Here is a 288,358-nt window from a genome sequence, read left to right as displayed (position 1 = left end):
ATAGCTTTAATGGAAATTTTAGAGTTGAAAAGTATAGCAAATGAAATTAAAAATCTACTAGGATAGTCTGAAAACATTACATAAAGAATCTGTGAAGTTAAAGACAAAATAAATCATCCAACCTGTAGAGAGGGAAAAAAAAAAGGATTGAAGAAAAACAAACACAGCACTGGAGACTTGTAGACAACATCAAACATACTAGGATACACACAATGGGAGTCCCAAAAAAAGGTACAGTAAAACTATTAGAAGAAATAATGGCTGAAAACTTTCCAAATTTCATGAAAAACATTAATCTACAGTTCCAAGAGACTCAACAACCCAAAGTAGGATAAGCACAAAGAGATCCCCATCTAGATACACTATAATAAAACCGATGAAAACCAAAGACAAGGAGAAAATTTTAAAAGCAGCAAAAGGAAAATGACTCATTACTTACAGGATAGTGTTTTCAACAAATGGTACTGGAATAACTGAATATCCATACGAAAAAAAAAGTGAACTTACACCTTTACCTTATACCACACATAAGAATTAACACAAACTGGGTAACAGACATAACTATAAGAGCTAAAATAATAACACTTCCGGAAAGGGGTCAGCAACAATCTTTTTAAGGGGTCCATAAAGTAAATAATAAAGTAAATATTTTAGGTTTGGGGGGCCAGACAATCTCCATTACTACTCAACTGTCACTGTAAAAGAAAGCAGCCACAGACAATATGTAAGTGAGTAGGTATGATGGCTATGTTCCAATAAAACATTTACAATAACAAGTTGTGGGCCAGATGTGGTCTGCAGACTATAGTTTGCTGATTCCTGTTCAAGAAGAGAAAATCTCTGTGACCCTGAATTAGACAAAGATTTCTTAAATATAATATCAAAAGCTAAATCCACAAAGAAAAAAAACAATAAAATGAATTCATCAAAAACTTTTGCTCTTCAACAAAGCAAAAGAACCTGTATCTAGAATATGTAAAATCTCTTACAACTCAGTCAAAAGACAAATTACCAAATTTAAACTAGGGCGAAATATATGAACAGACATTTCACAAGAGAAGACATACAAATAACTAATAACCACACTAAAAAGTTGTTCAACATCATGAGTCACTGGAAAGATGCAAATTAACACCAAATGAGGTTACACTATGCATCTATCAGAATAGCTATAATCAGAAATACTGACAATAACAGGTACTGGCCAGAATGGGGAGACACTGAACCTTCATGCATTGCTGCTGGAATATAAAATGGTGTTGTCACTTTAGAAAATAGTTTGGCAGTTTTTGAAAGAGTTAATACATAGATTTATACGACCCAGCCACATCATTCCTAAGTATCTATTCAAGAGAAATGAAAACATATGTTCATATAAAGATTTGTACAAGAATCTTTTTAACATTATTCCTAATAGCCAAAAATGGAAGTGACCTAAATGTCCATCAACTGGTGAATGTATAAACAAAACATGGCATATTCACATAATATAATAACTATTTGGCAATAAAAAGGAATGAACTATTGATACATACTACAACATGGATGAACCTCAAAAACAGTATGCTAAGTGAAAAACGATAGATACAAAAGACATTTCATATGATTCTATCTATATGAAATTTCCAGAAAATATAAATCTATAGAGACAGAGAGCAGATAAATGGTTGCTTAAGATTCAGAGTCGGAGGGGCACCTGGATGGCTCAGTCAATTAAGCTTCTGCCTTAGGCTCAGGTCATGATCCCAGGGTCCTGTGATGGAGCCCCACATCAGGCTCCCTGCTCAGCCGGGAGTCTGCATTCCCCTCTCCATCTGCCTCTCCCCCAGCTTATGCTCTCTCTCTCTCTCAAATAAATATATAATCTTTAAACAAAAAAACAAAAGAAAACAAAAGAGTCGGAGCCAGAATTGCCCTCAAATGCACACAAGGTTTCTTTTTTGTGTAATAAAAATATTCTCAAACTAGATTATGAGAATGATTGCACAACTCTATAAATTTACTAAGAATCACTGAGTTGTACTCCTACATGAGTGAATTTTATAAGATGTAAATCATACTTCAATAGAGCTGTTAAAAGAAAAAAAAAAAAAGAAAATCCAGCTTTGCCCCTTGCAAGCTGTGATCCCTGCAGCAGGTTACCTAAAACTACCCTAAGCCTCCATCTAGTCATCAGCAAAAATAGAGCTAATAATACTTACCTTACTTACAAGGCTCTAATGAGCACTTCCGTAATGCAGAGGAAAGTTTTATCTCTTATTTTTCTGTCCTATACCTTAAACCATACTGCAGAAAATTAATATATCCAAGATGTGTAACAGACTAAAAAGAACTGAAATCCCAGAATCAAGAGAGGAGCACTCGCTTTAAAAACAAATACTACTATATCCCCAATACTCTTGAAGGCACAGAGCACTAAAAATCTACATTCTAGTATCCAAGGACCTTGACTGAGGCCACAATCAGAAAGAAAAGAAGAATTTTAAGATCTAATACAAACCCTAGATATAAGAAGCGTTAGAACGGCATTTAAGTGAGTCAGAAACTTATGGCAGGCTGGAATTGGGAAAAGAGGAATGGGAATCTTGCAGGAGAGCTACCCTAGCAGGTCTGTTGCAGCAATTTTTAGAAGAGGCTGCTTGTAAAGGCTAGCCCTTGGCTTTTTCGGTGTTCCTTCCTTATGCTGATTAAGGCTGTTTTACCCACTTGGGACTCCGTACCAGCTGGCCTGGACTGTAAACAAAATGAAAACAAAATGGCAAATACTCACTTTCCTTCTGAGAGTCTAGAATTTCAGTAGCTGGAGCTATTTAGGCAGGCAGAGAGTCCCTACATGATCAGCCTCCAGTCAAAATCCTGGATTTTGAAACTTAAAGCAGGAACTTGCACGTGTCTTACACTGATGGAGGAAGCACGTTCTATTCAGCCCATCCTATGAGAGGGAGAACACTGAAAGCCTCCACCTGGATTCCCCCAGATTCTGCCTGATGTGTCCTTTTCCCTTGCTGGTCCTGTTGTATATTCTATCTTTTCCAATAAACCATAACCATGAATACGCTGTGCGTCCTTCTAACGAATCTTCAAATGTAAGGTTGGTGGTGGAACCCCTGGAACAGGTGTTAAAGGCAAAGTGCCATAAAAAAATCATAACTGCAGAGTTTTAGGGGAGCCTTATAAAAAATAATTTCTCTTCCTTCTGATCAAATTCACCTTCAGACCACAGAGACATGTATATAGACTTTGTACAGAATACTTTGACTCACTAAAAGAAAGAATAAAAAGATCCAGAAAAGGGGTGCCTGGGTGGCTCAGTTGTTAAGTGTCTACCTTCAGCCCAGGGCGTGATCCCAGGGTTCTGGGATCGAGCCCTACATCGGGTTCCCTACTCTCCTGGTAGCCTGCTTCTCCCCCCCGCCCGCCCCGCCGGTTGTGTTCCCTCTCTCGCTGGCTCTCTCTCTCTCTCTGTCAAATAAATAAATAAAATCTTTAAAAAAAAAAAAAAATCCAGAAAAAAACATCAGGCAGAACCAAAGAACTGGGGAAGGAGGAAGCAAGAGGGGAAAGGGGGAGGCAAGCTAGCTGTCAATGACGACTAAGATTAAGATTTAAGTCATTATAAAGTCTTTGCTGTTTCATCAATTAAGTGAATTTAATCAGATTATTAAAATGACTTTCAAAGGTAATTAGTTATCTTTCTTAATTTCCATTTGAGTAAGAATAATGAGAAAAAAGGTTTACATAAGGGCAGTCATATTTCAGGTACTACTCAACCCTCTGAAGCAAGATAATCTTATCATAAACTGGTTTAAGCTTACTGGCAAAATTATAAACTCCCATATTTTATTAGGAACAAGTCAACATTTCCATGCACTATATTCTCTTAAACTTATACCTATTTCTGGCTTTACCATCTCTGATAATGGCATACTATTAGGCCTTTCACTTTTGCATGCTCTTAAAATCATGTTACTCCCCCACACAGAAACATTTACCAAGTTCTATAGATTCTAACCTTCAAATGTCTCCCACAATCTGCTCAGTTTGCTACCCATCCGCCACTACTTTAGTTCAAAGCCCTATGATTTCTTTACTAAACTATTTCTAATAATCTTTTCCACCTCTAATCCATCCTTCACTGTACCATCACACCATCAAGGAGTAATATTTGGGACACCTGGCTGGCTTAGTCGGTAGAGCATGCAACTATTGATCTCAGGGTTGTGAGTTCAAGCCCCACACTGGATGTGGAACCTACTTAAAAAAAAGAAAAAAGGAGTAATATGCTTATGATTTCAAGTTCTAACCATGCCCGTCCTTTGCTGAGGAACTTTTACTAGCTCTATACCAATCACAGAATAAAATATAAATATATTACAATGACATTCAATGACCTCTATAAAATGGTCCCAACCTTCTGTTCCAACTTCCTAATCCAGCCCCTCTTACTCTGTTTCTATAGATAGTCACCTACCCAAATGCCTCCAGCTCCAGGTTGGTATTAAATATGCATTAAAAGCTGGATAAGGTATAAGATAACAGGAAGTGGTAGGACTAATAGCCAACTAAAAATATTCATATATATAAGAAAACGTTTTCTAACTACACAGCCTAAACAAAAACATCTACATCTACAGATACACCTCCGTTACTAGGCATGCCTTTTCGCAACTTCCTTAAGCTAAGGTAAATAGCTTTCCATTCTTAAGTCCCTCATTTTCCTACTCCTATACTTTGTATTTACAGAACTCCCTTTCCCACAGAAACCTGCCCCACTCTGTGAAAATTACAGCCATCTTCCAAGTCTACTCAAATGCTATCTATACCATGAAGCCACATGTGTGCTCCCCTATGTATATCTCTCTTCTCCCACATCCCCTTTTTGGGATCTCATAAACTCTTCAACTGCACTTAATACATTTTGAATTATATTACATCTAATTATATACATTTCTTATCTTTCTTACCACGCTATATGCTAAGGAAATACACAATGTTTGCTTATTTTGCTATTCCCCGTCATTCTTTGCACACAGGTTAGTACAGTTAAGTAGCTCTGTAACATGTGAAAGATGCATATTAACCAAAATTTTTAAAACTTGAGAGGAAATGTCTTAAACCATCTTAAAACCAAATTTTTTACATAAATTAACTAATAAAACTAAAGGGAGGAGAATTGCCATTGGGGGAGTTTTGTTTACTAGCCTACTTAATTACTCCCCATATATAAAATACATTATTTGTGACTTAAAGAAATATCATAAAAGGAGTCTCTCATGTATTCCTGAGGTGGTGGTAAAGAATTCCTTTTTCAACACAAAATAGCAAGTACTAGAGAATAAAATCAGAGCTATAAACTAGTAAAAAGTTTTTTAGGGAGAGGGAAAATGATATAGGTCAGAAACTCATATCTACTTTAAGGGGAAAAAAGCACATTAGAGAAGAAATAAAGATAAAGTAACATCTTTAGTTTATTTCATTTGATGTTTCTTATTCTTAATTGATCCAAGATACAACAATTTCTTCAAAAACTAATAGCAACAATATGTTGTAATTATAGCTTATGAATGACAGGAACAGAAAGGACAAACTGGAAATACTGATATAAGGTACTTGCATTATCTGTGAAGCAGTACAGTCTTATTTTAAAGTGCACTTGGATTAGTTGAAAATGCATGTTGCAAACTTTAGAGCAACCTCTAAAAAAAGTTTTTTTTTAAAAAAGTACTATAATTGATATGTTGAGAAGGAAAAAAATGGAATCATATAAAATGCTCAATTAAAACCACAGAAGGCAGAATAACAGAAAACAAAAAAGAAATAAAGAACAAGGGCAATAAATAGAAAGCAGTAACAAATATGAGAGATACTAAGCCAACTATATCAATAATCCTTTAATAGGTGAATGAATAAACTGTGATACATCTGTAAAATAGAATATACTTCAGAATAAAGAGAAATAAGCTATCAAGCCAAGAAAAGACATGGAGGAATCTTGAAAGTATATTATTAAGTTAAAGAAGCCAACTTGAAAAGGCTGCATACTGTACGATTCCAATTAGATGACATACAATCATATTGTATGATTCCAACTATATGACTATATACTATGGAGATAGTAGAGGTAAGTGGCTTCCAGGGGATGGTTGGGAGGAATGTAGTGGGAGAGGATGAACAAGAAGAGTACATGGGATTTTTAGGACGGTGAAATGATTCTGTATGGTACTAATAATGGTAGATAACAAGGACTTCAGGCATTTGGTAAAACCCATAAACTATGTAACACCAAAAGGGAACCCTAATTAAACTATGGACCTAGTTAGTAGTAATGTATCAGTATTTCTTCATCAACTATAACAAATGTACCATACTAATGCAAGATGTTCAGAACAGCAAAAACTGTCCAGTTAATATTATTTAATATCATACAAAGCCATCTTATAGTAGAGTTCTCACTCAAGAGAACTCAAACATATAATCAATATAGATAAAAGTAATAATTACAAGACTGCAGCTTTACGATCTGAGTAAACTGTGCAAAATCAAGTTGCTGTTTTTTAATAATAGTCTAAGTACTCCAAGAGTTATCAAATCCTAACCACACTGAATTTGTAAGACTGGTAGAACCTAAAGCAGAAGATAGAACACATTTAAATACACTGTACTGTACTTTCAAGTTGTCTATGTCCCAAACTATTAGCAGTAACAAAAAGTATTAAATGGCTAAGAAGATAATGATGATACTTTCACAGTGAACATGAATGGCTTTATAGTGCCATATTTCTCAATGAAACACTTTCAAAGCTACTAAAGCATACTAAGTACTCTGCACATTTTTCTGAACAAAAAATAGTGAAGTTGAGGCAAAGGAATTATTTCATATCTGGACTGTGATGAATATATAAAACTCTAAATTTGACAATACTCATAGAATTCTATGCCTTAAAGAGTACATTTTACTGCATATAAATTACCCAAAACAAATTACCCAAAACATACCCCAAAGGAATATGTGGGGGGATGTTCAAGGGAACTAAGCAAGAAAAAAGAAGAGCTGGGATCCAGTGCTATTAATCTTCAGAGTTAACTAGTTTTTTTTTTCAAGATAGATGGTTTCTACATATCCTAACTCTCTTCAATACAATTATAAGCAATGTAGAAATTATTATGCATTTCAGTAGTAAAGATAATATATGGGAAAAAAGGATCAAAATAAAGCTTGTAAGACATGATCTCTTGTATACATGTTTTAATTTACACAAATAAGTATGTCTATATATAAATCTTATATAGATAATACAAACATATGCACATATATGTTAGTATATACACAACAATTTTTACTACCATATGAACACAGGTTGAGCAGAAGCACGGAGGCTTTAACTCTTCATTTTATACTTCTTGATGCTGTTTACATTTTCAAGCCATGTACAGTACTGTACAAGTATTTTTTTAATGTCAATAGGGTTAACTAAGCAAGGAGATTATGGGTCATTTCATGTTTTCTCCGTTATACTACTCATTATTTCTTTTAAAAGTTCTAATGAATATTATTTTTTAAATCTGTTTAAGATAACACATAGAATTATAAATAATACCTTAGGTATTTAATTTAAAAAATCTGTAATGACTATAGTGAAAAAATGAAAGAAAAGTTAGAAAATTAAATGGTCAACTGGTTAAAGTATTACATAGCCATATTCTAGAAAGTTCTATGTATACTCAATAAAAAGGAATAAAAATTACATGGAAATATATTCATAATATGAAACAGTTAATAGGAACATTTGACCTCATTTTGGGGAAAATATTTAATATTTAATTATGGGAAGATCATTATTAATTCATTCAACAATTAATTACAGGAATCTTTTTGTGTACCAGGTCCTGAGCTAGGCACAGAAAGTACAGTGAAGACTAGCTGTCCTCATGCAGGAAGCAGATTAGGGAACTACCAAGGAAGGCAGACATATGCAGGCAATCATCAAAATGGTTATTTAACTACAGTGGTACTACAGTAAGCTGTCTTCAAGTATAATCCCTGAAAATTCCTCCTACTTCTGAATGCCCATGTCACCCCTCTCACCAAAAGGAGAGTCTCTTTCTCCCTCTCCTTGAACTTAGCCTTGCGACTTGCCTGGATGAGGAGAATGTGGCCTAAGTAACACTGTGCCAGCTCCAAACCCAGATATTAAGATGCCTGAAAGTTTCTAGTTTTATTTTCTGGCTGCCCTGAACTGCCATGTACTTCATGATAGTCCACAACTATCTGAGGAGAGGGATACCTTGTTCAGAGAGAGGCCCTGAAGGATAAGTGACAACAGGTGGAGATGAAGAGCACCGAGACAAGAACGAAGGAGCTTCAACAGACAACCAGCATCGCAGCCTCAGACAAGAAGTGAGGGTGCCCTAGAGCCTTCAGCCTAAGTCAGCCTGCTTCAACTGGAAGCAGATGAAACAGAGACAAGTTGCCACCACTAACCCCTGACCAAATTTCTAGTTCACAGAGTCACAGCAAAAAAATAGGCATTTTGAGGTGGTTGGTTATGCTACAATAAGTATGTGAGATAAAAAGCAGTGCTTGAAAAGGTTACTACTGGAACAGAAACCTAAAACACTGGCTTTGAAGACACTGAGGCAGGCAGAAGCTGGAAGGGCAAAAAGGAGACAGAGCACTGTTACAGCAATAAGGAAACTGCTATATAAGGCCAGAAGAAGAGGGCCCCATATGATATACTGGCAGAACAATTAGCATAATGATCACATGTATAATAACTTAGAACATTAAAAATATACCTCGCAAACCTCTAGATCTAGCTAAGAAGATTTCCAGGCAAAATATTCAAAGTGTCACTGGCTTCTTAATAGCCAAGTATGAGAAGGTAAAAGAAGAAAACACGAGCTAAAGAATTACAAGCAGAATTTTAAAGGAAATATTTCTAACCAAGAGTTGTTTGGTTGGAAAAGAACTGTTTCTCATCACTAGCCTCTACAGATAGCAAAAGATTGTCAAAGAAACAACATGAAGACAAAGATCAAATCCAAAGCACTCCCAATAAATTATAGGCTCACAATCATCAAATCAAAAACTCATCTGTAAAATCCTTTATTAAGACGACAGAAAGACTTAATAAGATAGGGCTTACATTCTCTCTCAGGTAGGCAAAAGGGCTTCTAAGAACCTTAGAGGACCCTAAACTGGGATGCAAAGTAGAGAGAGTCCTGTCACTGATAGAACCATGGATGTGACTACTGTCAGAGCTTATTATCTGATATACAGAAAACCCACAACATTAATGGAGTTCTACAGTTTAGACTAAAATAAACACTGTTCCAAATGAAAAGAGGCCTTTAAGTTTTCAAACTGCCACATACATAAAGCAGACAGAAATGACTGCTCAGGTGTAAACAAGGCCCATTTCTCATGGAGAAGCAAAAATGAGTCAGCAAGTAGAGCCAAGAACCCAAAAAACCAAGCCAAGAGCTGAGAAAAGTAAGGAATTATGAAGCCATTACCAGAAGTCAGAACCAAGCCCTAATCAAAGAACATTCTCTGTTCCCTTAGATTTCAGAATTGCTTTGGACCAGAGGCTGCTATATGCTTCCCATTCTTTCACTCTCCACTGGGAATATCTACTGTGTGGCTAAGAATTCCTGTCTCAGGGCACCTGGGTGGCTCAGTTTGTTAAGCGTCTGCCTTTAGCTCAGGTCATAATGCCAGGGTCCTGGGATCAAGCCCCTTATCAGGCTCCCTGCTCAGTGGGGAGCCTGCTTCCCCCACCCAACCCTGCCATACCCCCTGCTTGTGCTCTCTCACTCTCTGTCAAATAAATAAATAAAATCTTCAAAAATTTTTTTTAATTCCTGCCTCAAGATTGTATATGGAGTGAATGGCAGGTGGGGGTGGGGTAAAACTTGTCTTCTTAGTTCACAGGTATCCAAATCAAGAAGAGCTGTACCCAGAGAGCCTCATCCACATCCCAACTTAATGCAGATCATAAGGTAATGGACTTTGAACCTGAGGTCCTAACTGAATGAGATTTCTGGGCATCTTAGGAGGACTGAGCACTATGTGTTAGAGAGACACTGAATTTTCCATCAAAAGTACTGTGATACAGTCCATCTGCAAAGATGGCTACCAACAATTCCTGAATATACACATGCTACTCCTCCCATCAAGAAGTGGAATTTATTTCTCCTTTCCTTAAATCTTGGCTAACATTGTCTTGTGCTTTGAAAAAGAGAATATGATAAAAATGATGCTGTGTCATTTCAGGCCAAGGCCTTAAGAGGCTAAGAACTTTTGTTTTTGTTCTCTGGTTACCCTAAATCACGATGTAAAGAAATCCAGGCTATCCTTCTAGAGAGAAGCCAAGAAGAGAGAAAGCCCTGGATGATGAACAAATAGATCACCTAGAGGAGAAATGAGGTATCTCAACTAAAAGCTAGCACCAAGGCCATCTTGGATCCACTAGGCCCATTCAAGTTACCTCAGTCAACATCTCATGGACCAGAGCAAGGTGTCCCCTCCCAAACTCCTGACCCAAAATTTGTGAGCAATAATTTACAGAATAATAGTTGTGATTTTAAATCACAAGTTTTGGAGCGATCTCTCACACAGTAATGGATAACTAATACAGGTGGTGAGTGCAGCAAAGACTACAAAAGAAAAGTACTGGGTACTTTCTAAGAGTCAGTATTAGAGATACAAATGCAATCTGGGAGAGAAGGAAGATCTCTTGAGAAGTGATATATTTAATAGTGGCTATTTAACACTATTTAATAGAGGGGGAATTATGAACAGGAATTTTGGTTGATTTTAAGTTTCTATTTTCCTAAATTTTCAAAATTACATGTTTTACTTTTGAAATAACAAAAATATTATTTTGTTAAAACTTCCTTAAGGATACTGTTGGCTTTATTAAGTCTAAAATATATTTTCTCATTACAAAATATGCAAACATTTCAAGAAATAACAAAAGTTTTCTATTATTCTATGTAATTGAAGAATGGAATGTTCTGATTATACTAGCATTCCAAGAAATGAACAGCTTATACTGGTTTAACAATTTCTGAAGGATTAGAATGTGGTAAAACACAATTAACCTAAAATTATACTGCTTATAATTTAATATCACACTGATTTTTTAGAAACTTCTTCAGGTTTATACAATGCATCATAGTTATCATCATGAATAGATGTTGACTGAGAGAAGTTAAATAACTCTTTCATAACAGAATTAGGGGTGGAAATGATCCAAAAAGACTGCCATAATAGACTAAAACCAACAAGAAAAAATTAAACCTAGTAACTGACGGTTAAAAAGAAACCAAAGTACGAAAGAGAAAATAATCCAACTGAACTGTATGAAAAAGCCTTGGGCTTTAGCTGGCCACAAGTATATTAGCCAATAGCAAGTAAGCCATATTAACACGAAAAATGTTAATGTGATCTTGGACTTCATTAATACATTTAATTAACAAATATTTACTGTAAACCTATATAATACACCATGTATTTTACTAAGAGAATATAATGACAAGATCCAGGAAAGGAATAATCTCACCATATTTAGAACTAGTCAAACTCTATATGGAATATTAAATCCATGTAAAGGCAATGGTTGAAAAAATTAGACATATGTGACCTACAAAAGGAAGACTTTCTCATTTGAATACTGCCCTAAAAGAAGAAAGGCCTTTAAAAAATTCTTTCATTTTTACAAAATAAACTAATGACTACTAGGTAATGGGCATTTTGCTAGGCCGTGGGATACAACTGGAGAATAAAATAGGTATTGTCCCTGTCCTATCCTACTTAATAGTCTTATGGGCATCCCACCATTGGAAGACCTTTAGCAAGTAGCAAATAATAATCTATCAAGCATATCATAAAAAATATTCATGTACTTTACATAAGGCTGAAATAAATGAGCTCCAATGTTACTTCCAAATCTAAAATTTTATGATTATTTACTTATAGCATAAAAGAATTTGTTATTCCGAGATAAATGTCAAATGAATAAAATAATAGACACACACACACACACACACACATCCCACTCGAATACACATACACACACAGATGTTTTTTAAAACATTATCACCTAATAAAAAACCATGTTGATTCACATATTCAGCCTTTATAGGCAAACTACTCAAAACCAACTTCAATCCACATTAGAAATATCCAATCTCAAATTTTTATATCATTTCAAATAGTAAAATTCTTTTAAGATTTTTATTTTTAAGTAACCTCTACACCCAATGTAGGGCTCAAACTCACAACTCTGGGATTGAGAGTTGCAGGCTCTACCGACTGAGCCGCCGCACCTCAAGTAACAAAAAAATTTTTAAATCTCCTTATCCTAATAATTATTTTACCCAGTGAAAATAATTCCAAAGAAATTAATACTCATGATTTCTCTGGGATTTCTTGTATTAATCAATATACCTTTCCATGGCTTTAGCTGTGTAAGGCAAATGCATTTCAATACTGTGTTCATCTTCATCTGTCTGCAGAGACATGCGTTCAAACATTCCTGTCTTCCATAGTTCTCCGTAAACTAAAGAGATTTCAAAATATAGTAAAACAAATACATTAATGTATATCCTTTTTCTGTGAGACTCTATTCAGTAACAAAAAACTACATGCTTTCGCAAGAGACAGAAGTACCACACAATATTCTCCTTCATTTTCATCTTTAAAAAAGAAGGAAAAACTAGCTTTTTACATACCAAAGCAATAATACATGTGATGACTACTCAGCATTTTCATATGTTACACAGTTATATAAAAATAATCATTTAAAACGTTCATCAGTTCTTTTTATTACATCTAAAATCACCTCTGGGTCTAAGCTTTTCCCTGACTTTAATCAGCACATGCCAACAAGAACACAGTTGAATTCCTAGTAAAACATGCTCTGTAAAACAAAGTAAAACAAAGTAAAGCAAAGCCACTGCTCTACCTACTCATGAGGTTAATAATATAGTTTTTAAGTTTTGTTTTGTTTTATGATAAAATCTATGAGATTATTATTTCCCATCTCAGATGACTGCCATACAAAGAACAGAAAATTCCTATTAAGCATGCTATTTTCCTCAAAATTAAAAATTAAGCTTCTGGGACAGACCAGAACATAAATTCACCATAGCACCATGCCATAAATAACTCTAAAATGATCTAGTAATTCAGACCCTTCTGATGAATTATACTTAAAAATAGATATGATATAATAAGAAAAAGATGAAATTTAATACGTAAAAAAGGTGATATAAGAATATTTTTGTTTTATCATAGAACAGAATCAGTATTTTTATAACTACATCCTTAAATGGGCTTACCAATATCAAAGAAACAAACAAATGATGGCATGACTTTTTTTCTGCAAAATTATACCTGATTAAAAATCACCCATTCCTTCATTAGGATGCTATCTAAAACCAAAATGTTCTGAATGCCCCAACAAGGTTTTAAAAATAAAGTGTGTTCCCTAAAAGCATCACAGGGAGTAATAAGGCTAGTCATACTCCAGTTTACTTAGTAAAAATTATCCCAACAACAAATTACTAATACTTGGTAACAATTAAAACCCCAAATTATGAAAAATTAGGCCTAAAAAATAAGGAAAAAAGAGGTGATTGTCTATTTTGCAAATGGCTTCTTTCATCCTACAGAAGAATTTGTTCCAAGGTTCCTTGAAACAATAAGCACCCAACATACTTAAAATATACTGTGATGCACTGAAAGAATACAAAGCAAGCTCATGAAGACGGCTTTTGGGAAAGCAGAGGGTTCAGATAAGGGGAAAATTCTGAGTCAATTGTGGATGGTAAGTACAAGAATATTTGTTATGCTATTCTCTGTACTGTTGTGTATATATATACACTCCCCACTCCTCCAAAAATACTATTATAAAGTCAAAAGATTTTAATTTACACATTCAATGCATAAAATGAGACACAACTAAATAAAAGATGTGATTTCTGGAATCCTATGGAAAATATATATCAAAATAAGAGGACATGTTAAAAAAATAAAATACGCTTATGATTTATGAAGCACCTTTGTTTCAGAGTTTCACTTTTCTCCCCCCCATAAAAGTCATTTGAGAAGAAATAAAGGCATTATCACCATGACCTATTTACAATGAGGAAAGTGATATACATAGAGTCAGACTAACATGCCCAGAATCTTTCTTCAAGTTGTTGTGGGTACTAATTTCTTGTCTCATTGTACAGTGAGTATAAGACATTTCCCTGAATACACATGTAATATAAACAGTCTGGAGACTAGTAGACCTGACAGATTTTTGTGGCTGGCAAAAAAAACTCTAGTTGTCTTTTAGGCATATAGAAGATCTTCTTTCTTTGTTTTTGCTTTTTGCAAATAAGTTGAAATCAATTTTATCTTTAAAACTGAGATTTTACTTATAATATTCGTATTTTTAATTTTTTTAATTAACTTACTCTTATTTTAAAAAAATCTTTAGCTGTTTAAAAGCTATAAGATTTCTATATACTTACTCTTTTGGTCAATACGAAGGTCATACAGAGGTGTCCTATATATATCCACACTGGAAAGTGCACATCGAGAGAGGGGCACATGATGAGAAGGCCCAAGGATGAAAATTCTCCGGCTAGGAGATATACAACAAAAAGCACAGAACAATTGTACTTCTACACAAATCTTGTTAAATAAAAGGGAAAAAAAACAAGTAATTTTTAAAAATCACACATGGCACCATTTTCTTTCTTGACTGATTTCATTACCTACTATTAGCTAAATTATGTACCCCTAAAATTTATGTTGAAGTTCCACCCCAGTACCTCAGAATGTAACCATATTAGGAGATAAGGTATTAAAACAGATCATTAAGTAAAAAGGAGGCTATTCAGATGAGGACTGAATCCAATGACTGATGTCCTTATAAGAAAGAGGAAGAGATATTAGGGGCACACATGCACAGAGAGGCATCAAGAAGACAGCCATCTGCAAGCCAAGAAGAAAGGCTTCAGGAGAAACCAACCCTACCAGCACCCTCATCTTGGACTTCTAGCCTCCAGACTGAAAGAAAATAAATTTCTGATTTCAGCCACCTACTTCGTGGTGGTTTATTATGGCAGTGCTAGCAAACTAATATACCCACAACTGATTTGCTCCTCAGTTAATTAATTTCAGTTCCTTATCTTTGTCTCTTTGTTGGAAGGCCTTTAAAAGAACCATTTAAAAAGAAGAAGAAGAAGAAGAAGAAGAAGAAGAAGAAGCAGCATTTTCAACACCTGGGCATACTAGTTACTGATTTATTGATCTAGAGTAAATCAACTGCTATGATTAAAGTCATCTCTGCATTCAGAATGCCTAGGATACAGAAGGTTTTCAATAGCTTTATTCATTGAATTTAAACATTTCAGCTATAAATAAAATCTCAAAGTTATAACACATTCTAAACTTGCCTCATAAGATCTACCACAACTTTAAGAAAAACATGTGACAGTATAATGTCTAAAACTCCCTACAAAGTATCATTACAAAGAACCATTCTGATAAAGTTATTTCCACATTTCTACCATAGCAGAGAAAAGAGGATTCTTGTTGAGAAAAATTCTGTATAATAAGCTTTCTCTGTTCCCATTCAAGTAGATAGAAGTCATTCTCAAAGACAAAGAAACTTGATTATGTGTTATTTGCACTGTAGCTAAAGAAAAGAACTGGGCTAAACTATAGCTTAAATCTTTACAATCCCTTTATCTTGACATCAAGAGTAAAATTAACTTCCCCTCATTTTATCTCAAACATCACTACAATCTAAATTCCAAAACTATCCATTTTCTCTGCTCTCCCAGATTCAAATGAATGAAATCTCCCCCAACACACACATAAAAACTTACTAGATTTGAAAAACCAAAACTATGAGAAAGAAGAGAATAGACGATAAGCTATGTACCTAGAAAAAATTAATTACTACTCATTGCTTGATTAACGGACAAAGACTGAGACATGAGCTAGTTCTTTCATATCAAAAACTTGCAAGCCAAGGAATGTGCTTAGGCATATATTTATTTTCATAAAATTCAATTACAGCTAAGAAAATTAACGTATTGTCTGCTATATGTTACTTGCTGTGGTGTGGGGAGGGACAGTAAGGAAGATGTGGATAAGGAAAAGAGAATTCTCTGTTTAGAATCCCAAAACTTCCTCAAGATATCAGGGATAGCAAACATAAGACTTCATCTACAGGCCATTTCTAGTCAAAACCATTTTCTCTTTTCATCCCCCCCTCCCCCACTGCCAATACTCACTTCTTATCATCACCACTATGAGCAAGTCAACAGCCATTAAAAAAAAAAAAAAAATCAAATCAAATTTAGATTCCTAAATGAACAAAAGAGATGCCATTATGTTCTATCTTTACAGTACATAATCATCATCACAATTTTTTGAATCAAAGTCTAATGAGGGACATACATAATGGTTGAGTGTTTAGGTGACTTGCCTAAGGACAAGTATTATATGAACCAAGAACAAAGTATGAAAAAGAAGGCATTTTTATGATTGAGGAATGCATTTCTATGACAAGACAGAGGCACAGAATATTTAAAATCAGAACACTCCTAGGAAATCCAGCATATATAATTAAAATATGAAATGACTTTTAAAATATCAATTTAAACTCAAGACACAGATACATTTCTAGGTAAGTGTAACAAGATTCTAATAGTGACTAAAATACGAGCACTACTCCAGAAATAAACACCAAAGGTCAGCTTGGAAAGCCTAATTGTCCCCTGAAATACCAGACTTACTTTGTTGGCCTCCCCCTCCACCCAACGTAGATGAAAAGATAAGACTGGTGGAGAAAAGAGTTTCCACCATCTGAATTAGCCAATTGTGTACTCGATTCCTTCCAGTCTAATAGAAACTCACTCATATGCAAAAAGAGGTTTAAGTCACATCAATAAGAAATCCTTATAAGTGATAAACCCAAAAATAAACCAAAAATAGGCTAAACATCATTGAAAAGGAGGCCAAAAAAAGTGCATATTAGTAGTAATCTCACAATGAGTCTCTTTGTTAGCTATACACTAACAAAAAGAAAATTAATAATGTAAATAAAATACAATGCATTTTCTTTTAGGGGGACTAGATTGCTAGATCCATAAACACCAAAGCCACAGGAATATTTTGGAGAAAAATGAGTAATATAGGCATTGGAAGCAATGACGCTTTCTCTCCCTTCAATTAATTGCAAAGTGCTTTGCCTTTAAATGAATAACTGATAAATATTAGCACATCACCACTGTTGTCACACATGTCAAAAAAAAAAAAAAGCTTAATATGAAAAAACAGAAAACAGTCAAGAGGTATTCTCTTAGAAATAAATGTAGTTTACATATAATACCTCCAGAGAATTCACATTTGTGGAGTTACTTACTATGAAAAGTAGTATGTACAACCAATAAATAAGTTACCTGAGAATCTGCCCTCATAAATATTCAACTACTTATTCTAAATAATGGAATACAAGTAATTTTTTAAAGATGTTTCCTGGCAAGTAGAGATATTTTAACTAAATTAAATGTCATGTGGCCCCAAAGAAGATTACTTTTGCTCTTTTTTCTACCCTGAAAGGCTTTCTGAAAGTTAGGAATCAAAATCAAGTTACTATCTAAGTACATCCTGAGTTCCAGGTTTTCAATTAAAGTTTTAGTAAAAAGAAAAGACTTTGCAATGATAAATATGAGAAAGAACTTACTTAAAAAATATCAATTTTTATATTCCTTAAACAACCAAGGTACTCCTTTCGAAACATAAATCAGATCTCATTACTCCCCTGTTTAAAAGGTTTTCAATGACTTTTCATAATCAGAGGATAAAATCTAAACTCCTTAAAATGGGCTCTAAAGTCTCAAATGCACTGGCCCCATCTTGCATTACTCTGCCCCCCAACACCCCTTGATCACAATAGTTTACGTATACTGGTCTTGAAGTTCCTTGATGACTGGAACACAACTCAGCCTCCTTCAAAGCCTTCACAAATGCTCTTGTTCCTTTGGCTTGGCTTAAAAATCACTTCCTCAGAAATGCCCTCCCCAACACCCATAATCTAAATCCAATCACCCTGTATCCCAGCACTTCTTGAATTGTGAACTGTAGATTCCACAAGACCCTTTCAAGAATCCCACAAAATCAAAAGTATTTTCATAATAATCAGGAATTTATTTGCCTTTTCCACTGTGTTGACATTTGTACTTATGGTACAAAAATGAGGCTGGGTAAACCACTGGCACATTAGAACTGTGATCAAGGTAATGGAATCAAAATGTACTGCTAGTCATGTATTTTTTACCTTCACCCACACCAAGGTTTTTTGTTGTTTTTTTTAGGCCAGTTTCACTTACTTTCATTAAATCTTGAACTCTGAATACAGTTTTATAAAAATATTCTGTACGACAAAATGTATTAAATTGGTGGTGATAAATGCATAAAGCACTTTTACTATATGCAGAATTATGTCTTGGGGAAAACATTTGTGTGATTATGAGAATGATCTCAACTAGACTTTTTTTTCATGGAACACAATTTTTACTTCGAAAAATGACTGTGGACAAATTATGGCTATTCCAATTTAGGTATTTGGCAGAAATTTTCTAGAAAATGAACAAAATGGGCCTGCCACTTCAAAGAAAACATTGCCCAAGACATAACTGAAGCTTTTAAGTGAAAATGGGACTTTTGCAAAACTTCTATCACTGTGAGATGGACAGCTTCCCAATAATTAGAGATATTTCTGATGAAATTCGTGGTGATATTAACAAATGTGATTTTTTGGCACTGTATGATGAAATGTCAACATTCAAAGATATGCATAATTCAATTAAGAAATATCTTCTAAATGTTTCATGCAAGATATTACAAAATAACACAAAGGTAAAAGGTCCATTCAAAGTACAAGACAGTACAAGAGATGATCCATGTAGGGAATGGATTAGTGTGGAAGGTAAGAATGGAAGCTAGTGGCAGAGAATTTAATCTTCTCTCTTGGACTGTTATTTTTTCTCTAAACTTCTCATAGTTCCCAGAAAGATGTTCTTTCTCTATTTTCTCAAAGGACTCTGAAACATTGCCAGTCTCAAGGAGGGCCACTTTTAAGAGAATATAGCTATGACTGTCAATTATTTTTAACGCTTAAACCTTCAGATTTATTTATTCAAAATTCAATTACTATATATTAATTACAAAAATAAGCTGATCACATCTACACACATCATTCGCCTCTCTTTTCACTCACCTCTTTTATCATCACCTTAGTCTTTGGCTCTCTTTCTTTTTCTCTTTTTCATTCCATTCGCACTTTCTATCAACTTATTTAATACATGCTTTCTGCATCTACCAATATAGGTTCTATATCTGTCTACATATTACTAAGCCACACTTAATTCAGGAGCACCTTCTAGAAAATAGCATCATCAAATAGGTTAGGAAAAGGCTGTCATATTAACTAACCTTGATTATAGCTATTTATAGGCCGAAATGAAGTAAACTTTTGAAAATCTTTCCAATCTAATTTATTTTTGTTCTTATTCATGAAATAAATTACCTGAAATTGGATATTAAATATGTATTAAGAAAAAGACACTCCTCAAAACATCATAAATGAGGCAGGGCTAACCAAAACCTCATCAATTTGGCAACACTATCATTTTATTTATCATTAAAAACTTACTAAAAATAATTTCCAACAAAGAGCACATGACATAAAAACAAAAAAGAACAGCTCTTTTGTTTTGAAAATTTGAACAAATTGCTCAAAGGCAAAGGATTAGACTGTGGGGAGAGACTTTCTTTTTAAACTCAGGGCTGCTGTGAGTTACTTCTTTTGAATGTTTATGCTTCACCTCTACTAACACAAGTCAAACCTAACAACATTTGACAGAATTAAGGTGGTTGGTTTTACCTATTCGTACAGTGTGTATAACTGGCATATAGACTAGAGCCTGATACTGGTTCACATTTGTGAATTAATGATTTAAATAAAATGCTGGTCAGCAAATTAAGTAATTTGGGTGGCTATTTCTAGCAGAAGCTTTTGAAAGTTCACAAACTTATTTTAGAGAGCAGTATATTACTTAATATGTCTCAATCTGCCAGAAAAAATTTTTAAAGCTAATTTCAGAGCTCTCATTGAATTAAGAGCTAACATGCTTCAAATGCCATATGAAATTCACTGTCAGATTCTAAAATAATTCAGCTACCTCATTGTGCCAATGAGAAATTACTTTCTTTCATTAACCACAATTTAACAAGTAGAATAAAGAATTTTAAATTACAAAATGATTAACATAGAACAAAGCGCTTTGCATTCTTAAAGATGCTCACCTCCCAAAGGCAAAAAAAAAAATTAAAAACCAAAACATTTAACCTTCTAACATTTGCAGAATTAAATGTATTACCAACAAAATCAAAAATAAAAATTAAATGTTCAATGAAAAACAGTATGAAAGCTTTTTATAACCTATATAAGGTATAATAAATATATAAAAAGTTAAATCCCTAGTGAAATCAAGTATATAATAATAAGCATGCCGAAACAAATTACTATTGTGACAAAGTGCACATAATTCCCAACCTTGTCCCGCTTCAACAAGACTGTGTTACTTACGTAATAGATGGATCCACTTGTTTGTAAGCATGAGCAGCGCAAGACCCACAGTACGTATATCCTGCATGGCTACAAAACAAAATATTTTTTAAAGTTAGTCATCAGATTCAAAATCAAGATATTCTCAAAAGAAAAAACCTTTTGAAAGAAATGTAATACCTACGGTAAACATGACAGAATTGAGTGTATAGATAAAAAAGCAATGTAACTAATGACACAAACTCTAGCAGGCAACAGAGAACACATAATTGTTCTATGTTCCAATTTTAAATTTTAAAAAGTATTTTGTAATTTTTTTGGTCTTAAGAACAATTAAATTTAGTTATTCAAGGCTTACTTGAAGTTGCTAATGTAATACTAGTAATATACGAGTTTTTAACATTCCTCTTCAATATTAGCAGACGCTTACAGCAATAAGAGCAAGTCAAATCAGACCAAAACAAATATCCTACAACAACTCACCTTCTTTATCTAATTTCTTTTTATTTTTTATACTTTTTAAAAATTGAAGTATAATTAACATACAGTGTTACATTAGTTTCAGGTAAACAATATATGATTCAAGAATTCTATACGTTTCTCTGTGCTCATCAGGAAGTACACTCTTAATCTCTTTTATCTATTTCACCCATCATCCCACTGACCTCTCCCTCTCTGGCAACTACCAGTTTGTTCTCTGTATTTAATAGTCTGGTTTTTTGTCTCTTTCTTTTCTTTGTTGATTTTTTTTTTACATCTTACATATGAGTAAAATCATACTGTATCTGTCTTTCTCTGACTTATTTCACTTGGTATTTATACCCTCTAAGTGTACCCATGTTGTCACAAATGGCAAATCTCATTCTTTTTATGGCTAATATTCCATTGTGTGTGTGTGTGTGTGTGTGTGTGTGTGTGTGTGTGTGTCACATCTTCTTTATCCATTCATCTATACTGATGGACACTTGGGTTGCTTCTGTATCTGGGCTATTGTGAATAATGCTGCAATAAACATAGGGGTCCATGTATCTTCCCAAATCAGTGTTTTCATTTTCATTGGGTAAATATCAAGTAGTAGAATTGCTGGATCATGTGGCAATTCTACTTTTAATTTTTTTTTAAGATTTTATTTATTTATTTATTTATTAGAGAGAGAGAAAGCGTGCACAAGCTGGGGGAGGGGCAGAAGGAGAAGCAGACTCCACACGGGCAGGGAGCCCAATGAGGAGCTCGATCCAGGACCCTGAGATCATGACCTGAGCCAAAGGCAGACGCTTACCAACTGAGCCACCAAGGTGCCCCTCTACTTTTAATTTTCTGAGGAGCCTCCATACTGTTTTCCACAATGGCTGCACCAATTTGCATTCCCACCAATAGTGCAAGAGGGTTCCTTTTTCTCCACATCCTCACCAACACTTGTTATTTCTTGGCTTTTTGATTCTAGCCACTGTAACAGGTGTAAGGTGATTTCTCAATGTGGTTTTGATTTGCATTCCCCTGATGATTAGTGATGCTAAGCATCTTTCCAGTGTGTCTATTGGCCATCTGCGTGTCTTCATTGGAAAAATGTCTACTCAGGCCCTCTGCCCGTTTTTATCAGATTATTTGGTTTTTTTGTTACTGAGTTGTAGAAGTTCTTTTATATTTTAGATATTAACTCCTTATCAGATATACCATTTGCAAATATCTTCTCTCATTCAATAGGCTAACTTTTTGTTTTGTTGATGGTTTCTTTGGCTGTACAAAAGCTTTTTATTTTGGTGTAGTCCCAATAGTTTATTTTTGCTTTTATTTCCCTTGCCTAAAAAGATATCTAGAAAAATGTTTCTATAGCCAAAGCAATCTCTATCAAAATATGAACAGTATTTTTCATAGAACTAGAAAAAACAGTACTAAAATTTGTATGGAACCACAAAAGACCCCAAATAGCCAAAGCAATCTTGAGAAAGAGGAGCAAAGCTGAAGGTATCACAATCCCAGATTTCAAGATAAACCACAAAGCTGTAGTAATTAAAAGAGTATGGTATTGGCACAAAAATAGGACAGATCAATGGAACAGAATAGGGGCCTAGAAATAAATCCATGCTTATATGGTCAATTAATCTATGACAAAGGAGGCAAGGATTTACAATAGGGAATAAACAGTCTCTTCAACAAATGGTATTAGGAAAACTGGACAGCTACATGCAAAAGAATGAAAATGGACCACTTTCTTATACCATATACAAAAATAAACTCCAAATGGACTGAAGAACTAACTGTGAGACCTGAAACCATAAAACTCCTAGAAGAAAATGACTCACTTCTTCTGTGTCTTTAGTAATAAGAGAATTGACTTGGCCTTCTGTGTATTGTGCCTTCCATCTTCTCTCCCTACTACGCATCCCTTTCATATTTTGTTCTCAGAATTAGATTTCATTCTCTTATCACCTATGGAATGACTTTGTTTCCCAACCTCATTTTTCTTTCTTGACTCATTCAAGCTACATGAGTTTAGACACATTTTCCTGACGCTTACTTATTAGTGTGTGGCCACTGGTATGCTGGTAAACATTGAACAACTGTCTCTGCAGAAAAAAAAATGTTACATGTATACATAAGCTTAATATAAACTTAACCAAGATAAAAAGATATGTACCACACAATTTACAAATAATGAAAAGTATGTAATTCTATCGTAAATTCCACATAGTCAATTGATTGTCACAGAATGCTTTCACTGATTTTTGCTGAATTCTTATATTCATAGCCAAGTGATGGTTGCAACTGACAAGGGTGGAACAATGAAGACATACGTCTGACCTGAATGAGTTCTCTGCTGATTAGATAACAGTTTTCAAGTATTAGAGGGAATATTTCCTTCCATACTTTCTTACACTTTTTATAATGTAAGAGCTACAGACACAACATAATTTTCAGTTTAATCTGCATTATTAACATTTTCCCCATTTCTTAAGTATAGACAACAAATAGTAAATCAAGCCCTGATTTGTAGCAATTTGTCAATTAATGTGGAGTAATTCATTCCTGCCATAACTGATTTCAAGATACACAATAAACTGAAAAGACAAAACACAGACTGGGAGAAAATAATTATAAAGCATATATCTGACACAGGATTTATATCTGAATATGTAAAGAAATTTCAAAACAAACCCAATACTTAGGAAACCATTTTGTAAGACAAAGAGTTCTGAAAATTGGCTGCAAAATAACATGAATGTACTTAATGCTACTAAACTGTACCATGGGGGGGGGGGTGCCTGGGTGGCTCGCACTCAGCAGGGAGTCTGCTTGAGGATTCTTTCTCTCTACCTCTCCCTCTGCCCCTCCCCCCCATATGCATGCACGCTCTTTTTCTCTCTTCTCTCCAATAAATAAATAAATCTTTTTAAAAAAATAAAAATAAAAATGTTGGGGTGCCTGGGTGGCTCGCTCAGTTAAACATCTGCCATCAGCTCAGGTCATGACCCCAGAGTCCTGGGATCAAGCCCCATATCAGGCTCCCTGCTCAACAGGGAGTCTGCTTCTCCCTCTGACCCTCCCTCCTCTCATGCTCTTTCTCTCTCTCTCACTGTCCCTCTCAAATAAATAAGTAAAAATCTTTTTAAAAAAATAAAAATGCCTAAGATGGTAAGTTTTATGTTATGTATATTTTACTATAATTTTTTTAAATAGGAAAAAGATATGAACAAATACTTCAACACAGAATATACTGGGATGGCAAATAAGCACATGAAAGAATGCTCAATATCGTTTAGGGAAAGGTAAATTAAAACTACAAAAAGCTACCAATAAACACCCAGCAGAATAGCTAAAATTAAAAAGAGTGACCATACCAAGTATGCTAAGGATGTGGAACTGAAACTCAAGCTATGCTGTGGGAATGTAAAATGTTAACAACCAATTTTGAAAACAGTTTGGCAATTTCTTAAGAAGTTAAATATACTCCTGGGGCGCCTGGGTGGCTCAGTCGTTAAGCGTCTGCCTTTGGCTCAGGGTGTGATCCCGGAGTTCTGAGATTGAGCCCCATGTCAGGCTCTTCCGCTGGGAGCCTGCTTCTTCCTCTCCCACTCCCCCTGCTTGTATTCCCTCTCTCGCTGGCTGTCTCTCTCTCTCAAATACATAAATAAAATCTTAAAAAAAAAAAGAAGTTAAATATACTCCTACCATATTATCCAGCTTTCCAACTCATAGCAATACAACCACAAAGATTTGTACACAAATGTTCATCCCAGCTTTATTTGAAACAGTCAAAAACTAGAAACAACCAAATGTTCCCCCAAAGGTGAATGGATAAACAAAGTGAGGTGTAGTCACAATGGAATACTCTTCAGCAAGAGAAAGGAATGAACTACTGATAAACTCAAAAATAATTATGCAAAAAAGGTGATAAAAAAACAAGAAATATGCTGAGAAAAGCCAGACAAAAAGAGTTCATACTGTATAAATCCACTAAAAAATAAAAACTAGTTTGTAGCAACACAGAATAAGTCAATGGATGTGGATGGAAAGAAGAGGCAGAGAGGTACAGAAGGGAAGAATTACAAAAGGGCACAAGGAAACTTGAGTTTGATGAATATGTTTATTACCTTAATTGTGATGGCTTCACTGGTGTACACATATTTCAAATGTATCCAACCGTACACTTTAAATACATGCAGCTATATGTTAATCCTACCACCTATAGAGCCCTGTTTTTAAAAGGGTCATCATTTGATCTAGCTTAAACTATAAATGGAGAAAAAGAGATTCACATAAGTCAATCACAGCAATAGCAGTATGCTTAATCAAGAGTTAAGTAATATGGGACCTACACTGAGCACACTGAAATCACTGAAGGCCTTATTGGTTGGATTAATGGTAGTCACTCTATCTGTAGACCCCTGGCAAGAGAGCCTATCAAGGTGCTTCAGTATAGCAATATCCTCACAACCCAGTTCTAATCATAGCCAGAAGAAATGTAAGTTGTTGTATGGCTTAGTACATTCAGTTTTTCTGACCGTGATATTCTAGCCAAACCAGGGGCTCAATCTTTTCCAACTCCCCAATACTGACTACTTCAGATTCCTAACAGCTGTTCCTGATCTTAACATAACTCGCTCTCCCTTATCAATTCAGAAATATGCTACCTTGCCCAGTCATGCGGACCTTAAAAATCATTTGATCCATTAGGACCTGTCCTCGTCTGTCTCAAACCTGAATGACATCTCATGTTTTCAATACTGCTTTGCTCTCAGTCATCACTCATATCCCATCCTTCCACGTCCAAATCCTTATAGTTTAAACTGGTCCTTCCACCTTAGATCTGCTTCTCAGACTTCAGTTCTTGTTTGCCATTCTTGAATTTAAAGACCCTGAGTCCATACTCTGATCTTTCAATCAGTCTTTCCAGCATGAATATCTCCCAGTTTTACCAATCCTGCTCCTACCCCAAGCGTAGTTCTTAAAAGCCAGAAAGCCGTCTTAGAAACACTGGGTTCTGGGGAGTGTGGGTGGCTCAGTCGTTGAGCATCGGCCTTCAGCTCAGGTCATGATCCCAGGGTCCTGGGATAGAGCCCCACATCGGGCTCCCTACTCAGCAGGAAGCCCGCTTCTCCCACTCCCACTCCCACTCCCCCTGCTTGTGTTCCCTCTCTCGCTGTCTCTCTCTGTCAAATAAATAAAATCTTAAAAAAAAAAAGAAGAAGAAAAGAAAAGAAACACTGGGTTCTTGGGGTGCCTGGGTGGCTTTTTCAGTTAGGCATCTGCCTTCGGCTCAGGTCGTGATCCCAACGTCCTGGGATTGAGCCTTGCGTCGGGCTCCCTGCTCAGCAGGGGGTCTGCTTTTCCCTCTTCCCTCCTCGTGCTCCTTCTCTCCCTCTCTGGCTCACTCTCCATCTCTCTCTCAAATAAATAAAATCTTTAAAAAAAAAAAAAAAAAGAAAGAAACACTAGGTTCTTAAAGTATTGGTAGAATAGAAATACTAAGAGTAGAGAGGTAAAGGCACAAAGGAAGGGCATAAAAGTTGAAGGAAGAACATGAGCAAATGTCCAAGTGTCTGATGTAAGTGAGAAAATATGAGACTGGCCTGAGTGGAACAAGAAGTAGCATGAAGCCACACAGTCAGACAGAGAAGTCTGGGCTTGGTAAAACAAGTTACTGAAAACCGCTGTACCCTCCAGAGCAGGGTAGTGACAATATAAAACTGTTATTAGTCTAGTACTGAAAAAAGTACTGATGCTGTCTTGGAAACTGTGGCCTGAGGTAGCAACTGTCATGGTCTAGAAAGGTCCCAGTGCCAGTGGGAAATGAGACATGAATGTTCTACAGTCTAAAAAGAAAAACTGACGTACCTTAGTGACCAAGTAGGTAGAGTGTGGATGAGGAAGAGGATAATTATGATAATGGTAATAACTAACATTTACTGAAAGTTTACTCTGTGTCACGCATCCACATAATTCAAAGCAGTAACTCATTTAATCCTTGCACCAACCCTTTGAGTTAGGAATTATTATTTTTCTTTTATAGATGAAGAAACTAAAGCAGAAAGGTTAAGAAATTTGATCAAGGTCACACAAATAGTAAGTGGCCACACCAGGACTTAAAGGTAGGCAGTAGAGTTCCAGAACCCATTCTTAACCATCATAAGAGACCTCTATGTATTTTAAGGAAGAAGGGAAGGTTTCCATGCAGTAGGAAAATCAACAACCTTAAAAACTGAAGAATACCATATTTCCTGTAAGACTGTAGGGAAAGGTGGGTGGTTTTGAAAGCATGATTAACTGAGGTAAATATGTTTTATAATAGAACTCAGATTCCATGATTTCAGCAAAAAGAGAGAGTCTTAACTTGAAAACAGAATATAGTACAGAGTATTTTTTTAAAAAAATCATTAAGTGTACCATCCTTCTTAACCCACATCATGAGAAACTCTGCTTCATGAAAGGACCACAATCATAGCCAAAGAAAAGAATTTCTAGTACTTTCCTTTATCCTGGCCCAGATACATGGTAATGAAGAGAGCCATGGTAATAATCATCAAATCTCTCCACTGATCCTCTGCTCCTAGACCTTTCTCTTGCTAATAGAATCTATGATTCTAAATATATGTGGAAACAAGGTTTCATTAAGGGATCACTCATAATAAAAGAGGCTTTACTAAGGAAACATCTAAGGTTGTTTTCTTTTGTGCATTATAGTGAGAAGAGCAATGAAAATGTGAGCTCTGCAGATAATCGAATATACATTGTAAAAGTGTATCCCAATCAGTATTTCACAGGCTCTTGAAACCTTAATGCAAAGTCATCCCTGCTATTCCAGGTCACTCTTGTTCCCAATGTAACCCCAATGAAGGCAAACTCAAAATTATACTTTAATATCTATCATTTCTCATTAGACTAAAACCATGCCTCTAAAAACTGATCCTTCTTGTAACACAGGGAGATTTTGCTTCTCCCTTTACTCCTTCACAGCAGACCATTTATATCACCAAGTCTAGCTCCTTACTTTCCAGAATTTCTGTGCCCCACACAGAACTGCAATCAAACGAGGGTGGCAAGGCCATTGTCCACGGTCATTCACTGGTTAAATGACAGTTTCCCACAAAGCAACCTTGCAGTGTGGGTATAATTTAAATTCCTATGTCAGGAAAATTACCAATTACTAAATGACATGGACTTTCACTTGCTCATTCTGAGACCTTCAAGGTTACAGGTGAATAGCATAAAGTGTGAATACCAAAAGTCTACCACACATTCTATGAGAGGCTTTTCATCAAGGAGGATATGGAGAACAATTAAAACAACAACAGGGGCGCCTGGGTGGCACAGCAGTTAAGCGGCTGCCTTTGACTCAGGGCGTGATCCCGGCGTTGTGAGATCGAGCCCCACATCAGGCTCCTCTGCTCTGAGCCTGCTTCTCCCTCTCCCACTCCCCCTGCTTGTGTTCCCTCTCTCGCTGGCTGTCTCTATCTCTGTCAAATAAATAAAATCTTTAAAAAAAAAAAAAAAAACCAACAACAACAAAAACCCTTGGATTCAACAAAATCAGGTTCTCATAGTCTTAGTTCTACTTAATAGCAACAAAAATGCAAAATAAAAAGAGTGAACTAGATGAAATGAGAAGACTGGACCAGATGAAATTATCTCCTGCAGCAATAAGAAAAGTCTACAAGATATACTTAAGGTAAACTATGATCTAGAAAGCTAGAAACTAAATTTAAAAACACTTGTGAGGGGCGCCTGGGTGGCACAGCGGTTAAGCGTCTGCCTTCGGCTCAGGGCGTGATCCCGGCATTCTGGGATCGAGCCCCACATCAGGCTCTTCCGCTATGAGCCTGCTTCTTCCTCTCCCACTCCCCCTGCTTGTGTTCCCTCTCTCGCTGGCTGTCTCTATCTCTGTCGAATGAATAAATAAAATCTTTAAAAAAAAAAAAAAAAAACACTTGTGAGCACATGGGATCCACCTGAACAACAACTCGCTCTAAGCAGTTTCCAGAAGCAGCAGCCTCACATTGCAACTCTCCATTCTGTTTCGCTGCACCTCGTCTTTTGTCCTTTTATTTTCATAGGCATTCCTCAGGGGCCCTCAAGATTCCTGCTTCATAGAAAAATATTAGATGATTATATCCCAAAAAATGTTCAGGTTAGAAAGTCATTATTCAGAATATTTTATTTTTACAAAATAGAATCTCACAAATATTAAGTAAACAATATTATGAACTAAGGGAAGTTATTAAAGTTATTCAAGTCAAATAAGAATAAACTAACTACAATGTTGCATATCCAGATCGTTTTACTGCTAGAATATACAGGACCTGAGATACTGCCATGAATAACCTACTGCTTAAAATAAACAAGGACTAGAAATAAACAAGTTACACATCTCCAATAATTTAAATTAACTACATGATTTATGAAGATTCATTGTCTCACCATATACATCAGTAGAGCTGAACAGGTATACTTTACTATACGTAAACTGGTCTTCTATATAAATGTTTCCTACCTCTTAAATTTTTTAAACTAGTTTTTAATGTTAAAAATAATACATGCAGGGGCGCTGGATGGTTCAGTTGGTTAAGCGTCTGCCTTGGGCTCAGGTCATGATCCCAGAGTCCTGGGATCGAACCCCACATTGGGCTCCTTGCTCAGCAGGGAGCCTGCTTCTCCCTCTGCCTCTTGCCTGCTGCTCTCCCTGCTTGTGCTCTCTCTCTCTCCCTCTCTTTCACTAGCTCTCTCTCTGTGTCAAATAAAAAAATAAAATCTTAAAAAAAAAAAGTAACACATGCACAGAGTATAAAAAAGTCAAACAATAAAGAAAGGTACACAATGAAAAGTAAAAGTATCCTTTACTCCATACTACTCCTACTAGGTTCACTACTAAAAACAAATCAAACTCCACTTTAAATGTATGAGGCCAGCTTCAACATCCATAGGATCTGCTTTATTGTATAAGTAAGCCCCCTCCCAATTATTTGCTTATATTTTTATATTCAATAAGAGGTTTCTTAAGTGATACATACTTAATGCACAGCTCCATTCTAAGGGTTGCTGAGTTACTCCTGCATACTGCAAGATAAACAACAATTCTGGCATCAAGGTGTCTGGCAGTCATGGTAGGAAGGTTTTTGGAACTTCTAGCTCATGAGATCATTTCAATATATATCCCTGGGCAACATACTGCTTCCTATACCTCAAGACAAGTAAAGTTGTTCTAAATTCAACCAAAGGACGTTTTTAAATCAAATTAAATTCTTTTGAATTCCCCAACTACACCTGCCGCCTGCCTATATGCCCCATGGATTAGAATCATTAAGATTGATCAATAGTTGGTTTATGGGTCAATATTTATTCTTTAACAACATTATTCTACTTAATCTACATCAATATACAAATAAGCAATCGAAGAACTTTTAAAAGTATGCTATCTAGGTTCTGAGATATTTGTTTTTTAAGGCTCCCCTTACATGATTTATGCCTATGAAGGCAAAATCTAAGAAAAGCTGATCCTAGAGAACTGAATTCTTTAAAAGTTAAAATGTATTTTAGGGGCACCTGGCTGGCTCAGACACTAGAGCATGCAACTCTTGACCTCAGGGTTGTAAGTTCGAGTCCGAGGTTGGGTGTAGAGATTACTTAACAATGCAATCTTAAAAAAATATGTTTATTTTACTAGACTTGATTTGAAATAAAAGTAGGAATCTTAAAATTTTAAGTTTTCTATTACTAAATAGACATGTTCTTAACAAAGACCCTTTTGCGCCTATAGAACAATAAAATATTTCTTGTTACTTTTCTAACAACAACAACAAAAAAAATCCACACCTCTGGAAAGGAAAATAATTACTTCTGGAAACCATAATAATAAGATACACTTGACTATATTTAAAGTTTACATATGTTAACAAAATTGAAATTGCATTATATATGTATGCATAAAAAGAACTACAAAGTCACTATATAACAGAAACATGCACAACAAAGCCAAAACTATCTTCAAGTACCCATTTTAAAACCTAAAGTAACTTGGAAATCTTTTACAAATCAATATATTCGTAACTTAGACTCAAACATTTCATTTCGCAGGCCACTGCCAATTTCAACTTAGAGCTAACTATAAAAAGGAAACTAGCCTAACTGCATTTTCATGAATAACTAACCTTGACTTAATTATATGTTGATTTAGCACAGTTCCCACACTTGAAACAAGTTTTAACTAGGAAGGTAGCATACAATAGTCAAATACCAGCAAAATGATGAGAATGACATAGACCCTATGTCATGAGTTACTATAAAGAGATGATTATTAATCCATTGTTTCTCACCCAATCAAGGATTAAGCAAACTTCCCCCCTTCATTCCTGCATCAATTTTTCTTTCTCTACTGGATCATTTCACCTATATTATAAACACTTTAATATCTCCCACCTTACATAAAATTTCTCACTGGACAACATATTCCCATTGCCCCATTTCCTTGATTTATAGAAAAGTCCATTTAAAAAAAAAAAAAAGAATTTTCCTGGGGCACCTGGATGGCTCAGTTAGTTAAGCATCTGCCCTCAGCTCAGGTCATGATCCCAGGGTCCTGGGATCGAGTCCTGTTTTAGGCTCCCTGCTCAGTGGAGAGTCTGCTTCTCCCTCTGCCTCTCTGTCGCTTGCATTCATGCCCTCACTTTCTCTCTCTCAAATAAATAAATAAAATCTTAAAAAAAAAAAAATTACCCTCAGGACACCTGGGTGACTCAGTCAGTTAAGTGTCGGATTCTTGATTTTGGCTCACGCCATGATCTCAGGGTCGTGAGATTGAGCCCTGTGTCTGGCTCCACGCTCAGCTCAGAGTCTCCTTGAGATTCTCTCTCCCTCTCCCTCCTCCCTTCACCCCACTCATGCTCTCTCTCTCTCTCAAATAAATAAATAAAATCTTTTAAAAAAAAACAAAACTATCCTCACTTTATTTCCCTCTCTGCTTCTTGACCCCACTGCGATCATGCTTTCACCTCCACAGAAATTGTCTATATCAAGGCCACCAGTGATCTCCATATTGTCAAACCCAATCTTCAATTCTCAGTCCTCATCTTATTTGACCTATTGGCATAATTTGAGATAGCTGATTGTCTCCTCCCTGACACATTTTTCATCCTTTCGCCTCCTATAGACACCACTCACTCTTGGTTTTCCTCCTGCCCCACCGATCCTCCTTCAGCACCTCCTTTGCAAATGCTCATCTTCATCCTAATCTCTAAATACAGTTAGCCCGCCTAAGGGCTTAAGCCTTTGAACCTCTTCTCTTCTCTATATTTTCCCCACTAGGCAACCACAGCCTGTTTAGACCTTAAGTGTGATACATACATATCAACACAGCCTGGCCTTTCTCTGTACTCCGGATTCATACATCTAGCTGCCCATTTGAACTCTCCACTTACAAGATACCTAATAGGCATCTCAAACATTTAACATGGTCAAAATATAATCCTAGGCTCTACATAAACACCTTAAAGTCTACTTCCCACCTCTACCCCTGTCTGTCCCTTAGCAGTATAAAACCTATTCCATCTTTCCAGTTTCATAGGCCAAAACTCAAGAGTCATTCCTGACTCTTCTTCTACTTTACTGGGCCTACCTTTCAAATATATACAGAGTACACTGCTTCTCATCACCTCCACCACTAGCCCCCAAACAAAGCCACTATGTCATCTCTTTCTTGTACTAATAAGCCTCCTAAACTCGACTTCCTGTTTCCACAAAACAGACCATCCATATAATAGCAAGAACAATTGTTTTCAAAACTAAGTCAAGTCATGTCACTTTTCTGCTCAAAATTTCTCATGACTTGCCATATCACCTAGAATAAAAACCAAAGTTTTTTAAGAGCCTACAAAGCCTCCTCATGATCTAGCTCTTGCTGCCTATCTCATCCACTACTGTTCCCCTTGTACACATCACTTCAGCTACACTGTCCTCCTTGCTTTTCCTCAAATACACTAAGCATATCCTGCTGCAGAGCCTTTGTACTTGCTGTTCCTCAACCTGAAAGCCCTTTGCCTGCATATCTGCATAACCTCTCTCTTGTATTATTTAGGCTCAAATGTTACCTTATCAGGGAGACTTTTTCTTACTATCCTGTATAAACTAGCACCTCCCTACCCATACTGTCACTCTAAATTCTCTTATCAGCTTTATTATTCTTAGCATCCATTAGCACCTGATACAGAATACACAGGTATGCCTCGTTTTATTGTGCTTTGCTGTACTGTGCTACAGATACTGCACTGTTGTTTGGTTTTTTTGTTTTGTTTTATGAATTGTGAAGGTTTGTGGCAACCTTGAATCAAACAAGTTCATCAGTGCCATTTTTCCAACAACATTTGCTCACTTCATGTCTCTGTGTCACATTTTGGTAATTTCTGAAATATTCCAAACTTTATTATTATTAATAATAACAATTATTATTATTATTATATTTGTTATAGCTATGTGTGATCAGTGATTATAACTCACTGAATGGTTAACATTTTTTAGCAATAAGTATTTTCTAATTAAGGTATGCGCACTGTTTTTCTTAGATGTAATGCTATTATACACTTAATAGAATACATTATAGTATAAACACAAATTTTACATACTGGGAAACAAATTCATTTGACTTATTTTATTGCCATATTCATTAATTGCAGTGGTCTAGAACCAAACACACAATATCTTTGATGTATGCCTTTATGAAATTATTTGTTTACTGTCTGTTTTCCCAAGTACTAAAATATAAGCATCATGAAAGTAGCAATTTTAGTTTATTCAAAACGCAGCACTAGGGGGTAGTCCAAGATGGCAGCAGAGCAAGATCCTAAACTCACATCCATGGACACACCAAATCTAGTGCTACATATCGAACAATTCCCTCTGGAAAAGACCTGAAAACTATAGCTCCTTTGCAACAAATGGTCAAAGAGTCACATCAAGATGGGAAGGAGAGGCAAGACGCAGTCTCCTCAAAACCCCACCCTTGGCACGGGGACTCACAATCAGGAGGAATCTCACAAATCCAGAGTTTCTCCCTGAGGAGTGAAGCGTTAATGCCCCACATCACATACCCCAATCCTTGGGAACTGTAACAGAGAGATGAACCCCCAAAACATCTGGCTTTGAACACCAAGAGGGCTCACATCCTGGAGACCCAAAATGCTGCAGGAAACTGAGATACTTCTCTTAAAGGGCTCACATGCAGACTCAGTCACCCTGGAAACCAGCGCAAAAGCAGCAATTTGAAAAGTGCCCAGACTATATGTGAAGGAGTTTCACCGGCTAATCTTAAAACATCTATCAAAGGGGCAGGGGCCTGTTGGAACTCTCTCCAGGGATGGAGGCACTGGCAGGGACTTTAAGGTGCTCTCCCTCTGCCTTGATAGCACCAACAGAGCAACCCAGCCCTGTGCTCTCCTACAGCCCTGTGAAAGCTCTCCTGTGGCCTTGCTAAAGCTGGCAGGTGCATGCAGTCTATACAGGGGACACTCCTTGATCACCTGCTCTGGTGGCCAGGGGGGCTTGTGTTCCTGGGTCCAACAGGGCTGTAACAATTGAAGAGAGACAGTTCTTGGCAGACTACCACCTCCAGGGCACCACAAAGCAGTCTGAAACACATCCGTAGTCTTTCTGTGGAACAGACCTATTTACTTGTTCCAGAGCTTCAGCCTGAGGGCCACATGTCACATCTGCCACACATCTGGAGGCTGTGGAGGTGCTTTCAGGGAAAGTAGGCCAGGGGACACCATCTTTACACTCTCCCTAAGCCTCACTACATTTGCCAGTACCTCCAAGAAAGGAGTTTATACACTCACCTGAAGCCCTAATTTTTGCCATTGTGGCCCAGAGGACACCTTTAGACCACCTGGTCTGGAGGCCAACAGAGTTTACAACTACAGTCCCACAGGACTATATATATCTGCATATTTCAAAATCTGCTGCCGGAAGGTCTGGCTTCCAATCAGCCTATACCTAGGGGTTGCCTGAGATCCGACCCCTTCAGAACACTGACAAATCTTGGCACACTTTCAAAAACTGGGACTTATCAAGAATAAATCAGGCTGCTTAGACAATCACAAAGGTTTCAGAGACAACCAAGAGCTAGGGCAAGGTTGAAAGATAAGGTTCATCTCCTACAGGAGGGCACTCTTTGAAGACTCATACATAAAAACAAACACAGAGAGTCAACTAAACTGAGAAACAGGAATATGTCCCAAACAAAAGAACAAGATAAAACCTCCCCAAAACACCTTAATGAAATAAAAAGCAGGACTAAGAAGAACACCTGGCATTTAGCTGGGTACGTATTTGCTGAATGACTAAATAAATAATAGCCTAAGTTATTATGCTAAAAGTTTATAAAGATTAACTCAATCCCCAAAAAACTATATGGAGGTACTATTAATATTCCAATGAGACAAAGGCATAAGAAATTAAGTAACTTGTATGTCACATACCTTATAAGTGGTACAGTCAGCCTCCTATATCTATTAAATGAAATCAAGTTAGATCATATAAATGGACCACTTAACAAAATGTTTGACACATTAAATACCTAGTGCCAAACATTAATGTAGGCTCTTCGTGTGTATTTACATATTTAATGCTCATACTCTTCAATAAGTGGATGCTATTATTATTTTCACTATTTTTTATTCATCAGGGCACCAAACCTAACTCAACAGAAGTTACATAAAAGACACTGCTGTGAAAGAATTGGGACAAACTCCAAACTTCACTCTTCTTGGAAAAGAGTTAACATGTGCTTTAAAAAATGTGTTTTGAAAGTCAGCACTGGAAACCAAATCAAAATGAAGTGAATTCCTATCACATACAGACACACTGTTAACTGTATTTGTGAGCTTGTAGTTCTAGAAAGCCTTCTAAGATTCAAAGCCAAAACAATCACAGATTTTTCATTATTTAAAAAAGAAAAAAAAGAGCTACACCTTCCCCAAATATCTGGTTGCTACTCTATATTGCATGGTATTATGTTTAACACAACTTTTTCATTATAAGGAAAGAGTCAGCTAAATTAAAGTATATCTTTTTATTATTTAAAACAGAGCTTACTCATTTACATCAATCTGAAATCACCAAGTTTATGCACTGCAAATCACCCTCTGCTTTAAAAGTCAGTTTTATTACCAAAAAATAAATTTTAAAATTACTGCACCCGAGAAAATAGCCAATTCCTTATCCTTCAGTTAAAGTGAAAGCCAAAGGAATTATGAAAATAACTAAATATACTTTCTTCAGCTCAACACAGCATTTATTTTTCAATGTTTTAGTTCCATCTGTAGATACTACTCTATATTAATAATTAATATATGAAACATTCTGAGTAAAGACTCCTAAAACTTACGGTGCAATAATGGCTCTAGCAGGTCTTTTTGTAGACTGTACTTGTGAGAGCCAACCTTCTAGCTGCGCATTCAGCTGCGGTCCTATAAAAAGAGAAAGAGGGAAATCAGAGTTAGCAGAGAAATGTACTATATATAAAACCATACATGACACAAAGTCCTTATTGAACCTATTTGGGACTAAAATAGCTTAATGGGCAGTGGGATCATTAGCTTGGATGTTAATGTTTGAAACTTAACCAACTACTAAGCAAGACATAGATAAGGCCATGTACTGATTAAACAAAATTTGCTTTTATCCATTTACTTATTTACAACCATCTTCATTCCAGAACAACAATACAATCTACAATTTGAGGCACTGTTTAAACAGAATAAAACAAGAAACAGAAGACTCTTGGCATATGAAAAGGAAACACCTGCGTGATTGTTTACAGAGCACCAAAACTTGCCTTAATCACTAAAATCACACCCATGGACTGATCACTCCCATACCCAAAACCTTTCCTTCTCCCCACTCCAGCCCCTACTCGTAATCACATTGATAACCAGTGACTATGCCATGTCAAAAATCTCAGTTTCAAGCATCCCACTCTCCTCACTGCCTATCTTTCCAGTTCACTTCTAGAAATCTGTGGATTGCCAACAGATTCAGAGTTACTTCTCCCGCTATCCTTCCTCTCCTTTCTTCTTTCCCTCTTCCCCAGCCTGAGACTTGATTCATCACTATAATCATTTCCTTACCTACGCCCTCACTCTTGCTCCTCTCTTCTCTATCACAGTCAAATCACAGTTAAAACCAACTTTCCACTTAACACAGTACCTTCACTTGTACAGCTGAATGAGATGACAAAGAAACACAACTATATGAACTTTAAAATTATACCCATAAATTTCAGCAGACCCTTAGCAAAGCTCGGTGAATTTGCTCTCCTGGCCTTAAGATAATTACTTCTCATTTTACCTTAAAGCCTCATCCCCCTCTCACTCCCAACAGATGATCATGCTTTTTCATTTTGTCAAGGAATACCAGAAGATGGCCAACCACCCTGGTATGCCCAGGACTCTCCCAGTTTTAGCACTGAAAGTCCTGCAGCTTGGGAAATCTCTTAGTCGCAGGCAAACCTGGACCTAAACTCAGAAGTCACCCTAAACTCAGAAGAGAACTACTTCCTCTTCCTACTATTTATTCTGTCTTCTCTCCTGTGTCAACACATTGACCTTACTCCTATCAAAAGTCAAACAAATTCCTTCTGCACTGGATTCCCTTGTTTTTCTTCTCAAGGGCTTTTTTTTTCTCAAGGACTCTGCTCCTGTAACTGTAACTATCCCAGTCTCCTGCATGAACTTTTACTAGATCGTTACCTTTAGCATGCAAATATGAAATATAAGCAGACTGATTACCCCCCAACTACCACCCATTTCTCTAGCCCCTTTTTTCCTCTGGCTCTCTTTTTTTAAGCATTTAATCATATTAATACATATCAATATTTAAACGTTACAAAGAATCTAGATAATAATAAAACAAACATCCAAGTACCCACTACCCAAATAAACTAAATTTTAACATTCTTTACTTAAGATCTCCCTTTATTAAGAAATAAAATATTACAGGCACACTTGAAAACCTTGCTGAACCCATTATACATTTTCCTCCTCAGAGGGAAATCAAAATCACTTTCTGATTTTGGTGTTTATCATTGCATTATACTTTTACTAACGTATATATCCATAAAGATATGCATTGTTCTACACAAGTATTGTTCTGCATGTTTTTAAATATTATATAAATATACTGTGCATGTTCTTCTATAACTTGATTTAGTATTTAACAGTATTGATAACAGGTACTCATGCTGATTTCATAGCTCTAGTTCACTCACTTTCAATGCTGTATTATACTGTGTAAATATACCAAAATTTGTCTATTCATTCTCTTCACAGACACTTGGTTGTTTCTGTTGTTGCACTGTTAATATGCAATATTACAAGTCTCTTATAAACATGTATTAAGAGTTTTTCTGGGGGCCGCCTGGCTGGCTCAGTCAGTTCAGCAACTAACTCTTGATTTCCACTCAGGTCATGATCTCAGGGTGTGGGATGGAGCCTGCATCAGGCTCCATGCTCAGCAGGGAGTCTGCTCAGGATTCTCTCCCTCTCCCTCCACCCCTCCCCACCACACTCACTAGCTTTCCCTCTCTCTCTCTCTCAAATGAATAAATAAATCTTCTTTTATAAAAAAAAAAAAAAGAGTTTTTCTGGGATTCAACTACAAATAAAAGTGCTGGATCATAGAGTATGCACATCTTCAACTCTACCAGAACACTGCAAATCTCCCACTACAGTGCTTAGATCAATTTACCCATCAGTGTAAGGGCATAAAAAATGAGAAGTTTCATTCTTCTTGTTAAAAACAGGGGAAGAATGGAGCACCTGGCTGGCTCAGTCAGTAGAACATGAGACTGTGGATCTCAAGGTTGTAAGTTTGAGCCCCACATTGGGCATAAAGCCTACTTAAAATAAAATAAAATTAAATTAAATTAAATTAATAAATAAGGGAAGAGATAACCCCCACATTTTTCTTAGAACACTTTCTCTAGAAAACTTGTAAATTCTTTCTCTATCCCTTTGAAATATATGTAAAACACTTTAAAAGCTAAATAAGCTTCTAGGCACCCCAGCTGGCTCAGTCACTAGATCATGCACTCTTGATCTCGGGATCCTGAGTTCAAGAGCCATGTTGGGTGTGCAGCTTATTTTAAATAATAAATAAGTAAGTAAGTAAGCAAGCTTCTAAGCAGCAACCCAGGACTCTTTGAAATGTAATTTGCACCAAAGGAGATAGCACCTTCTTTCTGCCAGTTTCTGTGGGAAGACAGGAACCTAACTAGCTGGCCACATAGCTCCAAGTTGCAAAATTACCTCCTATCATAGAATACAAGCTTATTTTTAGCCATTTAACAAATACATATGGTCACCCCAATTACCAACTGATTTAGAATGAACTATGTGTGAGAAATGTTGCTATCAAGTCCTCTGACTTGAGCACTACTTACAATTTATCTTGAGAACATGTATGTAATGGGCTGTATCTGGCCATATAAAAGGGTGAGCTCTCTTTAGATCACTGAGATCTCTTAGCAGACTGCCTGTGATGTGCTTCACATTCTGGCTCAATGCTTATTTTCTTTCTCTTCTGCCTCTGAAGAGAGGTTTCTCTGAAATGGAGGTTTTCAGTTTAAATTATATTTCTCTGACATCGGCAATGGTTAAAAATTCCCATTTCCCCTCATCCTTACCAATATTAATACTGTCAGAACTCTTAACTTTTTGGCAATATGACAGGTATGAAATAATATCCCTTTACTTCCTCTCATTTGTTTTTCCCTGATATCCACTGAGATTAAACGTCGACTGACTTGGATATCCCTCTGTATATATTTAGGACTATACACAGAAACAAGTCAATGAACAGCCCATCTATAAAATGCCAAAGTACAAAAAAGTTTCTGATTTCAGCAAACAATGTAGTTTATTTTAAAAACTTAAATTTAAGAACAATTCCAAAAAAAATTATATTACATAACCTCATTAGTAACTCAAGGAAAAATAGTTCATATTTTCGATGTAAATTTTTAGTTGCCAAATAAACTTCATATTGACTTAAAATAAGTATTGCTCTAAATATTTCCACATACAGGAAGTTTACAAAACAGAAACTGAATAATGGGTAAGAGCAAAGAACATATTATCTCCCAATTTAGCCACTCTATTGCCACCAAATCACTGATTTTTAAGCACTAAATCAAGGTCTTTTAGCAGTCCTTCTATTACAAGGACCAATTTCCTCAGAAGGATCCTAAGGTAAAAGCTAAACTGCAACTTTGAGTAAGACGACTGATCATATCTACTTATTATGGTTGCTTAACTGCTGATCTATACAGTAGCAAGTAAAAAAATGAATTTGAGTTCTTCCAGAGAGGCTGATACTTGGCAATATGGTATCTTTAACACATAAAGATGATGAACAAAATATGCTTTGTGTTTCAAATACAAAGGATTTGAAGGCACACTGATGAGCGGAAAAATCAGAAGTATTGTTAAATCCTAGCAAAACTAATGGCTGTGTGATCTGGTCCTGAGAGGGATAAATGGGAATTTACTTCTTTGGAAAAGATACTAAAAGTAGGTTCCCAAAGGATCAATGCTCAGGTATTTCCTTAGGAAACAGACAATAAATAATGGGCTGTATTTACTGTAATGCAACTTGAGAACACTTCTGTTTCTAACCTACTTGAGCTAAACAATTTCACAAGGAAGTTTATTCTCATGGTGACAAAACCATAGAGATAGTAAACACACACACATACACACCCCTCCTCAGCCCTTCTTTTCCTATGCAACTTGTTAACAGAACCATTCTAAGATATGTAATGAAGTAAGCCAAAATGGTTTTCTACACTTTTCTGTTGGGCCTGCTGTTCCTATTCTTCTTTGCAAACAAAAAATTTTAGTGGCCTGCTCATGCTGAACAAAAGTCATGTGTTCTATAAGCTCTTCTCTTCTTCTATTAAATAAATTAGCACATCATGGGCTTAACTATGACCAATAATGTTTTAACATCACAAATAACATTCGCCTTCATTTATTAATTGAATAAATATTCATGGAACACCTACTTTGTGCTAAGAAGTGGAATGGATGCTATAGGTACAGCACTAAACAAGACAGACACAATACCTGCCTTCATGGAGCTTCTAACTGTCAGTGTCTCAAATATAAAGAATGGCTGAAAGATAAAAATCTCAGACAAGCTAAAAAAGAGACATTTTTGGTGAGAAGAGCCTTCCAGTGTTGCTCAAAGTATCCCTCATACATAAAGAATGACCAACAGCCATAATTTTTTTTACCATTCTTTTTAAGTGGTACCTATTAACACAGTAAACTTAATTCCATGGGATATGTTAAGGCAAAGTAACAAGAGACAAAGCAGAAGCAAAAAATACAAATTAAAACAAAAGCACGCTGTCAGCACCTAGTATTTTGTTGGCAACCATTCTGTGAAACCTGTTCAAATTAAAAAAATTAACCTGTAGTCGAAAATATTAAGATAGGGGCACCTGGCTGGCTCAGTCACAGTTAAGTATCTGCCTTCAGCTCACGTCATGATCCGAGGGTCCTGGGATCGAGCCCCCTGTTGGGCTCTCTGCTCAGCAAGCAGTCTGCTTTGCCCTCTCCCTCTGCCTGCCGCTCCTCCTGCTTGTGCTCTAATTAATAAATAAAATCTTTAATTTTATTCATTTATATAAATAAATTAAAATAAAATCTTTAATAAATATGTATTTTATATAATAAGATTTATTTATTATATAAATAAATAAATAAATAAATAAATAAATAAATAAATAAATAATTTATGCTATACTTTTTATAACAGTGGCTGCTGGATCTCTGAATTTCACAGGCCAATAAAATTTCCCAAAAAATGGGGGGAACCAACATGGGGTGCCACTTTTTTATTTTACTAAGAAAGGACACTTAAAACATACCAACCATTTATCTATGATCACCATGACTTCATAAAATAAATAACACCAAAAAATGAGTACAATTTTAAGATAATCTCAGTCCTTTAAACTGAATGAATTAACTACATTTCATTGACTCCAAGATACCAGCAGTATCAATGTGCACCATTATTTTATGTACTAAGAAAGACAAAAACCTCCGAATTAAGCTAGGACATATGCCTACTTATCACTTTGAATTTTTTATTTTTTATTTGTTGGAAAAGCTCTTTTAAACTTATTTAGACATTAATTATGATACTCATGTTTATATTTTAAAAAGCAAAATAAATTCAAATTATTCTTGGTACTAAGGAGGGCACGTGTGGTAATGAGCACTGGGTGTTATATGCAACTAATGAATTGCTGAACACTACATCAAAAACTAATGATGTACTATACGCCGGCTAATTGAACATAATAATAAAAAAAGAGATTCTGAAAAATGTCTTCAAATTCACAATCTGATATCTAAATTGCTTTTTAACTCACAGTCATTGGTACTCTTTCTTTTTCCATAAAATCATCCTCTGTACCATTTAGAGAATTAGTGATGCAATATTTCTTTTAAAAGTGTTCCTCTAGGGGCACCTGGGTGGCTCAGTCGGTTGAGCATCTGCCTTTGGCTCAGGTCATGATCTCAGGGTCCTGAGATCAAGCACCACATCAGGCTCCCTGCTCAGTGGGTCCCTCTGACCCTCCCCACTGCTTGTGCATGCTCTCTCTCTCAAATAAATAAAATCTTTATAAGTAAGTAAATAAATAAATAAAAGTGTTCTATTGCCTCTGGGACTCTCATCCAAGCAACTGACTATACAAGTTCCCATGCCATATATTTCTTGATCTTACAAAAAGGGTCACCAGAAGATGTAACTAACCACGGGTTCCAGAAGGCAACTCAGGAATGGTAATCTCTTCCATAAACGGTCCTTAAACAGTACATTAAGTAACATCAATGGGTTGCAGTTGTCTAGTCATACAAGCAGGGTTAATTCTTGAGTTCACATATATGTAGACAGTGGCAACTATTTCACAACCAACAATGATGTTTAGGAGCCAATGATTACAAAATATCTCAATTTCAGAAATGTTAAAATGTGGGAAAATATACACCTTAAAATTGATGAAATACAGTAGGCACTATAAACTACACTTACTACAATGTTCTGATATTCATTTCAATGAAGAACAGCAAAAAATTCGTCAAAAACCAGCATTTGAGACCACTGCTTCTCACTACATTGAAAAGTGTTTGAGAAGCCTTATCAACTATAATAACCTCACTTAATTTTAAAAGTAATCTTTCGGCAGTTCTCCCCAAATTCTTTTTCTCTTTATCGATGCTGTACTGTGATCACATACCTAAAATTTGTTGCTGTGCTATTTATAAAACTTAATATCTTATTTTCAGATACATCTCAAGGGATACTATTTGTTTTTATGTATCTGTGATAGGACTCCTCATACAGAAAATAACATGCTCTTAGAACCACAAAAATTGTCACACTGAATCTAACCCAAAACTATCCAGAGCATTACTGAATCAACCCTCCCCAAAAAACCTTTGCTGTGAAGAACACTGATTGTTCTCCTTGACAAAAACCTCAAAGGCAGGCCAAATCCAAATATCTTGGATTCCTTATTACCCACCAATTTATTTAAACATTTTAAGAATTTATTTACATTTTTTGGTTAAACTCTGTAGTTCAGAATACCATTGCGTAGGGGCAATTAATTGTCCTATGAATAACTTTTAGTTTATACCAACCAATTCTCACAATTGTGCCACTGGAAATCACTTACCACTCTTCTGCCCACTCATATACAGTTTCTCAAAATTTTCAAAAGTTAATACCAATTTCACTGGCATTTCATATCTAAAAGGGTTGCAAATTTGGAGGATCACACTGTATTTCTCCCTTCAGGTCACTTACAAAACTGTAGTCTGGTCTAAACAGGTTTAGCAGTGATCCCATTGATAGTCCATTAATTTGGATTCTCTATTCCTACTCCTATTCTCTGTTTATAAGCAAATTCCCTATCCCTATTAAATGATATGACTAAATCCCTTGATAGTGCCTGGCTGTAGTAGCTTATGTAAACTCATTTTTCAGGATCAAAATATTGATTTTTGTTTGCTATTTTTGTTATAAAAATATGTTCAATATAGAAAATTGGGGAAATGCATATTATGAGGGGAAAACCAATAATCCCACAATTATAAAAATCTGAAAATTTATATTTTCCAAATTTCCTTATAAGTCTTAAAATGATCTACAATTCTGTAACCTGCTTTTATTTACATGTTAACATTATAGCATAAGCATCTCCCTATATTATGAGCCCTTTAAAGGCATTTTATGGCTAAACAGTATTTCCTTGTGTGAATGGATCACTTCTTCCTTAAGTATCTCTCCAACATAAGATGCTTAGATCATTTCCAATTATTTGTACTATTATAAAAAATTCTATAGTACGTGTCTCTATTTCATATTTAAATTTTTTTACTTTTGAGATTCTCAGAAATGGAATTACTATGTAAATCAGTATGAGCTGTTTTAAGATTTCAAAACATAGATTCAAAATGCTATCCAAAATTGCATCCATTCATAATTATGCACCATGTATGACAATGCCTGTTTCACCATAACCTCACCACTCTCATCAAAATAATATTTTGAAAGAGAAAGTAATTTAGCCCATTATCCCACTTGATAAAAATTAAAATCTAATGACCCCTTATATCTGGCATTTGAAAAATCAAATATTTTATTTCTTCAACCAAAGCAATTTAACTTCTAACAAAAATGTATTTTTGGCTTCTGAGATATGTATTTTCTACTTGGACCATGGAATAGCAACATGATTCTTGCCAGCCACAAGTTTCCCATTACCAATATTTAGCAAACAACTACTATCTATAGGTCTTTACAGAAGACAAGTCAAATTCAAAATCAAGCCTATTCTGCTGCATCATGCTGCTGTTTTAAATTACAATCCTGAAGATTTTGATATGCTCCTACCATTAAATTTTTTAACTAATGGGGCTCCTCCAACAACAGTCAAGAGGTCAGAATCATCTGATGTGTTTATTTAAGGAACAGATCTCTAGTTCTTACCACAGAGCTACTGTCATCACAATCTCTGGAGATGGTGACCGTTTTTTAAACAAGCTTTTTTAACAAGCTGTCCAGGTGACTCTGATACTAGTATTAAAATGTGAACATGGATGGAACTAGAGGGTATTATGCTAAGCGAAATAAGTCCATCAGAGAAAGACAATTATCATATGATCTCCCTGATACTTGGAATTTAAGAAACAGGCAGAGGATCATAGAGGAAGAGAGGAAAAAATGAAACCAGATGAAACCAGAGAGGGAGACAAACCATAAGAGACTCAGGAAACAAACTGAGGGTTGCTGGAGGGGAGGCGGGTGGGGGGATAGGGTAACTGGGTGATGGACATTGGGGAGCGTATATGTTGTAATGAGCACTGGGTATTATTATATAAGACTGATGAATCAGAGACCTGTACCCCTGAAACAAATAATGCATTATATGCTAATTTTTAAAAATAGGAAAAAAAAAAAACTTGAGGTCCACAGCCATAAAGGAGTTTATTTGTCCATGCTACATGTAGCTAACAGGCTCTTGGAAGGTTTATAATAGAGATTTTTCATTACCATAAAAAAAATTATATGAACTACAAATTAGCAATATATAAATGCATGAACTTTTATCTCCAAACTACTTTGAAGCCATAAGTGACCCCCATTGCTTAAAATTTACACAAGTTTATTTTTAATGGTGTTTGTAGCCTCCCATTAGGATCAATGCCTCTCCAGCTTTTCCCCTCAAACAACCTTGACAACAAAGAAAACTCAGATTCTTAGAAAGCAGGTGATACACAAATTCAAATTCTCTTTTAAATCTCTGTTTTAGTCCAAAAATTCATGAGGATGTAGCAGACTGACAATACAATAACCACTATAATCTCAAAACTCCCAGGCTCCTATCTGCAACTTAAATGGAGGCTTCAGGAAGATAGACACCATATTTATCCTCTAACAGAGTCAAGTACTCTAGTAAGGAAATATGAACCTCAATCATAGGAAGGCAACTCCCTAAATTATATAAATGCTTAACACTGGGTCCACAATACTTCCTTAATGCATATGTAACCAGGAATCATTTTCTTCCAATTGCAGCTAGTATGTTTCTTTTCCTTTTTTTAATGTTTCTTTGGGTTACAATCAGTCAGTTGATACTAGTAAATCTGGGTATTTTGATACCATATTTAAAAATATAATCTGTGGGAAAATCTATCCAAGTCTGCCTTATTGGACAGAATCAGGACTAAGATAAATTATACTTCCCACACAAGCCAACACTTCTTTCACCAAAAAAATTAAAGTTTCTTAAGACAAAAGTAAAAGTTAGAATTTTCACTTTTCATATATTTCCACTACAAAACAGATTTACAGACATTACCCCATTCTCACCTTATTCTGTATAATACAGATCTTCTCTAAGAGCTTTTACTTAGAGTTTAACCAGAAAAAGTGATCAGGCCCAGTGGTCTACACCAAATGAAATGTATATTATGACTGTATATTTGTGAACTGATAGAACAATAGACCTGAAACAATCTAAGTGTCCACCCCCCTCCCAAAAAAAAGCCTGGTTAAATATTATAGTAGATCTATAAAGTAGAAGATTAAGCAAATGTTAAACACTGATGGACATTTTTGTGACTCCCTATGGAAGATCTCTTAAATTAAGAAGAAAAAGAAAGCATTGTATAGAATAAGACGTACAATATGCTGTCATTTTGTATGTGCATATTCATGATTATGTACTGGTTTGTATTTATGTAAAATATCTCTGGACCAACATAAAAGAAATGGATAATAGTGACTGCATCCTGACAAGGGAACTAAGAGTAGAGGGAAGCTTTAGTTTTCATTGTGTACTTTTCTGTATCTTTCATACTTTCTACTATGTACATATCCAAATATTAAGTATATCCAAATATTAAGTATAAAAAACAATGGTGCAGTTGTATAATAGAATACCATGAAGTCATAAACAATGATGCTGCACCAAGATACAGAAGCAAGTTAAGCTCCATTAACCATTGAATGGATAAAGAAAACATGGTATGTATACACAGTGGAATAATACTCAGCCATTAAATGAAAAATGAAATGGGATGCCTGGGTGGCACAGTCAGTTAGGCATCTGACTCTTGGTTTCAGCTCAGGTTGTGATCTCAGGGACATGAGATCGAGCCCCACGTTGGTCTCCGCACTTAGCGTGGAGTCTGCTTAAAACTCTCCCTGCCCCTCATCCTCTCTCCCCCTCTCTTTCTTTCTCTCAATCAAAAAAATAAATAAATAAATCTTTTTTTTTTTTTTTAAGATTTTATTTATTTATTTGACAGAGAGAGAGACAGCCAGTGAGAGAGGGAACACAAGCAGGGGGGAGTGGGAGAGGAAGAAGCAGGCTCCCAGCGGAGCAGTGAGCCCCATGTGGGGCTTGATCCCAAGACCCTGGGATCACGCCCTGAGCCAAAGGCAGACTCTTAACGACTGAGCCACCCAGGCACACCACAAAAAAATAAATAAATCTTAAACAAAAAAACAAAAAAGAATGAAATCCTGACATTCACGGCAACATGATAGACCTAGACGGTATTATGCTAAGTGAAATACTCCAGACAGAAAAACACATAACTTATCAATTCCCTTATATGTAGAATCTAAAAAACAAAACAAATGAAGAGACAGCAACAACAAAAGAGAAACAGACTTCTAAATACAGAGAACAAACTGGTGTTGCTAAAGGGGAGAGAAGTGATGGGATGGGCAAGATGGGTGGAGAGGATTAGACGTACAAACTTCCAATTATAAATAAAGAAGTCATGAAAAGTACATCACAGGGAATATAGTCAATATTATTGTCATACACTTAATGTATGTGGCACACCTAAAACTAATATTATATGTCAACTACACTTCAATTAAAAATAATTTTTAAAAAAATGATGCTGTATGGGGAACCTGGCTGGCTCAGTCAGTGGAGTGTGCAACTCTTGGTCTTGGGATCATGGGTCTGAGACCCAGGTTGGGTGTGGAGACTGTTTAAAAAAAAAAAAAAATTGATGCTACAGACATCTCTTTAATTGACATGGAAAAAAAAGCCTCTAAATGCTAAACCCAACTAACAAATCATTGTTAGACCTAAGACAATACCTATATTAATAATCTAAGTTACACAAAACCCAACTGTTGAAAATTGCTATTTGACCAATAAAATATACATTAAAGTATTAAGATACATACAGACCAATCTTTTTTTTTTTTAAAGATTTTATTTATTTATTTGACAGAGAGAGACAGCCAGCGAGAGAGGGAACACAAGCAGGGGGAGTGGGAGAGAAAGAAGCAGACTCATAGCGGAGGAGCCTGATGTGGGGCTCGATCCCAGAACGCTGAGATCACACCCTGAGCCGAAGGCAGACGCTTAACCGCTGTGCCACCTAGGCGCCCCACATACAGACCAATCTGACAAGATTTCCCTACTATCAAAAGGGGGTTCCCCCTTCTTACATCACTTCCCTAAGTGTGATGTCCATCACCAAATTTCTGGTAGATATAATCAGACAACAAGAAAACATTCTAGACAAGAATGATCTAGAAAAGAGGACATTAAAACACCTTATTAGTATCTTTCTTTATGTAATATGTAAAATGTAATAGTTTCAACAGTTTTGTTTTGTTTTGTTTTGTTTTACTTGTCCACCAAGGGACAAGTAATGTTCCACTCTGACTTTTTCAGCAATCATTTATCAGATAATATAGAGAAGCCAATTTGCTTTTTGAAGTAATTAACTATAATCTAATGCAATTTTTGTTTTTGTGCTTTTGTTATGGCATGTTTGAGGCCTGTTTTCTTTTCACTAACCATTGGTAATGCATGTGCCAGCTCATCCGTCTAAAGAATTATGTTTCTGATTTTGCAATCATAAGATGTAAACAAAAAGAATCTCGGCAAGTTCTTCCTTGATAACTAGCCAAGAAAATATGCCTAATGTGGACTGAGATGGGTATGCCAGGTATCAGATATACAGAAAAGAAAAAGGTAGTCAGGCATAACAGCTACTAAGATAAAAGGCTTTCCAAGGAGTTCACAGATGGATAATTTAGGAGCAAAACCAAGTTTGAAAACTAAAGGATGTGGTTAAACATGGAAGTTGAGTTATATGCGTGCATCTACTCTGCCAAACCCTTTTCATATCCGTTTGGACTGTCTTCACTTAACTATCACTAAAGCAAACGTTTCAATGTAAAAGCTTCCCAGAAGGAAGAATAAATACTTGGGTTTTAACCCAGGTGGGACCTCTCCCATTCCCAGAAGATCATATCAGAAAAATCCTGAAAGGGGCGCCTAGGTGGCACAGTGGTTGGGTGTCTGCCTTTGGCTCAGGGCGTGATCCCGGCGTTGTGGGATCGAGCCCTACATCAGGCTCCTCCGCTGTGAGCCTGCTTCTTCCTCTCCCACTCCCCCCTGCTTGTGTTCCCTCTCTCGCTGGCTGTCTCTCTGTCGAATAAATAAATAAAATCTTTAAAAAAAAAAAAAAAAGAAAAATCCTGAAAGCCTCAGCCATATTCAAGTACTAGTATCTTTAAGAGACCTTATACAATGTCACTGGCACCTTCTTTTAAACCACAGCCACCAGAAAAATTCTACTAAAGAAACAAAAACTCCTGGGGCGCCTGGGTGGCTCGGTTGTTAAGCGTCTGCCTTCAGCTCAGGATGTGATCCCGACGTTCTGGGATCGAGACCCACATCAGGCTCCTCCGCTGGGAGCCTGCTTCTTCCTCTCCCACTCCCCCTGTTTGTGTTCCCTCTCTCGCTGGCTGTCTCTCTGTCAAATAAATAAATAAAATCAAGAAACATAGAAAAGAAAGAAAAGAAAAGAAAAGAAAAGAAAAGAAAAGAAAAGAAAAGAAAAGAAAAGAAAAGAAAAGAAAAGACTCCTTCCCAAATCCCTCTACACTTAGGCCAATTTGATTGACAGACAGAAAGATAACCACTCAATCAATCTTAACTCTACAAGCTAGTATTTCCCAAAGTATATTAAGCAAAATTTGAATTTGTAGAACTTTGTACCAACATCAACTGGACAGGTGAGTGAAAGAGTCAGTGATGACTAAACCTGGGGGCAAGATAAATGATAGTACCAATACCAATGACAATTAAGGACAAGCATGAAATCTGTTCTAAGATGAAGACTTTGACCTGGACACACTGCAAGTTTTAGGAGACAGTAAGGCAACTAGGTAAGATGTCGAGCTGTTAAAGAATAAGAGCCTTAAGTGCAGAAAAAGGGATGAATGACAGAAACAAAGATTTCAGTCATTTAACTAGTGGTGAAAGTTGAGAATGGCTGAGCCATCTGAGTGCGCACAGACTGATGATGACAGCATAACTGTTTAAAGTGTGTCTTCAGATACAGGCACTTCAGCATGCGAGTAAGAAGTTGAGTCCGTGAGAGAGGGAAATGAGGTGCAGCTCAAGAAGCAGATGGAAAATACAGGAGAAGGAAAGCAAAGAGATAAGATATTCAAGATTGGGGCGCCTGGGTGGCACAGCGGTTGAGCATCTGCCTTCGGCTCAGGGCGTGATCCCGGCGTTATGGGATCGAGCCCCACATCAGGCTCCTCCGCTATGAGCCTGCTTCTTCCTCTCCCGCTCCCCCTGCTTGTGTTCCCTCTCTCGCTGGCTGTCTCTATCTCTGTCAAATAAATAAAAATAAAATCTTAAAAAAAAAAAAAAAGAATTTGATGTACTGCAATGAATGAACACAATGAGAACAGAGAAAATGCTAATCAATGTATTTGGTGATTATGAGAAATCAGAAACCTGAGAGCAATTAGTTTTCAGTACTGGGGGTAAAAATTAAATTTACAAGTACTGAGAGACCAGAGAAACTACAAGATAATGAAACCCACTCCAAGAAGAGCTGAAAGCTGCTATCATTGCCTCTTTTTGATTAAAAAAAGGTCTCTAGGTCTCCCAATCTGAAGTCTCCAACACCTCAAATACATCAATTCGCTCACTTTATGAAATAGAACCATAGGCATTAGCAATCATACTTTTATACCTCCCAAAGAAGAAAGTCATCTATTACTGTCATGGGAAAGTCAACATTCAAGTATGCTTTTGGAATTGTATCCAAATAGATAGCAACCAACATGAATATGAGAGTGTGTTTTTTGAAAGATAGTTTCTAAGATTTTCTCTACACATTCACATTAAACATGATTTACACATTAACAATCCTGTAGCTAGTTCTATAGAACTCAAGCCAATAGTTCATGTTAACAAGGGAGTGATAATTTAAAATACTAGCCTTGTGTATTAGTAGCCAAGCTTTCATCTAAGAACATCAAAGCAACTTTAAACATCTATTAATTATAGCCTTTCTAAACTATCCTGTTTGCTGCAGCAGAATTCAAGCATGAACATGATTATATTCTACCTTGATGACACAAAGTATTATTTAAAACATTTGTGTTTAATATTCAATAATTATGATAAATAGGGATATAACAACAAAAAGTTATTTTGGATAAGTACTTCAGAATGAAAAGTAAAATCTCAATTTGAAGTTCATTAACTGTCATCCAGAAAAATTCAGAGAGGGACCAGACTAACTTCTTCTATTCTATTAAAGAAAAAAATCTGCTAAACGAATAATATGAACATGGTAAAAAAAAAAAAATACAACAAAAATACAGTTTTCAGCTACTTTAGATATAGTTGATGTTCAATTTTAAAAGGAGGTAATAATATGGCAGAAAGAACTGCAAACTGGAGGACAGGACCAGCCAGAATTTAAAGATTTTTTTTTATTTTTTTTATTTTTTTTTTGGACAGAGAGCAAGCACAAGCAGGGAAGCAGCGAGCAGAGGGAGAGGGAGAAGCAGGCTCCCTGCTGAGCAAGGAGCCCAATGTGGGACTCAATCCCAGGACCCTGAGATCATGACCTGAGCCGAAGGCAGATGCTTAACTGACTGAGCCACCCAGGTGTCCTAAGAACAGCCAGAATTTACAGTGTACCTATAATTACGACAGGAACAGTACTGGGTTCCTTAAAATGTTATTCTTGGTTAACTGTCATAGCAATCCCATGATATAGTTATTATTATTTCCAGCTTACAAATAAACAAGAAAAACAGTTTCCTCACATTTATATAGCCAGTAAATGGCAATGCCAAGATTCTGAGCCACACCAATCTGTCTCTGAGCTGTGACGTTGTCCTACTCAGTACATTGCCTACTCTAAAAAGTAAGTGATCCAGGTTATAGCACTAATATTCCCACAGATCAAGGCTTCAGTTTCCCTTTCTATAAAATGAAGAGGGTAAACTCAATTATGTCTGTAATTCTAGGTTACTATAACATAATAACAGGTAGAACTAATTTTTTTAAGTTTTTATTTATTTTTAAGTAATCGTCACACCCCATATGGGACTCAAACTCACAATCCCGAGATCAAGAGTCACATGTTCTACCAACTGAGCCACCCAGGCACCTAGAATTATTTAGATTGATGCTTAAAGATACTTATCAATCACTTATATGCACTTTACTAGGTATAGCTCTGGGGTACATCAGCTTTCATTCTATGCTTCCTTGAGTGTTGTATCAGAAACTTAAGAAAGATCAACATAGAGGGCACCCAGCTGGTTCAGTCAGCAGAGCAAGCGATTCTTGATCTCAGGTCATGAGTTCAAGCACCCTATTGGGCATAGAGGGAGGGAGGGAGGGAGGGAGGAAAGAGGGAGGGAGGGAAGGAAGGAAGGAAGGAAGGAAGGAAGGAAGGAAGGAAGGAAGGAAGAAAAAGTAGAAAGATCAACATAGGAGTGACAGAGCAGGGGCGCCTGGGTGGCTTGGTCATTAAGCGTCTGCCTTTGGCTCAGGGCGTGATCCCAGAGTCCTGGGATGGAGCCCCACATCGGGCTCCTCCACTGGGAGCCTGCTTCTTCCTCTCCCACTCCCCCTGCTTGTGTTCCCTCTCTTGCTGCCTGTCTCTCTGTCAAATAAATAAGTAAAATCTTAAAAAAAAAAAAAAAAAAGGAGTGACAGAGCAGACACCAAGAACCTCTTTCCCAAAAGTGAGAGAAGAAATAAGAAAATCAGGTACTATGTAAGATAATTTAATGACTTTTCAGAAATTATACCTTTATTGATTAAAAAAATCCCAAAACAAAGCCTTTTAAAGTAAAGCTTTGAAAAATATGAATCTCAATGTATTTTCACCATCAAAAGAATCATCAGAGTTCATTTATTAATTGCCAACATTATTTATAAGACTTTGATACTTTGATTTTGTTTAAGACAGTAAAGATTGGGGCTCCTTGGAAAAATGGCAGATTGTACATCTGGGGCAGAAATGTAAAATGAGTCTGGAACATCTTATACCAGATGTGATGGTTAATTTCGTATGTCATCTTGACGGAGTCACAGAGCGCCCAGATATTTGGTCAAAAACTATTCTGGGTGTGTCTGTCAGGGTGTTTCTGGATGAGATTAACATTTGAGTTTGTAGACTGAGTAAAACAAATTGCCCTCCCAGCCCTCCCTGATGTGGGTATGAGCCCCATCCAATCAACTAAAGGCCAGAACTGAACAAAAAAGCTGGGCTCTCTCACAAGTAAGAGGGAATTCCTCCTGCCTGACAGACTTCAAGCTGGTACACTGGTTTTTTTGTTTTTGTTTTTGTTTTCATTCCTTCAGACTCAAACCTAAACACTGGCTCTTCCTGAGTCCTGAGCTGGACTGGAACTACATTAGTTCCTGGGCCTCCAACTTGACCACCGCAGATAACTTATGAGTCTCTAAAATTCATAAGCAAATTCACTATATTAAATCTGTTTATATATATGTACATATCCCATTGGTTGTGTTTTTCTAGACACCAGAATGCAAGAAAGCTATCAAAGACTATTAGGGTCATGTCTAGACTCAAAAACCAGCTTAAAGAGGTTCCCACTGGCTAAGGATGGGACAATTTGAGCATCTTTTAAGTCTAGGAGTTCACAGTGACACTTGAAAAAAAATTTTTTTTTGCTGGTTACCTTCATCCAAAGATGCCTTTTATCCTAATGCTAGAGAACCAACACATTATTTTGATAACTGGAAAATAAAGGAAAAGGATCAAGCATTACTTATCCTACTTGTTCTAAGTGAACTGTTCCTTCAAGTAATCAAGTAACTGAGAATAGGAAGTGTCCTCTTAGAGAAATATTACAAATAATAAATAAAGGCAGAATGATTAAAAAATGTAACCACTTTGCAAGTCCTAATGAATTATTCAATCTAAACAATGACCACAAATGGCTACCTGTATCACCAAAAAGAGACAACCAGGCATTCTCTACTTCTTGACAAAAACAAAAACAAAAAACCTAAATCTGATCAAGTCTCTAAATCTGGGGGCACCTGGGTGGCTCAGTCGTTAAGCGTCTGCCTTCGGCTCAGGGCGTGATCCCCACGTTCTGGGATCGAGCCCCACATCAGGCTCCACTGCTGGGAGCCTGCTTCTTCCTCTCCCACTCCCCCTGCTTGTGTTCCCTCTCTCGCTGGCTGTCTCTATCTCTGTTAAATAAATAAATAAATAAAATCTTTAAAAAAAAAAAAGTCTCTAAATCTGTGTTGTTTAAAACAGGGTCAATGGCCCCATGTGGCTACTGGGATGTGCAATTGCAGCTTATCCTAATTGAGATATGATATAAGTGAAAATTATACACCTGATTTCTAAGATTTAATACAAAAAATTAAAATACCTCAAAAATTACATTGGTTACATGTTGAAATAACATTTTGAATATAATGGATGGAATAAAATATATTAAAACCAATTTCAGGGCACCTGGGTAGATCAGCCACTAAGCGTCTGCCTTCGGCTCAGGTCATGATCCCAGGGTCCTGGGGTGGAGGTCCCTGCTCCGTGGGAAGCCTGCTTCTCCCTCTCACACTCCCCTTGCTTGTGTTCCCTCTCTCGCTGTCTCCCTCTGTCAAACAAATAAATAAAATCTTTAAAAAAAATTTTTTTTTCACCTGTTTTTTTTTTAAGATTTTTTTTTTTAAAGTAATCTCTATACCCAAGATGGGGCTCAAACTCACAACACCAAGATCAAGAGTTGCATGCTAGCAATGTCCACAATAGCTAAATCATGGAAGGAGCCGAGATGCCCTTCAACAGATGACTGGATTAAGAAGTTGTGGTCCATATATACAATGGAATATTACTCAGCAATCAGAAAGAACGAGTTCTCAACATTTGCTACAACATGGACGGCACTGGAGGAGATAATGCTAAGTGAAATAAGTCAAGCAGAGAAAGACAACTATCATATGATTTCTCTCATCTATGGAACATAAGATCTAGAATGATCAGTAGGGGAAGAAAGGGATAAAGAAAGGGGGGGTAATCAGAAGGGGGAATGAAACATGAAAGACTATGGACTATGAGAAACAAACTGAGGGCTACAGAGGGGAGGGGGGTGGGGGAATGGGATAGGCCGGTGATGGGTAGTAAGGAGGGCACGTATTGCATGGTGCACTGGGTGTTATACACAACTAATGAATCATCGAGCCTTACATCGAAAACCGGGGATGTACTGTATGGTGACTAACATAATATAATAAAAAATCATTATAAAAAATAATAATAAAAATAAATAAATAAATAAATAAATAAATAAAAAGAGTTGCATGCTCTACCAAATGAGACAGCCAGGTACCCCTCACCTGTTTCTTCTCATTTTTTTAAAAGTGGATACATGAAAAATTTCAAATTACCAATACGTGGCTCAAATTTATGGCTTTCATTATATTTATAGTGAACAATGCTGCTCTAGATCTAATTAACAATTTTTATATGGTAAATGTGACAGAAAAACATGTTGAACACCACAACAGAGATGCAATTACAAAGATCCAGGCTTCAGGAATCTCTAAAAATCAAAAGACCCAATTTCTTCAACAACAAAAACAAAACTTCAAGAAAGAAAAAAAAAGAAAAAGAGTGAGATAGAAAGGGAATGTGTAGATTTGAACAAAAGATAGAACATCAGGAACAAGGCAAAAAGTTCTCCTTTAAAAAAAAAAAAGATTTTATTTATTCATTTGAGAGAGGGAGGTAGCACAAGCAGGGGTAGCAGCAGAGGGAGAGGGAGAAGCAGGCTCCCCACTGAGCAGGGGGCCCATCATGGGGCTCAATCCCAGGACCCCAGGATCACGAGCTGAGCCAAAGGCAGCTGCTTAACCAACTGAACCACTCAGGTACCCCCAACAAGTTCTCCTTATCACAGCTTTTTGACATCATACTGGAAATCCTAGCTAATACAGTAATATAAGAAAAGGAAATAAAAGGTATACAGATTGGGAAAGAAGAATAAAAACAGTTCATCTAAGCAAATGACATGATCATCTATGTCAAAAGAATTAACAACAACAACAATTCCTGGAATAAACAAGCAAGTATGGCAAGGTTGCAGGATACAGGTTAAAATACAAAAGCTTTTCTATATACTAGCAATGAACAAGTGGAATTTAAAATGAAAACACAGTAACATTTATATTAGTACCAAAAAAAGATGAAATACTTGAGCATAAAGCTAACAAAATTGTATAAAATCTGTATGAGGAAAACTACAAATCTGATGAATGAAACCAAAGAACTAAATAAATAAATGGATAGATATTCCACGTTCCTGGATGGGAAGACTCAACATCATCAAGATGTCAGTTCTTCCCAACTTCATCTACAGATTCAGTGCATCCCAATCAAAAGCCCAGGAAGTTACCTTATGGGTATCAACAAACTGATTCTGAGTATTATATGAAGAGGCAAAACACCCAAAAAGCCAACCTAATACTGAAGAACAAAGCTGGAGGACAACCGATACTACCCAACATTAAGACTTACTATAAAGCTACAATAGTTAAGACAGAGTGGTACTGGCAAAAGAACAGATAAATAGAGCAATGGAACAGAACAGAGAGCCCAAAAATAGACCCACAGAAATACAGTCACCTGATCTTTGACAAAAGAATGGAGGCAATAAAATGAAGTCTTTTCAACAAACGGTGGCTGAACAAATAGGCATCAAGGGGTTATATGGTAAATCTCTGTATCTTCTACTCAATTCTGCTGTGATCTTAAAACTGCTCTAAAGAAATAAAAAATATTTTAAAAATAATAACATTTTTTAAATACTTATGAGACACATCAACTAACTGCAACCTATGAGCCTCATCTGAATCCCAACTTAAAAAGAGTTTAAAAAGAAATTATGATAATCAGGAAAATGTGAGCGTTAACTGAATATGAAGTAATTAATAACTTTTTTACAGTGATAATATTAGTATAGTTATGTTTAAAAATTTTTAAACTTAGCTTCTTTTAAAGCTATATATTGAAATGTTTACAGATGAAATGATATTCTATCTGTGTTGAAATAATATGAGAGTAAAAATAACATGGGAGGGCAAACGCAAGGGGATACAGGTGAAATAAATTGGCAATGGGCCAATAATTTTGTAGTTCTGTGATAGGTAAACGGGAATTCATTACACTATTCTCTCCACTTCTGTAAAATCACAGAATTTTAGCAGTTGGAACGAACTTTAGAAATCAGACAATGGTAAACATGAGTAAATTTTTTTTTAAGATTTTATTTATTTATTTGACAGAGATAGAGACAGCCAGCAAGAGAGGGAACACAGTAGGGGGAGCGGAGAGGAAGAAACAGGCTCCTAGCGGAGGAGCCTGATGTGGGGCTTGATCCCAGAGCACCGGGATCACGCCCTGAGCCGAAGGCAGATGCTTAACGACTGTGCCACCCAGGCGCCCCTAAACATGAGTAAATTAAGAAATGGAAACAAAGCCAAAAATACCTGAGTTTGTCACCTGAATAAAAAAACTTTGAGTTTCAATTTTCTCATCTATAAAAGTAAGTATAAAACACTAAGTACCTATATGGGGTGGCTTAGCATTAAGTAGAATAACACAAACACATGTATTTCCCAAATCAAAACTACGATGAGATACCACCTCACACCTGTCAGAAGGGCTAAAATTAACAAGTCAGGAAACGAGATGTTAGTGAGGATGTGGAGAAAGGGGAACCCTCTTGCACTGTTGGTGGGAATGTAAACTAGTGCAGCCACTCCAGAAAACAGTATGAAGGTTCCTCAAAAAGTTAAAAATAGAACTACCCTGTGATCCAGCAATTATACTACTAGGTATTCACCGAAAGGTAAAAAATACAGATTCGAAGGGGTACCTGTACCCTAATATTTATAGCAGCATTATCAGTAACAGCCCATCTATGAAAAGAGCACAAATGTCCATTGACTGATGAATGGGTAAAGATGTGGTATATATACACAATGGAATATTACTCAGCCATCAAAAAGAATAAAATCTTGCCATTCAAAACAATGTGAATGGAGTTGAAGTATATTATGCTAAACAAAGTAGGTCAGTCAGAGAAAGACAAATACCATATGATTTCACTCCTACGTGGAATTTAAGAAACAAAACAGATGAACATAGGGGAGGGGGGAAAGAGGGAGACAAACCATAAGAGACACTTAAAAGATAGAGAACAAACTGAGGATTGATGGAGGGAGGTGGGCGGGGGACAGGCTACATGGGTGACAGGTATTAAGGAGGGCACTTGTTGTGATGAGCACTGGGTGTTGTATGTAAATGATGAATCACTAAATTCTACTCCTGAAACCATTATTGTACTGTATGTTAACTACCTAGAATTTAAATAAAAATTTGAAGGAAAAAAAAACAAAAAACATGTATTTCCTAAAAGTCAACTTTCACCCTTTCCTAAAGTTCTAAACAAACACTAACTCATATGGCCTCATATCATTTGAAAAGTGAGAAAAATAAAATAAATCCTCAAAAGTCTACATGCAGTTGGCTCCTCTTCCTTAAAACCATCTCTTTATTCCCAGTTTATACACTATATTCCCAGTTTTATTCAGAAGACACTTTGCATATTCCCCATGCTTAAAAGGTGACTTATTTTAAGATGAAAAGAATTTTACAAACTTACCATTCACCTGCTAGTGTTAGTTACTACTACTTGTTACTTGGTGATTTATAATTAGAGTTTCAAATAGACACTCTTCTTTTGAATAATAGGTAGTACTTACAATACTTTTGCCATTAAATAATAGTTTAATGAGTGTTTGCCATTAAAACTAGGCCTGATATTCATGTCCCAGAGAAAGCTAAATCACTTGATGCCAGTTCTATATGGATTTCAAGGATCTCACATACATTTTAGCTAAAATTTATTAAAAATTTATTTTCTCAACTTTTTTAAGTTAAATATCTTTGAAAAGAATAATGTCTTTAGGCAAAAACAACCTAACTTAGTAGATGTTGCCAACATTTGCAAATGGTATAAAACCCATATTTTGTCAATGGTTATTCTGACGTGTCAAATTTTGGATACTTACTTTTGTGATCTCTATACATTCTGAATTTTTCTATAGTAACCAAGTATTTCTATAATGAAAAAAAAAAGTTTGTATAAATATAGGATAATACAGGACTTCATTCTATAAAGGAACATGGAAACAATAATGAATACTAAATTGTTTTGTAGTTATTGACATAACTTCATTAAGTGAAAACTGCTATGTAAGAGATGGTAATAGGTCCCAATCACTTGGCAGTCAATTAATTGTAACTATTTTTAACAGAAGTATAATGTTTTAATAGAACTTGACAGGTTTTTAATGTTAGTGTTTAGTGGATACTTTTAAAATTTTGAGTTGACATTTATGTAGTTAAAAGTTCCAAAAATAGTTACTATACAATTACTGTTCTGACCTCTATTCTCATATACTATCCTGGAGCGCTATCAGAAGCCTCAGAGGAATGAGGGACTGACCAGGATGCTTAGACAATAGGAATCAAAACTTACAAGTCCCAACCAAAAGTAAGGAGTCCTGCCTGTGTGTCTCAATGTGGCTCAAGAACCACATTCAAGAAAATCCACTGGTGTGCTTAATAAGCACCCTGCTCCCCAAAGCCTAATCCAAAAAGACTGAATCAGAGTATAAATGAAAGTATCAAGTCACATAACAACACTTCACCAAAGATTATTTTATTTTCTCCCTAAAAACCTTAAACAGCTTCCCCCAGACCACGAAGCCATCTCACATCATTTAAACAATTACAAGTATCTCATCTTGCGAAGTGATCCTAGTATCTGATAATGCCTCTCTTGGCAACAGGAGGCATCTGCAGACCCGAAATCCTTCCAGCTTCCAGCTTCAGTTAACGCGGAGAGACCCAGAGAGGCCTACGCCTAAGCAGGACTGACTGCAAACAGCTTCTACCCTGGGATTAACAATTCTGCTCAGGAGCTTTCAGGATGATCCTTTTTTTTTTTTTTTTTTCCATATTTTATTTATTTATTTGAGAGCGAGGACGTCCACAGGAGGAGGAGCAGAGGGGGAGGGGGAAAGAATCTCAATCGGCCTCTGTGCTAAGCGCCAGCCGAATGCAGACTCAATCTCACAACCCTGAGATCTTGACCTGGGCAGAAACCAAGAGTAGGACACAACCGAATGAGCCACCCAGGCACCCCTCATGCTAATCTTCTAACCTAAAAGTCTCTGAATCTTGCACTACCTGCAACTCCTAATAGTGTTACCAGGTTTCCTTCTCCTAGCAGCAAACCTAGTTATTCCTTCTATTAATGACTAAATTGTAGAGTGTTCTGTTAGTGACCATACTTTATACTTTGTCTGATATTAATATAGCCCCTTCAACTTTCTGATGCTTACTGTTTATATGGTCCTCTTTTTTCCATCCATTTAATTACAGTGATAAATCTTCCAAGAAGTGCCTCAGCTTAATTACAAAGGAGGCCTCCTTCTCTCACTTTTTATCTCCTTGATAACAAAACTACACATTTCATATCCCTCCATTTCAAGTCCTTGCCTTCCCTAATTCTTGGCATATAAACTAAGAATGTTTTGTTTCACAATTCAAGTCTATTTGTGTTTTTTGTTTTCATCTTAATTTTACAGTCAATGTTGTCCATTATAGATAGAATTTGAGAGAGTAATAAATACATTTTTTAATGAGGACATTCCCATTCCAAGTTTTAACCTTTTCTCATAATCTACAAAATATTAGAGTCCTGTTTCAGGTTACAGCATATTTATAAAAACAAAACTTTAAAATGTAAACTAAAAAAGGTGGAGAAATGTTGGTTGATGAACTACTAAAAAGTTTAAAATACCAGACATCTTAATTTGGTCTTATGTATGTAATACATTTTTATTATTATTTACTAATAATGTTTATTTTAGGTAAGTGTTATAAACAGTTCAATACCAGCTATTACATAGAAAAGGCTAGTTACTACATCTAGTTAGCCATTTAAGACAACATTAATTACACAGGAAACTTTCTGGCAGGATTCCTAATTTCCAATACTTTAACAGAAAGCTGTATATGTTGAACTTCCAGTTAAGTAAATTTATCAAGCTACAAAGCTCCCTCTCTCTCTATCTCTCTCTCTCTATATATATACATATATATACATATATACAAATATATACACATATATATACATATATATGTGAAATGATCCCATTTTTATACATAGGCATAGAAAACACAAAAAATTATTTTAGCATAAGAGATGATTTATTTCAGTTTTACATTTACCTATATTTTATTTACCTATATTTTCTAAAGTTTCTCTAATGTATCTGAATTACTTTTATAATTACAGAAGTTTTTCTTTTTCATAATTTTCAATAGCCATCTCTCCAAATAGAGGAACAATTCGGTTCCTGGGCCCTCACAACACTTTTACATCCAGTAGAGTAATTCTATTACTGCATTTCAAAATGTGGCTTGTTTTAAAGAGCTAGTGTTAGTTTAATTGATCTCAGCCTCTGTAACATTTCAGACAACAACTCAAGCAGTTTTATAGTTACATTTATTTTGTGGATTCCTCCACATAATCAAACATTTTATTAAATACCCATTCAATGCTGGGCACTGTCCTAGCCTGGCTTCCTAATGAGTCTTGGGATAACTATTTATTAACACCTTTCTTGACCAGGCAGCATACATAGTTCTCATTCATGCTCAGAATGCACTATTATCCTTATGGGGATCAATTTAAAAAACACTGTAGATATACAAGCAATATACCTTTTACTGCCACCACTAACACTTTGTCCAATCTGAAGCAACATTTCAGGTTGAAAGTTCCTTCAGATAGTAATGCATCAACTAGACCAGAAGACTTTAACTCTCTCCATACCCCATCTAAAAATTTTGCTTGCTTTTTTTATATTTTCAGATTCTTAACTTACACATTGATATGTTCATATGGATGCTAATAACATCCTGCAAAAGATTAGAGTATTCTGTTAAATTATAAAGGTGGCAGACCCTTCTTTCTTGGGTATAAACATAAGATAGACATACTTATGCAGAAAAATGTTTGGAAGAATAAACTTTCTGTTTTGAAATACAACTAAAACCAAGCATGAAGAAGACTCAATAATATAAAATTGCATCAAAAAAGTTTTACTACCAGATTCAGAAAAAAAAAACAAACTAGTAATAGTACTATATAAAATTACATATGTGATACATTTTTTTTGTTAATACTCTTTCACTCAAATGTTTCTCTAACTGGTATGGATGGGATGTGGTCTAGGACTCTAATGAACTTAACTCTACTTGAAATGATGTATAGTAATACCAGTACACAGGCACTTTTGGATGCTGTACTTGTCATGTTTCCCATTCCTCCATCTTTAAAGTGTGTGAAACAAACTGGGCTGAGTTAGAAACATACCAAATCAAGAAATAATTTAACAAGACAAAAATTAAAAGCCTTATTTAAAAAACAATTTAAAGGAGATAATACTAATGACCTCACAGAAATGAAAAGGATTATAAGAGAATACTACAAACAACTGCACACCAACAAATTAGATAACCTAGATGAAATGGATAAATTCCTAGAAACACACAAACTGTCCAAACAGACTCAAGAACAGAAAATTCAAACATATGTATAACAAGTAAAGAGTCTGAGTCAGTAATTAAAACCTCCCAACAAAGAAAAGTCCAGGACCAGACGGTTTTACTGGTGAATCCTACCAAACATACAAAGTAGAATTAATGCCAATCCTTCTCAAACTCTCCCAAAAAACACAAAAGTACAGAACACTTCCTACCTCATTCTATGAGGCTACCCCGATAATAAAGCCAAAGACATCACAAGAAAACTACAAACCAATATCCTTTACGAATATAGAGAAAGAAGTCCTCAATGATATACTAGGAAACAAAATCCAGCAACATAGTAAAAGGATTATACACCTCAATTAAGTGGAATTTATCCCAGTAATGCAAGGGCAGTTCAAACCAAACGATGCAATAGACTGCATTAATAAAATTAAAGAAAAAGAAACACGTGATCATCTCGATGGGTACAGAAAAAAGCATTTCACAAAACCCAACACCCTTTTGTGATAAAAACAGAGTTGGAGGGTCACCTGGGTGGCTCGGTCAGTTAAGCGTCTGCCTTCCACTCAGGACATGATCCCAGAGTCCCAGAATCAGGCCTTGCATCAGGCTCCCTGCTCAGCGGGGAGTTTGCTTCTCCCTCTGCCCCTCACCTTGCTTGTGCTCTCTCTCTCACTCTCTCTCAAATAAATAAATAAAATATTAAAAAAAAAAAAAAAAACCCAGAGTTGGAATAAAAGGAAACTTCCTTGACCTAAGAAAGGGACACTTATGAGGAAACCCACAGCTAATATCACACTCAACAGCAAAAATTGAAAGCATTCCCCCTAAAACTAGGAATGAGACAAGAATGCCCACTTTTGCCACTTCTATTCCATATTGTACTAGAAGTTCTAGCTAAAGTAATTAGGCAAGAAAAAGAAATAAAAGGCATCCAAATTGGAAAGGAAAATGTAAAATTATCTCTCGCAGATGACATGATCTTTTATATTAAAAAATTCTAAAAAATAAAAAAAAATCTAAAGAATCGACATTAAAATTATTAGAGCTAATAAAGGAATTCAGCAATGTTGTAGGATACAAGATCAACAACAACAAAAAAAAATTGTATTTCTATTTATTAGTGATGACGAACCCAAAAACGAAATTAAGAAAACAAGTCCATGTGTGATAGACTAAAAAAAAATGCTTAGCAATAAATGTAACCAAGGGTGTGAAAGACATATGCACTGAAACTATACACATTACTGAAATAAAGACCTAAATAAATAAATGTATGTAAGTTGACTTAATACCGTTAAAATGACAATACTCCCCAAAGTGATCTACTGATCCAATGCCATCTCTATCAAAATCTCAACTGCCTTTTTTGCAGAAATGGAAAAGCTGATCCTCAAATTCATTTGGAATTTTAAAGGGCCCAGAATAGCCAAAATAATCTTGAAGAAGAACAGAGGTAGAAGACCCACATTTCCCAATTTCAAAACTTACTACAAAACTACAGTGATCAAATAGTGTGGTACTGGCATAAGGACAGACCAATGGGATAGAATTAAAAATCCGGAAATAAATCTAAATATCTATGGACTAGAACTGAAAAGTCCAGCAATATACCCAAACACCTATGGACAATTCAATGGGGAAAGACAAACTTCTTAAATAAATGGTGTTGGGACAACTGGACATTCACACGCAAAAGAATAAAGCTGGACCCCTACCATATACAAAATTTAACTCAAAATGGACCAATAACCTAAATATAACAGAACTATAAACCTCTCAGAAGAAAACAAAGGGGCAAATCATCATGATCTTGGACAGTTTATTATTAAATATAACACCAAAAGTATGAGCAAACAAAAGAAAAAAATAGATAAAACTGGACTTCATCAAAATGAAAAACTTCCACACATGAATAGATATTGTCAGGAAAACGTAAGAACAACCCTAAAGGAGAAAATACTTCCAAATCATGTATCTGATAAAGAATTAATACCTAGAAGGGCGCCTGGGTGGCACAGCAGTTAAGCATCTGCCTTCAGCTCAGGGCGTGATCCCGGCGTGATGGGATCGAGCCCCACATCAGGCTCCTCCGCTATGAGCCTGCTTCTTCCTCTCCCACTCCCCCTGCTTGTGTTCCCTCTCTCGCTGGCTGTCTCTATCTCTGTCGAATAAATAAATAAAATCTTTAAAAAAAAAAAAAAGAATACCTAGAATATATGCATAACTCTTATAAGTCAACAACAAAAGGACAAACAACCCAATTTAAAAATGTGCAAAAGACCTGAATAAACATTTTTCCAAATAAAATATACAAATGGCCAATAAACACATGAAAAGACGTTCAATATTATTAGTGATTAGGAAATGCTAATCAATCTACATTGAGATACCATTTCACACTCAGGATAGCTATTAAAAAAAAAAAAAGAAAGAAAAAGAAAGTGGGGCACCTGGCTGGCCATAAGGGTCTTAAGTTCAAGACCCAACAATGGGCGTAGAGCTTACTTAGAAAGAAAGAAAAGGGGGGGAGGAAGAGAGATAGAAAGGGGAGAGGGAGGGAGGGAGGGAGGGAGGGAGGGAGGAAGGGAGAAAATAACAAGTGATGGAAAATACATGGAGAAACAAAGCCTTCATATGTTGCTTGTGGGAATATAAAATGGTACAGCCACTGTGGAAAACAGTTTGGCAGTTCCTAAAGATATTAGATAGAATTACCATATGATCCAGCAATTTCAGCAATACCCAAAAGAACTGAAAACTGATATTCAAACCAATACTTGTACACAAATCTCCCTATCAGCACTACTGACAAATGCCAAAAGATGGAAACAATTCAAATGGCCAACAACCAATAACTGCATAAACAAAATGTGGTATATGCATACAACAGAGTATTACTCAACTATAAAAAGGACTGAAATACCAATACATGCTACAATTTGACTAAACCTCAAAAACATTATACTAAGTAAAAGAAGCCAGACACAAAGGTCACATATTGGGGCACCTGGGTGGTTAAGTCGGTTAAGAGTCTGCCTTCAGCTCAGGTCATGATCCCAGAGGTCCTGGGATCAAGCCCTGCATCAGGCTCCCTGTTCAGCAGGGTGTCTGCTTCTCCCTCTCCCTGTGCCCCTGTCCTTGCTTGTGTACTCCCCCAATCACTCTCTCTCTCAAATAAATAAATAAAATCTTTAAAAAAAAAAGTCACATATTGTACAGTTCCATTTATATGAAATATCCCAAATAGGTAAATCGATAAAGACAAAAAGCAGATTTGGTAGCTGACAGCAGCCATGGGTAGGTGGGAATGCAGAGCAACTTAATAGGCTTAAGAGGTTAACTAATTAACAGATTTCTTTAGGGGTTATAAGAATGTTTTGAAATTTGATATAGGTGGTAGTTTTACAACATTGTGAATATACTAAATGTCAATGAAACACACACTTTAAAATGGTTAATTTTATATTATCTGAATTTCACTTCGATAAAACAAACCAAAAAAGACAATTTAGGGATGCCTGGGTGGGTCAGTCAGCTAAGTGTCTGCCTTTGGCTCTGGTCATGATCCTAGGGTCCTGGAATAGAGTCCCACATCAAGCTCAGTGGGGAGCCTGCTTCTCCCTTTACCTGCCACCCCCCCTGCTGTGTGCTCTCTCTCTCTCTGACAAATAAATAAAATCTTAAAAATTAAAATAATTTAAAAAGAATTTAAACAAATCTTCAGTTTGCAGAGGTTCATAAGCATGATAAAAATGAAAAATCATTATATCAGAAACAGCTACCTTCCTCTCTCTCCCTCTACCTCCAATCTTCTGTACCTAGTTTAATACCGTGGACATCCATAAAACATACTAACTTACTCTGTAATACTTAAATAGGCACACTTTATTTACTTACTATATTTCTGCCTGATAATCAACAAAGGAGGTAGGTTAGAAAAAAAAGAAGAGGAAGAAGGTAGATCAGTTTATCACATCATTTGCGGTTAACAATTTAAATATATGAAAATTAATTTCAATTAACATAATAATGGTTGGAATCATACTTTGTTACATGATCATTAAAAAAAAAAAACATGTTATATATACCTAAAAAGGTGATTTATGTAATGGATACTTAAGGTATTACACACATTTCTAATGACTCTACGTAAAAATTAAAACATATGCACGTGCATACAGTTCATTTTTTTCAGGGCTTTAACATCTTTGGAATGCAGCACTTCGAAGTGCAAAACACCAATAAACTTATAAAACATCTATGGACAGCTATAGAGTACCAAAATCTAAACCAACTCAATCTTGTGTTTGTAATTGCATGCCACAATGAACAATAAAACAATGGTCATGAGTAATAGAAATAGGTAGTGAAATCATAAAAGTTCTAACGCATATAATTTTTAAGGGTTAAATAAATTAATACTTGTTTGGCAAGCATAATGACACCTAAATTTTGCTTTCTCCTGAAACAAAGTTCCTCTAACTAGACGGAACTGTGATTTAAGGAAAATTCTCATCTCTAGATCTGTGTTATAGAGAGAGGAGTCAGCAGGCAACGTATGTGCAATACGGTCTTACTGGCCCCAGTTAAGTGAAAGCCTAAATCCATGCCCTGCTATCCAGACACACAGAAGATGACACCTCGATCTCAAGAGTACTTAGTTTACACATCCTTTAGTGGTATCTAGAAAATGGCAGTAATATCCCAGTTTCATTTCTTCCCCACTACCCCCCTTACGTGGGCTGAGTACTAAAAAACAAAGTATCTTTGCCTAGAAACAGTCTCTAGACAGACTGAAAGGAAGAGAGAAAAGAACCAAGTATATAGCGATGGTGAGCTGAGAAATGAGTCTAGACTAAACACATTTAAATATGGCAAAAATTAAAACTGCTGAAATTACTTAAATCCTCCTCAAACATTTCTCAAAAGATACAAGAGGAGAGGGGCGCCTGGCTGGCTTAGTCAGTCGAGCATCTGCCTTCGGCTCAGGTCATGATCTCAGGATCCCGGGACTGAGCCCCACATTTGGCTCCCTGCTCAGCAGAGAGCCTGCTTCTTCTTCCTCCCCTCCAACCCCAACTTGTGTGCTCACTCTCTATTTCAAATAAATAAATAAAATCTTCTAAAAAAAATACAGGAGAGAAAAAAAATCTCTAATGCATCAATCCTTGGTTTAATGTATAAAAAATGTGGGTAGTGTCTAACACTGAATTTTTTTTGCCATAAGAGAAACATTCGTTCAGGGTCCACAAACGATACCATTTTATCCATGTGAATTTCCAAAGGTTGCGGAGAATGTTAATCCAATAGCATAAAAAGCTACCTGTCTCAGAGAAAAAAAAAATCTTGTGAACAGAGCCCTAAAATGAAAACACTGGTCAGGACTATGCTAGTAACTAGTTGCATGACCGTGTAATCTTAAAAAAATGATAAAAAAAATTTTAATGTTGAAAATAATGTGAAATATATACATTATAAGGCATAGCATTAGGGGTCACTAACAAGCCAAATTTCTAAAATGCACTACAAAATATGTGCCCCTACATTAAAAATATATGGAGGTAACTAAAAAAAAAAAAAAAAAAAAAAAAAACTCACCACCCACCATGTCCAAATAATTGGATTGCACCTAAAAACCTCTTTCTCTTCAAGTGGCCCATAAAATGTGAACAAGGTAAGTTTAAGTTAAGGTAAGTCATTCTAGACTCTTAATATAGCTAATTTCAATTACTTTCAATAAATATGTCTCCTGAAATTAGTGATCCTCAACAAAACACTGAGTAGGGGAAAGATAAAGTGGCAAATGAGGAAGCAAATTCTCACAGGAAGTTTAAAATGTTTAAATAGAGCTGAAAGTAGAAAAACACCAATGAAGAACATAAGCTGAATAGCTTTCCCCATGTACGCTCCAAATTTAGAAAGAAATATAAGTCAGGGGCGCCTGGGTGGCTCAGCTGGTTAAGTATCTGCATTCAGCTCAAGTCATGATTCCAGAGTCCTGGGATCGAGCCCGGCATTGGACTGCCCGCTCAGGGGAGAGCCTACTTCTCCCACTCCTGCTCTCCCTGCTTGTGCTCTCCCTTTCTCTCTGTCAAATAAATGAATAAAATCTTAATATATATATATATATATATATATATATATATATATATATATATATATATATATATATATATATATGTCAGATTTATAAAGAATGCTTTCAAATCAATATAGAGTATGCAAGAAAACTGTTTTGGAGTATGGATAATTAAATATATCAAGTATCAAGGAAATATCCATTTCCAAAGACTCAAAATATTGGGGCACCTGGTGGCTGAACTGGTGGACCATGTGACTCTTGATTTCAGGGTCATAAGTTTGAGCCCCACGGTAGGTGTGGAGCCTGCTTCAAAAAAAGAGAAAAGAAGAAAGAAAAAAGCCTCAAAATATTAATTATTATGATCATATTCTTGCTATTTATACAGACTCACATATAACATACCTTTTTTTTCCCGTTTAGAGCCCCAACCTTTCATTTCTTCACGAAATTAAACACTAAAATCTTTTACAAGAATATAAATTTTCAGATTTTAAAACTTAAGATTTATAATGAGACAAGATGAACAAAATGAAACGTTTATTTAAAAACATTACTGATGTTGCATATATGGCTTTTTATTATCTTTTTGACTAGCAAGCAGTTAGTGAGCTCCTTGTGTGTATAAGTCACAAACTACAAAAAGTTTGTGAGTACCAGTGACAGCCATTTCCATCAAGAGGTTTATCCAGTTGGGGAAATAGCTAAATAAAACAAAGTAGGATAAAAATACAGTGTCTAATGAGAGATTTAAGAGTTCAGATGAAAGAATAGTGCCGGGAAGAAAAATAAATTAACTTAGGTCTTAAAGTAGAACCAGAAAAGCAGAAGATGGCAGGGTATTTCCAAACAGAAGGAAGCTATGAACAAAAGCGCAAATGTGGAAATGACCATCTCAGTTGCACAAAACAAAAGCCTGCATAGTTGAGAAGGGGGGAGCTAGAATAAGTAACCCCTTCAGCTGACATTTAGGAGTTTGCTTAGAGACGCTGAGCCAGAAGAGCCAGCTAAGCCACACATGGATTCCTGACCCACAGAAACTGTGAGATAATAAATATTATCCTGAAAAAAAAAATTTCAATTTGCTTGTTTTCCATATACACAATGGATAACCATTTAAAATTCTTCAGCTTGAAAATGCGTTTTAATTACAGGACAGCATATTAAAACATGTGCACTGTATAGTTTATACAACATGCAGACCTAAATACGTATTTTGGCATTTTTTATGATTACACTGCTTTTATCAATCTTATACCATGGAACTCCGCAAAACAACATGTTTTACAAGTTAAATGATTCCCTAACATTTAATTCTCAAGCAAATATGTATGTTTAATAATCTAAGATATTAATTTATTAAAAGCTTTGTATGGGCTGCAATATGGAATGGTACTTAAGAGTTCCAACTGTGGATCAAGCTGGTCGGAACACTAGCATCAACACTGTGACCCTGAATAACTGAAGCCTCAGCTTTTTCATGCTGTTGTATTAAAAGAGAAATTCAAGTGCAAATGCTTGACATACAGTAAAGACTTAATAAATGTTGGCTATAATCATTCAATAGAATCCAGAAGCCCCAGCATATGGCTCATCTGAACCTGGGTGAGGGTTCATTTGTACTTATATTCTACTTCCCAAAATTCTTAGTGAGACACTACCATGTATTTAGTAAATACTTCCTGATTAACTGATATGTACAAAACAACCATTTATTACTATGTCTGATGGACAAACTGGTAAATAGACTGTATAAAAGTCTAAAATAAAAACTGTCTTAACTCAGTTATTTAAAAACAACTTTCAAATTTAAGAATTGAAAAATGATTAGATTATATTAATGTTAAAATTCACATTAGCAATGCAATTTTAAAATATTTTAAGAATTTCTTTTATTTTCAAACCCGTACTCTTCATTCAATGTTTATCATAAACATTTCAATGCCTGATCAGATTTTTTTTAGTTCTTTCTGCCATTTCACACAGCTTTCCACTATAATTAGAATAAAACCCAAACCATTTTACCAGCCCTACAAAAATCTATATGATGTAGTCTTAGTCTCCAACATTCTTCACTATAATTCAGCTACATATTCTCTCTTACTGGAAATCTCTCTCCCTAAGAGCTTCACAGCATTTGGGATTTCAATTTAATTTTTACTTCTACAGAAAAGCTTCCTCTAATCCCTATCTATAGTAATTTCTCCCCTGGTCACTTCTGTATTACCTCTTCATTTCAGTCAAATATAGAAACAAGCACCAAGTACAGTAATATAACGCATGATATCTTATGAGCCTTCCAATCTGGTCACAGCTGACTAAATCAGGAATGGGGGTCTGAACCCAAGAAAAGCCAATTTATAGGCTGGTCAACAGCCAATAAGATAGATAGCCTCAGATGTTGAAGAATTGTACACAAAGCAGAAATGGAGACTAGATAAACTAATCTGTGTCCAACTAAACAGCTCCCTCCCTTCTACTTTTCACAGTTTGTTAGTCAACATCACCAATGGAGAAGAAGCTGACCCTGAATCACCTAATGGCAAAGCACTACAGCAAAAGTATACATCAGAATCACCTGTAAAGGTTAAAAAAAAAAGAAAAAAAAAAACAGAATCCACATTCCTAGAAGAGTCTAAGTGACTCAACAGATCAATTTGTCATGCACCCATGAAATAAAGTCCCTTAGTGGGAGCTGTGATATCCAGCACCACATGACAAAAGACCCATGAGGAGTCTTACCCACCCATGCATTGAGAAGCAGGCTCAGTTCTGGCTGTGGACCCTTCAGTTGTCCACGAACTTGCTCCAGCCTCTCTTGGCCACAGTAGGAGAGCTCCTGGAGAAGACTGTCTTATACAATCGCTCACGGATAAAAGAACCTTTGTGGAAGTCTAGAAGCCCAGTGGAGAAGTTCCAGCATATCACTGGAGCAAACTAAAGTAAGTCTGGACACACTACAGAGTGTAAGAGGAACAGTATGACTTTTCCCATGTCACTTGTAGCCCACAGCAGCTGTGTAGGATGCTGCCAGAGGCCCATTTCTCCAGTGAGCATTATTCATAATAGCCAAGACATGGAAAAAAACTTAAGTGTCCATCATGAGATGAACAGATGAAGAAAATGCGGTATACACACACACACACACACACACATACGCACACACACAATGGAATGTTATTAAGCCATAAGAAAGGATGAAATCCTGCCATTTGTGTCAATATGGATGAACCTTAAGGTCATTATGCTAAGTGAAACAAGTGAGACAGAGAAACTAATAGTGTATGATCTCACTCATATGTGTAATTCAAAAATATCAAACTCATAGAAACAGAGAGTGAAATAATGACTGCCAGGAGAGGGAGGGTCGGGGAAATGGGGAGAGGTCAGTCAAAAGGTACAAACTTCCAGTTATAAGATGTCTCAGTTCTGGGGATCTAATGTACAGCATGGTGACTATAGTTAGCAATACTGTATTGTATATTTGAAAGTTGCTGAGAATAAATCCTAATGTTACCACAAAACGGAAATGGCAATTATGTGAGTTGATAGAGTTATTAACTTACTCTTCTGTGGAATCACTTCACAATATATTAAGGTATCAAATCATCACGCTGTATACCTTCAACTTACAAAACATTATATGCCAATTACACCTCAATAAACTGAAAAAAGAAGGTACGGCATGTGTTTTTGAAAACAGAAGATATTTGGGGCACCTGGGTGGCTCAGTCAGTTAAGCATCCGCCTTCGGCTCAGGTCATGATTTCAGGGTCCTGGGATCAAGCCCTGCTTCAGGATCCCTGCTCGGTGGGAAGTCTGCTTCTCCCTCTCCCTCTCCCTCTGCCCCTCTCCCCTGCTCATGCTCACTTGCTCCCTCTGTCTCTGTTTCATATAAATAAAATCTTAAAAAAAAAAAAAAAAGGAAATAGAAGATTTTTCATATATTTCCAAATCCCTAAAATAAAAGCTATAACGTTGAAAGTGGTAATTCATCTAAAATACCTAATTCAAAAGACTTCTTGGATGGTTATAAACAGCAAAGGTTTTACCTTATTTATTTACATATTTCCCACCAGAAATTACTGTTATTCTCTCTTATAATGGTTTTAACAACTGTTTAGAATCATACCTATTTACAAATAGAAAAAATTCTACTCCATCTACTCCACAGGCAATTTTATAAACCAGAAACCCCAAATATGTATGTGATATGTCACTTAATCTAGTCGAGCAAAGTTATTCACATGAAGACCTTAATTACTAATATATAGGGTGCCTGGGTGGCTCAATTGGTTAAGCATGCAGCTCTTGATTTCACCTCAAGTCAGGATCTCAGGGTCATGAGATCAAGCCCCACATCGGGTCATGTTGAGCATGGAGCCTGCTTAAGATTCTGTCTCTCTCTTTCTCTTTCAAAAATAAATAAATAAATGAGCCATTACCTTTTCTATTCAGTTTAAGATATATATTGAATAACCAAAATAATTTTTTCTATATAATCTCTTCACTCATTCATTCATTCATTTATTTAATGAAGTTTACAAAAATAGTCCTATTTCACACCAAGACTATTTTTAACACTGGGGAGGCAACAATAGAAAAGGCAAGCAGGTCTATGTTCTCTGGGAGCATGTATTATAGAGAAGGGAGGCAGAGAGTAAATAGGTAAACAAAATAACTTCAAATTGTGATCAATGCAACAAAACAAACAGAACTATTATTTTGTAACCACTCTGTCTAGTAGAGAAGACAGAGTTTAAAGATTTTATTTATTGAGAGAGAGTATGAGTGGGGGGGAGCAGAGGGAGAGGGAGAAGCAGACTCCCCGCTGAGCAGGGAGCCCGACGTGGGGCTCAAACCCAAGACCGTGGGACCATGATCTGAGCCGAAGGCAGACACTTAACCAACTGAGCCACCCAGGCCCTGAGAAGACAGAGTTTAAAAAAAAAAAAAAAAAATGGCAGGGAAGGAACCTCAAGTATCTAACAACTGTATTGAGACCTGCAGAATAAGAAGAGCCAAGAAAAGACTTGGGGGTAGAAATTTCTAGGAAGAGGGAATAGCAAGTAAAATAGCCCTGAGTAAAGAGCTTACCATGTTAAAGGAATCAGGAAGGAAAAATGACCAGTTCCACGAATCCTAGTAAACAAGGGGGAGAATGACAAAAGATAATGTATGATAGGCAGGCACAAGCCAAAGCATGTAGACTACCTATAAGCAGAAGCTTAAATACAAATACAAAAGAAAATCATTGAAGCAGTAATCATTAAAGCAGTACAGTCACATCCGATTTCCTTCATTTTTAAGTTCTAAAACATACTCTTGTAAAGTAAGCACACTAAGAAATATAATTAAACACATAATTTAAAGCAAACTTTGTCATCATATATTTGGCAAGTTAGCGTCAGACAAATAACATAACAAGGTAGTCAGATTAATCATCCAATCATTCGTAAAGCATTTAGTGAGCTCCTGCTGTGTGCCAGATGCTGCTTTGGGTGCTAGAAATACAAAGATGATAGTGATGATGTCACATTTTACTCTGAGCAATAAATACAAAACTGGGGGCGCCTGGGTGGCACAGCGGTTAAGCGTCTGCCTTCGGCTCAGGGCGTGATCCCAGCGTTATGGGATCGAGCCCCACATCAGGCTCCTCTGCTGGGAGCCTGCTTCTTCCTCTCCCACTCCCCCTGCTTGTGTTCCCTCTCTCGCTGGCTGTCTCTATCTCTGTCGGATAAATAAATACAATCTTTAAAAAAATAAAAATTAAAATAAATAAATAAATAAATACAAAACTGATAACGGTGGTATCTTCTTCTACTCTGAGCAGCCCAGTTTTCTTCTTAAAGGCTCAAAGCAGTAGTTCTCTATGTTGTGTATTAGAACATCTTTGGTGTATGGTAAAAATGCAGATATCTGGATCCCACTTATCAGCAATTCTAATTCAACATGTTTTCAATAATCCCTCACCACAGAGGTGAGAGAAGAAGTATATCAGAATCATTTATATCGGGGCGCCTGGGTGGCGCAGTCGTTAAGCATCTGCCTTCAGCTCATGGCGTGATCCCGGCGTTCTGGGATCGAGTCCCACATCAGGCTCCTCCGCTGGGAGCCTGCTTCTTCCTCTCCCACTCCCCCTGCTTGTGTTCCCTCTCTCGCTGGCTGTCTCTCTCTGTCAAATAAATAAATAAAATCTTTAAAAAAAAAAAAAAAGAATCATTTGTATCACTGTCCTCTTGAAAATCAGGCCAAAATGAGCCACTGTAATTAGTGGAAGGAGTATATAATACAGTATAGGGTATACTGGGGGGAGGGGAGGCAATGTGTATGAAGAAAAACAGTAAGATTGACAGTCACTACAAGAGAGAATTCGGGGGGGGGGGATGATTAATACAATTGCCAAGGAAAAGTAAGGATTTTTTTATAAACCAGTAGTTCCCAAAGTAACATCTGCAGATTCCTGGGGATCCCCAAGACCCTTTCAGAAGGTCCACCTAGTTAAAATCATTTCCACAATAATACTAAAAACATTATTTGCTTCTTTCACTGTATTGGCATTTACTTTGACAGTTTGAAAGTAACTAGGTAAAACTGCTAAGCATCTTTTTTTTAAGATTTTATTTATTTAAGAGAGCAAGAATGGGGGGGGGGGGCGCAGAGGGAGAGGGAGGAGCAGGCTCCCAGCCAAACAGCAAGCCCCATGTAGGATCAGGACCTGATCTGAAGGCAGATGTTTAAACAACTGTGCCACCCAGGTACCCCAACTGCTAAGCATCTTATTGGCAATGGCACTAAACAATATTAGCAGTCATTACAGTCTTCACTACCACACACTCAACAAACTTAAAAAAAAAAAAGTTTCATTTAGGAATGTCTTTGATGAGCTATAGCTATAAATATTACACATTTTATTATATCTCAACTCTTGAGTACACACTTTTCAATATTCTGTGTGCTGAAATGGAAAGCATGATGGTTGTCTCAAAGGAAAGACTTACATGACTGAGTTGCAAGCTGACCTAGCCACTTTTCTTGAAGGAATGACTGACAAATAATAGTTACTTAATCTTGGGTATTTAGAAGAATTTCCTTGAAAATCAACAGTGAGCCTATCCCATCAAGGAAAACAACTGTCAGTATATATTGCTGACTATGAAATTCAAGCTTTGAGAAAACTGAAATTTTGCAAAATTTGTTTCTACCACTATGGGCTTAAAAGTTTCTCAAGTCAAATAGACTTTTCTGATAAGAATGGTAATATTAACAAATGTGATTGTTTAACAATGAATGATAAAATGTGTAAACATTTGCAAGATCTGCATAACCCAAGGAACAAATATTTTCCAAATGATTAATGCACGGTGTTATAAAAATTCTGCATGGATGGAAGAACTGTCTATCCTATGTGGAGGATAGACAGATCTTAATGGAAAAAGTATAAAAACTTCATTGCTGGGGTGTCTGGATGGCACAGCTGATTAAGTGTCCGACTCTTGGTTTTGGCTCAGCTTGTGATCTCCGGATCGTGAGATTGAGCCCGCATTCGGCTCTACACTCAGCGCAGAGTTGGCTTGAGATTCTCTCTCCTCCCTCTGCCCTTCCCACTTTACAGTCTCTCTCTCTCTCTCTCTCTCTCTCTCTCTCTCGCCACTCACCCTCTCAAATAAATAAATATATCTTAAAAAAAAAAAAACCTTCATTGCTATGATTTCAAATTCCAGATTGGAATTAATCTTTCTAAAACTGCCCATAGAAGCACACCACCTTAATGCTGACAGTCTCACAGGTATATTAAATATGTATAATCCATCCTATGTCAACTATATTTCAATAAAACAATTTTTAAAAACTACAACTTTAATTTTAGTGTAACATCAGAAAAAAGGATACCACAATTATCTGAAAAGTCCACTAAACTACTCTGCCTTTTTCCAATTTCACATCTGTATGAGGCCAGATTTTCTTGATACGGTTCAGGTTAAACAATGTATCACAACAAAATGAGCGCAGTAACAGATATGAGACTCCAGTTGTTTTCTATTAAGCAGACATTAAAGATATTTGCAAAAATGTAACAAATGCCAATCTCTCATATTTTCCTTATTTTGGAAAATAAAGTTACTTTCATTAAAAATGCTATTAATATTAACATGTAATGGGTTCTTATTATTTTTTAAATAAATTAAAAGTAAATATTTTTAAAGTTTCTCAGTTTTAGTTTCTAATTTGGCAGATACTGATAGATATAATTCACTTTTTTTTTTTTAAAAAAAAGCTGTTTGAGGTAATCAATCATTTTGAGGAGTATAAAGGGACTCTGAGACTGAAAAGTTTGAAAATAACTGTTGGAGATCTAATGATACTTTATTTAGCTATTCAACTCTGGGTCACCTTACTGAATGAACCATAACTATCTTCCTTTGAAGAACCAGAATAAGCAACAGCCAAAAAAGAGGGTGTGATAGGTATAATAATGACTCTCCATGTTACCACACAGAAATACCTTCAATTATTAAATTTGTGAAGTACAAAAAGTATAAAACAATTATACAATATACTATACTACTATTTGCTGGAAAGGAAATGATAATATATTCATATGTGCTTGTATATGCTTAACAAAATCATGGACACTCAAGAAATTAACAAAAGCACATACCTATAAGAGAAGGGGAATATAAAACATACAGTGGTGGCATAGGAATGAGTTCTTAATCCTTTAATTTTTAAAACATATGAATGTATTCACAGTATTTTTAAATTTATCATCTAATTTAATTTAAAAGAAAATAATCCTAAATCAATATTAAGCTACAATTCACATGTATTTTCAATTTCTAGGTTGCCCAGATCTCGGGGGGACTGGGGGGGAATCCTTACTCTTTTTATTAGCTCTGAGGCAAACCAGTATTGCTAGCAATCAAAACTTATGCCAGAAGAATGGGCATTGGTCAAGCTGATTTCTAGGACACAATACAGAAACGTTTTTTTAAAACCTATAAATAAATTCTGGAACTCCTGGGTGGCTCAGTTGGCTAAGCGTCTGCCTTTGGCTCAGGTCATGATCCCAGGGTCCTGGGATTGAGCCCCACATCAGGCTCCCTGCTCAGTGGAGAGAGCCTCCTTCTCCCTCACCCTCTCCTTCTGCCTCTGCCTACCGCTCCCCCTCCTTGTGCTTTCTCTCTTTTTGACAAATAAATAAACAAAACCTTAAAAAAAAACCTATAAATAAATTCATCATCTGAAAAACCCAAAAGAGTAATAAAAATTAGTAAGAAAATATTCAGATGAAACTAGCAGTTATTTTATTAACTTTTTTATATTTAAAAGATGTCACTGATGGAATTAAAAGCAAATTCAGATATTGCACAAGACAAAAAAAAATCAGTGAACTTGAAAACGAAGTAAAAAAAATTATCCAAAAGGAAGCACAGAGAGAAAAAAAGGAAAAAAATAATTCCCAATTAACTACAGGACAGCATCAAGTTACTGAACATACTTTTTTTTTTTAAAGATTTTATTTATTTATTCGACAGAGATAGAGACAGCCAGCGAGAGAGGGAACACAAGCAGGGGGAGTGGGAGAGGAAGAAGCAGGCTCACAGCGGAGGAGCCTGATGTGGGGCTCGATCCCATAACGCCGGGATCACGCCCTGAGCTGAAGGCAGACGCTTAACCGCTGTGCCACCCAGGCGCCCCTACTGAACATACTTTTAACTGGAGTCTAGAAAACAAAGGTGGTAAAAAGAAAAAATATTTGAGGTAATAATGATTATGACGAATATTTTTCTAAATTTGCTGCAAACTATAACCCATGGATCCAAGAAACTTGGCAAATCCCAAAAGGATAAACTCAGATTACTCAAAGGCACATACATGATGATAAAACATCAAGAAAATGGTAGTAAGTTTTAAAAAAATTTTAACCACAGGAAAAGAAAAAACCACTGTGTTGACAGAAAAAAATATTAAAAAAAAAATCACAGAATTCTCAGAAGCTGTGCAAGCCAAAATTCAATAGAATATTTATAAAGTGCTAAAAGAAGTCAGGTCAGGTGCCTGGGTGGCTCAGTTGATAAAGCATCCGACTCTTTTTTTTTTTTTAAGATTTTATTTATTTGACAGAGATAGAGACAGCCAGCGAGAGAGGGAACACAAGCAGGGGGAGTGGGAGAGGAAGAAGCAGGCTCCCAGCGGAGGAGCCTGATGTGGGGCTCGATCCCACAACGCCGGGATCACGCCCTGAGCTGAAGGCAGACGCTTAACGACTGAGCCACCCAGGCGCCCCTAAAGCATCCAACTCTTGATTTTGACTCAGGTCATGATCTCAGGGCCTTAAGATCAAGCCCCTCAACAGGCTCCTCACTCAGCAGGGAACCTGCTTGAGACTCTCTTTCTTCCCTCTCCCTCCTGTGCACGTGTGCTCTCTCTCTCATAAGTAAGAAAATCTTTTTTAAAAAATCATTAGTCATTACAGAAATGCAAATTAAAACCATAATGATACAACTTCACACTCATTAGGATGGTTATTATCAAAAAAAAAAAAGGAAAAAACAAGTGTTCACAAGGATGTGAAGGAAGTAGAATCCTTGAGCATTGCTGGTGGAATGTAGAATAGTGCGGCTGCTGTGGATATCAGTTTGCTAATTCCTCAAAGAGTTAAACATGGAATTACCATATGACCCAGCAATTCCACTCCTGGATAGCTACCCAAACAATTGAAAGCAGGGACTCAAGCAAATACTTGTACACCAACATACGTAGCAGTACTATTCACAAAGCCAAAAGGTACAAACAACCCAAGTGTTCATCAATAGATGAATGAATGATCAAAATATGGTATATACATACAATGGATATTATTCAGACTTAAAAAGAAATAAAATTCTGATACATGCTACGATACGAATTAACCTTGAAAACATGCTAAGTGAAGTAAGCCAGACAAAAAGGACAAATATTCTATGAGTCCACTTAACTGAGGTACCTAGGATAGGCAAATTCATAAAGAAAGTAGGATGGTGGTTGCCAGGAGGTGAGGAGAGGAGTCAATGGGGAGTTAGGATTTAATCGGTACAGGCTTCCAGTTGCGGAAACATACCAGAGATAGATGTTGGTGATAGTTGCAAATTATATGAATGTACTTAATGCCACAGAAGTGTACACTTAGAAATTGGTATGATAGAAAATTTTATGCTACGTATATTTTACCACAATAAAAAAGTGTGTTTGTATACATAGGGCCTTGCTAGATAGTTCATGCTAACAGTATGATTTACGGTAAATACCTGTTTTTGTTTTCCTGGTACCCTGGGCCACACTGTATATCTATGAGCTCTGCAAGAGACAGGAGGGCTGGAGACTGATTAGTTGAGGTAAGTCACAACGGTGCTCCATGCCTCTAAGACTGCCCCCCCCCAATAAAAACCCTGAATATCAAGGCCCAGGTGAGCTTCCCTGGCTGGCAGGACTTCATTCTTATTGTCATGCATCACTGATGAGAGAATTAAACACTGTCAGGGCAACTCCACTGAGAGGACAACGAGACTCTTACACTTGTCTTCTACTGTACTCCATTGTATGCACCTTCTCCTTGCCCCAATTTTAATCTGCATCCTTTCTCTGGAATACACCATACCTGTAAATATTACAGCTTTTCTGAGTTCTAGGAGTCATCTAAGGAATCATAAAACCTGAAGGTATTCTCGGTGACCCCTGACCCAGATGGAAAAGCAGGTACCATGCAAACATCAACCATGAGAAAGCTGGCCTGGCTTTATTAATACAAAACAAGGAACACTTCAGAACAAGACATATTACCAGATATAAAGAGGTACATCCATAATAACAGTCAATTCAAGAAACAATCCCAAACATGTACATCAAATAAGATTCAAAATACATGAACAACAAATCAACAAAACTAAAAGAAACAATACACAAATCCAGAATTATCATTGGAAATTTCAACACTGCTCTCAGGAATTAACATAAATAATAAAATAAGGAAAATCAATAGGAACATAAAAGATTTAAATACAATAGCCCAACTTAACCTAATTAACATTTAGAAAGCATTCCACCCCACAACTACAGAAAACATACATTATTTTCAAATGAACACAGAACATTCACCAAGACAGACCATGTAATGAGCCATAAAACAAGTCTATTGTTAGTTGTCTGGGCCCAAGGGAGAAAAACAGATGCAACATTTCCGAAACTTATTTGACCATAAAGCCTTCCTGCAAAGGCATCTCCAGGGATTAGTTTCTCAGAACACTTTGGGAAGAGCTATCCCACCCATTTTCACCTCTTCTTACTCCTCCTCCTAGTTGTAACTAGCAAAATAAGGGAATCAATAAAATGATCCTTTCCTTGGCTACTCAGCCAGAACTGGCCAATTTTATGAAGTACCTGCAAAAGTCCTAAGGCAGGAATAACCTTGACATATCTGGGAAACAGTAAGGGGGTCAGAACAGCTGGAAAAGTATAAAGGATAAGTGGTAGGAGATGAAATCAGAAAGTTAAGCCGCAGAGGTCAGAGCATGTAAGAACTTCTAAGCCTCAGTAAGAATTTTGAATATGATTTTAAGTATGAGGGGAGGGTTTTGAGAAAAGAATATTATCTCATTTACATATTTAAAAGATTTCCCTCTTAAAAAAATGAAACAAGACGAAACCAGAGAGGAAGACAAACCATAAGACACTCTTAATCTTAGGAAACAAACTGAGAGTTGCTGGAGGGGAGGGGAGTGGGGGCATGGGGTTAACTAGGTGATGGACATTGGGGAGGGTATGTGTTATGGTGAGCACTGGGTGTTATAAAAGACTGATGAATCACTGACCTGTACCCCTGAAACAAATAATACATATGTTAATTTTAAAGAATAAATAATTAAAAATTAAAAAAAATAAAACATCTTTCTCTCTCTGCTGTGTAAAGAACAGAATGGAAGCTAGGCAACCAGTTAGGAAGCTCTGGTAACCATAAACAATGTCGAAAACCAGAGCAGCTTAGACCAGACTTAAAAGTGCATGTCAAAGAAAAAACGCCTAGGCAAATCTATATAAACTGTGCTGAGAGGTCCTTAAGCATTTTCTTTACCTGGCTCCCAGGATATCTCATTCTCCACCTAATGAGATGCTTAATCTGTCTTCCTTAGGTGATCTCCCTCATCTCCCCAACCTCTTCAGGTTGGAAATGTTTTAAGGCTCAGTTCATGAACCTTTTTTCTAGCTATTCTCATTCTTGTGGTGATTTCACCCAGACACTTGGCTTTAAAACCATCCATCTATATAATGATAATTCCCAATTTTACATCTCCGGGCTAGGCCTCGCCTCTAAATTCCAGGCTCAAGTACCCAGGTGATCGTACAGTAAACACCTTAAAATTTAACAAACCAAAATTGATTTCTTAACCTACCTCCCCCAATTTTTTTCTAAGTCCTCCCTACCTCAGATGGTAGCAACTCCATTATTACAATTGCTAAGGGATAAACCTTAAGAAATATCCACAACTCCTGTCTTTCTCTCACACCCCACTTTCAAGTATGGTAGCAAATCCTTTCAGCTCTACCTTCAAAATCTATCCAGTAACCAAACACTTCTTACCCACCTCCACTGCTATTACTCAACCCAAGCCTTCATCATCTCTCACTTGGTCTAGTGCTTTCCTCTCAAATGGTCTCTCTAGTTCTGCCCTTGCTACTGCCTTCACCACTCCCCAAGGCTCAAAATAGCAGTCAAGTGATTCTAGTAAATCTAAATTAGATCATGTCATCAACTGCTCAAAACCTTCCAAAAGCTGCTCAAGAAAAGTCCTTACAAAGCTCTTCAAGACTTATCTGACCACAACACCTCTGTACCTCTGCTCCAGCCAGTTACTTTTAACCTCCTATCACACTACTCTGTTCCAGGTCACTTCATACCAGTTGCAAAGGACTCCTCACCGTTCCTCAAACACTCCAAGCCTGCTTTAGCCTCAGGATCTTTGAACTTGCAGTACCCTCAGCCTAAAATCACCCTGGCCCCTAAAACCATCTAGAATGCAAGGTTAACTCACTCATCTACTTCAAGTCTTCACTCAAATGTCATTCAAGTGAAGTCTTCCCCTTCGATGTTATTTAAAAATTGCAAACTTCTCTCCCATCCTTAAAAATTCTTTACACACCAGCAAGTTCTGCTTTATTTGCTTTATAATTCTCCCCAGCACTTTCCTGTATCTAACATACTATATATTTTACTTATTTACCTTATTTATTGTCTGTCTCCTCCAAATAGAACATACACTCTAGGGATTTTTGTCTGTTTCATCTCCTGCTACAAAACTAGTCCCTAGAGCAGTACCTTTCACACAGAACTCAGTTTATTCAATACTGAATCACTGAATGTTAAATAAAGCCTCTCCAGAAGTGTTAAGTTTTGCTAGGCCTGGGGCGCCTCGGTGGCTCAGTCGATTAAGCATCTGCCTTCAACTCAGGTCATGATCTCAGGGTCCTGGGATTGAGCCCCCATCTGGCTCCCCACTCAGCTGGGGTCTGCTTCTCCTTCTGCCCCGCCCCCCCCCACTCATGCTCTGCTCTCTCTAATAAATAAAATTAAAAAAATAAAAATAAATAAAAAAGTTTTGCTAGGCCCAAATCAAATTCTGGGACTAGCCTAATTTAAAAAAAATCCCTTTGTCAGTATTTATATTCTATGAATAATATTCAATATTCATAAGAGCACACTTTTATTATTTTATAATCTAAGCTATTTACTTAACAATTATAGAGATGCTTACTGATTCCAAATAATTCAACTTCTCTCTTACTCCAGCATCACTACAAATAGAAAAAACAGTACACTTCAGCAAGAAGTCCTATGCTCAAATCCTAGCTCACCATTTACCAGTAGTATGACTCAGGCAATTTTAGCCTCCTCCAAATCTTAGTTTCTCATCAATAACGTAGCAAGGAGGGAGTGGATTAAAGCCCTGCCTGCTTTACCTATTCTATATCTAATCACAGGATTATTGTGAAAATCAAATATATATAAGAAAATGCCTTATAAACCATAAATTATATACAAGTGTGAGTTAAATGTCAAAAGTTTGAGAAAAATCTGAAATGGAACAGAAAAATTCAGTGTTTGGGAGAGAATATCTCACCATACCTCTCTGGAGTCAGACTGGCTCCCTGGAGTCAGACTCTTCCACTTACTTACTTAAACCTTAAACAAGTTACTCAACCTCTCTGAGTCATTGTTTCCACATCCATAAATGGAGATAATACCAACCTTGTAGCATCCTTTTGAGGATTACAGCTTATATACAAATATATGTAATGTACCTACAGAATAAGCTTAATGAAGGACATTTTTGTTATTCATCTTGGTCTTTCAAATGGACAAAAACAGATAAATACAAACTACACCATGGAGTTAGGAAAGAAGATGATTTTGATTTGGAAATTATATGAGAAAAAAAGAAGGAAAATGAGCAAGAGCCAGAGGTAATCAAGCAATAATCTCAACAGTTTGCCTATTAAATTTGTTCTTTCTTTGTCTTGCCTTTCTCCAAGTAAAACAGTGGGATGAAAGGCAAAGAAAAATCAGCATACAAAACACTGTATTTAGTAACCTAAAAGTTATTTTAAAACAAAATATTATATAATCTCTTTTCTTCAAAGAAGAACTTTTTTATTAGCCAATTTTCCAATTTCTCACACACAAAGATGTATTTTGACACTCGAAACTCAAGGCACGTATCAAAAAACTAAAACAACTGTGGTTTTCCAACTACAGAACCGCAATATATTTTATTAAATGCTTAGAAATATGGCAAAATGAATGAAAACAACTCAAAAAGTAAAACTGCAATTAAGACAGAGATCATACAAACACTTCAAGAATGTTCTTTGAAATCATTTGACTTTGATATATTTCCTCAATTCTAGGACACCACTAATTATAAGATGTACCACCAATATAACAACCATTTTCGGGGGAGGAGGACACCCCACATTAAATACACACTTGTATACAAATAGCTAACTTAGATATACCAATTTCAAAAACATTAAAATGTAATGGATCCTTCTGGGATGCTGGAAATATTCTATTTCTGAATCTAAATAGCAGGTCAGAGTATGTTAAACTTGTGAATATTTATCAAACTGTACACTTGACTTGTATACTTTTTCTGTATCTACATTTAGTTCAACAGAAAAATTTATGTAATGTACCTACTCCGTACACATACAGCTATCAACTAAATGAATTCTTGATATAAATATGAAAGGTAAAAAGATAAAGCCTCTAAAAGAAAACATAGAAAAGTAACTTCATGACATTGATACAGACAAAGATTTCAAAAATGGAAACAAAAAAGCACTAACCAATTGATAAACAGGACTTCTTTAAAACTAAGCACTTTGATTCACCAAAACACCAAGATCCTGGAGGAGCTAGCTACAGACCAAATGTCCACCAACAGTAGAATGGATAAGCTAAGGTATATTCACATAACAGAACACAGCAATGAGAAGAAACAAACTACAACACAACAAGGGTTAATCTCATAAATGTAATGTTGTGCAGAAGTTCAAATAAGATATATTTTATGATTCTATTTTATGTAGAGTTCAAAAACAGACAAAATTTTTCTATAAGGAAGACAGTAGCGTTGGGGATTCCAGTACTGCTATGTTTCTAGAGCTGGGTGCTAATTACATAAATGTGATTATTTTGTGAAAATTCAACTAGTTATACACTTTTCTATATGTATGTCACACTTCTTTAAAAATATTAGATAAAATGGGGTCCCAACTGGTGAATCAGGATTTCTAATCCTTTCCCACCAGCAATATTCTTCATCCATACTATACTCAGAGATTTAATTAGCAATGGTCCTTTATCACCCACACTGCTCTTCAGGATTTAAACAATCACTATCTTTGTCCATATTTACTTTATGCCAAGCACTTTAACATTCATTCATTCAAATACTTATTGAATACCTACTATGTACAAAATCTGTGCTGAGTACTTAAGGTACAAAAAAATGAGCAAGACATTGTTCCTAGCTTCAAGGAGTTCCTAACCTTATAGAAGACCACATATACAGGGCACTTGAGTAGTTCAGTCAGTTAAGCAGCCAACTCTTGGTTTCAGTTCAGGTCATGATCTCATGGGTCATGATCAGGGAGTCTGCTTGAAATTCTCTCCCTCTGCACCTCCCCTCACTCATAGGCACACTCTCTCCCTCTTTCTCTCTCTAAAATAAATAAATCTGAAGAAGAAGAAGAAGAAGAAGAAGAAGAAGAAGAAGACGACGACCACCACCACCACCACAACCACACATACAGATAACCAAATAAATGTACAGAGATATGCACAGGACATTATGGAAGTACAAAGGAACAGCAAAAACAGCCTGGGAGAAGTCAGGCATCAGGACAGCCTTCGTGGAGGTATGAACACCTGAGTCTTTAAAAGAAGAGTAGGAATTATCCAGGCAAAGTGCATTCCAACAGAGCAAACAGCTTGAGTAAAAGCACAGTGTATTTAAAGAAACAATTGCAGCTGCTACATGTTGCTTAAGGGTGGTAAAAACAAGGACCGGGATGGGGTAAGAAGGAGTGGCCAAAGAGATAGGAGGATGCCAAGTCATGAAGAAACTTAGACCTTGTCCAACAGGCAAGATGGGTCAGTGAGATTTATGCAAAGGAATTATGTGGTCACATAGATTATTCAGGAAGCAATGTAGAGGATGAACTGAAGGAGGATAAGGCTGGCAGAAAGAAGGCTGGTTAGGAGGCAGTTATAACTGTCTTGACAGAAGATAATAAGAGCCTGAAATGAAATAAAAGCTATAATAAATATAGAGAAAATACAGAGTACAGATATATTATGCTCCTGGTCTAGAGATCACACTTTGAGAACCACTAACCTACACTAGAGTTCAGCATATTTTTCTGTAAAAGGCCAAATAATAAATATTTTAGGCTTTATGCGCCCCAGGCGGTTTCTACTGCACTTTTGGTTTGTGTTTGTTTTTTAAACCCTTTGAAAATTAAAAACCGTTCTTAGCTAGTTGACTTGACCAAGATAAAGGCCGCAGGCTGGATCTGGGCTATGGGCATAGTTAGCTGATCCCTGCTATACACAGGTAAAGAAGTGAGGATTAACCTTCCTAGGAGATTAATTTTCCTAAAATGCTATATTAGCTCCCTACTCAGAAACTCCTCCCTTGGTCCCCAGTATGAACCTTCCATTCTTATTAAATTGACCTACTTATATTATTTGCCTCTGTATTTTGTGGTGTTCCCCAACGTTCTCTTCTCCTCTCTAACCTACCTAAATACCATTCCTTCAAAGCACAATTCAAAACCTACCTTGAAGTGATTCCATAATCCTCAGAACTCCTGAAAGTACTACCTCAATTTACCCAAAATTTATTTGCTGTCTTATGACTTACTTCAAATATACTGTAAATTCTTTGAGAACAGGGAATAATTTATACTTCTATCAAAGGATCTAGCATATAACAAGAGATAAATAAAAATGAAGACATATGTGTATATATACATAACATATATACTTACACACACACAGTTTTTTTCCCCTGAGCTAGCTATGTAACTGAAGCAAATGTGATTTCACCCTTACTTATAACAGTAACCGAATACTTTAATTCTATGGACATGATCCGAATGCTGTAGGAAGAATAGAATGACAATTCACAATCACATCTGTCTTCTCCTATTACTCAAGTTTTTAGGGCTAGTTCACTAGGGAAACAATAATAACACAAGTAAAATTTTTCCAATGGTCAATGTTGCCAATGTAGGTACATAGGGATAACGTTAAATAAGTTACTAGACCAATTCAAAGTTTACTTAACTATTTTTACTTCACTTATTTTTAAAATGCAAAATAAGCTTTTACAACTACGTTGCTTTAAATTCACCCTTTATTATTACTTAAGTTTAAAGTCACACACACACACACACACACACACACACGCAACACATGCTTTGAATTTTTTTAACAATAAGGTTCTGTATGACAATTCACATTATCAAAATGGCCTTATTGATGTCATTGAGAATTTGGGGAAATAAGATTGCATTTCAAATTTTTAAGAAAACAGTCCATTTTAGGAATTGTTGAATCACTATATTGTACACCTGAAACTAATATAACAAGGTAAAAAAAAAAAATTGTGCTTATACCAAAAAAAAAAAGAAAAGAAAGAAAATAGTTCATTTTCATTCACTACTAATAAATAGCTATAATCAGAGAATGTTGTGAGCTGGATTAAAGGATTCTTCCTATAATTGAGAAGATTACTGAAGAAGTCTTTTCAAGTCCAAAGTGTGAACCATGCCTTATTTTACTACCCAAAGAATATTCAACAATCTATAAAAATTCCTCCAGAATCATCTGCCCAATTTTCAAGGCAAACTACATAAAAAAGTATAAAACATTTATAGAAAGATATAGAAAACAAAACCAAAAGAAATAAATTAAAAGATGGCCATGAAAGCGAAAACGAGACTTTCTAACCCTTCAAAACACATTGAAGAAAGCAGGTTAGTGACATGTAACCCAGAAAAGACAATTATGCATTGATAAATTGAATATTAATAATGCACTTAAATGGAGGACAAGCCCAGGAGCCAGGGACTCCCATTTCTCAATTCCTGTTCTGCCACTGGCTAGTACAGAGTCTCAGGCACATCCCCATATGTTGAACAAGAAAAGCTTAACTGACATTCTCAGGCTGTGGGAATTGATTAAATGTTTATGAAGTACTTTAGGACCATGAAGGGAAGCCAAATGTCATTTGCTTAGTACAAAACTACAGCTATCTGTTAGGCTGGCAAATCCAACCATGATTCTTTTGTGTCTTCTTAACACAGCAAATCTTCAGTGAGTCAGTAAAGTGCATGTATTTATGAGACCGTTTAGCAACTTCAGAGAAATGAATTTTCTTCCAAATCTTTGTCTCACAAACCATGTCACTACCCAACCCAACTATTTGCAAAAGGAAACATGAAGCGATCCACATTAAAGTTAGGTCTAGTTATTGATAAGCCAATACTAAATGACTGAAAACTAGTAGGAATCGCAGTGGAACTTTGTTAACTTACCAGAAATGTGACTCCTGAAAGTAATCCCAGAAAGCAGTCGTCCTAACAAAACGTTTATGAAAGAGAAAGTCCCTAGGCCTTCTTACATAAAGAGCTCTAAAATGTTTGTAGACAGTGTTGACAGAAGACTAAATTCGCTCAGACCCTAATCTAATTCGTTAGGTAGTTCCAGCACCTGCTTAGTGTTGAGCGACTAGAGACTGGTGAGGCTGCTGAGCAAAAGTGCTGATGCCATCTCCAGCTGCCCCTTTCCGTGAATGACAGTAACAATGAAAACACTGACAAAAGAGCTGGGAGGCCACCCCAAGCCACTGCTTGGCAATACTTCTACCCTACCCTCAACATACAGGAGCTGCAAATGCCAGGAGAGGCCCTCCTCTAACAGATCTCACAGGCGGAGACCTTGCCTCTAGTCTGGCAACGTGAAAAAGTACTACCCTGCACTCCTCTCCAGACAGCTGAGCACCTTAAAGGTGAGGGGAACGCTGCCTCTTTCCAAACTGCCAGCGGAAGAGGGAGAAGACTTCCTCGCCGGAGACGGGTGAGCAGAATCGGCTGTGCACACTGGAAGACCGAGAGAACTGCCCGGGTCGCGGGCGCTTCTCGGACCGCCGGCGGGGAGCAACCGCGAGCACAGGAACGCGCGTCCCTCCCTCGGCCCCGGGTGGGGGAAGCGGGGCTCGGGCGCCGGGCAAACTGTCCTCCCGGGGGTGGCAGCGCTCGGCCGCCCGCTTCCCGGGAGCTGGAGAAGGCGACAAGTAGGCTCGGGTCCGGGAGCACCGGGAGCACATTCTTGCCTCGAGCCTGGTCCCGAGGGAGGGCGCAGGCTGCCAAGGCGGCGACTCTCCCTCTCGCCCAACTCCGCGGTGAGCGAGAGGGCGGCCGGCCCGGGCTGCCCGGCGGGATGCCACCCGGGTGGGGGAGGCGGCGAGGCCGGCCTCCGGGCCGCTCCCTCCCCACGCGGTCCCGCGGCCGGCGGCCGTCCGCGCCCTCGTCCCTCCCGCCGCCGCGCGGGGCCGGGCCGCCGACCTCGGCCGGCCGGGCGCGGGGCCAGGCGGCGGCGGCGGGCTGACGGGCCGGCCGGCCTGGGGCCCTACCTGAGGCTGTGTACCAGCTCCCGGCGTGACTGGCTTCCCGGCAGACCACTCGGTTGGACATCTTGGTGCCTGTGCCGCCTATGGTGCACGAGGATGAATGAGGAGGCGGCGGCGGCGGCGGCAGGAGCGGCTCCGCGAGGGGACGAGACACCGCGGGCCCAGCCCAGGAGGAGGCGGCAGTGGGGAGGGGATCAGCCCGGCCCAGGAGGAGGAGGAAGAGGAGGAGGCGGCGGCCCAGGAGGAGGAGATGGCAGCCGGGGCGGTGGCGGCGGCAGCAACAATCACCACAAACTCCGGCGACCGCCGGAAGATGGGGCCCGCGGCGGCTTCACAGAAGCCCGGAAAGCCCTGGCCCCGGCCCCCGGACTCGCCGCTGCTCCCCAGCCGCGGCTGGTTCCGCCGAGCCGCCCCCACGGCCCCCTCCCCTCCCAGCTGGCCTCCCCGAGCCACCGCCGGTGACCCCACCCCCGTGACTCCGCGCCCGCCCCCTCCCCCCACCCCCCGCGGGACTCCCCGCACCCACCCCCACCCCCGGCAGGGCCCTCCTGCCCGCCCGGCCGCGGGTCTGCGGGCCCCGCCCCGCCCCGCTCCTCCTCCAGCCGCGCGGCGAGGTTAACGGCGGAAACCGGACAGGCCAGACGGCATCTGGGGTCGGGCGGCCCCGCGAGGAGGCAGCGGCGGCTACGGCTCCGCGCACACAAAAGCCCAGGGCCGGGGCCTGAACCGGGGAAGGCAGACCCAGAGAAGAGCCAACGCTTCCTTACTCGCCACTCTAACGGGTCCTGCCCACTGAGCATGCCCAGCAGCCGCTGCCAGGCCCGCCGAGGAATCTCAACGTGCACGCTCCGCTCTCCGGGGTTTAGCGGCAGCAGAGGCTGTGGGGGGAGGCGGCGGCGGCGGGGGGGGGGGGGGAGCAGGACGCAGCCGCAGGGCAAGCCCCCTCCCCCAGCCAACTTCCTTAAATGAAGAGCACCGAGGGCTCGCCGATGCGGCTTTCCACGAGGACAGCCCGGCTTGTCCACCCCTACCTCATCATACACACGAGTCTTTAGTGGATTCACACCCCCAAGGTTTCACTCCTAGGGATGCAAGCCTGTGACCACGTTGGGAAGTTCATTTGTAGAAACAGGCACATGGTAGTGCGCCTGTGGTCCCCGCAAATGCTAGTTTTTGCTTCACTGGGCCACCCTCACCACCTCATCTTGGCTTTGACACTGTAAACATTTATCTTGTTTCATTTTATACGGATGTAGGTGCATGTCTTAACTCCCCAATTAGAGTCAAGTGTGATATAGCTAGCCTGTTATTCTCATCTATGAAGAGGGGATAATATATTCAAGGAGTGTCCCTAGGATTACAAGAGTTAATAAATGTAGTCTGACAGAGTATGCAAACAACAAACATTATTTCCAACCTTTCCTTCTCTTATAAATCCCAGTATTTCACATAAGTGTCAGGAACAAAGAATTCATTTCAAATTAGAGAAGAATCACAGGAAAGTAGGGTATCATGGACCCCAGAGAAGTGTTGGTATGAAGTAGAACATTCCAAAACTGGGAAGAGAGTAAGAGAAACTTGCATGTCTTCAATGAAAGCTTTGAGGTTAAAACCATAAAATTGTTATATCTGGATTTAGAGTTCAAAGCAGATATCTGGATGCCTAATATTCAAGTGTCCCTAGTGTCATATAATATGTATTTTTAAAATTTACCGTCCTGTTCCAACCTCTCCTCCCACTTTTTCAACTTTAAGGCCCAAGCATCTCCTGTGAGATCCCAGGCCTAAAAGCCTGGTCAATTACCGAACATTTCTGACTTTCACACCTTTTTCTACACAGTTATTAGATTAAATCTCCACTGATACATATTTCTTTACTCAATTTTTAACCCTCTCATTTCACCACTAACCTGCCAAAATATTAACATATTATGCAAAAAAAAAAAAAAAAAAAGATGTGCCACAGAGTCGATTTAAAGATAACAAAAAGGCAGGCTGCAGCTCTAATTCCACAGTACTCTTCCTGGAGTACCAAAAATCAGTGGTAAATGATGGCATGGTAAACTGGTAAACTTTTCATCATTAATTTCAAGAAAAGGAAAACTGTTGATATGGTTGACGTGGCATTGATAAGCAGTGACAGCTCTTGAAGTTAATGATTCCTGATTCTGTTTCCATGGCCCAAAAAAAGGAGGGGAAAGGATACTGGATACAATGAACTAAGAAAGCTTCATATTTCAGTCTGGTCAAATTGGAAAATCAGATTTGAGTCATGGCTCTGTCTCTCAGCAGCTGTGATCATGGGCATCTAGTAATGTAACCTTTTCAAGCCTCAGTCTTCTCATCTGTCAAATGCAAACAGGAATAATATCTAACTCACAGGCTTGCTGTGAGAATCATTTAGTGAAAATAGTCTGAAAACAATTTATAAGCTGTTCTTTGTTTCTTCTTATCATTATCCTCTGCTCCTAGCAACAATCCTAGGACTCATTCCAACCTAATTTAAATTTAAGCTTCCTCCCTATGAAAATGCTCTATTGGAGGCTTCTTTCCCCAAAGGATTTTTCTTACTGGTCAAACTTAGCAAAGACCACAATGCCAAGAGAGGTGAACGGTTAAAAGATCTATTATCTCTAGAATGCTCTCAATATATCCCATCGTTATTCCTTCTGTCCCATCTTTTGTTAGCTACATTATTCAAGGATAGACTCTTGACAGAAGTATGGTGAAACTATTCACTTACCTCCCCTAAATTAATGGAGACCCATATAATGCAAATATTCATGTCATATCCCAGGAGAAGGCTGTTTGGCAATACTGCACAATTCCCATATTATTAACAATTTCTATTATATCCACCAGTGACTTGGGTTTGACACTCCATAAACATCAGTCATAGCAAAAGGTAAGGAGAAATTCCTAACTAATAAGAGAGTCTTCATAAAGCGGACTTTAATAAATAAGGCACCACTAGTCCCAGAACCCAACATATGTTCTGAAAAAGCATGTCCTATATTCACTGCATCAGTCCGTATTAGCAAACAACTAGCACAAACACAATATCCATCAATATAAGACTTGTTACACATGCACACATTAAAAAGAATACGGTGGTGCTGTATACTGGTATAGAGAGCTAAAAAACAAGGAAAAGGCAAATTGCAGAAAAATGTGTAAAATATGCTACCATTCGTGTAAAAATGAATACTTTAAAAATGCATTCTCATACACTTGCATATACACAATACTTTTAGAAGGAAACACAGTAAATTGTTAACAGTACTTGTTTAGATGGCTGAGGTTCAAGGATGGACAAAGGATTTAAAATTTTGTGTATCTTTGGAATTTTGTGCCATGTACCTATAGTTCCTACACACACACACACACACACACACACACACACACACACACACACACAATACATCTTTAGGCTTGATTTTTGGAATCTACATGGCAATATTAAATTGACCATTTTTACAATTTCCTTATCCACAGTGGACAGGTTGAGGAGTCCACTTATTGCTAAAAGCCCCATATCCAAAAAAATACTCTAGAATAAAACCACAGTTTTGAAAAAATCAAGGTTGAGAGAAGAGTTTAGCATAAAGATGCTCTTTTGATTTCAATTAAAACTGGTACTCTAAGACAGACAAATACCATTATGATTTCACTTACATGTAGAATCTAAAAAACAAAATGAATGAACAAAAAAGCAGAAACAGACCCATAAACACAGAGAACAAATTGGTAATTGCGAGAGGGGAGTGGAGCAGGGGGTGGAAATGACTAAAAATTGGTGGAGAGTGCGAGGTGCAACTTCCAGTTATGGAATGAATAAGTCACAGGGATGAGAGGTACAGCATAGGGAATACAGTCAATGGTATTGTAATAGCACTGTATGGTGACAAATAGTAGCTACACTTGTGAGCACAGCATAACTTACAGAGTCATAGAATCACTACGTTGTAAACCTGAAACTAATGTAACATTGTGTGTCAACTATATTTCAATTTAAAAAAAAAATTTTTAAACTAGTACTCCAATCTAGTGTCAAGTTTACCCTTCCATTAGAAGCCAAACTTAATAAGCGTATTTATTAAACACTTAACTATGTGCCTGACACTGAGCTAAGTACATATTTAGTGATTCTTATTAAGAAAAAATTTTGTTCACTTCCAATTTTTTGAATAAATTTTGTAAAACTTTTTTATTGTTAATATTATTTAGAATTCCCAAAAATGAAATAACAGTTAAAAGATTTTAAGGTTTTTTTAAAGGCTGATAAAAGGTTTGTTTTTTGTTTGTTTGTTTTTTTAAGTAAATTCTTATTACTGCCTGGCCCTTTTATATCTGGTGACCTATTTTCCACTATTATATTACTTTCCTACTTTCCTAATTTAAATGTAGAGATTTTTAAATAAATAGATTCTCAGTGGTAACCATTTACAGCTTTCAACTTTGCCCCTCATTTCCACAGTTTGATGATATGTATCAGGCCTCCAATTTGTTAATGCCTTTTTGGAATCCAGTCCAGAAAAATATCTGGCTATAATATTTTATGCTATCCCTACAACCATTCTATCATGTTTCTAACAGGAAGTTATCAATCTTAAAATCCCACTATACCTTCTCCTAAATGAAATTTAAGCAAAGGTTTGATATTCTTCCCATAGGATCACCAGAATTAAAAGTAGACAATGTTGTCATTCTATCCAAACCATTTTTGTTTTTTTCAATTCAAGGTCACTATTTCCTCTATGAATCTATGCCTGATTTGCTCTACTGGTCCTCCCACTAACCTATCTACCAATGTAATTCAAGATTTCACTCTATAACACATAGGACTTTCTACTCTAATTCTGTATTTGTTTACTAAACAGTAACTTATCCTTTAAGCATTCAAAGGGTAGGAATGGTTTCTACAACACAATTGCCAGCTACATGTAAAATAACTCATCAAAGTATAGAGAAATTTGCTTAACTGGTTTCTCTTTAGCCAGCTTTTTGGAGTGAGTGATGCTCTCCATTCCCATGTTAAAATAAAGTGGAACTCTTGAAGCTTGTAGACTACACTTTTTAGGAAACGCTCACATGATTGCAAGCTCCTCCCCAGGTTTGTGTGCATAACTAACAAAGGTCAATAGTGTTCTCCAGCTTACTTATGCCAGTTGCACTAGGTACTACCATTACATAATTAAATATTACATAAACCAATGAAATACAAACACATAATGCAAAAGGCATACAAAAATTTGGTGGAATGCTTTGGAAAGATTAAGTAAAAACTATCAAATTAGAGGCAGGTAAGATGACTGAAGGCTGGAGAAAAAAAATCATGAAAAAAGCATAGGATTCTACAAATTACTGCTTAAATGTCTAAAAGCATACTCTACTCTCAAAAAACCTGAGACTGAAATGTGCAGACCATACAATACAGGAGTGGTCTGAGGAAGAAAAATGATACAGAATTCCAATCAGAGAACCCAATCCCAGAGAAAAGACTGGAAAAGAAATATTAACAAGTTAATACAGAGTAACATGCTTAAGTTTAAAAAAAAAAAAACTGTTCAGTATCATTTATGATTCTCTACCATGACTCACTTTTTCATCTACCAACTAGATAAAAGGGCTTCTACTATACACACACGAGGGCAGACTGATCTTCCCCCAAAGAAAAATTTTAGAGCATTAGAGCAGAGGGTAATATAGCATTAAGGGAAAGTAATAGAGCATTAAGCTGGGTTTGAATCCCTGCCCCAAACTTATTTCCCCTATAACCTTGACCAAGTTAACAAAATCTCACTTTTCTCATCTAAAAATGAGGTATTAAAATTAAACCTAACTCACAAGTTTTTGAGGATTATATAACAATTCATGTATTTAGCATGGTGCCTGGCACATGATAAGTGCTCAGTTAAGTAGCATGTGCACTGCCAGCAAAAGATATGCCTATTCTCAGCTGTTACTTTAAAAAGTATCAATTTCAAGATTCAGTAATTTAAGCCCCAACCCAAAGATAATTCAATAGAACACCAGAAGTAATGTAGCACTAGGCAGAGTAATGCATTACTTCTAAGTGGTCTTAACCAGAGGTGTCTATCAGAATGCCTTAAAAGAGTTTGGGTGTTTTTTTTTTTTTTAAGATTTTATTTATTTATTTGACAGAGAGAGAGACAACCAGCGAGAGAGGGAACACAAGCAGGGGGAGTGGGAGAGGAAGAAGCAGGCTCATAGCAGAGGAGCCTGATGTGGGGCTCGATCCCATAACACCGGCATCACGCCCTGAGCCGAAGGCAGACGCTTAACGACTGAGCCACCCAGGCACCCCCTTAAAAGAGTTTTTGTCAAATTCAGAAGCCAGGCTCTATCACAACTTAAGCAGGCTCTCCAGGGCTATTTGTATATGAAATATATATGAAAAGTTCCCCAAGTGGCTCTGATGTGAATCATGGATGAAGAACTGCTGTAAGATGATAAAACTATTGATGCTTTAATAAAAAAAAAAAAAATCACCCAATTAGTGCTTAATCAAATGTTAAAATACCACGAAAAAGACTTGGGCAGATTAATGTAGGAGTTAGCCAAATACCCAAAATGCATCTGATGGAATTAATATCTGTGGAAACTACTATATAAGCAAGAGATTCCAATCTTTGCAGGTTTTTCCTATGCAAATTATATAGATCTGCAATTTTAAATCGAAAGCATGTCACCTCCCCACAGTGTCACTCCTACTGAAATAAGCTTTTCCTGTATTAATGTGAACTATAACACATACCTCATCAGCATCAGGTCATACTCCAACTTTGCCTTCACATTTTAGCTTGGACACACATCTTTAATGTGCTTCCAAAGCAGGGTTTCTTTTCTCAAGTAAACTCTATGCCCAATGTGGGGCTCGAACTCATGATCCTGAGATCAAGAGTTGCCTGCTACCAACTGAGCCAGCCAGGTGCCCTGAAAGCAGGGTTTCTCAACCTTAGCACTAATTGATACTTTGAACTAGATAATTCTTGGGGATGCGTGGGGCATGCAGGTTGTCCCGTGTATTGTAAAGTATTTAGCAGCATTCCTGGCCATTACCCACTAGATGCCAGTAGAACTCCACCTTACTTCAGTTGTGACACCCAAAATGTTTCTAGACACTGCCAAATGTCCTCTGGGGTGAGAGGGCAAAGTCATTCCTCACTGAGAACCACTTCTCTTAATATTCTTCCTGCCTGGCTTTCCTCAGTTTTCTTTTTTCTGAGCTAATGAGTTATCTTAATTTTTTCATACAGGACAAAGTAAGCAGACCCCCAAAAAAGGATTCCCTGGTGTTTTTTATAGCCAAAAGAAGCAATGATGTGAACTCGCACAAATACTTCTCACGTAGCTATCAGCAACATATTGGCAGAACTTGGTGTGAATGCCATTCAAGCACTTACCAGCAGTGTGGTCTTGAGCAAGTCACTTAACCTCTCCAAATGTTTCCTCATCTGCAAATGGGAATAACAATATCTACTTTGTAGAGTTGCTATATTAAAGATAATTTAAGTAAAATAGTACTTACGCCTGATACATAGAATTGCAATAAAAGACAGCTGTTATTATATTACTACCATAAAGCTTTATAGCACACCCTCCACAATGCTTAAATCAATACTCCAACTTCATTGTGCATTACAGTCACCTGTGATGTTAAAAACAAGATGCCCAGATCCCACCCTCCAAGAGATCCAAAGACAATGCTGAGAAAAACTAGGTGAGATTTTTTTTAAGTTGAACTTGACTCTGGCGTATTGTAGCATTCTAAGACCCAAGAAAGAAGCAATTCATGAAAATAACTGAACCATATAAAATATTTGTCATATAGAACAAAAACTACTTTCAAATAATGACGTTTTAAGAGTTTATTTTGAAGATCATTTTAAAAACAAAGTTAAAGACAATCTGAGAAAAAAATTGCACAGAATACACTCATTAAATAAGTATGGTGATTAAATCAAAATAAGGGATATATGTTTTCTTCTGCAATTCCGGAAATAAGTTCTGTTGTCCTGAAGGTTCTTATACTTCCAAAAAGGGGGGAAAAAATCATGGCAATTAAAGCTGCCCCTTAATCATGTAAATCTACAGTAGAAACCAAATTTTTCTGTTCTTCCCAATAAATCAGTTTCGATCTTCAAACTGTGCCTTGTTTTTTAAAAGATATGATGCTAGAAATTCAATGGGATTTGGTGGTCTGTAAGGGAAAAGAAATCCAAAATTTAGAAATTTATATTCTGAGTGTATTAATTTAAATGTATTATTCCACAACAAAAACACATCATTTTCACTTTAATTTTCATTTTAAACTCAAAGGCCATTTGTGGTAAATAACGGTAAATGAAACACGCAAGTCACATAGTTAAAAGAGACTGAAAGTTTTGTATGGCTTCAATCCAGTTATAAACACCATTCTAAAACACAAGTTTCAAAAATATAATTTTTGACAATGGGATGACAATTACCCAGATGGTATAATGACTTAAAGGGGTCACCAGGGAGAATTCTGGGGTCCTGACAGTATTCAGTTTCTTGATCTGAGTGCAAGTTACATGGATAATGTTTGGATTCTGAAAATTCATCAAACCATACATCTACGATATGCACAATTTTTTCCACAGGTATTACCCTTCAATAAGAGTACAAAAACAATATAGGAAAATGGCTGTAGCATCACTGAGACAAGTGGATGAACGCCCAAAAAACTAATCAAAGGATTCAATATTCATTTGGACAAATAAGTTCCGGTATTTTTCTTTTTAAAAAGGCACCTCTAGGGACACCTGGGTGGCTTGGTCAGTTAAACGTCTGCCTTTGGCTCAGGTCATGATCCCGGGGTACTGGGATGGGGTCCCACATCATGCTCCTTGCTCAGCAGGGAGCCTGCTTCTCCCTCTGCCTGCCACTCCCCCTGCTTGTGCCCTGTCTCTCTCTCTCTCTCTGACAAATAAGTAAATAAAATCTTAAAAAAAAAAAAAGCACCTCTATTTTACTTCAAATACTTACATCAATAATAGTTCTAATACTGCTACCACTCAGTTCAACTGAGAAGTTAAACATACTTTAAAATTAAGAGGTGGTAAGGGCATCTGCGTGGCTCAGTCGGTTAAGCATCTGCCTTTGGCTCAGGTCATGATCCCAGGGTCCTGGGTCTCTGGTCAACAGAAGACTGCATCTCCCTCTCCTCCTGCCTACTGCTCTGCCTACTCATGCTCTCTCTAAATAAATAAATAAACAAACAAACAAACAAATAAATAAATAAAATCTTTAAAAAAAAATTTAAGTGGTGGGAGAATGGGGAATTGGAGGAAAGTGGTCAAAAGGCACACACTTCCAGTTACAAAACGAATAAGCCCCAGGGTTATGATGTATGACACAATGACCACAGCTAACACTGCTGTGTGATAGACAGCAAAGCTGTTGAGGGGAGGACCTAAGAGTTCTCATCACAAGGAGAATGTCTTTTTTTTTTTTTTCCTTTTTATTGCATCTATGTGAGATGATGGATGTTAACTAAACCCATTGCAGTATCATTTCACAATATATGTAAATCAAACCACTATGCTGTATGCCTTAGGCTTATACAGTGATATATGTCAATTATTTCTCAATAAAACTAGGAAAAAATGTTAACAAAAGATATATTTCATATTTATCACTTTTCCATAAATTATTCTTGGTGAGAAAACAAGTCAAAAGTCGAAAGACGAAAAGTTGGGGGAATCAGCTATTTAAAATCCACTATGAAAAGGCATTATTTACAATTAATTTACAATGATCTCAAAACATTCCCTTAGCATTTTAAACAGTCTTTTGAACTGCCTAGACATAAACAATTTTTCACATATTTATGATTAATTTCATGAATAATTTTGCCATAATTCCTTACTTAAAAAGTGTATTTACTAACAGCATGTTACTTAAAAACTTCAAATTTTTCCTTCTAGCATTTAAAGCAATATTCATAATTCCCCTATATCAACCTTCTGTAGATAAAGAACAAAAAAATATACAAAAGATGCCCATATTTTAATTGACACTATTAAAGCAAAGACATATCCTGCAGTCATAAACAAATCCTATTCTATACATATAACCAACTTACAAAAACGTTTTTCTTATTGGATTTGCTTATACAAAAGAACTTAGGTAGAATTATGAGGAAAAAACGTACAGAAAAAAACTGTAATGTTGCCAACAAAGAAGTATAAATCAAAACAAGTTGGCAAGAAAAGTTCATAATAACACTCATGCTGATGAGGTTATGATAGTGGAAGAAATTGAAGGATAAACTTTTGGAGAGAAAAGTGATTTTATGTGTCAAACACTATAATAGTCATGTTCCTCAAACTAGCAAATCAACTCTTGGAAATTTATCATAAGAAAGTAATTAAGCAGGGGCACCTGAGTGGCTCATAGTCAGTTCTGCATCTGCCTTCAGTCCAGGCATGATCCCAGGGACCTACTCAGTGGGGTGCCTATTTCTCCCTCTACTTCTCCCCCTCCCCCCACCTTGTGCTCACTGGCTCCCACTCTCTCTCAAATAAATTAATAAAATCTTTTTTAAAAAGTAATTAAACAAAGGCAAAAGAGGCATAAAAACATATAAATTGCCAGCTAACCTACATCAACAAAGGAAATTGGACATAAGTGTTCAACAATGAGAAAATGGCTAAGTTAAATGCGGTACTGTTATAATTAAATTATAATCACAAAGACTATGCAGAGATATGGAAAGAGTTTTATGTTATAATATTAAGTAAAAGGGACATCTAAAATTACATGTATATTACATGTACAATTTACAAATATGTATATGATCTAAAACTAGTAGATAAATGAAAGTGTCTGAATTGTTGAGATTATGGCTTTTTTTTAAAACTCTAATATTCATAAATTCCTTATATTTTAAAAATAACACAACTAATGATATTCCTTTTTTTTTTTTTTTAACTAATGATATTTCAATTAGGAAAGTCTTTATTTAGCTTTCTCTGGTAACTCCATTCGCTAGACACTATTATCTTACCTTTCTTTTGCAAGCACAGCAAGTCCCTGTAATAAAATAGGCACAACTGTCTGATCCAAGTAGGCACGAGTTGGCAAAGACTGGAGATCCACTTTCTGTTTTGATGACTTTTCTGCATTTATCTTCTCATTGTCTACTATCCTCTAGTGGATTCAAAAAACATGCATGTATATTACAAATGACTAGATTATCTTGAGTGCTAAACAAAAATTAATGGAAATACAACACTAATAGGAAAGACAAATCGATGACTAGAACGCTGATATTGAACAGCAAATCTCTGCCAAAATAAAATCAGACCCATCTCTAAAATCCATTTAAACCTTTTCTCTCTGAAGGCAACATAGTATCTCATTCTTTTATTTACTTGCTTTAATTAAGTAGGCTCCACACCCAATGTGGGGCTTGAACTCATGAGCCTGAAATCAAGCATGGCACACTCTACAGACTTGAGTCAGCCACACACTCCAGTATCTCCATCCTACTCTACTCCTTCTCCCTTTCCTTCTGCCTGTTTAGGGGTAAATACAAGTGCTTTCTCTTTTTTTCATAAGAATACCTTCTTACACTATGCTTCAAAAAATCTGGACATGACACTAAGTAGCACTGAATCACACTGAGAAAGTTAGACCTGTTTCAATTCTTTCATCACAGACAGTATCAAGGACAAAGACTCACTTTGGTACTAATAGGTCTGTAACACTTCTGTAACACTTGCTACACTCTTTTCTTAACAGAGAGAGCAGGCTGCAGGCTCAGAGCTTTCTAATGGCAAAAGAATGTAGCTAAAATTTATTACCACCATTTTGTATTCACTGTTTTCATTCTTATGGTTATCCTCTATCAAAAATGAGAATGCTTTTCCATTTGTTTTTTAAAGAAATGCATTTGTGACTTTTAAAAGTGAACAGAATCAAGAAAAAATACTAAGTAAATGACAGCCAAAAAATGGGGGAAATTACTAATATGGAAAAGATCATTAATGTGATATTTAAATGATGTTTAAGAAACAACTTATACTTTCTACCCATAAGAAACCCCAAATTTTAGGTCTTTGACATAGATTTATCTGACATCCAGAGCACCAAAAACTGCTTTATTGAAAAACTTTGCATTCTTTTACAAATAAACCATTTTAGAAATTTAGAAATAAGTGGCTATCTATAAGGCAAAACACTACTAAGAACATTTTCATTTAAATGAATTTTGGGGGGAGCCTGGGTGGTTCAGTCAGCTAATTGGCTAAGCAGCTGCCTTCACCTTAGGCCATGGGTCCTGAGACGGAGCCCTGCATCAGGCTCCCCGCTCATCAGGGAGTCAGCTTCTCCCTCTCTCTCTGACCCTCCCCCCTGCTTGTGCTCATGTTCACTCTCTTTCTCTAATGAATAAATTTTTAAAAATAAAATAAAATAAAAACAAATGAACTTTAGGGCACCTGGCTGGCTCAGCTAGTGGAGCATGCAACTCTTTTTTTCTTTTTTTTTTAAGATTTTATTTATTTATTTGACAGAGAGAGACGGTAAGAGAGGGAACACAAGCAAGGGGAGTATGAAGGTGAGAGACAGGAACACAAGCAAGGGGAGTGTGAAAGGGAGAAGCCGGCTTCCCGCTGAGCAGGGAGCCCGGATGTGGGGCTCGATCCCAGGACCCTGGGATCATGACCTGAGCCGAAGGCAGATGCTTAATGGCTGAGCCATCCCTGGAGCATGCAACTCTTGACCCCGGGGTTGTGGGTTCAAGCCCCACATTGGACATAGAGATTACTTAAAAATGAAATCATTTTTTAAAAAATGAGCTTTAACTTCAATCAAACTCAAACTGGATATGAGGCAACAACAAAAAAACATTTTCTAGACTTAATTTTTTAGACAATTTTATTTTGTAAAAAGTGGTAAAAAAAAAAAAAAAACTTCAATCATATACCTACAATTTATATATACCATGGTTTCCAAAGATAGTTTCCACAACTATGTCTGCCAACTATTCTAACTTTGCTCATTTTTCCATCTTATTTTGAGACTTACAAGACAATAATGTTCTGTATTTAACTAATGGTAAAATAGTTATTTGTTCATGGATTAAGAAATGTATTGTTCCCTGGTAAATTCCAACAGATAACACCCATATATGACAAAAACTAGTCAGTTACATGACATTCTAATGCCTTCAATAAGGAACAGCAACACTTGAACAACTCCTCTAGATCTTATAATAAACCCCTTGGCCAAATCCTCTAATTTTTTTTTCTTTCAAATATTTAATGAATATCCACTATGTGCCAACTGCCAGGCTTAATTTTAGTTAAGCCCAAATCCTGAATTAATCTAAAAAAATATATCTCCAAATTACTCCCCCTAAAAGGTAGAAGGTGTTAATGGTGTACAATAATCACAAACATGGGGAAAAAAATAAGGTGAGCCCTAGGATTGTCCCAGCTTACTGCTTCCTGCCTAGAAAACTTATAGGATTTAATGTAGAACCAAAGCAGAGCCCAGCAGTCTCCCTGAGCTGAGAAGACAGACTTGAAACTTCAGGGAGGTCAAGACAACTAGAATTTGCAGGACAGAGTACTGCAGAGTGCATGGAGAGGAGAGAGATACATAGAAAGAGACTAAAGAGACTGCCTAGCAATCTTCAGATGAATACAGTGCATGCATAACAGTAAACTACCAAAAGCCAAGGAAAAAAACACCTGGAATGAGCAGGAGACATAATCCCTGCAGCTCATACAAGGTCAGGAATAGTTTATGTTCCTGTGACCCAAAATTGGAAAACTGTAATACGTGGAGCACTGGGGGAGATGAAAGGGGCAGATACTAGGCCTAAATTAAAGGCTGGTCTTGTCCTACCTAACAAAGCTTAAAGCAAACCTCAAAAGAATCAAATTGTTTCTCAGTAACTTTAGTGTGGCCTAGAACAAGGCTCAAGAATGTCTGAAAGAATACAAAAATAACCAGTACCCAACAAGGTAAAATGCACAATGCCCTCCAATAAGAAATCACCACATAGGCAAAGAAGCAGGATATACTACCCATATTGAGGAAAAAATTCAATCCACAGATATAGACTCAGAAATGATACAGATGATAGAATAGGCAATGCCATTAACCAGTTATTACAACATCTTCCACATCTTCAAGAAGGGAGAGGAAAACATAAGTAAATCAAGTTTACAGAGTACTTAAAAATATTTAAAGAAATAATGGCTGAAATTTTCCCAAATTTCATAAAAACTCTAAACCCACAGACCCAAGAAACTCGATGAATCCTAAGCACAACACACATATTTTTTTAAAAAACTACACAAAGACATATCATAATCGAATCATTTAAAAACTGTAATAAAATTGTAAAAGCACCAAAAGAAGACACATTAAGTATGAAGAAGCAAAGAAAGAAGTGACTGCAGATTTCCTGTCAGAAACAATGTCAGCCAACAAGACAGTGAAGCAAATCTATACCCAGCAAAAATATCTCAGGAATAAAGACAAAAAAAAAAAAAAAAAAAAGAATAGGACAAAATAATGACTTTTTAAACATTCAGAACCTTGAAGAATTCCTTACCAGCAGACCTACACTACAAGAAATGTTAAAAGAAGCCCTTAAGGCAGAAGGAAATCTGGATCTACACAAAAGAATGAAGAGTTAAGGGGTGCTTGGGTGCCTCAGTAAATTAAACATCTGCCTTTGGCTCAGGTCATGATCACGGGGTCCCAGGATCGAGTCCCACATTGAGCTCCTTGCTCAGCGGACAGCCTGCTTCTCCCTCTCCCTCTGCTGCTCCCCCTGTTTGTGCATGCATGTGCTCACTCTCACTCTCTCTCTCTGTCAAATAAATGAATAAAATCTTAATTTAAAAAAAAGAATGAAAAGTCAAGATGGCAAATATGGTAAATGGTACATATGTGGGTAAATGTGAAATATTCCTTTCCACTATTGTTTAAATCTCTTTAAAGATTATTAACCCTTTAAAGAAAAAATAAAAATAATGAATTACAGGATTTATAACATAAGTAGAAGTAAAATATGTTAATAACAGTACAAAGGCCAGTTGAGAGAAAATGGGAGAATACTGTTATAAGGTTGTTTGTTTTTAAGATTTATTTATTTATTTTGTGAGAGAGAACAAGCAGGGGGAAGGGCAGAGGAAGAGAATCTTTCAAGCAGAGTCCCTGCTGAGCAAGAAGCCTGACTGAAGGCTGGATCCCACAACCCAAGAGATCATGACTTAAGCTGAAACCAAGAGTCTGACGCTCAACTGACTGAGCCACCCAGGCGTCCTTGTTGTAAGGTTCTTATACTATACACAAAAAGAAATAATACCACTTTAAGGTAAATTGTGAAGTTAGACTCACATGCTAAAAACTATAAAGCAAGCACCTAAAAAGAAATTAGAACTTTTAAGCCAATAAAAGGAAATAAAACGGAATAAGAGAAAAAGCAGCAGCAGCTATAGAGTAGTGGTTTCCAGACTTTCAAATACCACAACAAATTAAAAATTACACAATGAACAAAGGGACTAACACAGGAATGTTAACTCTATTTTGCTAAGTAAAAACTTACAAATAAATAAACTATTATTTTACTACCACCATTAATTCATAAAGAATGGGCATTTTAAAATTATAGAAGCAGGAGGACCAATCACCAAACAATGTATCATTATCAAACACTCCCTCCGCTCTCATTTTTTTTCTCACTTTACCATGGAAATTGGTCTGAGGACTTGAGAGAAAGCCTTTGGGAATCACTGCTCTACTTATCATGACTGTGCCTTCATATACAAGCACCATCAGGAAAAGACTGCTAATGGGGTGCCTGGGTGGCTCAGTCATTAAGCGTTGCCTTCCACTCAGGGCATGATCTCAAGGTCCTGGGATCAAGCCCCGTGTCAGGCTCCCTGCTCAGCGGGAAGCCTGCCTCTGCCTCTCACACTCCCCCTGCTTGTGTTCCCTCTCTCGCTGTCTCTCTCTCTGTGTCAAATAAAAAAAATCTTTAAAAAATATAAATACATTCATATATATATGTATATATATACATATATATACATGTATATACATATATATACATGTATATATATACATATATGTATACATATATATATATATATACATGTATATATATGACTGCTGATGTCTATAAAGAAGTTTCTTGAATGAATAGAACACAAAGTGGTGTAGAGGGTCTTCACCAGTTTCAATTAAAGACTACATTATGAAAAGAAGTTCTCTTAATACTGATATCAAACCCAGAAGCATTTCTAGCAATTTCATAAGGCACAGAGTGGTCATTCCACATGCCAGGGAACTCAAGATCATCAACACAATTTAACTGTACCTCAAAAATGTCAACCTGCCTGGGTTTAACACAGCCTTCCACTTACTTCCTGGTGACTTTACACAAGTTCCTCAACTTCTCTGAGCTTTATAGGACTGAAGATACATGCAAATTACTTAGCAGTGTGCCGGGCACACAGTAAAAGTAAAGAGATACTAGCAGCTGTTCCTATTATTACTCTTCTTGGAAATACTCCCGTTCTGCATTTACCCAAACTTAATCACTGGCAATGTCTTCCACCTCCTCCCCCAATAAAACACACACATCTCCCTGAAACCTCTATTTTCCTAACCAATCCCACCCAGCTTTGGCTAATGCATTTGTCCTAGCATTCACTCATTCACTTACAAAACAACTTCTACTTTTAAACAACCACCTCCTCGCACTTATATGAAAAATCGCTAAATCTTTTGTATGTTTTTTACATGTATTCTTTGAATTCAGACTTAACTGTGTAAGGCAAAAACAATGTCTATTACGTGTTAAAGCTTCCAATGGCATCTACTACTAAACGCAAAGAAATCAACATTTATTAAATGTTGACTGCACCAGCACACTATTCTGCTACGAAGACAACGGGTGTCAATTTTAATGTGCAGTTTTTCCAAAACATATCCCAACAGATTCATTAATACCCACCAAGCAAAACGATTCCGTCTCCATTAGTAACGCATGTTTGTTTTCTTTATATCACTTTCAGAAGTTCAACCTCTTGACTCAAAACTAATTTGAACGTCTGTATACCACAAAGTATTAGTACTGCTAATAAAACAGGCTACCCATAATTTGATACTATTTAGTTCATGCTGATAAAGTTTTCCCTTGTGCAAAGTAACCTAGTAAAAATGGATCCCAAGTTTTCTCCAGCTTATGAAAGACGTTCAGATACGGCATAAGAACTGAGCGAATTACCTCGACATTGTCTGTGAGACCGTACTCAGAGTGAGGGTTTTCTGCAACCTACAAAACAAAACACAGGTCACTGAGACGTGAGCCACCCCTTCTTGTTGCACACCGCCACCCTGAAGCCAGGGCCTCCTGGTACCTGCGTCTGGCCCTCCAGCATCTGCTCTGGCTCCATGGCGGACCCTGCAAGTCACAATCCCCGGAAACCAGTCTTGGAAAACAAGAAGAACCGTGAGTTACCCGGGAGATTTCAACACGAAGATGCCAGGATGGAGTCCAGCCCAGCCCCCGACCCCGCCCCTCACCCCCACCTGGGCGCGGGAGCACCCGGAGCAGTAGAGGAGCAAGGTGGGACAGTCCAAGACAGGGCGCCCGCATCAGGTCCGGAAGCTCCGCACTTGTCCCAAGAACCTAGAAGAAGTGGGAAAGGGGGAAAGGGAGCTGATTACCCGCGCCCAAGCCGCTGGTTCTTAAGAGCCCTGCACCGCGCCACCAACTCCCAGCACAAACCGCTTCAGCCGTAAGTGACGGATGTCGCACAACCGCCGCGCCTGCGCAGAACTCCTCAGCGGGTCTGGGGCGGGAGGGATTGGGACCTGATTTGAGTCTCCATTACCCTCTACGGTTAACAGAGTGTCCTGGCCAAAACCTGGCCCCGGAGGTTGCGGGAGACTAGTTCTTCAACCTGCCTACCCAAGGCAAGCGCCCCCCCAGCTGCAGACCCAGTGACCACCGCAGTTGGCAAGGGTTCGGCCCGCGCAGCTGTCAGTGCTGCCTGAAAGCTTCTGCGGAAGCGAAATCACCCATTCGCTGGGTGGTTCTTACAAAAAAAAAAAAAAAAAAATCGACCTACGCTGAGCAGTCTACGAAAGAATGTCAATGTTTTTACTCTAAAAAGGTGGGGGAAGAAGCAGTGTTTGGGGATTTCATGGTAAGCTTAAATCTATGAATATGAGATGTTAATGATACCATACATTTGTATCAAAGATTGCAAAAAGCAACTGGTTTTCCAAAGTGTGATACTGTTGATCCTATTGTATTTGTAAAAAACACAAAGGATAATTTGCCTCCTACATACTATTCGTAAATAGCAAACAGGATTGTTTTAATTACAATAAATTCTATTTATTTTAATGTAAATACAAGCGATACACTTATTAAAGTTCCTACCTTTAATTCAACAAGCCCATTTTTAGTCGCACTTTGTAATATGAAAATTTGAAAACTTCGTATTAAATATTTGGAGACTAAATATGTCATATCACTATAAGGGAATGAAAGCTATTAAAAGTCATGACTCTAGAAATACAGAAACGTGATTGTAAGTTTTGAGAATGGTAGAGTACAACTTCATTTTGCTACTCTGCAAAAACTGAGCAGATAAAAATCTAAAATAAAATTGTTTAGGAACTGGACTTGTGGGTACGTTTTTATAAAGTTTAATTTTGTAGTGGATACTTGATTAGTATTGTAATTGGTGACAGTTACCATATGGCACTTTGAGTATTTTTCATGTAGGACTGATGCAAAGATGTGAATGCATATGCACAAGATATAGAAATTGACCAGTACATATATTAGCTCAAATTCAGATTAAATGCTTTTCAGGAGTGGGAAATAACAGCAAATAAGTTTAGAGAATAATTGGGGAAGCTTAAGAGAATAGTTATGTGCATTGCTATATTATCATATATTCATACATTTCCCAATACATAGTAGACACTCAAATATTTCCAAATTCCAGAAAATAACTGAGAGCTGCTAATTTATATTTTCTAAGTACTGACAGTTTTAGTAAAATGGGAAGCTAGACTGAGCTTCTTCAAGTCAGGGACCTTGTCTTGTATAACTTAGTACTTTACACAGTGCCTAGTACATCATAAGGTTCACAACATATTTGGATTTGATTCATAGTCAAAACTGAATATAGATAGATACGCTGACACTACTAAAGACTATATATATGTATGTATGTGTGTATAAGATACATACATATATGATTACCAAAGGGAGCAGCACAGAACAATTAACTATCAACCAGCTTTCTCTCATCTAGAAAAGACTTAAGTGTAGTTTACAAAAAAGCTTCACCAAATTTTTTACGTTTACAACTTATTGAAAAATTCAGGGAACAAGCCATCACAGAAGACAGATGGGAGGGGAAAAAATGACAACTAGAAATGATGTAAATGAATTAGCAAGAAAATGATAGGAAGTATAAAGTTAATTGAAGACATGGCAGAATGCTGAGTTCTTATATGAAATTAAAGGTTCTAAAGATGATGGGCCCAGGGAACGATGATTATGACAGAAATTTGCAATAAAGTGTACTCTGTAGAGAGGGATAAATTAAAAGCATGAGAAGAACTCTCATTTGGACTTCGTTCAGGACCCCTCTCATCTGCTTCTATTATGACCCCTCTCATCTGCTTCTATTATGTCTTTTTATTACAACTCTTACCTCATTCTGCCTTATATATTGTTTGTAGTTAAATGCAATTAGATTTTTTAGTTCTTCAAAGATAAAAATCTTATTATATTCATCTTCATATTTGTTTCTTATATTCAATAAATATTTTTTCAAAAAGAAGCGAATTTATAGGGAAGGCAAGCACTTGCACCAAAGCACTACTCTAGACTTCTGTCTTTCTTCGGGTTTTAGGGAGATAGTAGTTTATATTCTAGAACTAGAATTCTAGAATCTAGAATAATTTAAATTACTGTGCTTGACCCCTTTTTATAGACTTGGTGCAAATTCCATTTATAAAACATTAATCTATTAGACAATACCTATTTAGGAATAATACAATGTGTATAGTAAAGAAACACTTGATTTGGGATTAGATGAGTAATAGAACCTGGTTCCTTCACTGTTTGCCATGTGGAAGTAAGCAAATAATTTAACTCTTCCTGGCTTCATGTTTTTTCACATATAGATTAGGATAACATTTCATGAAGAGGATCAAATGAGATAAAATAGATGAAACTGCTTTGTGTGAAGCTATGTAGTGAGACATTCTATTTTATCAATACCTAACTACTGCTTCGTTATCATAACAATGTATTCTATCTTTTTTGTTCCTATTCTTTTTTAATTAATTTGTGAGAAAGTGCTCAAATAAAGAACATGATTCAGCACACACTCGTACACAAACACAAACATCTTCACAAAGACATAGAATTTATTGAGTGTAAATGGGCCCTCTGAGAACAGTCTATGGGGAGGGACACCAACCACCTCTGAAGAAGACCTAGAAATATATATTCCAGATTTGGTTAATCATTTTCCAAGGTAGTATCTTTTGGTGGCTGATAAAAGAAAACAACTACTTTACCCATAGCTCCCTTGTCTCTTCTACCAAACCCCATGCCCAAGCACCCTTACCACCATCATCAGCTCAGAAATGTTAGTATACCAAAGAGCATGCCAAATGGGCTTTTTAAGACATGACTAGAGTGTGTTTGGATTTTTATGATACAGACATGATCTTAGCAATGAGAGTAATGAAAAAGCTACACTTAACTACAATTCCAATCCCTAAATTGTCCATTATTTCTTACATTTCTAATAAGATGTTGGTTATATTCAGATTTTTTTTCAAATTTTCCTAAATGATTTTCAATTTTTAAAAGTGTTGATTTTAGGGACACCTGGCTGGCTCAGTTGGAAGAGCGTGTGACTCTTGATCTCGGGGTCATGAATTCGAGCCTCACATTGGATGTAGAGATTACTTAAAATCTTTAAAGAAAAAAGTGTTGATTTTATGCTTTATGTTTTCTTTTTAGAATCCAAATAACTTAAATGTATGTTTATAAATAGGTCACGGGTGATAAGTAATAAGTACAAAATATAACTTGGATATCTTTTTTTAAGATTTATTTATTTATTCCAGAGAGACAGTGCATGCATGAGCCAGAGGAGGGGCAGAGGAAGAAGGAGCTGAGCAGACTCCCAGCTGAGTGGGGAGCCAGATGTGAGGCTCAATCCCATGATCCCTGGATCATTGGACACTTAACTGACTGAGCCACCCAGGCACCCCTGATATCTTTTAATTTTAAGATACCCAGAGCCATTCCATGTTAATCTATGTTGAAACCATTTCTCTCTCTCTCTCTCTCTCTCTCTCTTTCTTTTGGTAATCTCTACCCCCAACAAGGGGCTAGAACTCATGACCCTAAGATCAAGAGTCATATACTCTACTGAATGAGCCAGCCAGACACCCTGAAACCTTTTCTCTTCTTAAAGACAAACATGGGCACCAAAATAAAAATTGGTACTTATGCCACCCATTTTTAATACCAGATTATTGTGTAAAGTGTTTTTCTTTATAGTATCACTCTCAGAATGCATTGCTGAGGTATTCATATATAAGACAGTACAGAAAAAAAATTGAATTAGAAGTCCAACTAGGTCCAAGTACCCTGTGAAGTGATTTACATATTCTACCATATAATACTGTAATCCCCTTGTAAGGTAGATACAATTATCCCCATAAAATAAGATGATAAAAATTGATTCAGAAAATTGTCAGGGAGCCTGACAGTCAGTTAAGCATCCGACTCTTGATTTCAGCTCAGGTCTTGATCTCAGGGTCATGAGTTCAAGCCCCAGGCTGGGCTCCACACCGGGCATGGAGCCTACTTAAAGAAAAAAGAAAAGAAAATTGTAACATAGTGTCACATATTTATATGGCTAGCTGAAATTTCTTTTTCTTTCTTTCTATATTTCTTTCTTTCTTAATTTATTTGAGAGAGCACAGAAGGAGAGTGAAAGGGAGAAACATACTCCCCACTGAGCAGAGAGCCTGACATGGGGCTCGATCCCAGGACCCTGAGCCAAAGGCAGATGCTCACCCAACCAAGCCACCCAGGCACCCCTTTTTTTAAAGATTTTATTTTATTTTTTTAAAGATTTTATTTATTTATTTGACAGAGATAGAGACAGCCAGCGAGAGAGGGAACACAAGCAGGGGGAGTGGGAGAGGAAGAAGCAGGCTCATAGCGGAGGAGCCTGATGTGGGGCTCGATCCCATAATGCCAGGATCACACCTGAGCCGAAGGCAGACGCTTAACCGCTGTACCACCCAGGTGCCCCTAAAGATTTTATTTATTTGAGGGGCGCCTGGTTGGCTCAGTCGTTAAGCGTCTGCCTTTGGTTCAGGTCATGATCCCAGGGTCCTGGGAATTAAGCCCAACATCAGGCTCCCTGCTCAGCGGGGAAGCCTGCTTCTCCCTCTCCCACTCTGCTTGCTTGTGTTCCCTCTCTTGCTGTGTCTCTCCCTGTCCAATAAATAAATAAAATCTTTAAAAAAAAATCTTATTTATTTGAAAGAGAGAATGAGAGAGCACAAGCCAGGAGGAGACGCAGAGGGAGAAGCAGGCTCCCCCGCAGGGAGCCTGACGTGGAGCTTAATCCCAGGACCCTGGGATCATGACCTGAACCAAAGGCAGACGCTTAACCAACTGAACCACCCAGGTGCCCCATGGCTAGTTGAAATATCAACCAAGATCCACCTAATCCCAAAGATTATGCTTCTGGCTATGCATAAATGGAGAACAAATGTATCAGTTGGTGTGCTTTGGGATTCCAGTAACAAATCCCAACTTCAGTTTATTAAACACGCAGGACTCTGAATAACAACTGAAAATCCCAGTAGTAAAGTGGGTAAACCTTATCTAACAAGGTTTAGTTGTGGCTTTTATACTGTTTCTCTACAATGTTCTTACCTTCATCTCTTCTATATATCAGCTTCCTTCTCAGGTGGCTTTCTCATGGTGAAGAGATCATTGCTAGAAGTACTCAGGACAACATGCTTTCTTTTTCATATTCAAAGATAGAAAGCGTCACTTCTCTTAGGTCTGCCCATGTGCCAAAAGTCTGAACTGTGCTTTGATATGTCCATCTTGAATCAGTTATTTTTATAAGGTGGATGTCATGTGCTGACTAGCACAGACCTGAATTACTACTGCCCATTCAACAATGACAAGGATGTGACCTGGTAGTAGTTGACCCCACCCAAATTGTGTGAACACTATGTAATGAGAGAGGATTGGTTTTACAAGAGAAAACCTTAGAATGGGTCGGAAAGGGAAAGAAAGGGAATGGATGCTGAATAGTCAGCCAAAAAATATCACTGTTGGGGTGCCTGGGTGGCTCAGTCGGTTAAGTGCCCAACTCTTGATTTTGGCTCAGGTCATGATCTCATGGTTTGAGATTGAGCCCCATGACAGGCTCCATGTGTGGAGCTTGCTTAGGATTCTCTCTCCCTCTGCCCCTCCCCACTCTCTCTCTCTCAAAAAAAAAAAAAAAATCACTACTGAATGTTACATAAAGAGTTTAATATAGCTTACCATAAAAGGGATAAACTAAAACAGCATTTTCACTTTAACACAGCATTTCTACTTCTAGGACTTTATCCTATGTCCTATAGAAATACAAAAATGTATGAATAGAAGGATACTTATCATAGTTTTTAGCAGGAAAAGATTGGGAATAGGTTAAATTATGATATCTCAATACAATGGGCTAGTGTGTAACCACTGGAAAAATTGTAATAGGTCTATAGATACTGGTATGAAAAAGATCTGTTACATAATTTTACGTGAAAAAATGCATGTTGCAGGAAAATCTCTTTAGTAAGAATCTGGTTTTGCATGTATATATTTGTATGTGCATAGCAAAAAACCTGGAGAGATATAAAGCAAAATATTAAGAGGGAAAATGCTGAGGTAAAGTTTTTGCTTTTTCCAAACTTGCACATTGCTCAAACTTTTTTTCCCCCCAAAAGCATGAATTTGCTTTAAAATAAAAAGGGTAGGGGCACCTGGGTGGCTCAGTCAGTTAAGCATCCAACTCTTGATTTCAGCTCAGGTCATGATCTCAGGGTAGTGGGATCAAGTCCCCTGTTGGGCTCACACTAGGCTTGGAGCCTGCTTGGGATTCTCTCTCTCTCCCTTTCCCTCTCCCCTCCCCCAATCCCATTTACGTGCTCTCAACCCCTCTAAATAAATAAATAAATAATAAAATAAAATAAAAAGGGTAAAAACATTCAGATAAGTTTTCTGTAATTGGAAAATATGTAGTTTATTACACATAACACATGAAGTATTAGGGAAGAATATTTATGTGAATAATGAGTCTAATCGGTTCTTTGATAGTATTAAAAGAAAAATCTTCCAGTTCATCCTTCCCTTCACCCAAGTATTCATGGGCAGTGTTCAGAAGACAGTTAACAGAGCAGGCTGAGACTGCTGTCCTGAGGAAGGCCTGCTTGCAAGGTTGGTTGGTATCTGGGAATTTGAATGATAAACAGTTCCCTACACAAATATAAAACTTTCCTTAAATGATGAGAGTGGCTTAAACTGTGCAAACACTATGGTTTCTTTTAAACACCTGCTTTCCTTCTAGGAGTCTGGAATTTTGGTATATCTTAATCAGAGGGTGCCTACATGGTCAATCCCAGTAAAAACCAAGCACTGAGTTTCTGATGAGAGTCGTGGTAGACAGTATTACACACATGTTGTTAGAATTCGTTACTGGAGGAATTAAGTGTGTCCTGTGTGACTCTATTGAGAGAAGACTCTTGGAAGTTGGCACTTAGTTTTCTCCAGAGTTTGCCCCATGTGCCTTTTCCCTTTGCTAATTTTGCTTTGTATCCTTTTGCTGTAATAAATCATAGCTCTAAGTATGACTATATTCTGAGTCCTGTGAGTCCTGGCAAATCACCAAGAAGGTGTTCTTAGGGAACTCTCGGGGAATTTAAGATAAATATAAACTTTTATCTTTGTTCATTTATATTAGATATACATACATATATGTGATACATTTAAATGACAATGTAAGATAATAGCTGATTAAAGATTAAGTTGAATGATATAGAACACAAATTCTGAAGAAGTTCAGATGAGGTTGAGAAATATTGTTAAGTAGGGGTCTTTGGAGCAGTATTAACAAAGAATAAGTATTTAAGCAATGTTGGGAGGAGCAGGAGGCCATAATACAGACTGAAACACTAACAAGGAGAGTAAATGGAGAAACTTAGGCATCCCTACCAGAATTTAGGATTTGAGCTTACCTGACGAGGTGGAGAGGAAGATCTCAAGGATAAAGAAGGCTTTCTGAAACCACTGCAGTTGGTAGAAACCACTCTTGAAAACAGATAGCTCCGTTTATGTGCCCCAACATTCACCTGGTGCTACCAGTTCTCATTACCCTGCTTTTCATGTATGCTGGAGTAAGCATGCCCTGCCCACCATAAATACAGAAATGTAATACTATATTTCTATAACCAAGTACTTAGAGTGATGATTGAATATACCCTCTGAGAATCTAGACTGCTATTCTAGGTTATTCATTTCAAATTCTGTATTAACTGCCTCTTCCTATGCCTCCTCAGCATCATAGCTTTAAAAATCAAGTTGAGCAGGTTAGGTAACAATTTATACTCTTACACCTACTACTATTTCAAAACCATGAGCTCATTCACACTTCCACTAGGAACAAATCCTCTGGAAACGAGAGAATCTCAAACTGGTGTCTCAGTTTTGTTTTGGTTTGTTTGTTTTTAAATTTTGAGCCAATATCCCCTCAGCCATGAATTTCACATAAAAATTCAGAATTCTGGTTTCTCTTGATACCAGTACACCACACATTCTTGAAAAGCAAAAATCAGCTACAGCTAAGTAACAGCTGTCCCATTTAATAAAGGGATGCTACTCTCCAATTTTTCATAATCTTTATCACTCATATCATACGTATATTTTTGAATTCCCCAGCCACACCTGGAACTCCTGTATATGCCGCACCACTGTTGCTAGTTGCTACTTGAGTTTTTAAGCTACTATATCAGACAATAAATCTGATTTTATTCCTTACTATAATCTTGGCACCTTACTCATTGCCTGGCATGCTGTCTGTGCTTTATACCTATTTGTTGAACAAATAAATGAATAATATGTACCACAGTGTGAACTCAAAGAAGAGAAATAATTGCCCACAATTATGTTTTTGCTTAGTAACACAACTATAGGATAATAATCCCCCAATTGTTACTCTACTCCTCCCTTACCTCCAACCATGTCTTCCATTTCTCTCTTGTTTTCTGCCTTTTTCAAAATCAGTAATCTCTTGGTTCTAAGTGTGCCATTTTAATTTGCTTTTAATTGAAAAGAGGTCCTTAATATCTGTCATTGGTCTCTACTTCAAATAATCCAGCATCTCTCAAGCTGAAGGTTTGAGGAGTTCCTTAGAAGAAAAGTAGGGCTAAAATAGCCCTGGTGATAGTCACTTGGTAAATAAATTAATGGGTTAAAGTGATAAGGTGACCAAATGTCCTGGATTAGTTAGCACAGTACTCAGCTCCTCCTTTTTGTCCTGGTAAAACTGGCCCAGATTCCCTTTGAGATTAAGTGTCCTGCAAGTTCTTACCATCTGAAAACTGGGAGGCCGTCACACTGTAGGTTAAGTGACAGGCTAGGATCTTCAGTCCAGGTGGACTATAAGGCCAGGATCACAGCCAGGCACTATTTCTCTTGAAGCAGATTTAGGAAGAGGTCACTTCAGAAAATGGGTTTGTCTGGGACATAATTCCAAGAGGCAGGAGATGTGAATTCAGATGACTCAAAATTGAATTCCCAGCAAAGTCTGATTTCTGAAACAACACTGTATGTATAAAAGACAGAAAGAAAATTTACTGAGGCCTCTTTTTTTTAAATTTTATTTATTCATATGAGAGAAAGAGAGAGGCAGAGGGAGAGGGAGAAGCAGACTCCCTGCTGAGCTGGGAGCCTGCCATGGGGCTCCATCCAGGACCTGGACATCATGACCTGAGCCAAAAGCAGAGGCTTAACCATCTGAGCCACCCAGGTGCCCCTATTGAGGCCTTGTCTATCTCAGGTATTATGCTGGAGGTTTTAAGTGAATTCTTTCATTTTGAAATTTAATTCTTATTCCACCTGTTTTACAGAGGAATTAACTGGTTAGAAAACTTGTTCCATATTACACGGCTAATAACTGGCAGAACCAGAATACCAAACCTGTCTTTCTGACTCTCAATCCCATATTTTCACCATACCAAAAAAATTGGTAAAGGTATATTGGCACAATCAATATTAAGAACAAGGGAATAGCAGAGACTTAGCAAGTGGGACGCCAGAGGCCAGAGACTCAACACCAGGATGCCAAGGAATAAAAGATCACTCCTGCTCTAGAGGCCGAAGATACATTTACTTTATAATTAATAATATATAAACAGACAATGTAAAATGTTTTTCTTTGGAAGCCTACATTTTTACCTTAACTTCCTGAAGTAGTATGTGTCATTAATATGTAATGTTTGGGCAAGTAACAGACTGTTAGAGCTTCAAGTTCCTTATTTTTAAAGAAAAAAACAATAAATTAATAAAAATGAGATAATAATGCTTAACTCAAATAGTGATAGCTGAATAAGACAGTATAAGTTAACCTGCTTACCCCAGAACATGGATGAAATAAACATTAGCTGGTATACTAGTCATCATTATCACTGTTGCTGTCTCCCTAAAATTAAGTGTGTTGGGGTGTCTGGGTGGCTCAGGTCATGATCCCAGGGTCCTGGAATCGTGCCCTGCATCAGGGAGCCCGCTTCTTCCTCTGCCCCTCCCCCTGCTCATGATTTCTCGCACTCTCTCTCTCTCTCTTGAATAAATAAATAGCATTAAAAAAAAGTGTGTTAATTTACCTCATGATTAAAACTAAGAAGGTTTTTATGATTTAGCAAAATGGTTGGGAAATGCTTTCTTAGATAAGCAATCCATCTAAGATTTAAGCTGAAATCTGAACTCGAGGTAAAAGGAAATTCTACATATAATCACTATGGTAGATTACTTGTAGAGATGGCAAAATAATTCCTTCCATATACTCCCTTTGTAATGTTACTTTGCCACTCTTGCATCAACCGTAGAATTTATTTTCTCATCTCTTACTTTGGAGTTGGCTTTGTGATTTTCTTTGATGAAAGAATGCAACAGAAATGACAATGTGCAACTGTGGAGTTTAGGCTTCAAGAGACCTTGCAGCTCCCACTCCTGCTCTCTTGGAAGCAAAGTCTGGAATATCCTGCTGGAGACACATGCCCCAGCCAACAGCCACCACCACCATCTGGACATGTGAAGGAGGACAGCTAGGCCACCCAGGCCCAATCAAGCCATCAGATGACTAAATCTATGTGAATGATCCCAGGCAAGGCCAAGAATTGCCTGGTAAACCCAGGCCAAATTGCTCACTCACAGAATCATGAGTAAATAAATGGCTATAATCTTAAGCCAGTAAATTTTTGGTGTGGTTTACTACATGGCAACAGATATCCACAATAATCACCTATTTGAATTGTTTTACAAATTATTAAAATTTATTGGGTACCATAAGCAAGGCATCAGGCTAGGGGCTGAAAGTAAACCAAAATGTGTAAAGTTTGCCTACTGTCTTGAAATTAGTTTATAATCTATATCAGGAAGAAATAAAGTATTTAAATAACTATCACACCGGCAATATATTAAAAGAGCCAGAGAGTAACACAACCAAATTGTCATAAGAATTAAAAGGTAGGATCATTTCTGCAAGAGGTGATGAGAAAAGGATTTATCAAGAAGTTAACATTACAGTTAAGCCATGAAGGATTTGGATAGTGGAAGTAGGAAGAGAAGCAATTCTAAGGAAAGAAAAATGACCTGAGGATAACTGTGGTCTTAGGAAACAGCAAAGAATGTTTGGAAACTTGATAGTAATTCATTTTAGTGGATTATAGTATATGTGTAGATGTGAGAGAACCATTCTTCAATCAACAAATATCAAGCAGCAACTTCATTCCAGGCACTGCCTACTACTCTACTACGTAATAGATGTGAAAGCTGAGTCACTCAGTAGTCCAAGACCACAGAAAGTGGTAGAGCAGGGATTTAAATGCAACCAGTCTGACTCCAGAGCCACTCTACTTTGAGCTGTGTCTTCAGGAAGTTAAAAAGTTATTTAAGGAAAAAGAAAAACAAAACTGGCACCAAACTAAATATCCATCAACAGTTAAATGGTAAAATAAATTCTTGTAAATTCATATAGTGGAACACTACATAGCAGTGAAAACAAATGTACCATAGTTATACAAATCGACAAGAGTTATTGCAAACACTTAACAATTGGGCAGAAGAAAGCTAATTAAGAATAAATGTGGTATGGTTGCATTTGTATAAGGTAAAACCAGGCAAAACCACACAATATATTGTTTAGAAATATATATGTACATTGCAAAACTAAAATGAAAGACAAAGGAACAAGTACAAAACAGGACAGTGGCTTTCTCTAGAGAGGGAGAAATGAGATTAGAGAGGGGCTCACAAAGTGCTTCAAGGAATTGGTTACATTAGTTTTTCTTAAACCGGATGCTGTTTGTTTCATTATTTTTCTTTACATATGTAAGTTATATACATCTTGTTTACATGATATAGTTATAAATATAGATTTCACATAACAACAACAAAAAGTACTATGGGGTTCCAAAGAGAGAAGTCAGGAAATGAAATTAATCAGATGTGAAAAAGAGAAGACATTTCAGAATGAGAAATTGGCAGACGCACAGAGGGAGGAAAAAGGGTGGGGAGCGGTTGGAGGGGAATGGGGGCAGGTCATTTTTGCAGTAATTTATGTTTGTAGGGAAGTAGTGGTGGGGAAAAGTTAGATAAAGTTATGCCCAGGGGGCGCCTGGGTGGCACAGCAGTTAAGCTTCTGCCTTCGGCTCAGGGCGTGATCCCAGCGTTATGGAATCGAGCCCCACATCAGGCTCCTCCGCTATGAGCCTGCTTCTTCCTCTCCCACTCCCCCTGCTTGTGTTCCCTCTCTTGCTGGCTGTCTCTGTCTCTGTCGAATAAATAAATAAAATCTTAAAAAAAAAAAAAGTTATGCCCAGAATATGGAGATTTTTAGAAGCTGAAATAAAACATTTGCAAATCTCACTCTGTAAACAATGGGAACTTTATATCAGTTAGGATTCCTTATTTTTAGGCAACAAGAAACAACTATGGCTAACCCAAGTAAAAAGAAAAAGAGAAGTGAGGAAAAAAGGGAGATAGATGGAGAAAGGGAGAATCAGAGAAATAGAGAAACAGACTGACTAGTTTATTGGATAGGTTACACTATCAAGTGACCAGTCCAGGAACCTGGCAGCTCTGGGGATCTCAATGAGATGAACTGATAGACCAGCTCTTTAGAGCACTCAGTTCCTAGTACCTTCTATCCCAGTGTATCCATCCAAATTCCAGTTTCTAGGAGAGTATATTAACCTCGTGTTTCCATCTCTGTGATCTGCCAGGCTGGGTTCAGGGCCTGCAGCTCATCTGTATACAGGCAACAGAGGTGAGTGGGTAGTTCCCCAAAGGAAGGGACATCCGGTAGGTTTAAAAAAAAAAAAGACCTAGTTTGGATTTTCGGTAAACTGTGGGATGATTACTGTGCAAAACCTAGGAATGCCCCTATTCAAACTAATTAATTCTTCAAAATAGACATCTAAACACGTACTAATGAAACCTCTAGAATCGTTCACTTCGTTCCACTGAGCTAACATTTTTGTTTTCGGTGACCTTAAGTTTGTATGTCTCTACAATTGCTTCCCTCTCAGATAATAATTCCCAGATTGGTCTCCATTACTTTTTTCTTTCCATTTATCCTTTTTAGTATAAAATAGGATCATATCACACTGGTCTGTAATATTCTATTTTCACGTAACAATATATCATGTACACCCTTTTTTTATCAGTACATATAGATCCACCTCATTCTTTTTAAATGCTCCACAGAATTACATATGGGTATTCCAAAATTCATTTAATCCTTTTCCTAATGATGGACATTGAGATTGTTTTCATGGTACACATTACTTTTGAGATGGAAGTCAGATGAATCCCTCCTTTGCGGGGGGCTGGCAGAAAATGCTGAAAGAAATGTAAGAGCGATGACACTGCGAGATAGGAGCTCTGCGAATTAGTCGAGCGACCCCAAGCCGCAGCTGTCGCCGCCGTGAGTTGATGACCGAGGTCCCCACCTCAAGCAGCTTCCGAAGACAGCGTAGTCTGTAGAGCGACGGATCCCCGAGGACGACGTAGCCGAACTGCACATTGGGAACTGTAGTTCCTCAGGGAAGAGCCCGAGGGGCGGGAGTTGCACACGCGCACTAGGAGATCTGGGCAACAAAGACGGCGGCGTGCGCGCGCGCGCAGGAGAAAGACATGGGCAAGCGTGCGCTTGCGCGGCCACCGCTCGGAGCTACCAGGAGGCTGAGAGGACACAGAGCGGGAGGGGCAGGAGCCACCGACCGCAGGAGGAGAAAAGGGGTTGTGCTCTTGGCCGGGCGAGGAGAAAGGGGCGGGGCCGGCGAGCCGCGCGTGGAGGTGCCGAGCTCCTGGGACCGGCGGGCGCGCGGGCGTCTGTGGCCCTCGTCGTCCCAGTGGCCGCCGCCGTCGCTTGGTCGCCGTCGGTCTGCGGGAGGCGGGTTATGGCGGCGGCGGCAGTGGGAGCTGTGAATGAATTCTCCGGGTGGACGAGGGAAGAAGAAAGGCTCCGGCGGCGGCAGCAGCCCGGTGCCTCCCAGACCTCCGCCCCCCTGCCTGGCCCCCGCCCGTCCCGCCCCCAGACCGGCCCCCCCTCCCGAGTCCCCGCATAAGCGGAACCTGTACTACTTCTCCTACCCGCTCTTCGTAGGCTTCGCGCTGCTGCGTTTGGTCGCCTTCCACCTGGGGCTCCTCTTCGTGTGGCTCTGCCAGCGCTTCTCCCGCGCCCTCATGGCTGCCAAGAGGAGCTCCCGGGCCGCGCCGGCGCCGGCCTCGGCCTCGTCCCCGGCGCCAGTGCCGGGCGGGGAGGCCGAGCGCGTCCGAGCCTTCCACAAACAGGCCTTCGAGTACATCTCCATTGCCCTGCGCATCGATGAGGACGAGAAAGGTAAGTGGGGGACTGGAGGGAGGGGGCGGCGATGCCGGGAAGAAAGCGGTGGGGTCGCCGAGGGAGGGCGACACCTGCGTCCCTTTCCTTCGGGAACGGGATTGGGCAGTGCACCCCCAGAATTGGTCCTCCCTCCGAGGCGGCTTCACCGCAGTCAGACCTTCATCCTCTATGATTCTCAGTTAAACGTCTGCCCTTTGAGGCACCCTAGCTGTCGACTTTTTCAGGCACCAGCCTTCCCCTACACTTCTGCATGACCCAAGTCCTTATGCGACAGCCAGTCGTGCTACTGACAGTGACAGTTGTCCTAGAGTGACCACACGGATCCTTTCTAGCACTGTAAACAGTGTGTGGCTTCCTCTGAGCCAGGTTTCCAAAAGGTTTTGGTATCGGAGAAGCTGTGTCTTGTTATAGGCTTTTAATGAAAGCAGAGTACTGTAGTGTCAGAAAAAAAGAAGAAATGGTGACTTAATTTTGAAAAGAACAGCTGCATATGATTACAACTTAATTGGCATTATTTTTTTTAGTTTCGTTAATGTCATTTTATCAATATAATGACTAAGTATTTTTTTATAAAGTTCTATTTTAACATGAAACTTTTGACCCTGTTAGATCTGATTTAATCTAAATCAGTATTCCAAGGTAGCCTCAAAGTTTCTAAATTGAAGTGTTAAATAAATGAACAGGAAAAACTTAACATCATCGTACAGTAAAATTTGAAACAAAGATTTATATTTCTTTTATTTTTAAAGATTTGTGTTTCTGAATGAAGGCAAGAATACTGTATCCTTCAGATTCTTTTTAAACTAACGATTTTAAGTCATTCAATGTACCAGGCGCTCTACTGTTAGCTTTGTATGTGTTCTCTATTTAATCCTCACAATTACTCTGTGAGGTGAAGGTACTGTTAGTATCAGCATTTTACAGATGAACAAACTGAGGCTCAAAAGATTAAAACAGATCATTCCAAACCTATCCTAATTGCTAATGAACATCTTTTTTATGGAATATGAGAACTGAAGTTAGGAGTCTTACAACATTTTGAAAATCCCTCCTTTCATCCCTGCCTCCAATTTGCAGAGATCTTTTTTTTCCTGTAACTACCAAAGAACATTTTTGTATCACACTTTAATTAGGTACTCACTTGCATTGTCAATTAGCCAAAAAAAAAAAAAAACCAAAACAAAAAAACCTGAACAAAACAGTCTGCAGGTCATTTCTAGTATCTCTTACCACTGTCAACTGCAGAAACTGTTTTAGAATTTAGTTTTGTTGAAACCTGTTTCCTTTGTGGAGCCTAGGAGTGAGAAGTATGACATAAGGAAAGAGGCAGGTATTCATGGTTTTGATTATATGGACAGTGGAGTTTAAGAGAGTTCTAGGAAGGGGGCACCTGGCTGGCTCAGTCAGTGGAACATGCAGCTCTTGATCTTGGAGTTGTGAGTTCAAGCCCAATGTTGGGTGTGGAGATTACTTTTTAAAAAAATCCATATGAAAAGAGAGTTCTAGGAAAGGGTTCTATTTAAGAAAAAACATACTGTGTGTTTGTGGAAGGAAGTTTTTTGTTAACTGCTTCATTCTATACCACCTCTTGGAATATCCAGGGATCCTTGGTGAGGATGAAGAAGAGTACAGTCATCCCTTCCTAGGCACTATCCAATTACAGTAGGGTCCTTTACTAATCTACGTCAAAAGATGTTTTAGAATAGAGGGAATATTTTAAGGGTAGATTCATTGTAGTATTTAGGAAGAGAATGCCAGAAAACACAAAGAAATTTTACTTAACACTGGGCGATGGGAGTTGGGAGGTAGGATAAAAGGAGAGGACAAGGATAACCTAGGTATTAAAAAAAGACCGGAGGCTCTTAGATTTAACCAGTTCCAAAAGGAGGGATAAGTGACAGACGTAGAAATCACACCTTGAGTTTCATACTTATGATTTATCTTAGAGTATTACATATATGACTACATCTATTATATTTAAATCCTCTAAAATATTTTTTAAGTATAAATATTTTCATCAATCCATGGACCACATACTTGACCCTCTTTCTGCTGATAATGTTTGTATTCAAAGTTTTTTGCTTTATTTATACTTCAGTTTCTAAAGTAGACATCAGAATGGACTATGATAACTTTTTAGTTTGAGTTCTACAACTGATGTGTTATATGCTGAAACTAATTAGTTCAAACTGAAACAAATTAGTTAAATATGCATTTTCCTTTAAAAATGAATTAAAGCTAAGTTTATATTGTCATAGTTCTCTTCTCATATTTTTTCTTTAGAATATTCAAACTCTTTGTACTTCATCTTAATTCAGTATTTGCAAGAGTTCACATTTAGAGTCTATCTCTCAGCCATACTTGACAATGTAGAAGAGTAAGAGAATTTTATTCTCCTTTCCCACTGCGTCAAAATATATATGAACGGGGGCGCCTGGGTGGCGCAGTCGTTAAGCGCCTGCCTTCGGCTCAGGGTGTGATCCCAGCGTTCTGGGATCGAGCTCCACATCAGGCTCCTCCGCTAAGAGCCTGCTTCTTCCTCTCCCACTCCCCCTGCTTGTGTTCCCTCTCTCGCTGGCTGTCTCTCTCTGTAAAATAAATAAATCTTTAAAAAAAATATATATATATATATATATGAAAGAATAGAAATGAATTGTCTTTAAAGTAGTCTTCAATGGTTTCCTAACTTTGTGGTAAACCATCAAGGGCCTAGTAATGTCATGTGCTGCCATTCCCTTAGCAACTTGACTTAGCTTCTAACTATACTGAAAGCCACTTTATTTCTTCAGGTGAAGTGGGTTGTTTCAGACTGTTGTGGTGTTACTTAATTAAAATATCTGATGCCTTGAAATAATAAAGGCCAAATTAAATCTTATTTCAATAAAGTAGTGTATAAATGTGGTTTATATGGTGACTGTTTATTTTGTATTTTATTCTTATGGCATACTCAGCTTTGACATTGAATTTTCGTAAAGGCCTAAATTTATCTGAACCCAAACTATTTTAAGTAGAGAAGAATAACACAGCAAGTTCTAATTACCTAATATAAGGATGGTTGAATTCTGTTCATTAAAACAAGCATTTATTGGTTGTTTTAATGTTTATTTGCACAGCTCTATGCATTCTAGATACTGCTTAAGAAAAACTCACTTTCTCTCCAGTGAGATGTAAGACAGCATTTACTATGTGATCAATAAAATGTGTGTATGTTTTCGTGCATATTTTATCTCATTTTTTTCAAGGAGTTAAATAATTTTTTGGATATTTAGTTGTTGAACATCCTTGGAAAACTGATAACCTTTCATATCAATTATGTGTATGGAGAAACTGAAATTTAAGAGTGAACTCACATTAGCAGAACCAGGAACGGAGTTTAGGTGAACAGAAAATTATGCCACTCATAATTTTATACTTTTTGCTTTAAGCAGATTCTCTGTTTTGTAATGCTAGTACTGGGCCCCTTGGAATACTTGGGGGAAAGAGGAGGTTGTCATAGTGGGTCTTTGGATTAACCAGAACATGACTTAACGTGTTTGGCATGGCTCCTGCAAGTAGACAAGCCTGAGATCTCCTGGGTAATACAGTGGTGTAGGTTTTCTAGGTGTGGTTTGATTACCTGGAGTATGTGGAACTTGACAGTAAGGGCTCAGTATGTTGTATGAAAGAGAGCCGGTTTCGCAGGATATTGTAGGGCTGAAGAACCTGGCATCAAGGACAGAAATTGTCAAAGTAGAATCTTTTATATTTATTCCTAGTCAGCTCATACTTAAAACATTAGGCTTTTAAAATATTGTGATATAATTTTGTATTCCCATGTAACTCAACCTTGCACTATTTAAAACACAAAATACCTTGCCAAACTATATTTTCAGAAGGTGAAGATAGAGAATAGAGATCAGAAATGTCAGATTTGGTATACTTTCTTTTACCCCTAAAAACTGCTAGTCACCATTTTGGAAGGATTGATTTCAGACAATTTTCTTGAGCCTAATGATTCTGCTTTAAAGTTTCAATGATTACAACAAGGAAAGAATTATTCTGATGAATGGATATTCACATCATATCACTCTTTTCCAAAGGAGTCGCATTACCTTTTATTAAATACACGATGAATTTTTCCCATTTCTCTTCAAGAATATTTAGTGGCATTTGCACTGAAGAGACAAAAAGGCAGCCACTGTTAGGAACTTTATCCCTTGCTCTGTTTTTAGCTGTTTTTTTTTTTTTAATTGCAGTTTGTATTTTGCCTAATGTAGAATACAGTTAAATCCTATAAAACTCACCTGATAACTAGATTCCTAAGATTATTGTTAGTCATCCTGATAACAGGATAAAGGATAAGCAGTTAGTAAATGGATAGTAAATTATTGAAAAATAATTTCCCATGTTCCACCCAATAGTAGTTGGCTTTTTGACATTTGGCAAAGTATAGATTCTCTATTTCTCTACTAGTTTTTGTCTTTTTTGACCTATAATACTCCTTGACCTACATAATACCAGTGGAGGTATTAGTGTGCTAATATAGCCTTTTTTTTCTCTTTGTGAATTGACTACTCACAGTAGACATCCTATAGAATGAAACTTTGAGCACACTCACATCTCAGCGATCGTTCATTCTGGTAAATGAGGAAAGAAAAATAGCAAAATCTGTGATTATCCTAGAGACTGTATTTTACAGCAGTGAAAGTATAGCATAGACATGTTAAACTTATTCATGTATCTTTTCAGCTCTTTGCAAATATTTTATCCTGTAATAGAAAAGGAGAGAATTAATTGTTCCTAAGTGGGCTTTGTCAGTGTCTTTCAGTCAACCATCATTAGAATACCTGTGATTGAACAAGTGGGATTTATTATTGAAGCAGAGAGAACACACACGATGGGAACCGTGGCATCTCAAGAAAAGGGTGATGGAAATAAAGAATTTGGGCTTGTGTCAGGTGATTCTGAGCAGGATTTAAGGAAGCAGGATTTTGCTCTGCATTGGATGCTGTCGGGAAGATGGGTATTCTATGATTAAGAATCTTAAATGTGGGGGGCGCCTGGGTGGCACAGCGGTTAAGCGTCTGTCTTCGGCTCAGGGCGTGATCCCAGCGTTGTGGGATCGAGCCCCACATCAGGCTCCTCCGCTATGAGCCTGCTTCTTCCTCTCCCACTCCCCCTGCTTGTGTTCCCTCTCTCGCTGGCTGTCTGTATCTCTGTCGAATAAATGAATAAAATCTTTAAAAAAAAAAAAAAGAATCTTAAATGCGATCTAGAAAGAAGGAAGACCAGAATGAGGCTAAAGCTGTAACTGGTTGAGAAGCACTCATTAGCCTGAAGAGGGGGATGCTTAGTATTTCATGGCTTGCACGATATTCAGGTTTTGTCTGTGTTTAGACATGATTATGGAGTGGTCTTGTTTTTGTCTTCATCAAAAATCACAAAGTGACCTTATCTGATGTTGATGTTCTATGAAATTATTTATGTTCAACACAACACCAGGCCTAGCAGTAATGCCAGGTCAGCTCCTAGTTACACCAAGGCCTAGCTGATAGTACTAGACCAGCTCCTGGATGTCAGGGACTGCTTTTCTCTTTCTCAGCTTTGAGGGTCTAATTTTATCCTTTTTCAATTGTAGTGCCTAGTATCCAAAATGACATTTGAATTCTGACTATTCAAGATCTTGGGCAAGTTACTAAACTGAGTCAATGTTTGTAAAATACTTAGCACTTGCACATAATAGGTCCTCAGAAAATGGGACTACTGTTATTCAACAATCCTTTTAAGATTATAGCCCCTGCAAGTTATGTTAGAACTTGTTAAACCTTGATACCTGGTTTCTATAACCCTTTTTAGGATACAGCAGCCGCATAAATGACATTTGAAGAAGAAGGAGAATTATCTAAAGAGTGATAGAAAAATATTTTTGCTAATCGTGACCCTTAGTTCAGAAAAAAACAGATGGACATCTCCCCCTAAGCTCACTTAATATCCTTTTGTTGTGAAAGAGATAAAATCAATCGTTTTGTACTCATGTGAATGTAATGCAAGCCTCTCAGTAGAGGATTTGAGAAGAAAATGCATAGAAAAAAAGTAAAATTACCCACGACCCATAGTAAATACAATAGACTTCAAAGAAGAAAAATTGACATTCTTAAGGTTTAAAGAAAATGTCCCAAACTGAAATGATTTCTTTACATGGGATTCAAAACCTTCCCAATTAAATGGGAAAGTAAGTCTTTACTTCAGAGATAAACTTTGAAGTTGGAAAGTGTATGCAAGTATGACCTTTTTGCTGATACAAAGCACAATAGAAAGTATCCTTTCTGTAATAGTGAACTATGAAAGAAGTAATCTGGGGGCTAATCGCTGATGCTTCATGATCCTGTGGTTTATTAAGGTTAGCACACAATGAAATCTATTGTAGGATTTTTTTTAAAGATTTTATTTATTTATTTGAGAGAGAGAGAACCAGCACGAGCAGGAGGAGGGGCAGAGGGCGAAGGAGAAGCAGATTCCCCACTGAGCAGGGAGTCTGATGCAGGGTGTGATCCCAGGACCTTGGGATCATGACCCGAGCTAAAGACAGACACGTGACCGCCTGCGCCACCCAGGCGGCCCTATTGTAGGATTTTTAAAGATACCTGTTAATTGTGATATTCTGCTAATTGTGACACTTGTAAGTTGCTAGCAGAAAATTGTGTAGAAAAATGAATTTTTTGTAGGCAGATACTTAGGAAGGACTAAATAAGTAAAAGCAGTGGGTTTGTATAACTTAAATGAGAAAAAATCACAAACATACACTGTGCATGCAGTTCAGGAGTAGAAGGATTTAAATTAGCCAACAAATGTACCAAGTATAATAAAGATAGTAAAAGTAATGTTTACGTGCTTCTTTATTATTTAAAGTATTGTCACATACCCTATTTCATTTGATTTTTGCCACAACTCAGGATTAGTTAAAAGAAATGTCATCTTGTTTTTAGGTCAGGAGACTGAAGCTCGGAGAGATTAACTGACTTTCCCAAAGTCATATGGCTATTAAATGATGAGCAAGGGCTTAAGTCCCCATATTTTAACTAATCACAAACACACATCCCCTCTCTCCACCCCAAACTACTCGTTTTGACCCTTCTCGTGGCAGTGTGGGTACTACTATCTGAATGAAAGATGCAGTCGGTAATTCATAACTTAGTCTGCTATACTTACCTCTATCTAAAGGTGGGTATCGTATTTCTGTTGCTTGTACACTAGCATGTACTCAAATATTAAAATATGAGGTCCCTGGTGACTCAGTTGGTTAATCATCTGACTCTTGGTTTTGGCTCGGGTCATGATTTTGGGGTGGTGGGATTGAGCCCTGCATTGGGCTCTGTAGCTCTGTGCTCGGTACAGAGTCTGCTTGAGATTCTCTCTCTTTCCTTCTCCCTATGCCCCTTCTCCTGCTTGTGTGTGTGTGCACTCCCTCCCCCTAATTTAAAGATTTAAAGAATAAATCTTTTTAAAAAAATTAATGAACAAATATAAATATAGAAAGTGAAAATCCTCTGTAATCTTACCCTTAGGGAGATGATTACTAATAAGTTATCTGACTTTGTGTATTCATATAAACATGAATATTTATTATTTGAGGGAAGAAATGTTACATACAAACTGATCTGTAACCTTTTTCTTTACTGTATTGGTACTCTTTCCATTTCAATATACTTTATCTTCCCCTTCTGTTTTTTTTAGTAAACTTTGATTAAATTATACATGAAATGCACAATTACTGTAGTGCTTAATGAATTTTCAAAGTGAACATAGCAGTTTAAAACCCTACCAGGTCAAGAAATAGAATATTATTCCAGAAGCCTGCCTTTGTGATGTTCTCTTTCACTTACTACCTTTCCGCATCCTTTGCAAAGATATCTGCAAATCCTAACTCTAACACTGTAGATCGGTTTTGCCTGACCCTGAGCTTTACAAATGAAATCACACAGTATGTGTTCTTTTGTGTTTGGCTTCTTTTGCTCAATATATGCTTGTTAGATTATTCTGTGATGTTGCATGTGCAGTAGTTTGTTCATTTTCAGTGCTGTATACCAAGTGTCAGCGCATTGCTTATAACGGGCCAGTTAGTAATTTTTTTTATTGTGGTAAAGCATAGATAACCTAAAATTTGCTATTTTAATCGTTTTAAGTATACAATTCAGTGGCATTAAATACATTCCCAGTGTCATGCAACCATCACCACTATCCATTTCTAGAACTTTTTATCATTCCAAACAGAAATTCTGTACCCATTAAACAATAACTCCCCATCTATCTCCCTTTCTCCATTCTCCCCTTCCCTCAGTCTCTGGTAATTTCTGTTCTACTTTCTGTATCTGTGAATTTGCCTATTTCAGGTACCTTATGTAAATGGAATCATATAATGCTCTTTTGTATCTGCCTTGTCTCACTTAGCATAATGTTTTCAAGGTTTGTCATCCTTGTAGCATGTATCAGATTTCATTCCTTTTTAAGGCTGAATAATATTCCATTATATGTATATACCACATTTTGTTTAACCATTTATCTGTTGATGGACATGTGGGTTGTTTCCATCTATTGTGAATAATGCTACTTATGAACACTAATATACAGGTATTTCTGCTTCCCTACTTTCAGGACTTTTTTGAGTATCTACTTAGGAGTAGAATTGCTGGATCATATGGTAATTCCATGTTTAATTTTTTGAGGGACTGCCAAACATTTCCACGTCAGTTGTACCATTTATTTGTACATTCCCACCGTCAGTGCACAAGGATTTCCAGTTTTCCACATTTGTTAGTTTCAAGGTTTTTTAAATAATAGTCTTCCTCATGAATGTGAAGCAATACCTCATCATGGATCTGATTTTCATTTCCCTAATGAATTATGATGTTGAGCATATTTTTCACTTACTTATTGGCCATTTCCATATCTTCTTTGAAAAATGCCTAAGTCCCTTGTCAGTTTTTGTGTTGGGTTTGATTTTTTATTGAGCCATTTAGTAAATATTTCAAGCTGTCACAATATTTTAAGCTTTCTGAACACTCAAAACTCTCATATAGTAGGTGTAATCTGGTAAAGTTTTGTTTTAAGATTTTGCGTATTTATTTTAGAGAGAGAGACAGCACATGCATGAGCAGGGGGAGGGGCAAAGGGGGGAAGGAAGGAAGAGGGAAAGTATCCCAGGTCGACTCAGTGCTGAGCGCAGAGCCTGACGCAGGGCTCAGTCTCAGGACCCTGGGATCCTGACCTAAGCTGAAATCAGGAGGCAGATGCTTAACTGACTGAGCCACAAGGTGCGCCCCCAGTAAGGTTTTATGTACAAAAACAGGTAGCTGACAGTATTTGACCTTTGGGCCATTGTTCGCCTTAGATTATGTAGTTCACTAAATTATTAGCTAATAATTTCAAGTATAACAGTGAATATAAGTTTCTGCCACCCAGTCTTCTTTTGATTTTATGTAGTCTGGTTGCTTGAGTTTGAGTGTTAGTTGGGGCTATAGCGGTAAGAGAAATGTGTAAGGGAAACTAAGAACTGTTAAGTATTTTGAGGGCCTTTTGTGTCTTGGAGACCATTGGAAAGTTGATTTTTCTGCCATAATTTAGTCAAAAGGGTGATCAGTGGACAGTAGGGGCTGTAGTTTCCCTTACCATAAGGGATTGAAGTGATTTGAGTATGGTTTCCAGCCCTTGTGCAAGCTGGCCTAGTTCTTAACTCTTTAGTAATTCAGGGTCCCAACCCAAATCCTGGAATCTTTGCCACTACTTCTCCTGGGCATACCCTGGAATTCACATTTTGTCAGCTTAGTTCTAGGAGTCTGCTGAAAGCTCTGTTTAGTTTCTTGGCCAGTTTTGCCTTCAGAATTGGCAGTTGCTTCAAGTAGAAAAGTGCCCCAAATGCCAGGCCCACCTGTGTTGGCTTTTTTTTCCATTCCATATTTTGATAATTTTTTAAAATAGCATCCTAATGAATGTGACATAGTTCCTTTCCAAATTTGGGTAATTTTCACTATTTTGAAAACCCCTTGATCCCTTCAAACAGATGTTTTTAAAAGAATTTTCTGCCTTTTGTCTTCTAATCTAATTTTACTCTTGTAATGAAAATTGTAGTTCTGGTGTTATATTCCAAGCCACAGTGAATATCCTTATACATAAAGGTTGGAGTGTTGCACTTTTTAAGAGTCTGATTTATTGAGGTATAGTTTACATATAGTAAAATTTAACCTTTTTAGGAGTGTGTAGTTCAGCGAGTTTGACAGTTGGGTAACCCTGACAACAGCTGATATACTGAATGTTTTATCACCCCAAAAGCTCCTTTGTGCCCCCTTGTAATCAGTTCCCTTGCCTGTCCATTAGCCTCTGGCAGTCACTGATCTGATCTGTCCCTGTAGTTTTTGTCTTCACTGAGTGTCGTATAAATGGAATCATACAGCCTGTAGCCTTTTGTATCTGGGTTCTTTCATTTAGCATGTTTTTGAGATTCATCCATGTTCCTACATTTACCGGTAGTTTGTTCCTTTTTATTGTGAGTAATATTCTATGTATGGATGTACCACAGTTTGTTAACCCATTCACTAAATGATGGACATCTGGGTTGTTTCCAGTTTTTAGCTTTTATGAATAAAGCACCATAAACATTCATGTAATGGTCTTTGATGTTTTCATTTCTTTGAGTAAATACATAGACGATGGGATTGCTGGGTCATATGGTAAATATATGTTAATATCATAAGAAACTACCAAACTCTTTTCCATTGTGGCTCTACCATTTTGTATTCACGCTTGGAAACATGTGGGGTCCATTTATATTTTGTCTTATAATTTTAAGTGCTTTAAAAAATTTTTGAGGTAAATACCCAGTAGTGCAATAGCTGGGTCATAGGGTAGCTCTGTTTTTAACTTTTTGAGGAACCTCCATACTGTTTTCCAAAGTGGCTGTACCAACTTGCATTCCCATCAACAGTATAAGAGGGTTCCCCTTTCTCCACAACCTCTCCAACATTTGTTGTTTCTTGCCTTATCAGTTTTTGCCATTCTGACTGGTGTAAGGTGGTATCTCAATGTGCACTACTGGGTATTTATCCCAAAGATTCAGATGTAGTGAAAAGAAGGGCCATATGCACCCCAACGTTCATAGCAGCAGTGTCCACAATAGCCAAACTGTAGAAGGAGCTGAGATGCTCTTCAACAGACGAATGGTAGAGAAGATGTGGTCCATATATACAATGGAATATTACTCAGCCATCAGAAAGGATGATTACACAACATTTGCATCAACATGGATGGAACTGGAGGCAATTATGCTAAGTGAAATAAGTCAAGCAGAGAAAGACAATTATATCGTTTCACTTATTTGTGGAACATAAAGAATAGCATGGAGGACATTAGGAGAAGGAAGGGGAAAATGAAGGGGGGAAATCAGAGGGGGAGACGAACAACGAGAGACTCTGGACTCTGGGAAACAAACTGAGGGTTTTAGAGGGGAGGAGGGTAGGGTGATGGGTTAACCCCGTGATGGGTATTAAGGAGGGCACGTATGGGCGCCTGGGTAGCGCAGTCATTAAGCATCTGCCTTCGGCTCAGGGCGTGATCCCGGTGTTCCGGGATCGAGTCCCACATCCGGCTCCTCTGCTGGGAGCCTGCTTCTTCCTCTCCCACTCCCCTGCTGTGTTCCTGCTCTCGCTGGCTGTCTCTGTCACATAAATAAATAAAATCTTTAAAAAAAAAAAAAAAAGGACGGCATGTATTGCATGGAGCAGTGGGTGTTATATACAAACAATGAATCATGGAACACTACATCAGAAACTAATGATGTACTGTATGGTGACTAACATAATAAATAAAAATTTTTTGAGTATGGTTGACATCTTGTAATTTTTTTCAATTTTAAATTAAGTACTTAGTGGTATCTTGTTGTTGTAATTTATAGTTCCCTAACAGCTAATGATGTTGAACATTTTTTCTTGTGCTTATTTGCCATTTGTCTCTCTCTCTCTTTTTTTTAAGATTTTATTTATTTACCTGAGAGAGAGGGAGCATGCATGAAAGAGAGCCAGAGCACAAGCAGGGGGAGGGATAGAGGGAGAAGCAGACTCACCACTGAGCAAGGAGCTTGATGTAGGATACGATCCTAGGACCCTGGGATCATGACCTGAGCCTAAGACAGACGCTTAACTGACTGAGCCACTCAGGCCCCGCCATTTGTTTTTCTTTGATCCAATCTTTTGCCCACTGTTTTTTAATGAATTATTTGCTTTTTTTAAATCACTGTATTGTAAGAGTTCTTTATATATTCTGCTTACATGTCCTTTATTAGACATGTTGTTTTGCAAAGATTTTCTCCCAGTCTGTGGCTTGTGTTTTCATTGTCTAACTCTGTCTTCTGAAGAACAGGAGATTTTAATTTTAATGAAGTCTAGTTTATCAGTTATATCCTCTTAAGGTTTGTGATTTTTTTATGTTCTAGATTTCTGCCTAAGTCAAGATCATGAAGAATTTTATCTGTTTTCTTCTATAAGTTATATAGTTGTAGGCTTTACGTTTAGGTCTATGATCCATTGTAATTTTTTCTATGTTGTATTTTGGTTTTGGTTTTGTTTTGTATATGGATGGCCATTATAGCATCAGTTTTTGGTGTTTTTTTTAAAGATTTTATTTATTTATTTGAGAGGGGGAGAGAGAGTGCAGGAGCAGGGGGAGGGAGAAGCAGACTCCTTGCTGAGCAGGGAGCCTGACTTGAGGCTTGATCCCAGGACACTGGGTTTATAACCTGAGCTGAAAGTGGATGCTTAACTGACTGAGCCACAGAGGAGCCCCTTGGCAATGATTTTAGCATTGATATTAAAGAGACCGTTCTTTCTTCATGGAATTACCTTATTATCTTTGTCAAAGTCAATCAGTGTTATATGTATGGGTCTATTTCTGGACTTCCTTTTCTGTTCTACTGACCTATATGTCTATTCTCCAGCAGTCTTGTACTTACAAGACTTATAAGAATTATTTATGCATTTTCTACCACCATACTGATTTGTGAGATTCAAATAATGCAGCAGATCAAGTAACTCTTATCAAAGAATGTTAGGTAATTGAGTAGTTATTAAGCATGTGAATTTATTTTTAGAGAGTGTGCGTACACGTGTGTATGCGCACACTCACGCATGAACGGGGGGGAGGGGCAGAGGGAGAGGGAGAGAGAATATTTTAAGTAGGCTCAGTGCTCAGTGCGGAACCCAGTGTGGGGCTCAATCTCATGACCCCAAGATCATGACCTAAGCCAAAACTAAGAGTCAGATGCTTAACCCACTGAGCCACCCAGGCGCCCCGAGCAAGTGAATTTATTTCTAACCAGTCATTTTTTAAAAACATTTATTTATTTGAGGGGCGCCTGGGTGGCACAGCGGTTAAGCGTCTGCCTTTGGCTCAGGGCGTGATCCTGGCGTTCTGGGATCGAGCCCCACATCAGGCTCCTCCACTGGGAGCCTGCTTCTTCCTCTCCCACTCCCCCTGCTTGTGTTCCCTCTCTCGCTGGCTGTCTCTATCTCTGTCGAATAAATAAATAAAATCTTTAAAAAAAATAAAAATAAAAACATTTATTTATTTGAAAGAGAAAGAGATAGAGCAGGAGCAGGGTGGAAAGTCACAGGGAGAGGGAGAAGCAGACTCCCGGCGGAGGAGGGAACTGATGCGGGCCTCCATCCCAGGCCCCTGGGATCATGACCCGAGCCAAACGAAGGCAGACACTCAACAACTGAGCCACCCAGGTGCCCCATATAATCAGTCATTTAATTTGCCTACAGTAATGTACTAAAACTCCTTAAAACATTTGTTTGGATGTTGCTAGTGAGAACTGTTATACACTGCAATTAGGAGTGGAAATTGGTACAAGCACTCTCAAAAAGTAGTTTGTTCATTTCTAGTGAATGGAAATGAACTATTGCTCATTAACTCTACCTTTTAAACATATACCCTAGAGAAATGGGCACACTTATACATAAGAGGACAGGTATAAGCATGTTTATTGCCCCATTATTTGAAAACTGAGAAACTGGAAACAACCTAAATATATATTAATAGAAAAATAGTTGAATAAATTATAGGATGATAAAGGATATTCTATAAAAGTCAAAGTGAATGAACTAGATTTCTGTATAGTAACATAGATCTCAAAAGCAATATAAAAATTTAAAATAATACAGATAAAATAGGAACAATAGAAAAACATGTACTAGAAAGATACACACTGAATATATTATAGTGTTTTCTAGAAGGGAAAGGACCATTGGAATGGGAAGAAGTACAAAAAAGGAACTTTTGTATCTGTTAGATTGTAATTTACTTAAAAAAATTTCTTTTAAAGTTTTTATTCGAGAGAGAGGGTGCACAAGCAAGGGGAGCCGCAGAGGGAGAGGAAGAAGCAGACTCCCCATTGAGCAGGGAACCCGACACAGCCTTGGGGGCCCAATCCCAGGACCCCGGGATCATGACCTGAGCTAAAGGCAGATGCTTAACCAACTGAGCCACCCAGGTGCCCCGAAAACCTAGTTCTAATAGATGATTTCCATCTTTACTGTATCTCTGTGCCACTTAGGCTTTGCAGATTCTAAGGAATAAGAAATTTTCAAAAACAATGAGATTTGCATATAATTGTTACCACTTTACAGACCTATCCTACACAGGGTGGTGCCTGGGTGGTTCAGTCAGTTATGTGTCCAACTCTTGATTTTGGCTCAGTTCATGATCTCAGGTTCACATTGGGCTCCTCTCTGGGTGTGGAACCTGCTTAAGATTCTCTCTCTCCCTCTGTGTTTCCCTCTCCCTCTCTTTTTCCCACTTGCTCTGCCATCCCTCCCCCCCACACGTGTGCGAGCTCTCTTTCAAAAAGAAAGGGGAAAAAAAGAATGTCTAATTCCTTGGAGATAAATGTTTACCAATTGAAAATAAAATATTCTTTAAAAGAAAAAAGAAAAATATATTTTTTTAAAGAATTTATTTATTTGTCAGAGAGAGTGGGCGCACACAAGCAGGGGGAGAAGCAGGCGCCCTGCTAAGCAAGGAGCCCAATGTGGAACTTGATCCCAAGACCCAGGATCATGACCTGAGCCGAAGTCAGATGCTTGACCAGCTGAGCCACCCGATAAAAGTCCCCTCAAAAAAGAGAAATATCTTACGCAAATTTTGATTTGCTGAATTTTTAGATCCTTTTTAAGTTAAAACCAGTCATTTGTTTCAAAGAAAATGGATGTTACTAAATGCCATACTTGTAATCTCATGTATCAGTTCTCATGATGCAATCCTTTGTTAAATAAAAACTCACTCCAGGGGCGCCTGGGTGGCACAGCGGTTAAGCGACTGCCTTCGGCTCAGGGTGTGATCCCGGCGTTATGGGACCGAGCCCCACATCAGGCTCCTCCGCTATGAGCCTGCTTCCTCCTCTCCCACTACCCCTGCTTGTGTTCCCTCTCTCGCTGGCTGTCTCTATCTCTGTCAAATAAATAAATAAAATCTTTAAAAATAAATAAATAAATAAATAAATAAATGGCTGTCTCTATCTCTGTCAAATAAATAAATAAAATCTTTAAAAATAAATAAATAAATAAATAAATAAATAAATAAATAAATAAAAATAAAAATAAAATAAAAACTCACTCCAGAAAGGAGGCACCCAACAATGAACAAATTACATCAGATTTCAATACAGTTGGGTTAAACAGTGTTTTTTCCCATTATTGAAATCATGTTTATATATTCTAGTAGTATGTATTTTAAAAGTCATTTATTTAAAATAAATTCTCCCTAATTAAAATCTCTTTCCATAGTACAGTATTTCAGTGGTTATAAGCATCAATACCATGAGATGGCAAACAAAGGATTCACAGCCCTAAAATTTTGAGAAACATTGAAGTCTATACCCCCCTCTTAGAAATTCACATGTACATTAGGATGCTAAAGGTACTAAGAAGTCATATAGTAATGTTTCTCATACTTTCTTGATCACAACCCACTTTTTCATGCGTCACTTAATAACAGCATGATTTGGGAAATGTTTCGTATATTCTAGTATATAATGTCTAGTATATATACAAATAATTATTTCTGTTTTAAAGCAGGACAAAAGGAGCAGGCTGTGGAATGGTATAAGAAAGGTATTGAAGAACTAGAAAAAGGAATAGCTGTCATAGTTACAGGACAAGGTAAGATTATATTTACATTTGTTTCATAGCCATCCCAAATTATATTCACATGATTACCCTAATTTCAGATACAGCTATCTTACTAAAAGTATTTGACAGATTTTCAAATGTTATTATTAACATTTCTAGATTTACAGTTAATGCTTTATTACCTATGCTGAAATTGAAGTTATAACCAGCTATGTTTAAACTTGATTACCTGTAGCAGTCAGGCAAAAACCAGTATATTACTTGTGTTGTCCTTGAACCCATTTTTGATGATGTTTTAGCCTTATTTTTAGCTCTTTTTAAAAACCTGGTCCTTCCCTCATTGTTGAGGCAGAGAAGGAGTGGTTAATTAGACTCTCTTTTGTGTTTGTGGGTAATGCTTGACTGCATGTTAGAATATGAGCTATAAATGTCTTACTTTGATTCACACTTGGCTTTTTAAAACCAAAGAGGTTATTTCTCATCTTTACTTTCTTATCACCTAAAATTAAAAATTAGAGTCTAATAATATATTTAAATATATGGGTAACATTTATTGCACACTGTGCTGTGTGCCCAAGCATCACTGTGTATGCTTCATGTGTGTTATCTTTTTTAATTTTCACCACAACCCCACACTCTGAGGCTGCTGCTGTTATCCTTACTTTTCACATAAAGAACCTTAAGTACAAAGAAGTTCAGTAACTTGCCGAAGGTCTCATAGCTAGCAAGTGGTAGGTAGAGTCGGGATTTGAACCCAGGCAGCCTGACTTCAGAGCCTGATTTTTTAAATATGCTGTGAATATTGTGTAGCATGTGGGTACCACTATTAAATTATTTCAGTTTATCATAGCTAAAATAAATTCAGAAGGAAAAATTATATAGGCTAAGAGTCTTAGCTTTATGGATCAGTCCACCCCAGGGGATGTTTGTTGTCTGGTTGGCTGACTCTACTACTTATATCAGCTAATCTCTAATAATTAACAATGTGTCTAATATTTGCTAGGTTTTTTTCTCTCCCCTTTTTTATTTTGAGTACTTCTTTAGCTACTGATGTCCTGCACAAAAGAGAGCAGAATAGAATAATATGGGAGGTTAGGCCTTTGAGGCTTTTCATGAGTTTATGAACATTACTTTAATGAATTATGTACACAATGTATTTGTTCTTTGTCAATTGCATGGAGAAAGAGCTACAAGAAAACGAGTTAATAAGAAAAATAGTATCTCATTGAATCGAGCATGCCTTTGATTGTACACTAAGAGAAAAAACAGTGTCAGTTGAACTATGACACATTCTCTTCTTAGCTCTTGGAATTTGACCTTTACTTTATTACATGTACTGTCTTCATCCTATTTAGACATAGCTACAACAGCAGTATTAATATCAAACACCAAATTTGTTTCTGCACAGGCAATGACAAACTGTAGTGTGAGTGCAGTCTGGCTATAGCTTTAGTATGTTGGTACTGGTTATAAAACACATCTCTTGGGGCACCTAGGTGGCTCAGTCAGTTAAGTGTCCAACTATTGATTTTGGCTCAGGTCATGATCTCACGGTTGTGAGATAGAGCTCTGCATCAGGCTCTGCCCTGGGTGTGGGGCCTACTTAAGATTCTCTCTCTCCCTTACCTCCCATACCTCTCCCTTGCTTAAACACACATACACACACACACACACACACACACACACACACACACACCTCGAATCCAGAGATTTTTTAATGTAGAGAAAAAAAGTTATGCCTCAGAATCCATGAAATACCACAGTAGATCTGAAACCATCATAAGGAACTGTAACTGATTTTTTTAAAAGATATTTTATAAAGACTATGACTCCCAGGGCACCGGGGTGGCTCAGTTACTTAAGCACCCGACTCTTGATTTCAGCTCAGGTCATGATCTCAGGGTTGTGAGATCAGGCCCCATGTCGGGTTCTGCACTCAGCAGGGAGTCTGCTTCTCTCCCTCTCCCGCTGTCCCTCCACACTCTCTCTCAAATAAATAAATATATCTTAAAAAAAAAAAAAAAGACTATGACTCCCCATGAGATTCGTTGGGATAATATTTTATCTTGAAATAATATTAGTAGGGAACATAGATGTTTTAATTTTTTTTCCACTTTGTTCTTTCAGGTGAACAGTGTGAAAGAGCTAGACGCCTTCAAGCTAAAATGATGACTAATTTGGTTATGGCCAAGGACCGTTTACAACTTCTAGGTATCAATTAATGAATTGTATAACTGGAATGAGATGTATTTGAAAGTGTGTTCAGTGAAACTTTAAATGTAGATGGAAATAGATCAGTGATCTTGAAAATGTGTTCTAGGCTTTTTTCCTAACTTACAGAAAATTTCTAATATATACAAAACAGAATATAATGGATTAAATTATCCATCACTCAGCTCTAATCATTATCAACTCATAGTCAGTCTTGATTTATCTGTACTCAAGGGCTGGCAAATTACAGTCCATGGACTAAACCCAGTTCACTACCTATTTTTATAAGATGGCACACAGCTACTCATTCCTCTATTATTGTTTGGATGCTTTCATGCTACAGTGACAGCAGAGTTAAGTAGTTGATCCAGAGATCATACAGCCCTCAGAGCCTTTTAATATATAACTTTAAAAAATATTTTAATATTTACTATCTGGCTTTTTACAGAAAGAGTTTGCCAACCCCAATAAATCCCTACCCACTCACCCCCACTCCATATTGTGTTGAAACAAATTCTTGACATCTTTTTATTTCATTTATAAGTATTTCATATTGTATCTCTAAAAGATAAAGATGCTTTAAAAATAAAATGACCAAAATGCCATTATCACATCTAAAAAATAATGAATAGTTTCTTTTAATACTAACAAAAAATTATGGCCAAAGAAATGATCAGTGTCCAAATATAATTTACATATAATATATAATGTAATATATAATAATATAATGTCTAGTCAGTATCTCAAAATTTAATAATTCTTACTATTTTTCTAATAATTTTTTGCATCAGATTCTCAAGAAGATTCATATGTGTTTCTTTTAAAATATAAGTTAGGGGCGCCTGGGTGGCACAGCGGTTAAGCGCCTGCCTTCGGCTCAGGGCGTGATCCCGGCGTTATGGGATCGAGCCCCACATCAGGCTCTTCCACTATGAGCCTGCTTCTTCCTCTCCCACTCCTCCTGCTTGTGTTCCCTCTCTCGCTGGCCGTCTCTATCTCTGTCGAATAAATAAATAAAATCTTTAAAAAAAAAAATAAAATAAAATATAAGTTAATCTGGTTTTTTCTTGTAATTTATTTGTTGATAAACCAGATCTTTGACACATAGTGGTTTCCTGCAGTCTCTCTTTCCTCTGTGCATCTCCATGATATCTTTTAATATGTTCTTTTGTCCTCCCTGTAAATTGATAGTTGGATACAGAGCCTTGATTGGATTGAAAGTTGATTTTTATTTTTTAATAATAAGACTACTTGATAGGTGGTTGTATGTTTGTCAGTAGTTCTGACATCTTGTGATGTTAGTAGCAGTTGATGACTGATGCCTAGTGACATAATTCCATCATTTTTTCTTTATTTATCAGCAGGAGTAGGTCTGTAAAGAGAAACTTTTCATCTTCTATTTGAAGGTATAGATTTTAAAAATATTTTTTTAAGGTAAATCTACCCCTAAAACAAACTGGAACTAAAACCCACCCTTCTTGGGTGGTTCTCTACTATAACTTGATGTGATAGAAATAGATATTTGGTAATCAGGCCGACCGTATATGTTTATTGCTCTGTGATTTGTAGTACGTTTAGCATGTTTGAGCCTTGTTCATCTCATTCATAATATGCTAATAGATAATATCTATCTCACCATATGTGACCATTGAATTATTGAAGAAACCTAATTATAGTAAGTACTCAGAAATGCTGGTTTTTATTCTCCTTCTTCCTGTCTGTAATCACCACCCTGCTTTTGTGGAAAAATATATTTACACATGCATACATAAATATTCATTCATGTATTTACATGCACATACATTCATTTATTCATTCATTCATTTATTCATTCTTATATGGTCCATTGTGTTTATTAAGTTTTTTGCCCCACACTGGTGAAAAGAAATCCTTTAATGTTTTTAGCTGGCTGACAAGGCAGTGTTCCCCTGGCTTCTGTGGCTGAGAGTTTGCCTTCTTACTCCCACATGAAGATTATTACTGTATCACATAAAATTAAATATTATATCAGAGGTTATTGTAGTAAAATAATTATTCTGCTTGGTACTTTCTGTGTATTTTAGCTATAATGCCTTTCACTATATGTACATATATATGCTGCAGGTTAAGTTTGATTATGGAACATTTTGTAGCATGTTTCAAATTGAATAATTCAGAGCTGGTTGTTATCTTTTAAAGATGTGATATGATAAATTGTTGGAAGCATCTCATTAATTATAGACTTGTCTTTAAATGCAACTTCGTAATTTTTTGTGTTATTAAAGGAGAGGACAAAAAGAGGATATATGACATGAAGCTAGGCATTAAAAGAATTGATATTTTGGATGTCATCATTTGTTGTCATCCTCAAAGGTGCATGTGCCTATTGAAAGATGTTACTTCAAAAAAGAAGTGGAATAGAAGGCATTACTAGGGATGTACTGTATAGTGACTAATACAACAAAATAAAAATTATAAAAAAAAGAAGGCATCAGCATATTCCATCTTCTGAGAACTCAGAAAGTCTAAAAGTATATATACCAAAGACAGTAAAAAAAAGAACTGTGTACAAGTACATAGTAGAACATATTTGTGTATTGTGCGTTGGTTAAGAAATGGAGTTTTTCAGAGATGGCATGCCCAATAGTTATCTAATTTGTATGGAGAATCATATTGTGTGTTCCCTGTACAGACTGGTTTGAGAGGATGCAGACTGATAAAATGGAAAGAGTTCCTATATGTTATATATCTTCAAGTTAGTAATCGTAAGCCTTTGAGCAAAGCTTAACTGTAAGACCTGTTATAGATAAAAAGATAATTTTGGCATACCTGGAGGTTACCGTTTTATAAAAAAAATAGCTTCATCCAACATCCATTTATTAAGTCCTTACTCTGGACCAGGTATGGTGCCAAGGATATTAACTAAATTTATTTAGTAATTCAGCAAATAATGTATTGGGTGATTATCATGTTCTAGGCACTTAGGATATAGACAAGGATCCCTCCTTCATAGTTTTTATTCCAGCAGGGGGAAGACTGACAGTAGGGAATAAACAAAAAATAAATAAGTTATACAGTATGTTAGAAGGTGATAAACATGAAGAAAAGAAAAAGTAGGGGTGCCTGGGTAGCGCAGCGGTTAAGCGTCTGCCTTCGGCTCAGGGCGTGATCCCAGCGTTCTGGGTTCGAGCCCCACATCAGGCTCCTCCGCTATGAGCCTGCTTCTTCCTCTCCCACTCCCCCTGCTTGTGTTCCCTCTCTCGCTGGCTGTCTCTGTCTCTGTCGAATAAATAAATAAAATCTTAAAAAAAAAAAAAAAAGAAAAGAAAAAGTAAAATGTGGTAGTGGGGATTAGGGGTGGATGGGAGGTGGTTTGGGCTCTTACTTTTTTTGTTTTTATTTTTGTTTTTTTAAGATTTTATTTATTTGACAGAGAGAGAGAGAGCACAAGTGGGGAGGAGAGGGAGAAGCAGGCTCCCCACCGAGCAAGGAGCTGGATACGGGGCTCAATCCTAGGATCATGACCCGAGCCGAAGGCAGATGCTTAACCAACTGAGCCACCCAGCAGGGTGGTCAGATATGCATCTTTGAAAAGATGACATGAGTTAGCCATGCAGGTATCTGGGAGAAGAATGGTCCAGAGAGAAGTAAGAGCCGATGTAAACCCTTAAGAAAACATAACTGGTGTGTTTGAGAAGAAGTGAAGAGGCCGGTGTGCCCCAGCATAGAGAGTATGGTAGAGATGAGGTCAGAGAACTAATGGGACAGGGAGGGTTCATTACAACACACAGGGCCTTATCAGCCACCATGAAGATTTGAGCTTTTACCATCTGTGAAATGGGGAGCAGTTATAAGGATTTTGGGGAAAGGAATGACATAGTCTGACTTAAATTTTTATTTTTTTACAGATTTATTTATTTTAGAGAGCACAAGCAAGGGGAGGGGCAGAAGGAAATGGAGAGAAGCAGACTCCCTACTGATAACAGAGCCCTCCATGGGGCTCAGTCCCATGGCCCCCAAAATCATAACCTGAGCCGAAATCAAGAATTGGCCACAAAACTGACTGAGCCACCGAGGCACCCCTGACTTAAATTTTAAAAAGATCACTGCTGATATATTCCAAGAGTAGAGCCAGAGAGAGCAAGTAGGACCACTGTTGCTAGGAGGAAAATGATGAGAGGCTTGGACCAGGGTGATATGAAGGGAAATTGTAACAAGTGGTTGGACTATGACTAGACGTGAAGGTTGACCAAACAGATTTACCGATAGATTGGATATAATGTTCCTCTCTTAAGGCGCTCATGATATATTGGGGGAGGCAGACACATGAACAGATAAATCTTCATCCGTGCAGGATGGAGATATGCAAATATTTTGTAGGATGGGGGTGCCTGGGTGGTGCAGTCGTTAAGCATCTGCCTTCGGCTCAGGGCGTGATGCCAGTGTTAGGGGATCGAGCCCCACATCAGGCTCCTCTGCTATGAGCCTGCTTCTTCCTCTCCTACTCCCCCTGCCTGTGTTCCCTCTCTAGCTGCCTGTCTCTCTCTCTGTCAAATAAATAAATAAAATCTTTAAAAAAAAATATTTTGTAGGATGTTAAAATAGGTGTCTGAGAAATATTCCTGGAAGAAGTACAACCTAGAAGGGAGATTTAAAAAGATAAAACTTTAAAGAATGTTTGGGAGAAAAGATCCTTCAGGAAGAAGTTACAGCATGAACAAAGACTCAGGGTAAGAAATAGGATGGCAGGTAGGGAAGGGTGCTAGTGCAGAACCGAATTTGGGATTGCTCGGTATGTATAAGACATGTAGGCCGATCATGGAGGGCCTTGATGGTATATAAAGAGGCTTGAACATTGATCTCTGGGCAATGGGAAGCTGCTAAAGGGTTTTAAACGGAAGAGTTATGCGGTCAAGATTTTCCTTTTAAGTAGATGACTCAGATGGTTGTGTGGGGATTACATGTGGGGGGATCAAGAAGCAAGGTGGTAGTTTTATTTTAAATCATTAATGAATCTGCACAACCTTTAGTGATTGCAAAAGGAAGCATTAAACTAAGTTTACTTTCTTTAACAAAAATAAGTTGGAGCAGGTTCATATTAGCAGTATAACTACTATTGTGTTATATGGGTGTTTCCACACATATAAATGTAAACCTTACACACCAAAACAACTTCTGTGGCTTTGTATTCCTAGTTATTAGTTATCAAAACGAAGGATTTAGTTTGTTTACTTTTACTATGTAATGAATGTTTGTGATCTTTTTCTTACACTTCATTGAAGAGAATGTTAATTGATAAAGAAGACATTTACAAATCAGGGTTTTTTTCCGACTTATGTCTATTACCGATATAAATGGTTTCTTTCTCAGTATGGTGAAGAGTATTATCATTGAGAAAAATCAGATGACCTATCTGTTAACTAACAACAACAACAAAAAGCTCCAAGGTATATTGTATCAGCCAGTTCTAGGATACAAAAGCTGTTCAGTACTTTGTGCTTTGTGCAGAAAGGGTAGCTGCTATTTAACCTGTCCCAAAGGCATGTGCGGTTGTACCATAAACCGAGCATGGCGCCTGCTTGTCTGACCTTAGAAATGAAAGTTCAGGAGAGTTCGTATATATGTGCTACGTTTTTGCACGTGTTCATCGACTTCCCAGAACCAAAGAAAAGAATCAGTATGACAGCTTGGAGTACTGCAACAAAATAAATGTGATAAACATTGGGCCCCTATTTTGAATAGGGGCACAGAACAGGTACTCTATATTATTATTTTATTTAATTATTGAGCCCCTCGGAAGACTGAGGCTCAAGTAAGTTCATACTAGTAAGTGGTGGAGCAGGGTATTTGTCAAGTAGCAGTATGGGTGACTTGAACGGGGAAAGAGAGTGCAGCAGTAATGTAGAGGGGCAAGACAGCTCAAACTGCTGTGCTCTTGGGCTTCAGGTGCTGGACATACAGACCTGGATCTTGAGAGAGGATTTGTTATTTAAAGTGAGGGTAGAGTTGAAGTAATCCTCTTAAATCTCTGATTAATTATAGAAATGGGTAATAAAAGGACATGCTACAGTATTATGAAGAGTATCCGTCCCATACTGTGTCCCAGCCACTCATTTCCCCTCCCCAGAGGCAGCTGCTATTACGTTTCTCTGGGTCCTTTTTAGGGATAACCTTCATGTATACAAGCGTGCAAATGTGTGTATTTAAACAAATGGTACTGTTCTGTAGCATACGAATTCCCATTTTCTCTGTTGCTTTTATTTTTTGCCTGACATATTAACATGTAGCTAAATATGGCATTTCTTAGACATTCCTTATAGTTTCCCTCTGTGTCATTTTTTAAGTGCTGTTTTTCTTTCCTGGAATGTCCTTTCTTTTTATCTTTTCAAAACCTAGCCAACTCACAGCCACTTTTTCTGTAAAGCCTTTTCAACTTTCTTTCTTTTGTGCTATACAGTCTTTTTTGAAAAATATATTTGTGTTGTAAGTGACCAACCATATTTAATAAGATCTGGATGATAAAAACCATATTCTTTTTTTTTGTCTCCATGCCATTCTCTCTACATAATGATGTGGATATGTGAGATACTCAGAATATATTTGCTGGTGACAATAGTGATATGAAACTGCCTCAAGTTACCAAACCTGAATAAAGCATATTTTGAACATAGCCAATCAGTTGTGAATTTCTGTTGCTATTTTAACATCTGAGTTTTTACTAACTGTATTTTTAAGAAAATTTTATATAAATACCAAACCCTTCATCTTCTAACACCTTGAATTATTTTTTATTTTCACATGGACATCTTATTTTTTCATTATGTATTTTTTCTTTTTGTTTATTTTGTTCTTTTCTACCCCCCTCTGTTGCATAGAGAAGCTGCAACCAGTTTTGCAATTTTCCAAGTCACAAACGGATGTCTATAATAATGACAGTACTAACTTGACATGCCGCAACGGACATCTCCAGTCAGGTGGGTTTAGGTTAACTAACATGTAAAATAATAAAGCTTGCATGCAGAGTAGAGTCCTGCGTAACCTGATAATATTGATTTGATTCTGTAACGGTAGATTTGGTTGGCTTTTGTTTTCACAGGGCTGTGTGGAAAATACAGTGTCCCTATCATTTATGGTGTATAAATATGTAACAGATATAACCATTCTCAGCATGCTTTATTTGCTTATTTTGCAACCTCCCATTTTTGGGATTATAAAATATAAAGGTTCATTTTTCTAAATTATTAAAATATTCTTTTGTTTCTATTGTATTTTCAGCATTTGTGTTTTTTTTTCATGCATACCTGTACCAAGTTTTTATGAAGTAGTGTTTTTTAAGGCAGAATTTTTTTTTTAAAGACTATTTATTTTGGGCGCCGGGGTGGCTCAGTTGTTAAGCGTCTGCCTTCGGCTTAGGGCGTGATCCTGGCGTTATGGGATCGAGCCCCGCATTGGGCTCCTCCTTTGGGAGCCTGCATCTTCCTCTCCCACTCCCCATGCTTGTGTTCCTTCTCTCGCTGGTTCTCTCTCTCTCTCTGTCAAATAAATAAAATCTTTAAAAAAAAAAAAAAGACAGAGAGAGAGGGAGAAAACAAGCAGGGGGAGCAGCAGGTAGATGCAGAGGGAAAAGCAGGCTCCCTGCTCAGCAGGGAGCCCCATGTGGGGCTTGATCCCAGGACCCTGAGAACATGACCTGAGCCAAAGGCAGGCACTTAACCAACTGAGCCACCCAGGTGCCCCAAGACAGAAATTTTAATTTCTCTGTTATATATCAATTTTAATTGCACAGCAGTTTTCATATATACTACACATGATTGTTTTATCATAGTACCTGTTAGGAAAAATTTGAAGCTGAGTTTAGCTAGTGAGGAGAAACATTAGAAAACTATTTTAGCATATGTGCTGCTGAAGCGAGTGCACATTAGAATACTGTTAATTTACTGTGGGTTAAATTTGTTTTCCATGAACTTTTGGGCATCAATTCTTATAGAAGATAACGTGGTTTTTTGTTTTGTTTGGCAGGGAGAGGAATCTTCATTTGTTAAGTTCTCTGACGTCCTGGCTAGTTTTATTGATGATTTTTTCAGCCTTAGTTTCATGTTCAGGGCTTAAATTTTATTAAAGTAAATATTTCTTTGTTCAATTTGTAACAGAAAATCCTTAGTTTAGACTATAAGACAACTGCCTTCTTTATTCATATGTAATACAAAACTTTCAAGACTTCAATAGAAAAGAATTATGGTAAGTGGATTTCTATGGACTGGAGACAATAGGTCATCAAGTCTTTCCCTTCTGGCTTTACCTCTTAAGAAGTTCTTACTTTGGTTTCGTCTGCCAGTACAGAGCCCCATGTCATTGATTATATTCCTTTTCCTATTCCTTCCTGTACGTGATTAGAACACCATCTCTAGTATAGAAATAAATATTTTGCCTGTTTCTCTTAGCACAGATGTGAAGAGCTGACATTTCCATAAGAAACTTGTAATAATACACCACATGTAAATAATTAAGTTTCCAAGATATAAATTTGAGATCCTAATAATCCTATCAAGGTAAATAGCAAAAATTTCCTAGCCGTGAAGAGCTAGTATGCCTTTCCTTTGTTATCTTGCTTCTCTTCCACGTCATTCCACATATGAGATCCCGTGGTTTTGTTTTGACATGCAGAACGTTCTCCTCCTGGGACCTATGTTAAAAAAAACCAACCTATCTTATTTTAAATCCCTGTTATCTGTCCTATTCTGTTTTCTTGTTGCGGGGAACATACTGACTGCACAGCTAATTTTTGCAGTACTGGTAATTGATACCCACTGAGCCCTAGTCAGTGAGCTGGCTTACTCCAGGCCTGTTTTACTAGTGTCACCCACATCTGGAATATTCTGTGATATTTCACTTGGATGAGTTACATCATCTCTCTTAGGAAATAGTTACGCCAAAGGCCACTTACTACTTCAGTGTGTCATCTACAATGTCCAGTTTTCAACTCCAAATTACTGGACATGCAAAGAAATGAGAAAGTGTGACCATTATTCAAGAACAGAATTAGTCACTAGAAGCTGACTCTTGACTGGGCCCAGATGTTGATGTAGCAAAGACTTCAAAACAGCTATTATAAATATGTTAAAAGAATTAAAAGAAAATAGGGCATCAGTTAACAAACCTGCAATCTTAGCACATAACATAAACTACACAATAAAAAGAATGGGAAGTTCTAAAGTTGAAAAGTACAATTGGTGAAATAAGAAAATTTACTAGATAACCTCAGCAGCAGATTGGAGATGTCAAATGGAAGCTTCAGTGATCTTGAACCTAGGTCAATAGAAATTACTAAATCAGGTGACTCCTACCTTGTCAGAAAGCAGATTAGTGATTGCCTAGGGCCAGGGGCAATAAGGGACGGAGTGCAAATGAATACAAGAAAACTTTTGGCTATGATGGAAATATTTCATATCTTGATTTTAGTGGCTATTTCATCTTTAAATATATCTTTATAAACTCATCAAATTGTACATTTTAAATGGATGCAATTTATTATTCATAGATCGTACCTTAAAGGGTTGATGAAAAAATAAATACTGAAAGGCTTGTAAAGAAAAACAGTATTCCTCTTCCCATCTCTTCTCTCTTCCAGCTTTCACCCCTAGGCTGTCTCCTCATACATTGTCTAACTCTTGCTATTTTTTCTTTTGTTTCCTACTATATTTCCAGATATTATACTTAAATTGCTATTACTGATTGAACAGTTTTAGATATGTATTGACTTCTTATTCAGGTGAAAGGTTTAATTCCTATGCCAAATTACCCTTCATCTCCTGATACATAAATATCACTATTTTTAGTTATATTGAAAAATCAAATTTAACATTATGACTTAGTATTATTTACCCAAAACCAAATAGTATATTCTTATTATGCTTTCTTTTTTGAGATTTTCCTTCCCACAGATTCCTTATTTCTTTCTGTTTGCTTTTTAACCAAAAGACCTTCTTTAGTAATTCTTTCAATGCAAGTTTGTAGATAGTAAACTTTCTTAGTCTTTGTAATGTCCAGAATACCCTCATTCTTATGTGACAGGTTACCAGGATATAACATTGATAAAGGTTAACCCTCTTTTTCTTCCTACAGCATTTTGAACATACTCCATTGCCTGCTGACTTTTATTATTTTTAATGCAAAGTCTCCTATCGTTCTCATAGTTCCACCTGGAAATTCCTATTCACTTATAGACTCAGGACTGTATGTTTACTGTCTGAAGAAATTCTTTTCCACTTTCCCTTTTTTCCTCTGAAATGAATGATCTTTATCTTCAGCCTAGACAGATTTTGCTCTTTTTCATGTCTTTGCTTTTGCTTATTGTTATTCCCTTTTCTAGATTGCTTTCCTGCTTTTTCCTTTAGGGTTGCTATCCATTAGTTCCTTGAACATGTGGTTCGGAACTTTTAATTTGTTTATGGGAAAAAATTCTTGATCACCTTGCTCTACTCTGAAGTTCTCTTCCTTTGAGTTTCCTTAAAACACCTTAAGGAACTTGATGACAAACACAGATAAGGTTATTGTCTTTTCTGTAGGCTATTCTTATTTGCTTACCGATTTAACATTTGTTTTTACTGTAAACATTGTTATTAGTAAACTGATGTTTGTTATGGAATATAAAAATATTGGAAGCAGTGAGATTTGAACATTTGAAAGCCTATAATTTATGTAGAAGTGCAGTATAGGTAGGTCAGGTAACCTTTTAGGCTTGTTTGTGATGTTTCATATGTGTTTATTTACATATATATAGCACATAGAATACTTGGCATATTAAAACCCACATCTTTATACCCTTTAAATTAAAAATTGATGATTTCTACAAACTGTTTTGGTGGACACAGACTGTGGAATTTCATACTATTTTACAGTCTTAAAAGTTTGAAACCAAGGTAATGCAGTGCTTTCCCCTGCCCCAGCTCTGTAACAAGATAAAGCTAATGCCTTTACTGCATTTTGTTGCTTGAATATTTGTCAACTTCATTTGGGAATCTTTTTATATTCTCCTCCTGTCCCCGCAAATGAACGTGTTTCTTCTTATTACAAATACATATTCCTTATAAGAAAATTAGAATATACATCATGAAAAGGTAAAACTAAATAACCATAATCTTGTCCACCAAGTGATAATCCCAGTGAACATCCTACTTGATATTCTAAATGAAATCTTACTTTGAAATAGTGCTAATGTAAAAAAAAAAAGTATTAGCTTAGTTTTACAAATTTGTATCCGTCTTTATTTTATCATGTTTAGCCACAGTTTTCTAACCATGATGATTTTACTTTTTCCTTGATAGAAAGTGGAGCTGTTCCAAAAAGAAAAGATCCCTTAACACACACTAGTAATTCACTGCCTCGTTCAAAAACAGTTATGAAGACTGGATCCACAGGTCTGTCAGGCCACCACAGAGCACCTAGTTGTAGTGGGTTATCCATGGTTTCTGGAGTGAGACAGGGACCTGCTCCCGCACCTGGAACTCATAAGGTATTTGAAGACGGTAACTTTAATTGCTGTGCTTTTTCAAATAGAAGATTTCGAACATGATATGCTTGCTGAAGATTATTACAAGTACTTTATAATATCTTGGAGAATCGATAGGTTTCTACAAAGTTGAATGTAGTTTTCTTTTTTTTTTAATCTACAAGGATAACTTGCTATTAAAAAGCAAATCTCATTTTAACTTCCTTTAGACCTGATTAGGTATTTTGTAGTAAGTTGCTTGTGTAGTCTATTTTATATAATGCTTGTAATTTTAAATTTGTTATTCTTTTGTTTAAATTTATGTAAATGTTTTATAACATTAAACATAGTTTTGTTATAATTCTAACAATCAACATTATATGACTGAATTGTCATAGGGCCTTTTTATTTTATGGTACCTAAATCTCTCTGGATGGAATCCTCTGTAAACCCGTTTCATGCCAAGTATAGTTTTGTAGTGAATACCATTTTACCTTGGAGTAAATATACAGTTTTTGGTTTTTTGTATCCTTTTCCTATTTTTAAACTTTTAATTCTGTGAACTTTAAGGTTAACTCACTTATGAAAAGTGTTAATGTTAGGTTGTATTTTTACATTATAATTTTGTATCCTTTAAGAGTACACCAAAAACAAATAGAACAAATAAACCTTCTACCCCTACAACTGCTGCTCGTAAAAAGAAAGACTTGAAGAATTTTAGGAATGTGGACAGCAACCTTGCTAACCTTATAATGAATGAAATTGTGGACAAGTAAGTTTGCCATCTAAAGTGTTTTATTAGTAGGTTTTAGTTTTGCATTTATTTATACAATATATCATGAATAAAATAATACCTTGTTTAATATACATATTTAATTTTTATGATGGTTTTCAGTTACTGCAAATGTAGAAAACCATTGGTTTCCTGATTTAATTATAATTTCACAGTTAACATAAAAATAATTTTATTTCATAGAGTTTAGACTTCATATTATAATAACTGAAGCATATTTTGTTGTGGAGCTAACTGAAATTCTATTTCTTAGTGGAACAGCTGTTAAATTTGATGATATAGCTGGGCAAGAGTTGGCAAAACAAGCCTTGCAAGAAATTGTTATTCTTCCTTCTCTGAGGCCTGAGGTATGCACTTTATATTATCATTTTCCTATAACATCATTCATTACTGAATCCATATTAGCAGTAAAGAAACGTGTGAGCTATGCTAGAATGATTAATTCATATAATTTGATGTTTTTAAAAAGAAAAAAAATTAGCAATTGATGTTTTGTTTTGTTTTTACTTTATTTATTTGAGAGAGAGAGAGCATGAGAGGAGGGAGGGTCCGAGGGAGAAGCAGACCTCCTGCTGAGCAGGGAGCCCAATGTGGGTCTTGATCCCGGGACTCTAGACTCACGACCTGAGCCAAAGGCAGTTGCTTAACCAACTGAGCCACCCAGGCGCCTGCAATTGATGTTGACTGCTTATAATAAGAGAGGAGAATGAGTATAAAGGTTCCTAATAACCAATCCATTTTTAACATTTAGAGGGGAAGTAGGTTAACAGAAAATAATTTTTACCTCAAGGTAAGAGGGATTTAAAATTAAGAGACAGAAATCATACTGGAGAAAAGGGAAGTTAAGATAAAATTATTAAGCTTAAGTTTGAAGACCTTTTTTTTTTTATCAAAGTATAGTTGAAATACAGTGTTATATGAGTTTCAGGTGTACAACATAGTGATTTGACAATTCTCAACATTAAGCTATGCTCACTATAAGTATAGTTACCATCTGTCACCATACACTGTTATTGCAATATTATTGACTGTAGTTCCCATGCTGTACTTTTCATCCCCATGACTTATTTATTTTGTAACTGGAAGCTTATACCTCTTAATTCCCTTCACCTATTTTGCTCACCCCCTTAACCCCTTCCCCTCTGGCAACCACCAGTTTGCTCTGTTTTTATGATTATGTTTCTGTTTTGTTTGTTTGTTCTCATCGTAACAACAAGAAAAACAAAATGGTAATTATGTGAGGTGAAGGATGTGTTAACCTTATTGTGGTGAATATTTTTGCAATTTATGTGTATCAAATCATACTGTACATGTTAAAATTACACAATGTTATGTCAGTTATATCTCAGTAAAGCTGGAAAATTTTAAAAACCATAAAATGTGACAGTAATCAAGAAAATGTGTCTTTTGCGAAAGAATGGACAAATAGATCAATAGAACAGAATAGAGAGCCCAGAAATACAGAGACATGAGTACTATCATTCGACAAAGGCACAAAAGCAATTTGATGGAGAAAAGATAATATTTTCCACAAACGGTGCTGTAACAGCTAGACATCCATGTGCAAAAAAATTCTAGACATGTACTTTACACCTTTCACAAAAAATAATTCAAAATTGGTCACAGACCTAAGTGTAAAGGCTAACTATAAAACTCCTGCAAGATAACATAGGAGAAAATCTAGGTGATCTTTGGTGTGAGGATGGCTTATTAGATACAACACCAAAAACATGACCCTTGAAAGGAAAAATTGTTAGGTTGAACTTCATGAAAATTAAAAACTTTTCTGTGAAAGACATTGTTAAGAGAATGAGAAGACAAGCCACAGACAAGGAGAAAATCTTTGTAAAACATTATTTGATAAAGGACTGGTATACAAAAATATACAAAGAACTTTTAAAAACTGAACAATAAGAAAACAAATGACCCAATTAAAATGTGGGCCAAAGATCTGAACAGACACCTTACTAAAGAAGATACACAGATGACAAACAAGCATTTGAAAAAATGATGCTCAACATCATTCATCATTAGGGAATTGCAAGTTAAACAACAGTAAGATTCTACCACATACTTATTAAGATGGCTAAAATCCCAAACACTCAGCACCAAATGCTGGTAAGGATGTGGAGCAGCGGGGACTCTCACTCATCACTGAGGAAAAGGCAAAATGCTACAGCTGCCTTAGAAGATAGTTTGACACTTTCTTAAAAAACTAAACATACTCTTACCATGCTACCCAGCAGTTATGTTCCTTAATATTTACCAAAATGAGTAAACAAATGTATCCCCATATAAAAAAAACCTACACACAGATGTTTATAGCAACTTTATTTGTAATTTCCCAAACTTGGGTGCCACTGAGATACTCTTCAATAGATAAATGGATAAACTTGGTATATCTATATAATGAAATACTATTCAGCACTAAAAAGAAATGAGCTATCAAGGGGCGCCTGGGTGGCACAGTGGTTAAGCGTCTGCCTTCGGGTCAGGGCGTGATCCCGGCGTTATGGGATCGAGCCCCACATCAGGCTCCTCTGCTATGAGCCTGCTTCTTTCTCTCCCACTCCCCCTGCTTGTGTTCCCTCTCTCGCTGGCTGTCTCTATCTCTGTCAAATAGATAAATAAAATCTTTAAAAAAAAAAAAAAAAAGAAATGAGCTATCAAGCCTTAGAAATATGCAGAGGAACCTTAAATGCGTGTTGTTAAAGAAGCCAATCTGCAACAACTAATACTGTATGATCCCAACTGTATGACATTTTTGAATGGCAAAACTGGAGAAAGTTAAAAAGATCAGTGGTTCCCTCGTGGGGAAGAAGGAGGGATGAATAGATGGAGCACAGGGGATTCTTTAGGGCAGTGAAACTATTCTGTATGATTCTGTAATGATGGATACATGATACAAATTGTTAACTCTAATGAAAACTATGGACTTCAGTTAATAATATTGATTAATCGATTATAATAAATGTACCACACTAAGGTAAGATGTTAATATTGAGGAAATTGAGGAGGTAAGGAGTTATGTGGAAACTCTGTACTTTCCATTCAGTTATTGTAAATCTGAAAAAAAGATATATTTTTTAAAAAGTTGAATATCAGACCACACCTCGGCCAGAGGCTGCTGGAGCAGCTGCTGCCCTTGTCCCCGCCGCCGCCTCTCCAGTCCCTTCTGTGATTACCCCTCCAGCTGTTGGGAATGGGCAAGAAAGAGGAGGAGGTGAGAAACTCCCACTGACCCACAGAGTTGTTCAAAAATGCATTTAAAGATGACTGAAAATGTTAATCTTTTTATACAAATGAGTTAAGAGTGTATATGGCTCTAGGAGTTAAGATGGCGGAGGAGTAGGGGACCCCTTTTTCAGCCAGTCCCCTGAGTCGAGTTGGATAGGTACCAGACCAGCCTGAACATCCACGGAATCAGCCTGAGATGCAGGAAGATACATCTGGATCTCTACAAATGAACATCTCCAGCGCTGATTATTGAGGTACAAAGCAGGGAGCCGTGAAACCGCGCACAGATATCGGAAGATAAATGGAAGGCGGAGGGAGCTCCTGTGTCCGGGCGCCGGGAAGCGGTAGCCACCTGCACGGGGGAGCAGGCGGACTGGCACCTGCGAGACAGCAGACTGAGACCGTGAGCCGGGAGCGCATGCCACGAGGCATCTTGCGGAACTCCGGAATCCCAGTGTGCTCACTGGATTCAGACTGAGACCGGGAGCTCCCGGAGTGCGCGGGGCGGCTGGCGGGCCACCTGCACGGGAGAGAGGGCGGATTTGCGGACGGCACCTGCGAGACAGCCGACTGAGACCCTGAGCTGGGAGCGCGCGCCACCAGACTTCTCACGGAACTCTGGAATGCCGGTGTGCTCACTAGAAATAGACTGAGACCGGGAGCTCCAGGAGCGCGCGCAGGGCGGCTGGCGGCGTTAGAAACACAAAGGACAGAGACTCACCGGCCCTGGAAGTGAGGGCTGGGACACCGGGTGTGAGGCGCACATCCCGGGACGCTGCAGGGTTGAGCAGCACCAACAGTAACAGAGTTAAAGTGGCCAGAACATCAGTGGAGAACGGTCCGTGATCCCTCTGTTCTGAGACAGAGGCTGAGATTTGGCCGCTGCTGCTCTGACTCTCAGAAGAGGCACAGCTGACCGCCAGGGAAAGCCGCCAGAGAACAAAAGCCTGGAAATACCGGCTCAGGGAGTGCCCATCCCCATCCCCCCTCGCAGGGGACACGGAGACTCTACCCAAACAGGGTTGCCTGAGTATCAGCGTGGCAGGCCCCTCCCCCAGAAGGCAGGCTGAAAAATCAAGAAGCCCACATCCTAGGGCGCCTGGGTGGTGCAGTCATTAAGCGCCTGTCTTCGGTTTAGGGCGGTTTAGGGCGTGATCCCGGCGTTCTGGAAAGGAGTCCCTCATCGGGCTCCTCCGCTGGGAGCCTGCTTCTTCCTCTCCCACTCCCCTGCTTGTATTCCCTTTCCTGCTGACGGTCTGTCTCTCTCTGTCTCAAATAAATAAATAAATAAATAAATAAATAAATAAATAAAATCTTTAAAGAAGAAGCCCACATCCCAAAGATCCCTATAAAACAAGGGCGCACGGCCTGGGTCCCAGTCGATAATTTGGGCTCTGGACAACCCCTCAACCTCTCCTCATCAGAATGACGAGAAGGAGAAGTCCCCCCCCCAGCAAAGAAAAGACAATGAGTCTGTGACCCCTGCCACAGAAATAATGGATATGGATGTAACCAAATTATCAGAAATGGAATTCAGAGCAACAATGCTCAAGATGATGAGTAGACTTGAAAAAAGTATTAACGAAAATGTTACTGAGAATATAGAATCCCTAAGTGCGGAAATGAGAGCGAATCTGACAGAAATTAAAAATTCTATGAGCCAATGCAGTCAAAACTAGAGGCTCTGATGGCCAGGGTCACTGAGGCAGAGGAACGTATTAGCGAATTGGAGGAGGGGTTAGTAGAAGAAAAACAAAAACAGAAGCTGGACTCAAAAAAATCCACGCTCAGGAATGTAGGTTATGGGAGATTACTGACTCAATGAAACGTTCCAATGTCAGAATCATCGGCATCCCCGAGGGGGTGGAGAAAAACAGAGGTCTAGAAGAGATATTTGAACAAATTGTAGCTGAAAACTTCCCTAACCTAGCAAGGGAAACAAACATTCGTGTCCAAGAGGCAGAGAGGACCCCACCCAAGCTCAACCATGACAAACCTACGCCACGTCACGTCATAGTGCATTTCGCAAATATTAGATCCAAGGATACAGTATTGAAAGCGGCCAGGGCAAAGAAATTTCTCACGTACCAAGGCAAAGGTATCAGAATTACGTCAGACCTGTCTACACAGACCTGGAATGAGAGAAAGGGTTAGGGGGGCATTTTTAAAGCTCTCTCAGAGAAAAACATGCAGCCAAGGATCCTTTATCCAGCAAGGCTGTCATTCAGAATTGATGGAGAAATAAAGACGTTCCAGAATCGCCAGTCATTAACCAATTTCGTAACCACGAAAACAGCCCTACAGGAGATATTAAGGGGGGTTCTATAAAGGTAAAAAGGCCCCAAGAGTGATACAGAGCAGAAAGTCACAATCGATACAAACAGACTTTACTGGCAACATGGCATCATTAAAATCATATCTCTCAATAATCACTATCAATGTAAATGGCTTGAATGCTCCCATAAATGCCGCCACAGGGTTGCAGATTGGATAAAAAGAAATGGCCCATCCATTTGCTGCCTACAGGAGACTCATTTTGAACCCAAAGATACACTCAGACTGTCAGTAAAGGGATGGAGTACCATCTTTCACGCAAATGGACCTCAAAAGAAAGCTGGGGTGGCAATTCTCATATCAGATAGATTGGATTTTAAACTAAGGACTATAGTTAGAGACACAGAAGGGCACTATATTATTCTTAAAGGATGGATCCAACAAGTAGATATGACAATTATAAATATATATGCCCCCGACAGGGGAGCAGCAAGATTCACAAGCCAACTCTTAACCAGAATAAAGAGACATATAGATAAAAATACATTAATAGTAGGGGACCTCAACACTCCACTATCAGAAATAGAACACCATGGCAAAAACTAAGCAAAGAATCAAAGGCTTTGAATGCCATACTCGATGAGTTGGACCTCATAGATATATATAGAACACTACATCCCAGAACCAAAGAATACTCATTCTATTCTAATGCCCATGGAACATTCTCAAGAATAGACCATGTTCTGGGACACAAAACAGGACTCAACCGACACCAAAAGATTGAAATTATCCCCTGCATATTCTCAGACCACAACGCTCTGAAATTGGAACTCAACCACAAGGAAAAATTTGGAAGAAACTCAAACACGTGGAGACTAAGAACCATCAGCTCAGGAATGACTCGATAAACCATGAAATCAAAAATCAATTTAAACAATTTATGGAGACCAACGAGAATGAAAACACAACGGTCCAAAACCTATGGGATACTGCAAAGGCAGTCCTAAGGGGGAAATACATAGCCATCCAAGCCTCACTCAAAAGAATAGAAAAATCTAAAATGCAGATTTTATATTCTCACCTCAAGAAGCTGGAACAGCAACAGAGGGAGAGGCCTAATCCACACACGAGGAAGCAGTTGACCAAGATTAGAGCAGAAATCAATGAATTAGAAACCAGAAGTACAGTAGAGCAGATCAACAGGACTAGAAGCTGGTTCTTTGAGAGAATCAATAAAATTGACAGACCACTGGCAAGACTTATCCAAAAGAATAGAGAAAGGACCCAAATTAATAAAATTATGAATGAAAAAGGAGAGGTCACTACCAACACCAATGAAATTAGAAGGATTATTAGAAACTATTATCAACAGCTATATGCCAAAAAACTAAGCAATCTGGAAGAGATGGAGGTCTTCCTGGAAACCTATAAACTACCAAGACTGAAACAGAAAGAAATTGATTTCTTAAACAGACCAATTAATTATGAAGAGATTGAGTCAGTGATAAACAACCTTCCAAATAACAAAACTCCAGGCCCGGACGGTTTTCCTGGGGAATTCTACCAAACATTCAAAGAAGAAATAATAACCTATTCTCCTAAAGCTATTTCAAAAAAATAGAAACAGAAGGAAAGCTACCAAACTCATTCTATGAGGCCAATATTACCTTGATCCCCAAACCAGGGAAAGACCCCATCAAAAAGGAGAATCACAGACAGACTTCCCTAATGAATATGGACGCCAAAATCCTCAACAAGATCCTTGCTAATAGAATCCAACAGTACATTAAAAGGATTATCCATCATGACCAAGTGGGATTCATACCTGGGATGCAAGTGTGGTTCAACATTCGCAAATCGATCAGCGTGATACATCACATCAACAAGAAAAGACTCAGGAACCACATGATCCTCTCAATTGATGCAGAAAAAGCATTTGACAAAATACAGCATCCTTTCCTGATTAAAACCCTTCAGAGTGTAGGAATAGAGGGTACATTTCTCAATCTCATAAAAGCCATCTATGAAAAGCCTACAGCAAATATTATTCTCAATGGGGAAAAGCTGGAAGCCTTTCCCTTAAGATCAGGAACTCGACAAGGATGCCCACTCTCGCCACTATTATTCAACATAGTACTAGAAGTCCTTGCAACAGCAATCAGACAAAAAAGGGATCAAAGGTATCCAAATCAGCAGAGAAGAAGTCAAAATGTCTCTCTTCGCAGATGACATGATACTCTATATGGAAAACCCAAAAGAATCCACTCCCAAACTATTAGAAGTTATAGAGCAATTCAGTAATGTGGCAGGATACAAAATCAGTACTCAGAAATCAGTTGCATTTCTATACACGAATAACGAGACTGAAGAAAGAGAAATTAGGGAACCCATCCCATTTACAATAGCACCAAAAACCATATGTTACCTTGGAATTAACTTAACCAGAGACGTAAAGGACCTATATTCTAGAAACTATAAATCACTCTTGAAAGACATTGAAGAAGACATAAAAAGATGGAAAAATATTCCATGCTCGTGGATCGGAAGAATTAACATAGTTAAAATGTCCATGCTACCCAGAGCAATCTACACTTTCAATGCTATCCCGATCAAAATACCAATGACATTTTTCAAAGAACTGGAACAAATAGTCCTTAAATTTGTATGGAAACATAAAAGGCCCCGAATCTCCAAGGAACTGTTGAAAAGGAAAAACAAAGCTGGGGGCATCATAATGCCGGATTTCGAGCTGTACTACAAAGCTGTGATCACAAAGACAGCATGGTACTGGCACAAAAACAGACACATAGACCAATGGAACAGATTAGAGAACCCAGAAATGGCTCTTTGGGCAACTAATCTTTGATAAAGCAGGAAAAAACATCTGGTATAAAAAAGACAGTCTCTTCAATAAATGGTGCTGGATAAATTGGACAGCTACATGCAAAAGAATGAAACTTGACCACTCTCTCACACCATACACAAAAATAAACTCCAAATGGATGAAAAACCTCGATGTGAGACAGGAATCCATCAAAATTCTAGAGGAGAACATAGTCTGCAACCTCTACGACATCAGCCCAAGCAACCTTTTTCATGACACATCTCCAAAGGCAAGAGAAACAAAAGATAAAATGAACTTGTGGGACCTCATCAAGATAAAAAGCTTCTGCACAGCCAAGGAAACAGTCAAAAAACTAAGAGGCAGACGATGGAATGGGAGAATATATTTGCAAATGATGCTACAGATAAAGGACTGGTATCCAAGACCTACAAAGAACTTCTCAAACTTAATACACGGGAAACAAATAAACAAATCAAAAAATGAGCAGAAGATATGAACAGATACTTTTCCAATGAAGACATACAAATGGCTAACAGACACATGATAAAATGTTCAAAATCATCAGCCATCAGGGAAATTCAAATCAAAATCACACTGAGATACCACATTACGCCAGTTAGAATGGCAAAAATTGACAAGGCAAGAAACAACAATTGTTGGAGAGGATGTGGAGAAAGGGGGTCCCTCCTACATTGTTGGTGGGAATGCAAGTTGGTACAGCCACTCTGGAAAACAGTGTGGAGTTCCCTTAAAAAGTTAAAAATTGAGCTACCCTATGATCCAGCCTTCGCACTACTGGGTGTTCACCCCAAAGATACAGACGTAGTGGAGAAGGGCCATATGCACCCCAGTGTTCATAGCAGCTCTGTCCACAATAACTAAATCGTGGAAGGAGCCAAGATGCCCTTCAACAGATGACTGGATTAAGAAGTTGTGGTCCAAATACAATGGTATATTACTCAGCTATCAGAATGAACTAATTCTCAACATTTGCTGCAACATGGATGGCACTGGAGGAGATAATGCTAAGTGAAATAAGTCAAGCAGAGAAAGACAACTATCATATGATGTCTCTCATCTATGGAACATAAGAACTAGGATGATCGGTAGGGGAAGAAAGGGATAAAGAAAGGGGGGGTAATCAGAAGGGGGAATGAAACATGAGAGACTATGGACTATGAGAAACAAACTGAGGGCCTCAGAGGGGAGGGTGGTGAGGGAATGGGATAGACCGGTGATGGGTAGTAAGGAGGGCACGTATTGCATGGTGCACTGGGTGTTATACGCAACTAATGAATCATCAAACTTTACATTGGAAACCGGGGATGTACTGTATTGTGACTAACATAATATAATAAAAAATCATTAAAAAGAAAAGTTGAATATCAGCCATTTCATATGGTTCAACTTAAAAATATGTGCACCTTTACTATTAAGCAAAGTGGTATGAATCTCGTGCTTCACTCTTGATTCCCTGCCATGCCTCATGTCTCTGTGTCTGGAGACTCTGGTTTAATATCTTTAAAGAACAAAACTTCTTCCTTTGTTTGTGGAAGAGGATTACTTGCCTGAATGATCTTGGTGTAGGGGACAGGCACATGAGTTCAGTTATTCCTCATATAAACTTACAGCCAGTTCCTCTGTTTTTGGCCGTCTGCCTTCCTGCTGCTTTCTCTGATACATCATGTCTCCACCTCCTGAGCTTTTTGCAGGATTTTTGTTCACATCAGCTTGCTGTTTTTATCCTGCGTATCCCTTCATAAGCAGTGCTTGGGTTTTAGCTCCCTCAGATCTGCTCAAGAATTTACCACACTTTGTCATTTCTCCCTCTACAAAAATTTACTGTGTCTTCTATTGTCTCCTTTCTTATTCTTTTTATTTTGAAGATTTATATTTTCTTTATTCATTTACTATTATTTTGGTGAGATTTCCAAAGGAAGTAGAGAAGCATACCTATGTTCAGTATGTCTTGTTTAACCAATTTGCTTTCATTTTCAGTGAGAATTTTTAAATTTTTTTTCTTCTGTTTTTAATAATTATACCAATTTATTGATTATGTGTTCTCTTTAGAGCTCTGACGAGTTCTGTTTGGGAAGATGCTACAGAAAAATGGTGCTTTTTAGATGACACTACTTAAAATGTCTGGAAAAAAATGTCTCCAAAATCATAGTTGTAAACTAAACTATATGTTGTTAGTTGTTCACAGGGCTTAGAGCTCCTGCCAGAGGATTGTTACTCTTTGGTCCACCTGGAAATGGGAAAACAATGCTGGTAAGAATTCTTTTAAAATTTGAAAGTTCTATATTTTTTTTTTTTTTGAAATTTTATTTATTTGAGAGAGAGAGCAAGCACAAGTGAGGGGGAGAGGCAGGAGAGGGAGAAGCAGACTCCCCACTGAGCAGGTAACCCAACGAGGGGCTCTATCCCAGGACCCTGGGATCATGACCCAAGCCCAAGGCAGATGCTTAACCAACTGAGCCACCCAGGTGCCCCTTGAATGTTCTATTTAGGTAGTTAGAAAGAGTAATATGAAAAAAAGAAACTTTACACTGTCCCTGAGTTGATTATTTTTATGATTTTTTTTTGCTATAATACACTTCTCTTAAGTTTTTAAACGTATTTTCGATGATGAAATAAATGGAAAACCAAATATGTTATCTTCAGTAGGATGTTTTGGGCTGGTTAAATTTAACAGTGTATTTTTCATTATTTACCCAAGTTAAATAATATTTTTACTTCAGAAGAGCTTACCTTACTATATTGGGTATCTTTCTAACCCTGTTAGTTTTTTGTTTTGATCTTAACAGCTTTATTTAAATAATCACATAATATACTTTTTTCCTTCCTTCTTTTTTATTGAAGTATAATTGACATATTACAGATTTTTTTTCAGTATCCTTTTGCCCAAGTTTTTACTGGGATCTGGATAACTCTTTCTCCTGCATAGCTCTTCTAGAAGGGAAAAGTAAAGAGGAGAAGAGTTTAGCTGTTTATCTCTCTCCAAACAGTTACCTTTTCGTAATTAAGAAGAAAGCAACACCCTTTTTTAACCTCTCCTTATGTATTACCCCTTAAAAAAGATAAAGAGAATGGAAAGAAGCAAAGCTCTTCCTAGACCTTTTCCTCTTTGCTGAGAAGGAAACACACTGATTGCCTGCTACATGTCAGGAATTGTGTCATACTTTAAATTTTTGGAAAATCTTTGCTAGTGTTTAAATTGATCAAATATTATCTTTTTAAAGGAAGATACTGAACTAATGTAATATTTGCCCTTGTGATTTTTAAGGCTAAAGCAGTAGCTGCCGAATCTAATGCAACCTTCTTTAATATAAGTGCTGCAAGTTTAACTTCAAAATATGTGAGTGTTCTTTTTCTAATATTGTCATGTTTTATGTTATTGTCTAAATGTTACTAAGTGTAAATGCTAATAACATTACACAAAGAATATTTTTGAGTTTTATATCTGTATTCAGATATGACGAAAATCAATCATTCTTCAAAATAGAAAGTTGACCTCTTTTAAAGTTAGAATTGTGCTGTCAAATGCTGTTTTAGTTTGCTGGGGCTGTATGGGAAAAACCATAAGCTGGCTGGCTTACACAACAGAAATTTATTGTCTTACAGTTTTGAAGACTAGAAGTCCAAGATCAAGTATTGGCAGGGTTCTCATTTTTGTAAATAATTAAAAGTAACTGTAAAATGATACCTCTTTTCTTGGTTAAATTTTACTTTCTATGTGAAGTTTTATAAGTAAAATTCTTATTAAAATAGGTGTACCCAACATTATACACTGGAAGACACTGTCTTAGAAGTTTGAGGAGAGGAATTCCAGCCTAACTTTTGGGTATAGAGCTGGCCTTAAGAAAATACCACTTTTAGGCCTCACTTTATTTATGAAGTGTTGATGTTGTAAGAGGTGATCTCCTGCACTTCCTTCTAGCTCTGTGAATATTTGTTTTGATGATTCTAAATCTGAGGCTATTCTTTTTTTTCTTTAATGAAATTTTCAATTAAAAAAATAGATGCCACCTAGAAGGTGGAGGATTTTACAGTAGATTACTCCAAACCTCATGCCCCTTTCATTAGATGTTTTTAGTGCATAGAATGGTTTTAGTAGTGTCTCAGCCCCTGGAATATTTCAGGGGGTATTCATAGACCTCTTCGGCTACCTAGAAATATTTTTATACTTATCAACAGTGGTAATGGTGAGAATGAATTTAAGTAAGTTTAGTTTAGGAGAGCACTTTCCAGCGTATCTGGTTTTATGAATATACCCTACAACTGAGGGCTTAAGAAATATGTACAGTATCTCTTTCTTTCCCCTAATATTCCATTTTCCCACTAGTTATACCCGTAATAGCTACTTCATTCTCAAGACTTAGGAATGCAAGGTCAAGCAGAACAGAGATATATTTCATTTTTTAAAGTATTTACCAGGCCAGATCCAGGTTTCAGCACCCACCCAAAAAATAAATAATAATAATAATAATGTACTTATCAGACTGTATTAAATAATAGTCTATTTTTTTATTGTAAGAGACAATTCAGTAGCCCTCCTCCCCACCAATTCCCTAAACCAAATCTTTGATTGTTGCAAAGAAAGGAAAGTGAATTCCTAGGTTCTAGGTTTTCAATCATGAAATTTAAGCAGCTGGAATAATGGTGCATTTTCTGTGTATTATAATGTATAATGCCTCATTTCAGGTGGGAGAAGGAGAGAAGTTGGTGAGAGCTCTTTTTGCTGTGGCTCGAGAACTTCAGCCTTCTATAATTTTTATAGGTAAGAACATGTTTTATAACTAAGTTAGTTGAGTATTTATGAATTTCCCCTTTCCAAATTTGAGAGGTATGATAGGAAAAGATTACTCAGAAGGAAAAAGTTTTAAAGAAGTGCAAAGTTAAACACTAATGAATTGAGTAGGACCCAGGATATTAATAACTTAAGTAGTAAACTAGATTAATCTCAGATGACTCATATAGCTTGGCTTTTAATTAAAGTCTTATCCTTGTATTTCCTTTAGATGAAGTTGATAGCCTTCTGTGTGAAAGAAGAGAAGGAGAACATGATGCTAGTAGACGTCTAAAAACTGAATTTCTAATAGAATTTGATGGTGTAAGTACTGATTATGGTATTTTTAAGGTGATAGTATTTTAGTGTATATATTTTCCTGTTAAATGACCCAAATTTAGAAATACAGATACCTTTATCATGTTTTTGTTATTACTCTATCTAAAAGTACTGAAAAATTTTTTTGGCTTATAGGTACAATCTGCTGGAGATGACAGAGTGCTTGTAATGGGTGCAACTAACAGGCCACAAGAGCTTGATGAGGCTGTTCTCAGGTAGGGAGATTATGTGGAAACACACATCAGTTACAGGTGTATTTACTCCTGTGTTCATCTCACATATCTCTTCTTTCCTTCACTCTTACTTTGCAGACTAATTTTTTTTTTCCTCCTGGTATCCATCCTTTGGCCTCTTATTAATTACTACAGATTTTGAAGACAGAACCACCATGATCCCACGAAAACTAGTTTACACTCTGTAGTTACAGCCAACTTGCTTATTCTGATTAGGATTAAATTATCTTAAAACTCCAGAATTGATTCTTACTCCCTTTTACTGGGCTTCATGAGAAGCCAGTAAAAGCAGGATTCATAGGAACTGTGTTCTTTGTTCTTGTGTGATTGAACAAATTTATTCCCTTCCTACTAGGAGGACAGTTTGGCTCAGCATAAAATTCTTGGGCCTCCCTTTATTTTCCTGAGGAATTGATTACATTGCCCCATCGTTTCTAGGATTAAATGCTGCAGTGTAAAAGTCTGAAGCCAGCCTGCTTTTATTCACATTTATGGATTAACTTGATATTTTTTCTTTTTACTGGATATAATTTTTAACCATTGAAATCTAGTTATTTGAAAAATATGTTGATCTGTCTTTATTTTTTCTGGGATTTGGTGTTTGTTTAAATTGATAGTTTGAAACCTCTTCTGTTTTAGGAAAGTTATTTTGAATACCATCTTTATTTTTTTTTTTTTCCTAATTCTTCTGGTTTTTTCTTTGACACACAGTTTATGCATTATGTTGCATCTTTTTGTCTTCCATATCTTTAACTTCCTTTCTGATCCTTTTTAACTCTTAGGTCTTTTTTTGTTTTGTTTGTTTTGTTTGTTTTCTTGTTTGTTGTTTATTGCTTACTGGGTTTGTATCTAATCTTCTTTGTGCTACTACTTTTGTAACCTCTATGTCTGTGGTGGTTTTCTTCTTCATTTTCATTGCGTTCCTGATCTCTGCAATCCCGTTTTTTCATCTTCTTTTGTCTTATTTCCTTGAACTTTTGTAAGTCATTGCCTTGAGTCCTTACATCTCATTGAGTTCTTGTTTTATTAGGAGACTTTTTTTTCATTACATTATTTTATTTCATGGAAAGATATTTGATCACAAATTTAATTTGTTCTGTGGCAAAACCTTCTTGTGTATATTCTCTATATTTAGTGTAATCTTTTCCCTTTTCTTTGCCATTTTAAAGAAATTAGCCATGTGCTTTTGCCTGTTTTGCTTACTATTTTTACTTGAATAACGGGGAGTTTTCTTGGAAAGCCTAGTTTTGGAGTAACATAGGAAAAGAGCTAGAAAAATAACATACTGAGCAAGTATCTTGCATTGTCCTATGAATAGTCTGGACTAACAGGTAGTATCCCTGAGTCACAATCAAACCCTACCCGATAAAGATTAGTCGGCACAAGACAGCTTGTGATCTTCCCAGACTGATGTCTTCTAACAAAGGTGATGTGTCTTTGAATTTCTTTTTTTGGCATCACCTTCCTTGCCATTCTCCTGCTCCTGACTAGGCGTCACATGATTTACAGAGCCATTCTTCACATGGTTGCTTAAATATGGGAGGTTGGCTTTATTACTCCTCAGAGTATGCTCTATTTCCTTTGGAATGCTCTGTGCTCTGATAGCCATGTCTGGAATCTGTAGCAACAGATCCTGTGTGTGTCCTGTGTATTCATCAGTTTAATTTTCACTGCCCTGGGCAGCTCTTCTTCATACACGTTAGTTGTCTAAGTGTTACCTGAGTTTGTTGATGAAACAGAAACTTTTCTGTTTCTGTAGTCCTTGGTTTTAGTTGTTTTCAGATTCAAGAAGGTAGCAGAGATTTCTTTATTTTGCTTATATTAGATATTTTGTTTGTTTTAAAACATTATTGCTATTGAGAACATGCATATACAGGGGCCCCTGGGTGGCTCAGTAGGTTGAGTGTTGGACTCTTGATTTCAGCTCAGATCATGGTCTCAGGGTCATGAGTTCAAGCCCCATGTCGGGCTCTGCGCTCAGTGTCGAGCCTGCTTGGGATTCTCTCTCTCTCCCTCTCTGTCCCTCTGCCCCTCCCCTGCTCATGCTCATTCATGCTCGTTCTCTCTCTCTAAAAAAAAAAATATATACACATATATATACATACACACACACACACGTACGTATGTAAATGGTTACTTTAATTCTGACTATATTGAATTAAAGATTTTTTTAAACATTATCTAGAGAGTTTTAAAAGAGTAACTCAAGGGGCGCCTGGCTGGCTCAGTCAGTAGAGGGTGAGACTCCTGATCTTGGGGTCGTGAGTTCGAGCTCCATGTTGGGTGTAGAGATTACTTAAAATCTTCAAACAAACAAGTAACTCAAAATAACTTCACACTGATAACTACTAAAATGCATTAAAATGTTATACTTAAAGCTTTTTTCTTGTCATTTGCTACTTGAACTGAGTTACCTTTACATTCAAAACTGTTTCTGAAATTGTTTGAATCCTTCTTTTAGGCGTTTCATCAAACGGGTTTATGTGTCTTTGCCAAATGAGGAGGTATGTATCTGTGTTTGAATTTTTTTTTTTTTTTTTTAAACAGAAACAAGACTTACCATCTTGACAATATTGATCTTCCAGTCTTTAGTACAGACACATTGGAAAACAGTTCGGCAATTTTTTAAAAAGACAAATGTAAACTTACCATAAGACCCAATAATTCCTTTCCTTAGAATCTGCCCATGACAGATGAAAACATATGTCTACACAAAGAGGTGTACAAGAATTTTTATATTTATAATAGCCAAGAACTGTAAGGAATCTAAGATGTTCATCAATTAGAGAATGGATAAACAAATTTGGCATGTGCATTTAATGGAATACTGTTTAGCAACGAAAGGATTGAGGTATTTATACGTGCTGTAATATGGAAAAACCTCGAAAACATACTAAGTGAAAGACACCAGATGTAAAAGAACCTATCATATGATTCCACTTCTACGATATATCCAGAAAAGGCATATTTCTAGAAACCAAAGGAAATTGTGGTTTGCAAAGGCTAGGGGTTGGAGTGGGGATTAGCTGCAAACAGGCATAAGTGAACTGTTTGGGGTGATAGAAATGTTCTAAAAGTGGATTATGGTGGTGGTTGCACAACTGTATATTTATTAAAAGTCATTGATTTATATACTTACAATGGGGAGATTAATGTTCTATAAAAGTGTTCTTAAAAAATTGTGATTGTTGAGGCACCTGGGTGGCTCAGTGGGTTAAGCATCCAACTCTTGGTTTCCACTTAGGTTGTGAGATCGAACCCCACACTCAGCCACAGAGTCTGCTTAAGACTCTCTCTGTCTCTCCCTCTGCCCCTCCCCACTGCACTCTCACACTCTCTCTTGCTCTAAAATAAATAAATGCATCTTTAGAAAAAAATAAAAGTTTTAAAATATTTAAAATTGTGGTTGTCTAGCTCAGACCCTTAATATCCTTGATAGTAGCAGCAGCTACTTCTTTAGTGTTTTATTTGGATTATCTTTAAGTCTCCAAAATGGTAGTTTATTTTTCTTTAAAGATTTTATTTATTTGAGAGAGAGTGAGCACGAGTGAGGAGGAGGGGCAGATGTAGAGAGAGAAACAGACTCGCTGCTGAGCAGAGAGCCTGATGGTCTCCATCCCTGAGATCATGACCTGAGCCAAAGTCAGATGTTTAACCCACTGAGCCACTGAGGCACCCCCAAAAATGGTAGTTTTAACTCCAGTTAACAGACATGAGCGAGGCTCTAAGAGAGTGATTTGTGATCATTCAGTTCATAAATGAGGGTCTGGATTTGAACCTAATTTTTGGATATTTCATGAAGCTAATTCTTGGGAATGATAATTCTTTAATATTTCTTTTCAGACACGACTACTTTTACTTAAAAATCTGTTATGTAAACAAGGAAGCCCACTGACCCAAAAAGAACTAGCACAACTGGCTAGGTGAGTAATTTGATTTGGTCTATCTTAAAGCTTTTTTCTTTCATCTTTTTTTTTCCTTAAGAATTCTTTTTCTTTTTTGTTTAAGGTAAACTCAAGTATGAATTGAGTAATTTATTTTTCAGAGAACTTCATCTCATCCTTTGTTTCACCCTTTTTCTTATTTCTTATTCTTATATATATGATATCTAAATTTAAATTTCTAGATCCTCTATTAGACCTGACCTACATATCTGATGATGGAACTACATTCTTTTTATAAATTTATTAAAACTTAAAGAGACGCCTGGGTGGCTCAGTCAATCGTCTGCCTTCGGCTCAGGTCACGATCCCACTGTTTTGGGATCGAGTCCCACATCGGGCTCATTGCTCAGCAGAGAGCCTACTTCTTCCTCTGCCTGCCGCTCCCCCTGCTTGTGCTCGCTCTCTCTCTCTGACAAATAAATAAATAAAATCTTTAAAAAAAAAAAACACTTCTAAGTAGTATTAAAATAATTTTAAAAATTTAAAATGTCTTATATCTCTGCCCACACCAACACAAATATTGTCATATGAGCTTGTTCTCTTGTATTACACATAATTTTTTTAACTTTTGCATCTTCAGCTTTTTTTATGAGTGGTGTACTTAATTAGAAACTGAATATAATAGGTGCACTTGTTGAATTTTAGTCATTAAAAATTTCGTAAGGTAGTTTAAATACTCAAGAAGTATGTGAATAACTAGTAATTTTAGTAAAAACTCTCAGTCCTCAGATACCTATGAAAAAAGAATAAATTCAACACTTAGAAACACTGAGATTCTTCTTTGTCATTCCAATAAAGAATTCAGCTAATGTTTGATCTCTGTAGTTATATAACATAGTACGTGCTAAGTAAATGCTTTCTTTTCCTGTTTTATTTTCTTCCCCCTAGCCCCCTAGTTTTTAGTTCCTTTTCACACTCTCTTGGCTGCCCAGGACTCTCCACTGTGGCATCCCATTCAGGTGTGCCTGTTTTTGCCAATAGCTTCTACCCCAGACCTTTCCTTCACTCTGTTTGTCCTACATTTACAGAAACGTACCTTGGGACCTATCTGGCTCGGGGTAGAGCATGTGACTTTTGATCTCAGGGTCGTGTGTTTGGGCCCCATGTTAAGCATAGAGTGACTTGAAAAAATTTTAAAAATTAAAAATTAAAAAAAAAACTACCTTGACTGGCAGTGTTTTTTTGTCAAGATAAAGAAACATTAACTTACAGAGCAAAATTATGGTTATGTGTCACTTGGCCAGCAATGGCTTATAGGTCTTACCTTTCCAAGGGATGTGTGTACAATTTAATGGAGCCTCCTGGAGATACAGTATGCTTTAATCTAAAGGAATGATTCTCATGATGAAAATTTCAGGTATTATCTAAGGAGGATCCTGCCATAGACTGTTTTTGTTTTCAGCAAGTGGGCCTTTCTGTTTTCTGAAAATCAAATTGCATAGCTGTCTGCTTGATGACAGAGGAAAACTAGATTTTACCCTCTTTTCACATGGAGATTTTAAATCTGCAAAGATGAAAATAATTTGCTCTTTCTTCCTATTCTTAGAATGACTGATGGATATTCAGGAAGTGATCTAACAGCTTTGGCAAAAGATGCAGCACTGGGTCCTATCCGAGGTATGTGTAGAGCTTGAAACATTTAGACATATTTGTTAGACCGCTTTAGAAGTTTAAGAAGTCCCTATTGAGAAGTTTTGTTTTTGTTTTAGTTTTAGTAAGAAAGCATTTAAGCTGCTAGAAAACTTGGTACAAAGTAGTTTCTAGACTTAGAGTCAGCAAACTTTTCAGTAAAAGACCTGATAAATATTTTAGGGTAGTGAGGCCACATATCCATTGCACGTTATTTTGATTTTTGTCTGTTTTCACAAACAAAAATGTGAAACCATTCTTAGCTCACAGACCATACAAAGACAGCTATGGGTGAGTAGACTATGATCCATTATAAACAACAGGTGTCAGTTCTTCTTCTTTTTTTTTTAATTAAAAAATTTTTATTGTCGAATTATAGTTAACATACAGTGTTATATTCATTTCAAGTGTACAACATAGTGATTAGATAACTCTGTACATTAAACAGTGCTCAGCACGATAAATCACCATCTGCCATATGTTTCACTTCTTGATAGGAGGTAACCAGCAGAAAACACAAAAGAAAAGAAAACATTTTTAAGCAAGCAAAAAAGAAAAATAAAGGGGAAATGTTCTTACCTGTTTTGGCTCTTTTCAATATTCTGATATCACTTGAAATTAAAATGTCTAAGAGAAGCTTTTATTTGTATTATTATATGTTATCTTTTGAGGAATTGCTTTGTTTTGATTCAAGGTTATTTGCTGATTCTGAAATACCATTATGATATCAGTTGAGATTAGATATTCTCAACTGCTTTTCCACAGCCAGCATGAGCAGTGGCTGGGTAATGCTCTCAGGTGTGCACTCAGATTGCTGGCTGTGACGATAAAATAGAACATAGAACGTGCAACTTCTAGAACACATCTCCTGCAAGGAAACATTGTACTGACTGTTGCAGCTTTGGAGAACAATAAGTGTAACCTTGAGAATATATTTTTAAATTCTGGGCAAACATTCTAGTCAAACTCTTGCTGCCAGAGGCATGAAATCTTACTCAGATAGTATACTCCACCAGTATGTAATATATAAACCATTTGTATTTTTTCAGAATATTTTGGCTATTATTCTGAAACAGATAAAAGTTACTGGGTTTAAAAAAAAATACCACCTTTGTGAAGAACAAGCTACATTCTTTTAAGTTCACTCTCAAATTTGTAAAATTTATTGTTCTTGAGCAATATGCAAAGAAATTGACTCCCAGTTACTCCTAAGAAGGACTGTTATTCTAAGCATTTATAAATTTTGCTCTTAATGTGTATCTTCCTTTTAATGGAAATAATTTATATTGAACGTGTACTTTTAGATCATTGTACTTAGTTTTGCTCTTTAGCAATTTAAACTTAGAAATCTTTTTTTTTTTTAAGTGGCTGTCTTATATTTTACAGAACTGAAACCAGAACAAGTAAAGAATATGTCTGCCAGTGAGGTATATTATTTTATAATTATCTTTTCTTTGCTCTGGTTCTCTATATTGTAAGACATATCTTTTGTCTGGATTTTTGTAGCTGATGTGATTAGAAGCTAGAAAAAGTTAACTTTGCTTCATTTCAAAATATAGGGGCATATCAAATTATAATCTCTTAATGGTGTTCTTGACAATGGTAATTGACAAAAATATCGTACATAGTCATTGTCATTTTCTATCAAATCATATTATATAAATATTAAAGAGAAGAAAATTATAGAAAACTTGAGAATTTTACTCTTTGTAACAAGTTAATCCCTTGATATTCTATTTTGTAAGATTTTCAGCATTTGTCTTTGTACTTGTAAAAGCAATACCATTGTAATGTAATTCATTACATTTTCTTAATATGGGGGGCCCTCTTATGAGATGCTAAGGCATTGCTTTTGAAAAAGATTGCCTGCAGAATATAAAGCTGGACATGCAGAATGATTGTAATAACTATGTAAGCAAACATTTAAAATCAGTCTTATATTTATAACTTATATGTCAGAGATATTTTTTACTGCCCAGGTTTCAACAGCTATTGAGGAGACAGTGAACTCTACATATAGAATGAATGTATCTGAGTACCTTTTGACAGTCTTTTTTCTTCAAGCTTCTAAGTAAACTTAGTTGTTTTCAGGTGTTTTGTGTGTGGTAGTTAATCAGCTGCATTACTAAGAATACCCTCACACTTATTGCAACCACCCTGCCATCTCTAGTTTACCTAGAGTGTGTTTGATATGAATGAAGCTTGGGAATAGAGAATTCCACATAGCTTCTTTGGCATTTAGCTGCTATTACCCTAAAAATGCACATTTAAAGTATAAGTTTCAAGTCCCTTTTATCTGATTCATAATTTTAATTCCACATTTTTAAAATTCTTTTTTAAAATATAAGTATTACTATACAGTTTGTGTTCCCAGAGTGTCTTCTGAGTTTTTAGAAGTTTAATTTCTTAACAATATCCCATAAATATATTTTTTAAATTTTCTTAAAGCATAAACCTGATAGTACCTTTCTACCTAAAAAGTAAGCATCATGCATGAATTATTTCTTCTCCACACACCAGTCCCTGCCTTGGACCCAGGACAGGTAAACTGGATACTGCCTATACTTTGGTCCCCTAAATTCAGACTGAAAAAGAGGCCGACTCTGTGACAATTTAGAGCTCTGTAGTTTGTCCCTTGGAAAGACCATGTGGAATAAAGGAAGTAATTAAGGCAGTAATGAGCTAAAACCACCAACTGGCAAATAAATTTCAGTAAGAAGCAGTCTACAAATTCTCAAATGACTTAACAGGCAAAATCCACTCACCTCCTCATCTGCAAGTATTCTCTCTGTCCTAGGCTCTAAGGCCATAGCATTTCCTATGAAAGCCCATTGGGAAGTCCACTTGTACCTATAAATGAAATAGTTTGATACACTTTGATTAATATCTTATGATTTTATGAAAGCAAGTGGGTGGCTGCTTAGGGCATAGAAAGTCTTACAAATCTGTCCATTATTGCATGAGAAAAGAGACCAGTTTTCTACTGATAGTGGCTCTGTTAACCTTTGTGTATATTTTGCCCATCCTGAGAATATACATACAATCAAATTTGAGCAACATTTTTGTAAAAGACTTATTTATTTATTAGAGAAGGAGAGAGAGCGCACAAGTGGGGGGAGGAGTGGAGGGACAGAATCTTCAAGCTGACTTGGGGAGCCTGACATGGGACTTGATTTCATGACCCATGAGATCATGACCTGAGCTGAAACTGAGTCTGACACTTAACTGAATGAGCAACCCAGGAGCTCTGAGCAACATTTTTCTTCACTGGACAAAGTTAACCTAAATATAGTTCCTGTTTTATTCGAAGAATAAAGAAATTTTGAGTCTATTTTCTTTTTTTAGTAACTCATGACTTCAAAACAAGATAGTTCTGTTGCAATAGGTATGTATTGCCATATAACAAATTGCTCAAAAACTTAGCTTAAAATGACCACATTTATTATCTTACGTTTTCATGGAGTTGGGAATATGGGCATAGCTTAGCTGAGTCCTCTGCTTTGACCTCTCTTAGAGGGCTGCAGTCAGGGTGTTGGCTGAGGTCTCTTATGGAGCTGTAATCAAGATGTTGGTCGGGGCTGTAGTCATTACAAGGCTCAACTACAGCAGATCTGCTTCCTCACTCACTCACGTGGTTCTTTGCCAGATTCACTTTCTCATGGGTTATTGAGGTGAGAGCCTCAGTTTTCTTGAACCATTGGCTGAAGGCCTCCTTCAGTTTTTTTCCACATCGGCCTCTCCAACATAGTACTTACTTCATCAAAGCAAGCAAGCCAGGAAGAAGAGAAAGTACCAGCAAGATGGAAGTCAAAGTCTTTATCACTTAATCCTGAAAGTGACATCCCATCACTTTTGGAGTATTCCGTTCTTAACGTCCAGTCCACATTCAAAGGGTAGGAATCATTACAAGACATGTCAGAAGATGCCCAACACATCTGTAAATCAATTACAACTTTTTTAATGTTTCAAGGGTTACATTTGGCCACTGAAATCTGTTTTTTTACAGTAAGGTGTGCCCTTTCAACATTACTTTAGAACTTGGAGAAGCGTTCTTGCATTCTGGGAACAAGACAATTAATCCCAACACCTGGAATCAGCAACTCTACAGGAACCCTGCTTCATTTTTTTTAAGATTTTATTTTTAAGTGATTTCTACACCCATCATGGGGCTCCAGCTCACAACCCTGAGTTTAAGAGTTGCACACTCTACCAACTGAGCCAGCAAGGCACCCCAAGAACCCTGGTTCATTTTAATGGGGAATAATGTTTGGAATTAGAAACTTATACTACTTTTTTATTAGTACTGGTGTTAAATTAGCCTACTGCAATGACAGGAGCCTGAAAAATATACATATTTTTAAAATACCATTAATTCATTCTGATAGAGTACATTTATTTCAATAGTTCAGTATAATATCTACTTGAATTTTAATCCCACACCTAAAACATAATTTTATCCACTATTTTTAAAATATATAAGAACCTTATTTTATTTATTTTTTAAAATATTTTTTTATTATATTATGTTAGTCACCATACAGTACATCCCTGATTTTTGATGTAAAGTTCCATGATTCATTAGTTGCGTATAACACCCAGTGCACCATGCAATACGTGCCCTCCTTACTACCCATCACCAGCCTATCCCATTCCCCCACCCCCCCTCCCCTCCGAAGCCCTCAGTTTGTTTCTCAGAGTCCACAGTCTCTCATGCTTCATTCCCCCTTCTGATTACCCCCCCTTTCTTTTTCTTCTCCTACCGATCTTCCTACTTCTTATGTTCCATACATGAGTTAAACCATATGATAATTGTCTTTCTCTGCTTGACTTATTTCACTTAGCATTATCTCCTCCAGTGCTGTCCATCTTGCAGCAAATGTTGAGAAATCGTTCTTTTTGATAGCTGAATAATATTCCATTGTATATATGGACCACAACTTTTTTTTTTTTTAAGATTTTATTCATTTATTCGACAGAGATAGAGACAGCCAGCGAGAGAGGGAACACAAGCAGGGGGAGTAGGAGAGGAAGAAGCAGGCTCATAGCGGAGGAGCCTGATGTGGGACTCGATCCCAGAACGCCAGGATCACGCCCTGAGCCGAAGGCAGACGCTTAACCGCTGTGCCACCCAGGCGCCCCTGGACCACAACTTCTTAATCCAGTCATCTGTTGAAGGGCATCTCGGCTCCTTCCATGATTTAGTTATTGTGGACATTGCTGCTATGAACAATGGGGTGCATATGGCCCTTCTCCACTACATCTGTATCTTTGGGGTAAATACCCAGTAGTGCAATGGCTGGATCATAGGGTAGCTCAATTTTTAACTTTTTAAGGGACCTCCACACTGTTTTCCAGAGTGGCTGTACCAACTTGCATTCCCACCAACAATGTAGGAGGGACCCCCTTTCTCCACATCCTCTCCAACAATTGTTTCTTGCCTTGTCTATTTTTGCCATTCTAACTGGCGTAAGGTGGTATCTTAGTGTGGTTTTGATTTGAATTTCCCTGATGGCTAATGATTTTGAACATTTTTTCATGTGTCTGTTAGCCATTTGTATGTCATCATTGGAAAAGTGTCTGTTCATATCTTCTGCCCATTTTATGATTTGTTTATTTGTTTCTCGTGTATTGAGTTTGAGAAGTTCTTTGTAGATCTTGGATACCAGTCTTTTATCTGTAGCATCATTTGCAAATATATTCTCCCATTCCGTGGTCTGCCTCCTAGTTTTTTTGACTGTTTCCTTGGCTGTGTAGAAGCTTTTTATCTTGATGAGGTCCCACAAGTTCATTTTATCTTTTGTTTCTCTTGCCTTTGGAGATGTGTCATGAAAAAGGTTGCTTTGGCTGATGTCGTAGAGGTTGCTGCCTATGCTCTCCTCTAGGATTTTGGTGGATTCCTGTCTCACATCACGGTCTTTCATCCATTTAGAGTTTATCTTTGTGTATGGTGTGAGAGAGTGGTCAAGTTTCATTCTTTTGCATATAGCTAGAACCTTATTTTAGACTGAATTTTAGAGAAGAACACTAAAATTAAAATTTAATAAAACTATTGAATGAATTACAAGAAATAACATTACTGGTACCATTTGTGACCATCCTACTAATTATGTATTAGGTTACATTGTTACAAGTTTTGGTTCTACTGTATACTTTTATCCAGTTTATTTATTTTTAATCTAATGGTTTTAGTATTAATAAATGGTAGTACTTTTAGCTGTTAGTCCTGGACTTATGCATTAATATTTATAAAATGCTTAAACCAGTCTGGCAATAGTGGATACTATGTAAGTGTCCATAGAAAATTTTAAAATACATAAATAATAATGGCATTTTATTATAGAGATTAAGGAAATCTATTTTATCAGTCACATTTGTAAGAGAGGAAAACACAAGTAGTTTGGTTTCTAAAATTGTATACTAGAATTCTTTTTTAGTCATTATTCAGTACAACTTTAATAACTAAGTGTATTGTCAGGCACTGGTATATACACACGTTTAGGTGAGATAAACCCAATTTGACTTCTATAGAATATAAAGGAATATAAAGAATATTATATGAGAATAGAAACTCAAATAATTGTATTGGAATTCCATGTTTTTAAAAGGTAGTGCTAAAAATTGTTGCTATAAATTCAGGGTATACTGTACTTTGTTTTTAAAGCACAAAGTTTGGGGTGCCTGGCTGGCTCAGTCAGTAGAACTTGTGACTCTTAATCTCGGGGTCGTGATTTCAAACCCCACGTTGGTCATGGAGCCTGTTTAAAAATAAATAAAAAATAGGGGCGCCTGGGTGGCTCAGTCGTTAAAGTGTCTGCCTTCGACTCAGGGCGTGATCCTGTGTTCTGGGATCAAGCCCCACATCAGGCTCCTCCACTGGGAGCCTGCTTCTTCCTCTCCCACTCCCCCCTGCTTGTGTTCCCTCTCTCGCTGGCTGTCTCTATCTCTGTCAAATAAATAAATAAAATCTTGAAAGAAAGAAAGAAAGAAAGAAAGAAAGAAAGAAAGAAAGAAAGAAAGAAAGAAAAGAAAGAACGCAGTTTGTATCCACCTTAACTTTGTTATTTCATTAGTTTGTTTTGATAAGATCTTTGCCACTTTTCTCTTTCTCAAATGAGCTACCAGTTGGCTTTTTCCTGTTGTATACATTCATCTCTTACTAACTTCAAAGTATCATATAAATTCATATATTTATGTATACCATTCTATACAGTTCAATTGGAATTTCATCAAAACTTTTAAGACCTTAATTTCTATAATAAAATTTATTCAAGAATATCATAGGTAATACATTACATTCATCATCCTTCTACTCTTTGGGCTTTAGGAAGAGCCAGTATGTGTTTTACAAGTTAAATAAAAAAACTTGTAAGGCTCATATGCTGATTATGTGGTAACAATATATCCTTTTCCTTTTTGACTAAGATTAGGCTACAAGATACAAGTGTGGGTGGTTTTCTCAATCTGTGCTCATCAAGATATCAGAGGGTGTGAAATAGATTGGGTTTTATAAGAGTAATAAAAAGAAGAATATATATGAATATCAGGTGATGTTTTGTCTCATTTCTCCTTTAACTTATTTTTGGGCAAAATGAACATGTATATATTAGTGGCAGTTTTTTAAACTGTTCATTTTGTGCCAAGCTCCTTTTGAGTTTTATTTATTTATTTATTTATTTATTTATTTATTTATTTATTTAATTTATTCGACAGAGATAGAGACAGCCAGCGAGAGAGGGAACACAAGCAGGGGGAGTGGGAGAGGAAGAAGCAGGCTCATAGCGGAGGAGCCTGATGTGGGGCTCGATCCCATAACGCCGGGATCACGCCCTGAGCCGAAGGCAGACGCTTAACCGCTGTGCCACCCAGGTGCCCCTCCTTTTGAGTTTTAAAAATCTTCAGGTGATTATATAAATGTGGACTCAGCATTGTTTTATTCTACATTTCTTATAGCCAGTTAAAAAGGTCAGAAAGTGAGGGGGAGCTGGTTGGCTCAGTCGGTTAAGCATCTGCCTTCAGCTCTGGTCATTGATCTCAGGCTCTTGGAATTGAGCCCCACATGCAGCTCGCTGCTCAGCAGGGAGCCTGATTCTCCCTCTCCCTCTGTACCTCCCCCAGCTTGTGCTCTCTCTCTGTCTCCCAAAATCTTTTTAAAAGGTCAGAAAATGAGACCAGATTAATATAAAATGCATTATAAGTAATATTAATATTAGAAAATTTCAGATACAAGCATCCTACATGTTGTAAAAAGCATTATTTCCTTAAAAGTCTCATGTGCTTCTTGTAAACTATCTTCCTTTCTAATAAATCCAGCATGAATTTAGCTAGAGTATGCTTATGGTGAGTGAGACTTGAGAATTTTGAGTGATGGAATAGTGATTCTTTTTTCTGCTTGTCTGTATTTTATCAAATCTTCTATAATGAGTGTTTTCTGTTTTTAAAATGGGAAAATATTGTGATTTAAAATTTTAATACTTATGAAATTAAGCACATACAATAAAAGTATATTAGTATAGCATTTTGGTAAGATTTCTTATATAGCAAATTTGCCTAACATATAATGATATGTAAAATAAGATGATTGGCATGATTTTCTAAGAATACATGTATATATATTTGTAACAATAATAAGCAACAGCATCATTACTGTAATCCATCTTTGGGTTAACTACTGTATATGTGTTCATCATTTGTATTGTCATGTGTTTTTTTTTTAAATCTAGATGAGAAATATTCGATTATCTGACTTCACTGAATCCTTGAAAAAGATAAAACGCAGCGTGAGCCCTCAAACCTTAGAAGCATACATACGTTGGAACAAGGACTTTGGCGATACCACTGTTTAAGGAAAGACCTTTGTAAGCCTGCAGAACATTTGCTTTCAAAAAGAGAAACACACCATCTTCATTGAATAGTTATCAGCTACAGAAATTGAGCCTAAGTTTACAGGACTTTTCAGAGTCTTACAATTATTTGTGCACCCCAGCAGATGCACCACAAAACAAAATTTAAATAAAATATACAATGCAAATGGAGTATTTTGTTGAAGGCCTGTTCATGGTTATCCCGATGGGCACTGTAAGTTAGAGCACAACAAAAACTGATTCTGGTCTTCTTTACCAATATAATCATAATGTAAATAATAATTTGTATATTGTGTTGCAGATGAAAGTATTTCAGAGACAGTGAATGGTAGAAGACACAAGCGCCTTTGGTTGTTTGTCTTCTGATGTCTTTTCTTAAAGTAGTAACTTTTTCTATTTTCCTTTCCTACTGTTGTCTTTACCACAGATGATTAGAATGCCAAACACTCTTAAGTTTCTTTTTTTCTTTTCTTTTCTTTTACAAGTCCAGTGTGCCAAATGAAACTTTTTCCTATGTAACAGTAATAGGAAAAAGTATTTTGAAAGTTTTTCCTTTTTCATAAATCTACACATTAAACATTGCATTTCACTTCTCATTTTTCTGTTTCCTTGTTACCAATTTAGAAAGCAATTTGTTGACAGCAACAAAGCAAATGTAGTAAAATAGAAAAAGAGACGGTTAGAAGGTTTGAGTCACTCTGTCATTACAACATCTAGATCAATCCTCATGTGATCTGCAGTAATTTTTCCTAATATATTTGTCAGAAATCTATTGTAGACTGTTAATTTATTCCTAATGGAGTTTATTTTCTGCTAGAATTATTCTAATATTTAAGAAGGCCAATTTTAACTGCTGTAAAAGTGGTTCCTGTGTGAGAGAAGGGAAGAACTGAGAGCTAAGACATTTCTAATTTATTGCTTATTGCTTTCTTACTGTTTACAGGATAATTAAAAGCCAGTGGATCTACCATCTTTTATTCTTAATAATTATTAATCCCTTCAATGAAACTTTAAAAAATTACTGAATTTTTATACATTGCATACATTTTATAGGTTTCTTGTGCTCACTTTGTTAACTAAAAAGTTAGTCTGTTAATCTGTCTTTTGTTCCCCAAAACTGTACAGTGATTCCGTTTCTCGTTTGTATAAGTATGCTTGGATTTTATTATAAAACTGTCATTGTAGGAAATAGAGACTCATATCATGGCTTTTTAAATATTGTAATAAAGGCAAATGGATATTTGCCCTTAGTTTACTGGTTAAAAGTTTGTTTACAGAAATTTTCTTTGGTGCTTTTATGTAAAATGTCATGGGCGGAAAGAATAATTTTATAGTAGTAACAAAGATTTTTTTCATTTAGGAAAAATGTGGTTTTGAGAGAAAACATTAAAATTCAAAGCTTGCCCCATCTAGATAAGAATTTTATAATGAAGACATACATTCTTCTTAATTTTGCTCTTGTTCCTGTTAAAAATTTACCTACATATAGAAGATGTATGGTTTCTTGAGATAATGTGCTATTTGTAGCTGTAACTTAAATGTCTCCTCTAATCATGACCTTAGAACTCCCTGGATAACAGAACTGAGGGTTGAGATGAATTGAAAAAAAAATTTTTTTAAGCCAGAATGATGCCCATTTTCAGTCATATGTTGTATCTTTTTAAGGTCTCAAACATTAAAGCATCAATTATAAATTATTGATAATGAAAGAGGATGCAGTATACATGATGACAAGAATTGGGAATATCCAAAGTTAAAACATGAATTTCAATAAAGCTCATAAAATTTCACTTTGTATTTTCATTTAGAAAAGGATTAACACTGTTGATACTTGAATAACTGGTCAGTCGTATTAAAGGTCTATGCTTCATGCTCAACTTTTAAAATATAATCTTTAAATTTATCATGATTCTGTCTGCAGTAATGTAGCTCACTTTTTATTGGAATAGTTTTTAGATAACAAAGATTTCAGGTGTTAAAAGATAGAAACATCAAGCTAATGTTGTCATTAACACTGAGTCAGAATTATATTACTGTATGAATAATCTTCCATACAGTATAGAAGTTATTTAACTTCCCTGATCAAAGTCTGAAGTTGAGCTTAGTGCTAGAGAACTATTTTCTATTACTTACTTTTTATTTTAATTTATTTTATTTTTAGTTTAAGCTGGCGTTTTCTTCTCATAGAATGACCGTGAAAATAGGACAGTGATACAACAGGAGGTGAAAGGGACTGGTCTGGTCTTTTTCAATAATGATAGAAGTTGCTGAGGCTCTCTGAATTAATATTAGATTTAGGCTGTGACCTTTTGGATTCTGCATCAAGCTCTCTGTCATTAACTTCTTAAGTGGTAATGTTTAAACATGAAAGGTTAGTGTGCTCATGTTAATATGGCAGTGTTTTGTAAACTATATTAAAACTTACTGATGTACCAGACTTTGAGCCAAGGAAAGTCAGTACTATCTTTCCCAGGTATCTTAACAGTAAAAGTTTATTCTAAGACAGTCTGCCCATTGAGGTTAGTAGATTTCTGACTATGCTTTGTGCTTAGGAAGAAGCAGAGGAAAAGCAGATACTAGAATTACAATTTAAGTAAATATACAGCAGTCTTTATTTATAGGGGAAAATTCTTTATATTTTGTACAAAAACTAATTCTTTTGGTAGAATGAACCATTTAGAGTTTGGTTTTGGACTCTTGAGTTAAAGGATTTTCCTTGAAATGCTTGTCTCAAATTTTAATCTGGTCTTTTGTATTTTTCTTCAGAAAAAAAATGAATTAAAAGATTCAGCTGCATAAAGTGGGTTTTTATCCTAATGGATTGGAAATAAATGATAAATTTTATTTGCCTTTAATTTTTTTATTTGAAACTTTTTGAGGTTTCAGAGGTTGCAGTCTAGCAGTGAAGGAGTAGCTTTATTGGACTAACTCTTGCCAATAATTATAAACTGAACAAATTATAAAAAGCAAAGATTAGATTCTAGAGAAGAACCAAAAACATGCAGAAAGTGTACAAAATCATGTACTAGAAGAGATCCACATTAACTAGCTTTTACCCCAAGGGAAATTTCCAGTTGGTGCAATGTGCTTAGAAATAGACTTCAGGCAGAATGTAACAGTCTTTCTGGGCTGAGCAGTCATTTGGGGCTTGTAGAACAGCTGGAAATTAGGAGGGAAATCTTAAGAGTTTCAGAGATATAAGCCCCAGGATATGCCTACAAATTTCTTTCAAATCCTTGGTGGACTCCAAAATTGTACCTGTAGAGTGTAATATTCAAAAGAACCTACCAGAAAGCAGTAGTTGATATCTAACGAACTGTAGAGAGGTAGTAGCTGCCAGGGGAATACAGAGTTTGAAATTTAAATTCCACTAAAAGGGGTTTAGTAAATACTTTGAGTTTTCCACTGAAACCCGAAAAGGACCATAATAAGGAGGAAGGACAACATCCTAGACCTAAGGGCCATCCTTTATTTAGTTAGGACTATGGGCAAAAGGATAAACTCACTGTAACAAAGCTTAGAATCAAATTTTCACAGCATCGAGATTATCCATTTTAATTAACAGCTGGCCAGAAGAAAACACACTTTTTAGAAGAAAATAGAATCCAGAGTTTTCACAACACATCCACAAAATCCAGTACACAATAAAAAAATTACTAAGCATACAATGAAAATTTATATCCATAATCAATAGAAAATATGTGGAAGCAAATGCAGAGATGACTCACAGGTTGGAATTAACAAAATTATTTTAAATCAGCTTTAAAACTTGTTAAAGAATTAATAGGAAAAAAAGATGAATGAACAGATAAGGATTTTTGGTGGAGAAATAGATACTATAAACCAAATGGAAAGTCTGGTAATAAAAAAAAATCTGAAATGAAACACAGTATCTGAAATAAATTTCACTGGATAGGCTTCACAGTGAACTGGACACCTCAGAGGAAAGACAGCTGTAAGACGAGCTGATACAATTATCAAACTCAAGCAGAGAGAGAAAGAAAAAAAAGAAATAGCAAAGGTTTGATGTCTGTGGGACAGTATCAATGTAATTTACCTCTGGTTTGAAGTCGGAAAGGAGAGGAGAGGAAGAGAGAAACATTTGATGCAGTGATGCCTAAAGTTTGCCTCAAATTGTTGAAAAACATAACTTACAGATCTAAAAAGTTCTGTGAACCCCAAGCAGAATAAATACAACAAAGACCACGTCTGGATACATCGGATTGCGAAAAAATAAAAAAGTAAAAAAAAAATTTTTTTTATAAGCTGTCAGGGAGGTGAAATGCCATTACACTCAAACAAACAATCACTGACCCCCAGAATATGGACTAATCAAAATGATAAATGGACAAGACAGGGAATGTCCTCATGGAGGCCCAGGGTAACCAAAGTAAAGTTTGACCAATCACTTTTCAACAATTGATTGCCAGTCTAATGGAACTTCGAATTGTTAGGCCTTAGAGCTGGCTTGGATTGAATTGAAAGTTTATCAGGTTTATACTTATATCTGTTTTCTTTGGAATGTTCCCTTAAACATTAAATCGAAATAGTACAATAAAAACAAAACAGAACAAGACTTTCTAATACAGATAACAGCAAAAGCACCTGGAAGGAGAATAAACAGCTTAATGGCAAAAATATTTTCTTTAAAAAAAAAATTTTTTTTTTAAAGATTTTATTAAAGCACGAGCAGGGGGGAGAGGGAGAGGGAGAAGCAGACTCCCTCCTGGGCAGGGAGCCGGACATGGGGCTCAATCCCAGGACCCCAAGATCATGACCTGAGCCAAAGGCAGATGCTTAACCGACTGAGCCACCCAGGTGCCCCAAAAATATTTTTTAAAATAAAAAGTCTAATGATTTTACACAAAGATCTAGATCTAATTACGAAATAGTGTATCTCCAAACTAAAAGGGTTAATTATTTAACAACCCATTTCCTTGGTTTTATTCCTACTTTGTTGAGTGTGTGTTGCTTTTTTTAAATAGGGGTGTTGGATTTGTCAAATGCTTTTTCTGCATCTATTGAGATGATCATGTGATTTTTTTTCCCTTTATTAATATGGTGTATTGCATTTTTTTATCTTCATATGGTAAGCCAATTTTTCATTCCTGTGGTAGTTCTCACTCATTCATGGTGTATGATTTTTTTTTATATGTTCGTCAATTCATTTTGCTATTTTGTTGAGGTTTTTTGCATTTATATTCATATGGGATGTTGGTCTGTGGTTTTCTTGTCTTTCTCTAGTTTTGGTATCAGGGTAATTCTTTGTGGAATGAATCAGAAAGTGTCCCCTCCTATTTTGGGGGAAGAGTTTGTGAATGGTTCATGCTAATTCTTTTTTAAGTGTTTGGTAGAATTCACCAGTAAAGCCATCTTTGCCTGAGCTTTTCTTTGTGGAAAGTTTTTAAATTATAAATTCAATCTTTTGTTAAACATTTAGTCAGATTTTCTATTTATTCTTGAGTCAGTTTCAGTAGTTTGTGTCTTCACAGAAATTAGTCCATTTCATCTAGGTTATCTAATTTGTCGGCATGCAATTGTTTGTAATATTCCCTAATTATCCTCCCTATATCTGTAAGACCTGTAACTTGTCCCTTTCTTCCTTTCCTGATTTTAGTAATTTCAAAGAGCCAATTTTTGGGTTTGTGACTTCTTCTCCATTGTTTTTTCTATTCTCTACTTCATTTATTTCCTCTCCAAGCTTTATTACTTACTTTGCTTGCTTTAGTTTGCTCTTCTTTTATTATGGTGGAAGGTTAGATTATTGACTTGAGATCTTTCTTCTTTTCAAAATAAAGGCATTTAGGGATGCTTGGGCAGCTCAGTTGGTTAAAAGTCTGCTTTTGCCTCAGGTCATGATTCAAGGATCCTGGCATCAAGCCCTGCATCAGGCTCCCTGCTTAGTGGGGAGCCTGCTTCTCTCTCTGCGTGCCACTTCCCCTGCTTGTGCGCCCTCTGACAAATAAATAAAATCTTTAAAAATAAAATAAAATATAGATATTTATAGCTATAAATTTCCACCTACAGCTTTTGCTGTATCCAATAAGTTTTGGTATATTGAGTTTTCATTTTCATTCATCCTAATGTATTTTCAAAGTTCTCTTGTGATTTTTTCTTTGACCCACTGACTACTAAAGGCATGTTTTTTAATTTTCATAAGATGTGAAAATCCCGAATTTCCCTTACTTACGGATTTCTAATTTCATTCCAGTATGTTTGGAGAACATACTGTCTATGATTTTAATCCTTTCAAATTTATTGAAGATTGTTTTATGGCCTAACATGTAGTACTATCCTAGAAAATGCTTCATATGCATCTGAGAAGAATGTGTATTCTGGGGCTGTTGTTGGATGGTATATTCTAGAGATATGTTAGGTCTAATATATATATATAGTATTGTTCAAGTCTTCTGTTTAATTGTTGATCTCCTGTATAGTTGCTTCCTACGATTTTATACCCAATGGCCTCTAGTATATTTTTTTCTTAAAATGGGTTGAGAGATTTCTTTTTGCTCTGTCTAAACCCTGTTACACTCATCAGTAAGGAATTAAGTATGTTAAGTCACATGGCCATGATTGAACTGTTTAAGGTCATTAAAACAACATTCTGGAAAAATTAAGATATCGGGAAAAAGAATACATCCTTACACGAAGTAGTCAGACTACAATATGTACTGTTTGGTTCCAATTTTGTTTAAAAAAAGGACTGTAAAGATGGGGCGCCTGGGTGGCTCAGTCGTTAAGCATCTGCCTTCGGCTCAGGGCGTGATCCCAGCGTTCTGGGATCGTGCCCCGCATCAGGCTCCTTTGCTGGGAGCCTGCTTCTTCCTCTCCCACTCCCCCTGCTTGTGTTCCCTCTCTCGCTGGCTGTCTCTCTGTCAAATAAATAAATTTTAAAAATCTTAAAAAAAAAAAAAGACTGTAAAGAAACTTCAAAAATCAGGAATGATTTGCTCTGGGTAAATAAGGCAATAATGTCCTAACCTGTCTTCATGCTTCTAATCTTGTCCAGGAATAGTAAGCACAGAGTAGCAGGTAAGGCTTTAGAATTAGGTTCTGTAGCACAGAATTCCAGTTCTGCCATTAGGTAAGTATGTGACCTTGGTATACAATTTGCCAAGCAGGGGCTAATAACAGTACCTATACCAAGTACCTGTTAGGAGGATTAAATGAGCTAATACATGTTAAACTTATAAAACAGTGCCTACCATATAAGTGCTTAGTAAACGTTCACTATTGCTATCGACCTACAATCCATTCTCCATACCACAGTGTAAAGGTCACTCCCATGTTAAAACTCTCCACAGACTTCCTGTCTCAGAAAACAAAACAAAACAAAACCAGTCTCCTTATCCCTACATTAGAAATTCCTGCTTGATCTGCCCCATCTCTTCATTTCTTCCCCTCAAGCACGAAGCTCCAGACACACTGCCTTCTTTCAGACCCTGAAGCACTTCTCCTTGTTTTGACTTAGGTATTTGGATTGTTTATCCTGCCTGGAATAATCTTCACAGAAAGACTTTGTCATTCAGAAGTCAAATTTCATTTTCTTAGAGAAGCTTTCTCAGACTACTATAAATTAGTGACCCAGTCACTCTCTGTAGCATAACTCTATTTTCTATGTGACACTATCAATATATTAAACATCTTCCCCTTCCTACTTGTTTTCTTTCCTCTTCTTACTAGAACATAATTTCATGAGACCAGTACCTGATACATACATGTGTTGCATATTCTATATTGAATTATTTTATTTCCTGTATTCTATAATTAATATTACTTCCATAATAAAATTAATTTCATGAGAATTTAAGTAGTGTTTTAGGAAAAAGAACACGGTATTCTGTAATTGGTCTGAATTCAAACTCAGACCTACACTACTGTGGAGAACTAGCTGTATGCCTCTGGGCAAGTTTCTTATTCTTCCTGCTTCCACAAATGGGAATACTATTTATTTCACAAAGTATTGCAAAAAATTAAATCACACAACATAGGTAAAAGTGCTTCAGCACTAAATGAAAATTTCCTAACATTACAAATAAACCCTAATCAAATACAAATCAAAACCACAATGAGATACCACCTTACACTGGTGCGAATGGCTACAATTAAGTCAGGAAACCACAGATGTTGGCAAGGATGCAGAGAAAGGGGAACCCTCTTACACTGTTGGTGGGAATGCAAGTTGATGCAGCCACTCTGGAAAACAGTATGAAGGTTCCTCAGGAAGTTGAAAATAGGGGTGCCTGTGTAGCTCAGTTGGTTAAGCGTCTGCCTTCAGTTCAGGTCATGATCCCAGAGTTGCAGGATTGAGCCACCCCACCCTGCATCAGGCTCCCCAGGGAGACTGCTTCTCCCTCTCCTTCTGCCCATCTCTCCCCATGCTCTGTCTCTCTCTAATAAATAAAATCTTTCTTTAAAAAGTTGAAAATAGAGCTACCCTATGACCCAGCAATTGCACTACTGGGTATCTACCCCAAAGATGCAAATGTAGTAATCCAAAGGGGCATCTACACTCCAATGTTTATAGCAGCAATGTCCACAATAGCCAAACTATGAAAAGAGCCCAGATGTCCACTGACAGATGAATGGATAAAGAAGATGTGGTATATATATATACAATGGAATACTACTCGGCCATCAAAAAAAAAAATGAAATCTTGCCATTTGGAATGACGTGGATGGGACTAGAGGGTATTATGCTAAGTGAAATGATCAGAGAAAGACAATTATCATATAGTCTCATATGCAGAATTCTAAGAAACAAAACAGGATCCTAGGAGAAGGGAGGGGGCAAAAAACAAGATGAAATCAGAGAGGGAGACAAACCATAAGAGACTCAATCATAGGAAACAAACTGAGGGTTGCTGGAGGGGAGGGGGGAATGGGGTAACTGGGTGATAGACATTAAGTGGGGCATGTGATGTAATTAATGAGCATTAGGTGTTAGATACAACTGATGAATCACTGACCTTTGAAACCATAATACATTATATATTAATTAACTGACTTTTAAAAATACATTATACATTAAAAAAAGAAAATAATACAACACAAAAAAAGCAAACCCTAAGCGCTCCTTGACAAGGTCTCTAGCTCTCTATGCCACCTACCCCTTAAAAGCCTCGCTGGGGTCACTCTAGCTTCTGCCTTTGCCTCTATAGGACCGAGGAAAGGCCGGAGGAGGGGGCGGGAACAAGAGACTTTCTACGCACTTCCGCCCCCGCGTCTCCCTCCGCCAATCGGCCTCTGTTGCCCCACCCCTTCCGCTGAGGGAAAAGGCAGCTCCCAGAGCGTCTTTCCGGCGGGAGCTGTGCTGCTCCTTATCATGGTGAGTTGGCCGGGGGTATGAGGGTTTCTGTCGTAGATGATTCCTCTTATCTTCTTTCATCCCAAAGCGGCCTTGACATGCCTCAGCTGCCCAGAGAAGGGGTCCTCGGAGTCGTGCGCGGCTCCCCCCACCCCGCAGGAGAGGCGGCTGATGTGCAAAGCATTCCCCCCCAGAGCTGTGATCCCCTCACGCTCCCTCACCCCGGTGGTAAGACGCTCCGGGTCCCGGCCCTGCTCGAGGCCGAGCTTTCGGTTCTTAGCGAGCTTTTGACTTGCCCCTGCCGAGATTTATTTGATAGAGAAATAAAAGTCTTTGTCTTTGTCGGCGTCAGCGTCTACACCAGCGAAAGCTCTGAAAACAAGTCCACAGCAACAGCGACCGTAATTAGTGATGCTTACACCAGTGACAATACCGTTGGCGTTAATAAAGAGGTTTATGAGCAGGATATTGAGGTGAACGCCCCACTCTGCAACTTGGCTTTATGGAGTGACAGATAACCTGACACAGCAGCAACTTTCCAGTGACTGGAGAAAGTCCAGGTGTTGGTAGAGCATCTTTATTGCACGTTTTTTCCTGCTTTTGTAGAGCCCAGTATACCTTACAGTTCTAGGGATGCGATGTTTAACATATTTTTTTTTTCCTTAGAGAAATTAGTCTTTTTGTGCTTTTAGAAATCAAATGTAAAGCTCTCTGAATTTTATCAAAAGATAAGTTGATTGTAATTTCAGCGTCAAAAGAGGTACCATTTTATCAGAGAAATTAATGGATCTCTTATTGATAGCCTACATATAAGAAAAGGACCACGTTTCAGTACATAAGCCATTGTCATTGTAGAAAGTTTTTTCCTTGAGTGGATATGGTCAGGAAAACGTCTTATTTATACTTTATTTTTCTTTTGTAAATTTTCTGTAACCCCTGTTTTGCACACAGAAAGTGGGTAAAAGTTTACTTTTGGGGGGCTGACCACATAGCCTTTGAGCTACTTTCTTCAAAATATTCATCACTGTGTAGCCAGAATCAAATCTCTAAAATTGGGGGGAGCCTGGGTGGCTCAGTCTTTTAGTGTCTGCCTTCGCCTCCCGTCGTGATCCCAGGGTCCTGGGATTGAGCCCCACATCAGGCTCATCCGCTGGGAGCCTGCTTCTTCCTCTCCCACTCCCCCTGCTTGTGTTGTCTCTCTCGCTGGCTGTCTCTCTCTCTGTCAAATAAATAAAATCCTTAAATAAATAAATAAATAAATAAATAAATAAATAAATCTCTAAAATTGGACCATGCCACTCCCTTGCTCCCTTGCTTAAAATCCCCGCCCCCCCAATAATTGTCAAGATAAAGTCCTGTTTGGCATTGCATACAAAGCTATCTGTTGTCAAGCTGCTGCTTTTTTGTTGTTGTTGTTGTTGGTCAAGCTTCTTTATAGCCTCTTTTTTCACATACATACATTCATATTCCAGTCACAGTGAACAGCATGCAGATGATGCTCTAAGGATTAGGGCTTTGCACCTAATTTGTATTTGCTGTTCTATCTGCTGGAATCAATCACCTCCTACCCCTTATCCTTGTAAGTGTAACCCTTACATATCCTTTAGTCTCTTTCATGAGCCTTTCTACCGTGTCTCAAGATTCTCTTAGGTGCCTCCTTTGTGCTCCTGTGATATCTTGGTGCTATTTACCAATAACATCTGTAGCTGTTATCAGACTATGTTAAAATTGTGTATTTACTTGTCTTTCTCACTTCCTAGACTATAAGCTCTTTGAGAGCAGGACCTATGTATCCCAGAGCCTTGTAACAGTTCCTGGCCCAGAGGAGGTTTTCAATAAATACCTGTTTTATAAAACACCAAATAAATAACTATGACACTAAATTTTTATGCTTGAAACATTAGTAATACAGAAAAATAGTAGCATTTAAGGTGTATTTTAAAAGTCTTGAGGAAGAAAGGATTTATCAGTCACTCTTGTTTATTAAGGCGTTATATGCAAAGCACAATACTATCTTAAAAAATGTAAAGGAAATATAGCCCTTGTCATTAGTGAAGTTACTAAAAAATTAATTATGCAGGATGACAAGGTGAAGGCTATCCTCTGTTAATTACAAAGCAAGTGGCATAAAGAACAGTGTAGTTTGGAATACTCTAAGAAGGCTTCATGTGGAAGGTCAGCCATGAAACAGTACTTTGTGCCTTATTCCATTACTCTTACTCTACTATTCATTCCTCTCATTCAGATGAAGAAACAGACTTCAAATAATTTGCTAAGTATTACAGGGCTGTCAGAGCGTGGTTAGACAAGTCTGGCCTTTTCACTCTAGAGTGGTATGATCATGAGACGAGGGTTACACCAGTTTAGTTGGAGTTGATTCCCTGTCTGGAGCAAGAGGTAAAACGGAAAGAAACAGGCTAAGTTATTTCAAGCTGTAAAATTAGGAGTTTATCGTGATAGTAATGGAGGGCCAATATAATTTTGGAAGGAGTGACATGATATGTCACATGAACATGTGGATTTTAGTGGGTTTTTACTTTTTTTAACCACTATCAGAATGGCATCAGATAATAGCCCTTTTCCCTTTAGAAACCTTATTGATTGTCTCAAACTGAAACTTAAAGTACCTTAAATAATTTAAATTGAGTTGAAGTTAGAAGATATCCAGAATTTATCTTTGGGACCAAATATCCCACGCATAATTCATTAAGAATGGGGTATATTCATTAACATGACCATTCATTAGCATCTCAGATGAAAAGAGCGTATTGTAACTTTTCAATTAGCTTAGCAAAGCCGTAGAGTTACACACACACTGGTTTTATTTGGATAGCAAGATTAGTAATGCTTTTTTCCTAATGCTTTGTTTTTATATTTTAAACTATGTTTTACTTAAAATTTTTTATTATGGAAATTTTCAAACACAGGAAAGTAGAATATAATATAATAAACCCCCATGTAGCCATCACTTGGCCTCAACAATGATCAACATCCTGGTTTTTAATGCCAGATTTCTAGTGCTCAACTTTATCTTCTACCTCTTCTGAGTCTCAACCTAATAAAACTAATGACATATCTGAGCTTTGAAGAAATTAAATACACCTTTTTTATACCTACTGAGATGTTCCTACTAACTAGGAAGATCATACTTGTGCTGGAGTTGGATCTGAAAGTTTTCCTCATTTTAGATCTGTTAACACCCAGTTCCACCACCTTCTGTGGAATATAAGTGTTAAAGTCAAATTGGTCAATGGTAGTGAGGTAGAAATGTAGTGTGGTTGTTAATGGTGATTGTGGCCTTACTATCTAGGAAAGCATTTGCTAAAATTAAAATCCAAATAAATATTTAAATGCATATCACTTAGCAATCAAATTATTATATATGGCCCACTGAAAATTGTGAAAGATTTTTTTTCCCCTAGAAAGAATACTTTGCTTTTGGAGGAACAATTAAAATTCTTTTTTCCCCAGTTTATCTTTCCTTTCTAGGGTTGTCTTTGTTTTTGTTTGTTCTTGGGTATTTTATTCCCAAGATAGTAAAATTGATCAATTTTTCCCTTTACAGCTTCTTGGTTTTATGTCCTACTATGAGAAGTCTTCAACTCCAAGATTATAAAATTGTTCATCTATAAATTTCTTCAAGTACTTTATAGTTCTATATTTTAATTTCAACATAGTAAAAAATTAGAGTAAGAAATATAAGGATCCAGTGTTACCTTTTCCAAAAACCATTTATTGTGTAACATATTTTCTCCTGCTTATGTTGGATACTGCCTTAATCATAAGCTAATTTCCCATATGTGCTTAAACTCTCTTTTATGCTAAGGTTTCCTATACTTGAGTGGCAAATTCCTCTCTGGTCTCCACTTATGTTTCGTTTCTTGTTGGTAACCCCACTGTCATGCCCTTTGCTGGTCCCATACGGTGTACCAGCAAGGACTATAGAGACTGGCAGAATGTTGGATACTTTGAATGCCTAAGAGAGAACCTCAGAGATTTTACTATAATAATAGTTTACAAACTTTTCATATATAAAGCTTTGATTAAGTAAATTGTAATACTTTATTTCCCAGTAGAGCTATCTGGCAAATGGTTTGATTTGTTGGCTCAAAATGGCCTAAAATCCGTTTAAAAATAAAAGTGTGTAGTCTGGAGCTAGAATGCCTGGGTTTGGGGGTGCCTGGGTGGCCCAGTTGGTTGGGTGACTGTCTTCAGCGGGGTCATGATTCCAGGGTTCTGGGATCGAGCCGCTTGTGGGGCTCCCTGCTCAGCGGGGAGCCTGCTTCTCCCTCTCACTCTGCCACTCCTCCTGCTCACTCTCTCTCAAACAAATAAATAAATAAAATCTTAAAAAAAATAAAAAAATAAAATACCTGGGTTTGAATTTCTGCTCAGCCATTTGTTAGTGTTGTGCCCTTGGAAAATGTATTAAAAATTATCTCCATCTCATAGATGATTCTGAGAATTAAATAGATAAATACTTGTTAAGTGTGTAGAATAATTGTTTGCCACATATTGAACGTTCAGTAAATGTTAGTTGTTACAATTATATCACATCACAGGATAGGAAAAGATTAGATGCTTCAATGTTGATTTGTTTATTTTTTGTTTATTTTGAAGGGGACAATTCATCTCTTTAGAAAACCACAAAGATCTTTTTTTGGCAAGTTATTACAGGAATTTAGACTTGTAGCAGCTGACCGAAGGGTAAGTTATCTTTATTAACTCTCATTTTAATCATTGCAGAGACAACAGTATGACATTGAAAATGGTAATTTTTAAGGCATACAGAAATTACTCGTGAGCCCACCATACACTTTTTGTTTTTAGTAAACTCTACGCCCAACGTGGGTCTTGAACACAGAACCCCGAGATCAAGAATCGTATGATCCACCAACTGAGCGAGATAGGTGCCCACCCCACCACACTGTTTTCATTTTTTTATGTTGGATAAGCAAAAAAAAAAAAATTTTTTTTTTAAAGTAATCTCTATGCCCAACGTGGGGCTCAAACTCACTATACCAACATCAAGAGTTGCATGGTCTACTGACTGAGTGAGCCAGACACCCCTGGCTAAGCAAAATTTTAATGTAGAATTACAGTACTTTGATACACAGTTGTTTTGCTTGGGAGGAAGCTAGGCTTTGGTTAAGGTTTTTATTCTAATTCTAACAAGTTTTAAAGAAAAATTATTTTGTGATTGCCTTTTGTTATTTTTTTTACAAATTTAATAGATGCAGTTTAAAGCCATGGTTTTTGGGGTTTTGTTTTTTTTTTAAGATTTTATTTATTTATTTGACAGAGAGGCAGCGAGAGAAGGAACACAAACAGGGGGAGTGGGAGAGGGAGAAGCAGGCTTCCCGCTGAGCAGGGAGCCCGATGTGGGCCTCCATCCCAGAATGCAGGGATCATGATCTGAGCCTAAGGCGGACGCTTAACGACTGAGCCACTCAGGTGCCCCTAAAGCCATGTTTTCTCATTTTTAGTGTAAGGAAGGAAAAATAAGTTATGCTTTGAGGTCATGAATTCAAGCCCCACCCACGTTGGGCATAGAGCTTACATTAAAAAAAAAAAAAAAGATAATTGGTACCCATTTTGGTCACTAGTATAGACCTTCTAGTTATTGTTCTGTTTTTATTGTTCTCATTATTGTCTGAATTATACTATAAGCTCCCTGAGGACAGTGACTGTGTCTTTTTTGTTCACTTTTTAATAAAAAAGTACAAGATAAGCACCCAATAAATATGTGATGAATTTTAAATAAACCTAGCTTCAGTGGAACATAATAAGTGCACCAATGATATTGGCCATGTGTTATGATACTAGACTAGAGGCTTCTGTTTTTTGTTTCTTGTCACTGTATTTCCTGTTGCTAAAACCTTGGATTATAGTCAGACTCAGTAATTCTAGTATTCGAAAATACTATCGTGTCCTGGATGTTGAAGAGCCAAGAAATTCATTTGCTACTTGTGTATCTATCTAGTCCATATAAGATGATCTCCTGAGAACCGATAGATAGAACTTTATAATGTTGATGGAAAGCAACTACATTACAGAAGTAAACAGGAAATTCTTGAACCATATGCTTTATTAAAGCACAGTATACCACAAAATAGGTAGTAGGAACAAAACTGATATAAGAACACCGCCTCCCTCGTCTCTCTTTACTACTACTCCTGTTTTTGTTCTTGGTGATTTTTTACATCATCAGGAAGATCCTTATTTCTCAGTTCCTTACTTCCTTGCCACAAATAACTTATCCTACATCCCTTCCAACTATCTGCTCCTATGATCATACCACAGACATTATCATTTATAATAACTATATCTTCGATTGTCTCAGTTTCAAGCATTTCACTCATAGTCACCATCTCGTTATTCCAGTTCACTCTTTGTATTATCCCAATTTCAGTAATTCTTCAATCTTACTAGGATTTCCAATCCATTGACTTTGCCATATTTTCACTATTTTTCACCTCTCTTATCCTCATTTATTTACTTTTCCAACTTAGTTTTTTTGGTCCATCATTACTAACTTCTTGCATATGTCTTCAACTCCTTTGTGCCCTCCCTTCCATGTGTCACTCTTCCTCTGACATTTCCCTGGAAAATCCTTAACATCATTAAGTCTGCATTCCTGCTATTCCGTACCTGCACCCAAGCAACTGAATGTAGCCTGAGAGAAAACAAAACCATGGTGACTGGTCTCACTTTAAATTCATGATCAAGTGTGCCATTAGTGCTGCTCGTGCTTTATTGTTTAGTTCATTCAGTTTTCCATTTTTTTAGATGGCTGTTTCATGCCATAGTCTTTGACTTCTATCCTCAAACTTCCAAAATGTATTCATCCTCACTCTGACCTGTTAATCTTGCTTCCTGTTTCACTAAAGGAAAAGAAGTAATCAGAAAATACTATCACATCCTGTCATCTCCCAACACTCTGCCTCTCTTCCTGTTTCTGTGAATGAGCTCTGTGTGCTTCCCCTTGTTGCTGCTCAAAGACAAGCTTCCTACAGTTGTTCCTTCCTGCATCATGAGCGCATGCCCCATCTTCCACTTTTCAGCTACTGCCTCATTTCTGTGCTTCCTTTTATAGCAAAACTACTTAAGCTAATTGTCTTCACTCTCTGTTCACTTTCTCTTCTCCCTGTCTCCATTAAACACATATCAGTCTGGCTGTAGTCCCCACCAATCCACTGGAACAGCTTTAACAAAGTAACTGGTAAACTCTGTGTTGCCAAGATCAATGGTCATCATCATTTCCCATCCCAATCAATAGCATTTGACAAAAATTGGTCACTTCCTCCGTAAAGCACTTTTTTCATTTGGACTCTGAAACATCACTCTTGGTTTTTTTCCTACTTGGGCATTGTTCATCACTTTCCCCTCATCTTGCTGATCTCTAAGTTTTAGAGTGTCCCAGCACTTAGAGCTCCATCCTCTGTTGTATATGTTCATTACATCTAGGTGACACTTCGACTACCATATGCTGATGACCTCATATTTATATCTTAATCCATAACTTTTCCCCTCCTTCTAAATTCCTATATATCCTGGCCCTCTCAACATATCCACTTGGATATCTATTAGGCATATCAAATTTAATATGGTCAAACCTGAAGTTTGATTTTCTGTCCCTTCCTCACTAAATGGCCACTCTGTTCTTCCAGTGCATGGGCCAGAAACCTTGGAGTCATTTTTTTCTCCCTCTCTTCCTCTCGTTCCTCATCCATTTTATAAGTAAATCTTGTCTTCAGTGTAATACTCAGAATCTGACTCTTCTAACACTTTACCAACTTCAAAGTCACCATTCTAAATGGTCTCCCTACTTCTATCCTTGCCCAATGCAGTGTTTTCTACATAAAGAAGCCAGAATGATCTTATAAAAATGAAAGCTAAGCTGCTTTCTATCTCATTTGGAATAAATCCCAATTCTTTTGCTGGCATACAAGACAATACTTGATGGAGCCCCAGACTTCCTCTCACCTCTATCCGTCCTCAGCCAGGTCCTCTTCTATCTCAAGGAATTTGCACTGTGGTTCCCATTTTCTTTCTCAGATATCTGCATGCTTAGTACCTTTGCCTCTGTAAGATTTCTGTTCACATGTTACCTTACCAAAGGGTCTTTTCTGACCACCTTGTCTAGCAGAACACCCTTTCCATGTCTCCCATCATGGTGTTCTTACGATACTTTGTTTTTCCTTCATAGTACTTACCATCACCTGACCTTGTATATTTGCTAATTGTCTGTCACCCCTGCTGGAATATAAGGTCCATATTTTGTTAAGTGCTATATCTTCAGTGCCTAGAAAAGTGTCTCTTACAAAATAGGTACTCAAGTATTTGTTGATGAATAGCTTGATTCATCAGTAGAGCTGTATAGAATGTCATTTTCAAATTACATGCCTTATCCTCCTTTGCTGACTGTTCTTAAATCCCTGTCCTGACTAGAGCCCATGTCCAGTCATTTCATTAATGTTCTCACTATTAGAGTCCCTTGTCCCATTAACCTATCATAACAGCTTTCAGTGTGTGACATCCCTACCTCGTCTGCTTCTCTGGTTTTGCTCCTGGGGGTAGAAGAAAATGCAGAATGCTGTCTACCCTAAATTCATGGTGGTCATTCTTATTCTTCTCTGATGATTCAGTAGTATATCCACTAGAACTGATGTTCTGCAAATTCTCCTCTGGATGTAAGTTTCCAGTCCTATTCCACCACATCCCTTAATTTTAGAAAATGGCTTTATTTCTTCTTTTCTAGAGATGCATAGGCTGTTAGCTCTGTACTGCTTCACTGTCACTTCTTTCTAGCTCATAGTTCTCTGTCCCTTTAGTCACCTTCTTATCCTTCTCACCTTTCTCAGAGAAGGTGTTCTTCATCCTAAACCTACACTTTGCATCTGTGTTCTAAAGCCATCCTATCCCACACTTGACCTTTTCAATTGTATCTGTTTAATTTTAACACCTCCAGATAACTCCCTTTTCACTAATTTTTTTCACTTCTACTTTCACACAATTATAGGTCTCCCTTCTTTGTAGGTAGTGGAGTTGAACAAAATTAAAAAACACTTCACTTGATCTCTTCTTTTATTCTTAGAGTGCTCTTTCTGCTTCCTCTGACAAAATCCTAGCTACTTTCAAGGCGTATCTCAGGTCTATGAACTACTAACCATGGTAGTCGTCCCCTCTTTTGCAGTCCTGTTTCATATGACTTATTTGGTAAATAAGTAAGTGTAGCCCTTTTGGGGTGGGAGGGGAAGAATAACTTTATATAATTTCAAGCTCATGAAGTAACAAGATTAATGTAAGGAACTCCCTTAAGCCCTTTACTCAGATTCACCAGTTGCTTTATGTTTTGCCCCATCAGCTATCATTGTCTCTATGTACATATTTATAGAGGCACAATGATATTAAAGTATATGCCTATTTTTCTCAACTGCTTGAGAGTTTATATGGCAGAATTTTTTTCTCTTGAAGAATTCCCCCTCTAAACTATTTTTTTAGATTACTGTAATAACTTGGTTGATGGTAATTTTCATAGATACAGAAAACGTGACACCGACTTTTTGAAGGAAATTGTGCTTATTCCTTTGTAGAGTTTGAATTGCAGCAACTTGAACAGACCCAGTGAAGTTTATCAGCACTATGCAAATAAGAATGATTTTCTTTTTCACAGTCCTGGAAGATACTGCTCTTTGGTGCAATAAACTTAACATGTACTGGCTTCCTGCTTATGTGGTGCAGTTCCACTAACAGTATAGGTATGTCACCATTCTCATTTTTGCGGAGTTCATCATTAGTTTCACATTTATTTTTCTGATTTTAAATAAAGATATGTCTTCCTTTTTTTTTTTTCTTTTTAAGATTTTATTTATTTGACAGAGAGAGAGAAAGCCAAGCAGGGGGAGCAGCAGGCAGAGGGAGAGGGAGAAGCAGTTTCCCCACAGAGCAGGGGGAGCCCGATGTGGGACTCAATCCCAGGATCATGACCTGAGCTGAAGGCAGTTGCTGAACCAACTGAGCCACCCAGGTGGCCAAGATATGTCTTTCTTTACATGGAATATATTATTCTGAAATATAACTCAAAAGCTTTAAGTGAGAGGGGCACCTGGGTGGCGCAGTCGTTAGGCATCTGCCTTGGGCTCAGGGCGTGATCCTGGCGTTCTGGGATCGAGCCCCACATCAGGCTTCTCCGCTAGGAACCTGCTTCTTCCTCTCCCACTCCCCCTGCTTGTGTTCCCTCTCTCGCTGGCTGTCTCTCTGTCAAATAAATAAATAAAATCTTAAAAAAAAAAAAAGATTTAAGTGAGAGAATCTCTGTGAAAAGTACCTTGTAAACTGTAAAGTTTGGTTCAATTGTTAGGCATTATTTTAAATGAGCCATTATTTTTTTAAAATAGCTTTTAAACTGTTTGAAAGACTGTGATTCCTTTTTAACGTGATAGATTAGCCCTTCAGTTTACGCAGTGTCTGAGTAAGATTTTGAGATTTATGTTTCCTGGATTTTCAGGGGCACCTGGGTGGCTCATTCGGTTAAGCATCTGCCTTCACCTCAGGTCATGATCCCAGGGTCCTGCTCGATGGGGAGCCCACATCTCCCTCTCCCTCTGCCTGCCACTCTGCCTACTTGTACTCTCTCTCTCTGTCAAATAAATAAATATCTTAAAAAAAAAAAAAAGAAACTTCCTTTAAAAGAATATGTATATTTCTTGGATTTTCCTTGAAAAGGGAAATCTATAATATTTTTCTTGTTTCTTGACCTCTTTTTTTTTAATTTTTAAATTTTTTATGTTATTTATTTGTTTGTATTTTTGGAGAGAGAGTGTGAGCGGGGGGAGGGGCAGAAGGAGAGGGAGCGAGAGAATCCCAAGCAGGCTCCACACTCAGTGCAGACCCTGATGCAAGGCTCTGTCCCTCGACCCTGAGGTCATGACCTGAGCTGAAATCAAGAGCTGGACCTAACCACCTGAGCCACCCAGGTGCCCCGTTTCTTGACCGCTTGTTTTATGTACCATTATTTTCATCCTGCTATTTAAAGAATATTTTAAAAATAGTACTCAGATAACAGGGGCGCCTGGGTGGTTTAGTCAATTGAGCGACTGCCTTTGGCTCAGGTCATGATCCCAGGGTCCTGGGATTGAGCCCCACATTGGGCTCCCTGCTCAGTGGAGAGAGTCTGCTTCTCCCTCACCCTCTCCCTTTGCCTACCACTCCCCCTTCTTGTGCTCTCTCTCTCTCTGTGTCAAATAAATAAAATCTACCAAAAAAAAAAAGTGCTCAGATGACAGAAGAAGGCAAAAAAACCCTAATATGCTGCTTCCTTTGTCCTGATGGCAGGATCAGGTTCTAGGGTAAGCTTTTGTACTTACCAGCTTTTTTTTTTTTTTTTAATTTAGTAGGCTTCAGTGCTGGGCTTGAACTCATAACCCTGAGATCAAGAGTCGCATGCTCTACCAACCGAGCTAGTCAGACATCTCTGTATTTACCAAATTTGTCTACATATATTAATCTAGATAATTGCCAACGTATAAGGTTAATTAGTGACTCAGGTTTTTTTTGGTAATGGATACTCCTGGTATGAACAATCTTGGTAATTAGCTATATTTCCAAACAGTGGATTCTGCAACATTTTAATCAGTTGTTTTGTTGTTTTGCAGCTTTAACTGCTTATACTTACCTGACCATTTTTGATCTTTTTAGGTAAGTTTTAAAAACTGTCTTTAACGTTTTGAAACTAATAAGGAATTTGTTGCTCTGAATTTATATTTTCTCTGCTTAAAGGAATCTGTGAAATAAGTAAAATTATCAACATAGAACATATATATAAACAATAGCGATTAGGAGATATACTGGAAGAAAATATCCCATTTATAGAGAACAGAAAAAATAATACCCAGGCATTAGATCATATGCCTCAGGTGCCTACCTATAGTTGAGTCAGCTGTGGCCAGGGAGCAGGGTTAAGTAAGAACATACCAGTTCCTTCTGTAACTGTGTAGATGGAAATTAATAACTAAGAAGTGAGTAATTGTGAGCTAGAGAAACACCCTTTTGGCTCCCTGCTTTGTGGGACCTTTCATATGGCTGTGTAAGTGTTGCAAAATACTTGATGTCTTCAAGACCCATGCCATAGGAGTATAAGGATGACTTTTCCTCAGTCCGTAACTTTTCTTGATGTCATCTAAAACATATAGTTACCCCCTGGATTTCACATTGTAGTAAGTTGTTTTAGAGCAAATCTCCACTGTACTTGGAAAATGAACGTAATTTTATCCCATCCAGAGTGTTGTTGTTATTAATATTTAGTTTAACTTTTAACAAAGATTAAAGCTTATCAGAGTTAAAATTTGTTGTTTGTGGCTAAAATAAAATGTATTACCTTTTTTATTACTGTGTCATTTTTGCATGCTAAGTTATGGAAACCATTTAAGGTAGAGAACTTAGTAGAAATAGTATGGGTGTAGGTTGTATTTAGTGACTTGTTGCATCATGACTTTTTTCAGTTTCTCTACGTGTTAAAGCTCACGTTTTAGGATGCTCATGGTGGTTAGATTATAGCTTATTAAAATAATATACTCATTTAGTCTGCAAACACTGATAACTTTCAGCAAACTTACAAATTCTGAAAACTTAATTTCTTTCTGTGCGTTCTTCTCTTGCTCTAGTTCTAAAGCTAAATTTATTTTCCTTTTTACTTAGTTTAATGACATGTTTGATAAGTTACTGGGTAATGATGAGGAAACCTAGCCCTGTCTACTCATTTGGGTAAGTTCAAGTCATTTTATTTTCTGCTAACTTACTGCTATTAAAATGGTAGTTGTTATCAGGCAGTAAAGAGTTAGCTAGAGTGTTTGTAGAGAATAAAATGCTATCTGCAGAGTGGGATGGGGATCAAATATTGAAAGTAGATTTAAAAAGGCATCTTCCAACAGGATTCTAGATAAGAAACATGAATATATAAATTTAAATCTTATTAAAATAAAATGTTCACATTAAGTTTTTTTTCTATTTTACAAAACAAATATTAACATAAAATGTTCACATTAAGTTCTTTAATATTTTGGTAATCCCTTATATTTAGTTAGAGAAAGTACAAAGGATTTTCCTATAGGTGTGTCCTGTAAATGTTAGAGTGAATGTGATATATTTTAACATTAATGTAGTGGTAGAGATATATATATATATATATATATATTTTTTTTTTTTTTTAAAGATTTTATTTATTTATTTGACAGAGATAGAGACAGCCAGTGAGAGAGGGAACACAAGCAGGGGGAGTGGGAGAGGAAGAAGCAGGCTCATAGCAGAGGAGCCTGATGTGGGGCTCGATCCCGGAACTCCAGGATCACGCCCTGAGCCGAAGGCAAACGCTTTAACCGCTGTGCCACCCAGGCGCCCCGAGATATATTTTTATCTTAAGACTGGATTTGTGATAGCAATGGGCTAACAAAAAATTTGAGATTCTGTTTCTATAGTTTTAGAAATTACTAAAAGTTGAAAGTCGGAAAATAATCTTTTATATTAGAGGCTTTTGTTAGTGTATTGGAAAAAAGGAGTTCCCTTCCGTTTCCAGGAGACAACTTGAAAGAAAATTTCTTTTTAAGTTTGTGGGGGGTTTTATTGTAGTAAAATGTATGTAACATAAAAGTTAACATTTTAGCCATTTTCAAGTGTTCAACTCAGTGGCATTAAGTACCTTCACAGTGTTGTGAGAACATTGCCACTATCTATTTCCAGAAATATTTTCCCTTCCCAAACAGAAACTCTGTACCCATTAAACAATAACTCCCTATTCCCTTATCTCTCAGCCCTTGGCAAGTACCATTCTACTTTCTGTGTTTATGAATTTGCCTGTTCTGGGTACCTCATATAAATGGAATCACACAATATTTGTCGTTTTGAGTATGGCTTATTTCATTTAATGCTTGCAAGTTTCATCTGTGTTATAACCCGTCAGAATTTCATTACTTCCTAAAGTTGAATAATTTTCTATTGTATGTATATATGACATTTTGTTTATTCTTCTGTTGATGGACATTTGATTTATATCCACCTTTGGGCTATTGTGAGTAATCCTTTTATAAGCATTGGAGTACAAGTATCTGTTTGAATCCCTGCTTTCAGCTCTTTTGGGTGTATACTGATCCCTGGATCATATTCTGTGATTCCAGTTTAACTTTTTGAGGAACCACCATACACAGCAGCAGCACTATTTTCCATTTCCGCTAGCTAGCTCTCCAACACTTGTCATTCCTTCCTTCCTTCCTTCCTTCCTTCCTTCCTTCCTTCCTTCCTTCCTTCCTTCCTTCCTTCCTTCCTTTCCTTCCTTCCTTCCTTCCTTCCTTCCTTCCTTCCTTCCTTCCTTCCTTCCTTCTTTTCTTTTCTTTTCTATTTTTAAAAATCCCAATATAGTTAACATATAGCGTTACATTAGTTTCAGCTGTACAATAGTGATTCATAATTCTATACGTTACTAAGTGCTTATCGCAATAAGTGTACTCTTAATCCCCTTCACCTGTTTCACGCATCTCCCCTCCCACCTCCCCTCTGGTAACTACCAGTTTATTCTCTGTAGTAAAGAGTCTGTTTTTTGGTTTGTCTCTTTTTTTTCTTTATTTTGTTTCTTAAATTCCACATGTGGGTGAGATCGCATGGTATTTGTCTTCCTTTGACTTATTTCATTTAGCATTATAACCTCTAGATCCATCCGTGTTGTTGGAAATGGCAAGATTTCATTCTTTTTTATGCCTGAGCAACATTCCATTGCGTGTGTGTGTCTGTGTGTCGTGTGTGTATTTATATATATGTATATACATACACCACATTGTCTTTATCCATTCATTTATTGATGGGCATATGGGCTGCTTCCATATTTTGACTATTGCAAATAATGCTGCAGTAATCATAGGGGTGCACATATCTTCTCAAATTAGTGTTTTTGTATTCTTTGAATAAATACCCAGTAGTATGATTACTAGCTGATATGGTAATTCTATTTTTAATTCTTTGAGGAACCTCCGTACTGTTTTCCATAGTGGCTGCACCAGTTTGCGTTCCCATCAACAGTGCACGAGGGTTCTTTTTTCTTTACATCCTCACCAATACTGGTTGTTTCTTGTGTTTTTTATTTTAGCCATTCTGACCGGTGTTAGGTGATATCTCATCTATGGTTTTGATTTGCATTGCCCTGATGATAAATGATGTTGAGTATTTCATGTGTCCCTTGCCATCTGTATGTCTTCTTTGGAGAAATGTCTGTTCATGTCTTCTGCCCATTTTTAATTGGATTTTTTTTGGGGGGGTCTTGAGTTGTATAAGTTCTTTATATATTTTGGATACTAAGTCCTTATCAGATATATCATTTCCAAATATCTTCTCCCATCTAAAGAAGCAAATAAACTTTTGGACCAGACTTAGTCTTTTGAACAAAATCAGGTTTTATTTACTTAAACAAGGGAGCAAAGTAAACATGAAATTTTAATGCAAAGTGAAGATATTCATAAATGTCACTGAGATTTGATAGAGTTTGACTATTACTATGATAATCAGTTATAAGGTATATATAGATATCTGTATATAGAAATCTGTGACTCTGAGTTAAGGCTTTTGGTTGTAAGTGACAAAAATCCAACTCAAACTAGTATGGGGGGGAAATGGGAACTTTTATAGTTTATATAATCAAAACGTGGGAAGACTGAGGTAACTGGCATAGGAACTAGCACACTCAGGACATTGTCTTTCTCTTACCTCTCAGGCCTGCTTTTCTCTGCATGTCAGGTTTAGTTTCTCAGACCACTTGTCCCCACCATCCTGGAAAAACTCCTAACAAGACCTTAACTTGGAACCTTCTTACCTTCATCTTAGAGAAGGAAAGTCTTTTCCCCAAATCTAGTTAAGAAAATCATGAGAAAGAGGGGCGCCTGGGCATTTCAGTCAGTTAAGCATCTGCCTTGTGCTGGGGTCATGATCCCAGGATCCTGGTATCAAACCCCATATCAGGCTCCCTGCTCAGCGGGGAGCCTGCTTCTCCCTCTTCCTCTGCCCCTCCCTCTGCTTGTGCTCTCTCATTCTCTCTCCCAAATAAATAAATAAATAAAATCTTTAAAAAAAAAAGAAAAAAATCATATGATAGTTGTCTTTCTCTGCTTGACTTATTTCACTAAGCATTATGATTTCTCTCATCTATGGAACATAAGAACTAGAATGATCAGTAGGGGAAGAAAGGGATAAAGAAAGGGGGGGTAATCAGAAGGGGGAATGAAACATGAAAGACTATGGACTATGAGAAACAAACTGAGGGCTACAGAGGGGAGGGGGGTGGGGGAATGGGATAGACCGGTGATGGGTAGTAAGGAGGGCACATATTGCATGGTGCACTGGGTGTTATACACAACTAATGAATCATCGAGCCTTACATCGAAAACCGGGGATGTACTGTATGGTGACTAACATAATATAATAAAAAAAATCATTATTAATAAAAAAAATAAAAAATAAAAATAAAAAAAAAGAAAAAAAATCATGAGAAAGAGCTATTGATTGGTCCAGCTTGGAACAGATATTAGTCTTTAGATCAGATACTGTGGTCAGAAGACAAGGACATGATAGCTCCTATTTTGGCCCACTTACTTAGAGTGAACAAGAAAGGAGGGAGCAATTAAACAATAAAATTAACATCTGAGTATAATTGCAGTCAATCACGTAGCTTGAAATATCATCTATATTTAGTAATTCCAGATTCCAGTTCTTTAGCCCTGAGATCTATCTTGTTTCAGACTGCCTTCTTTACAGTGTCACATGGATATCTAATTGGTGTCTTAAATATTGGTGAGAATTCTTGTCTTCTTCCCCCAAAACCTATTCCTCTGCAGTTTTTCCCATCTCAGTAAATGTACCACCGCTCAGTTTTTCAAGCAAAATACTATATTAGTCTCTCATTCCCCACATCATCCATAAGCACGTTGCATCAGGTTAACCTACAAACACATCCAGAATCCACTGACAGTATATGAGAGTTCTGGTTGTTTCATGCCTGTAACATCAGTTGGTATTGCCTTTTTTTTTTTTTTTTAAGCCATTCTAAGGTATGTAGTTGTGTCTTGTGGTTTTAAATTATTTCCCTGGTGACCAGTTGATCACTTTTTCCTATTTTTTATTGACTTTCTTCATATGTTTCTTAATTGTTCAGATTACCTCTTTTGTGAAATGCTTGTTTAAGTGTTTTACTCACTTTTAAATTGGGTTACCTTTTTTCTTTTGTTATTGATCTGTAAAAGTTCTTATATATAAATATCTTTTCCCACAAATGAAAAGATTTTAATTTTAATGATAAATTCAATTTATCAGTCTTTTATGGTTAGTCCTTTTTGTGTACTTGTCAAGAAATCTTGGCTGCTCCTAGGTCATAAGGATATTCTGCTATTAGTTAGGAGTCTTGTTTGACTTTTCACATTTAAGACCTACAGTCAAACTGGAATTCATTTTTGTGTATGGGTTGAGGTAGAGGTCAAGGCACATTTGTTTCTATCTAGTTGTTCAATTGATAAAATGGGAAAAAATTAATCCTTTTTCTACTGCTTTTTTATGTTTAAGACATAAACATAAATTAGGTGATTATGAACATGTAATTCTATTTCTGGATTTTCTTTTCTGTTCAATTTGGTACATTTGTTTATTCTTGCATTAGTACTATACTGTATTAACTATGATAGTTTTGAAATAAATCTTGACATCTGGCAGTGTAAATCTTCCAGCTTTGTTCTTTAGATTATCTTTGCTTTCCTTCATTCTTTGCATTTCCATGTGCACTTTAATATCAATTTATCAATTTCCACAAATAACTTTGCTTCATTTACATACTGTTTTTGTACTCTTTTATAACTCACCCTTTCACTTATATCTTTCCATGTCAATAAGTACATTTCTGTTACATATTTTTTAAAGATTTATTTAGTCATTTGAAAGAGAGAAAAAGAGCATGACGCAAGTGGGGGAAGGGGCAGAGGGAGAGAATCTCCAAGCTGACTCTACACTGAGCATGGAGCCCAGTGCAGAGCTCAGTTTCACAAACCATGAGACCATGACCTGAGCTGAAACCAAGAGTTGGAGGCTAAACTAACTGCACCACCCAGGCACCCCAATTTCTTTTTTTTTTTTTTTAAGATTTTATTTATTTATTCGACAGAGATAGAGACAGCCAGCGAGAGAAGGGAACACTAGCAGGGGGAGTGGGAGAGGAAGAAGCAGGCTCATAGCAGAGGAGCCTGATGTGGGGCTCGATCCCATAACGCGGGGATCGCGCCCTGAGCCGAAGTCAGACGCTTAACCGCTGTGCCACCCAGGCGCCCCGCCCCAATTTCTGTTATATTTTTAATAGTATGTTCTATTGTTGATTCCAACATTTTTTTCCCATTACAAACAGCAATGTGAGGAGCATCCTTAATTATTTTACTATCTTTTCTGAAGATATGTAATTCCTTGAGAAATTTCAAGGATTTATACATGCCACAAATATTGAATGCCATTAAGTTATGTGTTGTGGGAAAAGCTAAGATGAATAGGACCACAGTCCCTGGCCTCCAGCTGACAGTTTAGGGGTTATAAGACATAGCCATAATTAACTGCAATTATGTGTAACAGTGAGAGACAGTATAATCAGTGGTTAAAATCATGAACTCTGGAGCTAGAGTGCCTAAGTTTGGAAACCTGACTCCTCCACTTGCTAGCTATATGACTCTAAACAGTTACTTTTCCTTTTTGTGTGTTACCATCCTTATCTCTTCTTTTTTTAAAAAGTGTATAAAGTAATCTCCCTAAAGTGTTGGGAAGTTTAGAAGAGATAATATGGGGGCGCCTGGATGGCTCAGTTGGTTAAGCATTTGACTTAGGCTCATGATCTCAGGGTCCTGGGATCAAGCCCCACGTCAGGCTCCCTGCTCTCTCCCTCTACCCCGCCCTCCACTCATGCTCTCTCTCTCTCAAATAAAGAAAGTCTTTTTAAAAAAGAGATAATGTTGGGGCGCCTGGGTGGCACAGCGGTTAAGCGTCTGCCTTCGGCTCAGGGCGTGATCCTGGCGTTGTGGGATCGAGCCCCACATCAGGCTCCTCTGCTGTGAGCCTGCTTCTTCCTCTCCCACTCCCCCTGCTTGTGTTCCCTCTCTCGCTGGCTGCCTCTATCTCTGTCAAATGAATAAATAAAATCTTTAAAGAAAAAAAAAAAGAGATAATGTTAAGCACTTAGACCAATGTCTCACACAAGATGGGTCAATCAAGTGTTAGCTGTTATTATGATAATAATTATTTCTAGAAAAATAAGAGCCATAAGTGGGTCCTGGAAATAGATGTTGTACAGATAGGCACTCATTTCTTAATCTGATATGTCCTTTGTTTATCTTCATTCTAGAAAATCTGTAGTCTGTTTGAACAATGTTTGGCTTATAGTAGGCACGTACGAAAATTGAGTGAGTAAATAAATGAATGAAAATATGTTCTGGAGATACTGGTTTATGAATTGTGCTGATCTAATTAATTTTCTGATTTCAGATTTGAAAGATTAGAAGTCTTAGCTGTATTTGCCTCCACAGTCTTGGCACAGTTGGGAGCTCTGTTTATATTAAAAGAAAGGTACATTTGTATACAATGTTACTGTCATTGTAAATTCCACCTGTGTCACCTTTGGGAACATGAAAGAATCCATGAAACACTGGATTGGTTTGAAGATGAAATTAAGATGAACAGTGCTAGAGTTTTGATAGTATGGCTTTCTCATGTTTCAGACTTTTCTCCCTTCTTTTCACCCATCTTTTATTACTCTATTTTGATGCTACTAAATCTTGGGCAGGTATGAAAGAAAAGGCTTCAGTCAGACATGTTTTAATGCTGAGTTACAAACCCATTGAAACATGTTTTTTAGAGAAGATTGATATTACATATTGAGGATAATTTGTAAGTCTCCTTGCGTGATCACTGCTATTAACAGTTGGATATCATATTAAAAGATTTTGTTCAGGACGCCTGGCTTGCTCAGTTGGAAGAACATGCAACTCTGGATCTTGGGGTCTTGAGTTTGAGCCCTATGTTGGATATAGAAATTACTTAAATAAATTTTAAAAAAAGATTTTGTTCACTTATTGGATTAATTCTATATTTAATAAGGCTTTTTAATTTCATAATTTGTAGAACTAATTTAATACATTATTTTTTTCTTTTAGTGCAGAACGCTTTTTGGAGCAGCCCGAGATACACACGTGAGATTTTGCTTTTGACATAACATAATTTACTATTTTGATTCCCAGTTATTAAGTGGTATTTTAGGAATAATGATTACTTTGGCCAATGTCAGAGTTCAGAAAGTGGCAATATACATTTCTCTGATATTTCACAAACAAAATTCCCAAATCCCAAGACAACTTCTCACCCTTAACGATTGCCAAGCCCTTATGTTTTTATATTACATGAGAAAGTCTTTGTACTCTGGCTTTAGGTCCCTCATTATTTCCAGTCCTAGGTCAACACATCAAACTAGCCCCATTGATCTCCTGTAATTTAAAATTTGATGCCCAAAATCTTTTAGTAGCACCTTTAGAAAAGATAGAATTGTTATTATCTACTACACATAGGTGCCAAATATATGGACTTCACCTATTTTGATCAGTTTAATTCATGATATTCTGACCTGTCTAGTATACTGTAAACCAAACACCGTTGCATTTATATGGATTTATAACAGCAGATACCTGTAAGAAGATACTGTTAATGCTGAGTCAGTTTTGGTCCTGTGTAAGATGGAGCAATAGACAGGACGTGGATTATGGAGCTTGAAAGCAAGTTGCAGAGTGTGGCTCTGCAAATCCCAAACCACTGAAACAGGCCATTCTGCCTTCCCATCCCTTTGTCTGCATGCTGAAATTGCATATTGGTATTACCAAGAAAAAAATAATGGTGAATGTTATTATTCTTTCTAGGGGAAGATTATTAGTTGGTACTTTTGTGGCTCTTTCCTTCAACTTGTTCACGATGCTTTCTATTCGGAATAAACCTTTTGCTTATGTCTCTGAAGGTATGATTTTTATTTACCATTAATAAATAATCCAATTAATCGCCATAAAAACAAGGCTTGTGTTTATTTCATTAACTTATAAATCAACAAGAAAGCTTATCCTGAAGAGAAGAGGGAACTATCCTAGAGGTTCTCAGGTCTTCTCTAAGTAGAGAATTATAAAACAAAATCTCATTATTTCAAGCTTCAAAACAACATTACTTAAAAACAGGCAGAACTGACATATATTAAGTTATATATGACGAAAAATTACATTTGCCAAAGAACATGAATGGGATTTTAGATGTATAACCTACCTACGAAAAGCCTATTGCAAGCATTTTAGAAGCATCGGTATACTTCAAATAGTTGATGTGCTCTTTGCAAATAATTGTATTCTATTAAATAAGTTCCCAGGAACTTCTCTCTGTCAGTGGTGGATGGGCATATATTGTAAAGTAGCATATGTGTTTTGAAATATTTATTTTCAAGTCTTTAAAAATTCAGACTGATATTTCACTTCAGTAGTCAAAATTATTGTCATTTTTCAGTCATTTCCATGTTCTGGAATCCCACTAACCCACAAAAGCTTAATCACTGATTGTTGGAGAAGTGAGGTAAAAACAAAAGTGGGCTGTGTGCACGGACCCACACTTTGACTCGCTGACTTGAACACTAGGACAGTCAAGAGAAGAAAGCTCTCTGAATTGCCCATTCAAATGTAAACAACTTCATGAATATTATGAAGCATGAGTTGTATCTGTATGAATTAGAGTTTAAGAATTACTGCATGAACTAGAAAATTAAAGTGATATTTGCAATGTCCAGAATTATTTTGAAAAAATTATAAATTTTTAAAATAGTATAATGGTTACTCTAGAAATTTTAAGAAGGTACGTTTTAGAAATGATACCTCTCTGTAAAGATCAGAAAGATACAAGTTTTCCTTTTACAAGTAACGCTACAATCTGCTTTTTTATATCAAATATCTTGTATGCATCTCTGAGTCTTCTTTAGGATATATCCCCAGAGAAGAAATTGTAAATGGGTTGGAAATACAATATTTTTTAAGTCATTGATGTGTATTGTGCCAGACTTATTTCCAGAAAGGTTATCTAGTTTGTATTTTCATTAGCTGGATTTTAAAGTTCATAGAAGCATTAATATTTGTGACAGTTGAAATTTGAGTGGAAAATAATACTGAGCACTTTCTATCTGCCAGGCACTGTGCTAAATTCATTATGTAGATTAACCCATTTAATTCTTCGTAAACCGTTTGAGGTAAATAATTTTATTATTCCTATTTTATACCGAGGCACTGAGAAATTAAATCCCTTGCCCCAGGTGACACATCTAGCTAAGGCAGAGCTGGGTTTTAAGCCAGGTATTCTGGCATCAGAGTCTGCTCTTAACTGCTCTACTATATGGCTTTTGTATAAAGCTTGCCAATCTTTTTTACATCATGTTACACATTAAAAAGTGAGTATTTCTGTAACCCTGAGATCAGTGTAAGAGGATGCTTGCGCCTGGAGGCTGCTTGTTCAGGGGCAGTAACTGGCAGGTGTCTGCATGTAGCCAGATCCCCACTTGTCCTTTCTGAGAGCTGAGGAAGTTAATTGGTTTACCTATAATCCATTCTCAGCACACTGGTTAGGAAGTTCTGCTTTACATTAAAGAGCCTTTAAAACTTAAAATTAATTGTAACAGTGGCATGTATAGCTCACCAATTCCTTCAGGTTGGTGATATAAATAGTTGAAACTGCATAAAAGAGGAAAAAGGTCTAGATTTGAGTAGCATGTCCTTTTGTAAAATGTGATACAGTCATTGCCAAACTTGTTTTTTTTAATTAAGAAAATCAAGAATTTCTGGTAGTGCTTGATTTTTCTATATAGGTAATTTAAGTGTTTTCTTCTTAAAGCTGCTAGTACGAGTTGGCTTCAAGAGCATGTTGCAGATCTTAGTCGAAGGTAAGATGTTATGTATGGGGTTTCATGATATACATAATTTCAGAGGGGTGCACAAGAAATTCATCTGTCATGGGAACTTACATTATTCGTTGCTGAAGTTACTACATGAGTCTTACAGATCAGACTCCTACTCTTCTTTTACTTTTTCTTAATTTTTAATTGGTGATATGAGACCTTTGTGAATGAGAGAGCTTTGTCCCCAAATCCTCTTTGCTTTCTATAAAAGACATATACTGAAATACAAGTTATCTTTTACAAGATTTTCATCAATATTACATTGGATTCTGCTAATGAATACTCTTTGTTTCTTCATAGCTTGTGTGGAATTATTCCAGGACTTAGCAGTATCTTCCTTCCCCGAATGAATCCATTTGTTTTGATTGATCTTGCTGGAGCATTTGCTCTTTGTATTACATATATGCTAATTGAAATTAAGTAAGTATTTTTTATTGCTGTCAAATGGTTTCCGTTTTGGGGGCCTGACTTTTAAAGGCATCTGGGGGATGGATAAGGATTAAGCATAGAGCATGTTTGCCTGTGGCCTGTGTAACTTTGTTAAGTCTTGTCCTTAAGTGTCTTCATCTGAAAAATTAAGGGGGTTGGATTCAATATGTATTTTTCATCATAGTCTGTAATTCAGAATGGAAAACTGACCTGGTGAGTGAAACAGAGAAATCAGTAAAAGAGAGATAAGCCATTTCTACTGTTGCTAAGAGAAGGAAGAGGAAGTAGGTGTGAAACAATTTTTTAAAAGGCAAGCCTTTTAGGAAATATATTTTATACCTGCTTTAACCTTAGCGTTTTATGACATATGATTCTTTCACTACTACCCTTTAAATACTAGTATTTATTAAGATCTGTCCTTATTCTTTTTCCTCTTTTGCATACTCTCCTGGGAGATTACATTCAATTACTTGTTTTTATTTACCACCTCTGGGTTTCCCAAACTTTTATTTCTAGTCCAGATGTCTGTTAAATTCCAAAAGGCATATCTTACTGACTTCTATTCATGTCTACAACAGCTGAACCTATTTTCCCCATCCCCATAACTGTTTGTTCTTGTATTTCCCATCTCAGGGAATACCACTACCATCTATTCCAGTGCATTGTTTTTTTAAATTGTGTTAAAACATACATAACATTTAACTAAAATTTTAACCAGTTTTAAAGCATACACTTCAGTGGCATTAAGTACCTTCACATCATTGTATAACTATCACCATCATCTATCTACAGAACTTTTTTATCTTCCCTACCCGAAGCTCAACTCTCATTAAACAGTAACTCCCCCCGCTTCCTTGCCCCAGCCCCTGGCAACCACTCTTCTACTTTCTGTCTCTGTGAATTCGACGAAGTACTTCCTATAAATGAAATCAAACAATATTTGTCCTTTTGTGTCTGGCTTATTTCACTAAGCATAGTGTTTTCAAGATTCATACATGTTGTAATACGTGTCAGAATTTTCTTCCTTTTTAAGGTTGAGTATATTCCATTGACATATATAACACATTTTGCCGACTTATCCATTGGTGGATATTTGGATTGTTCCCACCTTTTGGCTATCGTGACAAGTGCTGCTGGGAACACGGGTGTACAAATACCTGTTTGAGTCCCTGCTTTCAATTCTTTTTTTTTTTTTTTTTTTAAAGATTTTATTTATTTACTTGACAGAGATAGAGACAGCCAGCGAGAGAGGGAACACAAGCAGGGGGGAGTGGGAGAGGAAGAAGCAGGCTCATAGCAGAGGAGCCCGATGTGGGGCTCGATCCCACAACGCCGGGATCATGCCCTGAGCCGAAGGCAGACGCCTAACCGCTGTGCCACCCAGGCGCCCCCCTGCTTTCAATTCTTGTGGCATATACCCAGAAGTAGAATTGCTGGATTCTATGATAATTCAGTGTTTGATTTTTTTTTAGAAACTCCAGTGCATTCTTGAATAACCTACTCCTTTCTCCCTCCTCCCTTCTCATCCCTCCCAAAGCCAGTTCTAAATGGTCACCTAGTCTTATGTTTGTTTTTTTTAAGTTTCTGTAGTCACCATGCTGTACATTGCATCCTCAGAACTTATGTGTCTCATAACTGCAGGTTTATATCTTTTGACCGCCTTCACCCATTTCTTCCACCTCCTTATTCCCTGCTCTGACAGCCACCAAAACTGTTCTGTTTCTTATGAGTTTTGATTTTTAGATTGCACATATAAGGGAGATCATAACAGTATTCATCTTTCTCTATAACGTTATTGTAAATGGCATAATTTACTTCCTGTTTTGACTGAATAATATTCCAGCGTGTGTGTGTCTGTGGGTGTGTGTATCTCACATTTTTTATCCCTTCATCTGTCAGTGGATACTTTGGTTGTTTCCATGTCTTGGCTGTTGTAAATAACAGTCTTGTCAGCTAGTCTGATTGGATCTTTCTTTTTAATTTGTCTCTTCCTTCCCATTCTCCTTGCTGCTGCCCATATTGAGGCCATATCATTTCCTTGGTCTAATTAGAATAGTCTTCTGGTCTTCTGTCTCATACATCTCTAGTTATCTTCCATTTACTAGCATCATCATTCAAAATACAAGTCTGACCATAGTATTTTCCTGTTTCAAAGTCCTCCTCTTTGTATATTTAAGAAACTAAAAGTCGTTAGCATGGTAAAGCCCCTGCCACCCTTACTGGCCATCCAGCCATGTATACTTACCTGCTGTATCAGGACTTCCATGCACTTGCACCTGCTGCTTTCTCTGTCTGTGATATCTTCTTCCCATTGGCTCGCTCATCTTGGAAGACTCAGCTCAGATATCACCTCTTTTTATATTGAGCCCTTCTGGGTTATCCCTTCTTCAGGAGGCTTGTTGCTTACTCCTCTGTGCCTCCATGATACCCTGTAGGACTTCTCCTTTGTTCCCAAATTGCTTTATTTTCTTTGCATGGTTATCTCCTGCTATTTCAAAGGTAGCGACTATGTCTTACCTCATGCTTCTGTTCCCAGCATGTGGGGAAATTTTTTAAAAAAGAGTGCTGCATGATCAGCTTGTAAGTGTGGGCATTTTGGTCTGTCTTCTTAAAGAACAGTCTGAACTGCTGATGGGTGTTGCCATGTTCCTCTATCGAACTCCTGTAGAATCTCACATTGTGTAAGTCCTAGGGAATTTCAGAAATTCTTGGTAGTAATAATTGGAAAGGTGTTGTTTACAGGAAAATTGCCAGAATCACTGATGAAGTACATCAGTCTTCTCTGTATCAGAAATTACTAGTTGAAGGTTTTTATTTGTCGCCACAAGTGGATATATGTGAACTCTTTCTACTTGGCAAGTAGATTGAGAATACATAGTGGGGAAATGTTCACTTTTTCTTCACCATCTCTTCACACTGCTTAACATAATTATTTTCCACTAAACTTTGGCAAGAAAGGATTCTGAAAACATTTTGTTGTTATTGTTGGGGTTTGTTGTTGTTGTTGTTGTTTTGGAGACACTCCCATTGCCAGTAGTGGCCAGTATTGATAGAACAATCTGTTGCTTTAGATAATTAATGTTTTGGAAGATTGAATTGTAAGTAGCTCAACGAGGCATACATTTAAGATTTAGAATTGTTTTTTCCTTTTAGTAATTATTTTGCTGTAGACACTGCTTCTGCCATAGCCATTGCTCTGATGACGTTTGGCACTATGTATCCCATGAGCGTGTACAGTGGCAAAGTATTACTGCAGGTAAGGGTCTTCTTCCAATGCACGTGCTTAATATTAGCCATGTTTTCTACTAGATTATAAAATTATATGTGCTCTTCTACCAGATTGTGAAATTTTTAGCTACTGGAAGTTCCCATCAGAAATAAAGTCAAACAATAATCTTTGAAGTCTGTATAGTAAGAAGCAGATGAAATTCTATTGGCCTATAAAATAGGCACAAATCTTCCCATATTTATAATATAAGACAAAATCATAAGCTAAAAATATTTTGCTTCTAATGTTTCAAGTGAAAACAGTGTTACTTATAAATTTTTTTTACCTATTGATTTTCCCCCCAATAAATGTGCTTTGTCTATTTGGTAATCTGGTTGTGATTGTTTTCTTATTTCCTGTCCTTGAATTAGTGAGACTTTTAAACTTCAAACTTAAAATTAAAAATGACAAATTACTATGTATTTAAACAATAGGAACACCTGTAGACAAGCACTTGAATACAAAGATAGCTTCCCGGGGATGAACATATTTGTAAGCATTGCTTTTCTTTCTGTCTTATCCTCATGCCTTTTCTAACACTTAGCCAACAGAAACCTCTCTTCACTGAATCATGATAAGACACATGTCAAACAAAGCAAAGTCTGGTATAACCCAATCTGTTAGTTTTAGGACCACTATGCAATTTTTTTTAATCTCCCTGGGTTATTCATATTTTATTTTATTTTTTCTCCAGACAACACCACCCCATGTTATTGGTCAGTTGGACAAACTTATCAGAGAGGTAAGGTGGAATAGTAAGTAAAATAGTAAATAAAATCTAATTTATAATTAGAGGATGGAAAGAGTGGGTACAAATAATACTTTATTCAGCCCTACCTAGATTTTATTTTAGGGGAGTTTGTGTTTTTTATCATAACACGGTAAGAGATACAACACAGTGACAAAAGTACAAAAATTTGAGGAATTGCTCAGTCTGGAAGCTTGAAAGAAATGTGGAAGGGAAGGTAATGGTCGAGAGCCCATACTTCTAGCTATGTAAATACTATGGTTTTTATGAGTCTGTATTCAAATCCTGGATTTTGATTAAGTCAAAGGCCACTTTTACATGTTGATTGATTACTTCACCATGTAACATATTGATCTGTGAGTTTAGATTTTTTATTTTATAAATACCTACCTCTTTACTAATGAAGGAATAGATAATTAAATTATTTAGATTTTGAGAGTATTTCAAACTATTGGTTATTGGTATCACAAAGGCCACTTTCACCAATGTAGCTGGCTGCTTGTCTCAGCTAGTGAAGCCGATGTTGTACCAGTGGGCCATACACGATATATCTGGTCTTGGAATGTCCTGTGACCCACATTCAAATAACAGCCTGTGTTGTGCAAAAACTTGTTAAAAGGGAATGCAGAAAAAGAAATGATAGAGAAGACCCCCAAAAGGGAGAAAAATCTAATACCACAAGTGCTGGATATAAATACATGACATATTGACAACACAAAAAGAACCATACACTGCTGAACAAGGTGGTGCTGGGTGTAGGTGGTAAAGACCTGATTCTGAAGGGATGGGGCCAGACAAGAAACAGAATACAAGGTCTTGGCTCACTACCAAGTAAGTAGAAATGATGTCTTGAGTGGTCTGGGACTCTTGCCTAATGAGGGTCCTCATGCATGTCATTTCTAGGCTTAGATCAAGTCCATAATGTGACTGACTGTGTTGGATATGGCAAATACAATCAATCCTATTTCTTTGTTTTTGATTAGGTATCCACCCTGGATGGAGTTTTAGAAGTTCGAAATGAGCATTTTTGGACCCTAGGTTTTGGCTCATTGGTATGTTTTCCGTATTAACTTAGATAATTTACAACATAGTTTATAATTTTTAAAACTAAAAAGAGCATTTCTTTAAATTTTTTATAGAATCTTCGATTACCATTTCTGTTCAATAGAGTCTAAAATGTAGATGGATTCAGTAACCTAATTGAGATTAATTGAAGGATATTTTTCTTTATTTTTTTTTCCTTTCAAACTACTGTTAATGATCTCTTAATATAGGGTTGTCCAGATAAGACAAATCTGTAGTCACACATTTCTGAATATGAAAATATCTGAAAAGTAAAAAGTACAATTTTTTTAATTGAAGTTCTGCTTTTGAAGATTTTGCTGAGCATATTAAAGAGTTACAATAACACAACTTGCTTCAGCATAAAATTCCATATTTTTTATATTAACCTTAAAAATAAAACAGTTATTTTACTAGCAAAAAGGGTTTTTTTGGGAATAGCAGAGAATTGCAATTTGAGACAAGCAAGCTACAGCAAAACCATAGGCAAGTCTGGAGAACAGAAGAGAGGAATGCTCTTTTATAGAGGAAAGGGTAAAGTAGAAAGGGCTGTTATAACTGAAAAATCCAGTGGAGGAAACTGGGAGTTCAAGTGTAGTGGCTTTTACTGCTGAGTTATGACAGTCTCTTATTGACTGGGCTGTTGTGGGGGAAGAAGGAAAGCCTCCTTTTTCCTGCTGATATAATAAAGTAGTAGTTAAAGTAGTATGGACTTGACCTCTCTCCCTCTTGAGTCTGCAGTTGACTAGGGGCGGTAGGGCCTCAAAGGCCCTCCCTTCTGGCCTCCCGACTCCCATTTTAGTAAGGTTTCCTTTTATTAATTTTCACAAATCCACTTTGGACCTATTACCAGAGAGACTGTTATGGCATGGTTTCATTCCTGTGTCAGGAATGATGAGGAAAACACAGAAAAGTACTCAGAAAAAACTTTTTTTAATAGCCATAATCCTTCCATGTAGAGAAACCTGCCATGACAATTTTCTTATTTATACTCTTATATTTACTCTCCTTAGAAAATGAGACCATGGGGGCGCCTGGGTTTCACAGCGGTTAAGCGTCTGCCTTTGGCTCAGGGCGTGATCCCAGCGTTATGATATCGAGCCCCACATCAGGCTCCTCCACTATGAGCCTGCTTCTTCCTCTCCCACTCCCCCTGCTTGTGTTCCCTCTCTCACTGGCTGTCTCTATATCTGTCAAATAAATAAATAAAATCTTTAAAAAAAAAAAAAGAAAATGAGACCATGCTGTTTATAATTTGCTCTTTTCACATAACATATCATGAACAGTTTTTCTATGTCACTAAGTATTACTGTGCTGGTCAGATTTTTTTTTTTCTCTTAAATATGACTTGATCTTTGCCTAAATGCCCACAGGTTTTGTTTGTTGTTGTTGTTGTTGTTGTTGTTTTAAGTCCAGTAATTTCACTAGACTATGTCTTAGTGTTGATCTTTCTGGGTTAGTTACTTCAGGTATGCAGTATATTCTTTCAATAATTTTATTTAAAAAATTTTTTAACTTTCAGAGAAGTTTTCTTTAATTACTAATATTTTGTTCTCTTGCTCTTTTTGTCTTCTTTGGGAACTCCTATTATAAGCATGTTGGATCTTTGCCTTTCTTTCATATTTGTTACTTTCTTTCAGTTTCTTATTGTCTCTTCATTTCCTTTGATTTTTAAAACTTTCCTTCTCTTCACCTTTAATTTCTCTTATAGTAGACCTGTACGTTTATTTGTTTTTGTATTCCTTCTAGCTTGGTCTTCATTTCTGAAGTGATTGTTTTTTCTCTTATTTCTCACTGTCATCTCATTTCTTTTTTTAAAATTTTTTATTATGTTATGTTAGTCACTGTCATCTCCTTTCTGAGGTTTTTTGTTTGTGTTGCTTTTTTTTTTTCAAGATTTTATTTATTTATTTGACAGAGAGAGAGCCAGCGAGAGAGGGAACACAGGCAGGGGGAGTAGGAGAGGAAGAAGCAGCTCCCAGCCGAGGAGCCTGATGTCGGGCTCAATCCCAGGACCCCGGGATCACGCCCTGAGCCAAAGGCAGACGCTTAACGATTGAGCCACCCAGGCGCCCCTGCTTGTGTGTTTTTTAAGTAGGCTGCATGCTCAGAGTGGAGCTCAATGCAGGGCTTGAACTCATGACTCTGAGATCAAGACCTGAGCTGAAATCAAGAGTCAGTATGCTTAACTGACTGAGCCACCCAGGCACCCCTCATTTCTGAGGTTTTCTAATGCTGATTTATGTATATATTCTTGTTTCATGTCTTTCAGCTTGTTTTGAAAAAATAGGTTATGGTTCTTATTTTGTAGGTAAATCTTTCTGGCGATCTTTCATAATCTCTTCTTCTCGTTTTTTCTTATAATAACTGTGCAATTTGGATTCAGTCCTTTTCTGTTGCTCCTTTTTATGCAAAATTGTATTCCTGAACTTTATTTTTTTTATTTAAATTCAGTTAGCCAACATATACTACATCATTTGTTTCAGGTGTGTAGTGTTCAGTGATTCATCAGTTGTCTATAACACCTAGTGCTCTTCACCACATGTGCCCTCCTTAATGCTCATCACCCAGTTACCCCATCCACCCACCCACCTCCCCTGTCTGCAGCCCTGTTTGTTTCACAGTCAAGAGTCTCTCATGGTTTGTCTCCCTCTTTGATTTCTTCCCATTCAGTTTTCCCTTCCTTCCCCTATGATCCTTTGCTCTATTTCTTATGTTCCACGTACAAATGAAACCATATAATTGTCTTTCTCTGATTGACTTATTTCACTTAGTATAGTACCCTCCAGTTCCATCCATGTCAATGTAAATGGTAGGTATTCATCCTTTTTGATGCCTGAACTTTAAAATAAGGAGTGGTGTAGGGTACTTTGTTTGAATTTATGGTTCTAAAGCTCCCTCTTCTGATGAGTCTGTGAAGTGAAAATTTTTTCTTCTGATTCTTTTCCTCCCATTTATATCTGAACTTCTTTATCTTTGTTTCTACTCTGTTGCTCAATTTGGATTCAGAGATTCAGACACAATTGTTTGTTCTTAACGTGGGGCTTTATAATGGAAGGGAGCTTTGCTTGGTTACTTTGGAGAACTCACAGGGCTTAGGCTGCTCCAGCTCTTCTTACTGCAGACTCAGTGTACTCACCCATTATTGAAATGTGTAGAACCCCTCCCGGTTTCCTAGCTGCCTTTCTCAAATTTGCTGTCCTAGATTTCCATTAAGTACAGGTTAGGTGCTTTGAGGTTTTTAGGTCAGTCAGATATCCTGTCACTTCCTCCTGCACAGATGCTGATACCTTGCAGGTCTTAGGGGAACCATGTTATCTAGTTTTTTTTATAGATGTTGTCCATAGGTTTTTGGACTTAATATCTTAGTTTCTCTGTTTTTCTGGAGATATTTGGGGCATTTCAAAAAAGTGCCACTACTACTGCTATGTTTTAGGAATCCCAACATAACTTTTAATGGCTGCAGTTTTACATTATATGAATATGCCATCATTTATTTAATCAGTCCCCAATGGACAAAGTGGTATTCCATTTTTCCCATATAAAAAGAGCTGGGATGAACATTTTTGTGGAATAATCTTTGCACAGACTTGTGATTATTCCTTAAGATTAATTTTTAGAAGTCGTTTTTGTGAGTCAAAGGATACTCGTATTGGGGTGCCTGGCTGTCTCAGTTGGTGGAGCATGCAACTTTTGATCTCAGGGTTCTGGGTTTGAGCCCCAGGTTGGGTGTAGCGATTACTTAAAAATAAAATCTTTTTTTTTAAAGGGATTTTCACATTTTTATAGCTTTTAATACAGCCAGTCACTTTTCAAAAATGGCTATACCAATTTACATTCCTTGAGGAATATAGTTCATTTTTTTAAATATTTATTTTTTTATTTTAGAGAGAGAGAGAGAGGTAGTAGGGACGGGAGCAGAGGAAGAGTCCCTAGCAGACTCTGTACTGAGCACGGAGCCTGACACAGGGCTTGATCTGAAGATTCTGAGATCACAACCTGATCTGAAACCAAGTCAGATGCTCAAATGACTGCACCACCCAGGGACCCCCAAATGTAGTTCATTTTCAATCATTGCTTTAATTTTACCAGTCTTAATAAAACAATAGATAAGTGTTTATTTAGCTGGGTGGCTTATAAACACAAAGAATGCAGTCACCCAGCTGTTCAGAACGTGGCCATCTAACCCTGCACCCATGTAGTGCCTAATTAAGACCAAGAACAAAATAAAACAAGCTTTTGAACTGCCAAGAATAGTTGTCATAGAAGCCATAAATTAATGCAAACACCATAGTCACAGCAGACTTTGTTCAGGCTCCTGCACAGAAATGGTTTTCACTTCTTTTAATTGCTTTAATTTCCATAGCCAACCGAAAGAGGTTACGGTGTCTTTTGTAGTTTTGTCTAATGATGACTGTGAGATGGTAGTGGCCAAGAAAAGGGAGAAATCAAAGATGACTTCATTTCTAGACATGACTTGTCTTACATAAAAATAATAAACTAGAAGTCAAATTTCAGCATTGTATTTTCTCTGTCTTATGATTGACAGTAACTCTCTCACTACTGCTAAAGTCATAGATTCAGACACATTGTAACTAAACCAACTACTTGGCTAATTTATGTGCAGTTTATTCTTTGTCATAATTTTTTTTCTTTTGAAAATCTGAGTTTATCTAGAAATCAACATTGAATGTCTGCTAGACTTTTTTTTTTTTTTTTTTTTTTAGAGAAAGAGAAAGTGGGGAGAAGGGAGGGGCAGAGGGAGAAGGAGAGAATCGTAAGCAGGTTCAGCGCAGAGCCTGATGGAGGGCTCGATCTCATGGCCCTGAGTTCATGACCTGAGCTGAAACCAAGAGTTGGACACTTAACTGACTGAGCCACCCAGGTAGCTGTCTGCTGGACTTTTAATTTTATTTACTATGTATTTTTACTTGTTTTATTATGCAAATAGTACCTGATTCTTAGAAAAATTAAAACTTACAACTAAGTCAAAGAAAAGAGAATAAAAACCTTTAATAATTCTATCCTCTAGAGATAAGTGCTGTTACTCTTGGCTATTTTTCTGTCTCTGTGTGTTTTAAACAAAATAGAATCATTGTTGTACCTACTGTTCTATTACCTACTTTAAAAACATAATATATGGGGGGCCTGGGTGGCTCAGTCGGTTAGCCATCTGCGTTTAACTCAGGTCATGATCCCAGGTCCCTGGATCGAGCCCCGCATGGGGCTCCCTACTTAGCAGGGACTCTGCTTCTTCCTCTGCCCCTCACCCTGCTTGTGCACTTGCTCTCTCTCTCTCAAATAAATAAAATCTTTTTAAAAATTTAAAATAAAGAAAATACCAAGTAACAGTTACAACCAAATCATAAATGTTTATTTCTAATGAAATTTTCAGTGGTATAATTTTAAGAATCTCTTTCCTGTGATTTTGCCCCTTTTAGGCTGGATCAGTTCATGTAAGAATTCGACGAGATGCAAACGAACAAATGGTTCTTGCTCATGTCACCAACAGGCTGTACACTCTAGTGTCTACTTTGACTGTTCAGATTTTCAAGGATGATTGGATTAGACCTGCCTTACTATCTGGGCCTGTTGCAGCCAATGTCCTAAACTTTTCAGATCATCACATAATTCCAATGCCTCCTTTAAAGGGTACTGATGATTCAAACCCTGTCACATCAACTCCAGCTAAACCTAGTAGTCCACCTCCAGAATTTTCATTTAACACCCCTGGAAAAAACATGAACCCAGTTATTCTGCTGAACACCCAAACAAGACCTTATGGTTTGGGTCTTAATCATGGACACACACCTTATACTAGCATGCTTAATCAAGGACTCGGAGTTCCAGGAATTGGAGCAACCCAAGGATTCAGGACTGGTTTTACAAATATGCCAAGTAGGTATGGAACTAACAATAGAATTGGACAACCAAGACCATGATGTACTGTAATTTAATTTATTTTTATGAGAAATATTGACTCCTTGACTTCCAATTTATTTAGTAATCCAACTGTGCATTGACTGTTCAATCATTTACTCTAAATGTTAGAGAATAATGGGTTTGTTCACATTACATGAAACTATATTTTTGTAAAATGTATTTGGGGCTGTGAGAACCTTCTAAATGTCATAGGGTTTAAATAGGCTTCCTATAGAAAGTGTGTTTCTTTAAATTTGAATTTTGCTATTTTTGGTTTTGTAGTTCACTGCAGTGTGATAACATTATCTTTACAATAAGAGAACCACTCGATGGAGCAGATCTGTCACATTATTAAAAGTATAATTTTTTTCTTCAGTGAAATTTATAAACATGCTTCTTGAATAATGGTATACATTTTAGGAAAGGAAAAAAAATGTCCATTCCAAAAGTAAAAGTCTCTTTTATAGCTTTTCCAAACTTAATTGCTACATTTTTCTTTGAGGTCCTCTTGATTTATGTCTTGCAAAAGAAAAGCAAAATTTTTTATGAGAAATTTTAGAACATATTCTGTCTAGCATAATTTGAAAATTTTAATTATCCGTTTTTTATAGTTTTTCTCATTAAAATATTTCAGTACATTTATAAATAGTCCGTGGTTCTCAAAGTGTTTTATTTTGCTTAAATGAATACCAGATCCTTTGGTAATATGAAATGAAGGATTCCCAGTTTTCTGTCTTACATTTAATCAAATACTGATATAATAAAACAAACAAACACCAAAAATCCAAATACTGACATAATGATGGAATTTATCTTTTTTGTCAACTTTTCATTGGTTGACTTTTTAATCCTCATTTTATTAACAAAATATATCAAATATATTACAAAACATATGGAATTCCTTGCATAATATGGGATTTGATATCTTTTCAAAGTTGCATAAATAATTTTGAGTTTATATTATATAATTTTACCAAAACATAATAGACCCTGGATTATAAAATACGGTATTGTTAGATGTCTAACAGGTAATTTCTAACTTATTTTGTTTTGCTTTGTCAAAATCATAAATTGTTAACTGTGATGAAGTGTGAGAATCATATGGATTATTTTATTTTTTTATTATTTTCCAAATGCAAATGTTAAGGACTTGCCAACATGGCCAATATTACTTATAAAAAGTATTATAAGCAGCAAATTACAAAATTACCTGAGGTGGTTTTTGTTCTTATCACAAGTTTTATAATTAGAGTTTTAAAAAGGTATTTTGACAGTGGATTCAACTTTTCTGGAATGTAGTACTCCTGGAGATTTATGACTTTTCCGGCCATAAGCCAGCTATGTAGAGAAGATTTTGTTTTTGAAGAATTTGTAAGTTTCTTCAATCAACTCATCCTTTTTAAAATATGAGCAACACTTCCAAATCCGATTTCATAGTGGAATCACAAACACCCAAGAAGCCACCTCTGTCAAGCAGAATGGTCGTCATCCTGTAATAAGTGACCATGTCCCAGCTTTTGCATGGTGAGGAATCAGTCTTTGTCTTTAACATCTGTAACCCTGTTCAGGCATGTGACCTGCTGAAGAAATAGAATGCACACTATCTTGACTACTGGGAAAATGAAACTTCGTAAAATGTACTAAGGCAACCAGTTCCTTGTCCTTTGTCTTATGTTCTCCAACTATTAGTGTACCTATTATTGGTCTGCTGTTAAAGGATGATTTTCCCTCCATCGACCTCATCCAAGTGGGTCATACATGAAATCTGAACTGCCGTGTACTGAGTGATGATCAAGAGGTCTGCGCTGCCACCCTTTGCATGTCTTTTCCATTCTTATGGGATTTTTAAAGCGTGCAGGTACTGAACACAATTCTGCATGATGTTAAATGCTTATTTCCTCAATACCGATTCAGAGGCAACTCCTGTGTAGTTGTCCCACCAAAGGTGCTTTGATACCCACCTACACTATTTAAGAAATTTCCTGTGGGTTCTAAAGGAATTGGCTCTACTTGCTGAAATTTACCGATGCCAACTGCTGCAGGTGACATTGGTCCATGCGTTATTATATAATGAATTTTTATTTGCCGAGCTCCAACCAGCATCTGGATATGAAAACAAGAAACTTGGCCAACATAGGCCTAAAAGCAGTAGTCTTACTAGTAAATCTTGCCACAGAGTCATGTGAAGCTAAACAAAGAAAGAAGTTTGAATTAACTACTTGGCCCATGGCTTGTGATTAAGAGTAAGTTCCATGGAGTGTAATTAACCCTGTCTGAGAAAAGACCATACTGTAATGGAAGAAACACTGGCTAGAAGTCAAGAGATTTGGATTCTGAGCGTGATGCTGCAACTATGTAAGTAGTTTGGTTACCATGGGCAAGTCTCTAAGCTTTATCATCTGTAAAGATAGGGTGGGGAATGAATTAGTCGATCTATAAACTATCAGTTCTAAAATTTTATGACTAAATGTAGAGATTATGCCCATTTGCTAAACAATATTGTGCCCAGTATGTCCTTCCAGTGACTACCTCAGCATACAGGCCAAGTGTTACCTACACCAACACCCAAGCCATTAATTTGAGGTGCCATGAGAATAGAAGGTAAACTACAGGCTAACACCATTTAGGTTTTTGTTTATTTCAGACTTGCCTTGACTTAAATCTGTTACGATCAAACATTTTTCTTAGACTTCTTTCTTTGTGGGGAAGGATTATTTTGGGGGGTGTTGGAGAAAAGTTTAGGACAGGGTACCCTTAGCTTCCTAGGGTGCAAAAGAATGGGCTACATTTTTCTTTCTTCTTTAGTCTCTGAAGGTACAGTTGGAATTATATACATGTATCAGCAAATGGAGAGGTCCTGAATTTCAAGCCTCCGATTCAGCTGCTCGTAAACTGCCAATTTTTTTGCTTGACTAAAGTATGCTGATCTTTTTGGAAGTCTAATCTGCTTCTTATATAAGGAAATGCTTTTTACATTCCAAATTGTTTGAACCACACTGTTTGAATAAAGAACATACATGGAGTTTTCTCTCTGATCTTAAATAATTTTGGCTTGTTTCTTTATTCAATAGCTATTCATTGGTCATTTCATTTAATTCAGCAAATACCTGTTGAGCATCCAATGCATGCCAGGCACTGTATTAAGGAAATATGCACACAGTATATCAATTTTTGTGTCCTATTCTTGAGACCAAAGGGAACTCAAGGATAAACAAAAGATCCCTTCAAATACCTGGTAATCGTACTTGTGATAAGTAAGACACAGAACTATTGCACATGTTGTCAAATGAAACTCCCTCGCGCTTCCTCCTCTTCTTTGGTCTCATTTTCCTGGCATCCTCCTCCCTTTTTTTTTTTAAATGGTGAAATTAAGGAAGTAAATTTCCATGGAAGAGGCCAGCTAGAGGTCATGATGTCACACATCATCCTGATACCAGGAAACGAAGAGAAAGTTTGGAAAGGGCAATTTAGGCAGACACTGTTGAGAAAGGGTGATTTTTAGGTTATATAATGGATTGCCGCATACTTTCAGACTCTTGCACTGGACGAGCAAAGATTATTAAGTCACCAGGCTGAAAGTAATGGGGTCCCCAGAGCATTCATGGGCTCAGGGTAGCCTTTATTTAAGTTACTGGTTTAAAAGCACCTTTAGTAACGCTGATACCATCACCATCAAACTGCCACCCAACAAGGTAGCTTCTTGCACAAAAGTTAACTTTGATAACACGTGGCTAAGTTTCCTTTATTTTAAAGATTTTATTTATTTATTTGACAGAGATAGAGACAGCCAGCAAGAGACAGCCAACACAAGCAGGGGGAGTGGGAGAGGAAGAAGCAGGCTTCCAGCAGAGGAGCCCAATGTGGGGCTCCATCCCAGAAAGCCAGGATCACGCCCTGAGCTGAAGGCAGACGCTTAACGACTGAGCCACCCAGGCGCCCCTAAGTTTCCTGACTAGTGCTGCACCAGGCAAAAATCTTGTAGTACTGAAGTAAAAAAAAATACTAATCGCATCAGATTCTGAAATACACTCATGAAGGCAAGCCATCCATCACTGCTCACATAATTTCCTGCCAAATCCAACTGCTGAAGGTTTTTCAGAGGTTTCTTTTCAAAAAATGCACCTGGGTGAAAAAGTAAGTATGTTAGTTGGAAGTGAAACAATTTTTTTTTAAGAGAAATGGCTAAGTTTGGACCAGTGTTTTGCTTCAGAAAGAAATAATTCTCTATAGGTAGGACAATGATTGTGAATCTGCTCCATTATATTTACAAGTTGTATCTTTCCTAAAGTGTAAGAAAATCTGATAGGTAGTAATTAGTAGCAGTATAGCTGACCAATATAAACGAATTACATATTTTTCACTTTTCCTGATTCTTCCAGGAAATGGAAGATTGCTTTACAATTGAGGTGTAAGAGATGCTATTAAATATTTGAAACGATTTTTCAAAACTGGAGTCAGACTTCATCAACCTTAGGTCATTTCTTCTTGAGAAGCAAACACTACCTATTGTTTCTTGGGTGTGGAATGTTCCTAACTGCAAACTTGAGTAAGTGAGACTCTTTCAGTATCTCGACTTGGGTTTTTGGGGTTGTCTCATTAATGGAACTTCCTCCATTCTTTACAGAATAGGGCACTCCTGCAAAGGGAAGGTGGATATCCTAGCCATGAAGTACAAGACAATAGCCTAAGGAATAGAGGGGTCCAAAAAGTAGGTTTCTGGGTGTGAAAGCTTGCACAGAACAACACCCACCTGCTTGGACTGCTCACTTCTGGACTGTTAGAGAAGAGGAAAATAAAGTTTTGTTTTCTGTAAGCCATGGTGGCGGGCGGGGGGGGGGGGCGTTCTTGTTATACCAGCTTAAGCCTGTACGCAGCCTAACTCATACCTAGGGCCTCACTTTTCTCCTCTCTTCCTCCTTCCCATAAGGCGCCCGTCTTTATTCCTTGTAAGCCGCTTTCTCCCTGCTCTCTTGGACCTCATGTTCACATCCTTTCAGCCTCTGCCTCTTTTCCATGTGCTTCCTAGCATGACATGCACTCAACCACTTCTCCTGTCTCTGTATAAGGCTCCTTCCCTAAAGGGCAGCTTTTCTCCTCTATTAGCAGCAGGTTTTACCACCTCAAAGGAATTTAACAAAGAATTTAAAGCCGGAATGTTTTTTTAAGTGCTACATTATTTTATACTTCACCAGGATGTGAGGGTTCTAATTTGTCCAAGCCCTTGTTAACACTTGTTATTATTATCCTTTTTATTATAAACATCCCTAGTGGTTGGGAAGAGGGGTTTCTTCATGCCTTTGATTGCATTTCCCTGATGGCTAATGATTTTGAGCATCCTTTCTGGCTTATTGATGGTTTATATATATTTATATTGTATATAAATATATAATTTGCAGGTGATTTTTTTATTTAAATTCAATTAATCAACATATATTACTAGTTTCAGAGGTAGAGTTCAGTGATTCATCAGTCTTTTTTTTTTTTTTTTTTAAAGATTTTATTTATTTATTTGACAGAGATAGAGACAGCCAGCGAGAGAGGGAACACAAGCAGGGGGAGTGGGAGAGGAAGAAGCAGGCTCATAGCGGAGGAGCCTGATGTGGGGCTCGATCCCATAACGCCGGGATCACGCCCTGAGCCGAAGGCAGACGCTTAACCGCTGTGCCACCCAGGCGCCCTCATCAGTCTTATATAATACCCAGTGCTCATTACATCACATGCCCTCCTTAATGTCCATCACCGCCCCCCACCCCCGCCAGCAACCCTCAATTTGTTTCCTCTGATTAAGAGCTCTTATGGTTTATATATATTCTTTGGAGAAATGTCTGTTCAGATCCTCTGCCTGTTTAAAAAATTGAATTATTTATCTTTATATTGGTGAATTGTTAAGAGTTCTTTATTCTAGACAGTAGTCTTTTATCAGATACATGACTTGCTATCATGTAAAGTTGTTCTGACATTCTCTGGGTTCTTTTTTCACTTTCTTGATGATGCCCTTTAAAGCACAACAGTTTGTAATCTTGATGAAGTCCAACTTAGTTCTTATTTGTGTTTGTTTTTCATATCTTAAGACTTTGCCTGACCTGAAGTCATGAAGATTTACTCCTAGATTTTCTTCAAAAATTTTTATAGTTTCAGCTCTTACGTTTATATCTTTGATGGATTTATTTATTTATTTATTTATTTATTTATTTATTTATTTATTTATTTATTATTTTTAGAGAGAGAGAGCATGAACAGGGGGAGGGCAGAGAGAGAGGGAGAGAAGCAGACTCTGCACTGAGCAGGGAACCTGATGCAGGGCTCCATCCCAGGACCCTGAGATCATGACCTGAGATGAGGGCAGACGCATAACTGACTGAGCCACACAGGTGCCCCAATTTTCTCCTAATTCTTGAATCAGTTTGGGAAATTTTCTAAAAACATGTCTTCTTTGTCTATTTCAAATTTGTTGGTATCACAGTTGATGGATTTCCATATCTTTTAAAGTTCTGATTAATCTATGATATGACTACTGTTTTGGCTTTGATTTTTGTAAAAAGATGTATTTATTTAGAGAGAGGGTGCGAGGGGACAGAGGGGAGAGTCTCAAGCAGACTCTGTGCTGAGCTCAGAGCCTGACGTAGGGCTCCATCACTAAGATCCCTAGGGACTTTAAGATCATGACCTGAGCCGAAATCAAGAGTCAGATGCTTAACCCAGTTGCATGACCCAGGCACCCTTGCCTTTGATGTTTTAAACAAACTTTATTTTTTTAGAATGGTTTTAGAGTTACAGGAAAAATTGCAAACAGAGTACTCAGAGTTGCCATACACTCCACACTTAGCTTCTTCTATTATTAACATCTTACATTAGCATGGCATATTCATTGCAATTGATATACCAGTATTGATACCTTATTAAGTCTGTAGCGCTTTGAGATTTCTTTAGTTTTTACCAGTGTCCCTTTTCTGTTCCAGGATCCCATCCAAGATATCACATTACATTTAATCATCATGTCTCCTTACATTCCTCATAGAACCTCTTGCCTCGTGACAATTTCTCAGATTCTCCTTGTTTTTTATTACCTTGACAGTTTTGAGGAGTATTGGTCAGGTATTTTGTAGGACTTGTCTGATGTTTTTCTCCTGATTAGATTGGGGTACTGCCATTGGGAGAGGAAGATCACAGAAGTGTAAAGTATCATTTTCCTTATATATCCAGGGTACATACTATCAACACACTCTGTTGCTGCTAATGTTGACCTTGATCACCTGGCTAAGGTGGTGTTCCGTCTATCCTCTGTGAAGCTACTTTTCTCCCCTTTCTACACTACACCACTGAGGAAGTCACTATGTGCAGTCTACGTAGTGGGAGTTAGGCTCCACTTTCTTGTGGGCAAAGTTATCTATGTAGTTATTTGCAGCTTTGCATGGGAGATTTATCTCCACCACCATTTATTCATTTATTCAATAATTTATATCAGTATGGATTCATGAATATTTATTTTATGCTTTGGTATATAACCCAATGCTACTTTATTTATTTTATTGTTCCAGTTGCTCAGCTTTACTGTGAGCTCTTTTAGTTGGTTTCCATGTCACTTTGACTTCCTCCTATTACTGTGGGTGTCTTTGGTTTGTTTCTTCATTTTGAGCACTTCCTTACTTTTCTGGCACTACACAATGCTCCAGGCTTATACATTTCCTGCCCTAGTCCTAGAATTAGGCGTTTTGTCAAAGTGCCCTGGTTACCTTAATTAGAGAACGGTATTAGAATCCAAGATCTGGGTCTGGTGAGTGCTTATTGCTTCCGAAGTGTCATTGCTTCTAGGCCCTCTCAGCTGACAGAGCAACGGATATGTATATGTACGCGTGTAAGAAAAACTCCATTCCGTCTAGCTCCTCTTCCTCGCCCGTGTGTCTCCTTTACTGTGCATACAGAACACTTCAGGCACTTCTGGTCGTCAAATGCGTGGTGGCTTTTCCCCACACCACACAATTCTGTGTGACACCAGGTGCGAGTCCTACAAATTAACTCAATTCTAACACTGTCTACTGGAAATCCTGTCCAATCCCACCAACTAAGGGCTCAGACCCGCAAGACTGCTTCCATCCCACTTCAGAGGCCAATCACAAGTGGTAGGTCCCCGGGTTATGCACAACTTCTGTCTGATTAAGCTACGAACTGGAGGTTCCCATGTGTCCCTCCTCAGGTCTGATTAATTTGCTAGAGCAGCTACAGAACTCCAGGAAACACATTTGCCGGTTTATCAAAGGATACAGATGAACCACCAGATGAGTTACCTGGGGTGAGGTCTGGGAGGATCCCGAGCACAGGAGCTTCTGGCCCCCTGGAGTTTGGGCTGTGCCACCCTCCTGGCGTGGATTTGTCTGCCAACCTTGGCACTCCCTGAACCCTGCGCTGTTGGGATTTTGTGGAGGCTTCCTCACATAGGCATGATCAATTGTTAACTCAGTTTCTATCCCCTCTCTAGTCTGTGGAGGATGAGGGGTGGGAATGAAAATTCTAAGCTTCTTGGGGCGCCTGGGTAGTGCAGTCGTTAGGCGTCTGCCTTCGGCTCAGGACGTGATCCCCGGCGTTCCGGGATCGAGCCCCACATCGGGCTCCTCCACTGGGAGCCTGCTTCTTCCTCTCCCACTCCCCTGCTGTGTTACCTCTCTCGCTGGCTGTCTCTCTGTCACATAAATAAATAAAATCTTAAAAAAAAAAAAAGAAAGAAAGAAAGAAAAAGAAAGAAAGAAAGAAAGAAAGAAAGAAAGAAAGAAAGAAAGAAAGAAAGAAAGAAAGAAAGAAAAAGAAAATTCTAAGCTTCTGGGTCCCTGGGTGGCTCAGTCGGGTAAGTGTCGGCCTTTGGTTCAGGTCATGATCCCAGGGCCCAGGGATCACATCCCACATTGGGCTCCCTGCTTGGCAGGGAGTGTGCTTCTCCCTCTGCCCCTCTGCCCCACTCGTGCTCGCTGTCTCTCTTTCTCTCTCTCTCTCCCTCCTGCCCTCCCTCCCAAAAATAAATAAAATCTTAAAATAAGAAAAAAAGAACGAAAGAAAGAAAGAAAAAAAGAAAATTCCAAGCTTCTAATCATGGCTTGGTCTCTCTGGTGACCAGCCCCCATGCAGGAGCCATCAGGAGCCCACCCAGAGTCACTGCCCTGAACAAAAGATGCTCCTAGTGCTCTTGTCACTTAGGAACTTACAAAGGTTGCAGGCACTGTGTCAGGAACTGGGGGAAGAGACCAATATTTATTTTCTATTATCTCACAGTGTGTGTGTTTGTATATGTATATATATATTTCTAGATGTAACCATATATATTAAGGTAAACGTGAAATGAGTCCATACAGATGTCTCCAATTCTAATGTATAACCACATTGGTTTTCCAGCCTCCTCCTCTTGCTGTAAATTCCTACTCCAGCAATGAGAAACCTGGTTCCTACCATCTGCCATTCATTTACTTAATTATTCCAGTTTGAATGTATATAGCAGTATCAAAATTGTTAACCTAGACCCCAACTGAAGATAACTTTATCAGTTAGAGTATAGCACTAATGTACAGTTTCTTTTGCCTTTAGTTTTACAGACCACTCATTTCCAAAGCTATTTAGGGCAGCATCTTTTCCCCTCATCCCCTAGTGAGCTGTTTCACAATTTGTAATATAGTTAGAATGTTCTGCATTCTTCATTCCATCTTTGGGTTTCCCAGACCACCTAAACGATTTTTTTTCTTAAAGATTTTATTTATTTATTTATTTATTTATTTATTTATTTATTTATTTATTTATTTATTTATTTGACAGAGAGACAGAGCACAAGCAGGGGGAGCTGCAGGCAGAGGGAGAGGGAGAAGCAGGCTCCCCGCAGAGCAAGGAGCCCAATGCAGGGCTGGATCCCAGGACCCTGGGATCATGACCTGAGCTGAAGGCAGACACTTAAACCACTGAGCCACCCAGACACCACTAAATTATTTTTTTAAGTTGATTTATTTTTTTTAGTAATCTCTACACCCAATGTGGGCCTCAAACTCACAACCTTGAGATCCAGAGTCGCATGCTCTTCCGACTGAGCCAGCCAGGCACCCCCTAAATGATTGTTTACTTTGCATACATTAAGGTTCACTCTTTGCATTATAAAGTTCTGAGGGGTTCAACAAATGCATAGTGTCATGTTTGCACAGTTACAGTATCATGCAGAATATTTGAACTGTCCTAAAAAAAATACCCTGTGCTATACCTGTTCAACCCTTCCTCCCCTCTTCCGGAGCTCCTGACAACCATTGAACTTTTTTAAAAATTGAAGTATAACTGACATATTATATTAGTTTCAGGTATACAACATAGTGTTATGACAACTATATACATTATGCAATGCTCACCGTGATGAGAGTAGTTACCGTTTGTTACCTATTATTGACTATATTCTGTATGCTGTACTTTTCATCCCCATGACTTACTTATTTTATAACTGGAAGTTTGTTCCTCTAAATCCCCTTCGGCTATTTCACCAATCCTCCCACCCTCCTCCCCTCTCGCAATAACCACCAGTTCTATTTACGACTGTGTTTCTATTTTTGTTATTGTTTGTTTGTTCATTTGTTTTATTTTTCAGATTTTAGATCATACAGTATTTGTCTTTCTCAGACTTACTTCAGTTAGCATAATACCGTGTGGGTCTATCCATATTGCAAATGGCAAGATTTCATTCTTTTTTATGGCTGAGTAATATTCCACTGGGTATATCTACCACATCTGTATTCATTCATCTCAGTGGACACCTAGGTTGCTTCCATATCTTGGGTGGTGTAAATAATGCTGCAATAGACAGAGAGGTGCATATACCTGCCCAAATTAGTGTTTTCATTTTCTTTGGGTAAATACCCACTGTCACTGAGCTTTTTTACTCTCTCAACAGTTTGCCGTTTCTAAAATGTCATAAAATTGGATTCATACATTATGTAGCCTTTTCAGACTTGGCTTCTTTCATTTAGCGGTATGTATTTAAGTTTCTTCTATGGCTTTTCATGGCTTCATAGCTCATTTCTTTTTACCACTGAATAATACACTATTTATGGGTATACCACAGTTGTTTACCCATTCACCTATTGAAGGACATCTCCATTGCTTCCAGGTTTTGGTGATCATGAATAAAGCTACTGCAAACATTCACATGCCTGTCTCCATTTCGGCTAACAAAATTATGTCATTCTATCTTTTCCTGAGCAGTCTTGCTTGACTTTTTTTTTTTTTTTTTTTAAGAAACTTCTACGTGGGACTTCAACTCATTACCCCAAAGTCAAGAGTCACATGCTCTATTGACTGAGACAGCCAAATGTCCCAGTCTTGCTTGGCTTTTATCTATTTTGTTACTCTTTTTAAAGAACCAACTTCAAGCTTTATTACTTATTTCGAGTGTATTTATATTTTCTGTGTCATTGACTTATTTTCTTATGTTTACTATCCTGGGGTGTACTCTGATGTTTTTCTGGCTTCTTAAACTAGAAACTTATTAATCTTCATAAGATTCTTTTCTCTAATATAAATATTTAAGGCTATGAGAATTTTACTCAAGCCCTGCTTTTGCTGCATGCCACAAGTTTTGGTACATAGCATTTTCTTACCATTCGCTTCTAAATATTCTTGTTGAAATTTGTCACTATGAATTTGTAGCATACCTATCTGCCAAATTGTGTCATATTCCCCAGTATCCTGGGTATGGGCACAGAAAAAGTGGATATTTAAGGACAACCCAGGCTTAGAATTTTGCCTGGAAAGTACATCCCAACTACTGTCTCTAATTTCACACCTCACCTCCACATCTCATTTTCTCCCTGCATCTCATTAAGTAGCCTTTCTTTAATTAGAGAATCTGTCTCTCATGACCCTTTCATTTCACTGTGGCATCTGTCACATATGTCTATCATTAAATGTCAGTGCCTAAATTGGCTCGTGGTACTCGGGACTGTGAGAGTATCATAGGGGGCTGTAAGAGATGGAGATGGAGAGGGCAAGGCGACTGACAGGCAGCTGGAGCCTCACCTGGCAGAAACAGTTCAGCATCTCTTTGAGAGCGTGGAAATGCCAATATTACCTTTAACTAATCTGCTGCTCAGAACTATCACAGTTATCCTTCACAATTTCCCACAAGCACTCAGTATACTTGCTATATCCACAAATATATGGGGGCCTTCTTGTAGAAATTGACAAGTGACTGTTCTTCCCATCCAAGTCACTTGGAGAAGAGAGAAAGGAACCACTGCAGGAGGCAAAGAGACCCAAATCCAGAGACACATGGGAGCAGAGAGTCAGAGCCAGAAGTGACCATGGAAACAAGCCCTGGATCTAGGCTGACATCCTGGGCAGGATGTGGATTAGGGTAGTGTTCTTCCTAAGCTGCAGGGTGTCACCTCCTTTAGAACATGAAATAAATTTAATGGGTTGCAATCAGCATCTGTTTTAAGTGAAATAGGACAGAAAGAATAGAAAATAACAGATTGTGTCACACATAGCATAAGATCATTACTTTCTGTGAAATTTTTTAATGTGTATGGATGTGTATATTAGATCATGAGATAAAATGTATTTTTAACTGAGGGTCATAGTCAAAAAAAGTTTAAAACACTGTAGACGAGAGGTTTAAAGCAGACATCTAAGTTACATGTGGGAATACAGAGGAGAGAGCATATGGAGAATATGTGGCCTAGGAGGAGATATTTAAGTTAGGTCTTAGAGGGACTGTAAGACCAGGTAAAGGACATTCTAGAGGAAGTGCACGTACAAAGGCATTTTTGGGAAACAGCAAGAAGTCCGTGAGGGTGGAACCTCACATAGGGAGGTAGGCGTGGCAGAAGATGAAGGTGGAGAATAAGGTAAGTTGAGGCTCTGTTGTGAAGGGTCTTATACATGAAGTGAGCAGGTTTTATTTTAATAGGTTTTACTTATTTTGCAAGTTGAGGATTTTTTTTTTTTAAAAGGAAGATAAACCTAGTATCTGGTGCCCTTTGAAACCCACAGAGGAAAATACCAGTACCATTCATTGAGCATATACAATAGGTCAATATTGAACTTCTTACTTTATATGCATTAGTGTAATTGCTGATTAACACAGTAACTGCTCATATGGTTGGTATTATAGTGACTTTCATTTGACAGATGAGCAGACTGAGGCTCAGAGACTTTAAGTTGCTTCAGGTCATCCATCTATCAAGTGGAAAGGGTGGGCAGGTCTGACTCCAAAACCAGTGCCCTAGACCACTTTATAAAAATGGAGCCTCTAGATAGCAGTCTGATAACCTGATAGAGACCAAAGGCAGAGAACGTTTGGCTCTCGCTCTTCAGCTTATGGCTCAAGCACAAGCAGACTGCTTTTTATACCTCTGCGAGGTGGAGGAAACAGCTGGAGGAGAGCAGTGCCAGCATCTGCACTCTCTCCCCACATCACCAACTCCTCCTCTTCTATCTCCAACCCTTCCCCTGCTTTAGTATGACAGCCTTATATATCTGCTGCTTTATAAAAGGAGGATAATGTTATCTTTTATTAGGAATGTAATGATAATTCCACAAATTCTTCTTAAAAACACGTTGAGAATAAAGTAGTTACTCCTATTGAATTGTTCGTTTTGTAATATCTTTTGTACTTGCGTTGGAAGGTACATTGTTACAGCTAAGTTTCCAGGAGTCAGCTGCCTTCTGTTATGCTTATTTTTCTCATTTACATGTAGAGGCTATAAGGCACTAGGTAACTCAAGTCAAATGGCAAATTACTGCCTAGCTCAGTTCTTTAATTCATTAAATAGCCCGTCTCCTACTCTGCTCTCATTGAGCAGCCTGAGAAGTGGGCAAATCACGCAGCTACCTACTTAAAAATTTGAAAGATGCTAAAAGGCCTCTACCTAAAAAATGTCTCCCCAACATCTGATTCTAATTCTACACACTCTCCAGTGGCCTCCTTGAAAAGACACACCCTTTCCAACTTGTTTAAGGTATGAAGTTACCTGATAGGGATTATTTATTAGCTAACTAATTAGCCTGTCACAGAAGCCACCTGTTTCCAATATCACCCAGAATAGAGGAGGGACCTGTAAGAATGACACCCAGAATTATATGATTTGATGAGTTAAGGGAGTGGGTAAAGGTGATAGAGGTAGAGTTAGGAATTAAAGGAAGAAAAGATCCAGAACTTGAAGCACTGTTAGGGAAGGCAAAAACCCTTCAGCAGCCTAAGCACTTAGAGACATAAGCATCTCTAAGAGAAAAGGTATTAAAAAGAGAAGTAGGTGGGGAGTTAGGTTTAATGGGTACAGAGTTTCAGTCAAGGGAGATGAAAAAGTTCTGGAGATGGATGGTGATGGTGGTTGCTTAAGAATGTGAATGTACTTAATACCACAGAACTGTACACTTAAAATTGGTTAAAACTTTAAGTTTCATGTACTACAAAATACATTCTAGATAATCTGTGGGGGAAATGAAGTCAAGGCTGTTTTGACCAATCCTTTGCCTTAGATAGTATGTTAGTTGCCCTTCAAGATGGCGCCAATGATCCTCACCTCCTAGTATATACTCCCCTGTATTGTACCCACCTCCCACAGTGGATAGCACTTACCTGGGTAACCAATAGGAGAAAGCAGAAATGACCGTCCAAGGCTAGGTTCTAAAAAGACATTGTAGCTTCCAACTGGTTCTCTCTTAGATCTCTGAGGGAAGTGAGCTGCCATATTGTGATGACACTCAAGCAGCCTATGGAGAAGTCCAGGGATGAGAAACTGAGGCCTTCAGCCAACAGCCAGGATTAACCTGCTAACCCACTGAGGAGCTACCTTGAAAGCAGATCCTCCAGCAGCCCCATCCAACATCTGGACTGCAACCTCATGACAGAGCCTAAGCCAGAACCACCCAGCTCCCACATTCCTGAGCCACAGAAATTGTGAGATATTTATAGTTGTTTTAAGCCACTATTTGGGGGGGGGGTAATCTGTTCTATAGAAATTGATGACTAATACAAATAGCATGAAGACCCCCCCCAACAACTCTGCCTGAGGCTGGTAGAATCTTCGATCATTTATATATTTCTATTTGTTCCAGGATTGTTTCACAGTTGCTTAAAGATATTCAGTGATCCCATTTAAATAAAGTTGCATTTACCTTTACATGTTTTGAATACCCAACAGGTATTCCTTAAAAATATTTCCCAAAATTGGAGAGGCATTGGGGAATTTCAGACAGTTAAGGCTAGCAAGAGCAGCAACTCCTAACATAATATAACTTGTCAGGTAATGGGAGTGTTTTTCCTTTAATACTATAGATGCAATGCTTAAAAACCTGAAGGCAGACCAGTATTTTATTTTATTTTGTAATTTAAATTCAATTAATTAACATACAATATGTTATTGGTTTCAGGGGTACAGGTCTGTGATTCATTAGTCTTATATAATACTCAGTGCTTATTACAATACATACCCTCCCCAATGTCCGTCACCCAGTTACCCCATGCCCCCACCCCTTTCCCCTCCAGCAACCCTCAGTTTGTTTCCTATGATTAAGACTCTCTTAACATTTGTCTCCCTCTCTGGTTTCATCTATATTTCATTTTTTCCTCTCTTCCCCTATGATCCTCAGCCTTGTTTCTTAAATTCCACATATCAGATCTTTTTTTTTAATTTTTATTTATTTATTTGACAGAGAGAGTGAACAAGCAGGGGGAGCAGCAGGCCCAATGTGGGGCCCAGTCCCAGCACCCTGGGATCATGACCTGAGCTGAAGGCAGAGACTTAACTGACTGAGCCACCCAGGCACCCATACCAGTGAGATCAAATGATAATTGTCTTTCTCTGATTGACTTATTTCACTTAGCATAATACCCTCTAGTTCCATCCACATCCTTGCAAATGGCAAGATTTCATTTTTGATAACTGCATAATATTCCATTGTGTATGTGTGTGTGTGTGTATGCCACATCTCCTTTATCCATTATATGGATGTACCAAATATTACTTGTTACTATGGATTAGAATTTCTTCTTTTTTTAGCTATTATGAATAATGCTGTTATGAACAATAGTGTAGAAGCTTTTGTGTGGACATATACTTCATTTCCCTTAGGTATATATGTAGAAGTAAAATTGATAGATCCATTCCTTTAAGTGTACACATCTGTTTCCTTGGCTATAAATTTAATGACAGTTGCCTGGGGTCTGGGATTTATTTATCTTTACACTACAATTTTTACATTATATTCTTCTCTCACTAGTATTAATTAAAAATTGAAAACATTTCATTTCATTCCCGTTCAGATGTCTCTTCCACCCACTATTTAGATTCTCTCCACTTTTCAAGTACTTTGAAGTATCATAAGTTAATTGAAATCAATGAAATGAAAATTGAAACAACAAAATATGCATCACTCATCCAATGAGCATGTTTAAGAAAATGATTATAGCCAGTGTTGATAACAGAGATGGAGTAGAGAAAAAAGAACTCTTACACTTGGCCAATGGAGGTACAACTTGTTGCTACCTCTCACAGGACAAATTAGCAATATGCATTTAAATACTTTAGACATTTGCACCCTCTTTGACCTCAGTTATTTCTCTTTGAAAATCTTATCCTAAGGAAGCATTCATGAATATGTACAAAGGTTTATCATGGTACTGTTTATAATTATGAAGATTTGGAAAGAAATCCAATGTCCAAAGACAGGGAATTGGCTTTAATAACTATAACATCTTCATTAAATGAAATAAAAGGCAGCATCAAAAATGTAGAAAAATATATGGTGACATTGAAAATGTTAATGTTATAAAACAATGTGTATGAATTAATATATTTTATATACAAAATGCTTAGAAAAAGGATTGAAAAGATTTACATCAAGATATTAATTGTGTTTACCTCTATAGGTAATATAATAGGGTGATTTTTCCTTTCTGTTTTCTCTAATAATTATGCATTAATTTTAAGATAAGAAAAAAAGTTATAAATATAAAACCAATCAAAAGACAACCCATGAGGTTCCCACTTGAGTTTGAGGTAGTCTCAATGAATATCATGGTTAAAGTTTCTTAGTGTGAGTAAACTAGTCCTCTTAAACAATATTTAAAACATGAAAGTCAAATTAGCAAATTAAACATAGCATTTGTACCACTCCTAGAAAGTCAACAAAACCAAAACAGGACATGAATTCCCTAAACAAGATTCCAGAAACAAGAATCACAGTCTGGAAATATCCTGACCTCAGCTGCCCAAAGTCTGGATGGGAGGAATGGATGTCTACAATTTACGATTATATAACAACACGGTGACTGAGAGTATAGCAACCTTTGTGCAGCGACATCAACACTACTCTTTTAAATTCTGTTGTGGCTACTGCAAGTTGAATGCAAGGTGTCAAATTCAATAAACAACCAGAGCTGTGTGAAGTGACCCATTAACTTGAAGGGAGCCAAAAAGAAAACAAAACTAAACAACACCACCAAAAAAAAAAAGCATCAAAGGGGAAATAATGAACTCTGAAGAGTAGCAAAACACAATGAGGTTTCAGAGCATTGTGGTCAGAACTCTGGAGTCAGATTACCAGGGTCCACATCCTGATTTTGCCAATTAGTATTTCTCTGATCTTTGGCAAGTGATTAACTTTTATATGCCTCATATTCCTTATTCGTAAGATGGGGAAAGTAAGAATACCTACTTCATTAGGTTGTAATGAGGATTAAATGACTTAATGTAAAACATTTATGGTAGTGGGGTGGAGGTGGCACAGTTGGTTGGGCATCTGACTCTTGGTTTCAGCTCAGGTAGTGGTCTTGGGGTTGTGGGATTGAGCCTTCCATTGGGCTCCATGCTCAGTGCAGAGTCTGCTTGAGATTCTCTCTCCCTCTCCCCTTCCCCACTCCCTCTCTCTTTCTGTAATAAATAAAGAAACCTTAAAAAAAAACACAGAGTAGTACCTGGCACATAGTAAGTGCCATGAAACTGTTAGCTAAAAGTATCCTGGAGGTGTTATATTACTGTTATATATCTAACTGGAGTTTCAGAAGGAGAGGAGAGAAGAGTAGTGGCACTATTGGAAGAGATAACCAAAATTTTCAGTAACTGAAGAAAGACAACAACCTTGAGGTTCAGGTTATCCAATAAATTCCAAGCAGTATCCCCAACAAGAAATCCATACCACTTACTCATTTCCGTTTCCATTCTCTGCATACAGAAAGGCAAACATATTAAAAGCAACCAAAAAAAAAAAAAAACCACCAGAAAAAAATCATCTTCAACGAAATGAAGCTCATTTCTCAACAGCAACTAGAAAACAAGACGGTGGAATGTCTTCAATGTGCTGAAAATATTTTTTAAGATTTATTTATTTATTTGAGAGAGAGACAGAGACAGAGAGAGTCCTTCTCCCAAAGAAAAGAAAAAAGAATGAAGGTGATCAGAGTATCAGGGACTTGTGGGACACTATCAAGCTGACCAAAATACATATTATGGAAATTCCAAAATGAGGAGAGAGAGAGAAAGGGATAGAGAAATTATCTGAAGATATAAGGGCTGGGAATGTGCAGGTTTAGAAGACGGAGTTGAAGAACCAGAGAAGGGGTTCCAACTCCTGAGGTAGGCCTGACAAAATCAGTTGATCTGGGTAGCTACCACCTCTGTGGGGTCACAGCTAATTGTCTAGTGACCTCTGTTGGTTGACAGGGTTTGCAAATAGTAAGAACGGTTGAATGCAAACCATAGGACCATCAAGAGAAGCTGGAACCCACCGCTTTTGTCCATCACCACATCTAAGAAGAGGCTCACAGTGCAATGGCTACTGCTTCACTTCTACCTTACAAATATTGTGCAAACTATTCTTTTGAGAAGCTCTAACCTGAAGGCATATAGGAATATGAATTCTACAAATCATAGTTCCAACTTAACCAAGTGGATCCAATACAAATCCTTCAAATCTTTGCTCAAATCACATCCTTCAAATCTTTGCTCAACTGTCACTTTCCCAGTTTTACCTATTTTGACAATCCTATTTCAAACTGCAACTCATCTCACTTTCTTTGCAGGCCAGGAGTTCCTAGATTGCCTTTAAATGGTGGTGTTCCGGGGCGCCTGGGTGGCACATTGGTTAAAGCGTCTGCCTTCGGCTCAGGGCGTGATCCTGGCGTTATGGGATCGAGCCCCACATCAGGCTCCTCCGCTAGGAGCCTGTTTCTTCCTCTCCCACTCCCCCTGCTTGTGTTCCCTCTCTCGCTGGCTGTCTCTATCTCTGTTGAATAAATAAATAAAATCTTTAAAAAAAAATAAATAAATGGTGGTGTTCCAGAGAGTATCATTCCTGACACTCTTCTTTCACTCACCACACTCTTCCTGGGAAATTTCATCTGTACTCATAGATGCAATTACCAACCATACGCTGGTAATTACAACCCTTTATCTCCAGTTCAGAACTCTGTGCACTGGGTCCTTATTACCAAAGAATAACTAGACAGCTCAACCTGCATATTCTTAAGCTCATGGTGTTCAAAACTTCCCCTCCCCCCACACGAGGTCCTCTTCTTCCTCTTCTTCTGTTTCCCCACTTGATGGATAACACTTCCAACCACCTAAGCAAGAAACATGAAGTCACACTAGGCTCTTTCCTCTTCTTTACTTCCAATCTCTTCCCATTGATCACTAAGTCCTGTGGATTCTTAAACTTAATATATCTCATACATGTTTCCTCTTTTCCATCTCCAATGCTGCACCCCTAGTCCAAGAATTACTTATATTTCTGCAAAAGTCTCATACAAGTCTCTGCTGGCCAAGTCAAAATACCCACTACTGTGGATATTTTAAGTAATAAAATTAACAGGGATATCTGATATGTCCTTCCTTTGCTCTAATTCCTTTAATGGTTCCTTCAACACTTTCCGAGGGGGGGGAAGCTAATCCTTTGAATAGCATGCAAAATTATTAATGACCTCTTCTTTTTTAAAAAAAGATTTTATTTATTTGCCAGAGAGAGAGAGAGAGAGCACAAGCAGGGGGAGCGGCAGGTGGAGGGAGAAGCAGGCTTCTTGCTGAGCAAAGAGCCCAATGCCGAACTTGATTCCAGGACCCTGGGATCATGACATGAGCAGAAGGCAGACCCTTAACCGACTGAGCCACCCTGGTATCCCTAATGATCTTTTCTTTACCTATTCATGCAATCTAGTCTGTAGCTATTTTCTCCCATGAGACTTAAAAGCTCCAAGAAAACTAAGTGACTTTCAGTATCCCAAGTCCATTAAATGATCTCTGGAATGTTATGACCCAAGCTGACACCCCCCCACACCTCTTTGCCTAGAAGTTTTTACTCATCCTTTAGGTACCAACTTAATTGTTAACTCCTATGCAAAAAATTTCAATATTTCCTTGTACTCATTGATGGCCATGCCGGGCCTTCCCATAGCTTTACTGCTGATGCATCATGCATCTCTGCAAGTCTGTGTCATGTTTTACCCTCAAACCCTATCCCTCCAAATTGGAAGCCACAGTTATGTGGCTTGGATATTAAATTTAAGTATATTTATTCAAACATTTAAAAACGTAGATGGGTCCGTAAACGTGGTTAAGTTTATCAATAGATAGGGACTTGTAGTGAAAAGAGCACTAGACTAGAAGACAGATTTGAGTACCATCCTAATTCTGTTCCTTCCTTACCTTTTCTGGCCTCAGTTGTCTCCCTCATAATGTGGCTAGACTACAGCCCCAGTTTCTGGGTGGCAATTTACAATTTATCTGCTTTTTTATTATAATCCAATCCAGCACTCTTCCTTTCACACGTGACTCTCGGAGCCGCTATATAATTTACTCAAAATCTCCTTACGAATAGTCAAGGACTAAAAGCAAAGCAATCTTGGTATGCTAGACTGGAGCTGACCTCTAGGAATGTTCCTAGTTCTAAAATTCTGTAAGCCCATCCAGTGAACGAAAACGTTGGAAAACAAGTAAAGAAGAGCCACAAGCGAAGAGACGTAAAGTAAACAAGGGTAGCCCAGAAGGCAAGGGAAGACTGGAGGTTCCAAGAATTAGAAGTGAACTTCCCGTCCTTGGGTCAACTTCCGGAATCAACAACAGGGAGACCCAATGAGAACCTTTCTCCCGGGAGCCAATGGCAGAGCACATTACAAAGAGCCAATCCAAGGGCCGCTGTCACTGTTATGGTCCTGTCAGAGCGCCGGCGTCGTGGTGCTTGGGCGGCCGCCACCTAAAGGACTTCAGTGGGGCAGTCTCGGGGTAGCTTGTCTCCGGCCTCGCTCCCAGCCTGCTCCTTCCGGCTCACGGGCCTCACCGTAGGCCGTGCGTGCGGGCCGGTGCCGCGGCCGCCTTGGGGTCTGGGCCGAGCCGCAGAGGGGCCGCGAGATGCAGCCGCCGGGTCCGCCCCCGGCGTATTCCCCCACGAACGGGGACTTCACCTTTGTCTCTTCGGCAGACGCGGAAGGTGAGGCTGAGCCCCGGGAAGGCCCGTCCCCCCGGTGGACGCGGGGTCCGACGCGGGGGGCTCTTTCTCATGCTGAGGCGGTTGCGGCTGGGTGGGGACAGGCAGGAAGCTGACTGGGGACCGGAGCCCTCTGCGCCTGCCCGGCCTTCCGAGAGGGCCTTAGTGGCCGACAGAGGGCTGTGGGGGAGGTGTCCCGAATGACTCGTTGGGCTTCTGGCTCGCCCCGCACCTCAGGTGGGCCCACGCAACAGTAAGATTTTATGTCCGCAGTGATTTGCTGTTACTCGAAAAAGGGGTAGTTAGATTGGCCAGGTGTCAGAGAATGAAAACAAGGTAGGGGAGCTGTGTTCCTCTCTTATTTATGGATAGATGACTTTATGCTGGAATTAGACTCGGTAGTGCGAATACAAACTTCCCTCCGGGAGTTCGTGGGTTTTTTTGTCGTCGTCGTCGTATTTTTCTTCTCCTTCTCCTCCTCCTCCTCCTCCTCCTCCTCCTCCTCCTCCTCCTCCTCCTCCTCCTCCTCCTCCTTCTTCTTCTTCTTTCTCCTCCTTTCTCCTCCCTTCTCCTCCTTTCTCCTTTTTTTTTTTAATGGACTCTGATATCTTGCCGACGTCCCGGTTTTTCTCCTGTTTCATAGTGTTTGACCTCAATATTCAGAGAAGTGGGCCCAAGCATGTTTGAAACTTCTTGTGATACAATTGGGTTGTTCCCAAAGGCTTCTACTTATTTCCTTGCCCTGTCGTGAGGAAGCAATTATGCCGGAGAGATTTTTCTTTTTCTACATCACAGGAAAGTTTGTTTTCCTCCTTTTCTCTGTTCCTTACCAGACTCTTTGTAACCCGAATCTTTCTCTGCTAGTCAGTTTCAAATTTTACTTTTATTAGGCTATGTACACAGGACTTACTGCCCAATAATAAAAAAATAAATTATGCATGAAGCTGTAGAAATTTCACTCTAGAGAAGAAGAACGTAGCGTTTGCTCAGAAATCTGGTTTCAGGATGCATCAGTTAGTACAGCTTGTTTTTCTTTGTTTTGTTTTCCTTGTTTTGATTTCTGAGTGGCATTGTTTAAAAAAACCAATATCGCACTGTTTTTAACTACCTAAAATTTAAATTAGAGAAAAAGAAAGAAACGAAAAGTATTGTAGTTTTGGTTATAATTTAAAATGGAAAATACAATTTTTATTTATCATAGAGAACATAGCTGATACTTTTATTTTACTTTTTTCCTAAAAATTTTTTAAAAGATTTTATTTATTTGAGAGAGAAAGCGTGAGCAGGGGGAGAGGGAGAAGCAGACTCCCCCCTGAGCAGGGATCCCAATATGGGACTGGATCTCAGAACCCTGGGATCATGACCTGGGTGGTAGACGGGCTTAACCCACTGAGCCACCCAGGCTCCTCTGATATGCTTATCTTAAACTTAATATGAATATTTGGTGAAATATAGCAACCCAAAGTATTTCAGTTTGCTTAAATTTGATAGCATAGTGCTTCTGGAGGAATATCAACTTTAATTTACCAGACTTTTTAAAGAATTGTCTTATCATTGTTCAAACTCATGTAACTGTGTGTATATATTTCTTATCCACCCCCTAACCCCCTGAAATAACCTTTCTCAAATACACCTAAAAAAGACCTAACAATGATACAACAAGCTAACCCATTGACTCTATATACTAAACCAAGAAACCTGGACTAAGTAAACCTAACCTAATGGATATAAGGTTTATTTGAACTTCTCCGTGTAGCTTCTAAAGATATAGACTCCCTGTATATCCGAAGATGTATACACAAAGATAGACATGTATAATAATACCCTTAAGTGTATGACATTGTACATTTTAAATTTACAGAGTATTTTAAGGAAATGGCTTGTGTGGTCTTTATAAGAATTATGCTGAGCATCATTTTTCTTGTATTTTATAATGAAAATGAGGCTTAGAGAAGTTCAGTAACCTCCACATGAAGGATCTGAATGAAGAACTAATCAGAATTCTTTCCATGAAATTGTGATGATTCTTACATTTTTGTAAATTGAATAGTGTATCTGAAGTATAGTGTTAAGAGTCCTGGGTTTGCATCCTGGCTTTGCCAGTTACTATCTCTGTGATATTGCCCAAGTTACTTAGCCTCTCAGCTTCAGTTTTCTCATATACAAAATGGGAATTAATACACAAGTGCTTAAATATTTTGCAAACTCAGAGTACTTAGTACTATATCCAGTAGAGTTAAGAGCTTGGTACATGTTAGTAATGATGCTGCTCGGTTTTCACTATTAACTGGCTCCACACTTATTTTTTATTGTTCTCTAACATGAAAATTTGACTCTGCAACTCTCTTTTCTCTGGTTCCTAAGCATATTATATAAATTCTTTCTTCTCCCTTTGCTGCTTTTACTCTAACCATGAGTGTTTTCAGTGTATATTTTCCGTCTAGATTCTGTCCAAGTCTCTCTTAATGATACCAATCTGTACTGCTTGTACATGCTTATCCTTTGTTCTAAAATGTGCCTTGGTGTCCTGTCTCCATACCTGTGTGTATCCTGGTCCTCATGCTTAGAATGCCTTTCTCCTCCTTACCTGGAGTTGAGACTTAAGACTGGACTGGAATGCTCCTTCCTTGGTGAAACCTTGCTTAACTGTCCCTTAGAGAATTCCCTAATCTTTTCTATAACTCCAGCACTTGTACCACAGAACCCAGAACATAAACATCACGAAATAATTGTTGAAAGAATAAATGATTTCTGTTTTTATCTCATATGACATTGATACTTGAGACTATAAAACAGCACATTTTGGATGGTATCACTAAAAAATTTCTGGATGTAGAGCCAGCAGACTTCAGTTAAAGTCCTAAGTCTTAGAGTAGTATGTGATATCAGGCAGGTTACATAACTTCTGTAGCTTCTATTTTCTCACCTATAAATGAAAAGCAGGGGCACCTGGCTGGGTTAGTTCATAGAGCATGCAACTCTTGATCTTGGGGTTGTGAGTTTGAGTTCCATGTTGGGTGTAGAGATTATTTTTTTAAAAATGTTTTTAAATGGGGCACCTGGGTGGCTCATTTGGTTGTGTCTGAATTTTGATTTCGGCTCAGATTGTGATCGCAGGGTCCTGGGATTGTTGGGCTCTGTGCTTAGTCTGGAGTCTGCTTGAGATTCCTCTCCCTCTGCCCTTCCCCCTGCGTGCACATGCTGTCACGTGCTCACTTGCTCTCAAATTTTAATAAATAAATCTTTTTTAAAAATGAAAAAAAAAATTAAATATTTTCTTTATTTATTTGACAAAGCACAAGCAAGAGGAGCAGCAGAGGGAGAGAGATTGTGACCTGAGCTGAAGGTAGACGCTCAACCAACTGAGCCACACAGGCGCCCTAAAAACGAAAAAAAAATTTTTTAAATGAAAAGCATACATAATACTGTGAGATATTTAAGATAATATGTATAAAAGCAAGTTCCATAAGTACAAGTTAAAAGAACATGAGCTATGTGTGAATAAACCAATAAATGAATAAATAGATGGATAATGAAATCCAGGCTGAATATTCAAGTCGATAGTATAAAACTATATCCAAAAGCAGTAATGAAATGCATGTATGTAAATGGAAGAATGTAATGACATATATATGTGAACTGTAGTATAGAAACCTTCAAGGATCCTTTGACTTTATTTTGTATCAGATAAATAAGTAATTCTTTGCCTGGTTTATGTCTGGGCACTTAGTAACACAGAATCTGCCTTAATCATAATTTGTATTTTAACAAGATCCCACTGTGGTTCATATGCATATTAAGCTTGAGAAGCACTGATTTAGAATGTTATGAACGATTAGAAGAGGAGGAAATTTTTTGTAGCTGTAAGATCAGGGACAGTTTAATGGAGATATTTTGCCAAACTTTGAAGGATAGATCATGTTTTATATATAGGATGGGCTAAGTACCCCATGTGCAAGGATGACACCAAGAAATGGTCTAATAAGACAGATACATTTCATCGTACATAATAAATGGTATAAAAAGTATGGTTCAAAGGAGGAAGTGGTTAACTGCAGGAAGGATGAAGGAAGTCTTCAGGGACAGATGAGGTGTATTTTGAAGGATAAGTAGGAGTTTTTCCAGTTGAAAAGGGGGAAGAACATTCACTTAAGAACTGTGCAAGTACAATACTTGGTGGAGCTGTCCCTTGGTCTTATACTTTTTAATCTGCACAGACCTAAAACTGCTCATTTAGACCATGAGCTCCTCACCGTAAGAAGCTGTGCTTTGCTTATTCTCACTGCCTAGCACGGAGCCTAGCTCATAGCAGGAACTTGGTGATGAATGAATGATACTTTTTGATTAAGATAAAGGTGTTGTGCTCCTAGAAGTGAAGACAATACTAATTCAAGAGAAATTCAGCTAGTAGTTGGAAAGGTAATGACCAGAAACAACGAAGCAAGAAAGATGATCTAAGCCACCTGATAGCCATTTTCCTGTCTTCATATTTTTCTACCTCTAAATATCTTTGTATCTATATTGAAACATTTATCTTTCCTGCAGATCTTAAAGGAAGGGTTTCTTTCCTGGGATGAGCCTCTACTAGTGCTTTTATGCTCATATTTTCCTACCTTTTTTGGAACCTTTCTTTCTCTTCGTTGTTTTTCTCTCTAGCATTTTCTATTTCTCCTGTTTTTTCCATCTCTAACATTACTCACAGGTCCCCTCCTAATTGACAGAATTATAAATTAAATCTACTTCCCTTTTTCCTTATTTTCATAGCCAGGCTATCTCTTTTTTCCTGTTACCTCAGCATCCATCAATCCCTACCACTCTGTTGGCACTTTACTTGCTTCCTTTCATCTGCAGAAGTATCTTCCGCAGTGTTTCCCAGCGGGGAAAGGTTCCATGACAACATAAATGTGACATAAGACAAGTAATGTGTTAAGCTAAATTAAACCAGTTTCCTTAATGCAGAATTCCCAGAGCCTTTGTGTGTGTGTGTGTGTTTGTGTGTGTGTAATAATATTTTTATTATGTTAGTCACCATACAGTACATCCCTAGTTTTTGATGTAAAGTTCCATGATTCATTACTTGCGTATAACGCCCAGTGCACCAAGCAATATGTGCCCTCCTTAATACCCATCACCAGCCTATCCCATTCCCCCACTCCCCTCCCCTCTGAAGCACTCAGTTTGTTTCCCAGAGTCCATAGTCTGTCATGGTCCATTCCCCCTTCTGTTTACTCCCCCCTTTCTTCTTCCCTTTCTTCTCCTACCGATCTTCCTACTTCTTATGTTCCATAAATGAGTGAAACCATATGATAATTGTCTTTCTCTGCTTATTTTGCTTAGCATTATCTCCTCTAGTCCCGTCCATGTTGCTGCAAATGTTGGGTAATCGTTCATTCTGAATGCTGAGTAATATTCCATTGTATATATGGACTACATCTTCTTCTTCTTTTTTTTTTTTTAAAGATTTTGTTTATTTATTCGACAGAGATAGAGACAGCCAGCGAGAGAGGGAACACAAGCAGGGGGAATGGGAGAGGAAGAAGCAGGCTCATAGCGGAGGAGCCTGACGTGGGGCTCGATCCCATAACGCCGGGATCACGCCCTGAGCCGAAGGCAGACGCTTAACCGCTGTGCCACCCAGGCGCCCCTGGACTACATCTTCTTAATCCAGTCATCTGCTGAAGGGCATCTCGGCTCCTTCCAGAGTTTAGCTATTGTGGACAAAGCTGCTATGAACATTGGGGTGCATATGGCCCTTCTCCACTACGTCTGTATCTTTGGGGTAAATACCCAGTAGTGCAATTGCTGGATCATAGGGTAGCTCAATTTTTAACTTTTAAAGGGACCTCCACAGTGTTTACCGGAGTGGCTGTACCAACTTGCATTCCCACCAACAATGTAGGAGGGATCCCCTTTCTCCACATCCTCTCCAACATTTGTTGTTTCCTGCCTTGTCAATTTTTGCCATTCTAACTGGAGTAACGTGGTATCTCAGTGTGGTTTTAATTTGAATTTCCCTGATGGCTCATGATTTTGAACATTTTTTCATGTGTCTGTTAGCCATTTGTATGTCTTCATTAGAAAAGTGTCTGTTCATATCTTCTGCCCATTTTTTGATTTGTTTGTTTCTTGTGTATTGAGTTTGAGAAGTTCTTTGTAGATCTTGGATATGAGTCTTTTATCTGTAGTGTCATTTGCAAATATATTCTCCCATTCCGTGGGCTGCCTCTTAGTTTTTTTGACTGTTTCCTTGGCTGTGCAGAAGCTTTTTATCTTGATGAAGCCCCACAAGTTCATATTTTCTTTTGTTTCTCTTGCCTTTGGAGATGTGTCATGAAAAAGGTTGCTGTGGCCAATGTCGTAGAGGTTGCTGCCTATGTTCTCCTCTAGGATTTTGATGGATTCCTGTCTCACATCGAGGTCTTTCATCCATTTGGAGTTTATCTTTGTGTATGGTGTGAGAGAGTGGTCAAGTTTCATTCTTTTGCATGTAGCTGTCCAATTTTCCCAGCACCATTTATTGAAGAGACTGTCTTTTTTCCACTGGATGTTTTTTCCTGATTTGTCAAAGATTAGTTGCCCAAAGAGCTGAGGGTCCATTTCTGGGTTCTCTATTCTGTTCCATTGGTCTGTGTGTCTGTTTTTGTGCCAGTACCATGCTGTCTTTGTGATCACAGCTTTGTAGTACAGCTTGAAATCCGGCAGTGTGATGCCCCCAGCTTTGTTTTTCCTTTTCAACAATTCCTTGGTGATTTGTGGCCTTTTCTGGTTCCACACAAATTTAAGGGCTGTTTATTCCAGCTCTTTGAAAAATGTCATTGGTATTTTGATCAGGATAGCATTGAAAGTGTAGATTGCTCTGGGTAGCATAGACATTTTAACTATGTTAATTCTTCCGATCCATGAACATGGAATATTTTTCCGTCTTTTTGTGCCTTCCTCAATGTCTTTCAAGAGTGATTTGTAGTTTCTAGAGTATAGATCCTTTATGTCTCTGGTTAAGTTAATTCCGAGATAACGTATGATTTTTGGTGCTGTTGTAAATGGAATGGATTCCCTAATTTCTCTTTCTTCAGTCTCATTGTTCGTGTATAGAAATGCAACTGGTTTCTGAGCATTGATTTTGTATCCTGCCACATTACTGAATTCCTCTATAACTTCTAGTAGTTTGGGGTGGATTCTTTGGGTTTTCCATATAGAGTATCATGTCATCTGCGAAGACAGACAGTTTGACTTCTTCTTTGCCGATTTGGATACTTTTTATCCCTTTTTGTTGTCTGATTGCTGTTGCAAGGACTTCTAGTACTATGTTGAATAATAATGGCGAGAGTGGGCATCCTTGTCGTGTTCCTGATCTTAAGGGAAAGGCTTCCAGCTTTTCCCCATTGAGAATGATATTTGCTGTAGGCTTTTCATAGATGGTTTTCATGAAATTGAGGAATGTACCCTCTATCCCTACACTCTGAAGGGCTTTAATCAGGAAAGCATGCTGTATTTTGTCAAATGCTTTTTCTGCATCTATTGAGAGGATTTTATCGTTCTTGACTCTTTTCTTGTTGATACGATCTATCACACTGATCGATTTGCGAATGTTGAACCACCCTTGCATCCCAGGGATGAATCCCACTTGGTCATGATGGATAATCCTTTTAATGTACTGTTGGATCCTATTAGCTAGGATCTTGTTGAGAATTTTGGTGTCCATATTCATCAGGGATATCGGTCTGTAATTCTCCTTTTTGATGGGGTCTTTGCCTGGTTTGGGGATGAAGGTAATACTGGCCTCATAGAATGAGTTTGGTAGTTTTCCTTCTGTTTCAATTTTAGAAACAGCTTCAGGAGAATAGATATTATTTCTTCTTTGAATGTTTAGTAGAATTCCCCGGGGAATCTGTCAGGCCCTGGACTCTTGTTTTTGGAGAGATTCTTGATCACTGCTTCAATCTCTTCATAATTAATTGGTCTGTTTAAACAATCAGTTTCTTCCTGTTTCAGTCTTGGTAGTTTATAGGTTTCCAGGAAGGCATCCATTTCTTCCAAGTTGTTTAATTTATTGGCATAAAGCTGTTGAAAAAAGTTTCTAATGATCCTTCCTATTTCATTGGTGTTGGTTGTGATCTCTCCCCTTTCATTCATAATTTTATTAATTTGGGTCCTTTCTCTATTCTTTTGAGCAAGTCTGGCCAGTGGCTTATCAATGTTATTTATTCTTTCAAAGAACCAGCTTCTAGTTCTGTTGATCTGCTCTACTGTGCTCCTGGTTTCTAATTCATTGATCTCCGCTCAAATCTTGATCAACTGCTTTCTCGTGCATGGGTTAGGCCTGTTCTTCTGTTCCAGCTCCAGCTTCTTGAGGTGAGAATATAAAAACTGCATTTTAGATTTTTCTGTTCTTTTGAGTGAGGCTTGGATGGCCATGTTTTTCCCCTTAGGACCGCCGTTGCCATGTCCCATAGGTTTTGGACTGTTGTGTTTTCATTCTCGTTGGTCTCCATAAATTGTTTAAATTGATTTTTAATTTACTGGTTTACCCAATCATTCTTGAGCAGGATGGTTCTTAGTTTCCAAGTGTTTGAGTTTCTTCCAAATTTTTCCTTGTGATTGAGTTCCATTTGCAAGGCACTGTGGTCTTAGAAAATGCAGGGAATAATTTCAGTCTTTTGGTATCGGTTGAGACCTGTTTTGTGACCCAGTATATGGTCTGTTCTGGAGAAAGTTCCATGTGCATTCGAGAAGAATGTGTATTCTGTTGTTCTGGTGTGCAGTGTTCTGTATATATCTATGAGGTCCATCTGGTCTAGTATGTCATTCAAAGCTCTTGTTTCTTTGTTGATTTCTGCTTACGTGATCTGTCTCTTGCTGAGAGTGGAATGTTGAGGTCCCCTACTATTAACATATTTTTATTTTTATGTCTCTTTATTCTGGTTAGGAGTTGGCTTGTGTATCTTGCTGCTCCCTTGTTGGGGGCATAGGTATTTATAATTGTCATATCCACTTGTTGGATACATCCTTTAAGAATAATATAGTGTCCTTCTGTATCTCTAGCTACAGTCCTTAGTTTAAAATCTAATCTGTCTGATATGAGAATTGCTACCCCAGCTTTCTTTTGAGGTCCATTGGCATGAAAAACAGGTTTCCATCCCTTCACTTTCAGTTTGGATGTATCTTTAGGTTCAAGATGAGTCTCTTGTAGACAGCAAATGGATGGGTCATGTTTTTTTTATCCAATCTGCAGCCCTGTGGAGTTTTATGGGAGCATTTAGGGCATTCACATTGAGAGTGATTATTGAGAGATATGATTTTAATGATGTCATGTTGCCTGTAAAGTCTTTGTTTCTATAGATTGTAAATTTCTGTTCTGTATCACTCTTGGGGCCTTTTTACTTTTCTAGAAACCCCCCTTAATATCTCCTGTAGGGCTGTTTTCGTGGTTACGAAATTGGTTAGTGTCTGGCGATCCTGGAAGGTCCTTATCTCTCCATCAATTCTGAATGACAGCCTTGCTGGATAAAGGGTCCTTGGCTGCATGTTTTTCTCGGATAGAGCTTTAAAAATACCCTGCCAACCCTTCCTCTCATTCAAGGTCTGTGTAGACAGGTCTGATGTAATTCTGATATTTTTGCCTCTGTACGTGAGAAATTTCTTCGCCCTGGCCCCTTTCAATATTGTATCCTTGGATCTAATATTTGCGATTTGCACTATGACGTGACGTGGCGTACGTTTGTCGTGGTTGAACTTGGGGGGGGTCCTCTCTGCCTCTTGGACACGAATGCTTGTTTCCTTTGCTAGATTAGGGAAGTTTTCAGCTACGATTTTTTCAAATATTTTTTCTAGACCTCTCTCTTTTTCCACCCCTTTGGGGATGCCAATGATTCTGACATTGGAACGTTTCATCGAGTCAGTAATCTCCCGTAACCTACATTCTTGAGATTGGATTTTTTTGAGCCAAGTTTCTGTTTTAACTTTCTCTTCTACCATCCCATCCTCCAATTCAGTAATTCGTTCTTCTGCCTCATTTACCGTGGCCGTCAGAGCATCTAGTTTTGACTGCATTTGATTCATAGCATTTTTAATTTCTGCCAGATTCGCTCTCATTTCCACCCTTAGAGAGTCTATATTCTCATTAATATTTTCGTTAATATTTTTTTCAAGTCTACACATCATCTTGACCATTGCTACTCTGAACTCCATTTCTGACAATTTGGTTATATCCATATCCATCAGTTCTGTGGCAGAGGCCACAGACTCATTATCTTTTCTTTGCTGGGGGGGATTTCTCCTTCTCGTCATTCTGATGAGGAGAAGTTGTGGGGTTGTCCAGAGCCCAAATTATTAACCAGGACCCAGGCAGTGTGCACTTGTTTTACAGGGACCTTAGAGATGTGGGCTTCTTGATTTTTCAGCCTGCCTTCTGGGGGAGGGGCCTGCCGCGCCGATACTCAGGCAACCCTGTTTGGGTAGAGTCTCCCTGTCCCCTGCGAGGGGGGATGGGGATTTGCACAATGTGAGCTGGTATTTCCGGGTTTTTGTTCTCTGGCGGCTTTCCCTGGAGGTTTTCTTTGGCTCCTCTGAGAGTCAGAGCAGCAGTGGCCGAATCCTAGTCTCTGTCTCAGAACAGAGAGATCGCAGTCCGCTCTCCACTGAGCTCTCTTGGCGTCTTTAACTCTGTTACTGTTGGTGCTGCTAAAAACCCTGCAGCATCCCGGGTTGTGCGCCCCACAGCCGGTGTCCCAGCCCTCACTTCCAGGGCCGGCTGGTCTCTGTCCTTTGTGTTTCTAACACCGCCAGCCGGCCCTGGTTCTTGTGAGCGCTCCCGAGCTCTCTGTTTCAGTGTGGTTCGGGTGCACTCCGGAGCGCTGGTTTTCAGTCTGGTCTCACGCACGCTCCCGAGCTCCCCGTATCAATCCAGTTCCAGTGAGCGCTCCGGAGCTCTGGTTTTCAGTCAGGTTGCGCGCGCGCACTCCCGAGCTCCCGGTTTCAGTCTAGTTCCAGTGAGCGCACCGGAGCTCCGGATTTCAGTCTGGTCGCTCGCATGTTCCCAGGCTCAGGTCTCAGTCTGCTCTCTGCCGGTGCCGCGAGTCCACCCGCTCCCCAGTGCGGGTGGCTACCGCTTCCTGGTGCCCGAGCACGGAGGCTCCCTCCTCCTTCCGTTTATCTTCCAATATCTGTGCGCAGATTCACGGTCCCTGCTTGGTACCTCAATACTCAGCGCTGGAGATGTTCGTTTGTAGAAACCCAGATGTATCTTCCTGCGTCTCAGGCTGATTCCGTGGGTTTTCAGAATGGTCTGGTAGGTATCCAGCTCGACTCAGGGGACCAGCTAAGAAAGGGGACCCCTACTCCTCCGCCATCTTAACTCCTCCTCGAATTCCCAGCGCCTTTAATATTCAGTATTAGTTCTGAAACACTAAGTGGGGTTGTAGTATGCAGGATTTTCCAAGCTTAGTGAACATCAGAAGCCTTCTGTGAAGGTATGTCATAGGATCCAGATTCCACAGAATGTGTATAAAGAAACACCTAAAAGACAAATTCATTTGTTTTTTGCTTGATATTTATGCTCTTAACGATTTGTCCCCACACTATCTTCTGCAGCTTTTGGAGGTGAACTACGCGTATCAGAAGCCTTCAGCTTCTATGCCTTTGTTCTTGCCATTTCTTTTCCTTGGAGTGATTTCTCTTATCTTTCCTTCACTGTTCATCCGGTTATCTCTCATAGCCAAATTCAGGTTCTATCTCCACATAGCCTTCCTGCCCACTTCTCTGGTAGCTTAGGCCTATTTACTCCCTATGGCACCTATGATCACTTGGCAATTTGCATTGTCGTTTACCTACAGAAGAGTGTATTTTACCTTGTTAATAGGGTTTTGTGTTACGTGTTACCTCAATTAGATTTTTAAATTAAGATATAATTTACATACCCTAAACATCACCCCTTGAAAGCATACAGTTCAGTGGTTTTTAGTTTATTCACAATGTTGTACAACCACCACCACTGTCTAACCCTAGAATGTTTCATCGCTCCAAAAAATGCAACCCTATATCGATTTTTAGTCGTTCTTCACTGCCTCCCAGCCAGTGGCAACCACTAATTTACTTTCTGTCTCTATAGGTTTGCCTGTTCTGGACATTTCATGTAAGTGGGGTAATATGTGACTTTTTGTGTCAGGTGTCTTTTACTCAGCATCATGTTTTCAAGTTTCATCCATTGCAGCCTAGATTAGTAACTATTCCTTTTTCTGGTTGAACAATGTTCCATTGTTTGGATATACGGTACTAACAATTAGATTTTAAAGTCCTCAAAGTGTCTCACTTCTTTATATCTCTCTCAGGGCATCAAAGAAATAAGCTAAGTAATTCATAAATACTAACTGGTAGATTAATGGACCAATATTGAAAACAAGGAAGGTACTAACGTGAAAATGACTTAATATTTGTAGTAATAGTTCCTCTTGCCAAGGGCCAGAAACTTGTCTCTAGTTTCTCTCTCACTTTCTTATATTTAGTTGGTCATCAAATCATTTTATACTACCTCCAGAATAACTATATGATGAATCTATTCTTCTTCTCTACTGACACTGCCTTAAGTCTTTACCGTTTCTCATGTATACTGTAACCATCTGACCATACTCCCTGTTCAGATCTCTCCCCTCTTAAATCAGTCTTCCATCATGCAGCTAAGATTATGTTTCCAAAATACAAATGTAATTTTGTATATTTGATTTATTAAAAGCCTTTAATGTCATTTATTGATTTAAGCTATATGGATCTATTTGCCCTTCCATTCATTCATTAATTCAACCAGTACACATTTGTTGGTTGCCTCCTATGGGCTAGGCACTGTTATAAGTAGTGAGGAGATGTGTTCAAAATAAAACTACAACAAAAACACTTATTCTTCCCTCATAGGGCTTACAGACATTAACCAAATAATCACACAAATATGTTATTGTAAACAGTGATAAATGCTCTGAAGGAAAAGTTCAGGGGGACTATGAAAGGAATATAATCTAGTCTGGGAGATCAAGGAAAATTTCCTTAAGCAAGTACATACGAGAACTGAAGAATGGATGGCCTTTGATTATCTGAAGTTGGAGAAAACAGCCTGGTATTCATACCAGGTAAAGGGATCCTGGTTCATTTAAAGAACTTGAGAGGCCTAGTGTGGCTAGAGCACAGATGGGAGGGGGATGCAGAAAATTGTTCTGGAGAAGTAGGTAGTGTGCATAGAGATTGTTGGACCTGAGCTGAAAAAGCTGTGGAAGGCCACTGAAGGATTTTTTTTTTAATTTAAAAGATTTTATTTATTTATTCGACAGAGAGACAGCCAGCGAGAGAGGGAACACAAGCAGGGGGAGTGGGAGAGGAAGAAGCAGGCTCATAGCAGAGGAGCCTGATGTGGGGCTCGATCCCACAATGCCAGGATCACGCCCTGAGCTGAAGGCAGATGCTTAACCGCTGTGCCACCCAGGCGCCCCCACTGAAGGATTTTAAACAGGAGAGTGAAGGAATTGCGTTTTAGAAAGATTCTTCTGGCTACAATTCAGAGAATGGATTGGAGGGAGACAAGAATGATCTGGGAGAAAGCAGTTAGTATACTATTATAGTCATGCAGGCAGGAGGTATAGTTTGCTCTAGCTTGTGCTGGGTGTAGAAATGGAGAAAAGTGGACAAGTTCAGAAATATTTAGAGGTGAAAATGACAGAATTTAGTGGTGGATTGGATGAAGCAGGGAGCATGTGAATGAAGGAAATTATCAAGGATAATCAAGCTTCCAGTCTGTAATGCTGAATGAATAATGGTACCATTCAGTGAAAGAAGAAACTGGAGGAAGACCTTAGATATCAAGAATTCGGTTTTGGAATATTGAATTTTAGGTGCTCTTGACATAGTTAAAAGGAAATGTTAAGCTGACAATTGATTATATAAGTCTATAGAAGTGGATTGGGCTCAATATATTGCTTTTTGAGCTAAGCCTTCTTTAGTCTTCTTACCCCGTGTTATAGTCTGAATGTTTGGGTCCCCTCTGGAATTCATTATATTGAAATCCTAGTGGCCAGTGTGATGGTGTTAGGAGCGTTTTTTGGAGCTTTGGGGAGGTACTTAGCTTGTAAGGGTGGAGCCCTCATAAATGGGAATAATGTTCTTGTAAGAAACACTCTACAGAGCTTCCCATCTGCTATTCCTGTGTTAGGATATAAGGAAAAATCTATAAGCCAGAAGAGGACCCTTACCTGACCCTGCTGGCACCCTGATCTTAGATTTCCAGCCTCTAGAACTGTGAGAAATAAATTTCTATTATTACAAGGCAGCCTATCCATGGTCTTCTGTTATAGCAGCCTGAACAGACCAAGACACTCCTATATAGAAGTGATAGTATCTACATCTCATAGTACATTATTGAGTTGTAGACATAATAATCCAATAGTTATTATCAGTGCTCTTTTGAGTAAGTGATATTTTTTTGTTAAGGTGGCCAAACATTTAGCCTACTCTTAGTGTGAATTTCCCTCTCCCCAGAAAGGATATTACTGCTAATACAAGTTAGTAGTGTAGACAAAGGAATTGTTAGTTTTTCTTTTATAAAAATTTCCTACTTGATTTTTAAAAACTTATATCCATGTAGGGATGCATGTGTGACTCAGTCGGTTAAGTGTCCGACTCTTGATCTCAGCTCAGGTCTTGATCTCAGGGTCGTGAGTTCAAGCTCTGCGCTGGGCTCTGTGCTGGGTATAGAGCCTACTTCCAAAAAATATATGTGTCCATGTAGATATTATCACAAATATCTTCTATACAATAGGCTAATGAAGTATGATATGTGGTGTATAATGGGTGCGAGAATAGCTTTTCTTCCGTTTGAAAGTTGAAAATGACTTTTGAGGCAGCCTTTCTTGAAGAGAAGAAAGGCAGTTAAGCAAAGTTTACTATTTTAAAAAGTTAAGCTATTTATTTTCATAAATTTTAAATTCATAAGGCATTATATAAATCTATAAAAGTGATAAAATTGCACGGAACTGTATACACACAAATGTGTGTGAAAGTGGTAAAATCTGAGAAGGTCTGCGAACTGTATCAGTGTTAGTGCCCTGGTTTGGATGGTTATATAACATGGTACCATTGGAGGAAGCTGGGTGAAGGGTACATGTAACCTTTCTGTACTATTTTGCAACTTCCTGTGAATCTATAATTATTTCAAAATTAAAAGTTTAGTTAAAAGATTCATAAGACAAAAGAAATTTCTGTTAAATAACATTTATGCCAAAATGAGATTTAATTTTTCCAAAAGTAGGCTCCAGAGATTTAATTGACTTTTTTTAAGTCCCCCCACCCCCACCCCGAGTCATTTCTTCACCCAACATGGGGCTAGAACTCAAGACCCTGAGATCAGGAGTCACATGCTCTCCAACTGAGCCAGCCAGGCACTCTGATTTAGTTGATCTTAATTAATATTATATACAATATAAAAATTTACTGACAATATTGAATAGTAAAGGTACTAAAGCCATAAGTCAAAGTAGTATGAATAAAAATATAACCTAAGATACAATTTTATATGAGGCTTTAAAAATTTTTCTTATGGGGTGAATAATAAAAATTATTCTTCCTGGGTGGGTCAGTCAGTTAAGTGTGTGATTTCAGCATGGGTCATGATCCCAGGGTCTTGGGTCTGTTTTTCCTTCTCCCTCTGCCCCTCCCCCTCCCCCTGCTACTGCTCTCTCCTGCTCATGCTCTCTTTCTCTCTCTCTCTCTCAAATAAATAAATAAATAAAATCTTTAAATTTTTTTTTCTTATGGAATAACATCAAACTCCAATGTAAGTCTAGCAGTTATAAGATCATTATTTACTTCCATTAGTTTCTTGATCTCTTTTCACTGCCCTATGCAAGCATTAAAATGTTTTTATCTCTAAGATGGAACAGTAGAATTTATCCTTTCAGTGTGAAACGTGCTTGTTTTGTTTTGCTGCATAAGTACTCAATTCTGTTTTAGATTTAAGCACACATGGATTTCATTTTCACATGAAATGAGAATTTTTTATCCTTGCCCTTGTTATATAAGAAAAAGCTTCTTCACATTTATAAGAAGTTAACAAGTATCACCAAAATGTTTATCGTTCATTGCAGGACACTCTTCTTTCTTAGAAATCTAGAACTCATCTGGGAGCAGATCAGTAAATCTCATCCTGAGTATAGTATCCTATAGCACTGACTGAGTTCTTCCTCATCTTTCCAAGTGAAGTTTCCAGGCTGAGAAGATTCACAGAAAAGATCCCTTATCTAGTAATACACTTGAGTTTAAAGGGAGGGAAAATTACTATTAAATCTTATCCTGCAGTTTTTCCAGGGGGCTTTCAGTAAAACTTGAAACTTACTGATATTATTCTCTCTGAGGCAAACAAGTGAAAACATTTTTAAGACTTCCTTTTGCAGTAGATTTTTTCAAAGATTATTTTCTTTTAAATCCACTTATACTGGGGCACCTGGGTGGCTCATTCAGTTAAGTGTCTGCCTTCAGCTCAGGTCATAATCTCAGGGTCCTGGAATGGAGTCCCGCATTGGGCTCTCGGCTCAGCGGCAAGTCCGCTTCTCCCTCTCCCTCTGTGATATCTCTAGTTTTCACTCTCTCAAATAAATCAATAAAATCTTTTTAAAAAAACCCACAAATATATATTTAAAAAATAAATCCACTTACGTTTATTATCTTTACATTGTTTTTACTTAGCAAATGACAAGAATATTATAAATAGTATAGCAAGAAAGAATTACTTTAAAATTAATGTTTTATAGTACCTATCTTAGAGCTGACAACCAAGGTAGCTGGTTCTTAACTCTGGTTTAACTTAAAATACCTGTCCTCCTGGAGTAGTTTGGAATCTTCTTGTTTTCTGACATTCTTGTTAACATGTTAAGCTAACTACCAGTTTTTTGGACTTTTCTGTTGCTTTTTCATACCCACACTTAATTATATCTTGGGGACACTAAGTATTGTGTCAAACTGCTGTTACTGGCATTCCTGCATATGTCCATGATATTTTCCTACTTTATAGTAAATGGAATGAAAAAAACTACAAAGTCAATCTAAAGGTGCCTTTTGAGTTTCTGGCATCCATGCTATGACAAACTGCTAAACATATAATTCTTTATCACAGCATTTCTTAGCACTATAATTTACATATCCTTTTTTGGTTTAGATTAAGCACTGTTAAGGGCAGTACTTTCTAGAGGCCAGGAAACAGTCGTTAAGGTCCTTTCCTGCCTCATAATTCTAAAACCTTTAATGTTATTCCCATACTAATGACTTCCTGATCTAAATCTTCCTCTTGTTAAATCAAGAAAAGCACTCTTTGTACCTATTGGAAATGGAATTTTAGTTACATTTCACATCTTTTATTTATTTTTCAACTTATATTAAAACAGAAAGTAATTTCAGAGAATATTTTAGTCCCAAGATTCAATGATAGCATTTACAAGGACTATTTTTAAACTAAATAGGGAAGGACAGTGAATTCAAAAGTACTTGTATTTTATTTCTAGCTGAGTTAACTCCCTTATAAAAACTTTTTAGAATCATACACTGTTAAACCTGGAAGGAATTTTGAATAGGAAACTGGAGACAGAAGACATTAATGATTTGATGTTTTAGTAACTAAACTAGTTCTTTTCCTCAGAATGCAAACTTTATTACAGTTAATTGCAAGAGTTGCCAACAACCAGAACAAGATGTGACTCATAATTTAGCCATGCATTAATTGAAGTTTAAGCCAAAATTTTAATAGCAATTCTCAAAAACTAACCCAGATTTTCTAGTAATGTGCAAATTAAGCTCTTCTTTATATTGTATATGATTTCCAGGGAAGGGGAGTCCGTGTTAAGAGTTTTCTGGTTTGTCCTTGCCAGAATAATTTTCTAAACTACCACTCCAGTCATATGGCTTCTAGTTAACAGCAATGATGGTTGTTTTAATAGTACGCATTGTCTGTCCTACAGATGTTTTTTTTTTCTCAATTCCTGTATGACCTCAGTTCCCTTACTATTCCCATTTTTTTTTTCAACCAGAAAATGTGGCATTGGTACTGTTGTAATTATCTGTAACCTCTAATGCACTGTTGAGACTATGAATGAAATTTACTTTATAATGTGGATAACTGAATCTCTTTACTCCTTTTTAGAGCTGCTCTAAAAACAAAACAAAACAAAAACCCCAAAACACCTTTATTTTTGTCCAAACTAAAGATGAATGATGTAATTACATAAAGAAAAGAGCTGAATTAGCGGGGAACTCTTACTAGTCAAATTTATCCAGAACCAAGCATTAATATACAGAGCACTTAGCATAGATACTTGGTGATTTAAATGAAAGAATGTGTAAATAAATACATGAAAATGTAGGGGAAAATCATCTGCAGTTTTTCTTTAGCAAATTCTATTTAGGGGTTTATATATATACATGTATAATGCCTTTAGAAAGAATTTATACAGTCACTTTGTTCTGAAGCATATAGTGTACATAATAATGAAGGGAATCCAAAATGATATCATGTAATATATTTTGTATGTATCTTCCATATAGAGTTGTGTTATAAGTCTAGATTCTTTTACCAGTCTAGTTAACTATCTGAAATCTTTTAAATGTCTTCACTTCCCTCATCTTTCATTTTCTTGTTGTAAAATAAAAGATGTTTTTACATATTTATCAGCTATAAAATATGAGGATTGTATGCAATAGCAAATACTCATAGTTAGAGATCTTCAGATGATTCATTACTTGAATATTATGCTCATATTGATTAAGATTCACACATTTTTACCTTGGTTTATAGTTTTGTCCTCTCTTCTCCTAAGATCTCAGTGGTTCAATAGCATCCCCAGATGTCAAATTAAACCTTGGTGGAGATTTTATTAAAGAATCTACAGCTACTACATTTCTGAGACAAAGAGGATATGGCTGGCTTTTGGAAGTTGAAGATGATGATCCTGAAGATAACAAGCCACTCTTGTATGTAAAAATAGTAATATGTATTTTTTGTTTTTCTCGAACTAGTCTATGGGATGATTATATTCTTTCATGTTATTTAAAGACAAGTATGGCAGATCTTAACCTTTTTGGTTAAACTTCTAGGTGTTTTTCAGTTTAAATAGTAATTAGAAAAAATAATGAGAGAATATTTTTAGCCTGTTGAATGGTAAAAATTGAAAGAATTATAATTCTGTATATCTCTCTCACTCGGCTCACACAACACACTCACACACTTACAGATATTCCAAACTGTTAAGGCTTACTTGGGCGTATAACTATCTCAAGTAAACATTCAGTCTAAGTAAAAAAGCAGGGTGCTTGCTGTGGAAATTAAGTTTAAGGCAAATTAAAACTTCCAAAAAGATTAGCACTCCAAAATCTCTCCCATAGAGAAATTCTAGAGCTACCACTGGCAGGACTATAGGGAGTCTTTCACTGTCTTCATAGTACTTGAAATTTTTTAAGTATTATCATTTGGGGAAAAAAAGTAAAGAATTTAACAACTTGGGAAAGAACCTATAACTCTGTAAAATCAAGGCATTATCAGGTTAGTTTCTGTGGTAATTATAGGTAGATTAAGTGCTAAAGTGTTCTGTTTCTTAATATACCATATTTCATCAAATTTAAAATAGTAAATTATAAGATGCAGTTATTTTATGTTTATCAATAAGGAGGAAACAAGTATGTAAGGCAGTGTAAAGCTAAGACATCAAAGGGCTGTCTCCTTAGTGTAAGGATAAATGAGAAATAACCCACCATACAAAAAAAGACAGCAAGGACATTTTCTTGTCTCAGTTTGGCAGTGGGTGGGGTGTTGGAAGAAAAATTTCCCCTGAGAATGGAAACCCCACACCAGTTCTCATATAGGATTGCAGTCTGAATTATCAATATGGTCAAGAAGGAGGGCTCAAACAGAAGATTTTATTTAAAGTTGTCCCAAAGTGCCTCCAGAAGACTGGAAAATGGAAAAGCAGATCTTGGAAGCAGTTGGCTTTACTCTAGGCTGACAAGATAAGACACCAACAATTGTGACAAGCATCCTGATTTTAGAGAGGTTAAAAGTTGAAAATGTACACCATGAAATCAGTGAAATACTGTACTTCAAATGCAATACTTTGTTGACCAATGGAGATAACACTGTCATATTTAAACTTTTCTTAAATTTTATTGCAGCTGTCTCAGTACTCAGAAATATATGCTTTTTAAGAATTTTTATTTTATATTATAGGGAGGAATTGGATATCGATCTAAAGGATATTTACTACAAAATCCGGTGTGTTTTGATGCCAATGCCATCACTTGGTTTTAATAGACAAGTGGTGAGGGACAATCCTGACTTTTGGGGTCCTCTGGCTGTTGTTCTTTTCTTTTCCATGATATCATTATATGGACAATTTAGGGTAAGTATATGTTACTTTATACAAATTTGAAATATTTTAAGAGTTTTAAAATTAAAAATAGCCAAACATTAACTGTAATGCTACATTATGTTTAAGAAATGCTTTACTTTTACTCATTATTTCTAACTTGTTCATCTCTAGAACTCTTTTTAATTTAATAAGTGGGGAGTACTTTAAGGCTTTCCAAGCTTTTACATCATCATTCACGTAGAAAGTATCAATAATTGTATTGCAACTGGAGTAAACAGATCAGCTGAGTGGAAGTGACCAGTGACTAGAAGTGACCAGAAGGGCTGCCCTTGCCCTTTGTGATTTCCCTCAAGGGATGAACAGTTTGAAACACAATACTCATAACGTGTTCTTTTATTCGTTTTTAAAGTAAATATTTTAGGGGCTCCTGGCTGGCTCGGTCAATGGAGCATGTGACTCTTGATCTCAGCATTGTGAGTTCAAGCCCCACATTGGGCCTAGAGCTTACTTTAAAAAATAATAATAAATAAATATTTTAATAAATAATGACAAGGATTCCATCAGAATTTGTTTTTATATAATACTTTGTTCTGTTCTCAGGGGCTTTATCTTTATTATCAAAACACAACATACACACATTACTCCTTAAAGTAAGCCTTAAAGTTTAAGGCTTTAGGGAAGTAAAAAACAGCTCTTTATCACTGAATGATTTGGAAATGAATTCATTTCTCGTTGCTTCTGTAACAAATTTCCACAAATGTTGTGGCTTAAAACAGGGATTTTACAGTTATGGAAGTCAGAAATTCAAATGAGCCTCAAGGAGCTAAGATCAAAATGTCAGCAGGACTGGTTCCTCTGTAGGCTCCGGGGCAGATTCTGTTGATTGCCTCTTCCCACATCTAGAGGCTGTCAGGATTCCTTGGTTTCTGGCAGCATGACTACAACCTCTGTTACCATGGTCACATTACCTTCTTCTTTTCTACTGTAGTCAAAACTCCCTTTGTCTCCTTTTTTTAAGGATAGTTGTTATTACACTTAGTGTTCATTTGGTTGATCTGAAATAATCTCTCAATAGCAAAATCCTTAATGTAATATAACACTAGTCTTATTAATATTTACCTTAGATCAGTAGTTTTTATCAGGTATTCAGTTGGAAGTATGAGATAAATTGAGGAAGTTGAATGGGGATTCTGCTCCACTACTCACCACTAATCCTTCATCTAGACCATCTCTGATTTTACCTATTTTGTATAATCTTCCATTTGAATGAAGGATTGTAAGGCTAAAAATAGATTACTACCTCTATAGAACGTTGCTCAGTTTGGTTTTACTTGATGTTTTCTATGACTAGATTGGGGGCATGAATTTTTGGCAAGGATACTACTTTGTGTCCACCTCTGTATACTATCAGGGAGTATGTGATATGATATATCTTTTACTGGTGCTGTTAACATTGCTGCTTGATTAGGTGATGGGGTGGTATCTGCCCAGTTCCTCCACTGTAAAGTTGCTATTTTTCCCTTTTTAATTAATAAAGAAATATCTTATGGAGATACTTTATGACTATGCAGAGATTGTGTTTCTCATCAAACTTTAGCTCAGTAATTTTAGCATCTATTGGTGGATCTTGAGTTGAGCAATTATTACTGTAGTATTTACTGAATGGTGGTTTTCTGTTTTCCTGATTCCTTCCACAGGTATTGATTGGTATCCTCTATAAAACAGCTATCCATTCTTTGACATTGCTCAATTATTGTTTTATTTATTTATGTCAGTATGGAATCATGAATATTTATTTTATTTTATGGATTATAACCCAGTGCTATCATCATTTATTTTATGGCTGAGATTATTCCAGCTTTAGCCACTGGGAACTCCTTCAGGTTAGCTTCTGTGTCCTTTCAACATCTTCCCATTAGGTTTTTGAGCATTTCCTTTCCTTCTAATTCCAGAGTATTCTGGGCTCATCTTTTATCTTCCCTGCCCCAACCTGGAAATCAATTATTTATCAAAAGAATCCTAGTTCCTTTTATCAGGGAATGATATTTAGAAACCAGGATCTGGGCAATAAGTATGCTTATTTTGCTATTGGGGCTTCATTATTTCTAGACCCTCCAAGCAGACAAAACTTGGAAATAGAGGTGTATATCGTTATCATACTAAGTCTCAAGAGTTAAAATTTGTCTGAAACATCTCCCATATTCTATCACTTAGATACATATGTAATTAACATAAATTTTAAAGACCTTGGGAGAAGACCTATTAACTTCTTTCAGGGATGAATTTTCCTTGCAAGATGTTGTAAACCAGAGGTTTGAAAGTAAATACTTTGTTCTTTTTTTACAATAATATTTGATCATATATCTTGAAATACTGAGATTTCCTTAGGCAATTGATCATTGCTAAATTTTCAGTTTGCATGTAAAATTGTATTAACACGGGGCACCTGGGTAGCGCAGTCGTTAAGTGTCTGCCTTCGGCTCAGGGCGTGATCCCGGCGTTCCGGGATCGAGTCCCACATCGGGCTCCTCCACTGGGAGCCTGCTTCTCCCTCTCCCACCCTCCCCCCCTGCTTGTGTTCCCTCTCTCGCTGGCTGTCTCTCTGTCACATAAATAAATAAAATCTTTTTAAAAAAATTGTATTAACACATTGCATTCTTACTAGGTTTTGGAAAGATACCTGGGAACTCAAACTCTCTATGACCTGAAATTGGATATACAAAACTATCTTATATTAGCAGAGAATTGACTTCCAGGGAAATTATCATCTGATTTGGTACAAAGACATTAATTGCATGAATTTTTTTTTTTCCCTTAAGGTGGTCTCATGGATTATAACCATTTGGATATTTGGTTCCCTAACAATCTTCTTACTGGCCAGAGTTCTTGGTGGAGAAGTAAGTAGTTAATTTTGAAAATAGCCTTTGTTTCTTATCATAAACTTTACTTTTGGTATTGTAGATATTATCAGTAGCTATATTCATCATAACTGTTTCTTGTCCCAGAATTGCTTTTAAGTTATACTGCTTCCCCTAAGATGATCAACGTACTAGTAGTGTTCATACTCAATAAATGTTACAGGAAAGGAAGAAGAAAGAAAAGATCCCATACCACTCATAAGTAATTTACAGCTTTTTAGGGAAGCATATAATTTATTTTCTAGTACAAGAGTTCTCAAACTTTTGATCTCAGGCCCCCAAGGAGATCTCTTTGTGTGGGTTTTATTTATCAATACTTAAAAATTTTAAATATATATTTATTCATTTAAAAATAAAACCAAATACATTTTAACATAAATAATACTTTTCTTTTTTTAAGATTTATTTACTTATTTATTTGAGAGAGAGAGAGTGCAACGGGGAGGGGCAGAGGGAGAGGGAAATTGAGAATCTTAAGCAGACTCTGTGCTGAGTGCAGAGCCCGATATGGGCTTGATCTCACAACCTGATCCAAAACCAGGAGTCAGACGCTCAACCAACTGTGCCACCCAGGTGCCCAAAAATAATACATTTTAAAGAAAAACAACTTTTTCAAAACAAAAAAGTGGTAAGAGTGGCATTGTTTTACATTTTTGCGAGTAGCTTTAATGTCCGGCTTAGTGGAAGCTGGTTTCTAATATCTGCTTTCTGTATTCAATCTGTTATGATACGTTGTTTTGGTTAAAGAATATGAGAAAAAGAAAGCCTTAAACATATATAATTGGAAAAGGAAGAGTACTTTTTTAAAAGATTTTATTTATTTATTTGAGAGAGAGCATACAAGCAGGGGGGAGGGATAGAGGAAGAAGCAGACTCCCCACTGAGCAGGGAGCCCTTGTGGGGCTCGATCTCAGCACCCTGGGATCATGACCTAAGCCAAAGGTAGATGTTTAACTGACTGAGCCACCCAGGCGCCTGGAAGGAAGAGTATTTTAATAACTTTTTCAGATGATTGTGGATATTCTTCTCTGAAACTACACCTACATTCAACAAGTAATAGTTTCTTAAAGGTTTATTGCAGTAAGGAATCTCAAATGATATTAATGAACTTTTGATATTCCGTTTCATTGAAATTTACTTTGGGTGGATCTTTTTACCCATTCATGGTCATTTGGAAAACACTGGTTCACTGAGTTTTGCAAATCTTCCAAATGTTGTCACATCTTATTGTACAATATCAGAAAATCACATTCATTAATACCACCACCCATCTTTAAGTTTAGATCAGACTAAAGTTTATTTATTTATTTTTTAAAAGATTTTATTTATTTGAGAGAGAGAGAGAGAATGAGCAGGGGGGAGCAGCAGGCAGAGGCAGAGGGAGAAGCAGGCTCCCCGCGGAGCACGGAGCCCAATGCGGGACTCGATCCCAGGACCCTGGGATGATGACCTGAGCCAAAGGCAGAAGCCCAACCAACTGAGCCACCCAGGCGTCCCTAGACTAAAGGTTAGATCAGCTCCCTACTCAATGGGCAGCATGCTTCTCCCTCTCCACCACTTGTGCTCTCTTTAACTCCCTCTCTCTCTCTCTCAGATAAATAAAATCTTAAAAAAAAAAAGAAGAAGAACATGCTTACACCCAACTCTGAATAACCATAGTTTGTCTTTCATTTGTTCTTTCAAGGAAAAATGGTGTCCCATGGTAAACACATCTAATTCAACTCTTAAACAGTTGTAAGCGCTTTTCGTTGGGATAACCATTGAACCGGGATACAACAGAAATGCTTTCTCTGGGAACACCTGGGTGGCTCAGTCAGTTGAGTGTCTGCCTTTAGCTTAGTTCATGATCCTGGGGTCCTGGATTCAAGTCCCTTGCAAAGGAACTTCTCCCTCTGTCTACCGCTCCCCCTGCTTGTTCTTGTGCTCTCTCTCTGACAAATAAATAAATAAAATCTTAGAAAGAAAAGAAATGCTTTCTGTGTACTTCCCATTTGTTGTACAGAATATTAAAAAGACATACTCAAAAGTTGAGATTTAATGAAATTAATCATTTTAACTTCTTCATTAAGGACATTCTTAAGTGAAACTAGCTTTTTCTCTTCTTTGTGATTGTGTAGTAGTGAAGAGTACAGTGACTACTAGTAGTTTGTGCACCTTGACTCACAGTGAAGCAGCACATTTTACCCACTGTTGTTTTTCCCTGTTGGTACCAATATGAACCCAATGAGAAAAGGCAAATAATGTTTTATTATTTTTATAGAAAATAGTTTTGACCTTCCAGTCTTCTGGAAGAGTCTCTGGGACCCTCAGTGGCCCATGAACCACACCTTCAGAACTGCCCCATTAAAAAGACTTTGTGAATTACTATAAACCTAGGAATTCTAGCAGTTTAATTTTTTTCTCCTCTCAGTTTATTCTGTGGAGGAAGTAGAGCAGAGAGAATTGCAGACAGAGTTACCTTGTGGGTGCTGAGTCTGTGAACATTGATTGCTAAATGCAGAGACCTTGAGCGCTTTTTTCATATTTGGTAGAAAGATCTGCCAGGTCTGTTACTAAGCTCTTGTTCATCTGCTTTCCAGCTTCCAAAATTATGTTGCTCTTGTCCCATCTTCTGTTCTTCTGTTTAAGCCTCTTTTTTTAAAAGAAAATTGTCATTTATTAATATAGTAAAACAACACATTATTTTGTGATATAGAATATATAATTATACAATGGGCAGAATTCAAGGAATGATATGAAAATACGATCATTCATAAAGTGTCACAAATGGAAATTACTATAAAGATGAAGAAATAGCTTTCCTCAAACTTTATTTTCTCCAATGTAATGCAGTTATCTTATACAGAATAATGCTCTGATTCTTGTGAATGGCTTTTCTTTCATTATACTCATTCTCTTTATTTCATGTATCTGATCTAAACTTAAGAGTTTAGGATCAGACTTTTGTTCTTGGTGCTTTTGATGGTGTTACTTTTTTTTCATTTATTCATGATTTTGTATATACTTCAGGGCTTACATTATTGTGAATAGTCTGAGGTATACGAGCAATGAGAATGAACTTGATCTGCATTATCTGTATTCTGAGAGTGCTCAGGGGTTTCATCCACAGCCGGGTGAGCCTTTAGTTATTACTTCTTGTGGTGAGTGCTAGGGTGTACCTTTAGGTTTATACATTTTTAATGTATCAGTTAGGAACCAGTTCTTTATACAGTTTTCAACCTATATGGCCTGTATGAATTTTTCTTTTAGTTTCTCCCAGATGTGTATGATGTTTTCAAATCCCATGATTATTTTATGGTTTAGTTTCCATTGTTTATGCCTCTTTAAAAAAAAAAAAAGATTTTTGGGGTCACCTGAATGGTGCAGTCTCTTGAGCGTCCAACTCTTGATTTCACTCCAGTTGAGATCGAGCCCCACATCAGGCTCCGGGCTCAGCATGGAGTCTGCTTGAGACTCTCTCTCCCTCTGCCCCGCTACTGCCCCCCTGGTACAAATTACATTTGTTCACATATTATTTGTTATATCTTTGACACAACCACAGGTAATATTTATATGAAAATAGGTATCACTAAATGTTTTGGTAATTTAGGACTGTTGATGTGAGAGTTAAGAGACTTAGATCTTAGGGGCACCTGGGTGGCTCAGTCAGTTAAAAGCGTCTGACTTTGGCTCAGGTCATGATCTCAGGATCCTGGGATTGAGCCCCCTGGCAGGCTCCACACTCAGCATTGAGTCTGCCTCTCCCTCTCCCCCTTCCTCTGCCCTTTCTCCCCACTCACCTTCCACCTGCCTCCCCTCAATCGTGTATGCATGCACACTCTCTTTCTCAAATAAATAAAATCTTTTAAAGAAAGAGAGTGAGATCTAGATCTTAATTTGAACTCTTTCTCCTACCCATTTTGCTTTCCTGAACAAAGCACTTTGTCTCTCTAAAATTCAGTTTCTTAATAATGGAGGCAGTAATACCTACTTCATAGGATTGTTGCTGCGTTTGATCTGTCTTGATCTGTCACAGAGCTTGGCACACAGTAGCCACTAAATATATTTTCCTTCAGTCTCTCCTGCCTGCCCTCCCTTCCCTTTTAGCCTGCATTTGTCACACGTAGCTTCTTTAGACCTTGAATTTTTGTTTGAATAAGATGGTTGTGGTCCCTTTAAATAATCCTTCTACAGCTGTAAGTAGGTATAGTGAAGGTAATCAGATATATAAGTTTCAAAAGGGAGAGGGGGCTGGAAATGTAGATTTGGGTATCATCAGAAAGTTGATGATAATTGAAACTATGGTGGGTTGATGAGACTGTCCAGGAACATAGCTGATAATATGATAATTTGAAATATAAAGCATATGATACTTCATAATTTCTTCTTGTCATATTATGTAAGTACAACCATGAATATGTGATGTTCAATAGTGATTAAAATAATTATCTTGATTTCTGTGATATTTATTTAAAACTTTAAAATTCACAGGTTGCATATGGCCAAGTTCTTGGAGTTATAGGATATTCACTACTTCCTCTCATTGTAATAGCCCCTATACTTTTGGTGGTTGGATCATTTGAAGTGGTATCTACACTTATAAAAGTAAGTAGCGTATATTATAAAAAGTAATTAACTGTTTTCCAGGAACAAAAGTATACTAGTTATCTGCCACGAAGATTGTAATCTGTAACTATCAAACATTTTTAAGTGTTTTGGACAGTGATCTCACTCACTGGTTTTACCGATTGTGTTTCTTTTATTCTCCCATTTTAATCACCAGAAATTATAATATATGTCTGGAGGGGAGTAAAGAACAAAGACCAAATAAGGCTATAAGGTACTACACTGAGAACTTCATATAACTTAGATTTTGTGAGAGATATTTATTTAAAATTTTACTGGACATTATTTAATAACTGTTACTCCTATTTAAATATAATAGGAATATTTAAATATAAATCAAATATAATAGACATGGTTGTAATAAATTGGCTTTTCTGTATTACAGAGATCAGGGTTTCTTTATGTTGTATTAAATTTACATTAACATATAGACCCATATTAAATATTTAATGATAATATTAAGTATTAATAAGTAGTAAAATAACTTAAATTTTGGTATTTATTAGTTTTGAACACTTTGGAAAATAAATGACTGCTTTAGCACATGTACATATATGACACAATGAATGTAATTTTTTTCTTTATGAAAAAATATAGAACTTCTTAAGACTACCACTTTCAGAACTGCCATTATGTAGCCTTCACATTAAAGTATTTGTTTTTAACTAGAGCCACTTAATTTTTATGACATTTGGTTTTATTTACAGTTGATTACTAATTCAAATGTAAAAGAAATGATTCCTTTTAGAATTGAGTAACCACAGGCTAATCCTGCCATAGAAGCATTGGGCATTAGAAAGTGTGGGTTTTGAAACCAGTCAGTTCTAAATTCAAATTCTGGTTCTTCCACTTACCTGCTGCCTCCCTTGGGGGGATATCTTTTCTTATCCTCCTCTGCAGATTGGGAATCTTAACAACTATTTATCCAGATGATAAAGGATATATGCTTGATATAGAGTAGGCACTCAAGTGGTAGCTGTTGTGATTACAAATAATATAAAAGGATATTTTGAGAATATCTTTGTATGTTAGAACTGCATGAACACTTTAGAGACCAAGTGGAATATCATTCTTTTCTCTCTATGCTAATCCAATTGGCATTATTAGCACTTGGCTTAGTACAAGTCTTGCAGTGCAGAAGCTAGCCCCATTGCTGGCATTTAATTATCTAGCTTTAGCGAACATACCACTTTACTGAATCATTCAGGATCCTTCCTGTTTGTGTGTTGTTTTAACTTGGGTTAAAAAACTTGACTGTTTGAATACTTCTGAGACAACTCCCAAAATTGATAAAACTGTGTGTCCTCTGGTCACTTTTAATAATAGAGTTCAGCTGAAAGTTGGTCTTTAATATTCTTTATGCAACTTATGAATGTATTATTAACAAAAGGCAAAGATTTTTTTTTGCCAGAATTTTTTCCTAGTTGTTTAATCTTCTTTGTATAGTGAGCTATTGTATGTTTGTTTCAGTCCAAGATTTGTTGAGAAATATGTTGCAAAACTCTTGTCATTTAAATCTAGCATCAGAATACAGATTAATCTACCAGCACTATTTTTTAACATTAAACCTCTATAACTCTTACCAATCTTTAACCATTTATTTATAACATACCTTGACATACAAAGGCAATTTGATCATAATCTTGTATATTTCCTTATACTTTTCTGAAAGTTTAAAATATTTTGTAGTTTTTTTTGTTTTAATTTAAAAAACACAATAGAAAATTGGACCATCTCAAATACATTTTCAGTCTACCAATATTTATTTTTGACCTCTCTACCAGTGGTTCTCAAGGGCAGTTTTGCCTCCCAAAGACATTTGGCCGTATCTGGAGACGCTTTTGGGTGTCACAAATGGGTTAGGAGTGGAATCTTACTAGTAATATGTAGTGGGTAGAGGCCAGGGATACTGCCAAAAATCCTACAGTGCACAGGACAGCTTCCAACAACAATTATCCAGCCCCAAAATGTCAGTAGTGCGAGGTTAAGAAATCTTGCCCTGTGCCAAGTCTTTTTCTGTCATAGTTTCCCTGGTTTCTACCCTTGAAGTTCTTCCTTTCATTTTACTCTATAAAATGCCTTAGTGACTACTTCAGTAAGTACTATATAAATTTTTAGTGGAAATAATTTAAGATTAGGTATGTGTATAATCAGAAAACCATGGTACATTTTATTTAAACTCTTGACCAAAATGTTATTTTTTTTCCTCCTTTTTATTTAACCCTATACTTTTACCTATTCCTGGGAAAATGCTGTTATACTTAATAAACACTGTGTAAAATTTTCACTTAGTCTGTTTTCGTACTTCTTAGAAGAAGAAACAGGAAAAGGTTAACTTTGTAATGATTAGTTCGTTTTCTTTCAGCAACAAAATTTGTTGAAGCAGTTGGCCAGAAGTTGCCTTATCTTAAATCACTAGGGACACTGATAAAAAGACCAGTAACAAGACCCTTCCCTTAGTGATTTTGGTTCAGCAGAGCTAGAGTGAATCCCAGGATTCTTTTTTTTTTTTTTTTTTTTTAAGATTTTATTTTTAAGTGATCTCCACACCCAGCGTTGGGGCTCTAACTCACAACCCCGAGATCTCCTGCTCCACCAACTGAGCCAGCCAGGCGCCCCTTAGGATTCTCTTTTTAATAGGCACCCCAAGTGATTCCTATGATGAGACAAGTTTGATAACAAAATATTTCATTTGCATAAGACAAGGAACAGAGCAAGGACTAACATTCTTAATAATTTTAAACATTCTTAATAAGTTTTACTGTTTATCACAGTTGGTTGTCAGAATTGTTTTAAGAAAATACCGTAAATGTTATTTTACTCTCTGATACCCAGAATGTTGATTGACTTGCTAATATGCTGCCTTTTGTCTTTTTTGTTTGTTTTTTTAAAGCTGTTTGGTGTGTTTTGGGCTGCCTACAGTGCTGCTTCATTGTTAGTGGGTGAAGAATTCAAGACCAAAAAGCCTCTCCTGATTTATCCAATCTTTTTACTATACATTTATTTTTTGTCCTTATATACTGGGGTGTGATCTAAGTCATTTATGAGTAGAAAAAGACAATGTTACGTTTGTGTGTAGTCTGGGAATTCTTGCTGAGGTGATTGAAGAAAACCTGTTGCTGGTAAAATTTTATATGTTCTACATGTGAAGGCAGGTTTGCAGTCTTTTTAAAACCATATTTTTTGTATTTAATTAAGCATTTGCAGTTATCTGGATTTTTTTTGGTCAGAATTCCAAATTCTGTTTGATTCTTCATATTCCAGTGAATAAAATATAAAAGCATTGTGTTTTTAAGATTGTGTCAATATTCACCTAAAAACTTGTGCCAAAAGCACCTGGAGTGGTAATTATATTTCATTCAAAGGGTAAATAACGGCAGCATCCCGATAATCTAAAAGTGCAATTTTTTTTCTTTAAAGGGTTTTCTCCTGCATCATAGATCCTGTAGATATATATTTATATTTATATATATATATTTATGAAATAATTCTTATTATTCACAAAATATATTTCTGAATAGCCTAAAAGGTAAGATATTTTAAATCTGATGCTTAACCATTCTTTAATTTGGCCATTAATCTTTTTATTTATAAATTCAAATTTGTTTTTTAAATTGTATATAATTTAAAAAGTCCATACGTGCTTCAGTATGTCCTTATTAAGAAGTCCAACTAAAACTAATTTTAACAGTTGCTGATGTAGGTTTGCTTGGGTGTGCTTTGAAAAACCTTTTTTGAATGCCTAAATATCTGATTTCAGTTTCTGTTTATCCTTCTGACCAAAGGAACAGAGGTATAATGGATGTGGTGTTATTATAATTGTTAATATGTAGAAAAATAGTCATATTTATAGCATCAGTAGATATTTTTAAGTGGTACTCCTCAGTCATAAAAGTTGCTGGAAAAGACCTTTAAAATCTTGTGGTCTTGAATAATGTTAAATGAAGTAGAAAAAAATAAAATGCTTCCCAGTTGTGTGTTTTGTTTTATAATACCTTGTCCTGTATTACAAGTATCAGGTACTCTTTAACAAATGTACAGTATTTGCTAAGCCCTAAGAAATTTTAATTAGTAAAATTTTTATTGCAAATTATTTCATAGACTCTAGGTGTGCTTTAGTTAATATTACTTTGTAAAGTAGATAAAATATTTTATTTATGTCCATAAAATAGCAAATTCCCTGATAACTATTAGCAAATTATTATATTATCCTTTCTGGTCTCAGCTGGAAGAGTTAACTGCTGTCCTCAATGTGCTAACATGGCCATGGCCATCTCTTAGTAGGTACTCCTTTAGCAGCATGTGTCAGGAAGTATCCAGCAACTCTGAACCAAGTCTTCAAATCAGCAAGGTACCAATTCCATCTCTCCTCCTTTCACCTCTCTCTCCCACTAAAAAAAAAAAAATCTTATTTGAAGCTGCAGGAAAAGTATCAAACTATCTTTGAGGCTGAATAATGTGAAAATTACCTATACTAATTTTTAAAAACAAGCTTAGGGCAACAGAAGCACCAGAGGGATAGAATTTCTATAACCTAAAATATGAAGTTGTGAGGAAGGATCAATAACTACAGAAGCAGCAACTACAAAATAAACATTTGTCTCAGATAAGGAATGTCTGAGGTCAGTACTTTTTTACAGTGGATTATTATATTTGATGTTCATGGTCTTGACCCTGGAATCTTCCCTAAGAAGCTGGGGGTTTGGTACCAGGGGGTAGTATTTTACTAAGCAATAAGTCAAGGCATTTTGGGATCCATTCTATCAAAAAATGGTTTATTTTTTATAAGCTATCATTTCTTTAAGATGTGAGTGAAAAGTTTACGTATGTGGATCATGTTTATTCCCTAATGATGTAATATAAGGTATTTGTGTTCTAAAAAGGTATTTAAAAATATTAGCATTTAATCGTGAGAACTACCCTATATAGGGTCTGTATAGATACAATTTATAATGTTTCAAGCTCAGCCAACATCTTCATGTGCTAATGAGCAAAGTAGTTTAAAACAGATTGTCAGTTTGGAAATAATTTGTAAATTTGTACAAGATACAGTACTGCTAACAGTGATAAGCTGACCGTGACAATGTCCTTTCCTTGAATTTTTATAAAACTATATTTTCTAAGTCATATTGATTTTAAATCATGATTCCAACCTAATTATTAGTTCAATAGTATTTTTAAGACAGAACTAGCCAGATAGTCTCTTCTAGTTGTGTGTGTGCGTGTGTGTTTTAAGTGTTATCAGTTGTAGTAATCATGATGAATGTTAATCCTCAAAAGGAGAATTATGAGAAATATTTACTTCTGTATCAAATTGATTGTAAAATAATTGAAATTTTGATTAAAAATCAAAATCACTATATAATTTTCATTGTATTAATTAACAAGTTAGGAAGATTTGTAAAGTTTTATGAACCATTATTAAACTTGCTTATTTCTAAGGTCTATTATAAGACAGTTTTATATATAATAATGTATGTTTCCAAAAATTCCCCAAATATTAAAATGCTAATATAGAGTTTTAAATTAGTGAAAATTTACATTGACTTAAAATAATGAGGTAGATATTTTTATTGTTTAAAATTTAGTCAAATTTATTTTTTAAAATTCCAGTGTAATTAAACATTGAATAAAATAATGCTTCTACAAACGAATAAAAACAATATTTTTCATATTCAGCAAAAGTAGTTGAATATTTTAAGGTGACTGTTATTTACTTAACTTTTACATTTTTATGCAGTTTTAGGCTTTAGGGAATTGTGACACATTTTAAGTTTTGTAATAATATCTTCCATACAATTCTTTTTTTTTTTTTTTTTTTAAGATTTTTATTTTTAAGTAATCTCTGTACCCAACATGGGGTTCAAACTCACAACCCCGAGATCAGGCGTTGCATGCTCTACCTACTGAGCCAGCTAGGCTCCCTTCATACAATTCTTTTTTATTTTTCTTTGTAGTTGAACAAGTGGGTTTGTTGTGTTGTTCTTTGCAACAAAGGAGAACAACACACATCAGAGGCTTGTGTTAATACAATTCTTTCTGGTTGCCTGGCATGGCAATCTGAAATAAGCCTTAATAGAGCTAAAAGTCACCCTTAGCAATTCTCTGCTCTGATAAATCATAAAATAATAGTGTTTTATCATCCTCTTTTATAAATGGTTTCTTTAATGGAACCCTTGTGTTACATCTTACCTTATACTAGTTTTTAATTTCCCTTTAGAAACTGAATTACAGTTTCTGGTTTATTTCTCGTTTGTATGATTTCCTGGCAATAGTTTGTATGTTTGAGAATCTGTTGCCACTTTTTAAATAAATCTCAAAATAAGATTTTGACATCAGTAAAGGCTAGACACTCTTACATCTTTGAACTTTAGATCATGATATTTTCTGAAGAAAGTTCCACTTATGAATATATTTTCTTTGTAACAAACTGGTATAAATTTTAGACACTATCGTGTCTCTCTGGAGTGTAATGATCTGAAAGAATTCCCTGTACAAGGTATATTATTAAACATGAAATTTAAGGTTAGGTTTCTCATTTGAAGTTCTTTTGATATGCTGAGGTTGCAGCATAGTTGAAGGTTAATTAAAGGAAAGAGTGTCAGGATGATTGAGATGGCATTAGTCAGGGGCACCTGGGTGGTTCAGTAGGTTAAGTGTCTGACTCTTAATTTCAGCTCAGGTCATGATCTCGAGCCCGTATCAGGCTCCAAGCTCAGCTGGGAGTCGGCTTGAGATTCTCTCTCTCTCCCTCTACCCCTTTTCCCCACACTCATGCACACTCTCTCTCCCAAATAAAATATTTTTTTTTAAAAATGGCATTAGTAAAATAATGCCCAATTTTACATTGTGTGTTGGTAGTAACCCTGGTTTTAACTTTTCTTAGTTTCAGTTTCAGTTATTTTCAACTTATTTTCAGTTTGAATATCCACAAGTTTTTACTTTGAAGATATTTATAGTTTGTTTGCAAGTGTCCTTGAAAAAAATTTCTTAAACATCCCTTCTGGATAGGTCAGTGGTATACTAATGCTGTCACTGAGATTTTTTTTAAAGTTAGATATTAATAGGAGAAATTTTTAAATAAAATTTTTGCATTTAACTTGTAATTAGAGCATGTGAAAGTTATTAATATAGCGGGGAAGTAAACTTTGCTACCTGTAATAATTTTGTTTAACTAACACTTGGAATATAAGTAAATTCGGTGTTTTGAGAACAGAAACCTTGGTTTTTCTACAATAGTTGCCACTGAGCAATTTTTATTAAAAACCGAACAAGCAAAAAAAGCTTACCGAAAAGTATTTATACAGGATCAATTACACAGAATGACTGGTTATGAGAGAAATTTGTCGTCTGGTGATAAAGAAAAAAAAAGATAATATAAAAGTGGATTGCTTCTGTTCACATTAATAAGCACTCATTGTTGAAGGTAAATGATTGAAATTCCATATTTTTGCTTGATTTTATAATGACCTGCTCACTTTTGTGGAATTAATCAGTTGCTATGTGAAGTATCACTTAAATAGTATGCACCATTTGATAATGAAACACTCCATGTTTTTTAGTCCTAATGCAGAATTATTCTCTATGATGATGGGCCTAGGTGCTAAGTCCCTCATATTCACTCTTCTTAGCCCCATGGGACTTAGGACAATCTTTTGCATAATAAAAATTTATTTTCAAAGGATTGTGTTGGTGGCCCCAAGAACAAAAACATTCAGAAGAAACAGCATTTGAATTGGGTACCCGGAAGGTGAAGAGATGATAGATGTTCATCAAGTATTTATTGACCTCTTTGTATGTGCTGGGTACTGTGCTAGGTGCAAGGATACAGTGAAGTGCAGAAACCACACATGCACACGCTAACTTTAATGGGCCAGTATTGTTGGAGAGATAGCCAGTTAGTTTCACAAATTGTAAAACAATTGCAACAAATGGAGAAATAAGAAGTATAGGTTTGAGGTAGCAAGAGAATGTATAATTGAAGAATTAGATGAGAAAAGCCTTCCGTGTTATACGCAACTAATGAATCATTGAACTTTATATAAAAAAAAATAAATAAAAATAAAAAAAGAAAAGAAAAGCCTTCCCTTCGGCACTGATGCTTAAGCTAACATTTTAGAGATAAGTAAAAGTTAACTAGGCAGAAATGGGAGGGAAGACTATCTAGGCAGAGGGAATAGGGGTATGTAGAAGGAAATGAAAACCCATTTGGCTGAAGTTTAGTAGTTCATGAAATTGAACAGGTTAAATTGGCAGCAGTCCATACCTGACATTTTAAGCCGTGTTTTCTTTGTTAGGGCTTTTGTTTAGAAGTATGGTATCAGAAACGTGCTTTTAATATTAAAAGCTAAGATATACAATTCTATTCTTGTTATATACCTAACAGAAATGCATGTACATATGCCACAAGAGACATGTGCATAGTAACATGATTCATAATAGCCAAAAATTGGAAACAGCATATGTCCATCAGCATAGAGTGAATAAATAGGTATGATAACACAGTGGAATGTAATGCAGTGAAAATGAATGACTAAAACCACATGTAGGAACATGGAGAATTTCATAAGCATTATGAGTGAACAAAGCAGAAGCCAAAGAACTTATATTATATTATCCCATTTATATGAAGTTAAAACACAGGCAAAATTAAGTGACAGTGTTTAGAGATACATATTGAGGTGCAAAGTCTTTTTAAAACAGCTGTAGTGGGGCGCCTGGGTGGCATAGCAGTTAAGCGTCTGCCTTCAGCTCAGGGCGTGATCCCGGCGTTATGGGATCGAGCCCCACATCAGGCTCCTCTGCTATGAGCCTGCTTCTTCCTCTCCCACTCTCCCTGCTTGTGTTCCCCCTCTCGCTGGCTGTCTCTATCTCTGTCGAATAAATAAATAAAATCTTTAAAAAATAAAAAAATAAAAAAAAATAAAATAAAACAGCTGTAGTGAGGTATATTACACACCACAAAGTTCATCCATCATAAGTATATAGTTTGATAATTTTTAATAAGTTTGTATAGTTGTACAACCACTACCACAATCCAATTGGCAAAGTCATTTCTATAAAAAGTAAGAAAGTGACCATCATAAAAGGTTAGTGGTTACCCTTAATGGGGAAGGAGAAGGTTTGTATTTGGAAAGAGTGATGAGAAGGACTTCTTTCATGGGTGTTTGGCTTTTAATATCATTAAGCTGTATGTTTTCTGCCTTTTCTATATGTGTGTTATAATGCAGTCTTAAATTTTTTAAATTGTTTTAGACAGGTTCCACATTTAACGTAGGTAAATTATCGCTTCCCATCTTTTTTATTATTATGATTCTCCACTATAATGCAAGCTCTACTGGGATAGGGACCTTTGCTGACATGTTCATCAGTTTATCCCTAGTACTTCTTGAATGAATACATAAACCTGATCATTGAATCCTGAATTCAAATCTATATCCAGTGAATTTCAAAACCTTAATCATTAGTCTTTCAGAGTGTTAAAGTTAGGCAAGGCCTTCGAGATCATCTAATAAGTATAATCATTTCTCATTATACAGATGAAAAAAGTAGGCCTAAGAGAGGATTGTCTAAAATAACGTTACTGACCTACCAGTTAAGAGTTTGTCTCCAAACCCCAAATCTAGTGTTCTTTTCATTACAACATGGAATAGCAGTGTTGCCACTTAGCAACATAGGTATAGTTGCCTTTTACCATAGTCCATCATATAAATAATGGAAACATCTTTGCTTTCCTTTTTAATCCTTTCTATTCAACTTATTCCACTTGTTAGTTTTAGGCTTTCAAGTACTACACATTAATACTAAATAATTAAGACTCAAGGGGTTGTCGTCCTTTGAATTGTCCTAGTATTCAGTAAACATTAGCTAATATGTTAGCTATTAATAATACTGAAGTCATTTAGATCAGTGAAACAGGAGAGTTTCCAGAAATATACCCAATTATATATGGGAAGTTAGTACATGATAATGGTAGCATGTCAAATTAATAAAAAAGATGAATTATCAGGGTACCTTGCTGGCCCAGTCAGAAGAGCATGCAACTCTTGATCTCAGGGTTGTGAGTTTGATTTCGTTTGTTTTTGTTTTTATTTTTTAAAGATTTTTATTTATTTACTTGAGAGAGAGACAAAGAGTGAGAGAGAGAATGCAAGCCAGGGGAGGAGCAGAGGGAGAGGGACAAGCAGATTCTGTGCTGAGCACAGAGCCTGACTTGGAGCTTGATCCCAGGACCTCGAGATCATGACCTGAGCCAAACCCAAGAGTCAGATGCTTAACCAACCGAGCCACCCAGGCACCTTTGGGGTTTTGAGTTTGAGCCCCATGTAGGGTGTAGAGATTACTAAAAAAAAAAAAAAAAAAATAGGGATGAGTTATTAAATAAGTGGCAGTACTGCATCAGATAAGAACATACATGGTTACAAGAAGCAACCCTGTGATCAATGGCTTCACTAAATAGGAGTTCCTATTTCTCACATAATAAGAAATCCAAGGATATATAATCCAGGAATAATATGGCAATTTAATGTCATCAAGGACTCAGGCTCGTTTTACATATATGTATTTTCTTAGGATTTTATTTATGTATTTGACAAAGCAAGAGAGCACAAGTAGGGGGAACAGTAGAGGGAGAGGGAGAAGCAGGCTCCCCACTGAGTAGGGAGCCTGATGTGGGGCTCGATCTCAGGGCCCTGGGATCATGACCTGAGCCGAAGGCAGACACTTAACCATCTGAGCTACCCAGGCGCCCCTTATCTCTTTACTCTGCTATTTTGGGTGGGTGGCTTTCATTTTCATTGTATCAAAGTAGTTGCTTCACCTCTAGGTATTAAGTATATAGATTAGCAGAAAGAAAGGTGAAAGAGGCCAAAATGATCATGTCAGTCAAAGTTGCCCTTATTTAGAAATTGCACTCTGTGGGGCGCCTGGGTGGCACAGTGGTTAAGTGCCTGCCTTCGGCTCAGGGCGTGATCCCGGCGTTACGGGATCGAGCCCCACATCAGGCTCCTCCGCTATGAGCCTGCCTCTTCCTCTCCCGCTCCCCCTGCTTGTGTTCCCTCTCTCGCTGGCTGTCTCTATCTCTGTCAAATAAATAAATAAAATCTTAAAAAAAAAAAAAAAAAGAAATTGCACTCTGTGACTTCCCCCTATATCTTGGGATAGAACTGCATCACTTGGCCACCTTGCTGCAAGAGCCTGGGAAAGTATTTTAAGCTGGGCACATTACTGCCCTAAACAAAGTCACAGTTCCATTAGTAAGGGAGAGTGGATGCCAGGTAGGTAACTAGCAGTGTCTTAGACATGGCAGGCGACTTGGAAAAATATAAAGCTGGATCTGCACCTCACTTCTTATGCCAAAGTAAATTACAGCTATATCAAATATTTTAAAAACAAAAGCCAGAAAAAAACAATAATCTTACATATCTTCCTTGAGAAATGAGGGCTTTCAAAGTATGTCATAAAACACAAAAACCAAAAAGGAAGAGATTAAGAAAGTTGACTACATGTCATTTAAAATGATAAGAAAGGAGAGGGGCGCCTGGGTGGCTCAGTCAGTTAAGCGTCTGCCTTTGGCTCAGGTCATGATCCTGGCTCAGGTCATGATTCTGGGGTCCTGGGATCAAGCTTCCTGCTCAGTGGGAAGCCTGCTTCTCCCACTCCCTCTGCCACTCCCCCTGCTTGTGTGCTCTCTCAAGTAAATAAATACAATCTTTAAAATAAAAAAAAGGATAAACTACAAGTTTAGAAATATTTGTAAGACTTACATAGACAAATGACTAATTTCCTTAATAAAAAAGAATATTAATTAGTAATTTAAAATGGTCAAAGGATTTACATGGGCAATCATGTATTATGTAATATGTAAAAGAATATAATTAAAATGGGCAAGGGATATAAATGAGCAATCAAGAGGGGAGAAATGATTTTTAAAAAACATCAGTGAGTATGTACAGATGCACAAATTCATTTGTGATTAAATGCAATTTAAACAGCAACAACATTGGCCCCTCAGATTGCCAAACCTTAAAAAGATTGGTGTTAGTTCAGATTATGAGCAGGTCTGACTAAACTGATAAATATGAGCATGGTTGTCTCAATTGTTAGAATATTGAAATGCATCCTACCAGTGGCAAATAGTATTATGTTACTGCAGGAGCACTGAAGTTAGAATCTGATAGAGATTTGTTAGTTCTATTGTGACATTGGTAATGGACCTTTTGTTATAATAGCATAGGAGAAACATCTGCAACATGTGTTAGCATGTCCTTTGTCATGGTAAATAATGTTGCTTCAATGTGCTTTACCTGTGAAATGTTTCATGCCCTAACAGTTGCTACTTCTAAATAGTTTCCTTTTCATTTGGTTTTACTTTTAGAGCATTGTAATTCTTAGGTGAAAAGTAGATACATTATTTTAGTATTTTTAAATAGAATTTATAACAAAATATTAATAATGGATATCCCAAAACTGTTTGACACTATCAGTGCAGAACATGTGCATACCCTGTGACCCAGCAATTCCATACGCACACCAACATATAAATTCAGCACTGTGCAATGGAACTTTGTGCAGTGATGGAAGTAGTCTGTATTCAGCGTTGTCTATACAGCAGCTGTGTAGCTTTTGAGTACTTAGAATGTGATTAATGCAACTGAGAAAGTGATTTTTTTTTAAAGATTTTATTTATTTATTTGACAGAGACAGCCAGCGAGAGAGGGAACACAAGCAGGGGGAGTGGGAGAGGAAGAAGCAGGCTCCTAGCGGAGGAGCCTGATATGGGGCTTGATCCCAGAAAGCTGGGATCGTGCCCTGAGCCGAAGGCAGACGCTTAACGACTGCGCCACCCAGGCGCCCCAGTGATTTTTTTTTTTTTTTAAGTAAGCTCTGTGCCCAATGTGGGCCTTGAACTCACGACCCTTAGATCAAGAGTCCCATGCTCTACCGACTGAACCAGCCAGAAGCCCTGATTTTCCATTTAATTTTATTTAAACTTAAGGAGTCACCTGTAGTTATTAGGTACCGTATTGGTCAGAGTGAGGATTCTTAACAGCACCATTAATAATACACAAAACTGGAAACAACCCAAATAGACAAGTTACGGCACTCTCACACAATAGATTAGATTGAAAGTTCTATACATTTAAAATTATGGATGATCTCAAAAACCGAATGCTTAGCAAAAGAAGCCAGACACAAAATAATATATACTTTATGGTTCTATTTACGTAAAGTACAAAAACTGGATGTTGGTTACTTTTCAGTGTGAAGGAAGTAACTGGAAGAGGCTTCAGGATTGGGGTGTCTAGGATGCTGTTATGTTCTATTGCTCAATCTGGGTGCTAATTATATGGGTGTGTTCAGTATGTGAATATTTATCAAGCTGTACACTTGTAACATGTATACTTTCTATAAGGATATTGTGTTTGAATTAAACCTTGTAAATTGGAGAGGAAAAAAATAAAAACCACCCAGAAAGAAGTGTCAGCAAAATGTTGGTTAGCTTCTTAACATTCCTTTTAAATGTCGTAAATGTTCATGTTCTAAAACTGTGGGAAAATATGATAATGAACTCTAGCTTGGAACATTTCTTGAAACATCCTGAAATGTCTTTTGATACTGTGCAAGAATTATTATAAAATAAAACAAGCGATTTTCATTTCCGAAATGAAAACATGACTTATTGCAGGTAATGTGAATGATGAATGCAAACA

The 288,358-nt window shown here is 37.2% G+C and overlaps 5 protein-coding genes and 1 long non-coding RNA gene across 15 annotated transcripts in view; 3 read left to right on the top strand and 3 right to left on the bottom strand.

Annotated features, from left to right (window-relative positions):
* The window catches only part of MEMO1 (mediator of cell motility 1), a 123,814-nt gene extending 33,159 nt beyond the window's left edge, over nt 1–90,655 (bottom strand). The window contains exons 1-6 of one of the 3 annotated variants that reach the window (XM_087863744.1): nt 90,518–90,655; nt 59,641–59,689; nt 36,514–36,595; nt 20,667–20,735; nt 14,530–14,642; nt 12,455–12,566 (exon numbers count right to left, since the gene is read on the bottom strand). In XM_087863744.1, the coding sequence (XP_087719870.1) occupies nt 12,455–12,566; nt 14,530–14,642; nt 20,667–20,735; nt 36,514–36,595; nt 59,641–59,659 (395 nt within the window). In that variant the 5' untranslated portion in view covers nt 59,660–59,689; nt 90,518–90,655. The remainder of the gene's footprint in view (nt 1–12,454; nt 12,567–14,529; nt 14,643–20,666; nt 20,736–36,513; nt 36,596–59,640; nt 59,690–90,517) is intronic. The other 2 variants (XM_045809127.2, XM_087863745.1) reach the window with 2 other exon arrangements.
* A 7,736-nt stretch (nt 90,656–98,391) lies between these two features.
* On the bottom strand, nt 98,392–108,363 carry DPY30 (dpy-30 histone methyltransferase complex regulatory subunit). 2 transcript variants are annotated; one of them, XM_045809125.2, is made up of 5 exons: nt 108,263–108,363; nt 107,953–108,024; nt 107,820–107,867; nt 101,571–101,713; nt 98,392–98,738 (listed from the first exon to the last, which is right to left on the bottom strand). In XM_045809125.2, exons 2-5 carry the CDS (start codon nt 107,986–107,988, stop codon nt 98,666–98,668), a joined length of 300 nt encoding a protein of 99 aa, XP_045665081.1. In that variant the 5' UTR covers nt 107,989–108,024; nt 108,263–108,363; the 3' UTR covers nt 98,392–98,665. The 2 variants fall into 2 exon arrangements, with proteins under 2 accessions (XP_045665081.1, XP_045665082.1); XM_045809126.2 differs by having other exon boundaries at nt 108,125–108,294.
* Nucleotides 108,364–122,079: 13,716 nt separating this feature from the next.
* SPAST (spastin) lies at nt 122,080–183,341 on the top strand. 4 transcript variants are annotated; one of them, XM_045809122.2, is made up of 17 exons: nt 122,080–122,772; nt 138,876–138,959; nt 141,057–141,140; nt 147,995–148,093; nt 152,444–152,631; nt 153,246–153,379; nt 153,654–153,747; nt 163,953–164,027; nt 165,043–165,114; nt 166,461–166,536; nt 166,778–166,869; nt 167,020–167,099; nt 169,579–169,621; nt 170,961–171,040; nt 172,608–172,678; nt 174,077–174,117; nt 181,411–183,341. In XM_045809122.2, the coding sequence occupies exons 1-17, from the start codon at nt 122,358–122,360 to the stop codon at nt 181,531–181,533; spliced, it is 1,851 nt and encodes a 616-aa protein (XP_045665078.2). In that variant the 5' UTR covers nt 122,080–122,357; the 3' UTR covers nt 181,534–183,341. The 4 variants fall into 4 exon arrangements, with proteins under 4 accessions (XP_045665078.2, XP_045665080.2, XP_045665079.2 ...); XM_045809121.2 differs by having other exon boundaries at nt 122,081–122,772; nt 138,873–138,959; XM_045809124.2 differs by lacking the exon at nt 147,995–148,093.
* On the bottom strand, nt 172,672–190,742 carry LOC123799857 (uncharacterized). 2 transcript variants are annotated; one of them, XR_015725296.1, is made up of 4 exons: nt 190,665–190,742; nt 176,142–176,625; nt 175,456–175,540; nt 172,672–173,179 (listed from the first exon to the last, which is right to left on the bottom strand). It is a non-coding gene; the product is annotated as an uncharacterized LOC123799857 (long non-coding RNA). The 2 variants fall into 2 exon arrangements; XR_006781735.2 differs by having other exon boundaries at nt 176,446–176,625.
* Nucleotides 190,743–190,825: 83 nt separating this feature from the next.
* On the top strand, nt 190,826–240,640 carry SLC30A6 (solute carrier family 30 member 6). Of its 2 annotated transcripts, XR_006781732.2 has the most exons (16): nt 190,826–190,882; nt 195,482–195,568; nt 200,538–200,622; nt 202,519–202,561; nt 203,561–203,626; nt 210,404–210,484; nt 211,072–211,107; nt 211,825–211,919; nt 213,818–213,866; nt 214,182–214,301; nt 217,464–217,566; nt 218,273–218,320; nt 219,310–219,378; nt 224,830–227,665; nt 229,086–229,856; nt 239,991–240,640. XR_006781732.2 is itself a non-coding variant. In XM_045809119.2 (14 exons), the coding sequence occupies exons 1-14, from the start codon at nt 190,880–190,882 to the stop codon at nt 225,328–225,330; spliced, it is 1,386 nt and encodes a 461-aa protein (XP_045665075.1). In that variant the 5' UTR covers nt 190,826–190,879; the 3' UTR covers nt 225,331–228,352. The 2 variants fall into 2 exon arrangements, 1 of the variants encoding a protein (XP_045665075.1); XM_045809119.2 differs by lacking the exons at nt 229,086–229,856; nt 239,991–240,640 and having other exon boundaries at nt 224,830–228,352.
* Nucleotides 240,641–246,463: 5,823 nt separating this feature from the next.
* YIPF4 (Yip1 domain family member 4) lies at nt 246,464–288,137 on the top strand. Of its 2 annotated transcripts, XM_045809117.2 has the most exons (7): nt 246,464–246,745; nt 258,849–258,872; nt 265,579–265,732; nt 266,982–267,153; nt 269,943–270,020; nt 274,512–274,625; nt 277,540–288,137. In XM_045809117.2, exons 1-7 carry the CDS (start codon nt 246,667–246,669, stop codon nt 277,675–277,677), a joined length of 759 nt encoding a protein of 252 aa, XP_045665073.1. In that variant the 5' UTR covers nt 246,464–246,666; the 3' UTR covers nt 277,678–288,137. The 2 variants fall into 2 exon arrangements, with proteins under 2 accessions (XP_045665073.1, XP_045665074.1); XM_045809118.2 differs by lacking the exon at nt 258,849–258,872 and having other exon boundaries at nt 246,465–246,745.
* Nucleotides 288,138–288,358: the final 221 nt, after the last annotated feature.

Source organism: Ursus americanus, chromosome 7 (assembly GCF_024610735.1).
Source record: "Ursus americanus isolate L20-20 chromosome 7, mUrsAme1.1.p, whole genome shotgun sequence".
Taxonomy (NCBI): domain Eukaryota; kingdom Metazoa; phylum Chordata; class Mammalia; order Carnivora; family Ursidae; genus Ursus; species Ursus americanus.
This window is presented reverse-complemented; position numbering and strand designations above follow the sequence as displayed.

Coding starts and splice junctions, on each gene's coding strand:
- YIPF4 (XM_045809117.2), top strand. CDS start 246,667: ATGCAGCCGCCGGGTCCGCCCCCGGCGTATTCCCCCACGAACGGGGAC. Junction 258,873..265,578: donor GCCTGTTCTGGACATTTCAT/GTAAGTGGGGTA, acceptor TCTTCTCCTAAG/ATCTCAGTGGTTCAATAGCA. Junction 270,021..274,511: donor CCAGAGTTCTTGGTGGAGAA/GTAAGTAGTTAA, acceptor TAAAATTCACAG/GTTGCATATGGCCAAGTTCT.
- SPAST (XM_045809121.2), top strand. CDS start 122,358: ATGAATTCTCCGGGTGGACGAGGGAAGAAGAAAGGCTCCGGCGGCGGC. Junction 148,094..152,443: donor CAACGGACATCTCCAGTCAG/GTGGGTTTAGGT, acceptor TTTCCTTGATAG/AAAGTGGAGCTGTTCCAAAA. Junction 167,100..169,578: donor CTTGATGAGGCTGTTCTCAG/GTAGGGAGATTA, acceptor TCCTTCTTTTAG/GCGTTTCATCAAACGGGTTT.
- SLC30A6 (XM_045809119.2), top strand. Junction 214,302..217,463: donor TATATGCTAATTGAAATTAA/GTAAGTATTTTT, acceptor TTTTCCTTTTAG/TAATTATTTTGCTGTAGACA. Junction 217,567..218,272: donor GTGGCAAAGTATTACTGCAG/GTAAGGGTCTTC, acceptor TTTTTTCTCCAG/ACAACACCACCCCATGTTAT.
- DPY30 (XM_045809125.2), bottom strand. CDS start 107,988: ATGGAGCCAGAGCAGATGCTGGAGGGCCAGACGCAG. Junction 107,868..107,952: donor TGCTGGAGGGCCAGACGCAG/GTACCAGGAGGC, acceptor TTTGTTTTGTAG/GTTGCAGAAAACCCTCACTC. Junction 98,739..101,570: donor GCTGTGCTTGCAAAAGAAAG/GTAAGATAATAG, acceptor TTTCCCTTACAG/ACCACCAAATCCCATTGAAT.